At 40.5% G+C, this 288,358-nt stretch overlaps 2 protein-coding genes and 1 pseudogene across 17 annotated transcripts in view; 1 reads left to right on the forward strand and 2 right to left on the reverse strand.

Annotated features, from left to right (window-relative positions):
• Positions 1-2,238: 2,238 nt before the first annotated feature.
• PLA2R1 (phospholipase A2 receptor 1) lies at positions 2,239-135,043 on the reverse strand. Its single transcript, XM_063106482.1, is given in 31 exon segments — positions 2,239-2,556; positions 2,558-2,763; positions 2,891-2,923; positions 6,439-6,615; positions 7,728-7,844; positions 8,355-8,495; positions 10,265-10,433; positions 11,374-11,612; positions 14,827-14,974; positions 15,338-15,468; positions 16,143-16,260; positions 24,759-24,892; positions 26,565-26,668; positions 27,142-27,203; positions 30,784-30,941; positions 31,273-31,308; positions 31,881-32,013; positions 34,105-34,189; positions 38,625-38,770; positions 41,222-41,424; positions 53,041-53,210; positions 61,761-61,873; positions 65,399-65,497; positions 69,153-69,310; positions 70,586-70,780; positions 89,405-89,548; positions 90,044-90,157; positions 98,516-98,680; positions 105,894-106,067; positions 108,516-108,893; positions 134,865-135,043. Coding segments are annotated over 31 exon segments (4,407 nt in total). The 5' UTR covers positions 134,974-135,043; the 3' UTR covers positions 2,239-2,508.
• Positions 109,437-110,140, forward strand: LOC134388091 (protein FAM133B-like; annotated as a pseudogene).
• Positions 135,044-184,122: 49,079 nt separating the features above from the next.
• ITGB6 (integrin subunit beta 6) overlaps positions 184,123-288,358 on the reverse strand; it is a 126,012-nt gene continuing 21,776 nt past the window's right edge. Inside the window, exons 2-20 of one of the 16 annotated variants that reach the window (XM_063090184.1) lie at positions 285,175-285,408; positions 265,580-265,669; positions 264,652-264,704; positions 264,315-264,472; positions 264,060-264,135; positions 263,244-263,323; positions 260,485-260,689; positions 259,602-259,848; positions 247,509-247,674; positions 244,322-244,483; positions 241,065-241,160; positions 215,970-216,059; positions 212,007-212,141; positions 211,368-211,785; positions 204,552-204,774; positions 201,909-202,003; positions 197,020-197,139; positions 191,598-191,764; positions 184,123-186,056 (exon numbers count right to left, since the gene is read on the reverse strand). In XM_063090184.1, coding sequence (XP_062946254.1) covers positions 185,958-186,056; positions 191,598-191,764; positions 197,020-197,139; positions 201,909-202,003; positions 204,552-204,774; positions 211,368-211,785; positions 212,007-212,141; positions 215,970-216,059; positions 241,065-241,160; positions 244,322-244,483; positions 247,509-247,674; positions 259,602-259,848; positions 260,485-260,689; positions 263,244-263,323; positions 264,060-264,120 — 2,364 coding nt within the window. In that variant the 5' untranslated portion in view covers positions 264,121-264,135; positions 264,315-264,472; positions 264,652-264,704; positions 265,580-265,669; positions 285,175-285,408 and the 3' untranslated portion in view covers positions 184,123-185,957. Of the gene's footprint in view, positions 186,057-189,681; positions 189,974-191,597; positions 191,765-197,019; positions 197,140-201,908; positions 202,004-204,551; positions 204,775-211,367; positions 211,786-212,006; positions 212,142-215,969; positions 216,060-241,064; positions 241,161-244,321; positions 244,484-247,508; positions 247,675-259,601; positions 259,849-260,484; positions 260,690-263,243; positions 263,324-264,059; positions 264,136-264,242; positions 264,473-264,651; positions 264,705-265,579; positions 265,722-273,383; positions 273,405-285,174; positions 285,409-288,358 lie in introns of those variants that run through there. The other 15 variants (XM_063090188.1, XM_063090195.1, XM_063090181.1 and 12 more) reach the window with 15 other exon arrangements.

The raw sequence follows: 288,358 nt of genomic DNA on the forward strand, positions 1-288,358 counted from the left end.
TCCTAGGAATGGGAGCAGACAGCTACTCGCAGCTGACGCTGGATAACACACATCCACCTCAGTTATAGCCTTCTCCCCTCCATACCATAAGTACACAGCCAAGTTCTCACATACCCAAAAGTCATTCTGAGGGGAGAAAGGAGACTCTAGAAGACCAAGTGTTTATCTAAAGAGATTATCTAATCCACCCTTGATAGGGAATGGAATTGTCAACAGAAAAAACAGCCTGAAAGAAGATTGTTGGAATTGGAAAAGCCCAGGATATCATTAATTGGGAAAAGCCAAGATTTCCCATTCCCCAGAGTCTATAAAGATGCTCAGGTTAGCCACTGAAAATAATTAATCTTGGGGGGTGGGGGTGGAAGGGAGCTTTCATGACTCCCCTGTTTTTCTTTTAATGTAGCTATGAAATGTAGCTCACATTAAAAACAGATGTGGAAAATGTTTTAAAAAGTGCATGTATGTGAATAAAGCAGAATATTTCAGTGCTTTGTACTTCTGAAATTTCAGTAACGGGAAGGAGTGCATGATCTGTCCATGGGGACAGATTCTCTGGAGATGCGGTTCAATTCTGAATATCAAAGTACAGAGCAATGAGAAGATGCTTCAGTTTCTTTCTGCAAAACTACTTTCCTACTGACATTGTCAAATTGTTATGTGTGACTATATACTCTGACTGGAAGGCTAATTGATGAGCAGTTTTTACCAAGTTTACTGAAAAGAACAGAGCTTTAATTTCACTTGACAGATTATTAAATTGGGCTTTTATACTATTTGGTTAGTTCAAGCCAATTATTCTTTTGAGTCATAAATATACAACTGCCACATAATATAATATCTTTTAAGCAATAAAGTCCCAAGACTTAAAAAAAAATTGGAACTAGATTGTCCCAGTGAATAAACTACACAGCAGTAGCTGCCAAGAGCAGCTTTTGGAAGCCATATTAACTGTTTCAGGCCACTAGGATTCCATTCCTAGGGCCTGCTCTTCGAATTGTATTTCTAATGATGATGGTTTGTCACTTAGAAATTCATTCATACTTTCTCCCAGAGCTCCCCCTTGTGACTTGTGACCAGTGTTGAGGCAGTGGTTGTAGTAATGAAAATGCACACTCTCGGGGAGGCCCTGAGATTCCCCCAGTTTCTATCATGGGACCTTACTTAATTTTCATAATCATCTGCTATTTTCTACTTATGCGTTTCTTTACTGGATTATTGTCAGTTTTCCCTCATTAGAAAATAAGTGTTATGAAAACAGAGACCTCATTGTCTTGCTTACCCCAGTAACCTGTTTTTAGAATAGCACTTGGTCCTTAATGGGAACTCAATAAACATTTATGTAATGAGTATACTTGTGAATGTTGATTATGGAGCTATTTTTCTTTATAAGAAGTTAGTGAAGGAAGATCAAATCTGTGATTTTTTTAACTACAGATAGTATCTTATTCTTAGTCATTATTTATCAGCTGCACTAACTATGCAACTATCAACGCAAAAGATGATTCCCAGAAATTATTAAGTAGAATACCTAAAATAAACTCATTTGTATAGCAAAGGTATGTAGATTACTATTGAAGAGTAACTTATTTAGTACTTCTCAACATATCTCCTAGTCTGGTTCAAATGAGACTATAATTCAGATTTTCAATTTTTCACCCATTAAATTCAAGTTATATTTCATATCTTCTGGTTATTTAGAGTGTTGTATATTATTTTATGTCTTTGGTTTTTAATAAAGCCCATGGGTTTTAACAGTATTAAAATCTCAATATATTCTTTTAAGCTTATCTATAAAATATTTTTAAATATCAAACTTAGTCATCATTTAGTAATTGAAAGTTTTAGGCCACCTTTTAATTATGTGCTTAGTTATGAAAGTATGCTACTAACCAATATCTTTACTGTTTAAAGAAAGGTAATTTTTCTTCTCTTTTAGCTTGAGAAGTCAGACCTAATAAAAATGAATGTCACCCTAAATATTAATTTAGAGCCCAGAATCTGTGAGTTTTAAACTTAGAAATTAGTATTTTCCAAACCCTACCATTAAAAATGATTGAATTAGAAACACACAAGCAAGAAACCTTTCAGAAGCCTTTTCCTTTTCCTCCCCTATACACGTATAAGATTTAAAATTTTGTTTTGCTTCCTCTTTTCTCTTTTAATAGAATGAATGTGAATGAGTATGAATAGGTACCAGATAAGTTCTGAAATTCCCCCCCAATTTTAGTAAAAACATACTCATGCATAAATTATTATTAATGTTGGTTTGAGAGTTTTCAATAGGGAGGTTCGTTTACAGTTCCTGTCTTTCTGAATAATAACCATCACATAAGTTCCCCCATTTTAAGAATGGATCACAGTTTGGGGAAATGAATAAATCAAAATCCAACTGATTTGGTTATACATCAAAACCAGTAATCACTGTAAGAATAATTAAAATAGTGACAGAACTCAAACTGTAATGGCATCTGGTCTGTAAAGAGAAGGAAGGAGCCTCCGTTATAGTCTTTACTCATCCTCATGGCTGCGGTGTTCTCTGACTTCATCATTATTGGTCATTCTTCTCAAGATCAGAAATGAGAATATTTTCTTCTAAATGTACTGCACTAAAGTTGGTTGTAGAATAGTAAGGATTCCCCAACCTTGCCAGTCTCCTGAAGAAGCCACTGTTCTGCTTGTACACGTAGAAGGAAAGTGTGAAAATGGCCAGAATTACTATCAGTGTCAGTGCTACTGCAAGAGGAACGATGCTGTGACTTGGTCCTGAAAGAAGATGAAAAAAAGGAAAACTTCAATGACCATGACGTAATTATGGATACTGTCACATAGTTGCTTTCTATTTTACTATTTCTAAGAAAAATCAATATGTTTTCTATTGTTCCAAACCTACCTTTCACTGGATGCTCCTTTACAGTGTGAATATCTAAAATCAAATACAAAGAAAATTGAAATGAAGTTTTTCTTTTAATTCAGCAAAATTATATCATTATTTATAGCAGTGATCAGCAAATGATGGCCTGTTGATCAAATCTGGTCGCCTTTTTTTATAGATAATGTTTTATTGGAACTCAACCATACTCATTTGTTTATGTATTGTCTACAGCTGCTTTCGTGCTACAATGGCAGCGTGACAGAGACCATATGGCCCCCAAATCCTAAAATAGTTACTATCTGGCCCTTTACAAGGAAAGTTTGCTAGTTCCTGATTTACAGTAATCATCATTATTAGTGTCACGAACACAAACACACTAACACACTGCCATTTTTTAAAAATTATACTCCTTTTTTTTATTGAATCAAAATCGATTATACATATTTTGGGGGTTGAACACTGAGATATGTTGATTAAATCAATATTACTAGCATATATATTGCTACAAATCGTAATTATTCTTTATGCCCCTTGTCCAACCTCTTCCCTTCCCCCATTGCATCCCCCTCCCCCCTCTAATTGCCCTAGTTTTCTTCTCTCCTTCTGAAAGAATAATGGTTACTCTGTTAATTTGTTGCCTAGATGATCTGTCCAATGCTGAGAGATGTAATCAGGTCCCCTAATATTATCATAGAGCAGATGCTTCTTCTGTCACTCTGAAATGGGTTTTGTGGACAGAGACATCCTCTTCTTTTCTTTGTCTCTGCTGGTGACTCTTCTTGTGTGAATGCACTCCAGTGGCTGGTGGACCATCTGCGTGGTGACAGTGGCATCTAGCCACTTTTGCAGCAGCCATGGTTATTGTGGTGGCTGTGGTGGGCCACCCACGTGGAGGTGCTGTTTTTGGTATGCTCCTTGGCACTGGTGGTATGCCTGGTTGTGGGGTGTGTTTGGTCCCCTTCTCCATGCCTCTGGTCCCTGGGCAGGCCGCAAGGTGCTGGCGCCATGTGCCTGGTTGTGGGAGAGGGGTCCATTCCCCTTCTCCATGACCCGGGTCCCTGGGTGGGCCCCAAGGTACTGGCTCAGTGTGCCTGGTTGTGGGAGGAGGGTCCGGTCCCCTTCTCCATTCCTTGGGTACCCAGGTGAGCCCCGAGGTGCTGGAGTTTTGTGTCTGGTGTGGGAGGAGGGTCCAGTCCCCTTCTGCATGCCTCTGGGTCGGGCGGGCCCCGAGGTGCTGGCACGGTGTCCCTGGTTGTGGGACAGAGGTCCAGTCCCCTTCTCCTAGCCTTGGGTCCCTGGGTGGGCCCCGAGGTACTGGCATTTTGTGCCTGGTTGTGGGAGGGTGGTCCAGTCCCCTTCTCCATGCCCCGGGACTGTGGGAAGGCCCCAAGGCGCTGGCTTGGTGTGTCTGGTTGTGGGAGAGAGGTCCAGTCCCCGATTCCATACCTCGGGTCCCTGGGTGGGCCCCAAGGTGCTGGCTCAGTGTGCCTGGTGGTGGGAGAGAGGTCTGTTCCACTTCTCCTTGCCTTGGGTCCCCAGGCAGGCCCTGAGGTGCTGTACATTGCCATTTTTTTTTTTTAAGCTAAAGAATTTCAATTCAGTCTCAGCACTGTGCTGCAATAAAAATATGAGTGAAATACAGTCCCCGCATGAAAGGAACTCACAGTTTTGTTGTGATCTGATGTGGAGTTTGTCCAGCGATGATAACATGACTGCCTTTATGCAAAGATTGTAAAATCAGTGTCTTCTCAGCTTTGCGATCTCAAGAGTCTTGGGAAATGAATTATAGCTCCTCCATTCAAAAAGCTAGAGGGTTCCTGTTTTAGGACTTTCTACTGCAATATAGCTCTTTCAAGTAGACTCTATCTCAAAATTTGAACTCTGTTATTTTTGATCTAGGTAAAGATCCAGAGAAAGATGTAGAGAATGACCCAGAGGAAAAGGAGTGAATGGATTTGCGAATGGAGGAAGTGCCTTGGTGCTCTACTTACACTCATTCACTCTGGTACACTTAAATGAAATATCAATCTTGTTACCAATGGCAAAACAACGTTAAAAAAAACAACAACTTGTTTTTGTAATTTAAAAATAATGTCATATAACTTTGCATTAAACTATTAAAAACATGCATTATTTGTGTTTGGATAAAAATATTTTTAAAAGAAAGACTGTTAAAAGATATTCTCAAGATAGAGGCAGTCAGGGGTAGAGAAGGAGCACTTAGAAAATTTGGAGGGCAGTCCCTGATGTAGCCTCAGTGTGGACATGCACTTTGCTCATGTGCAAAATGGAAATATTTTAACTGTTTCAGAACCTTGAAAAGTTGTTGGGAATGATGTAAGACGTGTCATGTATTATAGGAAGCTTCAAAGTCCTGTATAGACACGAGTGTTTCCAATTTGTTCTTGATAGTTAAATGCTAGTGATAACTTGGCATACTATTTATTAGGCTTGGGCATGTTTTCCACACAGACTTTATACTCACTCTACTGGGGTTTTCAACATTGGTGCCCACACCTACAGTTTTTCTCTTTCATTCCCAGTATCTAATCAGTTCCAAGGTCTGATGATTCCCTCTTCCCATTTCTCTCCTTCTCTTTTGTTCCTAGTTCTATTACTCAAATTACAGATGCTGCTCTTTATACCCAGATGAGTGCCACCCCACTGCAGGTATCCACAGAGCACACCAGGGTCCCTGTTTCCTTCACCATGCATTTCAGTGCTTTAGCCTGATGCTTGTTGTGAATGGATCCTACATTACTCTCCAACTTTATTCCCATCACCCCCTAACACGAGCCCTTTGCTCCAGGATAAGCTCATTCTCAATTGCTGCCTTTCATCCAAAATGCCTTTCCGCCTCTGTTCCAGCTCCTAAAATTCTCTTCATACTTTGAGGTCGCAAAGCCTCATCTCTCTGAAGCCTTCTCTAGTAGCACAGGCCACTCCCTCCTTCTTTATAATACTGGCTTCTAGAAACTGTTGTGATTATTAAACACATTTCCACCGTCAATGATCCTCCTGAATATTCTAACTTAGAAATCTCTGCTGTTGTTTGCACCTGACTAGAATTTTCTGGCTTAGAGTTCTAAAAATTTTTTATCAGTAAAAACTAAATATGTTACTCAGGATGAAGTTAAAATATGACTTTTATGACATGTTATACTTGCAACAGAGAATACTTGTCTGCAACAAACATAGGCCTATATTACATTTCCAGAGCCAAAGATAAATCTCAAAATTATGAGTAGCAGTTGTCAGAATGAAAGTTGCTGGTTTACATTTTTAGTTCTCTTTGCTTGAGGTAAACTGCTTTTTACCCATTAGGTTAACAGCCAGAGTGATACAAGAAAGTCATAAAGTCTTTGAGTTGATCTATGAGTTTTTTCTTCACGTTGGAGAAAGAAGGAGCTAAAATGTTTGCTGTTTTGTTTGACAGATGATAATGTCAGAATCTATCTGAATATTCTCTAAATACTTGGGTTTTAAAACATTTGAGTGTTAAAGAGGTGGGTCAACATTATTCAGGGTAGAATCGTAATGAAGAATTACCCTCTGACTTTACCCACCTGTCTCCATTTTACATATAAATCCCTTTTTTTCTTGACATGGGGACAGCTGCCACACTCCTTCAGGGATCCTCAGGGCAACACACTGGTGGGGCTTGAGGTGGCCCATGTCTGGCTCTCGAATGCCCCAGTTTGACTGGTTTGCAAGAGTTCCATCAAACCACCTTATGGTTTCACCTGTGGAAAAATTGCGGATTTATTGTGAATTATGCACATGGTTAGCAAACATACCAAGATTTGAATGAACCATAAAAAGCAGCCCCTAAATGTAATGAGAGTGTCTCCTTCAACTCAGTAAGTACAGTCATGAACTCAATATCAAGAGGTAGGTATTAATAAGTTGCCTTGGGGACAACTCTATTTTAGATATATTTTTCTAATTTAGTTCATTTAGGATATCGTGTTTCTTAATGTAACTGTGAATTTTGAAATATTCCATATCATTTATAATCAATTTAAAGAAATCATTTTCTTTAGAAAAGAAAAATCTTCTGCAGTTCTAACATCTATATCATTACAAAACAATGCACTTTCTAAAAGAATTTTACACTGTACCAATGGGGAAGAGGCTGTGCAAGAGTCCATTCCGTGTGTAGGCGAAGGGGGATGCACTGTCTGAAAATAATTTAAAACTAACAATAACACTAACTAAAAGTTGGTCTGCTTTTTATTATTACTATCTGCTAGAAATTCTAAACAATGACAGTGATTAAACTACTCCTCACAAGGGTAGGCTCACCCCCCACTTTGGTACACCACTGTAACAAGTCCTCCATACCAATTAAAATAATTTTCTTTACAAGTACCTTGCAATAACCCTCAAGTGTATAAAGCAAAGAATACCATGTTTCCATTTTATTACAAACTCTGGTTTTTATGAACAGCAAATAAGAATTCTAAGAGCACAATTTATCACTGAAACATTTCCATAATTCTATTGTGCTTTTATAACATTTAGGAACCTGGGGCATTTCCAGGTAAATATGGTTTTGGTAGCTACATGAGCAGGTCTGTGGACACAAATCCAGCCAAGCATCTTCACAATAAGTATAAAGATACACTTGTTCTTTGTTTTATTTTTGGTATTCTGGGTTTATTTCAAAGGATAAGAGGGTATAGAAAAGGGTAGCAGTGCTGTTTTTGGAAGAAATGGCTTTAGGATTCATGCTATTTTTTTCACAGCAAATGTATCCAAGGAGAGTTTTCTGGCTCACAGATGCCATTATCATCAGTCTTAACAACTGTGTCTTTATTTATGCCCAATCCTCTTCTCAACCCAAATCACTTACTGTTGCTATCAAATTGAGCATTCAACCAAACCATCTGGACAGAAGAACCAAAGGCAGAAAGCTCTTCTAGGAGAAATGAATTTTCAGCCTCATCCTTGATTGTTAAAAGATTAGATCCTATAAAAAAGATAAGAAGCAAATGAACTAGTATTTGTGTTTACATATAAATATAATTTTTAAAATGTCTCATACCACTGTTTGTAAAGCTCAGGTTTTGCAAAGTAAAAATGTCCATTGTAAACAAGTGATTTTTGATTAAAAATTTTAGAGTAACACCACACTTATTAAAAAATACAAGCTTGCACTTAAAAAGTTAAAGCACAGAATATTAATTTTAGGAAACATTAAAAATTCATAATGCAAATGCATTCAAAAGGAGCACTTTCTTGAGAAAGTGCAGTATGCTATCACAAGTAAGACATCATCTTGGGTTTTCAAATTCTGCACTGGACATTGAGTTTCATATATTACCTGTCCCCCAAACAAGCAAATTCAGTAGTATTTTTTAAAATAGTTTTTGTTGCTCCTAAAGTTACTAAATAATCAGATAAATGAAGAAAACCATATTGTTTACTGAAATGTCAAGAAGGAACACATAAAAGCATTTTACCCTCACAGAAGAATTACCTTCCTTTTTGCAAAATTCATGAGCAGCCTCAAAACTTGTAGTGTCTAGGACTGTAGAAAAACTGTAGCAATTATTTTTAAATTTTATCCAGGGAATGGATGTTTCTGAGCACAGCTCTGAGTGTTCAAATGGTTTTGTTTCTATAAAGAAAAACCAGTTATGATTTCAGAGTGGTTACTGGGTATATTTACTGAGATAAATATTACATTACATTCTATGAGAGACCAAAATAAATATATGTGGCAAGATTTTCACAGTGATACCCTGAAAGATTTGGTTTAATGTAAATGATTGCAAAACGAGGACCAGTTTATAGCATTTCTGGCACAAATAATCTTTACCTAAACATAACAGGTGTAATAATGTATGTCACAGGCTTAGTTTGTGTGCTGCCTGCGTGAGGATGACTGTCTTTCATGTTTACAATTAGTATCCTAAAGGCTGGAACAACGGGGGGATGTGATTCATAGAAATAGCGACAGCTGAACGACACTAACAAAAGGGAATCCCAAGTGTACAAAATGTGTTCCATGCAGTGCTGAGTATCACAAATTTTAAGTTATTACCCACTAATAAACCTATGAGAGAAAATAATACATCCAAGTATCGTAACATACCATAATGTAAAATGAAGAAGGGAAATTTGAGGGGGACTTTACTTCAGAGAGCAAGCCTGAGAGTGGGACACATCCATGCTGAGATCCTGGCTCTGCCCCTTACCAGCTGTGTGGCCCTGGGCATGTTACCCTGTAGCTTGGTTGCTTTATCTATAAAAGGGAGCTAACAACAATATCTTTCCTACAAGTTGATGAGTTTACATGAGTTACTGCTCAACACTCCCTATACCCTCAATAAAAGCATTGTTGTCAAAAAGGGAAGCACAGATTTTATGGTGTTCTAGAAGCAGAATTGTTTTCCAATATATAAATATATATATAGCGCTATCATGTACACTTAGTTCTGAATTGTTTTGATCTAAGGTTACGTAATGTGTGTGCTGCTTGATATAGTACCCAGAATGTAAGCAAATACATGTGCTTTTACTAAATGAGAGATTTAAAGGGAGATCAGCTAGTGTCAGGGAACTCTCGTTATGCACACCACAGCAATAAAGGGAGAGTGGCCCTGGTGTAATGGGATAAACATCACATTAGAGAGTGAAGAAACTCAGCTTCTACTCCCAGTACTGTTGATAGACAGCTGTGAGTTCCTCAGGAAGCTATTCAATGATCTGACTTTAAGTTTTATCATTATTAAAGGGCTTGAGCCAAGTGAACGTTAAGTATAAATGAGGTATTATGCAAAGTGCAGAAAAGACATACAATCCAAATAGTGTCAGCTATCATCATCACCATCATCATCATCATAGCTCTAGAATCCTGTTAGTCTTTGATTTAAATATAAATCCTCAGTCAAGGTCCTCTGCACACACTCTTAACACACGTTTCTAGTCTGATTTCCCACCTTCCCCTAACCCCTAAACTGTGAGGCAGGTGACTCTCAGCACCAGCCTTGCCTTACACATGCCCAGTCCTGTCTTCTTTCTGTGGCTTTGTCCAAGCTTTTCTCCTCAGAATGCCTCTCCATGTCCCATCATTGTGCATTTACATCCTACTAGTCTGTTAAGGCTCCTCTTCACTGTCATGTCCTTCAAAAATCCTTTCTACTTTTCTCCAAATGGATGATGCATCCATTTTCTCACCGACCCCTACCATACTCGCTACCTCTCTGACATCATTTGGTGGCCCTGCTTGGTAAAATTATTTGTCTTTACATCACCCACCAGACCAGAGGCTTCTTGAGGCCAGAGGCTTCCTACTGCTCATCCTCATATCCTCTGCTTAGCGTAGTGCCTGGATAGAGTAGGTGCACGGGACGTATTTCTTGAGTGGAGTAGAAATGAACCTACCAGTGGGCACGTGACAAATGGCGCCTTGCAGAAATGACTCACAGTCGGTGCTATGCCAGCGTCCACTGGTGTCGGCAAAAACACAGTCACCGAGGAAGGATGACTCCTCATCTTTCCAAAAAGTGAAAGAGGATTTGGTGCCATCTGACCAGTCAAAATTAAGACCATTCTATGGAGGGAAAATGAGTCATCATTTCCTTGCCAAGACTTCTAATGGCGTCACCCAATGCTCCCTGAGCATCCCATACCTCCCACTTGATTAATATTCCACACATTTTTTTCAGAGTTAGGACAGCTTGTGAGTACAGCCTGACACAAAGCAATATCTGCCACAAACCATATCTTTATTGGTTTTTAGGAATTCTTGGCTCCCCGCCACCATAATCTCCTGGTAAGTAGAACTAGGGGTTGGGACAGAATAGAATTTACTTTTCATTACTTTGAGTGTGTAATACTTTTATTTAAGGATAAAACTAAAAGCCTGGATGGTTAGCTCAGTTGGTTAGAGCACGGTGCTAATAACAAAAAGACCCAGGGTTTGATCAGTGTATTGGCCAGCAAAAAAAGAAAAGAAAAGAAAAGAAAAGAAAAGAAAAGAAAAAGAAAAGAAAAGAAAAAATCTAAAAGAGAAATCTTATTCTTCAGACCACATCCTTGCCAAGAAAAAAATGTGTTAAATTTCAAGGAGTACTGAATTAATTAATAATCAAATTTCTAGGCAGGAACCATGATTCATTTCTGGGGAGGCGATTCCTTAAATCCAATAAATTACCCAAATGCAGTGCTTGAGTTTAAGATGTGTTCCAGTGCACACATGAGACAGGATCTAGGGGTAGGGGTACTTGGAAATTTTCAGAGAACCTTTGACAGGCATTGATTAATTAGGCAAGTGGACATTTACCCTAAAAAGGTGTACACCCTTATTTTGTAGTCATAGGCTGCTCATAAGGTTGGTCAGTAGTTATAGTATAAACCAGTTATTTAGATGTTACATTTACTATTATTTCTGAGAAAAGTTTTTCTGTTCTAATTTCAGCGGCTATATCACTAAGGAGGTAGACGTAAAACTTAATTACGCAAGAATATTCCAAGGGACTTAGGACACCTACATCTGTGGTGAACAGTCCAATCCAGTGAGCGTGTCCAAGCCGGCTGAGGATAACAGTGAGGAAGGACTGCTGATACTGGTCTGTAATGCTGACCAGTTCTGCTCCGTGCTTCAGGCAGATTTTTATTGCTGTATACCAATTCATGTTTGCATTAATTATTTTGTAAGTTCTGTTTCCATATTCTAAGATATTGGGGATTGGATACATATCAGATGTATTTACATTATGTCCAGAAGTATCTAGAACAAGAACAACAAAAATCATTTGTGTGGCATGGGATGAGAAAGGAGGAGGCAAAGCTTAGCGTGGATCCCTGTCACCATGATCCATGTTGATCAGAGTTTTTCTTCCAAATTGACTATTTCAAAATGAGGACACTACTTGAAAGTGTAGGTAATGCCAAAGAATTAGAACACTTAGGAAATTTAATGAATGCATTGTTCGAAAATATAAACATAGACTGAGCCTTTTGTAGAAGATTTCCCATGTTTGATCATCCCTTGTCAAACTGAGCTCTTTTTGGTGGAACTGATGGTGATCTCCTTAGGTAGGTTTCATTTCACTAGCTACAAGGGGCCTAACACACTGTGCTGGCAGAACTTAACGCTTATTAATAGAACACTGACACATAGGAAGTCATATACTGCATTGCAAACCTAATTTTACAAGTGCATATTCTCAGACAAAACACTTGATTATACTTTTGATATGTGTATGATAGTCATTATCATGTTTAATGTTTACCTGTTTCAATTCTAAAATGAATTTTTAAAAAATTAAATTAATGCTTAGAAATACATACAGTTCTTATAAACAATTACTATTAATATGTCACCTGTCAGAGACAAAATTTACAAATTAAAAGGCAAGGTTTTCCCACACATGATCATTAGTACTTCCATGTTCATGAGCAGCTGTGATCATGTGAAAACTAAGTGCGTGTTTTATAGACAGATATTTCCTCTTTAAAATGTGCATTTACCTTTTTGGTCTGTATTATGTTACATACTAGAATAGGCTAAATTTAGGAAACCTAAAACATACAAAAAGGTAAGAGTTTCTGCACTATCTGATTCAAAGTGACTTGAATTCCTCTCTGTGTACTGGCTTTATTACATTTAGGGTAGGAAAGGAGCATGGTGAGGGGGGACAGGTCAGAAGACCTGGGACTTAATCCCATTCCTGGCCCTAACTGGCTAAGAGATCTTGGGCAAATTAACCTTTCTAAGACCTCAAATTTCTGGTCTATAGGAGATTAACAGGATCTCCCTTGGAGGGTGTGGCTAGAACTCAATGAGATATCCACAAAGGGCACATACTGTCCTACCTGGGACAAAGTAAGCACTCAATAAATGTTGCTTTTTGCTCCCCTCTCCTCTTCTGCTCACAGTCCCCCCAATAAAAATGGCAAAGTGGGAAACTGACTTTTATCTACAACTGTTACTCAATATAGCAGTAGTACGTATTATAAAACCAAAGTGAAGTGAATCTATTTACCAGCTAAATTGTGATGGATTGCACTTTTATCACCCACTGATTCTTTGCTAGACGTCTGTTTACTGGTCTATGGTTATTTATACAAAATCAATATAATACCAAAGTAGCTATTTAAAAATAACAATTAGCAAAATCAAAGTAACTAAAATTTTTTGTATATGTAACCCAAATACCAATTTGACTGTTTTTCCCCCACTGGGTTATACATCCATATTTTTACATATATGAATTTCTTCCTGTGTAATTAATTCCATCAAGTTTCGAAACATAAGTGATTTTGAGCAACATGATTTTGCCACCCCCTTCCCCCAAAAAGAAGATCTATTGGAAACCAAATTCAAACTGGGAGTCTTGACTTTGTCTTTGTCTCTCTTTTTATTCAGATTTCTGTATTTTTTTAGGCAGATAAGAGACTTTAGGCTCAAGGCCAATGTAAGCACGTATTTATCTGGCAAATAAAGAAGAGGAGCAGAACTTGGGTATTCATGGTAGGGTATGAGAATCTGTGCAGTTGAATAAAACTTTTCAGAAATAATAATAATAATAATAATAATAATGAAAACCTCTATCATTTGTTCAACATGTGGTGGGAACTATGCTTAACATTATTTATACACAAAGCATGTGAGATAGTTATTACTCCATTTTACAGATGCAGATTCAAGGTTCATAGACGATAAGTAACTTGGCTGAAGTTTATTTACGGAGGTAGGGTGGGAACCCATGTGGGGTGGGCACTCCAGGGCCTATGCTCTCAATCACCACTATTCTATACTGTCTGCAGAAGAACATCTGCATTGTTTATCCTAAAAATAAAAAAGAGAGAAAATGATCAGAGGGTAAATTTCAGGAAGAGACCAACATGAAGGTAATAGAATAGAATCATTGTATTTAACCGAAAGATCTTGAGTGTGTAACTTATTTTTCTACCTCTCAAGTTCTTCATCTCTAATATGGGGAAACTTTTACTGAATTCACAGAATTGTCTTGAGGATTTTGTGGCACAGTTTGTAAACCCAAGGGACAGTGCCAGGTATATCATAAGTGTGCAAGTACATGGTATATTGATATTATTTTTTCCCTACAAGGCTCCAATCTTCTCATGTTACTCTTCTTAGTACAGATCTAGTATCTTCTTTCAGTTCTTGACCTCTATTATGCTTACATGATAACTGAGAAACAGAAACGGAATTTCCCTGGAATGGTTTTTCTGGGTGGGTTCATTCTTAGTATTACTAAAGAATTCACATGTATGCAACACTAAGAAGTAAAATTCATATTGCAAATAAGCATATGTGAGTACTAGGCTGCTCAGAGTTCCACACTGCTCCAGACATTAACTATGGCCTTCTAGGGTGGTGCAGTACAGGGATACCCAGCACTCAGTAAAAGCATGAAGTTATGTTATTTTCATTTTTATTTCTCAGGGTCACTTATGGTGCATTCCTACTGCTCATTGACCCCAATGGCTATCTGTTATAGTATGACTTTGGTATTCTGCACCAGAAACCACTGGGGGTTCTTCCTTCAGATCTAGGAACACACTGCATAATATAGTTAGCCACAGAGAAGATTTTTAGGGTTCCAAGAAAGGAGTAAGAATGAGTTGGTTTATTTCCCTGATTCTTTTCCAGCATGTTCTCAGTAGCTTTTTTTTAAAAAATTGCCTAAACAGACACATAATCCCAGAACAAAGCACTAAAGCCATTCAATATGACCAAAATGGATGCATAAACTTGATCATCACTCAAGTGACCTCTGCAGTCCTTAGAACCCCACTAAAGGGCATAATCCTACAGTAGTAGAAATTAAATGACTGAATATATGTACAGCCAAAGAATAAGTGCCTGACACTGTTAGCTGTGAAACTGTTATCTCTACAGCTGTGTAAAACAAATACGGAAGAGAATGATCGACCATGGAAATGAAAGGAATAAAATAACAAATATTTCTTACCCTGAATTTTTTCACAAACAAACCCATAGCCTTCTTTTCCACAGTCTTCAAAATACCATTTTCCAGTGAAATGAAAATTAGGATTACTTGACAGCAATGCACAAAGAGAAACGTGTTTGTGAACTTCGGTGGTGTTATGACTTGGAATCTTTAAAAGAAAACATGTTATCAAAAATATGGTAACAACATTATTATAACATTGAAATTTTTATTAAGGAAATAATTTTTAAAATTAAAACACCATTATTCCTTTATTTGCATTGAATAAACCAGCTCACAAATCTTTCATAACCTACAAAATAAACAATTATTGTGATGAATAAAACAATTATATTTATGGAACACATGAAAATTATATAAAATTACATTATTAAAATTAATATATTAATAACAAACTAATACAAATTTATACCTACAAAATATAGAAAGTAAAAAAGAAAACCTTTAGTAACAAGTCTTGAACAGTATCTCTTGCTAAAATGATTTCTAAAAAATAAATCTAAAAACTTACATTTATTACATCAAATGGAGACCAGTTAGAATATGCCACAGGCTTTCCGTTTAGCCATTTTTCATAATTGCCATTTTGTAATCCTATCCACACATTAGTGGTCTGGCCAAAAAGATTCATAGTAATGAAAGCTGAAAAACAGGAATACATTATCTAATCTAATACTGTAGGAACCACTGGGTAATCATTGAATTCTGTTTATAGCTATGATTATATATAATTGACAGCAAACCTTAATAATGGATCAATTGTAGGAATTTGTTACTTTGTCGTTGTTAAGATAATACAGTTTCTTTCACTTTTCTTTCAGTTTAAATTGACAGAAATTAGCTGGATGAGGTTTCATCATATCATTAACAAAACAATTTCCAGTGTTCACTCAGTGCTTTTCTAAACAAAAGAGGATTTATCTACTATATTTAAACTAAAATATACCATTGCTTAAATATGAAATAAAAGTGTATAGGTAAATCTAAAGGTATCTAAAAAATCATACCATGCAATTATAATAGACGATACCTGAGATTATTTTAGCCACTTTGAAATACAGATCATAAATACGTCCTTATTCTATCCACTGTTATTGGTGAGACAAAAGACTCTAAAACTCAGCAGTTGATGAGCGATGCAGTGTACTAAGTTCTACAGATGTCATGACATAAAACCTTAGAGGTCAAACTGAAAGTTTATGTCATCAGCAATATAATATTTTAAATGTTGGATATGTTAGTATTTTGGGGAATAATTTAATAAATACTTGAATAAAAATGGCTATTTTGGTCGGGTTGAACACCGAGTACTCTACCTTGCTCCACTTCACTTTCAATGGCAACCAGTGTCCCTCCTTCTTCAACACAGAAATCTCGAGCATGTGTCCAGTTCTTCCCATTGCTTGGGTTTTTGGGGATATTCACCAAAAGGCACTATCAAAAAATGTCAAAACAAAGTGTTCGTTTCCATATTTTTCTAAATGGATTGAAAATTTCCCAAAGACACTGAGGATCAGCCTGGAAAATCCTTTATTTTTTATTTTATTTTTTATTGGTTATGGATATTCATGAGATACAAAGCTGATTGTCACCCCTCGTCCCCATGATGTGGGGCCAGATTCATACTGGCAGCATACCCATTACCACAAATTGCATTTGTACCCCATGTCCCCCACCCAATTATCCCCAACCTCCCTCCCCCCCTACTCCACTTTGTAGCCCATAGAATGTTCTCTCTCTCTGCAAGTCTGGAAAATTCCTTATAATTTCCTTGGACAGAAAGAACTCATTTTCCTTATAACTGCTCCAAAGGTGTGAAAGTAAAACAAAGAGGAGCTGCTTTCAGGGTGAGTCAGCAACTTCCCTGCATTTGCATCAGGCAGGAACAGAAGCAAGGATGTGTTTTGTCATGTGGGATATCAAAACAATTCTTCTGCTCCATGAGAAATAGTATTCTCCTAAAAAGGAGCCAGCCTGATTGCTAAGTTTACAGTGGCAGATTTAATCTAAAAAAGAATTCTGGGGGTGGCAACAAGCAGCTTAGTTCAATTTTATTTACAAACACACTTCCTCACTTTAAGTGACAGAGAAATATTGAGGAATCAAACCACAGCAGGTATTTAAATTCACGAAACACTTGGAGTCAACCATTTGGTCAGTAAGTCCTTAAGGAAGAACCAGAAAAGAAAAAGTGAGCCCAGTGGGAGGAGAAGCAAGAGTAGGACCACGGAAACCTAGGAAGGAGAAACCAAGGGGAAGGTCAGCCATCATTGCTAAATGGAACACAAAAAGAAAGGCTGTGGGACTGGCAATGACAGCTGATTGTTACTCAAGAGACAATTGTGTCTGTATCGTGGCAGAGGTTTCTTTACTATGAGATGGCATAAGAAATGGAATGATACATACTAGACAGTTGTGTTGAAGATAAGCTTTTTACCCCCCCCGAAAACTCAATGAAATTTAAACATGTTTATAGGACCAGATGGAGTTAGGTGAGAGGAAAAGAAAGAAGAGAGAGGTTATAATGAATCAGGCAAAGTCAGAGAAGTCAGGAGAGGTTTTATGCAAATAATATTCCATCTGGAATTTGCTGGGTTTCCTCTCTCATGCTCAATTTTCTCATCAATGAACATAGACACCTAGTCATTGTTAGGTGAGATCCCAAGATCTTGTCACTGAGAAAAACCCAGCTACAGAGTTCTACGCTGGTGTGGAAACCTACACATGAGAGAGCATCCTTCCCCATCATTCTTTAATTTCTAAATTTGTCAGTTCCCCTCCCCTTCCCTACCATACACCCCTTAAAAGCAGAGAGACTAAGTCTTACTCCTTTTTGAACATCACTCCAGAGAAGGTCTCCAATAAGCATTAATGGAACAAAATAAAAGCCAATAGACCTGAAAATGATTGTCAAATGACATTCTTAGGCATTCTAGATTTCGCCCACTGGTTCTCAAACAGAGCATTTTGCCCCTTGGGATATTTTGACAATGTTTGGAGATATTTTTGGTTGTCGCAACTGGGGGTGGGGGGAGAGGGTTGCTATTGGAACCTAGCGGGTGGAGACCAGGAATTCTGCCAGACATTCTACAATGCACAGATGAGGACAGTCCCCCGAACAAAAAATTACCCAGCCCAAAATCACCCAGTCCTTTTCAAAATTCAGTGTGATCATATCACTCTTCAGTTTAAACCCTTAGGGGTTTTGCATTGCTCTTAGAATAAAAACTAGACCCTGATCTAGCCTGAAGTTGTTATCAACTAAGAAAGGAAACACATTTCAATTCTTCTGGTCCCTTTTGCCTTGTTTGCTTCACAAAGAGACTGACTGGCTTTAAGGGAGTTTAATTTTATAACAACTATCCTTTTATCTATTTCCTTTCATTTTGCCTCTTTCCTCTAATTACAAATCCCAAAGAGTGGCACATACTGATTATTAGGAAGTCTTATCATTTAATGTGAATTCACCTTATGTTCAGATAGTCACAATAATGAACCATTCATAAATACCAATGAACCTCATTGGTTCAGTTTGCTCAATATTTATTCAGTTTGCTCTCCAGAAAAACCCGTCTCCCGCACCACTCCCCACGTTTGCCTCAGCTAAGATTTACTAGCTTGACTATGGAAGTGTGGCCTCCCATTACCACGACTTCATTGTTTCTAAAAATATAACAAATTTACTAGCACACTATGAAATAGTGTCATTAATAATTAAAGCAAAGCAGCAAGATGAAGTACAGCACACTTAATTTTAAATTGTTTATTTACTTACTGATTTGCAAAATGAGATCAAGTTTAATGCATCTCTGATTATTACTGTGAATTAAGGAGATCCTACTGTATTCCAAATGAGTTTTGAATATAAAATTCTTTTTTGTCTCAAAATCATTTCTGGAGCAACATTTGCAAATGGAATTCATGATCTGCCTTTTAAACTTGGTCCTTTCCCAGTGTTCCTACTTACTGAATGGCACAGTCAGCACGTGTCTATATAAACCTGAAATCTGAGAGGCATCTTCACCCTCCCACCCCATCACCTTTACAGACCTACCATTTGGACTTCCCATTTCTCGGAGAACCCCCTGCCCCCTTCCCCACTGCCCCATGGGCTCTGCTACCTCCATCTTAGCCCAAGCTACTAACTTCCTGCGTAGACTGCTGCAATAGCTTCCTAACCACTCTCACCTTTCTCACCTTGCCCTCCTCCAGTATATCTTTGGCACTGCAGCTAGAATGATGCTTTTCAAAATCTGGTCCTGGTCATACCCCTTTAGTTTAAAACATTTCATGGGATTTCTATTGATCTTAGGATAAAAAACACCCTTGTCTACTTCTTTCGTCTCTCTTTCCACCATTCTAGTTCTCTCTGCTTCCTCTAGGTCCCTAAAAGTCATATTCCCCCTCACCACAGGACCTTAGCACATGCTGTTCCCTTAGTTTCAATGCTCCCACCTTTCTGACCACCCCAGTCAGGTCCTCCTGTCATACACTTTTACAGAACTATATAACTTTCCTTCATCACCATATGTTACACTTTAAAATGATACTATTTCCCTGATTGATCTAATGTTCATTCTCCTGCTAGTCTGTAGGATCCAAAAGAGAAAAGATTGTGTTTTTCCTCACCATTGAATTCCCAATACCCAACATAGTTAAGAGAGTGAATAAAGTGCAAAGAATGTGAATAAATTCCAAAAAAAGAGGAGAGAATATTTTCAAGGAAGAACTATATTTTGTGCATAATATCAAATACAGGTATCAGCTAATCCCAAACTAGACAGTGCAAAGTAGATATCAGCACTCAATCCGGCTCCTGAATAAAATGTGTAAGTAGAAGTACAGGAGTTAATCTAGCACACAAACACATACACGCTTAGAATTTCTTCTTCTCACAGCCCTGTGGGGATAAGTACCTTAGATGACTCACTCTTCCTGGGGTAACCCCTGGTTGAGCCTCTTTTACGTTGTCAAACACAGAGAAAATTACTTATGAGACATTAGAAAAGATGCTTAACTTCTTAGTCTCTCAGTTTTTAAAACTCTAAAAGGTGGTTAATTTGTCAACCAACTAGAATTTTTTTCTTAGATAAAACCAATAAAAATTAGTCCTAGAAAGTTGACAGACAATAAGTAACGTTTAATGGGACATGATATATTGAAAGTCATTCAGAATAGTGAAGTGAGTAAGGTCTATCACAGTTATCACCCAATTTTCCTTCCGCAGCTTTGTTAGTTTGGGGGAACCATCCCCACTGGGCTCTCCACTCCTCTCAGCAACAATCCTCCAGTACTAGCTTTTCTAATAATCTGGCAAACCCACTTATTCCCAAGTGTAGGTGAGAGACGATGCAACCTCAGAACTATCTCCCTTGACCACATAGAGTGTTAAAGCAAAGGAGTGAAACACTCCAGTGGTGGAATTTTAGCTACTGATGTTCAGGGGAAGGCACTGTGGCTGGGGAGATGATTGGGGTGACGTGACACCACGCCTGGTAAATGGTCACCTACTCACGAAGCCTGCTATGATGACATTCTTAGTAATCGAACCCTCTGATTGAGTTGAAGACAGAGTTGTGGAACTATGACTGTTGGAGTAGCTGGGCAAATACTGGCTGCACATTAGAATAACGGAGGAAGCTTTACAAAAATTACTGATGCCTGGATCCCTTGTAGATCGGTTAAATCAGAATCTTTAGGATGTCACCTGCACCTTGACCTTTTTAAAAAGCTCAACTGCTGATTCTAAATATTTGACTGGGGCTGAGAACTGCTAATCTAGCTGTAAGTTATCAATAAATATTTTTTTTATAACTCTAAGCTACATCAGAGTGTTTATATCATGCTCCAGAGCTGGCCCCAGAAGGCCCCTCAACTCTCATGTATGTGTTTGTGCTCGACTCCATGCCCCCTTCTACCCCTTGCAAAGCAAGCCACTTGCTCTTTTGCCCTGGGTTTGCTCCACCATCTGTGCCACTGAGGCCATGTATATTATGTACACCCTGTGTTTACACAGGTGGAAATATAGAATAGAGCTAGGCTGAGTGGATAAGAAAAGTTTCGGAGAGGAATAAATAGCAAAGATCTGAACCAAAATCAACTATGTGGATTTCTAAGAATTATTTCTCTAAGGCCAAAAAATTGAGTTGTCCTTAACTTCCTTAAAATATCCTTTTATATATGGAAGGAAGTATAAGTAACCAGAGCAACTGTGCTCATGCTTTTACATTGCACAATATCTGTCCCAGAAACGTGATTCTGAGACAAGATACGCATTCCTTCGTGCCTGTTCCCTATAGACCACTCCAGGATGTGCCTGTTCTGACAGTTGTGAAAAACTAATTGACACATATAGGAATGAACTAAAAGTGGATCAACAACCTAAAGATAAGAGCTAAAACCATAAAACTCTTAGAAGAGGGGGTAAATCTTCATGACCCTGGTTTGGCAATGAATCCTTGGGTATGATATCAAAAGCATAAGCAACAAAAGAAAAAACAGATAAACTAGGTTTCATCAAAATTAAAAACTTTTATATATCAAAGGACATTGTGAAGAAAGTTAAAAGACAACCTGTGGATTGAGGGAAAATATTTGTAAACTGTAGATATGATAGGAGTTTAATATCCGAAATATATAAAGAATCCTATAACTCAACAATAAATAACACAGCTAAAAAAATAGACAAAGAGCATTATTCAGCCATGAAAAGGAAGGAAGTTTTGATATATGCTAAAACATGGATGAACCTTGAAAACATCATGCTAAGTGAAATAAGACAAGGACAAATAAACACAAGGACAGATATTGTATGAGTTCATTTATATGGAATATCAAGAACAGTCACATTAATAGAGATAGAATATAGATTAGAGGTTACCAGGGCTGGATGGAGGGGGGATGGGGATTTATTGCTTAATGGTTATAGAATTTCTCTTTGGGATGATAAAAAGATTTTGGAAATAGAGATGATGGTCCTACAACATTGTGTGTGTAATTAGTGCCACTAAATTGTGCACTTAACAAAGGTAAAAATGGCAAATTTTATGTTGTATATTTACAAGAATAAAAATGCTTTAAAAAAGTAGTTGTCAAAGGTTTTAATAGAAGACTTAGAAATACTCAAGGTCTTAATGAATATTAGCTACAAGTTTCTCATACTGAAATGTAAAAATCATTTACAACTGGTAGAAAGATTTTGTAGTTTGAGGAAACAGGAAGTAGACAGAAAGTATCAACTATTAAAAATAGCGTACCTTAATACTATAGTAAAGTTTTAGAGTACTATGTATTATTCTAGAAAATATCTCGCAGGCTGAATGTATCATGTGGCTAAGCTTGAGTGGTAATTTTTTCATTATTATTATTTAAGACTTAGTTTTTTTTAGACCAGTATTAGTTTCTTAGCAAAGTTAAGAGTCTGATAGTACAACGTCTGGTACAGACATTTCCCATATACCTCCTGCTTCCTGCCCCCAGGCAGAGCCTCTCCCATTATCAACATTCCTCACCAGAGTGGTCCATTTGTTGCAACTGATTTACTTCCACTGACACATAATCATCATCCAAAGTCCATAGTTTACATTAGAGTTCACTCTTGGTGTTGTACATTCTTTGGGTTTGGACAAATGTATGATATGTATCCCACATTATAGTATCATACAGAGTATTTTCACTGCCCTAAGAATTCGTGCTCTGCCTAGTCATCCCTCCCACCTCACAACCCTTGGCAACCACTGATCTTTTTGCTGTCTCCATAGTTCTGCCTTTTCCAGAATGTCATACACTTGAAATCATACAGTATGGTAGCCTTTTTAGATTGTCTTCTTTCACTTAGTAATATACACTTAGGTTTCCTCTATGTCCTTTCATGGCTTGATAACTCAATTCTTTTTAGCACTGAATAATATTCCACTGTCTGGATGTGCCACAGTTTATTTACCAATTCACCTACTGAAGGATATCTTGGTTGCTTCCAAGTTTTGGCAGTTATGAATAAAGCTATAAATATCCATGTGCAGGTTTTTATGTGGAGATAAGTTTTCTCCTCCTTTGGGTAAATACCAAGGAGTGTGACTGTTGAATCATATGGTAAGAGTATCTTTAGTTTTGTAAGACACTGGCAAACTGTCTTCCACAGTGGCTGTACCATTTTGCATTTCCACCGGGAATGAATGAGCTCCTGTTGCTCTACATCCTTGTCAGCATATGGTGGTGTCAATATCACAGATATTGGGCATTCTAATAGATTTGTAGTGGTATCTCATTGTTTAAATCTGCATTTCCTGAGTGGCAATCCTTAACTTCTAATATGAAGTGTCAGGCATGGGAAAGGGGCAAGACCACCAGAAAGATTCAGGGTCAGAAAACATGAGGTTAATTCTTGGCCTGACACTTATTTGCTGTGAAGTTTCAGAAAAGTCACACAATTTTATTAGCCTCAGTCTTCTTATATGTAAAATGGGGATAATAATTCTGTATATTTTAAACATTCAGTAAAGTTAAGAAAGATATATGAAATCACCCAGCAAAATCAGTTAGCTAAGAGGGGAAGCAACTCAAATGTTCATTGATGGATGAATGGATAAAGAAAACGTGGTATAAACATATAATGGAATATTATTCAGCCTTAAAAGGAAACAAAATCCTGTCACTTGCTACAATGTGGATGAGCCTTGAGAACATTACACTAAGTGAAATAAGCCAGTCGCAAAAGGACAAATACTGTACGATTCCACTTACATGAGGTATTGAAAGCAGTCAAATTCATAGAGACAGAAAATAGAATGGCAGTTGCCAGGGGCTGGGGGTGAGGCAGAACAGGGAGTTGTATAATGAGTATAAAGTTTCAGCTTTGCAAGATGAAAAGGGTCTGGAGATTAGCTGCACAACAATGTGAATGCACTTAACACTAGTGAACTGTACACTTAAAATGGTTACGATGGTAAATTCTATGTTACATGTATTTTACCACACAATTAAAAAAATTTAAAAACTGGTGCCAAATATATAGTAGATGATCAATAAATGTGTGTAAAATCCAAGTGACCTCATTTCACACGTTAACAACGGAAGGAAGATTACAGAGAAGGAGAGCATGTCCTCCCAATAGAATTGCACACTTAGGTTGAAAATTGGCTGCCCACGATTAAACCACAACTTTGTATTAGCATGTGAAATTACGACACAGTTTGAGTTTTTTAATTCCCTAAGAGTTAAACAATTATAATTTGGGATGTATTTTAATTACTTCCACCTAAGGCCTAAAAAGTTATACTATAAAACATAAAGGAGTAAAGGAAAGTCTAGGCCTTAATCAAAGGCAGTATCAGAAATAATAAATCACTTTTTTTACAATATCCCCACTGGCAATTTTTTTTTCTTAGATTCAATTCTGAATGGAAGCACCAGCTTTATGAGACTCAAGAGGACATTGTCCAAGCTAAGTTATTAATCCATCCACTCACAAGTGGGCAGAACTCGATGCTGGCTCCAGGAAGGGAAGACACAAGAGGAGAAGATGGAGTCAGGACCCTCGAGTTTACAGCTCATTTGGGAACAGGGCCTAGACACACTGTACATGTACACACACACATACACATGTACACATGCACCTACAGGCACACTTACACATGCACACACACATCACACACAATGAAACAGTCATACAGCACAATGAAGGACTGTGTCAGTTGTCTAACAACTGAGTATACAAATGGGGGTGGTGTCAGGCTGTTTTTGACAAAAACTTTTTGTTCCAAAAGATTTGTTCCTAAATGGAAAACTTCTCAAATCTCTTGAATGTTGTGACAAAAAAATTCCAGGTCCTACAAGCAACTCATGGTTTTTAAAAGCCATCCACTTTTTGATTACTTTCTAAAATTACTGTCTACAAAACAGCAACAAAGGCAACTTTTTGAAAAGATGTTTACCTTATAATTAAAATACAGCCATCCTTTGGGACATCTTCCATGTTTTTTTGGTGTATCTTTCTCTATGACCCAAATCTGTTTTCGCTTGCAAATACTGGGCATAGAAACTGAACACTCTTCAATACCCCAGAGTCCTGAAGAAGAAAATAGGTTAGAAATGACTTAGAAACAATGGTGATTCTTCATAGGCACCCTCTGTTGATCACTATTTTTATGACTTCTACGGTTTATCATAAATCATTTTTGTAAATCTAGAAACTGAACGAAATTTAACTACTTGATCATAGACTTCTCTAGTGACAACAGCTAACTGGGCAAGGTACCAACTCAGTAATTCTAATATAAGAATTTAAAAATTTTGCAAATGCAAAGGAAAAAATCTAAGTAAACAAATATTGCAGCTGAAATCACAGAACTGATTAAAGTCCTGAGAATATTCTTATTGCAGGAGAATACTTCGTAGAGTAGTATTTCTGTTTTAAAATATTCAGCTTAATGTACAGAGAGGAAAAAAGATTCTAAAATAATAGATGATTATTTCTACTTTATAATTCTTTAGAAAATATGATAATTTAGAAAAATTAACTCAAGACTTTGTAAGAAAGTAGCATTTCTTAATACTGGCCCTTAAATAAAAAAGACTCACATAAAGACATGCCCTTAGTAAGCTAAGGTATATCCTCAAGTACTTAGTCTCCTGAAAACTGACCTTTTTTTTTTAAATTTAGAAGGGCTATATTTTCAGAGTAAGGTTTATAGAATGCATTTCATTAGCATTCAAGTAGTAAATTCCAAAACAGGGCAGAATGCAGGCAATTGCAAGGACAGGTTCAGTTTTTAAGTATCAAGAATATGAGCCAAAAAGATGCTGTCATTTTAAAAGAGGGGCTGGAAGGCTGTTTTCAATGCAAATTAGGTGCTATTCTCCTAGACTCACAAAATAGCCCTTTTCTGTAGGCTGTTGTGACACCTGCTGGCAAAAGCAAGCTGATTACCCACATGTTTTTTCCTTTCCTATCTCCCCACACCAAGGATTGTCTTCTATGTTTACCCTCTCCTGACTTAGGGCACAGGTTAGTTATGACTCTGTTAGAGTAGGGGATGTCATTATTTTTTATTGGTTAGGAAGAGTGTGATGAGCACGAGTGGACAATCTACCCAAACAACACCGTACTGATGAAGGGAATTTAAAAATCTAGTCTTCAACTTAAATGTGCTTCTAAATCCAACTTACAAACAGTTGCCATCCTAAGACAAGCAGCAATTAAAGCCAGGTATTTAAAAAAAAAAGTACTAGATTGAATCATAATTTTTATTGAATGGGAAAATAGAGGTAAATATCACAGAGGTTAAAGTTCTGGTCAATTATAAATAGGATACTCGATTTTTAAAAAATGGACCCATATTGAAATTGCATAAAAGAAAACACCAAGCTAGAGCTTCTCAGGAGAGAGGGAGACCAGACCAACCTCATTAAAAAAAAAAAAAAAAAAAAGAAATTGCATAGAGAATAGTATTTGTCAGGCATACTTTCTAAGTTTCAATAGGCCCATTTTTGGTTCTGTTTTGGTTTATGAGTAAGAGCTGAATCAGGTGTAAATTCTTTTCAAGAACATGAATACATGGATTAAACAGATGTAATGGCCATCCTTAAACCTTAAGAATGATGACATTAAACAGTCAACTGAAAAGAAAAATAACCAAACAGAACGTTTTCATTGAACTGATGCAATAAAAAGGAGACTTCAAGCCTCCTGAAAATAATCAGTTTGTATTATAAACCCGAAGATGAATAAATGAAATAACCTGTCACGGATGAAATGAAGCCACATCTCTGGCTCTGATTATTCACAGATCTTTCTTTTCCTTTGTCCCAGTTCTGGTATATTACTGGAGCTCCATCATTCCAGCTGCAGGAAAATTAAAAATTTAAAAATTTTCTCTCATTCTGCATGTTCAATCTCCAAAATTATATTTACAGTTTTGGGGTATGGAATGAAGGTATAATATTTTATTAAATTAAAAAAAACTCATATACAGCTTAGTGCCTATAGTTAAACAATACTTTATTGTATACTTTAAAATTTTCATAGAGGGTAGATTTTATGTTAATTGCTCTTATTACAAAAATAAATAATAAATAAAGAGGGTGGGAGGAAGCTTTTGGAGGTGATAGACATGTTTATGGCATAGATTGTGGCGATGGTTTCATGGGTATATACTTTAAAAAATACTCATGTCTTTGATTAGGGAAATAGAAATTTATAAGTTAAAGGTAATGTTTGAAGGCTATTCAACAAATCGATTTTTAAGATCTAGTCCAACCATTCTTCAAATAAAACTTGTCAAACAAAATTAAATGCAAATTAATTTAGATTCATACAGAAATTCATCATTGGCTCCTTCCTGAAGTCCAATCCACCAATTTGCACCATACTTTGATAGCTATTAAAAGAAAAAAAAGGAAATGTCAGCATTTATTCTAGTTGTTTTCCTTTTTCACTATTAAGATTAATGGGGTTGCTGCTAATGGCTTTCTGTTCTTCAGTGTTTTACCCAATTATTTAAGAAAGAGTCTGCTAAGGCCTAGCATCTTGAGAAAACCTGAAACTCCATTATTCTAAAATATTCCCTCCTCATTATGAAGGAAAGTTGGAATTAAACATTAAAAATAATTTTAGTTTCATACACCTTGAAAAGTAAATTTTCTGACTCTGTAAGAGAGATTTAAAAAACAATATTTTAAAGTAAAATAAAAGATGGATTCCTTTCGTGACTAAAAAATTAGGGGTTTATCCTCTCAGTGACTTATAGAAGTTCTTTGCATATGCCAATGTTTATTTGAAAAACAATTTAAGATACAAAGACATCAGCAGCATAAAGATTTTGAATTTTTAGGTATTCGTCTGATTGTTAAGCTTTTTAACAGTATTAGCACTCTCCGCATTCAAACAGAGAGACACAATACAGGGCAAAAGAATACCGCAGAATTCCCAGTGTTCGATGTCTAGAAAATTATCCTTTGTATATGTCATTAATTTACAGCATTATTAATCACTTGAACCTAAGTACAATAAAGTATATAATTTAAACAGCACGTGCCTGCACGCGCACGCACACGCACACACACACACACACATACACACACACTCGCGTTAGAGCAGATGTAATACTGGACTTATGACCCAGGAAATTGAAGTTCCCTCTTTAACTATAAAAGAGGAAGAGGCACTAAGGATTTCTCTAAGACCCTTAAATCAGTATACTTTATGGTGTGTATGCTATGTGTGTGTACGTGTCTTTTGAAATGTAACTTAATTTTTATATGCCAAACCCCTATTAATTTGAAGGCATTATGTATTTATATTTGCACTCTGATTTCTTCTGTCAAGGCTTGGGAATAAATTTTAAGATATTATTTTTCCATATGAATTTCGGGACATCATAGAACAGAACCTAACAGTGTTCTAACATTCTAATTTATAAACAAGTATTTTTACTCCTTAAACAGTGTGGCTGTCTGCCATATCAGCAATTTGAGACTAATGCAAGATGGAACAACTGTAATTTCAGATCCCTGAGGTGTTGTTTCAGGGACGTGTTCTTACATGCTGAATTTAGATTCCCATTGTCAGACTTTGGAATGGCTCCATTGAGACTGGCTGTGAACTCAGTGGGAGAACCACAACAATTTCATTCAATCTGAAGAGGGCTCCTATGCAACAATAGTGGAAACCATGGCCTGACTGTTCACTGCCCCAATTAAGGACCTCTAAAGAGAAATTATAACTACTGCATCTTAAGTGGCATATTCATTACCACCTCAATTATGGCATGGTAACCTTCCACACGGCATATCATGACCTCTTGTGACATGGCACAGAACATCACAGGACAAGCTTGAAGATACCCAGATGGAAAAATCCAATGTGAAATATGGATGTTTTAGATTTTAGTTGGTATAAGGACACAACAATAGAAGCCTTATAATATGTGTTTTTATAAAGAAATGTGTTACAACCATGCATTTTATAACATCAGCTATGTGTTAATACAAACAGCCATTACAGTTAGCATCGTATGGGAAGAACACTTACCAGAAAGAAATGAAACACAGCAACAAGTCAATATATTAATCTACTAAGCAATATAAGGAAAAACAACCTGTCATGTTTTAAAATGTTTCCATCAAAAATGCAAAACCAAGTTATTTTACAGGTTTAAAAAAACAGATTTTGGAGGATTAATAGATTTGATATATATTTTTTAGAAGTATTTAGAAAAAGTTTTTTTACATAATGGTAAACTGCCATTCCAAAATACAAATATTGCATAATGCAGTAAAAATTAGCCAAGGGGACTAATTGGCTGATAGTTCATGTCAAACAACAGCTAAAATGCTTCTTTCCAATCTGATACCTTTTCCTGTTGGCCCCTGCTATAGACTGAATGTTTGTCTCTCCCCAACTTACATGTTGAAATCCTAACCCCCAAGGTGATTTATTAGGAGGCGGGGCCTTTGGGAGGTGGCTAGGTCATGAGGGTGGAGCCCTCATGAATGAGATTAGTGCCCTTATAAAAGGGACCCCTTGTCCCTTCTTCCATGCGAGGACACAGTGAGAAGACGGCTGTCTGTGAACCAGGAAGCAGGCCCTCACCAGACACAGAATCTGCCAGTGCCTGGATCTTGGACTTTCAGCCTTTAGAACTGTGAGAAATAAATTTCTGTTTTATAAGCCACACGCTCTATGATACTCTGTTATAGCAGCCCAAACAGACTAAGACAGCTACCTTGCCTGCCTCTTTCTCAGTCTCCACATCCTACACCCTCTAATAATTTTCTTTTGTAGCACAGTGGGGTATTAGATCAGTCAGCAGCTCACCCAGAACATTGACAGGGTGTTCTATATTAACATGGTCATAGGCTGGGTAACAATTTTGCCATACAGGGCACCTCAAGATTTGTCTGATTTGAGATCAGAGTCCTCTACTAGATCACGGCACTGGTCACAACTTTTTAAACTACTAAACTCATGGGGTCTTTCTATTCCTTTCTATGGGAAGTATTAATTCTGCCATGCCACTGGCTTCTCAATTCCCAAAGATTAGGAGATGAATTAAGAGGAAAGGTGAAGATAGAAGACATACAGAGGTTCCCAGCAGAGCTAAGCTCTGTTGGAAAGAGCAAAGAAGCTCTTCACTCTTCACGTCTGAGACAAAGCTGGTAGCCATCTTTTGAGGAGAAATTTTATTTTATTTTTGTTGGTTGGCTGGTACAGGGATCTGAACTCGTGACCTTGGCATTACCTAGGGAGGGATTTTAGAACTAGCATTTTAATATAATGAAGATATTGTGCTCTTATATGCACCAGAACTGCTGTTCTGCTGTCATAGACCGTACCACATAGGGTTTTTAAATGACCTTGCAAGTCAGATGATCTGGGCACCTTTCCTAATTCTACCTCCTAGCTGCAGTGTAACCAAGTTGCCTAACTTCTTTGGAGTCTCAGCTTCCTTATCTGTAAAATGTACTAATAATAGACTTCCCTCAGAGGGTTCTTGAAAACATTAAGTGGGATTAAATGTTAGTATTTATTTTCCTCCATGCATTTATCCATTTACCTTTTTCTAACATATTATGTAATTCTATTTACATATATTGATTATGGTCTTTCTTCCCAGACTAGACTATAAACTCCATGAGGGCAGGAACTTTGGTCTGTTTTCATCACCGGTAGAACCCTAGTCCCTAGAAGAATAAATGTGTTGAATGATCGAATGAACCTCACAAAACAATAAAACTCTGCTTACTCACAATTGTTGCTAATAAAGAATAAAGAGAAGTGAAATGATTGAGCATTTTAGTAAACCTGTATCTCCATTATTCTTTCTTAATCTCTATAACAGGAAGAAAAACAATTCTCAAAAATCTGTGGCTTTTACTGAAACTTAAATATATGAAGTCAAATAAAAAAAAAAATTTCCCCCCAAGGACAGAAGAATTTCTCATGCTGTATTCAAGTACCGCTTTTATTCTGCTGTGGATGAATTCTTGCTCATGTGCAGAATGAATTGTGAGAAGATCGCTGTGCAGCCAGCCACAGACAAACTCAAAGGAGGACCATTCCGAAGCATAGGTATGAAAAAGGTACTCTGCATTCTGATAGAAGAGCCAGGGCACATCTGAAAGAAAAATAAACAATGCAAATGATGCCAGAACTATTGAGAGATATAATGCAGACTTAAAAACACTAATATTCAAAGGTCAGGGATAGACACATATTTTAAAATCATGTGTCATGAACATGGAACTAAGCTATATTAGTCTTCAATCATATTCAATAACTATTAATTTGATTGTTTATTATTAATTAATTTTTCTGAACAAATTAGTTCTAGATTGATACAGGAAAGAGAGGCTTGGTTGGAGGAATGTAATAATACAGTAATGGTATATAATAGCATATATATGGTATATAATTAGAAATTCAAGAACTGCCAGGAAAGTTCTTACCATACTGGTACCAGGATGGAATCTTGGGTCTCACATCTGCAAAGTGAAAGCAAACCACCTTGACTGATCTTTCTTCACAGGTGCATTGTCTCTGAATTATGTCAGCTCTAAACACACTATTTTGTACTTCACTTTAAAAAAAACCATTTAAAAAACAGGTACTTTGTGCTGTTTGGAATTTATGGTTAGTTCTCATACTTGAAGAGGAGGCTCCGGAGAGACTTCTGATTAAAGAAGGTAGGACATGAACACTTGTTGAGGGCCTACTATATGTCATGCACTGTGCTAGGTGCTTTCACTTACTCACTTTACAAATCATTCTGTTTGCTCGTAATGTCAGACTGTATTTGCACAATAAAATATTCCACAATATTAGCTGGTTACTCTCATTCAATGAACTAACTTGTCATATTACACTGGTGTCATCTTTTCCCATTTCCCTATGATACATTTTTTGTAAAAATAGTACAATTTGGTTCATAATGCAGGTTGCTGATATTGTGGTATGGGGAAGCTTAAATTTTAGATCCCTGTAACTCTTCACTTGGGAAAGTGCTAGAGATTATTAGAAATCAAACACATAGTAAAGATTTTATGAATATCTGTACCTCTTGGAATTTTGCATATCCATTCACGTTTGAAACCACAGTGCAATGGCAGCAATGTTTTGTTTGTCTTATATGTAGCACAGTTTCTTGTATCTTCTCCAAAATAAGTATTGTCTAAAAATGAAGAGACAACCTGCAGCAGATGAAGTTCATTATTCCTTAATGGTGATCCCCCATGAAAAATTTCAAAAGATCAAAAAAGGCATCCCCAAACATAATCATTACAGACTTCTAGAGGACGCTTCAGAAATGCCACATTTGTGAAGAATAAGCTAATTAATATGCAGCATTTTCTTCTTAAAGATGTTTTTTCTTAAAAAGAGGCACACTACTCTTTTCTCCAGAAGGAATAAATCAGATGCAAGCTTCGTTCTAAACTGTTTTCTAACTGGATTAGTCAAGCCCTGGGATCCTGTGTAAACTTCTTAGAAGCTCAGGGACGTGCCAGAACTGGGTATTATCTGTGATGTCAGTTCTTCTGCATATATGCTAAGCTTTTAGTCTCTAATAACTAAATTATAAGCCATAGCTAGCTTTAATCGGGAAACTCTCCAATGCTTTCCATGAGTGACCATATAACTCACATAATTCACAAAACAGGGGTATAAAATAAAGTTCAACCTTCTCAACTATTTAATGAGTACCTGACAGAAAGGTGGGTGGGCCACAAATAAAATTGGGGTAAATATTTGGAAAAAAGAGGATGTTTTGAAACCATTTGTACTCCTCCTCAAACATGTATCCCATCATGCAACAATTCATCTAATTTAAATATACATACATCCTCACATTCAGAGAATGGCACGAGTTTGAATTCATTTTGTCCATTGGGGAGTAGAAAGAACTTAGTCCACTGCTTCATGGCCTTACCTCATTTATTCTGAACAAAAGTATCTATTCCTGTCCTATTACTAAGTGAGTTTGTTTTACTAAAACAAAATGAAGTGTTCTCAACCTCTATGAAAAACCATTTTTGTTTTTCAACTGCTCTGTTGACTTTAACCACCCAACTATGCCGTGTTGTGGCTGCCATTTATGGGGTGAGTTGACCCTGCTAAGCCTCTTCTGTTTGCTGAGCCTTCGTTTTTTCATCAGTAAAACATGTGAGTGGGGCTGAGTGATCTCTAAGATTTCTTCCTGCTCTCTGATCCTGATACTCTTTTCAAAGAAACAGTATTGAAGTGGAAATGTTATAATTATCATCTTATCATTATTTTTGAACCCACTAGAAGTATATATATACCTTTTAAAAAATAAATCCCTTTTTGCCACAATTTTGGACACCATCTATGTAGTGGGCTTTTCTCCGTTGGTTTTTACTATTTCAAAGCTTGGCTGATGGTGTTTAGTCAATTGGGAGATATTATAACATGGCTTTGGAGTTAGAAAACCCGTGTGCAGATCCTGACTCTCTTACGTATTATTTTATTTTTAATCCCCACTGCACTGAGTTATTGTTAGGATGAAAAGAGATCATGTAGAAGTGCGTTCAGCTCAGTGAGTGTAACATCATAATGATCACTGCAGGCTCTTACTAGTCTCCCAATTCCCAGGTGAAACTGAATAACTTGATTTTGCATGTGCCCTAGGATGGATCCCATTTCAACCTGGGATACTGCTTCAGTTTTTCCCCTGTCATTCTGAGGAAAATGTGAGAATTCCTCACTGCACCTGAAAAAAATGCAACAGTGAGTTCTCACTCTCCTTTACGAGATATGCGAATATGAGGCTGAATGAAAAGCAAGACTTTTGTTCCTTTTGGAACAACTTGATCTGGTCGAGAAGATGGTATTTCTAAGGGTGACATTTCTGTCCTTTTAGAGTGAGATAAACTGAAAATAGTCTCCTTTTTCATTGTGACATGGGCAAAGATCCCATACGCACACAATCAGGGACTAAGCAGAAGAGAGTAGGGTAAAGGAAGCCTGGTATTATTTTTAAAATAACTGCTTCTCTGCCAGAGAGACTCTTCACATGGGAGATGGTCTGGGGGGAATTTTTGGAGATTTTGATTCCTTTTCAGGGCGAGATTCTACAGTGGCCTCAGAACAATGTGACTAGCAAGGTTTCCCAGAACCTTGCCGAACTAATTCTGGTATCAAGGTCTCATGCAGTTTTGTCATGGGAGATAATTATTTCTAGGTTCTCTTGGTTGATTTACCAAGTGGTTCCAGGGCTACTTGTTTTGAATTCATCTCCCTTTCTCCAGTTTGGAAAGACTTACAGGAGTTCCATCAGACCACTCCCAAGATCCAGCATTCAGTGGGTTTCTTTTATTAAATCCAATCCAGAACTGCCTTTCTTCTGTCCTATGAAGGGAAGAAACAAAAGCTTTGCATTTCCCATCAAATTCACAACTTATGTTAAAGGTTCTAAAATCATTTTAAAATATTTATGTGTGCAGACAGCTGATGCTACTGGCAGGATTGATCAAGTCAACAAATATTTACTGAACATTTTTTATGTGCTAAACCCTGTGCTATGAAATAGCTGAATGTAGATTTAGCCTCACATCCCATTTCTCTTGGTCTGTGTGGTGTGCTCACTAGTGATGTGCAGTTGGAGATAGTTAGCCCATATTGAGAACATGGGTTTCTCATCAAGAACGGCAATGCCAAGACCTGGAAGTGGACTGTGTGGAATGAAAGTCACGCTGTGCTGTGGATGGTACTTCCAGTCAAGATGGCAGAATAGACAGTCCCCAGTGTCACCCTCTCTCACAATCAACCCATTTACAACTATTAAAAAGCAATGAATGCCAAGCTGGGGCTTCTGGAGCTGAGGGGAAGAGGAGGAGAGACCTACAGAGCTCATGAAGGTGGGAGAAGCCATGATGAGAGAAAGGACCGCTCCAACCGTTTCAGGCCCCAGCCACTTCAAGGCTGGGCCTGGTGAGTGCATGGAGCAAGAACTGGCAAAAGCTGCAGCTGCGCCCTTTGTATGAAGTTGCTTGGAGGCTGCAGGGAAGAAGGTGGCCTCCAGGATAGCAAGAACACTAACAGGGTTCCAGTGGACCCACATAGGAGCAAGAAGTCACAGACAATGGAAAAAAGGAGCCACTCAGAAGCCGGTGAGTCATTGCAAGGGACCAGAGCATGCCCTGTCCCATGGTAAGTGTTTGGAGTGCAAGTGGTGGGGGAGACGGGCAATGGGGGGAACACTGGGACACAGCATGGACAGGTGATCTGCCCTCCAATCAGCACAGGACTACTCAGTTGAGACTGGTTAGGAATATAGATCTGCAGGGGTACAGTTTGCTGAAAAGACTCAGGCCCACACCAGAGTTTCCACACAACCCAGGTGTACTGGACCTCACAAGACCCGAAAGTGCTTACAACGTCAACAATTAAAACCTAAACTGCACGGAAAGCCTTCCCCAGGGAATCAGCAGCAAAACAGCAATTTAGCTCAACCACAGGGCTCAAGTGCTGGTCCCCACAGGAAGTTCCCCCATTTTAGAAGTAAGCAAAGGACAACAAATTAGTTCCAGTGCAGAATTTCAGCGGTGGGAATAGCAAATAATCCAGCACAGAACTCTAAGAAAAAACAAAAAAGCCACATCAGAGACAAAGTTCTGATATTAACCAGTAAAGGTCTAACAAAAACTGGTAAAGATCTAACCAAAGAACACCTATAAAACCTAGAAGGACAGAAAGTCCCCCAGGCTCCCAAGCTGGGGTAGAGGGAGGGTCAAGGGCCTCAGCCATGCCCCCCTGATGTCCACATCCAGCCCAGCAAGGACCAACAGGCCACCACTGGGAGCATCCCGGGCCCCTGAACTGGGGTGGAGAGGCGAGGGCCTCAGCCACGCCCCCCCCCCCAAAGTCTGCATCCAGCCCAGCCATGACCAAGCTGTCGCTGGAAGCCCCCTGGGCTTCCCTGCTGGAATGAGGGGGGTGCCATGGGCCTTGACCACACCTTTGCTCCCTCTTTCTACTCCTCCCACCTATCCTCTCCCCCTGCCCCACTCCCCCGACCCTGCAATTGCTCCACATCTTAGAATGTAAAAAAATAAAAATAAAAATAAAAATAAAATAATAATAATGGCAATGCCTTTCAATCAGGACAAGAATACATGAAAGCAAGGTGGTAAGAAATTTTGGAACATCTCTTCCCTAGAGGACTTTTTGCTACTTTACTATACTATTTATACTACTTTACTGGCTTTGATTTGTTGCTCTTTTGACAAGCGTTCATGTGTATTTTCTGAAAGTTAATTACCACCATCCCCATTTAATGAAAGGTACACAGTAGGTTTTGAGTTTTTTTCAGATCCTAACATAAACAATTCTACAGCAGATCAGCTTGAGCCGTGGTAGATTGACTTCAGTAGTCACCACTGGTTTACACTTTGCAAAAAGCTCCACAGAAAATTATCTTCCCCCCTATTAGGCAGAGTACAAATACGTCAAACCACAGAGTACTCAATAAATGAAGCGATAAAGCCTAAATGTACCATGAACCATCTCACTAAGATAATTTTCTGAGAGTAATTTTGAAGAATTAAGGATTTAAAAGATTCAGAAGTCATGACACATGCTTTATTTTCCTTAGTGCAGAGAAGCAAGCCTATTCTGAATCATTTCTCCTCAGATATTTGATCTACTCTGCCTGAACAATACAAATTCAAGTCAAATGCAACTTAGAAAATCTGAGAGATCACTGGTGCCCGGTTGGTCACTGTCATGATGACACTTTACATTTAAGGCTGGGAGAAGGTGAGAGTGGTTGCCTTTAGGTTAAGACAGGCACATTAATCTCGCTGGCATATGCTGGAAATCCACATCACTCTTCCTGTGTTGAGAACTTTTTATGTCCTTCCTCACTGAATTCAGAGTTCTATGTTTTTCCTGCTACATACTGGCTCCTAGAAGATGAATTGGAATTTATTTTCTCTCCTTCAATTTCCTAAAATTGTATAATTAAGAAAATGCACATATGTACGTGTGTGTGTGGTTAATGAAATAGAAGTAGAAAAGCAGTGCCACAGGGAGGAGAGGAAGCACACGTGCTAACTATGAGATATGGTAAGCATCGGATTTGACCGAACGCCCTGGTAGTCTGGACAAAAAATAAGACATATATTACACAGCTTTTGTGATTAGATGCTGAAGATCAATAATTTGATAGACACTTGGCACTAAGTTTTACTAGAAATTTCAAGTATGAGAACCTATGTAAATAGAAACGATCCAGTGACCTTTGATCTTAAATCAAACTGGGAAATATTTTGCATGTGGCTGTGTCATATAGCGAACCTTGCTAAAATTTAAGAGCGGAATGTGCAAGGATGTTTTGCAAGGGGCTAAAGTAATGAAGCAGGGTATGATGTAGAACAATGGAGACTCTACCTATCCCTTGATCTGTGGCTCCACGGCTGGCTAATAATGCAACCAACCAGGAAGCTTCTTAAACTTTCCTTCAGCCTCAGAGAGTCTGATTCAGCAGCTTTGGTGAGAGACCAGAAGGCTCTGTGTTAAAAGGTGTCCTGCCCAGGTTGAAGATCAGCCTTGGTTTCAGATCTATAGCCCTCAGGTCAGCATTTCCTGTAGGGACTAGCAGTTCTGTGGGATATTAATACGTGTTCTCAAAAAAGGGTTTTGTGGTGAGAGAAAGTGCTTCCTTCTAGAAGCCTTTATAATGGAAATGTACATGGCAAATCTCCAAGATTGTATACTGTTTTGCAGACATGAAATCTCCACTTTTCCCCACAGAATATTCCATGAGACTCACATTGGAAGATATTGTCAAAAACTCCCAACTTAAGGGTCATTTCTGTAGATGTTAAAGATGAATAATTTGATAGACGTTATATATTAATTGCTTTATGGAAGTGTCCTACAAGGAAACTTATGGTGAAGGCCAGGATTTTCCTCAGAAAACAGTACCGTATTTTCTCTGGAACTCAGGCAAATGTTTTATTGAGACTCCAGATTTACATTTTACTAGAAAGTTGATCTTTGAAACCAGCCTTCAATAATGGAATGAACTTTCTCCCAAGTAAGGAGCATTCTGACTCTGGAAGAAATTATGCACACAATAGATAATGTGGTGGAAGGAATTTCTGCATGCGGGGGGAGGGGAGGTAGCAGAAGATGTCTTAGATTTCTTTTTAAACTTAATTGAGTCTAATTCCACAGAATTCAAGATTCTGTAAACTTGCAAGATGTGACAAAGATAAGTGATCACCTACTTTCTAAAGTATAAAATTTGGGAGTTGGACTGGAATTTTTTTAAATCAGTGGAACACTTTTTTTCCGCCCCAAAATGTCTTACATGGACTCCTATTATATAAGAAATAATTTGCAGTGGAGCTGGTTGGAGCTGCTCTGGCGAATCAGCTGGGCAAGAAACCAGGAGCTCTGCCCACTTGGCCTTCCTGTTCCTGGAGTTCCAGGACCCTCAGAATGTCCAGACAATATTTTGAACAACACTGGGGTAGATAATTTCTGAGTTCAGCAACAAAGCTCTAAAATTCTGATTTGAGGCACACAGAAAAGATTTCAAATATCAAAACAATGGTCACTTTGTTCTTTGCTTTATGTTATGGAATGAGAACTTGGTGCCATATAAATATAAAGCCATATGTATATATATTTTTCTTTTACAATTAGTGGCTAGTTGGTTTTAGGCTTAAAGCAAACACTAGAATTTTAAACAACTATTTTGGTACTCACCCCTAAGAAGCCGTTACTGGGATGTGGAATATTCAACAGTAATTTTTCAAAATTAACAAGTATTTACCAATTAAATTTTGAATGTAAAAGCTTATTCACAAAATTCTCTTCCTCAATATGGGCAAAGCTTGCAAGATGAGCTCCAAATTCTTCACAAAACTCTTCAGCTTCTCTCCATGATCTTTTCATCAGGACTTTTTCACTGTGAAATACCTGTATAGTCAAAGAAAAAAAGTAACACTGTCATGGATACGGTGAGGCTGTTTGATTCTGCTCAAGAAAATAACAGTAATATAACTGTCATTATTCTAAATTAAAAGCTTGACCTAGTGGGAGTAAATAATATTTATTGAGCCAGAAAGTGCCTAGTCATCACAAGACTGCTGGCCCATTTTATCCTCACAACAAATTCAGGAGGAGGACATAATACACTCAGTTTTATAAAGGAGCTCCTTGAAGGGCTTTCTTTCCCCTAAATCTTTTGTGACTGGCATATACTTGTCCCTCGATAAATGTCTGTCCAGAGATGAGGAAAGTCAGGCTAAAAGAAGTGAAGCATTTCAGGTCACTCGGCTACAAACTGGTTGAGCTAGGATTAGCTTCCTAAGCTAATTAACTTTCTGCTTCCTAAGTCCACATTTCCATCCCGCCAGACTGCCTTCTGACAAATTAGAACTACTGAATGATCATGAATCTGGCTAATCCACGAAATGAGAAGTTTTCTAGACCTGAGGTCTAGAGCAGGTATATTCTAGGGTCTTTGGGTCTTGGCTGAACTGGCAGGTACAGTGGTTCAGCTGTTCTCCAAATTCTCTGCTGTAATTCACCTGTCCTCGCAGTAGCAGGAAGAAGTCAGCTGAATAAAGGGTCTGCTTTTGGTTTTTCTTAAGATTGGGTGAGGGACTAAAGACCCAGCACTCCTCATCCTGGGTCTCTGCAACCTCCTCATTTTTTACTGCCTAGCATTAAGCCTGATTCTCTGATGCCAGGCAGGCGCACCCTGCAGCCAGTCCTCCAATTTGCTGAGACCAGAATCAATAGCTTTCCAAATCATGTGGACCACAGCACAACCTTTCCATCTTTTAAATTATGTGTCAAAACTCGCTTCCTCTGGGAACCTCTTCCCGAATCACTCTAAATCCTACCACCATGCCCATCAAACATGCCATGCATTTGTTGACACAGTAGGGTGATATATAGTAGAAAAAGCACTGGACCGGGAGTCCCAAGACCAGGCATTTATTCCAACAGTCAATAAATAATTGTCATCTTGGGCAAATCACTTCATCTCACTGGCCTCAGTTTACTCATTTCTAAGGTATAACTTATTGCTCTGTAAGGTCACTTCTGGGCCTGTTACTCTAAGAGTTTAATGTAGGATTATACATATGCACAATTTAAATTAAGTGTGTTCACAGGTGTTTTATGCCATCTATGAGCTGCAACAGCTCTGGAGATAGTCTACACGTGCCAGCTGCTGGAGAACTTTCTCCCCAAATTTGGTGAATCTCTACTTGTAAAAGGAACGAAGACAAAACCATCAAATATAAAAATATCATATTTCAAAAAATGTAATTCTAAGATTGTACGAACTGATTTAAATCTAGGATCTAAAGCTGATTTGCAAATAGACATTTCTTCACAGATTTTACACACATACATATCTATATGTATTAATCTGTTTGATCTTCAGGTGTCTGGAAAGCTGCAAAAGCTATCCTCTGTAGCAGAACTGTATTATTCCATAACAAGGACTTTATTCACTGGCTTACAAGCAACATGGAATTGCACTATTTTAATACCCAGTGAGTTTCTGCCTCCTCTTGGTACATGCTTGGCAATAAGAACAATATTGACTGGGGCCTTGATACTGTGGGAGAACAGGTCCCCAATTGACCTTTACATATCCAGCTCTTCCTCTCTCTTGCTTGCAATTCACAGCCGGAATTCACTGAGAATGCAATATTCTGAGATAAGGAGGAACTGTCCTTGACTCTCTAGAAAAAGATGGCCTACAACACTTTAGCCTAGTGATCCCAGTTGTGCCTGGGTTGTAAAACTCAGAGAGAGGTTCCTCAGCTTTTGGAGTTCCTCAGTTGTGGTGCAAAATGGGGCATGCGCAGACAATACTCTGTCTCCCTGGGCAGCTTTCCTGAGCCTTGGGGAACTGGCTTGCCATGAATCCTACACTTCTCTTGCTTCTTGCTACCTATCTGTGAATAATAAAGTTGCTTTGCCTGACTTTTGTGAGTGTCTATCTCACTGGACTCATACTCTGGCAGCTGAGTTTGTGCAAAACCTCCTTCCAGAACTAGGAAACTTGGCAGAAACTGGTAAGTGTCTTGAGTCCTCCTCAACAACTGACAACCAGCTCATGGTGCTCCCCTCCCAGAGATTAACACCACTGTACGGTATTTCTGCTTAACAGATATCAGTCTTTGTGAGGAAGCCCTCAGTGTCAGCAGAATATGCTAATTTTGACTTGAAAATTATTTGGAATATAACTGAAAGGATAGAGACAGGCAACAAATATTGATTAACCACTTGCTGTGTGCTAGGAACTTTTCTGGAAGAAAGGTGCTGGAATAAAGGAATTTGGAATATATGGATCAAACTGAAATTATGTTCGTCCTGTTGAAAATGCCCATGTAATTTTGATATCACCTTGAAGCAACTGGCCAGACCAGGCTCTGACTCCCAGTCCAAATAGCAGGGGTGAAAGGGCCATCTCTCTTCATGCTCAGTTTTCTCCCGATTTTCGACTGGCTGCTTGCACAAAGACATTGCCTTAAAGTGTCTACAGTCCTTTACTTCCCAGCGACCAAGTGGGCTCTTTCCTCTCATGGCAACACAGCCACCACTGTAGCCTACAAGCAGAAAACAAACACTTTTAATACCAGACGATGAAAATGTTTTGTGCTCAGAAGATAGCTCTTTAGAATGCTGACTAATTGACATCTTGTAATGAAGCACCCAGACAAGAACAATTAAGATGGAAAAGAATGCTTTATTGGCATGATTATCTCATTTCTCTTCATCTCTGGAGAAAAGAATAGAAGATGGGAAAGTTAGAGAAAGGAGACTGTGAAGGCTGAAATTTGGACATTGTCTGCTTTGAGCTCAGATGGCAAAAGATGAGAAACTAGCTGTTCCTACATGGCACCGACATCTCCCCCATAGCTCCACGCTGTGCTTTGAAATCTAGCTGTGAAAGATCAACAATGAAAAATGCATAGTGCTCATTCTCTGACAACTACGTTCAACAGGGGAAAACACTTACATAAATAATGGATTCAAGGTAGACTGCAAGCTGCACAACAGAAAACCAAACTGTAAACCCTGGAAGAATGGAGAGAATGAGATAAATTCTCTAAATGAGGTACAGCTCTGGGGGCAGGAACAGGGGCAGACATCAGGTGTCACAGTGATGATTAGATCCTCAAGAAACTCCCAGTCCTGTGTGTGTACACACTCATGCATCAAAGGGACCCGTAAAGGTGAAAACGGCCAGTTGTAAAAGAGAAAACACATAAAAGTAAGACTCATACAGAAGAAAAGGAAGTCAATAGAAAGTTGGTCCATACAAAGGCATCAGATCCTCCATTGGCCCAGAACACCTAGTTTGTGTTAAAGATGGAGGGTTGGGGGGCAGGCAAGGGGAAGAGATCACAGTATGCAACCACCCCTGCATAAATGGGGCTTTGCAGGCCTGTTAATCATAATTTTGGAATGCAGCTCACAATCTAGCGGGGTCATGAACAATAGAGGAGATGCTGCATGCTCTGTGCAATGAAGTTGAAGTGTGGAGATCCACATGGAAGCCCAAAACTTAATATCTGGAGCCTTTCTAGTTGAAAGAGGAGGGAAACTCTTCCTTGATTTCCCTATCCTTCCTTTCCCAGTGGAATCTCTAGTTACTGCAGAGCACAGGTGGGAAACCCTGGGGAAAGAAATGACTTGGAGACTGAAGTCTGGGGTTCTAGTCCCAGCACAAATATTCAATAACTCAAAACTTGGGCAGGTTAATCAATCATAATAAGCCCTGTCTAAAATATGGGGATAATAATTCTTTTTCTTCTCAAGGATTTTCATGAAGATCAAATGAAATAATGCATTGAATAGCATTCTGTAAGATCTGAGGGGTTAAAAACACCTCTAAGACGTTGCTTTATTCTCATTACAGCCATTTTCATTACAAAAACTGGGATTTTGTGGCATGAGTTCTGCCTGCATGTTCAAAGAATTTTTAAAAAGTTTGAATCAGCAGGTTTAAAATATAATGTACTTTTTTGTTTGTCTTGCATTTTGTCTCACTTTCCCACTTTGGACAATGATTAAATAGCTTTGGTTTTAGATCCATATATGTTCAACTCATCTTCATTAGTGAAGAAGGAGATGCTTGTGAACCGCTATGGAAATAAAAAGAGCTGCAGAAGTGCTATTGGTATTCTAAAGTGGTTAACTTAATGGAACATTTGACCCAAATTTTAGAGTCTCGGCCCCAAAGAAGCAGTAAAGTGGTGTAATAAAGGGAGGCTGAGCTGGGGGAGATATAAACCAAATTTATAAAGCTGATATCGTGGGGATGCTTGCAAAGCCAAATAGCAAGGGGAGGAGTGTGGGAAAGAGCAGAGGCAGTTTTTGTCCCAGAGAAATTATTCTTAAATGTGATACTCACTTCCCATTGGAGAAGAAAGACTATGACCTTTTTTCTAAGTGCTGCATCTCACATTTCAGCTGATTCCTCTTACCTGTTTTACCCCCAGACCCCCTTTACTCTCTTCCTCAAATAGAAACGGGAAAACTTCCTGTCACTAAGAAATTCTAAGTCAGTATTCTAGTCTCTTCCATTTGACAAAGCTATGTAACCATATAAAATGAACTGAGCTGGGAAAGCCTTCATTTTCTCTCTCTCTAGTCAAATACTTGAAAATAAACCAAACGATTTAACCTATTTCTGGTCTGAGGGCAGGAAGGAACCGTAGATGGGCCTTCAGTGCCTCTAGACAGTTATTTTACTCGAGTCCGCCTAGTGTTTTCCTATCCCCTGCAACAGTCCTTTCCCAGCCTCACCTCAGCCCTCACCTCAAGCCCTCACCTCTCAATTCCCCGTCTTCCCACTCCCTCCTTCTCTCTTTCTCTACAGAGAAAAGTGAAGCTCTTGGGGCAGGGAAGGTCAGGAGCCGTCATGGAGTGCTGTGTATCTGGCAGGCACTGTGCTAGGCATTTTACACGGTCTTTTCCCTATTTAATTTCGAAAACTTTTTGTTTTTCTGGTGTTAGTGTCTGCATTTTGCAGATGGAAAAATTAAGGCACAGAGTTTTAGTAATTTGCCAAAAGCCATATAGTGTGGGTTTGATCCAGAAGTTGAAATCAGATTCATTTGAGTCTACCGTGAAACAATATGAAGGTACAGAGTGGGTGGGCATTCAAAAAACAGTAGTTAAAGGAACAAATGAATGAGTTCCCCTAAAATGATGCTTCTTCTTTTCCACGGCGCTCTTTCCATCCCCCTAGTTGCATTTCTCTCCCTTGTGTGGCCACAGCATTGCCTGAAGATCTAATACCACATTTCTACCTTGTATGACAGTTACTTATATAATTATGAAAAGATATGAAAATGTCCTAAGACTGAGTCTATCCTCTTTATGTGGTGGTTCATTTCGGAACCCTGATGATCCTTAAAATGGATCAGCCTATCTAGTCGTGTCTGCTGACCGGACAGGCTTCCTACTACTATGTGTAAGGCAAGTTCAAGAAAACAAATCTGACTTGCTCTACTAGGATCCTATTTTCCTTGTTGTTGGCAGGAAATTTCCACTGCCTTGGAACAATCAGAGTAAACATGCCCGGGAGTTATTCCACATGAGTAAAACACACCTCTTCTGCAGTAGTATCTGGATCTAGAAACAAAACTTTTGTCACACAACCTGAGTTATGGTGGCTGCATAGAGTGATCTCAAGTGTTTTTTTTCTATACAGATACCTATAAAGCTCTAATTTAACTTGGAAAAGCTTTTTTGAATGTTTTAACAAGTATGGACTCACTTATTTTCTTTCACCATAGAACAGCCTCCATTTATACTGAATCTTTAATCTAAGTACAAAGTACATTTTAGTTTCTACGCATTAGCTTCTCCCTGAATGAGAAGCTAATTTAATCATCTTTCCCTTTAATCAGTGGCAATGGTTAGTATGGATCAAAACAGTTTTTCCTGTTTCACCTGAATATTTTACTTCTCTCAAAATACCTAGGTCCATAGAGTCCCTTTGTTGGTGATATTTTTAATAAAAATAACAGAATTTCCTAGTGTTTTGAGTATGGGGGAATTTTGGCATGAAAGAAAGGAAATACAGATAAAAGACAGGTTACGTAAAAAGCTTGTAGTCCTTCATTCAAATTCAAAGTATCAGTTTGCACTCAAAAAGTATTTCATCTTACACACACACACACACACACACACACACACACACACACACACACACACACTTCTTATATCTGTCCACTGAAATGGTCTAGGAACAATAACAAGCCTGCAAACAATGAGCAACAGTATGCCTAGATTGTGATATTGAAATAATACCCCTTCTCATCAAAAAGAACCAGGGTTCCTGGATGAAATGAATGTTTCTAGGTCTGGGGCATAAATATACATCTGGTTATATCAGATTGCAAGGATACTATCAGACTACTAGTATCATATCAGAAGGATTCAGGAGATAGTGCTTGAAGAGATTCCCATTGCAAAGATGGGGCAATCTCAGCATTAAAAAGGATACTTACAATGGACTAAAACATATCAAATATATTTAAAAATCCTTACTTCATAGTCATGCTAAAAAACAAACTCTAATTGGTCACTGTTGGAGGATGCTGATGAAAAAATAATCATTTTGAAAACTAGTAAAGGGAAAGAATGAAACATTTATTCTGTCTTTCCTATAAAAACTGTACCATGGGGTAACCAAAAAATTGGTCAAGCGGAATTCTTTCTAGAAATATCCCAGCTATAAGTGAAGAAACCCCTAGTAAACCAATAAAACTAGGCATTGGTCATCAAAGGCTGCTTATATCACAAAAAGAGAGAAAATTGGACATTATGTACCCCCAGACAGAACAGGCAACTACCAAAATAAATAAATAAATAAAATCTGAATTTGATCAGGCCTGTGATTCTAGCTTTTTAAAAATAAAAATGTTGATTTTATGGAAAATAAAAAAGATAAGAGTAACACATTAAACAACACGATGGGAATAGAATCAACAAAGCCCAGACTGTAGGAAAATTTATAGGATGAATAACCTATTTGCATCAACAAACAAATTTTAAGAAAAATAAAAGATGGGGGCCAGGCAGGAAACCTACACATTGAAACAGACTTTAGGAGACCTATCAACCAATTGCAATATGTGAACATTATTTGGATCTTGGTTCTAACAAGCTGTAAAATACATTGTATAATATTTATAGGTCATGTAGAAATTTTAGCATTAAGTGTTTATGATGTTATAAAATTACAGTTAATTAATTTTAGGTGTGATAATTGTGTTATGTTTTTTAAAAAGGAGTCTTTATTTTCTGGAAATAATACTGAAATGCTAATGCATGAAACTATATGATTTCTAGGATTTGCTATGAAAAAATATGAGAAGGGGCAGGGGTAGAGATGAAACAAGACTGGCCATGAATTGACAATTGCTGATGCTTGGTGATGGGTATACAGTGGTTGGTTCATTACACTATTTGATAAACATAATACAACTTTGAAAGAATGGCAGAACTTTGATTCCACCACAGATTGAATATTTTTGCTGGTATGATATAAGAACAGAGTCTTGCCTGAGTTTATAAAAAGCTGCAGGCTTCCTGTTCAGTGGTCAATTCACATAGTCAGTCTATATGGGATTAAGATTCTGACTAGGGGACCAAGCTAATGGATTCTTTTGTGACAGGTAGGTAAGAAAATGTGATTTAGGGTGGTGTTTCTGCAAGCTGCAATTTAAAAGAAAAAAGAGAAACACAGGGGCTTTTATACTGCTATTTTCTTCAAAAAAGATTAACATTTTCATGTTATTCAGAGACAATTTACTCAATGTCAATCAGCATAAGCAACCAAACTGAGCATCATGGTATTATTTTTGCTTTAGGTAAAAAAGAAAAAGAGTAGTGCCGTTCAAACAAATTACAGTAGAAACTTATGAATGACAAAGAGCTCTGCTTCAATTCAGATTTTAGACATCCAAATATACCCCAAGGAAGTTAACATTAAAAACCAAGGATTTTGTCTACTCAAAATGTATTAACTTATCTTGACAGGTATAGACATTCCTAACAAAATTCCAAAGCATACAGAAATGATACCTTACCTTTTATTTTTTTACAGTATAGTGTGACATGGAATTTTACTACTCTCTGCATTTTAATAATATTCATAGATTTGTGGAACAGGAAGATTGTTCTATTGAGTGAATTGTGATGCTTCTTGTTTAGAGCTATGGAAAGTCACCAGTTTCTATACAAATTTCCTAAGCTCCTGCTTATCCACAAAAAAAAAAATCAAATTTATCTTAATTTCATTTTGCATGCATCTTTAAATAGTACAATTTTTAAAAAAAATAATAAATTTTACTTTTTTAGAGCAGTTTTAGGTTCACAGTAAAACTGAATGGAAAGTATAGAGAGTTCCTGTATATCCCCTCGCCTTTCCTCCTTCCTATAGACATCCCACACCACAGTGGTACATTTGTTACAACTGACGATTGACGAACCTACGCTGACACATCACAGCTACCCAAAGTCCCTCTCATCCCTTGCATCGCTCCTGTCATTCACTTCACTCGTGCAAAAGCCAATATATATGTATTTGAATACATTGTTGCTATTATTATTTTGAAGATACGGTTGTGTTAGGTAATTAAGAATAAGGAAAATAAGAGTTTTCATTTTACCATTACTTATTCATTCTCCTATCCTCTTCCTTTCTCTATGTAGATCCAAGTTTCTGTATCATTTTCCTTCTCTCTAAAGAACTTCTAACATTTCTTGCAAGGCAGACCTACTGGAAACAAATTCCCTCAATTTTTGTTTATCTGGTAAAATCTTTATTTCTCCTTCACTTTTAAAGGATAATTTCGCATAATAATAACGTGGAATTCTAGGTTGTTGAGGTTTTTTCTCTCAACATTTTAAGTATTTCACATCACTTTCTTCTTGCTTGCATTACTTCTGGGGAAAAGTCAGATGTAGTTCTCATCTTTACTAGATAAGATGTTTTTCCCCCTCTGGATTCTTACAAGATTTTTTATCTTTTATTTTCTGAAGTTTGAATTTCTGAAGATATGCCTAGGTGTAGTTTTTTGAGCATTTATCCTGCTTGGTGTTCTCTAAGCTTCCTGGATCTGTAGTTTGGTGCCTGACATTAATTTGGGGAAATTCTTAGTTACTATGGCATCAAATATTGCTTCTTTTCCTTTTTCTCTGTCTTCTCCTGCTGATGTTCCCATAACATATATTTACACCTTTTGTAGTTGTCCCACAGTTCTTGGATATTTTGTTCTGTTTGTTCCAGCAATTTTCTCCTTGTTTTTCAGTTTTGGATATTTCTATTGTTATATCCTGAAGCTCAAAGATTCTTTCTTCAGCTGTGTTCAGCCTACTAATGAATTCTTCATTCTTGTTAATAGTGTATTTGATCTGTAGTGTTTCTTCTTGATTTTTTCTTAGAGTCTCTATCTCTCTGCTTGTATCACCTATCTGTTCTTGCATGTAGTCTACTTTTTCCATTAAAGCCCTTAGCATATTAATCATAGTTTTAAAAAATTACTTGCCTGATAATTCCAACATTCCTGCCATATCTGACTGGTTCTGGTGCTCGTTCAGTCTCTTCAACCTGTCTTTTTGGCCTTTTATTTTGCCTTATAATTTTTTTTTTGAAAGGTGGACATGGTGTAATATTTTTGTTGAAAGATGGACATTTTCCTGGGGAAAAGGAACTGCAGTAAAAAGGTCCTTAATGGTGTAGTGTAAGGTGTGGGAGCAGGAGAAGTGCTCTGCAGTTCTATGATTAGGTCTCAGTCTTTTGGTGAGCCTGTGTCCCTGGACTGTGAACTTCACCAATGAGTTCTTCTCACTTGTTTTCCCCCTTTGGTGAGACAGGATGGCTAGAGAGAGCTGAAGTTGGGTATTTCCCTTCCCCCAGATAGGTTAGGCTCTGATAAAACTCCATAGTAGCCTCTGGTAAAACAATTTTTCCTGAGGTAAGGCCTCGTTAAGAACAGAATGCTCTGTGATGGAGTTTGGATGTGTTCCCTCCAAAACTCATGTGGAAATCTGATCCCCAATGTGGCAGTGTTGGAAAATGATTGAGTCATGGGGGCAGATCCCTCATGAATGGATTAATGCTCTCCCTGGGGGTGGGTAGTGAGTGAGATCTCACTTTATTAGTTCCTGCCGGAGCTGGTTGTTAACCCTTCTCTCTCTTTCTTTTGCTTCCTTTCGCCACGTGATCCTGCACCTACTGGCTGTCTGCTGCTTTCAGCCATGAGTAGAAGCAGCCCGAGGCCTGCACCAGATGCAGCTGTCCCAGAATCGTAAGCCAAATAAACCTCTGTTTTTTATAAATTACTCAGTCTCAGGTATTCTGTTATAGTAACACAAAATGGACTGTATTTTTTAGTCCGTTGAGAACTGTGGGACAACTACAAAAGGTGTAAATATATGTTATGGGAATATCAGCAGGAGAAGACAGAGAAAAAGGAACAGAAGCAATATTTGATGCAATAATAACTAATAATTTCCCCAAATTAATGTCAGGCACCAAACTACAGATCCAGGAAGCTTAGAGAACACCAACACTCTGCCATATTTTTAAATGGTTCCTTTTCCCCTCCCTCTGCTGGAAGCATTAGGGGAATTTTCTCTAATATTTATTCACTGTGAGAACCTGACTGAGCCCCTGAAGATAGCTCTATCACACAAAAGTATAATACACAAAAGTGTAAGAGACCCCTGTGACTGGGTCCCACTAGAATTTTTAACTCTCAGAGTTGTCTACATTGAACCTCCAGCAATTTCATCAATACAATTCAGACTTTCCTGCCCCAGCACTGGTTCCTGTGGAGGTTTTTGCTTGTGGGCTTCTGTTCCAGTAAGTTGTGATTCTCTGTATCCTCCTGTCTCTCCAATTTTGGGGGTAGTGGTTTGCTCTGTGGCCTCATTTCTCTGATAAATCTGAGTAGAGTTGCTGATTTTTCAATTTGTTTAGATTTTTACTTGTTGTAAGGATGGCATGGCAGCTTCTAAGCTTCTTTCATGCTGGACTGGGAACTGGAAATCTTCAAAAGTACAAGTTTTCAAACCATATATTCGACAGAGAATGGAAATTGACTTTTTTGGATCTCTCTTTTTTTTTTTCTTTTAACTTCAGGAGGTCTACAGAAATTTTTTACAAAATATTTAAAACTGTCTCATAAGTGTCGAGGAAAAGGAAGAGTATAGGCAACAATCAGATCCTCCTGTAGAGCCCTGTGATTTTCTAGGGTGCTCACGTTGGTGGCTGGCCCAACACAGAGTAGGTCCTACATCTTAGAACGTATGGGTTAGAAATCCTAATATGCACAGTGTTATTCTCTGTAGCTTTAGGCAAAATCCTATGAACTCTTTCTCTGCAATAAGAAAGGCTAATATTTATCGATTATTTACAATGCAGCAGGAACTATGTAATATTTCATGTAATCCTCATGATAATTCTGTGATGTAGATAGTATTACTATCCTTATCTTAAAGAAGAGGAAACTGAAATATGAAGAGATTAAGTAACTTCCCCAGGATCATACAGCTGGCATTTGAACTTGAGTTCGAATTGACAGTGGGTACTCTATGCATGTGCTATCCTGCAATGTAATCTCTTAAATCTATGAGTATCATCCTACCTAACACCCCAATGAAGAACAGTTCTGATTCTAATGTTTTCCTGACCCCAAACCTTCAATGACTTCCCATATCTAAAGAATAAGTGAAAACTCTTTAGCTTATAATATTAAGCTGTGGTTTCAATATACTTCTCTGGCCTTATCTTTATAACTTCTTTTCACGTATCCTATGCTATGGTTGCACAGAGCTACTAAAATTTCTCAAAGCTGCTCAGTGTTTCCTTTGCTTCAAATGTTTGCTCAAACTGAGAAAATTCTTTCTACTTCTCTAGCTATTCAATTCTACCATACAAAGGGTCTTCAAAAAGTTCATGGAAGGATTCATATTATCTTTTTAATTCCTTTTTTCCTAGATTATAGCAACTTGAAGGTATGTACTTTAGGTAATTTGTTTTTTATGTCCCTTGTCATACAAATGTTTCATAAGTTTGTTGAATAAATGGCTTTAATTATGTAATGGAGTAATAGACAGGTAGGATTAAAAATAAAAACACAGAGGGAGACATCTCAAAGACTAAGTAGCAGTCTGAACACGTGTCTATCTCTTTTCTATCCTAAAATTCCATGTATTGAAATAAAAGATGCTCTAAGAAATAATGAGCAGATTAGGTACCCAAAAAAGACCCTTCTGATTGAACCAACTGAAACGCTGGATAAAATATTTTGAAAACATCTTTATAAATGTATGGCTGAGCTGGCATACAATGAGGGAATTTTTAGAGTTTGTTATACTTAGTATTGGCAAAAATGTGGGAAAACTGGCACTCTCGTATTTTGTTACATGAGGATGTAAACCAATAATGCCTTAATGTCATTTTTGCTTTTAGGCCAATGTGCTCATACTTATGCATAAGACACCTACATAAAGATATTTGTTACAACACTGTTGTAGCAGAAAAGAAAATGAGTTTAACCCAATGTCCATCAGTAGGATCCTGGCAAAGCAAATTATGCATTATACAAACTATGGGATTCTATATAGCTGCTTAAAATGTTCACTAATAAATATTGATGTGGAATGTTCTCTAAGACAGATTGTTAAGTGAAAAAAAACAAAAATATGCAATCTTAATCCCATTTAAAAATTACATATGCATATATGTCTGTAAATGCATAGTCAAACACCAGCAGGATCACACCAAACACTTAACAGCAGTTATTTCTGAGAAGGTACATGTGTTGATGTTGGGGAGGTGAAGGGGAAGAATGTAATGGAGGACTTATATATTTTTCTTACTGCACTTCTCAATACTTAGAGCACCTGTGTAAATTATCATCCAAACCAGGAAAATTTAGAGTAATAATAGATGCTATTGATTGCTGTGGGTCAATAGATATAAATTGGAATTGTTCTGGGCAAATAGTCACCTTGATATATTCATGACTTAATTGTTTAATTTTAAAAACTGGTGACATTTTGCCAACCATTATCTAGAGTTAGAATAAGCAAACCACCTTGGACTGCACTATAATAATTATGAGAAAAAAAGACTTGTGTGGCCTCTTTTATATTTTAGCATGAGGCCACTAGATACCCCTCCCCTGTGGCTTAGCAAACACTACTTTCTTTACCTTAGTATATAGAGCTCTTAGGATGAGATAGGCTAATTTGTACAAAAAGCCCAGGACCTTGGGAGGGAAAAGCCTGAGGCCCCTAACTCATTTCAGGTAACCTAATGTCTGTTGTCTAATGGTGTAGCCCTGATCAAGATCCACGGGCAAGGAAGGGACCAAGGCATCCAAACAGGAACTCACCTGAGGCAAAGGGTGGTTGGATCTAGGTTGTCACTTAAGCTTCATATAAGAGCCTTCATATAAAGCTTGTTCAACAGAGACTGACTCTAGGGTAGAGCCAGGTAGACTGGCTCCAGCCATCAGCTTCTCTAGAACTGGCCAACCTGGCACAGTTTCATACTTTGGGATCCAGAGCTGAGCACATGAGGATGAACTCACAGAGCTGTTAGCTCTGGAATCTTGGCTAAGGTAGCACAGGAGTCCACAGAAGAGGTAGACAAACAAGAACATTACCTCAGTAATGGCCACCCTTCCACAGTGAAGCCATGTAGCAGTGACTGCGAACTGAATAGATGTGCCCACACGTACTCATTCACTGGACTTTAAAGCATAATGGACTATTCTGGACTGAGTAAACCCCTAAGATCCTTAGACAATGAGTAGGAATGGGGGGAAAGACTTTAGGAGGGAGAAACTGGACTTCCTGCTAATAAAGGCAAGAATGGCCTTGAGCAATGAATTTATACCTAAAACTGTCAAATGACTCATATGGATTACACTTTCAAAAATGCCCAGCCATATGTCACACCCTGCAAACCTGGGTGATCATTTTAGTTAACTTAGGCATTAAGAAAACATTAAGGTTCTGGTACTAGCCAGCCACCAAAAACAAAAACAGAAAAACCCAAGTAAACAAAAAAAGAAAACATTAAGGAAGAATCGAAGGAAGCAGACCAAGGGGTGGGAGGAATTGGGGGCAAAGAAAACAGAAGTAGGAGGTGAGGGGGAGTTGGTGTTTTGGGGTTTGCTACTCACGAGGCTGATGTGCGTTCCAGTGTGTGTACTGCACCGGCTCTGACTTCTGCCCTGCTGTCTTCCAAGTATATTCTCCTGTAGCATTTTGGTCTTGAAGAGCTATCCAAAAATAACTGTCCTTCGTTTCTACCACACTACTGATCAAACTGGTAATAAAAGCCTGTTCAAACCTTAAAGAGGGAAAAAGGAAATGGTTATATTAAATTTCTGGGCAATAAAAAATGCCATTAAAACATAGTGAAGTGCACTAAATAGCACCAGAGCAAGCATTTCTCATTAATTCTTTAGAACATGGAGCAGAAAAATACCCGAAGACCCACATTACTAATAAATGCCAAATGTCCATGCACTTCCCAGAAATGCATGAGTGAGGAGAATTTGACTCTTACAGACAGGGCTTAATTCTTTCAAGGAATAGAGTGCAGCTCCAATTTCGGAGTGTAGGTGGTAAAGTCCACACAGCTTGAGTACATCTCCTGAAGTAAGATGTAGCCTATTTTATAATTAGGTCACATACCACTTACCACACTATACGTGCATGGGATGGGGATTGGCAGGAGGGAGGAGGAAGGAAATTACATTTTTCTGAATGAGCATTTACCAATATAGAGTTCACATGCACGCCCCCACCACACTTCCCTGGTAAGAAAGGAACAGGGTTGGCAGGAACAGTTTTGTGTCTCCCAAATCAGTTTATTCACAGGCACATGGAGTCCTTGACGTATTCAAATGTGCTCAAATGTGCATTTTCACTGAAGATAAATTTAAACCCTAGGAACTAATCCAAGGCAGTATGCCCACTAGTATTATTCCCAAGCAGATGAATGAATTAGAGTTCAATGATTGGCAGCAAGGCTCTCTTCCCAGCATGGATGCATCAAAAGTAGAATGTAGAAAACTTATATATATGCTTCTACATGCACACCTAATAAGAGAAATGTGAGTATTATAATTTAAGTAGCCTTGAACTTTTAAGCTATTTGAAACTATCTTGGGAAATCTATTTTCAAAATATATAAAGTTAGAACAAACATTTCGAACGGTGGTCACTTCTGGCCAGACCTGCTGAGTCAATGGGAAAAGAAAGGCCTGATGCAATTTCCCAGGAAACCTAAAGAGAAAGCACATTAGACTTTTTTTTCTTTAATCTAGTTTTTTTTTTTTGCTATCATGCTTCCTTAACTTGCTATGGCAAACAAAAGCAATGGGGTCATTTAAGAACAGAGAAGTCTCAAAGGAAACAGGGGAGGAAAAGAGAAAAGAACAAAAAGAAGTAAAAGTTTTAAAGTGTCTTAAGGACCTCACTAGCAACATTTAGTGACCTTAGGCATCTCATCATTGCAGAGCATATGGATTTTAGTCATGCTTTAGCAAATATTTTCAGATACTCTATTAATAATCTAAAAAGCACACATTTGAAATTAGAAAAGTTCTTTTTTAACCAGATCACACTGGCAGCACTTTATGTTACTGTGGTTTAAAAGGAAGGTATAGAAGACAAATATTGCCCAGATGCTATTGTAATTTTCCTTACACTTTCATTTGTTCCTGCTCTCATGATGCATGATGTGCTTTTTCTGATCCCCTCTGAGGAAGACTAGCATCATTATTATACCCACCTGGTGCCTGAAATTGCTGTGTGAGAGGCCAGCAAGGCACTGCACCACACATGCTGTTGCCAGGACCGCAGTTCCCTATGCCGCTTCTACACCCAGGGGGCGTGGCTGGTTCTTCCATTACCTTCTACTATGGCATGTACCAAACAATGCAGAGAAATGACGTTTTCTGTGAACTTGGCCTTGGGTATCATTATTCATGACAACATTTTGCTTTTGTCCCCTGTTGGCTATAGATTTATTTAATCCACTCCGAATTGCTATTTTATCTCCATTTATCATTACTTAAAACAATAGAAACCTGCTTTTTCAACTGGCAAGTATACCTTCTAAGTAGCTGCATATAATGTTCACACATAAAATCTTAAACCTTCAAATCAAAACAGGACTTTAATTTTCCTGGTCCATTTTAGAAGACAGTACTGTTTGTAAAGAAATTCAGCAATATGCCTTTCTTCTAAATCATTAAGTCTGGATAACAGTGTACAATCTCGTGTCTGTTTCCAACAAGTAAAGAAACAAGAGGGCATTTTATATTCTTTACCACTCACTATTTGGTTTTAAACACTAAAAGGATTATGAAAACTCTGGCTTACAGTAATAGAGCAGATGATCTTTCAAAGTCTTTTCTGGCTCTGTGTTTTAGAATTATTTATAAGAGAATACTCCAGAGTTCTATAATATCTGACCTTTTTGCCTGGTTTCACTAAGGCTGCTTAATTCAAATGTTCTTATAATTTAAGGAACCAAAAATAACCATATGTACATATTTTTTATATTATTATTTGAACCAGAATAGCATGTTATCTTTAAGGAGTTTAGTAAAGTAAAACTTGTTATTCTTTAAAAAAAACCAACAACATATTTTGCTCTGTGTACCTACTTACAAAATCAAACTTTATAGGGAAATAATTCTTGGAATCAAAAAGAAATTAACTTTTCTAATCAACTCCTTAAAAAAGTTAAGAAATCAAGAGCGTGTTCTCAATGTAAATAAGAAAAATACATCTTGAACTTTCACCAGTTTGACCAAAAATTATGCTCATTGTGCTAAACATTACATTTCAGCTTTAAAAATGCAATTTGAAGATAGCAATACATATTTTTAGCATGCACTGAAAAATTTTTTTCGTTTTGGATTAAACATTTTGCATTTCAAAAAATGTGCACTTTAAAAGGAATTATTTTATACTTAATTGCTAGCTGTCAGTTTAGCCAGTGACATATGTAGTTTAAAAAAAAGATGTTTCTCGTCTGTGAACATCACAGTACTTAGAAACAACAGTGCTATGATTGTGTTTGAATTACCTAAAATAAGGGATTGAAAAAAGTAATGCATTGGAAGTAGCTTCACCAGAGAGCTATTTCAATTAAAAAAAAAAAAGTGTAAAATTAGTTCCGGCCCAGGCACACCACCAGCACCTTGGGGCCTGCCTGGGAATCAGAGGCTTGGATCCAGGGACCGGACCCCACTCCCACTTCCGGGCAAACTGTGCCAGTGCCTCAGGGCCTGCATGGGGACCTGAGGCATGGAGAAGGGGACTGGACACCCTTCCCACAACCAGGCACAAAACGCCAGCACCTTGGGGCCCACCTGGAGACCCAAGGCATGGAGAAGGGGACCAGACCCCCCTCCCACAACCAGGCATAACATGCCAGCGCCTTGGGTCCCTCACAGTGACCCGAGGCATGGAGCCAGGGACTGGACCCTCCTCCCACAACCAGGCACACTGCGCCAGCACCTCAGGGCCTGCCAAAGGACTCAGGGCATGGAGAAGGGGACCAGACCACCCTCCCACAACCAGGCACACTGAGCCAGTGCCTTGGGACCCACCCAGGGACCAGAGGCATGGAAAAGGGGACCAAACACACCCCACAACCAGGCATACTGCCAGTGCCAAGGAGCATACCAAAAACAGCACCTCCACATGGGTGGTCCACCACAGCCACCGCAATAACCATGGCTGCCGCAAAAGCAGCTAGATGCCACAACCACCACGCAGATGGTCCGCCAGCCACTGGAGTGCATTCACACAAGAAGAGTCACCAGCAGAGACAAAGAAAAGAAGAGGATGTCTCTGTCCACAAAACCCATTTCAGAGTGACAGAAGAAGCATCTGCTCTATGATAATATTGGGGGACCTGGTCACATCTCTCAGCATTGGACAGATCATCTAGGTAACAAATTAACAGAGTAACCATTATTCTTTCAGAAGGAGAGAAGAAATCTAGGGCAATTAGAGGGGGTAAGGGGAGGGAATGAGGGAAGGGGAGAGATTGAACAAGGGGTATAAAGAATAATTACGATTTGTAACAATATATATGCTAGTAATATTGATTTAATCAACATGTCTCAATGTTCAACCCCAAAAATATGTATAAGCAATTTTGATTCAATAAATAAAATAAATTTAAAAAAAGAGACACTATCAATACAGTAAAAAGGCAGCACACAGAATAGGAGAAAACATTTGTGAATTATATATCTGATAAAGGATTAATATCCAGAATATAGAGAGAACTGAAACTCAAAAAAAAAAAAAAAATAGTGGAAGTCTTTGTACATAATATTGCTGAAAGACATTAAAGAAGCAAAATTACAAAGATATCCTGTGTTCATGGCTTGGAAGAATTAATATTGTTAAGATGTCCAGACTACCTAAAGTGATCTACCTATGCAATCCCTATCAAAATCCCCAATTTTTCTTTTTTTGCAGAAATAGAAGAATTTATCCCAAAATTCATATGGAATTTCAAAGGACCCTGAATAGCCAAAACAATTGTGAAAAAGAAACAAGTTAGAAGTCTCACACTTCTTGAAACTTACTACAAAGCTACAGTAATCAAAACAGTGTGGTACTGGCACAAAGACCAAAAAGAGGAATAGACTAGAAAGCCCAGAAGTAAACCCTTGCATATATGGTCAAATAATTTCCAGCAAGGGTGCCAAGACCATTGAATGGGGAAGGGGCAGTCTTTCCAACATATTGTGCTGGGAAAACTGGATATCCACTTGCAAAAAAATGGAGCTGGACTCTTGCTTTACACTGTGTACAAAAATGAACTCCAAGTGGGTCAAAGAGCTAAACATAACAGCTAAAACTATAAATCTCTTAGAAGAAAACATAGGGCAAAAGCTTCAGGACATTAGATTTGGCAATGATTTCTTGGATATGACACCAAAAGCAAAGGCAACAAAATAAAAAATGGATAAACTAAACTTCATAAAATTAAAAACTTTTGTGCATCAAAGGATACTATCAACACAGTGAAAAGGCAACCTACAGAATGGGAGAAAATACTTGCAAATCTGATAAGAGATTAATACAACTCCTATAACTCAGCAAAGAAAAAACAAACACCCCAATTCAAAAATGGACAAAGGATTGAAATAGACATTTCTCCAAAGAAGATATACAAATGGTCATTAAGTATGTCAAAGGATGCTCAGCACCACTAACCCTTAGGGATATGCAAATAAATGAAAACCACAATGAGATGCCACTTCACACCCCTTAGGACGGCTATTATCTAAAAAAAAAAAAAAAAGAAAGAAAGAAAGAAAAAAAGAAAAGAAAAGAAAAGAACAGTCGTTGGTCAGGATGTGGAGAAATTAGAACACTTATACACTACTGGTGGGAACATAAAACAGTAAAACAGTACAGCCACTATGGAAACTGTATGGCAGTTCCTCAGAAAATTCAAAATAGAACTATCATATGATCCAGCAATCTCATTTCTGGGTATACGTTCAGGAATTGAAAGCAGGGACTCTAAAGATATTTGTACATTCATGTTCATAACAGCATTATTCATAATAGCCAAATGGTGGAAGCAACCCAAGTATCTACTGATGAATTAATGGATAAACAAAATGTGGTATATACATACAATGGAATATTAATCAGACTTTAAAAGTAAGGTAATTCTAACATATGTGAGAACATGAATGAAACTTGAAGGCATTATGCTAAGTGAAATAACCAGACACAAAAAGACAAATACTGTATGATCCCACTTACATGACGTACCTATAGAAGTCAAACTCGTGGAGAAAGAAAATAGAATGGTGGTTGCCAGGAGCTGGGGGAGGTGAGAACAGGCAATTATTGTTTAATGGGCACAGAGTTTCAGTTTGGGGTGATAAAAAACGTTCTGGAGATGGATAGTAGTGGATGAACAACAATGTGAATGCACTTAATGCCCTGAACTGTACACTTAAAAAAGATTAAAATGGTAGAATTTACCATAATAAAGAAAAATTAGCTGCAAAAGTCTTTTGGGGGATATGGCAGTTGCAGGAAAATGGCAGAGCTGTAAAAATGCTTGAAAATAATGTACATGTAAACCTAGGAGAAAATGAAATATTGCAGGATTTCTCACTTTTAGCAAAATTCACAGAACTGAATGTATTTAGATTATTCTGTACCAAATATTCCATGGCTGATTGATCCGAGATTTAGACATACATTCATTAAAGACAATTATCCATGGTTACTTTGAAACTCAAGTTTTGCATTCGTCCTTTTTCTAGATGCAAAGTGGCCAGGCCTGATAAACTTTTGTAACAATTAGTTGGCAAGCAAATAAAAATCTGTTATTCAGCAGTGAGGATCTATTTTTCTTCCCTCCTCTACTCCACGAAGTGTTAAAAGTCCTAGACCAGGAGCAGTTGCCCTATAACAAAAGAAATAAGTAATTTGTAGCAGGTGGTTCTAATTGTGCCCATCAAACCTGTCACTCAAGTGTGCAGAAGAGTGGAAAGTCAATTAGCAACTACAAGCTTGGGTACTGAAGAGTGACAGGAGTGTCTTAACTCAAACAGGAAATCAGAAATGGAAAATGATTACCATGGCTGCTAGTGGACGCTCCTGGGTCGAGAAGACTTTTCATCTACTGCTCAACCTTCTCAGACAAAAGATGCTATTGGAGATATGTGCCAACATGTATTGTGGCTCAAAGAGCAGTATAGTGTGGACCCTTGTTTTATCTCTGATAGGGTCGAATGAATACAAATCAAGAGCCTGGGCTCTTCCTTTCCTCAACTCACAAGTCCAGAGTTGTAGTCACTGCTTTGGATGTAGACATGTTTGTGGGGTAGTATACATATATGTTAACTGACGCAGAGAGTTGCCTCAGTACGGGTCACATGTAGTCCCTCGGGGGCCTGGTTAGCATGCCAGCACGAGGCAACCTGGATGGGCCTCAGAGGCTGAGATTGGGATAAAAACAAACTTACCTATGCCATGGTTCTGCTTTAGAGTTGGACCAGACATGCAAGAGTGGGGCTACTGAGTATAGTTTATCAAAGAAAAAATTTAAGGTATTCACACATACTCTTGTATCCAGTTTTGGGGAAATAAAACAGATTTTTTTCCAGATACTTTCTATCATTTGTATGAGGTCCCCAAATGGTTTGTAGAATATGAAGTATTTGAACTTAGATTTCTGCCTTAGCTTGGGTCATTTTGGCATCATGGGCTATCTATGACATTACTTTGAGTTTATCCATGTATTGTTCTATGCCATCTTCATTTATGTGTCTGTCTTCTATGCCTTCAGCTGCTGGGCTGCACAAGGCACCAGACAAGTACATGATGCCTTTTATTTCTTTGGTACAGCATGTCAGTGTTGAATATTGTCCCTCTCACAAAATATGTATTCAATAAATAATTTTCTAATAAACTCTTGGCTATTAATTTTTTCTATGGCCAAGATAACATATGAAAAGTAATTAATACAATGCAAGATATGTGACAGGCACTCAATGATATTAAACAAAAGAAAAGAGAAAAAAAAGACAAAAAATAGGTGAAAAAATTATACTTATTTTCTTCAGTGAAAAACATAATTCAATTACAATGAACAAAACAGCATAGTTTCATTGGTCAGGCTCCTGTAATTTCCAATGACTCACTGGACTGGGGGTCTTCCAACCCAAGGTGCTCTTGGAACCTTTTGGGTGGGTTAGCAAACTGAGGGGATAAAGGCTTCCTTCTGCCTGGTAGCTATCCCTGGGAAGGAGAAAGGTAGAACTAAAAACAGCTCTGCGATACCTCAAAGGTAGTGCTACACCAAAGGAGGCAATTTAGTTTGCCAAATGCTATTCGTGTATGTGGGTGTGTGTGTGCATGCCCATGTGCTCATGCATTCCTATGCATTGTCTGGAAGAAAGACTGGGAAAGAAGGCAGGAGAGTAAGAAGGTGGGAGGAGGAAGCAAATACTGGCGGTTTTGAATGTTGACTTCCAACATGGGGAGAGCAGAGTAAGTATGCTACTCCTCTACAAATTAGACTTACATGTGAGGGTCTCTAGATAAAACCATAGCACTAGTTGTCCTATTTCCTGGTTCAGTGGATATTTCTAAAGGTAGTATCCTAGGCAAAAAAAGCAAGTGACCTACTTGACAGGAGTAGTTTCCTTGCAACCACTGAAGAGTTCTACCTCGCTTCTGTCTTCAGCACGGAGGAGTCAGACCCCAGCCCTCACTGACCTCCTGGCATTGATAGTGACATGAGGTCACCTTTGTTGTTGGTACTTTTATCACCTTTTATCACACATTTGTAGCATGCTGCAAACTGTATGGAGTGTAAAAAGGGCACAGTCTCTCTGACAGCATCAGAAAGACACTTGTGCTCAGAGAAGTCTCAATCTAAATAAAATAGACCTAAGAAGCAATGGTGAAGTATTTGAATACACTTCACATTTTAGATATACTTTCTTTTCTGCTAAAAAGAAAAAACCATACAACTCATACACATTACATTTTAAAAAAACTTAATTTTTAAATAACATGTTTTTTTTCCATTACAAGCAATTAGAAGATAAAATCTAAATATAACTGTGTATATTAGCAGAACTCAATAATTTATAAATCTTTATAGAAAGTAAAAGTCACCTTAAATTTTACTATTTGTTACTCAAAAAAATCAACTTTGGAATAACATTGTATGATTCATCTCAATAAGTAATTTAAATAATTTAATACTCCAACATACAGCACGCTTTAGATTTTGACAAGTAATGATTATAGCTAGATTTTACCATTCGGAGAGCCCTCATATCAAAGCACAGTTACATTTCTGTTAGAAGTTTTTATTTACCTGTTTGTAATGGTTACAAGTGCAGGAGGACAGTAGTAGCCACTGGAAGCGTGGTCAAAGCTTCGAAGGACTGTGTCAATTTTGTAACAGAATCCACCATGTCTCTCCCATCCCTTAAAAACGGAAAAGGGAAATTAAGGACATAATCTGATACCCTTAAACACCAAAAGATTTTTTTTTTTTGCATATTCTCATTTACTACTTATGTAACTTTCTTCTCTTACTCCCTAAAAACTCTTTGAATTTTTGTCTTGATAACTTTAAATTTATTCTATCTGGTAATGCCATTAGCTACAGCTACATCTACATTTATTTAATTAATTATCTTAAAGTTTAAAAAGTTTAACTTTAAACCTAAAATGTTAAAAGCAAATGAAAGTATAGGAGTATTTTCTTTCTCTCTCTCTCTCTTTCTTCTCTTCCCCTCTCCACACTTACAGAATTTCACACAAATTTCATACAGAGAGTAGAATTAAGAGTGTTGGCTCTGGAGTCCGAATACATGGGTTTGAATCCTGGTTCCACCCACCCTGTGTCCTTCTTTAATTTTCTAATATTCTCATCTATAAAATGGGGATGATAATAGTATCCACAGGTTTGTTCTGAGACTCAAAGGCAGACATGCAGACAGAGATCTTAGAACTGAACTGGGGACTCAGTATGACAAAGAGGACATATGTATTTAGGTAATACTGCAGACATTTTTCAACTTTTTTTCATATTGATTACTTCATGTTATCCCACTGAGATTCACTGAGATTGGATATTTGGATAAAGTCACCAATTAGTGGATCAACCAAGCCCAGAACCCAATTCTGATGCGATTCAGGATAGTCTTGGTTGGATCACAGTGCTTCCAAATATAGAATGGCCAAAATATATATTATATGTGTATTTTTTTTGGTAAGGATTATTCCTAAATTAGCTGACTGGCCTTTTCAGGAGGAAGAAAGCAAGCTTTGTCCCTCAGACAAAAATGACAAATATGTAGCTCTACGGCTCAGCCCTGCGAGCAAAGAAGGGTGGCTCTTATTCTTTAAAATCGCACAGTACAGGAGACATACATTCATTAGTCTTCTATATTTTGACTGAGTTATTGTAGTTCTTTTTCTTCCAATATTATAAAATCACATCACTCATATCTATTTTTACTTATTCACCAGTTTAAAAATACACTTCATTTTATGCCATGCCAATACTTGCCAGCTTTTGATCAGATATAAAATGATTCCTAGTATATTTCTTGAAAAGGTCTTGGCCTTGCAGTAAATTAAAGAAAACTTCCCTTAGAAATCAGCTACTTTAGTTTGAAACATATTAAATGAGGTGTGGATCACAGGCACTCCTGATCCAGCCATGAAGGGTCTGCTCTGAACTCACTTCCTTTTACTTCTACGCCCACCTTCTCTGTGGGGGTAACTGACAGCTCGAGACAGAGCCCCTTTGTGGATCACTCTGGGACAGGGGCAGGGAGGTTAGACTGCTTTTGTACTTGGAAGGACAGGTAGACGGGGCTGACAATTTGACCTTTCTAACAACACAGTATTCCTTTTTCATTATTAGTGTTTAGATCATAAGCTGCTTAGCAAAACAAAACATCCAAGAACTGAACAGGCTCAAGAAAAGGGAAGGAATGAAAGATGTGGTATAGTAATAACCAGAAATACAGACTCGTTACTACAAGCCTTTGTCCAGATAATGAAAGTAGGAAGGATAATTAATTGATTTTATTGGTTAACCATTTGTATACTAGGTGCCATTTCATTTTTAAGTGAAAGGATGATGATGACTGCTGTGGTCAAATGTTGCCCCCAAAAAGTTCATGTACTGGAAACTTAATCTTCATTGTAATGGTGTTTAGAGGGTGGGAAATCCAATTATGGTGTTTGAAAGGTGGGGCCTTCAAGAGATGAATAGATTGTGAAGACTGTGCCCTTGTGAATGGATTGATTCATTCATGTAGTAATGGGCATGGCTCTGGTGGATTTATAAGGAGAACAAGTGAGAAGATTAGCTCACTCTTGCTCAGTCCATTCTCACCATGTGATACCCTGGTCACCATGGGACACTGTGTAGAGTTCCCACCAAGGAGAAGGGCCTCACTGGATGTGTTCACTGGACCTTGGACTTCCCAGCCTCCAAAACTGTAAGAAATAGATTTCATTCCTTTATAAATTACCCAGTTTCAGGTATTCTGTTATAAGCAACAGAAAATGGACTAATACAATGACAGCACTGAAGCAATTGCTCATATTGTCCAATCCCAAAAATGTGACTCAGAGGAAAACCCTGTTTTTTTGCTTTGAAATTATCAAGACTGATTTTACAAGTTGATTTTGCAAGTGCAGACTGTTTAGAGAATTGCATTGAAGCAACTGTCTAAAAGAAAGGAAACTTTCGAAACCATATTCATAAACTGATGCATAATAAAATTAACAGGGATTTCCCTGTAAAGCTAGAGAACTGGCTCTGAACTCAGAATTTTTAAATTCTCGTAATGCTGGCTGGGAGAGAAGTAGTGAGCAAAAGTCTCAATAGAACATCAGTTTTATTTCTGCTGTGTAAGAAGTTAATTGTCCTTTCAACAAAAACAAAACATGTTAAGCTGCCTTGAAATCCACAATAAGACAAACTTTCCCCCCAATATTTCTGATCAAGTAGACATGAGGTCAGCGACAGCTGTAATTAATTCAGGAATTGTAATCATTAGATAAAATGGTGACACATCAGTGATAGCATATGTGTTATGAATAGAGTGTGAAGAGCAGTTCATATGTTTTACATGTTGATTAAGGACCAAAATGCAGTTTCTGGAGAGATGGGTCATTGTTTAGTTGGAACATAAATAATTGAATTAGAAGAGAAAATAATTAAAGCAGAATTACATAAAAACCAGGTCTGGGAACTTTTTTGAGACTCATACAGTATAGAAATTTCCAATGAGAGAAAAAGAGAGAGAGAGAGAAGCAGACAGAGAGAGAGAGAACACATGAGCGCATGTGCTGAGCACACTGATAGGTAGATTTTATGTAACTTTGCTCCAGGGTATTGAACGTATTTCAAGAAATTTAAAGCAGATCATAAGCTACCTTTTAAGTTTAAACTTAAAGTATGAAGTACCTTTTATTGCTTAAAGTATATAAAATACTTTGTTACTTAAAATACTAAAGTATTTTTGTTATCCCTTTCCCAAATAGTAAATATATTGCAAAACGTGTACTTTTCTCCATTACTGTATTGTATTCAAATATTGAAGTCTAAGAAAGATGTAGAGGAAGGCAAGACTCCGGGTGTGTTATTTTTCTCTCTGACATAGTTTTTCTATGTATGAGACCGGGCATCACGGGACAGTCATTGTTTGTGCAGCAGGTACAACAGGATCATTACATTTTTTACCTCAAAAGAAAAATAGTCTCAGGTCAAAGAGGATACTGAGACAATGATCTTGGGCTGCAAATCCTCTGCCTGATAATTGTTTGGTTTGTAAAAAGTAGCTCACACTCAGAAAAAACAGAGGAGGGAAGGACGGAGGGAGAGGAAGAGAGGAAGAGGACTGAGATTCAGTTTAAATCAACGGCAGGAACGGTATTCTAGTTATGAAGTCGCTGTACCTAAATCACACTATTAGCAGCACTTACCTCTTGACATCCTGATCCACTGTCAGAAAGGACATGGCCTGGTTTTTCACAAATGTAAAAAAGTGTTTCTTCACAATTTTTAACTCTCCAGTGTCCCTCCTGAGGAGAAAAATGTTACAGATGAATGAATGAATACACTCTATGCTGATGGGCAACACCAATTATTTGAATAAAAATACGATTAATAATAAGCGTTTCTGGATGAGTGTAATGTCTCAGGCTCACAGAAAGGGTTGACTGATACTCTCTCTACAGGTGGGAGGCCCTGTGCTCTCTCCAGCACGTAACAGGTCCAAGGTGTGCAGTCTTGATTTGGGTGGGCAGGAGGGAGGGAGCAACTTATGTTTCTTGATTGTTGCCACATGCCAGGCTTAATGCCCAGTGATCTTCATATATTATCTCATTATTCCTGTGAGGTGGGCGTTATTATTCCCATTTTAAAGGTTAGGTTTAATATTTTGTACTAGTTCCTATGGTCAGTAAAAATTGGAGTTAGAATTGATAGCAAGGTCAGCCTAACTTTCATTAAGCTGTTCTCGACTTTTCTTTTAAAGGATGGGCTAGAACAGAGGTTCTCAATCGTTAGTGTGCACCTGGAATCACCTGGAGGAGTTACTGAACCCATTTGCCTGGGCCCCATGATCGGAGTGTCTCATTCAGTAGTCTGGCGGGACCTGAGAACTTGCATTTCTAGCACATTGTCGGGTGATGTTGTTGCTACTGGTCTGGGGCCCACACATTGGGAACCACTTGGATGCAGCCATCCCCTGACCAAGTGAGAATGCTGCTTCCTCTCTTCAACCACTTCCAACTGTTATATTGAATGCTTTGCTGCCGTCATGTATAAGCCTGATGATGGGGAAATGCCTGAAAACTACCATGACTTATTGTAATAAAATTTTCATAACTAAAATCCATGTTTGGCCCCCACCATTCTTTATCACCAATTCTTCAGAGAACCACCCCATTTCCTTTCTGTATGATGGGCATATAGATACCTTTATGCGTTCTCCTAATTCTGCTGAAGGCTACTCCCAGATCCTTTGTTAATAATGATACATTAACTCCCAACAGATTAAAATTTTATCCTCCCAAAGGATGTTTTATTTTAACACAAATCAGAACCTTAGGGTTAAACTACACAATTCAAATTTTAGGTGGTATGTCAGGCATACAGAATTTTAGGGGAATATGGGGTCCTTCCATGACCCTCAGAAAAATACCATGTCTGTCTGTGGCTGATACCTTCAGCTGTAGGAGGAGCCCTGCACCCCTCCTGCTGAGTTGAATTGTGCCCCTCAAAGATTCATGAATTCATCCTCACAATAACAGTGTTGAGGGTGGGAAATCCTGTTATGGTAATTGAAAGGTGGGGCCGTTAAGAAGTGATTAGATTGTGAGGACCATGCCCTAGTGAATGGATTGATCCATTCATGCAGTAATAAACTGATGGTTTAATGGGTGTGGTTCTGATGGCTTTATAAAGAGAGTGAGTGAACAGGTTAGCTCTCTCTCTTGCTCAGCCATTTTGCCATGTGGTACCCTGTGTCACTACAGAGTCACACCAACAAAAGCCCTCACCAGATGTGTTCCCTGCACATTGGACTTCCCAGCCTCTGAAGCTGTAAGAAATAAATTCTATTTCCTTATAAATTACCCAGTTTCAGGTATTTGGTTACAAGCAACAGAAATGAACTAATACTCCTCCCCCACAGAGTTTTCCAGCAAACTATCCAGTTATAGGGTTGGGTCACTCATTCTGCAGTTACTTGGATGGATGGATGGATGAACAAATAAATAATTTCCTATGCTCTCATATTCAAATTTAGGTGTCAGCCATGATTAGGTAACTTGTTAATTATAATAATTATATTCATATTGTGTTCTACTTCATGGAAATAAGTGTTAATTTTCATATGCCTACTATTTAAGGAGCTACTGAGCTGCCAAAAAAGGGGTCACAAAATATCACACTTATAGCAGCATTGTCCTGACCCATCCAATAATATTAATACTTAACTTCTGTGCTCTTAAAAATAATCCCTGTTCAGAGGCTGGCTAGTTAGCTCACTTGGTTAAAGTGTGATGCTGATAATATCAAGGTCAAGGGTTTTGATCCCCAAACTGGCCAGCCACCAAAAAAAACCCAGCACCGCCACCAACAACAAAAGAGCTCAATTAAAAAAAAAAACCTTGCCCAAATGTTGGTTCCTGTTCCGTAAACACGGTAAATAAAATACCCTTGTCTGTCCATAAGAAATGAAAGTTATCTTAATTTTATCAAAATCAATGAAGCAATAAAGCATCAAATTCTTAGAATAAACTGTGGTGGGTTTCAGCAGAGCTAGATACAAGACAAACATTTAGAGAGGTCATTGTTTCTTCCTCCTCAAATCTGACTCAGAGACACTACCTTAGCATATATAATTGTAAATGCACAAGTCCATGTCAACCTTAAAAGATAAAACAAAGAAACATGTCACAAAAGTAAGTGCTTAGAAATTTTCCATGTTTGGTTGGCACAATCACTTTGTCAAGCTACTTAAGTAACATTTAATGAACTGCTTCTTGGGGGAGCTCGACATGGTATTCTGGTGGGTGGAAAGAATGAGGATGCCTACCAAATCCCAGTAACCTCCTAAAACTCAGCCAGTGCATTCAGCAGCAGATCAAGGAGATTCAGCCTGTTTTAAACATAAAATAAACCATTCAAATGGCTTGGGGTTAAACTAATTCTATAATTGGATGTTTTAGATAAATGGGAGACTAGAACACAGGGATAAGTGTGATGTTCAGGCCACTGGGACCACTTCGTTCATGTGAGGAAAAAAGCAAGATTTGCCATTGATTCACAGTTTTCAGAGGTTACACATACTGTTTAAATCCTTTTATGTTAGCAAGATAATGGAGCTGAAAAACCATCACACTCCAGAGTAACCTTCTGACTTCGGTTCTTCGCTCTTCTTCACTGTGGCTGTCAAGGGCACCACCATCCACCAAAACGGCGGTCGCTCAAGCCACACACCTGCTTCTCTCTCATCCCCACATCTAATTGAGCAACAAAGCCTTCCTCCAAATCATACCTGAATCTGTCCACTTCTCCTCATAGTCACTACCCTAATTCAGCCCTGGAGTAGCCTCCACACTGGCTTTTCTGCTTCCATTTTATCCCTCTCCAAGCCATTCTCTGTGCAGCAGTCACAGTTACTTTTTAAAATGTAAAGCAGATCTCTGTCTCCTTGAAGCACACTCGTGGTTCCTCTACCACGCCCTATCGGCCTGCCATCTGGGCGTCCCTCCCACTCCATCTCCTACCTCCTCCTCCCCACCTGTCTCCTTTGTAGTCATTAAACCCGGCAAGCTTAGTTGCCTTTGGCCTTTGCACTTGCTGCCCTCTGCCTGGAATGTTCCTCCCCCTGTTCTTTGAGAGTTTTTTGTTCTGCTTTGTTTTTCTTTAAGTCTCTGCTCAAATGTCACCTCTTCAGAGAGGCTTTCTGTGACTGTCCTGTCTGAAGTAGCTGCCCCAACCCAAGCTTCTCCCTTTTATGTCACCTATTTCCTTGGAGCAATCACTACAACTATAATTACCTTTTTTTTTTTTATATATATATCCTTGTTTACTGCCCAGCAGGAAAGCCCCATGAGGAGAAGGGACTGTGCCTATCTTGGTCTCTGCCACAGCCCAAGTTCCTGGTGCAGGTGGCCCTCAATACAAGCCCAGCAAAGTGAACACTGAAGAAATCAATCAACTTACAGATTGTTCTGCTGAGACACATAGCTGGCTTCTATTTGGAAAAATGTGGGGTTCAAGTCTGTGCCAATTAGTAAAGATGACAGAGGAGCCATTAGACCATTCAAAGGAAACTGGAATTTTATTGCTGCTCAAACCAATCCATGCTTCTGATGCATTTTCTGTAAGAGATAAATGTAAATTACTTATAAGATGCTATTATTTGCAAAGGACATAACACATTGGGATTATTACCAAAATATACACTTTGCATGTTGTTTTTCTTTATTTCTGCATGTGATGAAACACGTTTAAGCCTCGGTGTAAAATACCTGTTTAAACATTTTCCCCCCACGATATGTAGATCTGCCCAATACAGGTCTTATAAGGGAGGCAGAGCGTGAGCTAAAAGCCAGTGTATGGATAAAGCTTAAGCACGTGAGATTCCTGGGACTATGTGTAAAGTAGATCTGAAATGTCTGGTTTTGTTTCTGCCTAGAGAAAGGGAAAAATAGATAGTTCTACTGGATTATGAAAAGGGCACATGAAAAACAAACTTTTAACGATAGTCTAATTTTAAGATATATTTTCTCTCGCCTTCTTTTTTCAATATTTTTTTTTTTGCTGCTGAAGAAAAAGGAGCAGAAGCTCTTAAAGGCATTGAAAGGCAAGCAATGGGGCTGCTGGAAATGTTACTAAAGCTTGACAGCCTAGGTAGGGTGAAAAGACCCTAACTGGCTGAGAGATGTTAAACGGTCCTTGTTGAGATAAAGGCAGCTGCAGGGCTCTTTTAATCTCAAACACAAAGGATTAGGAAAAATGACAGAGAGGGATTTATGTTGTCACCCCAAACTAAAACCTAACATTGAAAAGGTCATCAGAGTAGAGTTTGGGGATTTCTTTTCCTTTTTAAAAATTGAAAAGTCAAGTCAGTGATTTTAATGTTTTTCAGCAGAATTCCATGTCAAATATATGACACAGGGAGAAGCAGACCTGTTCTGATGGACCAAAGCTGGGTGAAGGCACAGGAGCCTGGAACTCCTGAACACAGCACACAGTCTGGAAACCACCACGCCAAAAATTTTATTCATTTACATTGGCTAAAATTTTTGAAATCCAATTATTAGCACACCACTGCTATATAGTGGCCATAAAGTTAAATTACAGGCTTAGGGTTTTTTTTTTTTAGAACTTTTAGGAAATGACCTTTGCCCCTTAAAAAAATTAAAAACCCACCTGATGTATTTGGCATATGTGAAGATGTTACAAAGTTTCTAAGCATGTATTTCGTAAAAATCCAATGAATTTGCACTCCCAGATAGTAATTAGAAACTTTAAATATATGTGCTGCAAATAATCACTTTTAAATAGCTTAAGTTTCATTTTCAGCTTCATTAATAAAAGAAGTTACTACATTATATTCCATACCTCTTAAATCAAAGGCAGCTGGCACTCACCATCTCCAAGGAGGGTCACAAGAAACTCCACTTCTGCTAATGAAGCTATGTCTATTAATGCACTATTATCAGACTGGCAAGAATGCAAAGCCTCATTCCAGGTCTTTTCTTCTTTCTGAAGTTTGTAGCAATTACGATTATAGGGATTCCAGCCAGACTCACAGTGGGTAGCATGGTATCTCCAAGCATCTATTTCTTTTTGAACCAACAATAAACAATGTCATTTTCCACAAGTATTTTAACATTACTTTTTATCCTTTATGTAAATTGCCATCAATATGATTACTTTAAAAATGTGAAAAACAGAAACATATGAAATGACATATAAATCATGGAATTCTCGATCTTCAGAGTTGAGAAGGTTCTAATCTGTGATGTATATCTTGACCTAGGATTGAGTGAATCTCAGAGCTTCATTTTCCAGATGAGGCATCTAAGGTACAAAGAAGTCAGGAGAGTAGGGACACCATCCCCTCCCACACAGGGACAGCCAAAGCAACAAATAGACAACTACATTTTGATGCAGGTAGCTGAAGAGGAGTGCTGGAGTATATCCAGGGAGCAGCAGAAACCCTGTGGAGCACAGCAACTCAGGGTGGCCACACAGAGAATAGAAGGAAACACCTCACCTCCACCACCCTGTCTCCCAGTTGGTATCAGCTTGGAACCAGAGGTACTTCACTTTGCTGGGAAAGGGTGAGCAAGAGGACCCCAGCAGCCCCCATCATCGCCTTGGACACCTACGGTCCTCATCACTGGGAACTCCTGCAGTCTTCAACAGGTACTAAGCCCAGCCGAGAGAGCTGTCTATTGTCCACATGGCTGCGCTCACTCCACAGAAGAAGCCAATGCTGTGCCCTGCCCACCATGGTCTGTGTAGCTGCTGTGCTATGCCATCTTGGAAAAAGAAGCACTGATGGAGTGTGTCCTACACTGGGGGTGAGTAGCCACTGCACTTTTCCAACCCTGATGCTTTGTCACTACAGCACCACCCTGCCTGATGGCCTGCCATCCCCAAGCCAAGCTGCTGCTACACCCCATCCCATGAGGCCAAGCTGCTATACAGCCCCTTCTCCCACCCTCTGAGTTGCTGCTGCTTTTGCTCCCCAGGGCTGAGCTGGCTTGTTGCCCTGCCCCCTGGGGAATCCCTGCCTTGGCTGCCCATAGCAGTCATGCCCTTGGCACCTGAGCTGAAGCAGCACCCCACCTCCTGAAGAAATGGTACCATGGCTGCCCAGAACAGTCACGCTCCCAGCAACTGATCTGAGCAGCACCCTGTGTAAAAGGGAATTGGTGCTTTGGCCGAGCTGAACCGCCACTACTCCCAGGGCTGAGCTGATGTGGCACCCCATGTCCCAGGGAAACAGAGCACTGGCTGAGCTGGGACACTCTGCCCTCGAGGCTGAACAATGGTAATACCCTGCTTCCCTGAAACTGGATTAGCTACCAGAGCCTGAGCTCCTGAGGCACCCCACCTCACTGAGGAGTGGAGTTGTTGCTACACTGCTCCTCGTCACCTGGGTCCAAGCCACACCTACACTCTGCCATGCCTGGGTCCTTGCTGCTGCTGCATTGGTCCTCACAGAGCCTGGGATATGGCAATGTCCTACTGCCCCAGCATTCACAGTTACCATGATGTGGTTCCTCACCCCCAGGGCCTGAGTTGCCACTATGCCTTGTTGGCTCTGGTTTCCAAATTACAGCTGTGCCCATATTTCTGGGGCCAAACCTGCAGAGCACCCCTTCTTCTATGGAGCTGTGCCAGTGCTGTGCCCTGCCTCCCAGCATCAGAGCCACAGCTAAAACCCAGCCCCCTGTACCCAGGCTGCTGGAGCGTGCCTCAGAGTAAAAACCCCCACCTTTGTGGGCAATCTGCATCCACAGTGCCTTGGAGAGTAAATCAGTGTCCCAAGTCCCAGATGCCACAGTGGGTCTGCAAGACCCTGAGCCCAGGACCTTGGTTCCTAAGTTGCTCTGAGAATCCATGTCCTGGAACCCAGTGCCACTGCAGCTGCCTTTGTGCCAATTCAGACCCAATACCAAGAGGAGTCCCCTCATTTAAGATTCACCATTGTGGGAAAACTAGTACAGGAGGACCCCAAAAGCCTTTGACACTGAAGACTCTAACAGTACATGCTACCACTGCTGGTGCCACAAACTCCTACAGCCTGGGGGACTTAGGCACCCACAGTCACTGTGTGTTGGTGTTGATTGCATCTAAAGAAGCTGCATGGAGGCTATACAACTGCATCTACTCAGAACCAGAGCCACTGCACCCTTCCCAACTGGCACCCTAAGACCCATCTGGAGGTGAAAGTCTTTTCCTATTAAAGCCACTTTATAAAGTTTGGAAGAAGTGACTATTCCACCAGGTGTGCAGACATTAACACAGGGACACAACAAACATGGAAAAGCAAGGAAACATGACCAAAGGAACACAATAATTCTCTAAGAATTGACCCCAAAGAAAAGGAAATATACAAATTGCTTGAAATGAAATTCAAAATAATAATCTTAAGAAAATGCAGTGAGATACAAGAGAATACAGGTAGAAAAATGAAATCAGGAAAACAATTCATGATCTGAATGAGAAACTGAACATACAGATAAATATAAAAAAAGATCCAAAGAGAAACCTTGGAGCTGAAGAATTCAATGAATGAAATAAAAAACACAATAGAGAGCTTCAACAGTAGACTAGACTAAGCAGAAGAAAGAATCTGTGTACTTGAAGAGAAGTCTTTTGAAATTACCTAGTCAAAGAGAAAGGAAAGAAAGAAAAAAATGAAAAAGAGTGAAGACAACCTATAGGACATATGGGACACTGTTAAGTGAATAAAGTTTCACATTATGGGAGTTTCAGGAGAAGACACACAAAAAGGGATAGAAAGTTTACTTAATGAAATAATTGTGGAAAATTTTCCATGTCTTAGGAGAGATATGAACATCCAGATTCGTGAAGCTTAAAGGTCCCCAAACAGATTCAACCCAAAGAGGTCTTCACTGAGCCACATTATAATCAAACTATCAAAAGTCAAAAACAAAGACACAATTTTAAAAGTAGCAATAAAAAAGAGTCAAGTAACATATAAGGGAATCCTTATTAGACTATCAGTGAACTTCTCAGCAGAATCTTGCAGGATGAGGAATTGTGGGACGATGGTGAACCAGAGATACTCAGGGCACGTTCTTCCTGCAGAAGACCAGAGCAGGCCCACTGCTGCCACCGCTAAAGTCACTGGCGCCATCATCTGAACCCAGGACTGTTGCCCACCTTCCCACAGAGAGGTTCATCCACTCCTCACCTCTGCCATCTGCAGCGTGGCTACTGCTGCTGCTACAACCACACCCCCCTGCTGCTTGCAGCATGGCCCAGGATGCTACCACCACCAAAGCCACCAGCAGCTGCCCATGCATTGCAGGTCCCCCATCCTGTGCAGCTGCCACAACAGGTACTCCTGCTGTGTGCAGGCCCTCCATGCAGCCATTGTACCAGGCTCCCTGGCTGCAAGTGGGCCATCCCCCATGCAACTGCTGATCCAGGCTCCCTGGCTGTGGGTGGGGCCCCCTGCAGAGCTGCTGTTCCAGCTAACTCAACCATACATGGCACCTCCTGTGCAGCTGCTGCTTCAGGCTCCCCAGCTGCATGCAGGACCCTCTCCCATTCAGTTGCTGCTCCGGGCACCCCAGCTGCACTAGGGCCCTCCCACACAACTGCTGCAACAGCCCCCATCCCCCCACAGCCTCTGCTCCAGGCTCCCCAGCCAAGCAAAGGGCCCACCTGTGCAGCTGCTGCTCCAGGCATCCTGACCCTCCCTCCATGCAGCTACCATACCAGGTACCCTGCCCAACACACTAGGCACACTAGCCATATGCAGGACCCCTTGCCACCCCCACTCAACTTCATTGACACAAGGGGGTCACCCTTCAATTTGAGGAGTTCCAGTATACTCCAGTGCACCTATCAGGGTCAGGGGACACTTGCTGGCCCTGGCCCAGAGTCGTCAATCCCAGACAAAGAGTGACAGAGCACCTAGGTACTTCTCTCAAGAAACTGACAGCTTGCCCATGTGATAGAGTTTGGATGTATTGTCCCCCCAAAACTCATGTGGAAATTTGATCCCCAATGTGGCAGTGTTGGAAACTGATTGAGTCATGCGGGTGGATCACTCACGAATTGATTAATGCTCTCTCCGTGGGTGGGGGGATTAATGAGTGAGTTCTTGCTCTATTAGCTCCCACGAGAGTTGGTTGTTTAAAAGGACCCTGGCGCCTCCCCCCTCTCTCTCTTGCTTCCTCTTGCCATGTGATCTGCTTGTATCTGCTGCTGGCTGCTTGCCGCTTGCTGCTTGCCGCCATGAGTAGAAGCAGCTTGAGGCCCATGCCAGATGCAGCTGTCCCAGAATTGTAAGCCAAATAAACCTCTGTTCTTTATAAATTACCCAGTTTCAGGTATTTCTGTTATAATAACACAAAATGGACTAACACACCATCCTCAATGACCCAATACAGTGCTACTAATCTTAGCAAGAAATCACTAAGTTCTCAAGTGCCTAGGTCACAGAGGCACTCACATGCAACTCCAACACTGAAAATGTCTGAAGGAATCACGTGGAGACTATATCACTGCTTCTACCTGGAACTAATATTACATTATCCTATTCATTTTTTTTTTTTTTTTTTTTTTTAAATTTTATTTTGTCGATATACATTGTAGCTGATTAATGCTCCCCATCACCAAAACCTCCCTCCCTTCTCCCTCCCCCCCTCCCCCCCAACCATGTCCTTTCTGTTTGTTTGTTGTATCAACTTCAAATAATTGTGGTTGTTATATCTTCTTACCCCCCCCCCGTTTGTGTGTGTATGTGTGTATGTGTGTGTGTGAATTTATATATTAATTGTTAGCTCCCACCAATAAGTGAGAACATGTGGTATTTCTCTTTCTGTGCCTGACTTGTTTCACTTAATATAATTCTCTCGAGGTCCATCCATGTTGTTGCAAATGGCAGTATTTCATTCGTTTTTATAGCTGAGTAGTATTCCATTGTGTAGATGTACCACATTTTCCGTATCCACTCATCTGATGATGGGCATTTGGGCTGGTTCCAACTCTTGGCTATTGTAAAGAGTGCTGCGATGAACATTGGGGAACAGGTATACCTTCGACTTGATGATTTCCATTCCTCTGGGTATATTCCCAACAGTGGGATGGCTGGGTCGTATGGTAGATCTATTTGCAATTGTTTAAGGAACCTCCATACCATTTTCCATAGAGGCTGCACCATTTTGCAGTCCCACCAACAATGTATGAGAGTTCCTTTTTCTCCGCAGCCTCGCCAGCATTTATCGTTCATAGTCTTTTGGATTTTAGCCATCCTAACTGGGGTTAGGTGGTATCTCAATGTGGTTTTGATTTGCATTTCCCGGATGCTGAGTGATGTTGAGCATTTTTTCATATGTCTGTTGGCCATTTGTATATCTTCCTTAGAGAAATGCCTACTTAGCTCTTTTGCCCATTTTTTAATTGGGTTGCTTGTTTTCTTCTTGTAAAGTTGTTTGAGTTCCTTATATATTCTGGATATTAATCCTTTGTCAGATGTATATTTTGCAAATATTTTCTCCCACTCTGTTGGTTGTCTTTTAACTCTTTTAATTGTTTCTTTTGCTGTGCAGAAGCTTTTTAGTTTGATATAATCCCATTTGTTTATTTTTCCTTTGGTTGCCCGTGCTTTTGGGGTCGTATTCATGAAGTCTGTGCCCAGTCCTATTTCCTGAAGTGTTTCCCCTATGTTTTCTTTAAGAAGTTTTATTGTCTCAGGGTGTATATTTAAATCCTTAATCCATTTTGAGTTGATTTTAGTATATGGTGAGAGGTATGGATCTAGTTTCATTCTCCTGCATAACGATATCCAGTTATCCCAGCACCACTTGCTGAAGAGGCAGTCCCTTCCCCAGTGAATAGGCTTGGTGCCTTTGTCAAAGATCAGATGGCAGTAAGTGTGAGGGTTGATTTCTGGATTCTCTATTCTATTCCATTGGTCAGTGTGTCTGTTTTTATGCCAGTACCATACTGCTTTGGTTATTATAGCTTTGTAGTATAGCTTAAAGTCAGGTAGTGTTATGCCTCCAGCTTTATTTTTTTTGCTGAGCATTGCTTTGGCTATTCGTGGTCTTTTATTGTTCCATATAAATGTCTGAATAGTTTTTTCCATTTCTGAGAGAAATGTCTTTGGAATTTTGATGGGGATTGCATTGAATTTGTATATCACTTTGGGTAGTATGGACATTTTCACTATGTTGATTCTTCCAATCCAAGAGCATGGGATATCTTTCCATCTTCTTGTATCCTCTCTAATTTCTCTCAGCAGTGGTTTGTAGTTCTCATTATAGAGATTTTTCACCTCCTTGGTTAACTCAATTCCTAAGTATTTTATTTTTTTGGTGGCTATTGTAAATGGGCAGGCTTTCTTGATTTCTCCTTCTGCATGTTCACTATTGGAGAAAAGAAATGCTACTGATTTTTGTGTGTTGATTTTGTATCCTGCTACTGTGCTGAAATCATTTATCAATTCCAACAGTTTTTTTGTAGAGGTTTTAGGCTGTTCGATATATAGGATCATGTCATCTGCAAACAGGGACAGTTTGACTTCATCTTTTCCAATCTGGATGCCCTTTATTTCCTTCTCTTCTCTGATTGCTCTGGCTAGTACTTCCAACACTATGTTGAATAGGAGTGGTGAGAGTGGGCATCCTTGTCTAGTGCCTGTTCTTAAAGGAAAAGCTTTCAGCTTTTCCCCATTCAGGATGATATTGGCAGTGGGTTTGGCATATATGGCTTTAATTATGTTGAGATACTTTCCCTCTATACCTAACTTATAGAGGGTCTTTGTCATGAATGAGTGCTGAACTTTATCAAATGCTTTTTCAGCATCTATAGAGATGATCATATGGTCCTTGTGTTTGAGTTTATTAATATGGTGTATCACATTTATTGATTTGCGTATGTTGAACCAACCTTGCATCCCTGGGATGAATCCCACTTGATCGTGATGGATAATTTTTCGTATGTGTTGCTGTATTCTGTTTGCTAGTATTTTAGTGAGGATTTTTGCATCTATATTCATCAAGGATATCGGCCTGTAGTTTTCTTTTTTGGTTATATCTTTACCTGGTTTTGGTATCAGGATGATGTTTGCTTCATAGAATGAGTTTGGGAGATTTGCGTCCGTTTCAATCTTTTGGAATAGTTTGTAAAGAATCGGTGTCAATTCCTCTTTGAATGTTTGGTAAAATTCTGCTGTGAATCCATCTGGTCCTGGGCTTTTCTTTGTTGGGAGCCTTCTGATAACAGCTTCAATCTCCTTTACTGTTATTGGTCTGTTCAAATTTTCTACGTCTTCTTGGTTCAGTTTTGGGAGCTTGTGTGTGTCCAGAAATTTATCCATTTCCTCCAGATTTTCAAATTTGTTGGCGTATAGTTGTTTATAGTAGTCTCGAATGATTCCTTGTATTTCAGATGAATCAGTTGTAATATCGCCTTTTTCATTTCTAATTTTTGTTATTTGAGTCTTCTCTCTTCTTTTTTTTGTTAGCCATGCTAATGGTTTGTCAATTTTATTTATCTTTTCAAAAAACCAACTTTTTGATTCGTTGATCTTTTGAATTGTTTTTTGGTTTTCAATTTCATTCAGTTCTGCTCTGATCTTAATGATTTCTTTCCGTCTGCTAACTTTAGGATTGGATTGTTCTTGTTTTTCTAGTTCTTTAAGGTGAAGTATTAGGTTGTTCACTTGCCATCTTTCCATTCTTCTGAAGTGAGCATTTAATGCAATAAATTTTCCCCTCAATACTGCTTTTGCAGTATCCCACAGGTTTTGGTATGATGTATCATTGTTTTCATTAGTTTCAATAAACTTTTTGATTTCCTGCTTGATTTCTTCTTGGACCCATATGTCATTAAGTAGAATGCTGTTTAATTTCCATGTGTTTGTATAGTTTCCAGAGTTTTGTTTGTTATTAATTTCTAGTTTTAATCCATTGTGGTCTGAGAAGATACATGGGATAATTCCAATTTTTTTGAATTTATTGAGACTTGATTTGTGACCTAATATGTGATCTATCTTGGAGAATGATCCATGTGCTGATGAGAAGAATGAATATTCTGAGGTTGTTGGGTGGAATGTTCTGTAGATATCTGCCAATTCCAATTGGTCTAGAGTCTTGTTTAGATCTTGTGTTTCTCTACTGATTCTTTGCCTAGATGATCTGTCTAATATTGACAGTGGAGTGTTCAGGTCCCCTGCTATTATGGTATTAGTGTCTATTTCCTTCTTTAGGTCTAATAGAGTTTGTTTTATAAATCTGGCTGCTCCAACATTGGGTGCGTACATGTTTATGATTGTTATGTCTTCTTGATGGATCAGTCCTTTTATCATTAAGTAGTGTCCCTCATTGTCTCTTTTTATGGTTTTTAGTTTAAAGTCTATTTTGTCAGATAGAAGAATAGCCACTCCAGCTCGTTTTTCTTTTCTGTTTGCATGGTAAATCTTTTTCCATCCTTTTACTCTTAGTCTGTGTGAATCTTTATGGGTGAGGTGGGTCTCTTGTAGGCAGCATATAGTTGGGTCCTGCTTTTTGATCCAGTCAGCCAGTCTGTGTCTTTTAATTGGGGAATTTAAGCCTTTAACATTAAGAGTTGTTATTGAAAGGTGTTGATTTATTCCTAGCATTTTATTGGTTGTTTGGTTGTCTTAGGTGTCTTTTGTTCCTTGCTTTCTGATTTACTGTTTGGTTTCTTTGTTTGTTGGTTCCTTAGGTTGTAGATAGTGTTTTTGTTAGCTTGTTTTCTCTTCATGAATGCCATTTTTATTATACTAGCGGGTTTAGATTTTTCTTAGGTTTTTATGGCAGTGGTAGTTATTTTTCAGGAACCAAACCCAGTACTCCCTTGAGGATTTCTTGTAAGGGTGGTCTTGTGGTAGTGAACTCCCGCAGTTTTTGTTTGTCTGAGAAATATACTATTTGCCCCTCATTTCGGAAGGATAGCCTTGCAGGGTAGAGTATTCTTGGCTGGCAATCTTTGTCTTTTAGTATTTTGAAAATATCATCCCATTCCTTTCTAGCTTTTAGGGTTTGTGATGAAAAGTCTGATGTTAACCTGATTGGGGCTCCCTTATAGGTGATTTGATGCTTCTCTCTTGCAGCTTTTAAGATTCTCTCTTTGTCTCTGAGTTTTGCCAATTTGACTATGACATGTCTTGGAGAAGGCCTTTTTGGGTTGAATACGTTTGGAGATCGTTGAGCTTCCTGGATCTGAAGATCTGTGATTTTTCCTATACCTGGGAAGTTTTCTGCCACTATTTTGTTGAATATGTTTTCAATGGAATCTCCATTTTCCTCCCCTTCTGGAATACCCATGACTCGGATATTTGAGCGCTTGAGGTTGTCTGATATCTCTCTCAGATTTTCTTCCATGTCCTTGATTCTTTTTTCTTTCTTTTTGTCTGCTTGTGTTATTTCAAACAGCCCATCTTCAAGTTCAGAGGTTCTCTCTTCAACTTCGACAAGCCTGCTGGTTAAACTCTCCGTTGTGTTTTTTATTTCGCTGAATAACTTCTTCAGTTCAGCAAGTTCTGCTACATTTTTTTTCAGGACATTGATTTCCTTGTATATTTCCTCTTTCAGATCCTGTATACTTTTCCTCATTTCATCATGATGTCTAGCTGAGTTTTCTTGTATCTCATTCAGTTTCCTTAGAATTATCACTCGAAATTCCTTATCAGTTATTTCAAGGGCTTCTTGTTCTATAGGATCTAGAGTATGAGATTTATTAACTTTTGGTGGTGTACTTTCTTGATTTTTTGTATTTCTGGTGTCTTTTTTTTGGTGTTTATTCATTGTGGCAGGGGGTTTCACAGTCCACCGGTTTAAGACTAATGACTAACTAGGATGTTGCTGTGGTTGCCAATTTGGTATGGCTCCCGCCGTGACTGCTCAGTTGGCCTCTAGTGTCTTGTGTGTGTGGTTGCCTCGGGTCTTGGGCTTCTCCGGGGATCCACCTTTCTGGTCAGCTTGTACTCTGCTGGGCTGGTGGATCACGTACCACAGGGTGTGTGATCTCTGTTGAGCTTTCACTTTCTGTACAGGACTTCTCCCCGTTCAGTGTGCTCTGGCCCAGGCTGTTAGATCGTGCAGTGGCGACCCCACCGGGTGTGTGGTTTCTGTCCAGTCTCCGCCTCCCTGGCCGCACGTCTCCCCCCTCTGTGCACACTGTGCTGGGTTGGGGCGTGTCTTCTGCACCCCTCGTCTATCAGCTGGGCCTTCAAGACCCTGCTCAGCACCGCCTCGCCCAGGAAGTCTACCAGGTTTCTGCTAGGCACAGACGACCAGTCTCTCTGGGTGCCTTTGTAGCACTGTGTAGATCTTTCTCGGGTCTTGTTCACCTTTGTATCCCCCCGGTATAAACCGAGTCTAGTGCCCGCCTGCAGCCTGCTCTCCGGCAGGTTCAAGCAGACCTGGGAACTCTCCTACCACACTATTCCCAACCAGAAATTCGTTAGGCTTTTTTCCAAACTGGTGGTCGCAGAGATGGTATCTGCCTCCCAGTAACAGGAAGTTTACTGGGGCCGGAGTCCAGGGTGTGGTGGAGTGACAGTCGGCCCGCCCGTACTTCCTAGCCCTCCCAAAACTGGTCGGGACGCCCCACACCCCCAGCCCTGCCAGAGAACCGTGGAGGGAGTGGGAGAGGAGGCCAGCCCGCAGGGTCCGGAAAGCCCCGCGCCAGGCCAAGCAAATGGGCTCAGTGATGGCCGAGCAGGGCGGAGCTGCCCGCACCTGGGAAAATGGAGGCAGCACCGGGGCAATGAGTGGCCTGGTGGTGCAGGCGGGGAGCCGCGTGGGCATCCACCCCCCGAACAGAGCTTTGCCAGGGATCACTCACAGTGCTGTGCCAGGTCGGGCGCTCGCTCTGTCTCTGGTTTGTTGCCTTCCGTGTTCTCGGCGCTGCCGCCTCGGGCTGTTCAGTCGCGGCGCCGCTCGGGCGCTCCCAGGAGTCTTCTTTAATGCCGGCCTGAAACCTCGAATCCTGGATAGGGCAGCTGGCTGCCTTCAGTGCGGCCCCAGCCTCCGGGATCCTGGCTGCATCCACAGCAGCCCTGGCGCCGTGTTCCCTGTTTCAAGACTCGCTTTTGCAGCTAAGAATCAGTTCTTTTCCTGCTCCACACTTCAAAGCTGTTGCCTGTAAATGAGGCAGCCTCTCCTGCCGGGGGCAAAGTGGCGTTGAGCCCCCACGACCGGCCAGCAGCAGCAGTCCTCCCTTAAGAGATGGCCAGAGAAAGGTCCACAAGTTTCCCGGCTGCCTGAGGCCCAGTGGCCACCTTTTCCACCTCAGCTACTCCGCGCCAGCCGCCGCAGCCGCCGCCATCTTGAAACCTACATTATCCTATTCAACTGTCAATATAAAACACATCTACAAGAGGAAGACTCTCTTCTCAAAGCTCACTCTACAGTGATTGAAGAAGCAACTACTTTACCAGATGACCAGATACCAATGTAGGGATACTAGAAATATGAAAAAACAAACAGATAAAAACAAAAACAAAAAAAACTAAGAAAATATGACACCATCAAAGGAATACAAAAATTATTAAGTGCCAGACCCAATAGAGCATGAAACACTTGAAATGACTAACTCAATGAGATACAAGAAGACTCAGTTAGACAACACAATGAAATGAGAAAAAGTATCTGGGATATGAAGGAGGAGATTTACAAGGAGATTAATACCTTAAAAAAGAATGTAGCAGAACTCCTAGAACTGAAGGATTCAACAAAGTAAAAAAAAACACAACCAAGAAGTTAAGGAGCAAGCTAGAGCAAGCAGAAGAAAGAATTTCTGGTATTGAAGACATTCTTTTTGAAATAACCCAGGTGGACCGGAAAAAAAAAAAAAGAAAAAAAGAATTTAAAAAAACAAATAAATCTAAGAGAGCTAGCAGACACCCTTAAACACAAAAACATCCAAATCATGTTGTTTCAAAAGGGGAGGAGAAAGGAAAAGGCATTGAAAACCTATTCAATGAAATAATAGTGGAAAACTTCCCAGGTACAGGGAGAGACACAGACCTTCAGATTCAGAAGGCTCAAAATCCTCAAACAGATTCAATCCAAAAAGATCCTCTCAAAGACACATAGTCAAACTGGCAAAGCTCAAAGACAAAGAGAGAATCTTAAAAATAGCAAGAGAAAAGTGTCAAGTCACCTATAAGGGAGTCCCCATCAGACTAACAGCAGACTAATCAACAGAAATTCTAAAGGCCAGAAGAGAATGGGATGATATATTCAAAATACTAAAAGAAAAAAGAACTGCCAGCCAAGAATACTATACTTTGTAAGGCTATCCTTAAGAAATGATGGAGAAATAGTGTATTTCCCAGACAAACAAAAAGAGTGGGAGTCCTGCATCTGGAATCCAAAAAATAATAATCACTACCATGAATACACAAGAAAGAACAAAACCCACTGGTAGAACAAAAATGCAAATGAGAGAGAAAGAACCTATATTTTACCACTTCAAAAACCCAACAAACACTGAAGACAATCAATAAAAGGGGAAGAAAGGAACAAAGATATTTAAAACATTCAAACAAAAATCAATAAAAAGCCAGGAGTAAGACAATACCTTTCAATAACAACACTAAATATTAATAGTTTAAATTCCCCACTCAAAAGACACAGAATGACTGACTGGATTAAAAAGCTAGACCCAACTATATGTTGTCTTCAAGAGACTCACCTCACCTGTAAAGAAAGTAACAGACTAATCATGAAGGGATGTAAAAAGATATACCACACAAATGAAAACCCAAAACTAGCATGAGTAGCTGTTCTTATATTGGATATAATAGACTTTAAGCCAGAACCCACAAAAAGAGAAAAAGAAGGCCACTATACAATGATAAAGAAATCTATGCAGCAAGAAGACATAATAATCATAACCATATATGCACCCAACCCTGGAGCACCCAGATATATAAAGCAAACACTATTAGACCTAAATAAAGAGATAGACCCAAATATGATAATAGTTGGGAACCTGAATGTCTCTCTCAGTGTTGGACAGATCATCTAGGCAACAAATCAACAGAGAAACACAGGATTTAAACTACACTTGAGACCAATTGGACCTGGCAGTTATCTACAGAACAATTCATCCAACAACTACAGAATATACATTCTTCTCAACAGCACATAAAACATTCTCCAGGAGAGATCACATGGTAGGTCACAAATCAAGTCTCAACAAATTTTGAAAAATTAAAACCATTTCAAGTGTTTTTTCAGACCACAATGGATTAAAACTAGAAACGAATAACAAGCATAGCTCTGGTAACTATAAAAATATATGAAAATTAAACAACATGCTCCTGAATAATCAATGGGTCAAAGAAGAAATCAAAAGGGAAATTAAAAAATACTTGAGACAAACAACAGTGCAAACAAAACATACCAAAACAAGTTCACAGAAGGAAGGAAATAATAAAGATCAGAACAGAAGTAAATCAGGTATAGAATAGAAAAACTGTAGGAAAGAAATCAATAAAACTAAGAGTTGGTTTTTTGAAAAATAAAACAAAATTAACAAATCCTTAGGTAGACTAAGGAAAAAACTTGAAATATATAAAATTAGAAATGAAAGTGGAGACATTGCAACAGATGCCTCAGAAATAAAAAGGATCATAATGGACTACTATAAACAATTATACACCACAAATTTGACTAAAGAAAATGGATAAATTCCTAGAAAAATACAACGTACAAAGGTTGAATAAGGAAGAAATAAAAAGCCCAAACAGACCAATAGCAAACAAAGATATTGAAGTAGTAATTAAAAATCTCCCAACAAAGTAAATCCCAGGACCAGGCAGCTTCACGGCTGAATTCTGCCAAACTTACAAAGAAAAATTAGTATTAATACTTCTTAAACTCTTCTAAAAAATAGAGCTGAAGGGGACTATCTCTTAACACATTTTATGAGGCCAGCATCACCTTGATATCTAAGCCAAAGACACCACAAGAAAAAAAAACTAAAGACCAATATCTCTGATGAACATTGATGCAAAAATCCTCAATAAAATATTAGCAAAGCAAATAAACAATCCATCAAAAAAATTATAATCATAATCAAGTGGGATTTATCCCTGGAATCCAAGGCTGGTATAACATGCAAATTGATCAATGTGATATATCACCTTAACAGATTGAGAGAAAAAAAATCACATGATTATCTCAATTGTTGCAGAAAAATTTCAACATCCTTTGTCAATAAAAACTCTCAACAGAAGGAAGGTCTCTACATAATAAAGGCCATTTGTGAAAAACACACAGTTAGCATCATAATCAATGGGGAGAAACTGAAAGCTCTTCCTCTAAATCTGGTTCAAAGCAAGAATGCCCAGTCTCACAACTTTTATTCAATATAGTTCTGAAAGTACTATCAAGAGCAATCAGATAGGAAAAAGAAATAATATACAAATCAGAAAGAAAGAAGTAAAATTATCTATGTCTCCAGATGAGACGGTCCTATATGTAGAAAACCCCAAAGATTCCACCAAAAAACTGTTAGAATTAATAAATGAATTTAGTAAAGCTGCAGGATACAAAATCAACAAACAAAAATCCATGACATTTCTATACACAAATAATGACCTAGGTAAAAAGAAATCAAGAAAACAATCGCATTTACAATAGCACCAAAAACTAAATACTTAGGAATAAATTTAACCAAAGAAGTTGTAGTGGATTGAATTATGTCCCTCCAAAACTCACTGAAGCTTGAATTGTGTCTCTCAAGTTTCATGTATTAGGAACTTGGCCCCCATTGTGACGGTTAAGAGGGTGGGAAATCCTATTATGATAATTGAAAGGTGGAGCCTTGAAGAGGTGATTAGACTGTAGGACCACGCTGTAGTGAATGGATTAAAAATGGTGGTCAGGGGCATGGTTCTGAGGGCTTTAAAAGAAGAGAAAGTAGAGTCTATCTCTCTCTCTCTCTGCTCTCTCTTCTTCCACCATCTTGCAATGTGAGACCCCTGGATGGACTTTGGACTTCCCAGTCTCAGAAACTGTAAGCGATAAATTTCATTTTCTTTACAAATTACTCAGTTTCACGTATTTTATTATAAGCAACAGAAATGAACTAATACAAAAGTGAAAGACCTGTACACTGGAAACTAAAAAACATTGATGAAAAAAGTTGAAATGGACACAAATAAGTGAAAAGATATTTCATGCTCATTGATCAGAAAATTAAGAGTTAAAATGTCTATACCATCCAAAGCAATATACAGATCCAATGCAGTCCTTATAAAACCCCCCAATGGCATTCTTCACACATATAGAAAAAACAATCTTAAAATTGGTATGAAATCACAAAAGATCCTAAACAGACAAAGCAATTTGATTAAGAAAAACAAAGTTAGAGGCATCACACTTCCTCATTTAAAATTATATTACAAAGCCACAGTAATCAAAACAGTATGGCACTGGCATAAAAACAGATGCATAGACCAAAAAAACAGAATAGACAGCTCAGAAATAAATCCAAACATATATGATCACTAAGTTTTGACAAGGGCACCAAGAAGACAGAATGGGGAAAGGATAGTCTCTCAACAACTGGTCATGGAAAAACTGGATTTCCATATGCATGAGAATTGGACTCTTATCTTACACTATACAAAAAAATCAACTCAAAATGGACATAAAACCTAAACATAAGACCTGAAACCATTAAACTCCTAGAATAAAACATAGGGGAGAAGCTCCTCGACATTGGCCGTGGCAATGATTCCTCGGGTACCACACTTAAAAGCTCAGGCTATAAAAGCAAAAATAAATGAATGGGACTACTACAAACTAAAATGCCTCTGCATATCAAAGGAAACAATCGATAAAATAAAAATGCAACCTACTTATTGGGAAAAAAATATATTCATATATATCTGATGAGGGGTTAATATTCAAAATTTATAAAGAACTCATACAACTCAATAAAAAGAAAACATACAACCCAGTTAAAAAATGGGCAAAGTATCTGAATAGACATTTCTCCAAGGAAGACATAAAAATTGCCAACAGGTATATGAAAAGGTGCTCAACATCACTAATCATCAGGGAAATGCAAATCAAAACCACAAGGAGATATCCCCCCACATCTGTTAGTATAGCTATCATCAAAAAGACATGAGATAACAAGTGCTGGCAAGAGTGTGGAGAAAAGGGAACCCCTGTACATTGTTGGTAGAAATGTAGATTGGTGTAGCCATTATGGTAAGCAGTATGGAGGTTCCTTAAGAAATTAAAAATGGAATTACCAGATGACCCAGTAACCTGTTTTCTGGGTATATACCCAAAGGAAATGAAATCACCACCTCATAAAGATATCTGCATTCCCATGTTCATTGTAGCATTATTCACAATAGGTAGGTAAAATATGGAAACAATCTAAGTGTCAGTCAACAGAAGAATAGATGAAGAAACTAGTGCATATATATATATATATAATGGAAAATTATTCAGCCTTAAAAAAGGAGATTCTGCCATTTGCCACAACATGGATGGACCTGGAGGAAGTTATGGTAAGTGAATTAAGCCAGACACAATAAATATTGCATGGTCTTACATGTATAATCTAAAACAAACAAACAAAAAAAAGGTCAAATATACAGAGATAGAGAATAAACAAGTGGTTATCAGGGATGGAGGTGGGGGAGGAAATGAGATATAGATCAAAGGATTCAAAGTAACAGATATGTAGGATGAACATGTCTGAAGATCTATTGTACAAAATAAGGACTAACATTAGTAATAGTGTTTCATATTCAGGATTTTTGCTAAATGGGTAGATTATAGCTGCTCTTGCCACAGTGAAAAAATGGGTAACAATGTAAGATAGTGGATGCGTTCATTTGTTTCACTAATTTGTTCCATTTTACTAAATATATGTATCTCATAACATCTTGCTGTATACCTTAAATATACACAATAAAATTTATTTAAAAAACAATAAATAAAACAAAGAAGAGATTTGACAAAGGTCATACAGTGAAAGCAGAGAGTCAGGGCTATGTATAAAATTGAACAGAATTGTCCATTTTGGAAATCTTTTTTTCTTTGCAAAAGGAGTTTCATGGAACACAATTTAAATGGTATTCCAAGGATTTTATACACAGTATGTGGGTGGAGTAGATATTTATTCTCAGCTGAAAAGAGCCTAAAACTCTGGCCAGTTCCCTAAAGCAAGAATGACAGATAGGTTTCACCTTCTGAGGTCAGTGTGAGTGTCTGTGGTACCACTCTGGGTAGATATGGGCTCCAGGTTGGACCTACAGGAACACAGTGCCAGGAAGCTTTGAACACTGGAGGGGAAGACGGTGTATGCATGCCAAGTTTTGGCTTTCCTTTTCCAGGAGCTTGTCTCCAACCTGATGACAGCATTTTTACGTTAATTTATTAATCAAACTAGGTGCCTCTCTTAAGAACTAATTTAGTTACATACAATTTCACTGCCATTTGGAAAACAAAACATTCTTTTTAAATTGCTTCTAGAACTCTGACAGCAATTAGAATCACAGTCAAAGAACATTAGAACATTTAGATATCATCTACTCTAACAGTTTTCAACTTAAAAAAAAAACTCATGGAACCCTTTCTACACATGGAATTTTAAGGAGGAACTTCTGGGGATGCTGGAAACAGCTGGGAGACATGGAACTAGATCATCCAAAGAAGTTGCTGAACTTGAAGCAACAGCAAATAACGCAAACAAGCTTAGCTTAACCATTCCCATTTCTGGTCTTCTAACCTCAATTAGTAGATCGGGAGAATGAATAAAACTGAAGAAAAGAAGGGTGTCAGGAGAGAGTGCAGGAGGGCACAAGAAAGAAGAAGAAATGAAGAAGGAAGAAATGGAGAAAGGAAGATCAAAGAAGAGAGGGAGGGAAAACGACAATAACAGCCGGTATCAATTTCAGCAAATTCTTGAAATAATGGAAAAATCTCTACATAAAAAAGTGATAGGATGCTCCCTCACTCCCCACCCCCTACCCCATATTGTACAATCCTCCTAGGCTTAGCGATTTAAAGAAAAATAATAGTTAAAACTAATTGTAAGAGACAATATTTAAAAATAATTCAGCTTTTTGTCTTCAATCTAGAGTTGTTTCTAATCTGATGATTCTTTTAAAAATGGTTATGTTTTTATCTCCACTTTCTGAGTTAAGACAGTAATTCCCACAGAAACTAAAAAGAAGTAATAGACCTTAAAAACAGAAATAATTGTAATTAGGTATTATTTAACCCTTAATTACATCTAAAAGTTTGGTATGTTATTTCAGGGTGTGTTACTGAGAAGAGATATAGAGCATGGTAGAAAATCAATGAAGTAAAGAATTTTATACAATCATTTTCTAATTTATTTTTAATTTCTAGGGGAAACAGATAAAACTCAAAACTAGAATAGAAAAGGAAGCATATCTTTTTTTCTAATGCAGAATAAGTGAGAATGTAAATTTTTTAAAAAAGGAAGAAAATGTTGCTATGCTCAGGTTATTTTGTTTCACTTTTTAGCAAAAACCTAAAATGCATTTATTAAATACATGGTACCTTTGGAATAACAGATATTATCTAGTTACACATTTTTATTTATATAAATCAGCCTTACTAAATTTAAATTATGAATTGCTAGCAAAAATATAGAAGAATTTGAACATATTAAGATGACAAGTAAAAAAACCTGTCAGACTACTTAAAAACACTCACCAACTATTTTATGATCAGTGTGGTTTAGATGCTTTTTACATATGTAAGGCAAGGTGGACTCACAATCTCGACTCCTCCAGGAACTTGGCATAAATGAGTTAAATGTTCCACAGTGATATTCAACAAATGGGTCAAAACTTATCTCTGAAAATATAAGTGTGTAATTTCATATTAGAAGCAAAAGTGGTTAGTTTAATACACATTAAAATATAGCTTTAGCATCAAGGGGACAGCCCTTCTATTTGGTATATATAGTGAATCCTACAAGATGTTATGATATATCTGTAACTTTGTAGTTAAAATCCAGGCATGACAATTAACTGATTTCTCAAAGATTACGAAAGATCCAATTTTATTGTTTTCAAATAGATAGGTATTTTGCAATTTGTTGCTGTTTTTAAAGCAGCAGACTGGAAACTTGGCTCTGACCCAAATCCTCCTGCAACCTTGGCTGTGGCTTACCTTCTTGGCCTCCATTTTCTTGTCTGGAAAAGCTGGTATTATAGGAATTCAGTCAGGCTGAAAAATGTTTGTAAACTATTTTCAGAATAACATGGTTTATATCTACATGGGAAATGCTGCTGCTTGAGGATACAGGATGATGTCACGTGTTGAAGGCAAGTAAAAGGCTGAGGGTACCTGGTTTCCAGTTCAGATAGCCGAGTGGTGTCCCATCAGACCACTGCCAGCCAGCGTTTCCATCCAGCTGATTCAGACCTATCCACACTTCTAGGGCTTCACTGCTCATGTGCTCTGAAATGAAAATGACAAAATTTCAAAAATTCAGTGTTACACTTCCTTCTTGTTTTCCTATTCCTGGATCATGGAGTCATAAATTAATCCCAGTCAGTGACAAAAAAGGGTTTAGGTGCTACTAAAACCCATCCTGGTGTTTCAGAGTGACAAAGCAAGCCTCCACTATGTTGAGAAACACTGCAGTTTTCCAAAGGCTCACTGACAGCTGCTCCTTAGCTGTGAAGTTCTTCATCCAAACATTCAGAAGTGTTGCCTTTCAGTGGTCGTCAATCTGTCCAAGGTGCATGGTTACAAATTCGAGGCCATTTTGTGTGAGCTCATGCACTTAAGCGTTTTAGAGAGTGTTGGAGGAAGTGTCCAGGGCTACTCCCAGAAAATGTACAGATGCAAATCTTCAAATTTAGGAAGGTATGCTGAGAAGAGCAGGGAGGGGGCTGTATGGTGTGACAGCCACTAGACATTGTCTGACCAAGAGGAGCTGCATAATCCAAGCGCCGCCGGAGAGATCCTAGCAGGTTGGGACCTAAGGCCATATGCAACGCCAGCTGCTTCTGCAACTGGGGGTGGGAGGGCTGAATCTGTGGCCTCCACTCCTAACCACTCACTGCACCACAGCAACTCATGGTTTAATTCAATGCCATTTTTGTTACAGATGCTATGAAAAAATACATGCATTGACATACTTGTGCAGAAAAACCTGGTTCTCAATATTTTTAAATTATGGGAAAATTTTTCTTTGGTTTTTCTCTTTGTGCATGTGAATTTTGAAAATTATCCTAAAATAAACATGTATTATGTGCACAATAAAATTTGGAAAAACCCCAGTGTTAGAAACTTTTAAGGAAAGTGGCTAATTTTGTGACACTTTCAAATGTTGCCATTTAATCATTTCATCTACAAAGGAGAGCATTGTTCTGTTACGGCTCATTTGCTTTAGAACACAATTTATATTGAGCCAGATGCAGAGGCCCAGCCTGAGACTGAGACTCTGATAGATAAGAGTTGTAAGTAGAGTATCTGTTTGTCTCAGTTTGCCTGGAAAACTCATGGCTTGTGCTGGTAGTTCCAGAATAATAATTAATTGCAGCCGCTTTTACTCTCAAAGAGTCTCGGTTTGGATGATAGATTGTATGATTATCCACGTTATGAAGGCCAGTGTATTCACATAACAAGGCTGCAGTGTCCTCAGTGATTGCACATTTCAAAACAGTAGTAAAAAAGAGAAAAAGGTGCTTTATAACTTTGAGACTCCAGAAATCACTAAACAGAAACAGCATGGGCCCCACTCTTCCAAGTGTCTGTGGCATTAACATGGCATTTCTTCCTAATGTCCATTTGATTACTTCTTTGATAGCGCCATTTGATTAAATCATTTAACAGGTCTTGAGATAACAAGAGGTGAAATGAAAGATGGATTGATGAGATAGGAAGAAATTTCCACATTTTATGTATGTTTAAGTGCCAAATGATATTTTAAAATAATGTAACTATAATATTTAAATATTACTTATTCTTAGAATTATTTTGAATACCCATTGTGAAACTGTTTTAATCATATGCATTAAAAAACATTGTGTGTTTTTAATTTGTGTTTAAACGTACAAAAAAAATCTTACCTTTACAGCTAAATTGGCCCACAATACGAATAGCAGACTCAAACCAAAATTTCTTTGGATAATTCTTGGCATTTGTGACAGCTTAGGTAATTCCTTACATCACAGTTAATGTTTACCAGTGATTAGCACGAAATATTAGACTATTCTCATCATTAAAAAATATCTCAAAACAGGTTTCTGTCTTTATGAACAGACTTCTGTTTTACAATCCCCAAAGTCTAATTATAGAATGGAGGTATTTAAATCATAATTTTTGACATATCTTATTTTTAAAAAATTGCTATTCAAACTTGATGAATAAATCTAAACCCTCTCATGAGAAATCCTGGAAGTTAAGATAGATAACAATTATAATTCATAAATGGTGTGCAAACTTTTATATAAAAACAATTACATGTAAATAATGATTTTGGAAATCGGCGTTTTCCTGCACTATGACTCACTCAAATTAGTTTCAATGATATTTCCCCTCTTTTGCGAGGCTGTGGGGAAAGAGCAGGCATGTTCTGTTCATGCATTTGTTACAATCCTTCTGGAAGGTACTAATGACTTCCAAAAGCTTTAAAGTGTGATTCCTCTACCATCCAGTGGATCTACTTCTATAAACTTACAGAAAAATAATTGCGGATCTATACACAAAGGTATGTGCAGGGACAATTTATGATAGCAGTAAATAAAAACAAAGTAAATCATTTTCTCTCTCTATCCCTAATAGGAGATAAGAACAATATATAACTGCTAACCTCTGCTATTCTGTAACCATCAAAAACTATGATGTAGATCTATATGTGTATTTATAGACATGGACAGATGTCCATTAAGTGAAATAAGCAGATTACCAAACTGTGTGCATAGTTGTTGTTAAATGGTTACCACACACTGAGTGTTTGTGATGTGTGTCAGGCAGTTTTCTAAGACTACCTGCATTACAAGATGTAATCCATACCAGGTAGTAGACACTACTATCATTTCCACTTGATAGAGGGGGAAACTGAGGCACGGAGTGGTTAAGTCACTTGCTTGGGAAGCCCTGACAGTAAGTGGTAGAGGAGGTATTCAAATACAGGCAAGAGGTTCTCTGGTCCCTGCTCCTAAATTAATGGCTTCCTCATGTTTTTATAAAATACTATTTGGTAGAGATTCTATGCATGCATACATGTATTTACATATTTTTTATTAATTAATTATTTATTAATTTTTAATTTTAATTTTTTAAAATTTTAATTTTAATTTAATTTTTTAAAATTTTATTTTGTCGATATACATTGTGGCTGATTATTGTCGCCCCTCACCAAAACCTCCCTCCTTCCTCCCTCCCCCCTCCCCCCCACCGATGTCCCCTCTGTTTGCTTGTCGTATCAACTTCAAGTAATTGTGGTTGTTATATCTTCTCCCCCCCCGTTTTTTTTTGTGTGTGTGTGTGTGTGAATTTATATATTAATTTTTAGCTCCCACCAATAAGTGAGAACATGTGGTATTTCTCTTTCTGTGCCTGACTTGTTTCACTTAATATAATTCTCTTGAGGTCCATCCATGTTGTTGCAAATGGCAGTATTTCATTTGTTTTTATAGCTGAGTAGTATTCCATTGTGTAGATGTACCACATTTTCCATATCCACTCATCTGATGATGGGCATTTGGGCTGGTTCCAACTCTTGGCTATTGTAGAGAGGGCTGCGATGAACATTGGGGAACAGGTATACCTTCGACTTGATGATTTCCATTCCTCTGGGTATATTCCCAGCAGTGGGATAGCTGGGTCGTATGGTAGATCTATCTGCAATTGTTTGAGGAACCTCCATACCATTTTCCATAGAGGCTGCACCATTTTGCAGTCCCACCAACAATGTATGAGAGTTCCTTTCTTTCCGCAACCTCGCCATCATTTATCGTTCAGAGTCTTTTGGATTTTAGCCATCCTAACTGGGGTGAGATGGTATCTCAGTGTGGTTTTGATTTGCATTTCCCGGATGCTGAGTGATGTTGAGCATTTTTTCATATGTCTGTTGGCCATTTGTATATCTTCCTTAGAGAAATGCCTGCTTAGCTCTTATGCCCATTTTTTAATTGGGTTGCTTGTTTTCTTCTTGTAAAGTTGTTTGAGTTCCTTATATATTCTGGATATTAATCCTTTGTCAGATGTATATTTTGCAAATATTTTCTCCCACTCTGTTGGTTGTCTTTTAACTCTGTTAATTGTTTCTTGTGCTGTGCAGAAGCTTTTTAGTTTGATATAATCCCATTTGTTTATTTTTCCTTTGGTTGCCCGTGCTTTTGGGGTTGTATTCATGAAGTCTGTGCCCAGTCCTATTTCCTGAAGTGTTTCTCCTATGTTTTCTTTAAGAAGTTTTATTGTTTCAGGGTGTATATTTAAATCCTTAATCCATTTTGAGATGATTTTAGTATATGGTGAGAGGTATGGGTCTAGTTTCATTCTCCTGCATATGGATATCCAGTTATCCCAGCACCATTTGCTGAAGAGGCAGTCCCTTCCTCAGTGAATAGGCTTGGTGCCTTTGTCAAAGATCAGCTGGCAGTAAGTGTGTGTGCTGATTTCTGGATTCTCTATTCTATTCCATTGATCAGTGTGTCTGTTGTTATGCCGGTACCATACTGTTTTGGTTATTATAGCTTTGTAGCATAGCTTAAAGTCAGGTAGTGTTATGCCTCCAGCTTTATTTTTTTTGCTCAGCATTGCTTTGGCTATGCGTGGTCTTTTATTATTCCATATAAATGTCTGGATAGTTCTTTCCATTTCTGAGAAAAATGTCTTTGGAATTTTGATGGGGATTGCATTGAATTTGTATATCACTTTGGGTACTATGGACATTTTCACTATGTTGATTCTTCCGATCCAAGAGCATGGGATATCTTTCCATCTTCTTGTATCCTCTCTAATTTCTCTCAGCAGTGGTTTGTAGTTCTCATTATAGAGATTTTTCACATCCTTGGTTAACTCATTTCCTAAGTATTTTATTTTTTTGGTGGCTATTGTAAATGATTGGGGAATTTAAGCCTTTTACATTAAGAGTTGTTATTGAAAGGTGTTGATTTATTCCTAGCATTTTATTGGTTGTTTGGTTGTCTTAGGTGTCTTTTGTTCCTTGCTTTCTGATTTACTGTTTGGTTTCTGTGTTTGTTGGTTCCTTAGGTTGTAGATAGCATTTTTGTTTGTTTGTTTTCTCTTCATGAATGCCATTTTTATTATACTAGTGGGTTTTGATTTTTCTTGGGTTTTTATGGCAGTGGTAGTTATTTTTCAGGAACCAAACCCAGTACTCCCTTGAGGATTTCTTGTAAGGGTGGTCGTGTGGTAGTGAACTCCTGCAGTTTTTGTTTGTCTGAGAAATATACTATTTGCCCTTCATTTCGGAAGGATAGCCTTGCAGGGTAGAGTATTCTTGGCTGGCAATCTTTGTCTTTTAGTATTTTGAATATATCATCCCATTCCTTTCTAGCTTTTAGGGTTTGTGATGAAAAGTCTGATGTTAGCCTGATTGGGTCTCCCTTATAGGTGATTTGATGCTTCTCTCTTGCAGTTTTTAAGATTCTCTCTTTGTCTCTGAGTTTTGCCAATTTGACTATAACATGTCTTGGAGAAGGCTTTTTGGGTTGAATACATTTGGAGATCGTTGAGCTTCCTGGATCTGAAGATTTGTGATTTTTCCTATACCTGGGAAGTTTTCTGCCACTATTTTGTTGAATATGTTTTCAGTGCAATCTCTGTTTTCCTCCCCTTCTGGAATACCCATGACTCGGATATTTGAGCGCTTAAGGTTGTCTGATATCTCTCTCTGATTTTCTTCAATGTCTTTGATTCTTTTTTCTTTCTTTTTGTCTGCTTGTGTTATTTCAAACAGCCCATCTTCAAGTTCAGAGGTTCTCTCTTCAACTTCGACAAGCCTGCTGGTTAAACTCTCCGTTGTGTTTTTTATTTCGCTGAATAACTTCTTCAGTTCAGCAAGTTCTGCTACATTTTTTTTCAGGACATTGATTTCCTTCTACATTTCCTCTTTCAGGTCCTGTATACTTTTCCTCATTTCATCATGATGTCTAGCTGAGTTTTCTTGTATCTCATTCAGTTTCCTTAGAATTATCACTCAAAATTCCTTGTCAGTCATTTCAAGGGCTTCTTGTTCTATAGCATCTAGAGTTTGAGATTTATTAAGTTTTGGTGGTGTGCTTTCTTGATTTTTTGTATTTCTGGTATCTTTTTTTTGATGTTTATTCATTGTGGCAGGGAGTTTCACAGTCCACTGGTTTGAGACTATTGACTAACTAAGATATTGCTGTGGTTGCCAATTTGGTATGGCTACTTCCGTGACTGCTCAGTTGGCCTCTAGTGCCTTGTGTGTGGTTGCCTCAGGCCTTGAGCCTCTCCGGGGAGCCACCTCTCTGGTCAGCTTGGACTGTGCTGGGCTGCTGGATCACAGGGCGGTACCACAGGGTGTGTGGTCTCTGCTGAGCTTCCACTTCCCGTGCAGGACTTCTCCCTGTTCCGTGTGCTCTGGCCCAGGCTGTTGGATCGTGCAGTGGCGACCCCACAGGGTGTGTGGTTTCTGTCGAGTCTCCACCTCCCTAGCCGGACTTCTCCCCGCTCTGTGCGCACCGGGCTGGGCTGGGACGTGTCTTCTGCAGCCCTCGCCTATCAGCTGGGCCTTCAAGACCCTGCTCGGCACCGCCTCGCCCAGGAAGTCTACCAGGTTTCTGCTAGTCACAGACAACCGGTCGTTCTGGGTGCCTTTGTAGCACTGTGTAGATCTTTCTCGGGACTTATCACCTTCCTCCTGGTATCGTGGTTATTTGTGTACTTGTCTTATCTCCCAGTCCAGAGCGTGAGCTCCTCGGGGGATGAGCCCACAGCACACGGTTCACCTTTGAATCCCCCTGGTGCCGACCGAGTCCGGTGCCCGCCCGCAGTCAGTTCTCTGGCAGGTTCAAGTGAACTTGGGAACTCTCCAACCACACTATTCCTAACCAGAAATCGGTTAGGCGTTTTTCCGAACTGGTGGCCGCAGAGATGGTATCTGCCTCCCGGTAACAGGAAGTTTACTGGGGGCCGGAGCCCAGGGTGCGGTGGAGTGACAGTCTGCCCAGCCTGTACTTCCTTGCCCTCCCAACGCTCGCTGGGGACGCCCTATGCCACCAGCCCCACCAGAGAACCACGGAGGGATTGGGAAGGGAGGCCAGCCCGCAGGCCCCGGGAAGCTCCGCACCGGGGCAAGCAAGTGGGAAGTCTCAGTGAGGAGCCGAGCTGGGCGAGGAGGACAGGCTTGGCCAAGCTGGGCCAGAGCTGCCACCACCTGAGAAAATGGAGGCAGCCCCGGGGCCGGTGAGTGGCCCGGAGGGGCAGGCAGAAGCCGGGCGGGCGTCTGCCCCCCGAGCAGGGCCGGGCCGGGGGTCACTCACAGGGCTGTGCCAGGTCAGGCGGCTCCCTCTCTGCCTCTACTTTGTCGCTGTCCCTGTTCTCAGCCGCCGCCGCCTCGGGCTGCTCAGTCGGTCCCGCGGCGCGGCTCGGGCGCTCCCAGGAATCTTCTTTTATGCCGGCCTGAAACCTCGAATCCTGAATAGGGCAGCTGGCCGCCTTCAGCGTGGCCCCAGCCTCCGGGATCCTGGCTGCATCAACAGCAGCCTCGGCCCTGTGTTCCCTGTTTAGAGACTCGCTTTTGCAGCTAAGAAACAGTTCTTTTCCTGCTCCATACTTCAAAGCTGGTGCCTGTAAATGAGGCAGCCTCTCCTGCCAAGGGCAAAGTGGCGGTCAGTCTCCACGATCAGCCACCAGCAGCGGTCCTCCCTTAAGAGACGGCAAGAGGAAGGTCCACAAGTTTCCCGGCTGCCTAAGGCCCAGTGGCCACCTTTTCCACCTCAGCTACTCCGCGCCAACCGCTGCAGCCACTGCCATCTTAGGATCCTACATATTTTTTTTTAAAAAACGTAGTTATCTCTGGATTGTAGAACTATGGGAGCTTTTTTATTTGTTTTTCCTTCTGGATACCTGAATTTTAAAATTATTCTAAAATAAACATGCACTACATATGCAATAAAATTTGAAAAAACAATTGTCAAAAACTTTTAATAAAAGTGACTAATTTTGTGAGAATTTCTAATGTTTCCAAAAATTTTTAAGAGGTATATGTACACACATACAAATGCATTTAATCTATAAGGGAGAAGATGGGAGTTTAGGTGATGGGTGAAACGTAAGTCCCCATTCATAAGTCCAATTCTTTTGACGTTTATATTACTGTCTTACACTGTTAGTGAACATGTGTGTGTTTTTGCTTTTCCCACTATTTTATTAAGTTCTTTGGCACCCACTAGAAGGCCCATGGTGTACCTGCACACCGTGAGTGATAGATAAGATTTTGTTTAATTAATAAGTCACTTAATTATTTATTAATGGAAATTGAATAGCCAAGATCTCCGGAAGAGCAGGAATTGGCACTTAAGTTTAGAAGTCTCCTGACCCACTTGCTAGAGCTGTGACTCTCCTGGGTCCCTTGCTGTGGCCTCAAATTCTCTTCTCCAAGGAGGATAAAATAAGGAAGATGTGCCTGGGTGCCAAATGGAATGGTCCAGGGTTTGTGTAAAAATTATGGGTGAGTGTTTGGGCCATATTAGAAAACAAAAAAAATTTTAATGAACTTTTTTCAGAATATATTTTTGCATATATGAACATAATTATTGACAATAGTGACTTTATTGTATCAATATTATCATGCATCATCCACCCACTTACTCCTTATGAAATTTTCTTCAGTTTCATCTGCAATACTTAGTAAAGCGCCTCCTTGCATCTGGCATGAAGAATGTGCCTCACTCCAAGAGAGAGATGAAAGCAGGTTGAATTGGTAGCAAACGTGTGAACTGAGGTCCTTCTCCCAGACAGCGTCACAACCTATGTCTGCAGAGGTTGGAAACAAAGTCCACTGAAAAACATTCATTATAGTCTTATTTTATCTATACAGAGAGATATTTTTTTCTTTTTTTTTACAGTGATATATTTATAGGATGAATTTGAATGGAATAATTCCAACTCACAACCTCTAAAACTTCAGTCCCTTATTCTTAATTAGGTCTTTATAATGAAATCTACATTGTAATTCCCATTGACATCTTACTGTTAAACCCTTTCAAGATTTACCTAGGGAAATTTAAAAAATTATCAATAAAGAAGCTCTGATTCTTTCTGGGAAAATAGTAGAAACCAGTTTTAAGAAAAGGAAATAGAAGTGAAGTATTTATGAAAATAACATCTGAGTTCTTCAAAAAGGAGTCACTTAGAATTTTACATTGAAAGCTGTGTGAATTTAAAAGTTTGAGTTAGACACAATGTTGCTTCAAAAAGCTATTTCTCTCCCAAATACCAAAATCATAGATGAAATAAAAGGGATACAATAGAAATTATGCATCAATAATGAACACAAGTTTTCAAATAAACATGGAGCACAGGACCAGTGATATTTAGTTAGGAAAGTTCTCTTACACAAGAGGAACAGAAGCAAAATCTACTTGTAAGACACTGGCCAAAGATTGCACATACACTTAAAAGTAAATTTAATGAAGTGAAACGTGAATCTGACATCTGAAGTTTACTGAAATAAAAAAATTTAAGGCCTCGTGTGGGTGATTTCACTAAAATTTTAAATCAAACCCTAAGGCGAACTAAGCAGCCACAATAATTACCAGAAATCAAACTTAGCAAAGAATTTCAGAATGTAGAACATGTGACTCATATTACAACATGAGTGCAATCATCAGGACAGGCAACTTGAATCTAGAACAGCCTTTCCCAAAGTGTGGGCCGCAAAGTAAGACAACTTCTAGAGGCTCCCCAAGAACATCTGGGATGTGAAACATATATGTGTCCTCTGGGAAACTCACAATGTACATTAGCATATTAAAGGCTCTGGGAAGTTCTGCAGTAAAGAAACATACTTAATTTTAATTCAATATACTTGAAACTTATTTGACAATAAAATCTTTTTCATTGTTTTCTTTTTCATGTCTGGTGACAACATGTATTTCCAAGAACTGAGCTAGTTAACCAGAAGTTACCAAATCACGTATAAACCTAAGCGTTTCCATAGTGTTTCCTGACTGATATGTGTATTTGTAGAAGGATCTGATATTGAAGGAGGACAGAAGACAAGACTACCACCAAGTAACACTGAATGAACGGAATAGAAAGGAAGAGGAAAGAGAGGGGGAACTTTTCAGCAACTATTTTGCCCTGGTGGCTGAAATTTCCCCACTGAGATGAAATCCTTAGAGACTGTCTTCAGTCAAATGCTAGGCCTTCCCTGGCTGGACAATACACTGAGCATTATCAGACATTAGTTCCACCATATTCACGTGGTGTGACAGCCAAGACCATAAGGGGGAGCAGGGAAGTGTTTGCAATTTCAGTGTGCATAAAAATCATTCAGCCAGATTGTAAAAACATGCAGATTCCTTGCTCTTAGTCTCAGAGATTCTAAACCAGTAGGCCTGGGGGTGGATTCAGGAACATGCATTTAAAATATATTCCTGGTTCTAATGCAGATGTTCCATGAAGCAAACTCTAGGAAACGCTGGCTTCAAGGAAAAAAATTCAAAGCATTTCCCAAGGAGGGCAGGTCTGAGCAGCCCTTGGTTACTAGAAGATAGTAGGATGTCAAACAGGAAGGTCCCAGGAGAGAAGGGAGTCAGCCCTGGGGATAGGTACCTGCCTCTTACCTCCTGTTATGGGGAAAGATAAATCCTAAATATGTGTCCAGGCCACAGCCACATACATGATAAGAAAAGGCCTGGAAGACACGTCAGCTGATCTCATTCCCATCTTTGTGAAGAGTTGGTCCTGCCCTTTCAGTACAACCTTTTGTAGTAAACTGCCTGAATTCTATATGCTAAACAGTTGAGGCGAGAGGCTTGCAGGTGATTGTGTCTATGCTGCAAATTACATACCCTAGTTTATGTTAGATTTCCCTTGGTTTCAGATTATCTGTGCCAATTCTTAAGGTTAATTGGTTGGGAACCTTCAGTCAAATATTTGCAATAGGTGCCCATATTCTCCCAACACGTAAGTTCATTTGTCATTGAAATTTGGTATAACTAAAAATTTGTACTTTTGTGCAGGCAGACACAGGTCCTTTCTCTGTTTCTCTAGGTGGATCTCATTTGAAGGTTGTAAATGATAAATGGTATGACAATGCCATTCTGGGCTGGGTGCTGTAGTGGACACCATGTTGCGCTGCCCTGATCCAGGGCTGAAGGGCTTACTTCCCCAGCTGCCAGCAGACACCCCTCAGTGCTAAGCCTCCTTCAGGGATTGCTGCAGCTGAAGTGTCTTTGCCCAATGTCATGCTCCCTACCCAAGGGCAGCTGGCAGACCATGACTGGTCAATGCAGAGATATGAGTCCCCCTCACTCAGCTAGGGGCAACTCTGAAGGCCACCCCAGCTTGAGAACTCACAGAGTTGGTCTAAGAGTGTAAAATAAGTGATTAAATGCTGAACTCTTTCATTTTTGACTTTCAGCTACTCCAACGCCTGACAGCTCAGCTCTCCCTCTCCAGCCCAGCTGAGCTCCTGTCCAGTCCATCTCCAAATTAGATCTTCATTAAATCCACTTTTATCCAACCTCCTTGCTACCATCCAACCCTAGTCACCACTCTTCCTGGCCCAGACTATTGCTCTAGCCTTATAACTGGACTCCAGGATTTCCCTATTGCTCCCTTCCAAGCCATTCACTACAAAGGAGCCAGAGTGATCCCTAAAAATATTTTAAGTCGTTATCACACCCTTGCTTAAAATCCTTTATGGCTTTCATTTGCACTTAGAATTAGGTACATCCTAACCCATACCACACCCTGAATTATCTAGCCTCTGCATGAGCTGGCCTCTTCTCACCCTTCCAGAGTGTCTTGTTCCTCCCTTCCTCTCTCACTCTGCTCTTGCCACATTATCTTTCCTGGACAGCAATAACCTCTTTCCCTCCTCACAGCCCTCAGACATTTGTCCAGTGACATGTAGAGGGGTGGGGTTGGGGGAGCAGTCAACCTGGACAGGTGGGAGTATTTTATCACTGGTATTGTTTAGAATTGCCAGAGCATGCGCATGGTGAGTCGAAAGCAACTGCCCTTTAGTTGGTTTTATTATTATTCTTTAGTTCTCCTCAAACATGTGCCATCTTTACTGACTGCACCCGCACTGACCACTCCTTCCCTGTCTCTTTGGCACACGACTTCACCGGCCCCTCTGTATGAGGGTCTCATTCCTCCACCCCCACTTCTTGATAACTCCTGCCCATCTCTCAGGCTACAATTTAAATACAACTTCCTCAGGACAGCCTTCTTTGACTCTCAAACTTAAATCTGGTTTCTCACTTATAATACAGGCTTACAGGCTTTTTTAAAAAAAGTAGTACCTATCAAAATTTGTAATTATATATTAATTTGGCTATTATACTTGAATGTGAACTTCATGGCAGGCACCATGACTTTCACCTTTCACATTCATGGTTACAACCCCAGCAGCCAGAGTCGTCCCTGGCACGTAGTAGGTGTTCAATACATAATTGCTGAATGAATAAATAGTTTGTAGAAATGGAGATCAGGCATGTGTTGTCACAGAAGTCAAGAAGAAAGAGTGTACTGAGGAATAAAAGCAAGATGAGAACATACAGACACTTATTTTGAAAAGTCTGTCTATATAGGAGATGAAAGAGTGTTTCCAGGAGGCAGAAGTGGGAACGAAGGAACTGTATTATTTTTAAGATGTTATTTTAAGACTTGAACAGATTTAACTGCTAATAAGAAGGACCCAGTCGTGTGGGAGTGTGCACTGAAATCACCTAGAAGTCTGTTCAAACAGATTGCTGGGTTGCACTTCTAGAATTTCTGATATATAGTGGTGTGGGGTGGGATGGATAATCTGCATTTCTAGCAACCTCACAGGCAATTCTGATGCTGCTGGAATAGGGACCACACTTTGAGGACCACTGAGATACAGGTTGGAGAAGGCTGGATGTGAGCCCAGGGGGCAGATTTGCCCTAGGCAGGAGGAGGAATATCATCCTCTTATACAGGAGAGTAGGGGGAAAAAAAAATGGGTACAGGCCCAGGTAGGCTTAAAGGTTAGGGAGTGGGAAGTGGTCACAACTCCCCCTCTAACGGATCCTTTTGTAATTACGAGGTAGGAATTGAGGTCATCTGATGAGAATCAGGAAGGAGAATGAAAGGTAGGGTTAGAAGTTAGAGCAGAATGGAGAGGTTGGTATGGTCACTGTGGGAGTAAGAAGGCCGCACGGCAAGAGACAGAACAGCTCTGTTGGTTCCTGTTGAGGGCTCAAGTGAGGTCAGCAATCATACATTCGTATTGGTGCCAGTCTGCTCTGCTATGTCATTCAAGCTACTGATCAGAATCATATCAACTAAGTAAGGTTCAAGGGCAATCAGATCACTCCAGAGGTTCATATCCTAAAAATATCTCACACTAAGTGTGACTCTCCAGCTGTGTAAGGCACATAACCAAAAGAGACCTAGCATGGCCCAGAATTGCCTCTGGACAAGCCCAGAGAGATCCCTATGCATCATCCTCACTCCTGAAGATGTTTTATCATGTCTTTCACTGCTAGTGTGTTCAGGTATGTGTTTATTAGTACTAAATTTAAATTTTGTACAGTTATAATCAACTTTTCTTTAAAAAGGCAGCATTATTTTACATTGAGATATTTACACAATTTCCACATAAGAAAGATGGGATTCAGAAGTAGAACTACTTTATTCCACTCACTCCTCTCTGTGCTAGCCACTTGTTGACCCCATGGAAAGAGCTATCAGCTTGCTCAGAATTCAGTCTCTGACATGTCATTCTGAGTTATGTTGGCCACCAGAAACCAAAAGTAACAAGAAAGGAAGAAAACTGGAACTGTAATTCAGCACTACACAAACAAACATGCTCACTGCTGGTGGTGGTAAAGGTCAGGAGAGCTGGAATCTGGCAAGCTGTCAAGTGGAGGAAGTTTCTGAGCTATGGGAAGCTGAACACATAGTCTGGGGATTGAAGAGCCCTGATACCACGAAGCTCAGCGTTCACTGGGGAAACTCTAATCGTCTGTGAGTAACAGAGAATGGTGACAGGGCTGTTCTCAGAACCTTAAGGAGAATGCTATAGTTAAAAAAGAAAAGTTTCTACTGTTAAAGCCATGTGGAATATGTGTTAATTTTATGTGTATTGGCCCATTCATTTGGTGTTAATAATGACCTCTATTGAAGATGGAAATGGAAAGAGAAGATGACGCAAATATGATACCTGGTGCAGGAATCCAAAGAGTGTAGGGATTACACGCATACACACCTACATACATACATTCACACTCAGGTAGAGAAGGCTGCTGATCTGACAATTATTAAAGAAAGAAATGCTTTCATGCTTATTGGTGAATAGCCACTGTCCTGAGCTCCCTGAGTGCCCTCTGCTGCCCCAGTCTTCCTTGTACCTCCTCCCTGCTCACATTTCAGTAGCTAAGGGGTTAACATCAGCAGTGGCCCTCCGGAATTCCTAGCACATTAAGGTCTCCACTTGGATTGATCAATAGCCCATACCATATTGGTTGTTAAATGTCTTAATATCACCCCTGTATGTAGATGTATGTTGCATAGAATTACCTGCAAATTATGAATTATCTAATGAAGAATCACCTGCATCAGGATCACTTGGGTACCTGTCAAAAATGCAGATGCTTAGGTCCCACAGACTGGATCCACTGCATCTCTGTGAGAAGGGCCATTTTTAACTAGTCTGCATTTTCTAGCATTTTCATCCTAGTTTCCATCTAGATGTCAAGTTCTTTGAAGGGAGGATCTTAAGTCCTAAAACTCTTGGTGTTCACCACTATGCCTGGCTTACTGCTTGCTGACTGACAATAAAGAGGATGGATCATTGCTTCAGAAGTGTGTGCCGAAAAGATAAATTAGGTTTGATGATGATGATGACAACTATAGCAGCCATGGCTAATCCTTATGAGTGCTTATCATGTGCCAGGTACTATGAGAAGTGTCTTAGATGCCTCATCTAATTGAACCTGCACAATAACCTTAGTAGGTACTGCTATTATCTCCATTTCATGGCCGAGGAAACTGAGGCTCAGAGAGATGGAGGGACCTTCCCAAAATCTTGTTATTGGGAGAAGCAAAGACTCCAGTTTTTACCTGTCTGATTTCAAAGTCTATACTCTTTCTTATTTACCATGCCGTACTGGCTCTTAGATTAGAAAACAATTCTACATGTAATTTATAAATCAGATTCTTTGGAGTTAATCTCTTCAATTTGCTTTTGTTTCATATTTATTTGTTGCATTTTATTATATTATACGGAGGGAAGGTAGGCATGGAAGACGAAGAGATTGCAAAAGCTATACTCTCTGACTTTCAGGAACCAAGGTGAAGGAGAATGAATATAGAAAGTAGAAGGTATATATAAATATTCCCCAATACTTAGGAACAATTGGAAACCTTTTAACTAAAAAAAAATAAAATCATAAAGCATTTACTGAAAAAAAAGTTAGACTACTGCAGCTGTCACTACACCTTGAAAATCAAGTTAAGAAGAGAACGATTTTGAGGTCAAGCTAGAAAGTGAGTAGTAAGGAAAGGGAATCAAGATGAGAACTCATTGTCAAGAAATAATGAGGGTGCCTGCAATTTAGAAAGACCATCCAGGGGCCAGTTGATGCCTGAACCTGACAGTGGGCAAGACAAGCAGTCCGGATGTGCAGAAATTAATGCAGCTCATAAGGGGTAGTGGGTTGAAAGGAAGTATCCTGCTAGGACGCCGGGATTGATGAGATCACAGAGTATTATTATTTGATTCTGGTTAAAGCATCCTTATGCACCGAGCTTAATGAAGAATGGCTAATTAGCATCTTTTGAATATAAGGAAAAAAAGGAATACACATTAGAATTGTCTTTTCAAGGCAAAAACAAACCCCAAATCAAATCTACATTAATAGCATCAGGGTGCTTATTCAGACTTCGATACTGCAGATCAATTCCAGTGCTTTTCTTTGGATACAGACAACTTTCTAATCATCCTCATTCATTCATGACATACGGAGAAGACTAGATTAGTTCTTACTGGGATCTGGGCAAAATCCCCACTTCTGATCTCTTTCGTAGCGGCTTGTCGTGGCACACCACAGTAAGTCATCTTCCCGACCTTCCCGGGTACATTTGTGATGCCACTGATGGTCATATTGGAAGGGAAACACACATGGCATCCCGTGGGCATTTCCTTTGATTGTATATAAATCTAGGAGAAAGAAATTTACAAAGTCAGATAAGTATGAGGTCAGCTTTATCTTTGGAAACTGCCATAGCAGAGTGAGCCCTCGGGTCCTCACAGTGTGGTGTCTGTAGAAGTGCCAGACTGAGTGTTGGGCCCAGAGGACATGCTGATAAATGATTTACTTTTGTCTTTACCCACTCATTTATTTACTACTGTGTGTTGCTATAGTAGCATACATATTTGTGAATGGATGAGAAAGAAAATTTAATGGAGATTTTTACTTCAAATTATCTTCCAGTCCTCAAACACATCAGCCATCAGCATATCAAGTTCAATAGTTTCACAGGCATTTATTAATTTATTCACTTAACAAATATTTACTGAGCATTTATTATGCCCAGTCCTGGGGATATAGTAGTGAACAAGCCAGCAAAAGTTCCCTTTCATGTGGAGCTTCTGTTCTAGTGGAGAGAGAAGAGAAAGCAAATACACAAATCAATATATAATATAATTTCAGGTAGTAGTAAGTGCCATGAAGAAAATCAAAACAGGATAAGAAGACAGAGTGACTGTGTGTGTGTGTGTGTGTGTGTGTGTGAGACTCGGTGTGTGTGTATGAAGGGGATGAAGGGGTACTACTTTGGATGGGGGTCAGTGTATGGCTGCTCTGAGTAAGAACGGGCTGAAGTGAGGGTGTAAGTCTTTGGAAAAGAGTTGTTCCTGCAGGAGGAACAGCAAGTATAAAGGACGTGAGACAACAGGGCACGTAGGGTGAATGAGGAAGGGCAAGGAGGCCCGATGGCAGGGAATAAGGGAGGTCCTGGGGCATTAGCTTACAGAGAACCATCTCCCCACCATATTATGGACTTTGGCCTTTACTCTGAGGGTGGTGGGAAGTCACTGGCAGGTTTTGAATGGGAAAGTGACATGATCAGATTCCAGTTTTAGAGAATCACTCAGGGTGCCGTGTGGCAAACAGCCTATGCCAGGAAACGGCCAAGCAGGATGGCAGGCTGGGTGGCTTCTAAATGGTCAAGAGAGATGACCATGCAGAGGTGGCCTGCTGGATGCTTTGTTAGATACTGCAATAATCAGTCATCCTTGGTGTTAAGCAGGAATCAATAAAACTTTTTGTGACTCATCTGGGGCTTTTTACGATGAGGGAGGTCAGAGCCACCCTCAATTAAGTCCATAAGTCCTGGGATGAAAGAGCCAGCTGTGGAGATTCTCACCACTTTCCCACAATTGGCAGGGGCTGGACTGAGCTCACAACACGTGGCCAGTTTTAGAGGTTAGGGCTGTTTAGGAACTACAGGTATTTCAGGACACATCCTTTTGTTTCAATCCCCTGCCTTCTACTCAAAAGCATGTGTTACCTAGAGCCTGAGTGCACTGTGAGTGTGGGTATATGACTAAAAAGTTAACATAAAGCAAAATTTTAAGTTCTTCTTTAGAACTATAAATTATCTGGAGTGCTGATTTGCAGCCCTTGCTTTATTGTAGTGATCCTGAAAATGTCTTGCTCTTGGCTCTGTTTCTTTTTACTCATTCCTTGTAGCTAAAGGAGAGAGGCCTGCCTTGGACCTTAGGAGTTCCTTGCTCTGCTTTCTAGGACAGGTACAGAGATCTTAAGAGGATATGCCCCATTAAGGCATAACTGTACATGCTTACAAGAGGGGAGAGACTACATCTGTCTTGCTGGCCTTTGTAAACCAGGCCTAGCACTGTGCCTGATGAACAGTCAGTTCTTGATAAAAGTGTAATGGATGGATGGATGAATAGAGAAAGCTACAAAATAAACCCTGAGAGACAGGTTTAAGGTTTCACAATTTAACTATGTGACTTTCTTTCTTTTATTGTTTATTGTTGTTTAAAAATGCCAAAAATAAAAGAACTATGGAAAACAAAATCTCCCTATAAAGCATGCTTCCCCGCAAACCATAGTTGGCACACATCAAATAACCCCTGACAAAAGTCTGTCACTGATCGTCAAGTGACTTGTAATCTGACCATCCCATGGATGCCAGCCAGGCATCAGGGGGCATTTGAGGAGCCCCCATTCACACCTCCATAGGTGGGGCTGAGTGCCTATAGTAAGAAAAATGGTGGCAGGGGAGGCTCTTATATTTACCCTGACAAAAGTCTTCCCTTCAAAGATCTTTTCCTTCCACCTTCCTTTTCACTCTTCCTCCTGTCCTCTTGTTCTTTCTCCTTTCCATTGATTCCCAAAGTTAGTTAAATGTTTTTACCCCCAATACCTTTAAATTCTGAGTTCTGCTTTATTATCAGAATTTATCATGTCTATTCCAAGACTCCAGTAATCCTTTTACCATAAGAAAGCAACTGAAATGTATTTACCAGAAGACCTAAGCTCTGTGTAGTTCTCTCACGTAATGCTTCACAAATCTTCACTTACGGGCAAACTTTCTAAACATACCATTCCATGAGTACTTTGATTCAACTTATTTTTACCTCTGTGAAGATATTCACAAACATCTTCACCACCTGAGGAAATCCAATTATGGAGATGCTTCCTTGAAGCCACCACTGTGTTGTTGTCCTCCACCTGGAGCATATACTGCAGAGGGCCAGTGACCACCTTCCTGTTACAGCGCCACCTCAAGGAAACATGGGTGGAATCACATTCGTAGATGCTTAATGGCTGCTCTGGATTTGATAAGTTTAGGCCCAGGCAACCACTGCCTCCTACGTTAAAGAGGTGGTGGTTTGAAACCCATTTCCACAACATGTTCTTGTTTGGCTGTTCGCAGTTCTTCAGGGTCAGTACAGATCCACCCGCCTGAATGCATTTCTTGAGGCTCTCACTTTGCATAATGAATATTCCTTTGTCTGAAACAGAAAAATAAAAGATGTGGTATGAAGCTTTCATACAGAATTAGCTAGTGTCATGAAGATCCCGCTGTGCATATCTAAGCTGAGATATGTCACAGCTGCCAGCCACTTTAGCCAGATCTGGAGTTGATGGGTAGGGCCCACCTGAAAGGCTTTATTTGCACAAAACAGAGGAATTTCTTGCTTGCTCAACCCATTCTCGCCATGTGATACCTTGATCAACGTGGGACTCTGTAGAGAGGTCCCACTAAGAAGGCAGCCCTCACCAGATGCACCCCTTGGACTGTGGACTTCCCAACCTCCTGAACTCGTCAAATCAAACCTCCTCAAACAATATAGCAAACAGGAGCTTCCAGATAGCAAAGCTGTTGGGTTTTTTACCTCTACTTTCTGGGAAGGTGGTGCACCCAATTCCATGGGGACAGAAGCTCCCGGGCTTGGGACCCTTCCAGACTTCGCCTTATGTATCTTTTCATCTGGCTGTTTATTTGTATCCATTAAAATATCCATTTATTACAAAATGGGTAAATATAAGCCTATATGAACCCAATAGCAATGGCCAGATCAAAGGGTCCAATGCAGTTCTCAGGGCCAACGATCCAGGATTACCTGAATCGATCAAGCCCTACCAGGGAAGAAGTGAAAGAGCAACCGCAAAAGAAAAAGAAAGGCTCTAAGCCTCTGGCTGAATTTGAAGAAAAAAATGAATGAGAACTAGAAGAAAGAACTAGAAAAACACAGGGAGAAATTAAGTGGAAGTAAGAACTCATCCAAAAAAAGAAAGAAAAAAGTAAAGACAAAAATCTGGTAGGTATTCCTCTTCTTATCAGGTTCTGATTCTTCCAGCAGTTCTTCAGATTATGAAGATGAGGATAAGAAACAAGAAAAAAGGAGAAAGAAAAAGAAGAACTGTTCACATCATTCTTTATATTGGAAACTGAATTAGACAGTAAGGATATTAAAGGACTCAGCAAAAAAAGAAAGATGGATCCAGAAGATCAACCTTTATCATCTGGGTCCTTGTGAGGATCAGATTACTTTGAGGAGGTATGAGCAAAAAAGAAGAAAAGCAGTGATGAGTGAGAAAAAGCAACAGAAAATAAACAAAAAAGAAAAAGAAGCATAAGAAATGCAGTAAGAAGAAAAAGAGGGCCGTTAGTTCAAATCCTGACTCCCCTAACAGTAAGAAAAACCAGGATCCCCTTATAAAGAAAGTGCAATGTCTAAGGAAATTTCAACTGTAAAAATTATGACATGTTTACTAAAATGCAAAAAAGAAAATACAGCAAACATACACCACGTCAAGTATTCCAACTCTCTCATGTGGAACAAGTGCGAGCTGAGGACCTGCACACAGTGAGAGAAGTAGACTGGAACCCAGCTCTTCCTGCCTCTTGTCACCACAATCCCCATGATTGCTTAATGTCCTCCTGTTCTCAGGGTGAGAGGAGGAGGCTTAAGGGAAGGAATGGAGACCAGGCTCAGCCATTTGAAACAAACAGACAAGCAGCCCAGCACCACACTGGGTGTTTCTGAATACATTTGGAGGTGAAAGGAATATCAGTGCGTGTCAATCTTCCATGTTGCAGGCTGCATGATGTAGTAGAGAAAAGCCAGACAGATCTGGGTTGAAACCCTAGCTTTTCCGTTTGTCTAAGTAACTTGACTTTGGGAGAGATCCTCCTTTTTCTAGACTATATATAAGGAGAAATATAGTTGGTATGAGAATTTTGAGAAAAGACATGCAAAGTGCTAATTGTTGAGACTGGCTTAAAGGTGGGACTCACATAAATGTGAGATCTGCTCTTCTCAAACAAACAAACAAACAAACAAAAAACCAAAAATGAAAAAACAGAGGAATTCTTGGAAAGTATAAAAGGACTTACTGGAGTTCATGGGAGGCCTCTGATCTAAGACCCTCTTGGCCATTCAGGAACAAGGGCTGTTAATCTACTCCGCTATGGTACTGATAGGGAAGGACTCACCACAACTAGATAGAGAATGGGGATTGGAAATAAGGGGCTAGTGGGGAGGGACACTGGGTACCTAGGGTTATGGTGACACTTTGGTTTTCTTCAGACAAATGCCTCAATGTTAGGAACACAGCAGCTGAATCAAGAGCCACTGAAATGAAAATCCTTACTGTCAAGTTCCAGTAGAAAAGCAGAAGGATATAAGTGAAGTACTGCTTCTCTACATTTTCTGTCTGTGCTGGATCTGTTGGGAGTGGAAAGGTGGAGACAGTTTCCCTAGGGGCTGGACTCTGAGCAGGAGTAGCCTGTTGGGTGGGACTAGCAGCAGCAGGTGGATCTAGGACACTAGCTGAGGTCCCACCCCTAAATATTCGAGAGGTTTGAGAGCACCATGATGGTGGGGAGACCAGAGGCCACATGGACATGTGGAGAAAGCAGGCATTGTGTGATATACCCCTGAACTCTTCCCACTGGAGACAGAAGGGATTTGGGCAAGTTTCTTGTGGAAAGGACCTAGGCAGGGAATACATGTTAGCTACCTGCCTGCTACCTGAATTTACCTCAAGTTGCTGGCCTAGAACACACCTATCATACAACAATTATGAACTTGTTTACTCACAGGTTTTTTTGTTTTTTTGTTTGTTTGTTTGTTTTTAAAGATGACCAGTAAGGGAATCTTAACCCTTGACTTGGTGTTGTCAGCACTACGCTGTCCCAGTGAGTGAACCGGCCATCCCGTGGCCTTGGTGTTATCAGCATCACACTCTCCCAAGTGAGCCACGGGCCGGCCCTCTCACAGGTTTTTTTGAAGATGGAATCACACCTCATTTCTTTGGTCTGAGCACAGTGTACTGAGCACATCACAGAAGTTCAATAAGTGCTTGATGTTGATTAAACATGCTGGTAGCTGCTGCTTAGGCCTATGGCTGCTGAGGTTTCTTCAGCTCAGAATGTCTGGTCAGGTCTAAGAGCTCTTCTGTTCTCCCATTAGCTAGGCTCCCTTCTTATATTTTACTTCCTATCTATTCTTCAAAACTCTGCAAGGATTCATCAGGTTCCCTTAAAATGACTGGGGTTTAGGGCAGGTCATGTCATGTGGCAGAGGCAGAGGTGGGACAGGCAGAAGCCTTCGAGAGATTTGGAACAGTGCAGAATGAGCCTCCTCACATATCAGTGCAAGGGAACAATGCTTCGTTTTGGTAAAAGTTCTTTTGGTTTCTCCAAAGTTAATCAGGCTGAGGAGAACTGATTTAGAGTAACCAAAGTCACTTAAGACACTGTTAAAAAAGATTGTCCATGTGTTAATGAAAGCTATACCTCTTTTAATAATTGATAATCTGACTTATCGCCATGTATTTGAGGAGTTGAATTAGTTGTCAGAAAATTGCTTTGATCACCATACAGCAGAGCAGAGAAGGGAGTGGGGGCAGAGGAGAGAATGAATGGTTTTAGGAAGATTTCATTTAGATCAGGAAATTCGTTTTCCTAATGAAAGCCATGTCTGTATGGTTATTAGTAATAGTCATTCAAAATCAAATTCACCTCTCGTCAAACGATATGAACTCTGATAATTAACCTTCTCTTCAACTCTTCCTTTTACCTTTTCATGCTTGGGTAGAATGTTAACCTTAATTTCTGTTGTAACCTACTAATTACTTTCTAGCTAGCCCAGAGTTTCATTAATTTTTCATTAGAGCATAATTACTTTACTATAATGGCTCTTCAGTTCAGCTTCTACCTGTTTGAATACATCCAGTTCTGCAACTTACTGACTGGTCCCCAGTTTATATACCTAAGAGCTCTAGAATCAAGGAGACCCAGCCCAGACCAGCTGTGTAACTTTAGGTAGATTCCTTAATCTCTGTGAGCCTCATCTCTCCTCTCTGAACTGGGAATATGTATGATCCCGACCTCATAGGGATGTTAAGGCTCTTCCATTAAATAACCCATGCAGAGCACACCACACACTACCATGAGAAGTGGGAAGACCTCAGTAAACGTGAGTTGTCACTATTATTATTATCCCTCCAACTTCCTGATTCTTATAGATCCAGCTGTAGATTTGGTTGAACACTATAGGGTGCTAATCTGTGCATCCCCCAAAGACTTCTCTTCTTCCATCATTAGCACGAAAACTTATTTTTCCTTTAGTTTCTGCAGCACGTAGTGGGTGCAGACCATTTTGGTTTTAAACAGTTCTGAGACACCATGCTATTGTCTTTTATGGAAGAAAAAATACTCTCCAAACAACCAGATAACAAAATCCTTACTTCGTTAGTTCAAATATATGTGCGATTATGAATTAAGAGTCTTCATCTGTTGATCTTCCAAATTATCAACCTGTATAGTCTTACTGCAGCTTTTTTACAGGAAAGAGAAAAATACATAATGTTGACAAGCAGTGTGCAGATGGGGGAATGGGTGGTCTGTGAATAAGTGGACATGGAAATTACCACTAAAATTTGGGGTGAATAAATAATGTTTTTAAACTTCCAAATTATTAAGTATTAAGAGAAAAAGAGCAGCAGAATTAGAACTTCTTTAGTCACACCAGTGATCATAGCCAAAGATATTAGGCAAACCTAATCCCATGCTTCTCAGTTTTGGAGTCTATTACATTTCCATGCCAGCTGCCTTTAAGATGTAGCTTTGGAAAAGTTCTTCAGAATGTATCATAAACTGATAGCTGTGGCTTATCAATAACAGTGAACGTGCTACCTCCAAATATATTAAGCTAAAAAATGACCTGAGCCCATTTTCCCATTGTTATAACAGAATCTGATCCTAGCACCATTAACCTCCATAAATTCAATGAAGAGAAAACAAGTGTTTTCTAATAGATTATGAGGAGACCCAATATAGTTACCAATATCCTGAAAGTTATTATATACACATACAATTTGTCTCTAACAAAACTATAATGTGAAAATAAGCCACCGATCCTTAGTGTGCGTAGTTAGATTTCAAAAAGGATGAGAATCAAATGTGAGAGGAATCAAGATTGATTATATATGTCAAGGACATCAGTTCTGCTTGAATACTGATTGAGTGATTAATGAAGTACTGCCAGAATTACTAAATCTCTTTGCAGAAAATGTTTTTATACTTCCCTTCATAATTATAAGTTTAGCAGGAGAAAGAGGATTAATTTATGGGAAGTAACTTACAAACTAATTTCCATTCCTTTATTTAAAAAATAAAATCCATGGAAGACGGCAGTTTTTCTTTCTACTTCTGAGTTCCTTTTAGGAGGAGATCATTTCAGACCCACTTTTCTAAGGAATGGGAGGACAATGTTTCCTTGATCAATTGTTGAATTTAAGTTTAGGGCATTTCCTTCATGACTGCATACGGCATACTCATCAATTCATTTGTTTGTTCATTCATTCATCAACAAGCATTCATTGGGTACCAGCTAAATGGGAGGCACTGTGTAAAGTGATAGAGATAGAGGAATTATTTGCCTAAATATCTGCCCTTTGAAACTGTATCTATTTGTTCTGGAATCATGGGAATTCGCCTAGCTAATGAAAGGAAGGAAGTTCCGTCAGTTCCAAAGCAAACAGTGTAACTGCACCTAAGCCCTTGAAAACAAGTGATAAAACAAGAAAAAGAAAACAGACCAAAATTTAAGACCCTTGACTGGATCCTCAACTGATGTCACATGTGAGGGACAGGACTCCTCTGTGTCATCAGACTTCCTGAGTGGCCAGTGTGTGTGTGTACATGCACTTGCCCATTTTCCAGGGAGGACAAAGCAGAACAGGGCTGGAAGGAACACGGGTGGGGCAGAGAAGACTAATTTTACCCATAAGCCCAGAACTATGAACTTCAGAGCTAGATGGGACTGTAAAGATTATTTAATCAAACCATTGTTTTATTCCCCCCCCAAACCCATTTTGTCTTAGGATAGAAGTTTTATACCCATACACTCAGCAAGGACCTTATTCAGTCTAGGTGTAGCTTTGTTTACATGTGTTCATTTAGAGAGGAGAAAATGAACTGCTATAGATTGTTGCTGAACATTTTGAAGTAGGAAACTTGAAATTTCAGACAATGTTTTTGAGTGCCTACTATGGTATGTGTTGGGAACCCTGCATATAGAAGGACAGTGCTTGTCATAGTGCTAGCCCTCAAGGAACTCATGTTCTCCCTGAAGTCACTAAAATGTATAGAAATAATTATACCTTAATGACAAGATATATTTTATTTCTTTATTTATTGAATCAAAATCGATTATACATATTTTGGGGGTTCAACATCGAGATATGTTGATCAAATCAATATTACTAGCATATATATTGTTACAAATCGTAATTATTCTTTATGCCCCTTGTCCAATCTCTCCCCTTCCCTCATTACCCTAGATTACTTCTCTCCTTCTGAAAGAGTAATGGTTACTCTGTTGATTTGTTGCCTAGATGATATATGTCCAATGCTAAGAGGTGTGATCAAGTCCCCAATATTATCATAGAGCAGATGCTTCTTCTGTCACTCTGAAATGGGCTTTGTGGAGAGAGACATCCTCTTCTTTTCTTTGTCTCTGCTGGTGACTCTCCTTGTGTCAATGCACTCCACTGGTTGGCGGACCATCTGTGTGGTGGTTGTGGCATCTAGCTGCTTTCACGGCAGCCATGGTTATTGTGGTGGCTGTGGTAGGCCACCAAAAGGAGATATTTTTGGTATGCTCCTTGGTGCTGGCAGTGTGCCTGGTTGTGGTGTGTGCCTGCTCCTCTTCTCCATGCCTCTGGTCCCTGGGTGGGCCCTAAGGCACTGGCTCCATGTGCCTGGTGGTGGGAGGCAGACCTGATCCCCTTCTCCATTCCTCGGGTCACCAGGCAGGCCCCAAGGTGCTGGCGCAGTGTGCCTGGTTGTGGGAGGGCGGTCCAGTCCCTTTCTCAATGCCCCGGATTCCCGGGCTGGATCTAAGGCACTGGCATGGTGTGCCCGGTTGTGGGAGGAGGCTCTAGTTCCCTTCTCCATGCCTCGGGTCCCTGGGTGGGCCCTGAGGTGCTGGCCTGGTGTGCCTTGTTGAGGGAGGGCAGTCTGGTCCCCTTCTCCATGCCTCAGGTCCCAGGGCATGCCCCAAGGAGCTGGTACAGTGTGCTTGGTTGTGGGATGGTGGTCCGGTCCCCTTCTCCATGCCTCTATACCCTAGGTGGGCCCTGAAGGGCTGACATGGTGTGCCTGATTGTGGGAGGGCAGTCCAGTCCCCTTCTCCATGCCTGGGTGGGCCCCAAGGCACTGGCATGGTGTGCCTGGTTGTGGGAGGATGGTCTGGTCCCCTTCTACATGTCTTGGGTCCCTGGGTGGGCCCCAAGGCACTGGTGTGGTGTGCCTGGTTTTGGGAGGAGGGTCCAGTCCCCAGATCCATGCCTCGGGTCACTGGGTGGAACCCCAGGCGCTGGTTTGGTGTGCCTGGTTGTGGGAGAGGGGTCTGGTCCCCTTCTCCATGCCTCAGGTCCCCAGGCAGGCCCCGAGGCACTGGTGTGATGTACTTGATTGAGGGAAGGCGGTCCAGTCCCCTTCTCCATGCCCAGGGTCCCTGGGTAGGCTCTGAGGTGCTGGCATGGTGTGCCTGGTTGTTGGGGGAGGAGGTCCAGTCCCCTCCTCCACGCCTCAGGTCCCTGGGAGGGCCCAAGGCGCTGGCTCAGTTTGCATGAAAGTGGGAGTGGAGTCCGGTCCCCAGATCCAAGCCTCCAGTTCCCAGGCAGGCCCCAAACGTGCTGGTGGTGTGCCTGGGCCAGAACTAATTTTTTGTCCTTTGCTCACTTCTAACATGGGAGAAGTATGCAGGAACCAGTGCTTGAGCTGTGTGGTTGAGCTGTTTCCCTAGAGAAGGCTTTTTGTGCAGCTCAGGGTTTAGTGGTTGATCTTACAGGTACTTTCAGCTCTCCAGAGACCTGGTGGATCTGTGTTCTGTGGAATCTCTGATCTGGGCCTGAGATTTTTCATCAAACTGCACCCCATGCAATTCTGCATTCCCAACCAGTCTCCTCTGAGTGGTCCTGTGCTGATTGGGGGGCGGATTGGCTGTCCTTGCTGTGTCCCAGTGTTCCCCTGGTGGGCCTGTCTCCCCCACTGCCCATGCTCCAAACACTTCCCATGGGACAGGCTGTGTGCCGGTCCCTTGCAATGACTCACCGGCCTCTGAATGGCTGCCTTTTTTCAGTTGTTCTGGCTCCTCGCTCCTGCTTTGGTCCATGGGAACCCTATTAGTGGTCTTGCTGTCCTTGGGGCCACCAAGGCCCTCTTCTCTCCTGCTGCCTCCAAGTAACTCCATCTGAAGGGCACAGCTATGGCTTCTACCAGCTCCTGCTCCATGCGCTTATCAGCTCAAGCCTTAAAGCAGCTGCCCCAAGATATATTTTGACATAAGAGATATAAGTACAGTGGGTGAAAGGCAGGGGTTGAAGGGGTCAGTTTGGCTTAGAAGATCAGAGAAATCAATCAACATTCCCCCCTCCTATTTTCATTCAACAAAACATTAATTATGGAGCTAATATTTGTAACAATGGGGGCACACTGGTGAACAAGACAGGCATGGATGCCTGTCCTCCTCAGTGTTCAGGATAGTGTCAATCCATAGGTGGCAAGACGAGGGATTGGGGAAGGGCATTCTGGACAGAGAAAATGTTACCAAAGCTCAGAGATGATGAAAATAACCAGATCTGGGTGATGAGAGCCTTGCTACAGAAAACTTTTGGTGGTAGTAGAGTATGAAGTTGGAAACAGTTGGTTTGCAGTCATTTTATGAAGAACTTGAATTTGATTCAAAGCTTTTGGAACAGGACATAACAGGCCGTGGTGTAGAAGATAAATTGGGGCGGTGAATCATTCAACAAGAACCTTTACTGAGCATCTATGATGTGTCCAGCACTGTTTTAGGGGCCAAGATAAATACAGACAAATAAGCACATTCCTGCCCTGCAGGAGTTCTTATTTAGGTATGGTGAGACATGAGTGGATGTGAAGAGCAGTCTGGAGACTACTGCTATGATCCATCCAGCAGGGGAGACTGAAAGTATCAGTTCAATGGTGATGCGAAAGGAAAAGAGAGAATGGTTAGACTCTAGTCAATAGAGAGAAATTTCAAAGGGGGAAGAAATGACAGGATTAGTTGATGGAAGGAATGTGAGGATTCTGGAAAAGGTAGTTGCAATGACTGGTTTTCTGCCTTCAGGTATTCAAGTGGCTGTCAGATGCCTGTCAATCCCTATGAGGCCATGAGGTTGATCTCTAAAGCCTGGCCCATTATTACAGTTTGGTCCATCTGTTTGAACAGTGCCGACTGAAGGTACCTATAGGAAGTTTCTCCTGAGGCCCTTCCACTTGACTTTCAGCACCCCTTCTGATCGCCTCAGATCAGAAGTGTCTGCTGCTGCTTTAGACAGCTCTTCTCTTAAAACCGGCTGAATGAAGATTTGAAGTGTTAAGTGGATAAGATAAGGTTTGAACTGCCTCAGTGAAGTTTCTGTGCTTTTAACAAAACAGCTGAAACAAACAATAGAACAATTCCTAAAGAAATACTCTTTTTATGGTGGCATTATAGGCAAGCAAAGGGCTTTCTGGTATGAAATAAATTATACCACGACAGTTTTCTCCTAATTCTACTACACACTTAAGTTGGCCTTTGGGCTGTTCAATGTTAAGAGATCTGGAAGGAAAAATTTAAGTGCATGTTTCATGTCAAGTGCAACGTTTAAAACAAGCTATCAGGAAGCCACAGCTTGCAAACTGCTAGCCAGTTTCAATCTACCCTAGTCCACTGGGTTTGAAAAGTTTTCTCCTCCATCGTCCCACACAGCCCGTGCTGGGCTCATGAACTTCCTGCCCTGTGGCTTCTCTTGAATCTGTCCATTTCCGTACCGTTCTGACAGTTTCAGTTTCACAGGGAAGGGGTCTAGAAGGTAATGGGGAGGGCATCTCTCCTCTGTAACCAGTCTGAATGTGAGCAGTTTCTCTCTTGAGATGTATTGACCCTCTCCAGCTTCACAAATTTGGGCCTGTGTACGTCTGTCCTGTCTAGCGAACAAGGGATTCAGATCTGATTGCATTCCTAAGATTACTTGGTAGCAGGAAGGGATGGTGTAAGATGCTAAATCAAGTCCTATTCATGGCTGAGTGATGCAGGTAATCTAGATTCTTAATATGACCCAAACCAATAAGTGAGGAATTTCCCATGCTTGCAGCAAGGAGTTTGTGCATAGTTCCTGAAAAAAACAGATGCTCAGAACAAAGTGAAGAGTGTGCCAGCCTTTCCTACCCCTCTCTGCATTAAAATGTGCATTTTATCTCAAATCATCTGAGTTTTAGTGTATGTCTCTTAATCTGAAGCCTTTGGGTTTTTGACAATTGACTACTATTAGCCAACTAAAAAGTTACCTAAGTACATTTTTTAAAAATCTCCTCATCCTGATCAGAACTTCATTCTCTGTCCTACCATTGACTTTGACTCTGAGCCTTCTTTATTCTCCTGCAGCTTCTGAAACTGGATAATCACCACCTCCACAGGCCCCAGGGACCCCTCTTGCTAAATCTTTTTATGTGTTCTCTTCCCCTTTCTCTCTAATCTCCCCAAATCACCACTCCAAGTTCCATGAGGTGCACAACACTCTTTCTCATGGATGGGAAAAATGAAACCCAGTTTAATAAACTCCACTGGGCTGCAATTTTGTGAGGCTTCGAATTGCCTGTTACCAACCCCTGCACCAGGTGGGTTAACCCTTTCAGATTGTCCTTGCCACTCTCTGCCCATTCCCATTCCCTCCCGTGCCTCCCTCTCTGTCCTTCTTGCTTGGCAGTAGCTGACCCTTGCAGAAAATCTTATCTCTTCCGAGGTTCTTTGCTATACCTTTGTATCTTACCAATGAATTTTTAAACTAAGTTGGAGACATTTTTCTTTCTTTTAGCTTTTAGTCTATTCCCCCATTATTTTGCTTTACTTAAATGGAGAGTGCCTAACAGACATTGCTGGTATAAAAATCATTATTCACAGTGGCTCAGTTATTATCTCATAGACTGTGTTGAAAAGTTACCATCTCAGTCACCAGGGAGCCTCGTTACAAAGAGCAAGTTATGGCAAGACACAATAAGACAGAACATTGTTAAACTTTCCTCACAAATGCCTGCATGTTAAAGCCCTGGGGGAAATAATCCAAAAACTGGGTCATCAAAACAAACAAAAATAGAAAATGACTCTACCATCAACCAAGACATCTCTGGAAATGATGAGACATGGCTGAAAGCAAAGTGTTTACACTGGGCTATCCATTTTAACTGCTTTGAGAATATGCCTATTTAAAAACTTAGATTTACTTAAGTGTAATTTAGAACATTAAAAAACAAAAAACAACTCTTACTGGTTGATTTATGTTAGTTCCTATATTAGTTTGTTAGGGTTCCATAACAAGGTACCACAAACTGAGTGACTTAAACAACAGAAATGTATTTTCTCACAATTCTGGAGGCTGGAAGCATGAGATCAAGATGTGGCAGGGTTGGTTCCTTCTGAGGGCTGTGAGAGAATGTCTGTTCCAGGTTCTCCTTGACTTGTAGATGGCTGTCTTCTCCCTGCATCTCTTCACATCATATACTCTCTATGCATATTTCTGTGTCCAAATTTCCCCTTCATAGGAGTACACCAGTCATACTAGATTAGGGCGACCCTAATCACCTCATTTTAACTTGATTACCTCTGTAAAGACCTTATCTCCAAATAAGGTCTCATTTGGAGGTACTGGGAGCTATGACTTCAACATACGAATCTGAGGGGGTAGGGGGAGACAGAATTCAACAGATAACAGCCCCCATCTTCCTATTCATGCTGGCTACATAATTAGCAGGGCCCACGGTAAAAACGAAAATGTATGGCCCTGGCTGGACATGGGGAAGTCAAGTCAATCTCCTCCTTCCCATGGGCCCACAGGGATTGTAACCTCTGTGCTATAACATGCTTGGAACACACTTGGTACCTGGATTGGGGATGGGTGATAGATTCCCACTCAGTCCTCCCAGAACATGCAGTGGTGCTGCCAGCCCAGTGGAGACAGCAGCTGTCTTGCCCTACCCAAGATGCCACAGGGCGTCCACTCCCAGGCCTTGGGCCTCCAGCCCCCCAACGCCAATGCAACCTGGTTATTACCATCATGGGTGGAAGGCAGCAGTGGTTGTAGGGCAGAAGTGGGGAGGAGGCAGCTGAGAACCCTCCCAGGGAGGTATGGAGTTGATACCAGGCAGAATTGAGCTTAAACTGAGGCTTCAAGCCTCTGGCTCATGCTCCATTGTCCCATCAGACTTCACATACAATATGCAAATTTGAAGATAAAAATTATTATGAATCCCAAGACCCCAAACCACAGAGCATTAAATCCTAAGCAGGAGGCCCTTCTGAACATGGGTCCCTATGCAACTACACTGGTTCCACGTCTATGAAGCCCTCCCTATTCTTCTTAGAACGAGGTTAACACTATGGAAAAAACACTTTGGCAAACTAAGAGCACTTCTCTTAGGCAAAACTACTTGAAGCTAGAAGAGTATCTGCCTTGGTTTCTCCTATGCACAATGGGTTTAATAACAGCATTGGCCTTGGGAAGCGGGGCAAGAAGGTGGATTAGAGGTGCCCAGGGCGCATGCCTCTCACAAAAAAGGACCAGAACAACTAACAGACAGCTAAATATCAATGGGAGCACCTGCAGGAGAGCACAGGAGTGCAGCAGGAGAATGGTAAGATAGCTGTGGAGCATAAAAGCCTAAGATGGCAGCACGGAGAGGAGAGAGGTACATGGCCTCAGCCACCACAACTCCAATACCAGGATCAGCATAGGAGAGACAGAGTGGAAAGGCAGGCAGAGGGCCCACACCAACCTCCATCCTTACCACAGAGGCCTGCAGTTAATATTGCAGGAAGACTCCACAGCCCTTGCAAACCTGGAGCTTAGTGTGGGGAGCTGCCTATAATACAGGCACTGCATCCATCACTCCAGAACAGGAGCACATACAGCCCACTCCCCAACCCTCATCCTTGTGAAGCAAGCTGATGCAGTACAGCGCCATCTTGAAACCAAAGCCCTTGCAGGAGCATGCCCTGGCCTCGGGCCAGCAGCCACGGTGCTTCCCCAACCTTAAGGCTCAACAGTTATTCCAGCACACTCACAGGAGAGGCTACAATGCCTTGATTCTAGCAGCTTGAGGCCTGGACCCAGGGGCAGCTGTGACCCCAGCCCTACATGTCTGGGAAGCCAATCCCAGGCCTGCTGAATGGATCCACTGCCACATCCCCAGACAGAGATCAGACTGGCATACCTCTACCCCCAACTTCCTTCACCCCCTCCCCCATCAATGGGCTGAGTTCAGTGCACCCAAGCTCCAAACCTGGAAAAACAGCTCATAGGTCCCTACCTTAGTGAATGCACCCCTGGGCCAGTGGAAGTGGAGTGCATTGGTACCCTCCTGGAGAAGCAGCCAGGAGGTCTCATCCTCAACAGTCCTGCCTAGCAGCCTTGCTCACTGCCTGAGAAGTGGCTGGCAGGGCCCCCCTCTGTAGCTCCACCTCGTGGCCACATCCAATGCCCAAGAAGCTGCTGGCTGAGCCCCCTATTAGCAGGCCTACTTTGCAGCCTCACTCACTGCCCAAGAAGTAGCTGGCAGGGCCCCCTCTTTGTAGCCCCACATAGTGGCCTCATACTCTACCCAAATGAAACCTAAAGACACATTTTCAGGTGAAAGTCCTTCCCCACACATGCCCTCTACAATACTCAAAGGGGTGACCCTTCCACCAGACACACAGATCAGTACAGGGAAACAAGTAACATTAAAAAACAAGGAAACATGAAGCAACCAAAGAAACACAATAATGCTCCAATAACTGATCCCAAAGAATTGGAGATTGCCAACTTGCTGGAAAAGGAACTCAAATTAATATGCTTAAGGAAACTTGCTGAGATACAAGAGTAAACAAACAATACAGTGAAATCAGAAAAACAATTCATGATCTGAATGAGAAATTTAACAAAGAAATGGATATCATAAAAAAAATCCAACAGAAATCTTAGAATTGAAGAATATATTGAATGAAATTAAAAAAAAAAACAAAAAAACCACATCTGAGAGTCTCAACAACAGACTAGATCACACAGAAAAAAGAATTTCTGATCTTGAAGATAGCTATTTTGAAATAGCCCAGGAAAATTTTTTTTTAAAAAAGGATTTTTAGAAAATGAACAAAGCCTACAAGATTTATGGGATTCTATTAAGCAAATATTTGAATTATGGGCATTCCAGAAGGAGAAGAAAAAAAAAGTTTTTGAAAATATATTTCATGAAATATTAGCTGAAAATTTCCCTAGTCTTGAAAAAGATATGAACATCCAAATCCAGGAAGCCCAAAGATCCCCAAATAGGTTCAACCTCAAAAGGCCCTCTCCAAGACACATTGTAGCCAAACTGTCAGAAGTTAAAGACAAAGAGAAAATTCTAAAAACAGCAAGAGAAAAGCATAAAGTCACTTATAAGGGAATCTCCATTAAACTAATAGTAGACTTCTTAGCAGAAACTCTACAGACTGGGAGAAATGGGTGATATACTCAAAGTACTGAAAGAAAAAACCTGCCAGCCAAGAATATTACATCCAGCAAAACTATCCTTCAGGAATGAAGGAGAAATAAAGTCTTTCTCAGGCAAACAGAAATTAAGGGAATTCATCACCACAGTCGAGCCTTACAAGAAATACTTAGGAAGAGAAGGAACAATAACAACTATCATGAAAACACCTGAAAATGTAAAACTTACTGGTAGAGTAGATACACAAATTAGAAAGAAAAAGGAATCAAACTTCACCACTACAAAACCCCACCAAACCACAAGGATAAACAATAAGAAAGAAAAGGAACAAAAGATACACAAAACAATCAGAAAACAACCAACAAAATGATAGGAGTAAGACCTCACATATCAATAATAACCTTGAATGTAAGCCCGTCCTGTGGGAAGTGTTTAGAGTGCAGGCAGTGGAGGAGACGGGCCCATGGTGGGAACACTGGGGCACATCAAGGACAGATGATCTGCCCCCCATCAGCAGAGGACCACTCAGTGGAGACTGGTCAGGAATACAGAACTGTAGGGGGTGCAGTTTGCTGAAAAAAACTCAGGCCCACACCAGAGTTTCCATACAACCCAGGTGTAACAGACCTCACAAAACCCAGAAGTACTTACAAGGTCAACAATTGAAACCTGAGCTGCACAAGAAGCCTTCCCCAGAGAATCGGCAGCAAAGCAGCAATTTAGCTCAACCGCAGGGCTCAAGTGCTGGTCCCCACAAGAAGTTCCCCATTTTACAAGTAAGCAAAGTACAGCAAATTAGTTCCAGTGCAGGGTTTAAGTGGTGGGGGTGGCTAATAATCCAACACAGAACTGGAAGAAAAAACAAAAAACCCACAGATCAGAGAAAAAAAATTGATATTAACCAGTAAAGGCCTAACACCACCAAAGAACACCTATAAAACCTAGAAGGACTGAAAGCTCCCCGGGATCCCAAGCCAGGGTGGAGAGAGGGCCAAGGGCCTTAGCCATGCCCCCCTGATGTCCAGCCAGGCATCCAGCCCAGTGATGACTGAGCCCCTGCCAGAAGCAGGGCTCCTGAGCTGAGATGGGGGTGCTGAAGGCCTCAGCCATGCTCTGCCAAGTCTGCATCCAGCCTAGCGACAACCACCAGGCTGCCACCAGAAGCACCCTGAGCTCCCAAGCCAGGGTTGGGGGGCCAAGGGTTTCAGCCACACCCCTGATATCTGCATCCAGCCCAATGATTAGGCCACTGCTGGAAATGTTCCAGGCTCCTGAGCTGGGGGGGGGCGGGGCAAGGGCCACAGCCACACCCCTCCAACATCCACATCCAGCCCAGTGATGACCACCAAGCCACTGCCAGAAGCACCCTGGGCTCCCAGCTGGGATCGGGGGGCCAAGGGCCACAGCCACACCCCTCTGATGTCTGCACCTAGCCTAGCCACAACAGAGCTGCTGCCAGAAGACCCTTGGGCTCCTCTGCAGGTATGAGGGGGGTGCCACGGGCCTCGACCATGCTCCCCCCTTTCTCATCCTCCCACTCTATTCCCCTCCCCTTTCTTCTCTCCCCCTCCACCCCAACAATATCTTAGAATGTAAAAATAATAATACTAGCAAAAAGAAAGAAAAGAAACAAATGAGTACAGAAACACAACATACCAAAACCTATGGGATACAGCCAAGGCAGTATTAAGAGGAAAGTTTATAGCAATAAATGACTACATCAAAAAGATAGAAAGGTTTCAAATAAATAAGCTAACAATGCACCTCAAGGAACTAGAAAAGCTAGAACAAACCAAACTCAAAATAAGTAGAAGAAACAAATAATAAAAACTAGAACAGATAAAAGTGAAATTGAGACCAAAAATATAAAAAAAAAGATGAATCAAATGAAAAGTTGATTTGCTGAAAAGATAAAATCAACAAATCATTAGCCAGACTAACCAAGAAAAAAAGAGAAGACAAATAAATAAAATCAGAAATGCAAAAGGAGACATTACAGCTGATACTACCCAAATACAAAGGATCATTAGAAAGTATTATGATCAACTATTCACCTATAAATATGAAAACCTGGAGGAAATGGATAAATTTCTGGACATATATGATCTACCAAGAATGAACCAAGAAGAAACAGAAAACCTAAATAGACCAATATTAAGTAATGAGATTGAATCAGTAATAAAAATTCTCCCAACAAAGAGAAGTCTAGGACCAGATGGCTTTACCATTGAATTCTACCAAACATTTAAAGAACTAATACCCGATACCTCTTAAACTACTTCAAAGAAATTTGAAGTGGATGAAATTCTTCTGAACTCATTCTATGAGACTGACATTACCCTGACACCAAAACTAAGTAAGGACACAACAAAAAAAAAAGGAAAACTACAGGTCAATATCCCCAATGAACATAGATGCGAAAATCCTCAATAAAATACTGGCAAACTGAATCCAACAGCACATCAAAAAGATTATACAGCATGAACAAGTGGGATTTATCCCAGGGATGCAAAGATGGTTCAACATACACAAATCAATAAACATAACACATCACATCAACAGAATGAAAGAAGAAAAAACCATACAGTCCTCTTGATAGATGCAGAAAAAGCATTTAAAATTCAACATCATTTCATGATAAAAACTCTCAAAAAATTAGATATAGAAGAAAGGTATCTTAATACTGTAAAGTCAATACATGACAAACCCATAAGGAGACTATAGTCAACAACAAATGACTGTATAATTTCAAATAGCTAGTTGAGAGGATGTTGAATGCTCCCAACAAAGAAGTGACAAATGTTTGAGATAGTAGATATGCTAAACAACCTGATATGATCATTGCATACAGTATAAATGTACCCAAATATCATATGTGCTCCTTAAATATATACAATTATCATGGGTTAGTTAAGAAAAAAATTAATTAAAAAGAAAAAATAATTTCAGAGACAGAAGTAGATTAGAGGTTACCAGAAATGGGGAGGGGAAGGAATAATGAGTTATTGCTTAATGAGTACAGAGTTTATGTTTAGGACGACGAAAAAGTTTTGGAAATAGATAGAGGTAGTGGTTACACAGCATTGTGAATATAATTAATTCCATGTAATCGTCTGCTTAAAAATGCTTAAAATGGAAATTCTTATGTTATATGTTTTACCATAGTAAAAAATAACAATAATAGTACTGGTATCCTAGGTTCCTGATAAGAATTATTCAGTCACAATGATCACTTTATAAATGTTAATAAGAATAAAAGTAAATCTTAACTTTGAACATGGATGGTGCCAAAGAGTAGCAAAATAAGACAATGTTAATAGTTAAATAATCACTTTGAATTTTCTGTTTATATTTCCATAATTGAAATGAAAAGTTCTCAAGGATAGAATGCAAAAAGCCAGAAATAGTAAAACTTTTAATAGCATATTTCTTTGGAACTGCAGTATTCTGGAAAGTATCATAAACTAAAAAGTCACATGGGCATGCATGAAAGCAGAAATCTCTTGTCTGTTTTGTGTAGCTCTGCTGTAGGTTGGATGCCCCCCAACTTCACTAAGGATAATCCCCACTGTAACTGTTGAGGGTGGGAAATCCTATTAGATTGGAGGACCATGCTGTAGAGAATGGATTAATAATTGTGGTCAGGGCGTGGTTCTGAGGGCTTTAAAAGGAGAGCACACGAGAGTGTAGTCTCTCTCTCTGCTCTGCCATTTTCTGCCGTATGAGACCCCTGGGTCACTGTTGCCACCACCAAGACCCTCACCAGATGTGTTCCCTGCACTGTGGACTTCCCAGCCTCTGAAACTGTAAGCAATAAATTCTGTTTTCTTTATAAATTATCCAGTTTCAGGTATTTTGTCATAAGCAACAGAAATGGACTAACACAAACTCTGTATCACAGAACAAAGTTATAGAAATTCTAATCACAATCTTCCATTTTTCTTGAGTGGCTTTATAAAATACTTTTCCCTAAATTACTTATAACATACTCTTTTATTTGTTTCATTTATGAACAATAATATTTCTTTTCACTTTGATCAATTCAGAATATGACTTATATTCCTAACTATGCGTTGGAACATCTCCCAAAAGGCTTTTAAGAGTAGTTTCTGAAAGAAAATGGAGGGAAGGGTCTATAAATGTCTCAAACACATTACTTTGATAGATGATATGAGGACTTGCTATAGAGGGATGAGTTCAGCAGAGGCAACACAAAAGAATCATTTCTTCAGAAAGCCTGATACAAATAAGCAAATTGTTAGGTCAAGGGGAGCTGAGGGGCAAGGACAACTGAGCTGTGTGGCTCAACCTTTCCAGTCATTGGCTTGGAAGCTGCACTGTGTGGTTATCAGTTACGGTGACAACCAACAGTAGGAAAAGAGGTTAGAAGCTGAATGATAAGGAGTAAAAAGCACCAGGAAAACTGGAAATCTATGCTGATTCACAAGGGCTTGCGAGGAAAGGAGCCCGTCAGAGAAGCTGGGGTGAGAAAAGCATGAAGTGGAAGAGATGCTGAGAGATGACAGACAGGGACAGGAGAATCGGAGTCCAGTTGCTTGGAGTGGTTTATGGCCGGGAAGGGCAGTTAAACCACTATCTGATCATGCTTTTACTTAAATTCCAAATCTCCAGATTAGGAAGATGGCTCACTGTCTACGGACTTCACGAGTTACCTAGAACAATAAACAAATCAGTAGCTTTGCGCATTTCTGCTTTATGAAAATATTCACTCCCACATGTGGTTAGGGACTTGGAAAGGGAGGAGCTGCAGAGGAGAAGAGGCTGTTTCTCCTGCTGCAAAATCAAATCTCATGTTCCCACCATGCAGTGGGATACAGAACTGTCATGGATGGGGTCACAGGCTATCCAGGAACCTTTTGCATTACTGCTGAGTGCCTGATTCGAATCCCTGCGCTACAAGTTCCTGTAAGCACAAGTTACTAACCCTTCTTCATCTGTGTATTAATATTACCTTGTGGTGCGGATTCAATGTGTTGATGTAATGTAAAACAGCACACAGTAACCACTCTCCAAATGTTAGAAAACATTAAGAGCAGTAGAGAAGGGTGTTTTTACCTTCGTATTAGCAATGGAAGTCATGGGGAAACTCTCAGGGCCTGGGCTCCTCCCCATGGCTGCCTCCAGGTGGTAGCTCTCATCACCCTTTCAGAAACCTCCCCCAGGTGACACCTTCCCTTCCCTTCCTCACCACTGGGTCCACCGTTCCCCACATTCACTATGGCTTCGACAGCAGCAGGCTTCCTGTTGTCTTCCCCATCCCAAAGCCTTTAACTTCCACACAGATGACCCTATACTCTGGTCCAGTGCTTTCTCACTGCAGGTCATGGCCCATTAATGGTCATGAATCATTTAGTGTGTTATAACCAGTGTTGGGGTGCAAAAAGCTGTCATCCCAAAACACAGTTCTTTGACATGTTGGAATAAGGAAGCAGCCTCAGGGTCTCTCTGTCCTGCCCCCCACTCCTGTCCCTTGGTTCTCTGTCACTCTCTAAAGCACAGGATGAAAGTGTTCCCGTATCTGCCTAAAGTCCAGACCCACTAAAGAAGACAATTTCCTCTGGTCCTTTCCCTGAGTGCGGAGGTTAATTCTAGGTGTCAACCTGATTAGATTAAGGAATGCCCAGAAACCTGGTAGAGCTATCTCTTTAGGTGTGTCCATGAGGGTGTTTCCAGCAGAGATTAGTGTGAGAGCCTGAGTGGACTGGGTGGGAAAGACCCACTGTCAATGTGGGCAGGAATCATCCAATCCACTGCGGGTCCAGAGAGAGAAAAAAAAGGAGGAAAAAGGCAAATCTCTATCTGCGGGAGCTGGGATACACTCTTATTTCCTGTCCATGGACATCAGAGCTTGAGACTCTTCTCTTTTGAGTTCCAGGACTTACACCAAGAACACCATCTGCTTCCCTGGTTTTGAGACCTTTGGACTTGGACTGAGTCACGCTACTGGCATTCAGTTTGCAGATGGCCTATCGTGGGACTTCTCTTCACAATCGCGTGAGCTAATTCCCTAATAAATCCCCTCTCATGTATTTATAACATTTCCTATTGATTCCATCCCTCTGGAGAACCCCAACTAATATAGTGAGTTTTCATTAACTTATATCACAGGAAGGAAGACTGGAGTCTGTCAACACACCTGGACAGACTTTTGTCACAGATCATTGTCTTATATTTCAGTCCCATTCAGTATTTCGAAGAGAATCATTTACCAGTCATTGTCTGCTCTGTGGGCCAAAGAGACTTTGTCTCAGGCCATTGTGTCTTCTCCACGCCCGCTGAGTCCCCCTAAGAATCATTTACTTCTACACCCCCATCTCCTCTTTCCTTATGGAGATGGGTATATAGGCTCTGTACTCCAATAATAAAATTGGGACATTATACTCTTGTGATTCCCCCATGCTTTGCACCTTCCCAGCACATTAAATAATAATATTTGTTATGCCTTTTCTTCATATTGATCTAAATTTATCAGGGATTTTTATTAATGAATCTTCAGGGGTGAAGAGGACATTTTCCCTTGGCTCCTATACCAGCATAACAAAACAAAATAGAATGAAATAGAGTAGAAAAGTAGCTGCATGTCACATTAGGTAAGGACATCCTTTTAATGAAACTTGTTCCAGTTATATATATGTGGGCATATGTATTGTGGGTTGTGATATAAAATGTATTTCTTATTGTGCCACACCAACAAAACAGTCCTCAACTCTTGACTCCAGCTCTCACACTGCTCTCTGTGCATTTGGTTCCACGACCTCCTCTACTGTGAGGACCTTCTTTTGCCCGTTCTCCACTTCAGTGACCACTCCTACAACCACATCTTGGATCTGGTGACTACTGAGAATAGATCCATCTTCCAAACTTGGAATTTCTGTTGTATAACCACTGTCCCTCCTATTCTGCAACTTTCCCCATCTGTTTTCACAAATTTTCTTCTTTTTTAACCCTATATCTTGAATCAAAAGTTTTTGCTCCCAATATTCTTATTGAAACCAACTTAGAACAGCTTTAATCTTCCAGATGATCTCTTTGCTGCCCTCCAGAATGATCTTCAAGTCCCAAACTGACCATGACATTCCTAAACTTAAAAGTGTGATCTAGTTTCTCTTTGTCCAAACCCATGAGACCTTTCTCAGCAGTATCCAATTCACTCAAACAGACTTTTGTTTCCAGAAGCAGAGTGCCTCCAGCCAAACTCTTCACTTCCTCATCTCTTTCATGCTCCCAAATATAGACATGTCACAGCTTCTTGCCCTGACTGTGACCTTTCTGGGTATCTACACCATCCACAGCTTCTGTGAGGCAGAATCCTCGTGTGCACCTCATACCCCTGCCATGGCCAATTAGCCAAAGGACGGCCTTTGATTCAAGTGCAGAGCATTGGGACTAGCCAGCATGCTGTGAACAGTATGACCAGATTCCTCTCCTACGAAATTAAGGGACTCGTCCCAGGAAGAAATGGGAGCTACACATGAAAGGTCCTGTAAGTTGAAGCAATAGAAACCAGTCAACAGAAAGGAGAACCAAGCAAAGACTATTATCCAGCCCCAGAAAGAGAGAAACAGAGAAAGTAGCTGCTTCATTTCAGTGGCCAGTTTCTGGTTCCCAGGAGGCCTGGATGCATAGGAGAACTTATTCTTGGGTCCCCTTGAGATCATGGGATCCTTAAAACCAGCACAATGTTTGCATGAAGACCTTCAGTGGGCCTCTTTCCTTGTATCCAAAAGAGCTCAGACGGGAATTTCAGTTGACTGAACTCTTACTGTTGACTCACACATGATTCTGTGCCTTTGCACATAAAATACGCTTTCCCGTGAATGCCCTATCTCCTTTTTCCCATGTGGCAACTACCTACTTAACCTTTACAAAAACAAATGCCCTTGTGTGAATCTTAGCTCCCCAGGCCAGTCCCTCCTCCACCCCTCTAATGCTTGGTTTGTTCCTTGTTGGCATAACACCTACCACACCGTTTTGTAATTGTTTGTGTTTCTGTATCTGTCTCTGGACTCTCAGCTTCATGGGGACAGTGTCATATCCTACTCATGTTTTTATCTCCCCAGTCTGGGGGCGAGTAGCAGATTCTGTTGGTTTCCTACCCACAACCCCTAACCTGGAACTCATTCACCCACAGACAGTGCCCACATGCTCTGACCAACTTTCTGTGCCTCTCTGCCTGAGCTTGTTTCAGGCAGGTCAGAAGCACAGGGGGATTAATGCCCCAGGAGTGACCCTCAATCAATGAGAGGTGGGACCCCTAAGAGGATCTGCAGAGTTCTACACAGTCCCTCAGAGGGTCCTTTGCGAAATGGAGCCCCGGTTGCCCATGGTGGTATTTTTCCCTTCCCTGCCTCATTTCCTCACTCCCTTACCATGCTTTCCAAAATCACCTTCCAAATAAAATACTTGCACCCCAATAAACACGTCTCAGGGATTGCTTTTGAATGATTCCAAACCAAGACAAGGAGGAAAAGCACTTGTTCTTGACAGATAGTCAATGAACAGCTGAGGTCTTCAGGCCCTCACCCCTCTTCCTATTGGCAGAGGATGTTAAGAGACACCTCCTACCCCATTTCACTTTCTTCTCTCTAGATAGGACCTCATGGTCAAGCACGTTGACCGCATGCTCATCAGCACCTTCACTTCCCTTGATCGCTGATCATTCAGAAGAGCCTACCCTGACCGTCCCCAAAGACTGACACAGTGTTAGGCTCTCTCTGCTCCTGCCTCTGGGAAGCTGAGCACTGCAGGAGGAAACTTCCCTACTAGGTTGGTTGGGCCATCTCACATTGATGATTTTCAGCTCTCCACATAGTTTCAAAACTCCTTTACTTGCCCCCGGGTCATTTCCTTTAGCAATGACTATGCCCACCTTTCACCTTCTTTATCCTCCCCCTTGCCCATCCCCGTATCTGGAGTACTTGAGGGAGTGAAGTTATCAAGTCTTAGCACATGCTAGAAGTAGGGCTCAGGAGAGCCACCACAATGACGCCCTCTGGTAGAGCCAACTAGAGGTAGGAGACAGGTTCCAGTCCTGCAAACACAGTCCTGCCCTGTGGCAGGGCAGTAAATAATTGGTACAAGCCTGCCTAGCTGTCAGAATGGTCCGACTGGCCAGAGGAAGAAGGTGCCATGGGGATAGTGAAACAAAGGACAACACTTGGGGAAGTACTATTATTAGCTCTATTTTTACAGATGAGGAAACTGAGGCACAGAGAGGTTAAGTAACTTGCCCAAGGTCACAGAGCTGGTAAATGTAATAGTCAGGATTTGAACTCAGTCTGGCTCTGCAGCCCATGAACTTAACTATTATATGACACTGCATCTACTGATTTTTGAATACAACATTATTGATAAATGATTAAAAGTCAGCACAAGATAGTCTATCATCTGCCTCTCAAGACTGGTAAGCTTATAATCCATATCAGATCAATCGATAATACATATCAAACAATTCAGATGAAAAATACTATATATATCTGCTATGCATTATTACATCTCCATTATTAGTGGATATGAAACTAAAATAGTGTATTTTTCTCCCAGTTGCTCTGTGGATGTCAATCACAGCTAAAGGTGAGTCAGTGTGGTACAGTGAACACAGCAGTAAACTGAGGCACCCCAAAACATGTCTAATTACATGGTGGCTGTACCTCAGCTTCCACATCTGAAGAATGGATGGGTGAAGCAGACAATGTCTCAGGTCTTTTCCAATACTAAGATTTTGTTTTTCCATCTTTGTACAGTCAACAGAAGCTTGCTTTCAAACCTGTTTAGGTTACACTTGAAATTCCATTGATGGGAATGACTGGAGTCAGGGAGGGGAACCTATGTGAGGATCAGTATACAATCTCTGTGTGCTTTAGAACATCAGTAGCAGTAGTTTCATATCTGAGGAATCTCTATGCCAGCCCCTTCTATGTCAAACCCTTCAGATTTGCAAACTGCACCTGGAGGGTACAGGAGGTAGCAGATGGTTCTAATTTCAGAGTGTCCTTGACTACTTAGAAGGCACTGATTAGGAAATACTGTCTCAGGCCGGGATTTGGGTCTGCTGCATATAGAAGGGATTAGCCTGACATTGCTAACCCTGGCTCAGAGGATCACCAGCAGATACTCTGTGTGGCCCAGTTCCAGCTTCTGTCCTGCAGAGTGCTGCCCTGTTCTACCACCTAGTGCTCAGGCAAAACCCACATTTTAAAAGGTAAAGGAATAACCACTGTACGGTAAACCCATACTGAGAATGGACCACATCCTGGGGTCAGATGTGCATCCATAGGAACAGTTTTTACAGAACTGACCAAGAAAGTGAAAGCATCTCTAACCTTTGGCTGCTTTAGAATAAGAATGGTGGTGGTGTTCCACCTGTCCCTGATAAAGCCTCCAGGGAGCCAGGGAACACACTCCTGAAAAAACTACCTCAAAAATGTATACATAACATGTTGAGAAGGTAAAATAAACCCAGATACTGATCACACCTTATTTCACCCCTTTTCTCCAAACTTATCCCCAAAAGCAGAGAGGATGGAAGCTGCCTGGAGGCTCCTCCATGTTTATTTTACTTTCCCCTACTTCCCTCCAACCTACATACGTAGGCTTCTGCTTCTGGCCTCTGGCTTCTCTGCCTCAGAGGTGACCTATTCTTGAGTGTGGGCCTCTGCAGGACAGAAACCTTTCCTTCTGTCTCTTTACACGTCCGTTTATGAGTCTTAGGTTTAGTAAGTGCTCAACAAATGTTTGCTGAATTGATCCGTGTATGCACTTACGTGTTTCAGGGGGTAACTTAATCCTCACTGGTGCCATGTGTATTGCACACCCCGATTTTCTGCTGAGAGAACCTGAGGAGCGGAAGAGTGTAACTTGTTCCAACTCACACAGCTCATCGAGGCCTCCTCGCCCCCACCTCGTCTGAGAGGCGTTTATAAAGAAGTTCAAGTTTCCTTTCCTGAAAGGGCAGAGTAGGAGGCCTGGGCCACTCCGCAGGTGGCGACTCATACCCCGCGTGCTTGCTTTGGATAGTGGACGACATGCTTTTTGCATTGTTTGTCCGAGCGGTGATCCTCCAAAATAAACAACTCTTGGAAAGTTTCCTTTTGGGAACTTCCACCCTCCTGTCTCCGGCTTGTTCCGGGTGCCCGCGACCTGGCCACAGCGAAGTTAAGTTGCCTGGGAGTCCGGGCCCTGCGCCCGCTGCGCCCCCCACGCAGAAGCCGGGGCCTCGGGAGGGCGGTGCAGGACCCGGACAGTGGGGTACAGGGCTGCCCCATCCGCAGGGCTTTCTCGGGACTGCAGACACGCGGCCACCATGCAAACCTGGTCGCCCTCGGCCACCCCCAGCCTCGCTCCTTCCTCCTCTTTCTCGGCCACCCTCCGCCCCCGACGTGCCAGCTGGTTCTCCGGCCCTGGGGACACTCACCCTGCCGCTCGAGAACCCTCTCGGGGGTGAGCGCCGCCGCCGCGCCCTCGGCGCCGTCCCGCGCCACCCCCAGCAGCAGCAGCAGCAGCAGCAGCAGCAGCATCAGCATCGCTAACCATTGGGACCCCGGGCGCCTCTCGTCGCGTCCGCGCGGGCCAGAGCCGCGCCCCGAGCACCGGCCCTGCGGCGCGGGAGGCGGGACCGCAGCCGTCTCCGCGCTCCACCCTTCCGGGCGCCTCGCCGCTCCTGCGCCCCGGAGACGCACGCCGACTCGCTTGTCGCCATCGCGTGTGGACACTCGGGGCTCGGCGCAGGGAGACGGGAAAGTTGCCAAGGTTTTCTTGCCCGACCCACCCCAGCTGGGCAAAGGAGGAGGAAGAGAAAGTGGACCCTGTGCCCATCCCAGAAACTCCTGCCCTTGGGGTAGGGAGAGAGCAGGGGGGGGGGCTGCTCGGTGCACGCTCCTTGCCCCTCCCTCCTCCAGCCCCGCTCCCTCCTTTCTGCAGGAGGCCAAAGAGGACTTGGGGTGAGCGAGTGGAGAATCTCCGGGACAGGGAGTTTGACAACCGGGTTTGCACTGCGGATTCTGGTAAACACTGCGGGTTTGGCAGCAGGCGGCTTAGAGTAACCCTAGCTGCTGCGTGAACCCGAGCGCCTCGAGAGAGCAGCACAGCTGTGGAGCACCGGAGGCGCCTGGGGAGCTGCGCCCTGGTCCCCGCCCCCCTCGCTGCAGAGTAATCGTCAAGTTCTGCTGTTGGTAGTTCCGTTCCGTTTTAAAATAACCTCCTGCTTCCACTTCCTTTGATTCTCCGTATCCAGCGAAATAGCCCGGCCCCTGTTATCCCACCTTACAGCTGAGAAACCCCACCCAGAAAGGTCAAATGATTTGCTTCAGGTTACTCCTTAATTCAGCCAAAGTTACTCCTTAACCTGGTAAGGAAGAAAACCCCGACTAGAATGTAGTCCTTCTAACTGCTCTCCTTCAGATAACCAGCAGAACACTGGAAGCATTTAATAATCATGAGAATAGGCCAATATTGCATAAGACCTTTCCTAAATAGGACCTTGACATCAGTCATTAAAACACAAGAGGAGAAAAGAAAGCAAAAAGGGGACTTATTTAAAGAAAGGTGGTGGAATCGTGGAGGACCTTGTCTTTCTCAGCTACTTATTTGACAATACCAAACAAACATTTTCAAGTAGCACTATTTTAGCCTGATTCTCCAGAAAGCAGAGCCTGGGAGGAATGACCTGCAGGGAGCCGCACTGAAGGTCAGAATGAGCCAGGGAAGAAGCAGGTGATTGCCTTGGCCACTGCTATAGCAAAAGGTGCTCAGTCCTGCAGGAACAATAGAGGGCCTCAGAACTGTCTGTCCAAGGATAAAGGGGAAAGCATTTATCCCTAGACTCATGATCCCTGTTGGTTAAGGAGATCCTAGGGTTATTAACTCCTCTGCACACTTCTGTGGAAGTGGTGAGCCTCAGGCATGGGCCCATGACTACATCTGAGAAGCCCTGGAGCTGGAAGCAACCGGTGTGCATGGCATGGCAAAAGGTGAGGCACTGTCTGGTTGCTCTCACTCCCCCCCCACCCCCCCCGAAGGAGTGGAGGGGTGGGGGTGGGGGGACAGCTGTGGGAATCCTGCTGCAGAGGTGGCTGGATTAAGAGGTGGGCTGAGAGAATGTGAGAGGTTCCAATGTGTGTAGTGAGTCTATAGCATATTACTATATGTAGAAATCAGCATCCCTGCCTAAAAATGTGCAGAAAATGGATGCTTTCAGCATCCCAGACTATACAGACTTTGATCACAGACTATGTATCTATCTCTCCTATGGCTTCAGAACAACATTTATATGGGGAATATCCCCAAAGTAGAAGATTTGGCCCTGCCTGAGTGGGATGGCATCAACTGCAGCAGGCAGGCACAACCCAAGTGACATAATTAGGTAATCAGGTGTGACACTGATATTAATCTCTGGTGAGGAACAGGGCAGTAAGAGTAAAGGGGAGAGAGACCGGGAGGGGCTGGAGTGGTCATAGAAGGCTTAATGTGTTAGGTAGGGTGGTGGTATTGGAAGGAAGAGGCTGTTCTAGAATGGGAAGAAATTGTGAAAAAAAATGCAAAGGCTAGAGTGAGGAATGTTCGTATGGGAGAAAGTGAAGAGGCATGCCTGGCTGGAAGAAAGGGCAGCCACGAGGCGCCCTGGCAAATGAAGCCAGTTACTGGGACAATGGGCTACACCACCTCTCACTGGCTGTGAGACCTGGGCCAGCCATTCACCTGCCGTGGGCTTCAGTTCCATCCTCTATATAATGAAGAAAAAGAATCCTTCCTTGACCCGTAGCAGATAATATTCTGAAGTAGCAGAGCTATGACAATGAGTAGGAGAAGGAGAGGGGAAACAAGCCACATTTCACCTTCAGAGCAATTAGTGTAACGAAAAGAGGTGACAACAGCTTCCTGACCTCCCGACACCACATTTCCTATTCGACCATTAGAAGACTCAGAAAGAACTACTATTTTTCATCTCTTCCTGAGGCATTGCAGCTTTGAGGTGGAAATCTGTGGTAAAGAGCTTTTTAGCTTTTGAGGAAATGATCATTATCCGTATCCAGGTCTTGCTTGTCAGGTTTATGAGACAGTGTAGTGTCATGGTTAAAAGAGGCAGCTCTGCCACTTACTAGCATGTTACTTTGTCTCCCTTAGCCTCAGTTTCCTTCTATGCAAAATGGAGCTGATAACATTTGCTTCATTGTGTTGTACTAAATGAGATAACATATGCAAAGTGCTTAGCACAGAGTCTGGCGTATTGTAAATGTTCACTTCTGGGAGCTGGGAGTGTGTGCAGAGGGAGTGGGGCAGCAAAGAGTGAGAGCAGCAGGGAGCTCAGAAGCAGGACTGCAGAGTGCTGTGCTCCTGGGAATCGTGTCTCCTGGCTCCAGTCAGGAGCAGGTAGGTAGGGCTCTGCACCTGTGGGCCTTTATATGTCTTCCCATTGCTCTGCTTATCATGCCTGAATATGAGTTCCCAGAAAAACTGACTATATTTCACTTCTCTTTGAATTTCCAGGGCAGCACACTTCCTGGCACATAGCTCTCAAAGAGTCTCTGATGAATGAGTGAAGGGATGAAGGAAGGAAAGAAAATGAAAGGAGTACAGTGTTTGGAGTCATTTGAAACTCGAGAAAAATATTAGAAACCTGAATTGTATTGAATGAAAACCATGAAGAAAATGTAGGGATTTAAAACTCAATGTATGGGTAGTGATTAGGGTCAAAATGAATAAATTTTTTTGAGCGCTATATGAATCAAGGTCTCAGCAAGAGGGGAGGGGAGTCAGGTAAAGAAGGAATTGGTAAAGGGCCATGGAAAACGATTACATTGTATAATGTTGAATATATTAATTATCCTGATTTGAGCATCACATATTGCACACAGGTAATGATATTCAACTCTGTACCCCACAGATATGTACAATCAATTATGTCAAATTAAAAAAAAATGTTAGAAGAAGCAGTGCCAAAAAAAAAAAAAGTCTCACCAAGAAAGGGTGAGATCCCGGTTCATACTGAAGGTTAACTAAGGAACTATTACAAAGGTATGGACAGAGCCAGGGGAACCAAAACAGGATGGTGAAGTGCCTAGTTTCTGGCAAGAGCTGGGAGATGTCATTACTATTTGTAGGCCTAAAGAAAGAAGGGCAGGGAGTGGTTACAGGAGCCTAATGAGTGGTGTCTTCGGGACAGGGACATCTGCTAGGACAGGGGAAGAGCAACTGCTGCCAACTGAAGTCTGGCAGGGAGGAAGCTAAGAGAATAAATACTCTGTCTTCTCTTGCCCTCTGATCTCTTCCCATTGGCCAAACCCAGCTGGAGTTCAGTGGGCAAGAAAGTCCACAGAAGTCAGCTTTCTAGAGCATGAAGTAGAGTCTGGAGAGGCAAACAAGGAGTAGACAAGTACCTTCTGTCGATCTTTGTCCTGGTGCAGAGAGAACTACAAAGAAAAGGGCAGAATGAGTCCTTGCCATGATCACAGAGGTTAGAGTTTAGGAGGAGAAACAAACAGTTAACCAGACAATTATAATGGAGTACGATACATGCCATGGTATGGGAATATATTTGAAGCTCTACAGGGCTTGAGAATCAGAAAAGGCTTCCAAGAAAAAGTGGCATCCAAATTGGCACCTCAAATACTTACCTGACTTCAAAGACAAAATTAAGAGAATGAAAAGAAAAGCCATCAACTGGGACAAAATATTTGAAAATCATGTATTTGATAAAAATCTAGAATATGTAAAGAACTCTCAAGTTCAATAATAAGCAAACAAACAACCCAAATAACAAATGGGCAAAAGATTTCAATGGACACTTTACGAAGTCATGCAGATGGCAAACACATGAAGTGATTTTCAAGATCATTAGTCATCAAGGAAATGCAAATTTAAACTACAACAAAATACTACTTTACACCTATTTGAATGGCTAAAATTAAAATGGCTGATCATACTAAGTGCTGACAAGGATGTGGAGAAATGAACACACTGCTGATAGGAGTGCAAAATGGTGCAACCACTTTGGAAAACAGTTTGGCAGTTTCTTAAAATGCTAAAAAACATACAACTACTTTTTCATATACCTGTTGGCCATTATTAATCATTAGGGAAATACAAATCAAACCACAATGAGATATCACCTCACACCTGTTAGGATTATTATTATAAAAAGACAAGAGATAAGTGTTGGCAAGAATGTGAAAAGGGAACTCTTGTACATTGTTGGTGGGAATGTAAATTGGTACAGCCATTATGCAAAACATTAGTGAGAATCCTCAAAAAATTAAAAATAAAACTACTATATGACTCAGTAATCCCACTTCTGAGTATATACCCAAAGGAAATGAAATCTGCACCTCATAGAGACATCTGCACTCCCATGTTCATTGCAGCCTTATCCATAATAACCTAGATACGGAAATAGCCTAAGTGTCCATTGATAGATAAATGGATAAAGAAATTGTGATATATATACATGGAATATCATTCAACCCTAAAAAGGAGATTCTGCCTTTTGTGGCAACATGGATGAAACGGGAGGGCATTATACCAAGTGAAATAAACCAGATACAGAAAGAAAAATACTGTACGGAATAAATTGAAACAGTATAGAATGGTGGTTACCAGAGGCCGGGAAGGGGAAGGAATAGAAAGAAGTAGGTCAAAGGGTTGTAAGTTTGGTGGATGAACAAGTCTAAAGATCTAACGTACAGCATGAGGACTATAGTTAATGATATTCTACTGTATACTGAAAGTTTGCTAAGAGTAGACTTTGGGTGCTCTTACTATGCACACGCAATCTCTGCCTCTATTGTCACATGGCCTTTTTCCCTGTGTCTGTGTCTTCGCTTGGATTTCTTATAAAGACATCAGTCATTGGATTTAGGACCCACCCTAATACCATATGACCCCCATTTTAACTAATGACATCTTCGAAGACTCTATTTCCAAACGGTCACGTTCTGAGGTTCTAGCCGACGTGAATACTGGGGGAACACTATTCAACCCAGTATAACTACTGTGTGGTCTAGCCACTCTAGTTCTAGGTATTTACCCAAGAAAAATGAAAGCATACATCCATACAAGATTTGTACATGAATTTTCACAGCAGCTTTATTTGTATAGCCCCAAACTGGAAACAACCTAAATGCCCACGAAGAGGTGAATAGATAGACAGTGGTATACCCATGCAATAGAATACTACTCAGCAATAAAAAGTGATGAACTATCAGTGTATGCAACAACATGACTGTAATTCAAAATAATTATGTTGAGTGAATTATGCTGAATGCACTCACCATAAAAGAGTGCATACTTTATGATTCCATTTATATAATTCTAGAAAATGTAAACTAATGTGTGGTGACAGAAAGCAGATTTGTGGTTGTCTGGGAATGGGAATGAGGGGCTACTAGGGAGAAAGACTGAGTTAAGAGGAAATAAATGAATGGTCCAGACAGAGGGAATAGATGTGAGAGTGCATATAAAGTGCTTGAGGAACTCTTGTAGCAGAGAGACTGAGTATTGTGTTGCGAGATTCTGGGAGCAGTGAGGCTAAATGAGAAAGCCGGTGCTAAGTCTAAAACCATGTTAAGAACTTTATGCTAAACCAACAGGAAGACATTAAGGGTTTCATTTTAACTAGGTTCATTTTAACATTCCTGGTGTACTATGGGTCAGAGATGAGCAATTCACGAGGATTAGGAGACTGCTGCAGAAGTCTGGATAAAGAGATGGCTGGCTGCTGTTTGTTCTAAAAAGTGGAGAGAAGTAAACAAATATTTTGAGATATTTAAGAGGAAGAATCATCAAGACTTAGTGTTTGGGTATGTTGGGGAGAAAAAGAGGGACTTGTCAAGAATGATGTCCCATTTGGAGGACATTATGTTAAGTAATCCATGCACAGAAAGACAAATATCATATGATGTCACTCATTTGTGGAACCTAAAAAAAAATAAAGGGTTGGTATTATAGAGGTAGAGAGTAGAACAGTGGTTCCCAGAGACGGGGGAAGTGGGGGAGTGTGAAGTGAAAACAGGAAGTTGGCCAACAGGTACAAAATTCCATTAGATAGGAGGAATAAATTCTGATGTTCTGTTGCACAGTGGGGTGACTGTGGTTGGCAGCTGGGTTTTGTACATTGCATAGAAGCTAGAGGAGAGGCTTTTGAATGTTTTTGCCACAAAGAAATGATAAATTAATGAGGTGATTACCACATGAACTACCCTATCCTGATTATTATACAACATAAATATGTATCAAATCAAAACGTCAGATTGTACCCCATATGTATAATTACAGTGTGTCAATTGATATTTTAAAAAAGAAAAGAAAAAAAAAATAACGATGTTCCATTCCAAGGCCAACCAAGTGGCTCCATTCACTGGGAACAGGTATGAGGAGGAAGAAGATTTCAGATTGGGGTATGTTGAGAGGCTTACAGGACATCCAGGTGGAGATGTCCAAGGGGCAGTTGCATACGTGGTATCAAAGTCAGAAACAGGCTGGGAGCATAGATCTGGGAGTTATCTGTGGTTGATAATTAAAGCCATGGGAGTATATGCAATTGCCTGGCGAGCATAGGTTGAGAAAGAAAAGGAGAGGCCTGGAAAGAATCATAGGGATCAACAACATGTAAGGGGCAGCTACAGAAGAAGACTGAGACAGAGCTGGAGAGGTAGGAGAGTACGGGAAGAGAGTGTGGTGTTCTGGAAGCTGGGGGAAGAGTATTTCAAGGAGAGAACAATCAACAGCTCCATAGAGAGGTCAAAGAATTTAAGGACAGAAATATGCATTGGATTGTGGGACAATCAGGTAAGTTACAATTTTGGGGAGAGTGTTGTTAATGGTTGGGGGCAGAAGACACAGTGGTGGTTTGAGGATGACTAGGAGCAGGGACAACAAGGGTAGGCCACCCTTTCAAGCCGTTTGTAGTTGTAGGGAGAAGGAGCAATGGCTGCATAGGATGTGGGTATATGGTTGGCGATGAGGGAGAAGGTCCAGGAGGCACTTGCATACTGTAATGGGCATCAAAGTCAAAGTTAAAAGCGGGTTGGGAGCACATGATGATGTTATCATTGTCATTATTACATTGTTTTTAGATGAGAGACCTAAGCATGTCTGAATGCTGACGGGAAGGATTTAGAAGGGAGGAAGAAGTCAGAGATACTCTCAGAAAATTCATAGGGTAAGATTCTTGAGAAGACAGAAGTTTCCAGAACAAAAAGTAAAAGGATTCACTTTAGGAAGTGAATCTTCTCACCTGCTTGCTTCCACTTTCTCTGTGAAGTAGCGAGGGAGTTCATCTGCTGAGAAGAAGGGGAGAGCTGGAGTTGAGGAGAGTGGGTCAGGCTGGCTCCAATATGAACAGTGGAGAGAGCTGCTGGGGAAACGTAGCTGGAAATTTGGGAATCACCAGGGGCTAAAATGTGGTTCGGGACCAATGAATTTATAGTGGCTCATGTATTTTCCTAACAATGTTCGGCAGCGCAAGCATAGGCAGGGAGAAGGCAGGCAGTGGGGCTTCATCCAGACTGGTGTTACCCCATCATGATGGTGTATACAAGGGAGTTAAAGATATTGTCAGGGGAAAGTTTGGTGCTGGTGGTGGAATCTCACAGGCCTCAGCTCCATAATCACAGGTGGACAAGGGGTGGCAGGCAGAGAGGGTTGTGGGGCCAGACTGCCAATTTCAGATACTGGCTTTGTCACTCACTAGTTGTGTGACTTGGGCAAATTGTTTAACTTCCTTGTGCCTTAGTGCCCTCACCTGCAAAACTGGAATGATAACAATGGTGCCTATCTCATTGGCTTGCTGTGGAGGGTAAATGAGGTAATACATGACAAGTGCTTAGAACAGTGACTGACACATAGTGAATACTCACCAAAGGTAGTTTTAATTATTAATTGCTATTACTTAAAAGAAATAAAAAATATTGTAGGGCAAATAAAGAATGAGTATTGACTTGATTTCTTGCTAGATAGAGAGAAAAGCCTTACGACATTTTCCTTGTTTCTTCTCAATAGCTGCCATTTACAGAGTGCATGGTATGCTCCAGGATCTATGCATATTATGCTCACAGTGTACTGGTTAAGAGATCAGATTTTACTTTGTATGGAACTTACCTTCAGCAGGTGGCTGCTCACTCTCTGGAGCCAGTCTGCACTCTGTACTAAACTTATGTATTTCTTGTTTTTGTGTTAGACTAGATAGATGTCTGTACTGAACTTACTTTTTTTTTTTTTTATTTTGTTTGTCGTTTTTTCGTGACCGGCACTCAGCCAGTGAGTGCACTGGTCATTCTTTTTTTTTTTTTTTGTCGATATACATTGTAGCTGATTAATGCTCCCCATCACCAAAACCTCCCTCCCTTCTCCCTCCCCCCTCCCCCCCAACAATGTCCTTTCTGTTTGCTTGTTGTATCAACTTCAAATAATTGTGGTTGTTATATCTTCTTCCCCCCCCCCCGGTTTGTGTGTGTATGTGTGTATGTGTGTGTGTGAATTTATATATTAATTTTTAGCTCCCACCAATAAGTGAGAACATGTGGTATTTCTCTTTCTGTGCCTGACTTGTTTCACTTAATATAATTCTCTCGAGGTCCATCCATGTTGTTGCAAATGGCAGTATTTCATTCGTTTTTATAGCTGAGTAGTATTCCATTGTGTAGATGTACCACATTTTCCGTATCCACTCATCTGATGATGGGCATTTGGGCTGGTTCCAACTCTTGGTTATTGTAAAGAGTGCTGCGATGAGCATTGGGGAACAGGTATACCTTCGACTTGATGATTTCCATTCCTCTGGGTATATTCCCAACAGTGGGATGGCTGGGTCGTATGGTAGATCTATTTGCAATTGTTTAAGGAACCTCCATACCATTTTCCATAGAGGCTGCACCATTTTGCAGTCCCACCAACAATGTATGAGAGTTCCTTTTTCTCCGCAGCCTCGCCAGCATTTATCGTTCATAGTCTTTTGGATTTTAGCCATCCTAACTGGGGTTAGATGGTATCTCAATGTGGTTTTGATTTGCATTTCCCGGATGCTGAGTGATGTTGAGCATTTTTTCATATGTCTGTTGGCCATTTGGATATCTTCCTTAGAGAAATGCCTACTTAGCTCTTTTGCCCATTTTTTAATTGGGTTGCTAGTTTTCTTCTTGTAAAGTTGTTTGAGTTCCTTATATATTCTGGATATTAATCCTTTGTCAGATGTATATTTTGCAAATATTTTCTCCCACTCTGTTGGTTGTCTTTTAACTCTTTTAATTGTTTCTTTTGCTGTGCAGAAGCTTTTTAGTTTGATATAATCCCATTTGTTTATTTTTCCTTTGGTTGCCCGTGCTTTTGGGGTCGTATTCATGAAGTCTGTGCCCAGTCCTATTTCCTGAAGTGTTTCCCCTATGTTTTCTTTAAGAAGTTTTATTGTCTCAGGGTGTATATTTAAATCCTTAATCCATTTTGAGTTGATTTTAGTATACGGTGAGAGGTATGGATCTAGTTTCATTCTCCTGCATATGGATATCCAGTTATCCCAGCACCACTTGCTGAAGAGGCAGTCCCTTCCCCAGTGAATAGGCTTGGTGCCTTTGTCAAAGATCAGATGGCAGTAAGTGTGAGGGTTGATTTCTGGATTCTCTATTCTATTCCATTGGTCAGTGTGTCTGTTTTTATGCCAGTACCATACTGTTTTGGTTATTATAGCTTTGTAGTATAGCTTAAAGTCAGGTAGTGTTATGCCTCCAGCTTTATTTTTTTTGCTGAGCATTGCTTTGGCTATTCGTGGTCTTTTATTGTTCCATATAAATGTCTGAATAGTTTTTTCCATTTCTGAGAAAAATGTCTTTGGAATTTTGATGGGGATTGCATTGAATTTGTATATCACTTTGGGTAGTATGGACATTTTCACTATGTTGATTCTTCCAATCCAAGAGCATGGAATATCTTTCCATCTTCTTGTATCCTCTCTAATTTCTCTCAGCAGTGGTTTGTAGTTCTCATTATAGAGATTTTTCACCTCCTTGGTTAACTCAATTCCTAAGTATTTTATTTTTTTGGTGGCTATTGTAAATGGGCAGGCTTTCTTGATTTCTCCTTCTGCATGTTCACTATTGGAGAAAAGAAATGCTACTGATTTTTGTGTGTTGATTTTGTATCCTGCTACTGTGCTGAAATCATTTATCAATTCCAACAGTTTTTTTGTAGAGGTTTTAGGCTGTTCGATATATAGGATCATGTCATCTGCAAACAGGGACAGTTTGACTTCATCTTTTCCAATCTGGATGCCCTTTATTTCCTTCTCTTCTCTGATTGCTCTGGCTAGTACTTCCAACACTATGTTGAATAGGAGTGGTGAGAGTGGGCATCCTTGTCTAGTGCCTGTTCTTAAAGGAAAAGCTTTCAGCTTTTCCCCATTCAGGATGATATTGGCAGTGGGTTTGGCATATATGGCTTTAATTATGTTGAGATACTTTCCCTCTATACCTAACTTATAGAGGGTCTTTGTCATGAATGAGTGCTGAACTTTATCAAATGCTTTTTCAGCATCTATAGAGATGATCATATGGTCCTTGTGTTTGAGTTTATTAATATGGTGTATCACATTTATTGATTTGCGTATGTTGAACCAACCTTGCATCCCTGGGATGAATCCCACTTGATCGTGATGAATAATTTTTCGTATGTGTTGCTGTATTCTGTTTGCTAGTATTTTAGTGAGGATTTTTGCATCTATATTCATCAAGGATATCGGCCTGTAGTTTTCTTTTTTGGTTATATCTTTACCTGGTTTTGGTATCAGGATGATGTTTGCTTCATAGAATGAGTTTGGGAGATTTGCGTCCGTTTCAATCTTTTGGAATAGTTTGTAAAGAATCGGTGTCAATTCCTCTTTGAATGTTTGGTAAAATTCTGCTGTGAATCCATCTGGTCCTGGGCTTTTCTTTGTTGGGAGCCTTCTGATAACAGCTTCAATCTCCTTTATTGTTATTGGTCTGTTCAAATTTTCTACGTCTTCACGGTTCAGTTTTGGGAGCTTGTGTGTGTCCAGAAATTTATCCATTTCCTCCAGATTTTCAAATTTGTTGGCGTATAGTTGTTTATAGTAGTCTCGAATGATTCCTTGTATTTCAGATGAATCAGTTGTAATATCGCCTTTTTCATTTCTAATTTTTGTTATTTGAGTCTTCTCTCTTCTTTTTTTTGTTAGCCATGCTAATGGTTTGTCAATTTTATTTATCTTTTCAAAAAACCAACTTTTTGATTCGTTGATCTTTTGAATTGTTTTTTGGTTTTCAATTTCATTCAGTTCTGCTCTGATCTTAATGATTTCTTTCCGTCTGCTAACTTTAGGATTGGATTGTTCTTGTTTTTCTAGTTCTTTAAGGTGAAGTGTTAGGTTGTTCACTTGCCATCTTTCCATTCTTCTGAAGTGAGCATTTAATGCAATAAATTTTCCCCTCAATACTGCTTTTGCAGTATCCCACAGGTTTTGGTATGATGTATCATTGTTTTCATTAGTTTCAATAAACTTTTTGATTTCCTGCTTGATTTCTTCTTGGACCCATATGTCATTAAGTAGAATGCTGTTTAATTTCCATGTGTTTGTATAGTTTCCAGAGTTTTGTTTGTTATTAATTTCTAGTTTTAATCCATTGTGGTCTGAGAAGATACATGGGATAATTCCAATATTTTTGAATTTATTGAGACTTGATTTGTGACCTAATATGTGATCTATCTTGGAGAATGATCCATGTGCTGATGAGAAGAATGAATATTCTGAGGTTGTTGGGTGGAATGTTCTGTAGATATCTGCCAATTCCAATTGGTCTAGAGTCTTGTTTAGATCTTGTGTTTCTCTACTGATTCTTTGCCTAGATGATCTGTCTAATATTGACAGTGGAGTGTTCAGGTCCCCTGCTATTATGGTATTAGTGTCTATTTCCTTCTTTAGGTCTAATAGAGTTTGTTTTATAAATCTGGCTGCTCCAACATTGGGTGCGTACATATTTATGATTGTTATGTCTTCTTGATGGATCAGTCCTTTTATCATTAAGTAGTGTCCCTCATTGTCTCTTTTTATGGTTTTTAGTTTAAAGTCTATTTTGTCAGATATAAGAATAGCCACTCCAGCTCGTTTGTCTTTTCTGTTTGCATGGTAAATCTTTTTCCATCCTTTCACTCTTAGTCTGTGTGAATCTTTATGGGTGAGGTGGGTCTCTTGTAGGCAGCATATAGTTGGGTCCTGCTTTTTGATCCAGTCAGCCAGTCTGTGTCTTTTAATTGGGGAATTTAAGCCTTTAACATTAAGAGTTGTTATTGAAAGGTGTTGATTTATTCCTAGCATTTTATTGGTTGTTTGGTTGTCTTAGGTGTCTTTTGTTCCTTGCTTTCTGATTTACTGTTTGGTTTCTTTGTTTGTTGGTTCCTTAGGTTGTAGATAGTGTTTTTGTTAGCTTGTTTTCTCTTCATGAATGCCATTTTTATTGTACTAGCGGGTTTAGATTTTTCTTAGGTTTTTATGGCAGTGGTAGTTATTTTTCAGGAACCAAACCCAGTACTCCCTTGAGGATTTCTTGTAAGGGTGGTCTTGTGGTAGTGAACTCCCGCAGTTTTTGTTTGTCTGAGAAATATACTATTTGCCCCTCATTTCGGAAGGATAGCCTTGCAGGGTAGAGTATTCTTGGCTGGCAATCTTTGTCTTTTAGTATTTTGAATATATCATCCCATTCCTTTCTAGCTTTTAGGGTTTGGGATGAAAAGTCTGATGTTAACCTGATTGGGGCTCCCTTATAGGTGATTTGACGCTTCTCTCTTGCAGCTTTTAAGATTCTCTCTTTGTCTCTGAGTTTTGCCAATTTGACTATGACATGTCTTGGAGAAGGCCTTTTTGGGTTGAATACGTTTGGAGATCGTTGAGCTTCCTGGACCTGAAGATCTGTGATTTTTCCTATACCTGGGAAGTTTTCTGCCACTATTTTGTTGAATATGTTTTCAATGGAATCTCCATTTTCCTCCCCTTCTGGAATACCCATGACTCGGATATTTGAGCGCTTGAGGTTGTCTGATATCTCTCTCAGATTTTCTTCCATGTCCTTGATTCTTTTTTCTTTCTTTTTGTCTGCTTGTGTTATTTCAAACAGCCCATCTTCAAGTTCAGAGGTTCTCTCTTCAACTTCGACAAGCCTGCTGGTTAAACTCTCCGTTGTGTTTTTTATTTCGCTGAATAACTTCTTCAGTTCAGCAAGTTCTGCTACATTTTTTTTCAGGACATTGATTTCCTTGTATATTTCCTCTTTCAGATCCTGTATACTTTTCCTCATTTCATCATGATGTCTAGCTGAGTTTTCTTGTATCTCATTCAGTTTCCTTAGAATTATCACTCGAAATTCCTTGTCAGTTATTTCAAGGGCTTCTTGTTCTATAGGATCTAGAGTATGAGATTTATTAACTTTTGGTGGTGTACTTTCTTGATTTTTTGTATTTCTGGTGTCTTTTTTTTGGTGTTTATTCATTGTGGCAGGGGGTTTCACAGTCCACCGGTTTAAGACTAATGACTAACTAGGATGTTGCTGTGGTTGCCAATTTGGTATGGCTCCCGCCGTGACTGCTCAGTTGGCCTCTAGTGTCTTGTGTGTGTGGTTGCCCCGGGTCTTGGGCTTCTCCGGGGATCCACCTTTCTGGTCAGCTTGTACTCTGCTGGGCTGGTGGATCACGTACCACAGGGTGTGTGATCTCTGTTGAGCTTTCACTTTCTGTACAGGACTTCTCCCCGTTCCGTGTGCTCTGGCCCAGGCTGTTAGATCGTGCAGTGGCGACCCCACCGGGTGTATGGTTTCTGTCGAGTCTCTGCCTCCCTGGCCGCACGTCTCCCCACTCTGTGCACACTGTGCTGGGTTGGGGCGTGTCTTCTGCACCCCTCGTCTATCAGCTGGGCCTTCAAGACCCTGCTCAGCACCGCCTCGCCCAGGAAGTCTACCAGGTTTCTGCTAGGCACAGACGACCGGTCTCTCTCGGTGCCTTTGTAGCACTGTGTAGATCTTTCTCGGGTCTTGTTCGCCTTTGTATCCCCCCGGTATAAACCGAGTCTAGTGCCCGCCTGCAGCCTGCTCTCCGGCAGGTTCAAGCGGACCTGGGAACTCTCCTACCACACTATTCCCAACCAGAAATTCGTTAGGCTTTTTTCCAAACTGGTGGTCGCAGAGATGGTATCTGCCTCCCAGTAACAGGAAATTTACCGGGGCCGGAGTCCAGGGTGTGGTGGAGTGACAGTCGGCCCGCCCGTACTTCCTAGCCCTCCCAAAACTGGTCGGGACGCCCCACACCCCCAGCCCTGCCAGAGAACCGTGGAGGGAGTGGGAGAGGAGGTCGGCCCGCAGGGTCCGGAAAGCCCTGCGCCAGGCCAAGCAAATGGGCTCAGTGATGGCCGAGCAGGGCGGAGCTGCCCGCACCTGGGAAAATGGAGGCAGCACCGGGGCAGTGAGTGGCCTGGTGGTGCAGGCAGGGAGCCGCGTGGGCATCCACCCCCCGAACAGAGCTGTGCCAGGGATCACTCACAGTGCTGTGCCAGGTCGGGCGCTCGCTCTGTCTCTGGTTTGTTGCCTTCCGTGTTCTCGGCGCTGCCGCCTCGGGCTGTTCAGTCGCGGCGCCGCTCGGGCGCTCCCAGGAGTCTTCTTTAATGCCGGCTTGAAACCTCGAATCCTGGATAGGGCAGCTGTCCGCCTTCAGTGCGGCCCCAGCCTCCGGGATCCTGGCTGCATCCACAGCAGCCCTGGCGCCGTGTTCCCTGTTTCAAGACTCACTTTTGCAGCTAAGAATCAGTTCTTTTCCTGCTCCACACTTCAAAGCTGTTGCCTGTAAATGAGGCAGCCTCTCCTGCCGGGGGCAAAGTGGCGTTGAGCCCCCACGACCGGCCAGCAGCAGCAGTCCTCCCTTAAGAGATGGCCAGAGGAAGGTCCACAAGTTTCCCGGCTGCCTGAGGCCCAGTGGCCACCTTTTCCACCTCAGCTACTCCGCGCCAGCCGCCGCAGCTGCCGCCATCTTGAAACTCCCCCTGGTCATTCTTATATAGGATCCGAACCCGCGGCAGGAGCGTCGCCGTGCTCCCGGCGCAGCACTCTACCGAGTGCGCCACGGGCTCGGCCCCTGAACTTACTTTTATGTTAGGCTTGGTGTGGGCCCTGCTCAGTCTCTGGAGCTATGTTGCACTCTCTATGGAACCTATATTTCTTCTCTGTTTTATTAAACTAGTTCTCACTTTATACTGTGACTTTGCCCTTGAATTCTTTTCTGTGGTGGAATTAAGAACTTGATAAGAAGACTGGGCAGATTGAGGATGACTATTGGGTCCCCCATTCGGACCCTACCTCTGACATTGGTGTCATTTAGTCTCATAGCTTTAAACACCACCTATATGCCAATGACCCCCAAACTTATATCTCTAGTTTTAACCTCTCGCTGAAACGGAGACTCAGACAGCCTCTTTGACATCTCCACTTAAATGTCAAATAATCATCTCAAACTCAGCACATCTGAAATCTGCTTCCTTCTCATCTCCTGTCCCACACCTTCCCCGCTAGGTCCCCCACCCCATTTTGGTAAATAGCAATCACTTCTTTCAAACTGCTCATTCCAAAAACCATGAGGCCATCCCTGCCTTCTCTCTTCCTCTAATATTTGTCCACACCACGCTCAGCCAGTGAGCTAACTGGCCATCCCTATATAGGATTCGAACCCGTGGCCTTGGTGCTATCAGCACTGCACTCTCTCAGGTGAGCCACAGGCCAGCCCTCTAATATTTGACAGCTCAAACTTAACATTTGCATCTCACACAAAATGTACTAGCCACAGCAAATCCTGTGATCCCTGCTTCAAAATGTATCCAGACTCTCCGTGTATTATCTCTGCCCTGTCATTCAAATACAAACCAGCCTCCTTGCTCACCTGCAGCGTCTCCTGACGATTCCTCACTTCCACTCTTCCCGCTCAGTATTGAATACTGTCAGTTCCCTACACTGTCAGTTCCCTCAAATGTTTTATTATTCTTTTAAAAACAAATTTGATCCTGTCATTTCCCTGCTCGCTCACTCTCTCTTGTCCCCATGGCTTCCCCATCAGTCTTACGATAACATTTAAACTCCTCAGTATGGCTTGTAAACCTTTAATGAGCTGACCTCTGGTTGCCTGTCTCATTGCTCCTACCACTTTTTCTCCATCCCCTTTCCTCTGATCACACTAGTTCTCTTTCTATTCCTTGAACATGTGGAACTGATTCCAGCCTCGAGATCTTGCCAGTTACTGTACTATAAGACCATTCTTCTCAAACATCTGAAATGAGTCTTATGTCATTAAGGTCTCTGTGCAAATGTTACCTCTTAGGAGAGGTCTTCTCTGACCTCCCACCCACGTAGCAACGCCCCTCCCCTGGTCACAATCATCTCCATTTCCCTACTTAGATTTATTTCGATTCATAAAACTTCTGAATATCTGAAATTATATTTCATATATATAATATTATATATATTTTTGGGTATTGTCTCTCCATGAGGATGGGGACTTTGCTCTGTCTTTGTGATATTCACTGCCATATCCTCAGTGCACTCTAAAACTCTCTGACACATGGTGTTTAATGAATAAGTGAAGGAATGATTCATGAGAATAAAAAGCTTCACAAAATTCTAGCTGGATGGAAGAAAGAGATCTAGCTGTTATGTTACAGTATTTCATAACATGAAAGACAAAGAGATTTCTAAAACTTCAGGGGGAAGAAAATAAACCACTTTCTTAAAACAGGTTGCTCACTCTATCTACTGAAAGATAATAGAAAACACAATAAAGGGGATGCATTGGCACAAATGGGAAGAGTCCAGCGACAGGACAGCATTCAAGGGCCAGTTGATTCAACAGCTCAGTGGTGTCATCAATGGTCTATCTTCCTTCCATCTCTCTTCCTTTATGCACAGAGTTAGCTTTTTTCCTAAGACTGGCTTATATACTGAATGCCAGACTCAGTTTGAACTATTTTTTTCTCCTTTACAAAAGGGAGCTAGGGCAAGCTTTTCCCTCAGTACTCTAACCAAGAATCCTAAGATTGACCCTAGTACAGTTCTTAAAACACATGCGCACCTCCAAACAATGGGCCTGCAGAAATGCACCATGCTGACTGGCTTAAGCCAACCCCCCCAACTGCTCCCATGGGCCCAATCCCCCCAACTGCACCCATGGGACCAACCCGCCCACCACTGCACCCACCGGCACAGCCCTCTCAGGCCCAGCCCTTCCCCAACTGCACCCATGGCCCAGTCACCACCAACTGCACCCACAGGCCCAGTCCCCACCCAACTGCACCCATGGGCCTGGCCTCCCCAAGTTATGCCCATGCGCCTGGCCTCCACCAAAGTACACCCACATCCTGGACCTCCGCAATTGCACCCACAAGCCTGCCCCACCCCAACTGCACGCACGGCCCCAGCCCCAACAATGTGCACTAATGGGCCCAGACCTCCTGCAACTGCATCCACAGGCCCAACCCACCACAACTGTACCCACTGGCCTAGCCCCCCCAACTGAACCCTCAGGCCAAGCCCTTCCCCACCTGCACCCACCGGCCCAGCCCCCACCAAAAGGCACCCACTGGCCCAGCCCTCCTTCAAGTACACCCATGGGCACAACCCCCTTGGTCCTAGCCCTCTCCAACAGCACCAATGGGCCTAGCCCCCCCCCCAAAGTACCCCCGTGGACCCAGCCCTCCCCAAAGTACAACCAAGGGCCCAGCTACCACCCAACTGCACCCTTGGGCCCAGCACTGACTCAACTGCAACCACGGGCCCAGTGCCTACCCAATTGCAATGGTAATTAATGAAAAGCAATATAAAAATCATAAGGAAATCCTACTGCTTGTACAATGATAGGCAAAAATTAATAAACGAGGCAATTCCAATCTTGTTAATCTTATGGAATAAATTATCACATGCAGAGATGGTGGGTCTATTCACACACTCATTGGCATTTCCTCTAAGTTTGAAATTACACATAATCTACAACCCAGTAACTTCTCTCCAACAGGTTGAGAATTTGTTATATGTGGGCATTTGGAAACAAACATGAACTATAGGAGCAGCATTTTCACAAGAGCAAAAAATAAACTTGAAACAGCCCAAATGTTATAAGCATTGGAATAGATGGGTAAGTTGGATGACCTACAGTCTCAAACACCAGCATGTGTGAAACAGACTGAGGCAGAGAAACCAATGACGACCACATTCAGGGTAATTCTATTAATATCCTTTCGTGGAAAGGTTAAAAGAGGCAAAGTTAAACAGAACACTTCTTAGTGATACATGATAGATGGTAACGACAAAACGAATAACTATAAAATTTCTGATAGTGGTCACATCTGGGGTAGGAGGGAAATAAGGTCAGGATGGACACACTGGGAGCCTAATATCTGCCTGGTCTATTCATTAGTGTGTGTCCAGTCTGCAGAGTTTATATGACATTAATGTTTAAACTTCAGACATTCTATGTAATCTTTTCTAAATATGATCTACCTCACTAAAAAAATTTAAACAACTATTTACATGTGAAAAAGTGTACAATTTAAAAATATTTATTTTATCATATTATCTGACTACCTCCCCAGTTTTGCTATCAGTCTTAGTTTGGAAGGAGTTCTCAAGCCTTTTGTACCGGCTCCATTTAAATATATCTCTATATTCATTTGCACAGGTTCAGGTATTGAAAGATTGAGAACCAGCCAGTGTCTGTTTAGAGATAACTGGTTTCATGAACATATATTATTAACTTTTATAAAAATTAAGGAAGTAACTTATTATGGATGAAAAGAACTTCAGGACTGATGTCTAATTGAACAAAAAAGCAAAGCGTGTGTTGTGTAAACCAGGGGGTGTAATAGTGTAATAGAGTTTTGGAAACAATAATTACATGAATTGGAATTTCAGAGAGAGAGACTTATAGGGCAGAGTTTTTGCTAATTCTCAGCAGGGACTGATGATCACACTTGGCCCACGGAGGGGGCAGAGAAACTGGGGGAAGTATTGGTTGGTCACTCAGGGCTGGTGCTGGTGTGAGAGATCACACAACGTGAGAAGCACCGACATCGTTGGTGTTTTCCACAGGACATTCTCTGCATTGTGGGGATGAACATGGAGAATTGAGGAGCCAGGCCAAGTGTTCCTTAAAAGTCAGAGTAAAATCTGCCTGAAGCAGTGTGCTTGGGAGATAATGTTTCCCCACAAGGACAGGGCTGCTGATTGGTCCCTCAAGATTTTTGCCACATTTGAAAACTGCAGGGCATGCGTGCTAAAGCAGCAAGATACAACCTCCAAAGGTCACAAGTGGATTTGCCACAGTCTTTCATGGCTGACCAGTGATCTACTAGAATTTCCATTCAAATCCCTGAAGGGCCTTCCCTGAGGAAGACAGAAGAAGCAGAGATGGATGAGCTGCATTACAACTGCATATGGGTAATTGGACTCAGAGGGGGACAGAGAGGGGAAAGAGAAGTGGGCAGAAGCCATCACTGAAGGTATAATCGTCAAGGATTTTCCAAAATGGTATAATATATCAATCCACAGATTAAAGAACCCCAAGTAGATCAGCAAACTCCAACTGGGAATAAAAGAGAAAAGAGGAGAAAATCATACTAAAGTCCATCATAGTTAAATTGCTAAAACAAAGTAAATAAAGTCAAATTTCTTTTCTAAAGTAAATTCACACTCTTATGTGTCATTATTAAACAATAAATATCAAAATATTCTAAAACTATTTATTCATTATCATAAGGTAAGAAAATAATAACAAACCTAAGAATCACAGGAGAATGGATACACCAAACACACAAAAAAGAAATCAAATTATCAGGAGGGGGAAAATGACAGAATAAACAGATTAATAAATCTGAAACCTGTTTATTTGAAAAATCAAACAAAAGCCATGTGTTCACATTCAGTGTTTATTTTAATGAAATAAATTTGACTGAAATAAAAACACACAAACGTAGGAGTAGAAAAAAACATAATTGTAGATTCTGAAGAAACTACAAAAATAAGGATAATTATTAAAATGCACATTTCAGGGCCAGCCTGTGGCTCACTCAGGAGAGTGTGGTGCTGATAACACCAAGGCCATGGGTTCAGATCCCATATAGGGACGGCCGGTTAGCTCACTGTATGAGCGTGGTGCTGACAACATCAAGTCAAGAGTTAAGATCCCCTCATCAGTCATCTCTAAAAAAAAAAAATACACATTTCATGAGTAAGTTTGATACTTTAATGAAAAAGAAAAATTTCTAGCTAAGTAAAAATGATAAAGCATTGCTAAGAGCCCTTCACCCCTGGCCTGCCCTGCCACTAAGGGTCCCCCTCGAATGGCTGACCCCAAGGCCCCCTTGGTCTGCCCTTCCACTAAGAGTGCCCCTGGCCTTTCCTGGCCTACCACTATGAGCTGTCCTGGCCAGGCCTGCTGCTAAGGGCCCCACTGCCTCTAAGGTAAGGCCCAGCCATACATGCACAAGAGACCACTGGCCTGGCCTGCCTTAGGGCCCCTGTTTTAGTCCATTTTGTGTTGCTGTAACAGAATACTTGGAACTGGGTAATTTATAAGAAAAATGAAACTTATTGCTTACAGTTTCTGAGGCTAGGAAGTACAAAGTCTATTTGGTGCTGGCAACAGTGACCCAGGGGTCTCACATTGCAAGATGGTGGAAGCAGAGAGAGCAGAGACAGAGAGACTCTCATGTACTCTTCTTTTAAAGCCCTCAGACCGCATACTTGACCACTATTTTTAATTGATTCAATTTGGCATGGTCTGCCCCTGGCCCCCCAAAAGTCATGTCCTTTACACATGCCATACATTCATTTCATCTCCACAGTCTTAACTTGTTTCAACTCAAGAGTTCAAAGTTCAAAGTCCCATCTGTGAAATAATATAATTTATCTACTTCCAAGATACAGTGGTGTGACAAACATAGGGCACATATTCCCATTCCAAAAGGGAGAAATAGGCCAAAAAAAGGGGGGTTATCAGGTCCTAAGCAAGTCCAAAATCCATCAGGGCAGGCATTAAATCTTAAAGATGGTTAATCATGTACCTTGGGTCCATGTTCCACATCTTCTACATGCTGGTGTGGGGGTTGGGTCCCCAAGTCTTTGGGAAGCTCTGCTCTTGTGGCTTTCCTGGTTGCAGACCACACTTTAGCAATCCCAGGCTGTTGGTTCCACTCTAGCTCCACAGGTCTGGGGTCTCCATGGCGGTCCTGCTCTCATGGCTCCACTAGACATGGTACTCATGGGATTTCTCTGCTGCAACTTTGACCCCACATTTCCACTTGGCATTGATCTAGTAAAGGCTGTCTACAGTGACTCTGCCCCTGTGACAGATCTCTTCCTGGGCCCCCAGACTTTTCCATACATCCTTTGAAATCTGGGTGGAGGCTCCCAAGCCTTCTGAGCTCTGGAATTCTGTGAGCCTGAAGACCTAACACCACATGGACTCCACCAAGGCTTCTGGATTGTTTTTCCAACGCTGCAGGTCCAGCCACAACTGGGGCCAATTTAGCCACAGCTGGAGCAGCCAAAGAAGCTAGGGTACTGGTGCTAGAAGCAGTTTCCCAAGGTGGCCCTGAGCAGTGAGCCCGTGGAGGGCTCCTCAAGCCAGTTCCCAAGACCATTTTCTCTCCCTAGATCTTTGGGCCTGAAATGGAAGAGTTGGCCCCAGAGGCTTCTGCAATGACTTCAGGGCCTTTTTCTCATTCTCCTGATGATCCCATTCTTTTTTGTTCATCTTCTTAGCACCATTTGAATTTTCTTTCTGAAACTGCTCTCTGCTTCTCTACCACATGGCCAGGCCGCAAATCTTCCAAATCTTTACACTCTGCTTCCCTTTTAAATTCTGGCTTTGTGTCATGACTTTGCCACCATAACTCAGAGTAGGCTCTTATAAATAGCCATGCAGCTTCCTTAATGCTTTGCTACTTAGAAATTTCTTCCACCCAATGCTCTGGTTCACAACTCTTAAGTTCCAACTTCCACAAAGTCCTAAGGCATGGACACAATATAGCCAAGTTCTTTGCCAGTTTACAGCAAGGGTGATCTTTGCCCCAGTTTCTAATAAACTTCTTATTTCTATCTGAGACTTCCTTTGAATGGTCTTTGCAGTCCTATTTCCATAAGCATTCTGCTCATCACCATTTAATAGGTCTTTAAGACATTCCAAACTTTCATCTTTTTGCCTTCTTCTGAGTCCTCCCAACTCCTCCAAGCTCTCCTCAACACCCAGTTCCAAAGCCATTTCCACGTTTTCAATTGTCTGTTATAATCAACTCCCCACTCCTGGTACCAATTTTCTGTTTTAGTTCGTTTTGTGTGGCTATAACAGAATACATGGCACTGAGGGCTTTCGTGTCCAGGCCTACTATTTAGGACCCCCCTTCCACTAATGGCCCCCCTTCTGCTAAGAGTCTACCAGGCCTGCCCCAAGTGCTTCCTTGGCCTGGACTGGCACTAAGGGGGTCCCCTGTCTGGCCTGCCCCTAGGGACCCCCTAGAGTGGTCTGGACTGCTCCTAGGGCCCCTGGACTAACCTGGTCTGCCACTAGGGCTCCCTTGATCAGGCAGGCCTATGCCAAGTGCCTCCTAACCTGGCCTGGCCTGCTCCTAAGGAAGCCCATGCCCTGCCTGGTCTGCCCCTAGGGCTTCCCTAGCCTGGTCTGGAATGCCCCTAGGACCCTGCTGGTTTGGCCCAGCCTGGCTCAGAGCCAAGGACCATCCTGACCTGTCCTGGGCTGTCCCTAGGGCCCTGCTGGCCTGGCACTATGGGCCACCTCTGTCCTGGCCTGCCACTAAGGGCACCATGGCTTGGACTCACCCCTAGATCCCCTGTGTCCTCACTTGCCACTAAGGGCTGCCCTGGCCTGGAATGCTGCTAAGGGCCTCCTACCACTGTGGGCCAGCCTGCCTGTCCTGTCCAAGGAACCCACTGGTTGTCCTGCCATAGGACCCCCCTTTACTGTTCTTTCCCTACCAGACCACAGCCATAAGGCCCACCCTGCTGCTAAGGGCATGCCTGCCACTAAGTGCCTCCCTTGAATCGCCTGTCCCTGTGCCCCCTTGGCCCATCTTGGTGCTGAGAGCCCCTGGCCTGCCTCTAAGAGATCACCTGGCCTAGTTTATCCTGGTACTACGGCCCCCCTGGCCTGGCCTGCTTGCCTGTAAGAGACTCCTGGACTGGACTGGCCTGCCCTGGGGGTCTCTTAGAAGCAGGCTAGACCAGCACAGACCTGAGGCAGGCCCAGCCAGTGGGTCTCTTCTGTCCACCTGGTCAGGGTCACCCATAGTGGCTGTGGGGCCCTTAGCAGAGGGCCTGGACAGGGACCATTAGTGGCAGGCCAGGAAAATCCAGTGGTACCATTAGTGGCAGGTCAGACCAGGCCAGGGGGTCTCTTAGAGGCAGGCCAGGCTGGGGATGCCCTAGTGGAGGTCTTTCTTCTTTCTTTTTTGGGGGCCCAAAGGGAGGCCGGGCCAGGGCCTCCTTCCTGTTAGTGGCAGGGGAGGCCAGGAGGGATATAGGCAGGCTAGAACAAAGAAGGAAAGAAGGGAGGAAAGAGAGAGAGAGAAAGAGACCCCAAAGAAAGAAAGAAGGAAGTAAGGAAGGAAAGAAAGAAGGGAAGAAAGAAGGAAGGAAGGGAAGAAGAAAAGAAGGAAAGAGAGAAGGGAAGAAGGAAAGAAGGGAAGAAAGAAAGAAGGAAGAAAAGAAGGAAAGAAAGAAGGAAGGGAAGAAGGAAAGAAGGAAAGAAAGATAGAAGGAAGAAATGAAAGGAAGGAAGAAAGAAAGAAAGAGCCCCCAAAGAAAGAATGAAAGAAAGAAAAGAAAGAAACAAGTAAGGAAGGAAAGAAAGGAAGGAAGAAAGGATGGAATGTAAGGAAGGAAGAGGGAGGGAGGGAAGACAGGGAGGGAGGGAAGGAAGGGAAGGCAGGAAGCGGGGGCAGGAAGGATGGAAGGAAGGAGGGAGGGAGGAAAGGAAGGAAGGAAGGAAGGAAAGAGCCCCCCTAGGGCCTCTCTGGCCTGGACTGGCCTGCCTCTTAGTAACCCCCTATTCTGGCCTTGTCTGGCCTTCCAGTAAGGGCTCCCCTGGCTTTGTGTCCCCTAGGGCCTGAAAGAAAGAAAGAAAGAAAAAGAAAGAAAGGAAGGAAGGAAGGAAGGAAGGAAGGAAGGAAGAGTAGGAAGGAAAGAGTAGGAAAGAAAGAAAGAAAGAAAAGGAAGAAGGAAAGAAGAAAGGAAAGAAGGAGGGAAGGAAAGAAATAAAGAAGGAAGCAAAGAAAGAAGGAAGGAAAGAAAGAAGGAAGGAAAGAAAGAAATAATGAAGGAAGGAAGGAAAGAAGTAAAGGAAGAGAGAAAAGGCAGGAAGGGAGGGAAGGAAGGAAGAAAAGGCAGGAAAGGAGGAAAGGAAGGAAGGGTTGGAAGACAGGAAGGGAGGGCAGGCAGGAAAGGAGGGAAGGAAGGAAGGGAGAGAGGGAAGGCAGGAAGGGAGGGAAAGTAGGGAGGAAGGGCAGGCTGGAAGGGAGGGAAGGGCAGAAGGGAGGGAGGGCAAGAATGGCAGGAAGGAATGAAGGGAGGGAAGGCAGGCAGGGAGGGAAGAAAGAGAGAGAAGGAAAGAAGAAATAAAAGAAAAGGAAGGAAGAAAGGAAGGAAAGGAAGGAAGGAAGGAAAGAAAGAAAGAAAGAAAGAAAGAAAGAAAGAAAGAAAGAAAGAAAGAAAGAAAGAAAGAAAGAAAGAAAGAAAAGAAAGAAAGAAAGAAAGAAAAGTCATCCTAGGGCCCCCTTGGCCTGGCCTGACCTTCCTCTAAGAGAGCCCCTGGCCTCACCTGCCCTGCCACTAAGTGCTGCCCTGTCCAGGCCTTCTTTTAATGGCCCCACTGCCACTAAGAGTAGGCCTGGACAGGCCTGCACCAGAGACCTACTGCCTCAGAGCCTCCCTGGCCTGACCTGGCATTAAGGCACCCCCTGGCCTAGCATACTCAGTGCTAAGGGCCTCCATGTCCAGACCTACTATTCAGGGCTCCCTTGCTGCTAAGGACCTCCTTCTGCTAAGGGCCTGCCAGGCCTGCCCCAAGTGCTTCCTTGGCACATCCTGGCCTTCCTGGCCCCCCCGTGGCCCCCTGGCCTGGCAGCCCTGCCCTACGTGCTTCCTTGGCCTGGCACTAAGGGGCCTATCTGGCTTGCCTGCCCTTAGGGCCCCTCTGGCCTGACCTGCCTCTAGGGATCCTCTAGACTGGCCTGGCCAGCTCCTAGGGCCCCTGTGGCCTAGCCTGGACTGCCACTAGGGCTCCCCTGGTCAGGCAGGCCTACCCCAAGTACCCCCTTACCTGGCCTGGCCTGCTCCTAAGGCATCCCTGGCCCTGCCTGGCCTGTCTCCAGGGCCCTGCTGGCCTGTCCTGGTCTGGCACTACGGGCCACCTCTGTCCTAGCCTGGACTGGTGCAAAGGGCGATCCTGCCTGGGCTTGCCTTCCACTAAGTGCCCCCATGGCCTAGCCTGCCCCTAGGGCCCCTGTGCCCTTGCCTGCCACTAAGAGCTGCCCTGGCCAGGCATGATGCCAAAGGCCTCTTACCAATAAGGACTGGCCTGGCCTGCCCTGCCCAAGGAACCCACTGGCCTGGCCTGCCACATGGCCCCCTTTACTGGTCTGCCCCTAGCAGACCACTGCCATAAGGGCCACCCTGCTGCTAAGGGCACACCTAAGTGTGCTAAGTGCCCCTTTGACTGGTCTGTCCAGGGAACCCTTGGACTGTCTTGGTGCTAATGGCCCCGCCTGGCCTAGCCTGAACTTCCTCTAAGATGCCCCCCCCAGCTTTACCTGGCCTGGCCTGCCACTAAGGGCACCCCTGGCCTGGAAGGCCTGCCCTAGGTGCTTCCTTGGCCTGCCCTGGCACTAAAGACCCCTCTGCCCTGGTTTGACCCTAGGGCTCCCTGGTTTGGCCTGCCCAAGGGACCCATTGCACTGGTTTTCCCCTATGGGCCCCTGAGGCTGCACTACTGGTAAGGGCACCCTGCTGCTTTCATTTCTTTTTGTTTGTTTGTTTGTTTGTTTTGTTTTCTTTCTTTTTTTCCTGTTGTCTTTTTATTTATTTATTTATTGGTTTCTCTTTTATGGTTTTTTTCTTCTCTCTTTCTCTCTCTCTCTCTTTACTGTTTTCCTTCTTTGTTGTATTTTTTCTGGGTTTTGTGGGGGGGGGTTGCGTTGTTTTGTTTTTTGTATTTTTCTGTCCTCTTTTTTTGTTTCTCCTTTGTTTTGTTTCTCCTTTTTTGGTTTTCCTCTTTTCATTGGGGTTTTCTTTTCTGGGAAGGTTTCTACATTTTTGGGGTGGTTCCTTTTCGGGGGGGGTTCTTTTTGTTAGGGTTTTCTTGTTTGAGTGGGAGTTTTATTCTTGGGGAGTTTTTGGTTTTCTTTATTTTAGTTTTCTTCTTGTTGGGGTTTTCTTCTTTTGGGGTGTTTTCTTTTTGTTGGATTTTTCTTTTTTGCTGGGATTTTTTTTCTTTTTGCTGGGGTTTTCTTTTGTGGAGGTTTTCTTCTTTGGGGACTTTCTGGGGGTTTTTCTTGTTTTCATGGGCAGATCTTTTTCTTTTTTGTGGAGGTTTCTTCTTTTCATACGGGGTTTTCTTCTTTCTGTTGGAATTTTCATTGGGATTTTGTTCTATTTGGGTTTTTTTTTCTTTTATGGGGATATTCTTCTTTTTGTTGGGGTTTTCTTATTTTGGAGGATTTTTCTTACTTCTCTTGGGGTTCTTTTTGTTGGGGTTGTCTTCTTTTGGGGGGGGTTTCTTTATGTTATGGTTTTCTTCTTTTTGTTGGGTTTTTCCTGTTTGGGGTGTTTTCTTCTTCTCGTGGGTGTTTTCTTCATTTTTGAGGTGTTTTCTTCCTCTTTTGGGTAATTTCTTCTTTTTTGGGGTGTTTTCCTATTTTGTGTGTTTTCTTCTGCTTGGGGTTTTCTTCCTTTTTGGGTTCTTTTCTTCTTCTTACGGATGTCTTCTTTTTCTTCTGGGTGTTTTCTTCCTATATTGAGTGTTTTATTCCTTTTATGGGTGCTTTGTTCTTCTTTTGGGTATTTTCACCTTTTGGGTGTTTTCTCCTTTTGGGTGTTTTTTCCTCCTTCTTGGTGTTTTCCTCTTCTTTTTTCTTTTCTTCTTATTTTGGTTTTTTTCTTTTCTGGCCCAACTTCACAGCCAGCTCCATCTTCACATGCTGCACTGACTGCAGTGCACTGGTGACCTCCATATTCTAATTGGTCTGGATGAAGAGAAGCAATCAGTGGCTACCTGATGCAGCTGGAGTCCCACAGCAGAGAAGAGGACACAGGTCACTGGCTCACAGGGTGCCTTCCCAGGTACCATTTCATGTGAGGTCTCCATCACCCCATTTTACAGGTGGGGAAACAAAGGCCCAGGGGGTGAGGTTGGAGGGCAGGCTGGCAGGGTTGGTGGCACACCAGTCTGATGAAGCCAGTCTATAGCTTAGCCAGCTGCTCCTGGAGCTCATGGGCCTGGGACAGCAAGCGCTGATGGTGACATGGTGGTTCTGCGTGCCTTCCAGCATCTGCCTGTGCTGCTTGCCTCAGAGCCCAGCAGCCCACCCCAGCTCCAGCAGCTGCTCCTCCTGCTCCTGGTTCATGTGGCTCGGACCCTCATTGTCCTTTACCTGAGCCTGGAACTGACCTGCCAGGCTGTCCAGCTGCTTCTGCAGCTGCTCAGCATCCACCTGCAGCCACTGTTCTTCCTCACTGGGTCCTGCTGGGGGCTCTGGGGGTGGAGAATCAGCTGAGAAAGGAATTGGATGATAAGGGCCACTGGCCTTTTGAGTTGCACAGAACCCGCTTCTTGACCCATAGCTCCTAATTCAGTCTCCTAGCGCCAGGCCATGGCTTCCTGGCTAATCATTCCTCATGCCCAGATGATGGTCAATCATTCAAACCACTTTCAAATAGAGTTCTTCACATTCTTGTGCTCAAGACAACTGTGGGTGGCTGACAATGGGCACTCCACCCCTCTTTGCAGACAGAGACACTGAGGCTCAGATGAGCAGACTTGCTGTGTGCTGAGGCAAACCTCTTTCTCTTCCCCCCACCGCTCCCAGGCCACCCTAGCCCCAGCTTACCTATCTACCACAGGAGAGAGTTACTATTATTATCTCCATTTTGTAGATGAAATACAAAGTGTTAGAGGTTAACTGCTAAGATCACCTACAGATGGCATGTGAACATCCAGTTCTATCTAATTCTCTAAGCCCATCTTTCCCCTGGGGGTGGAGGCACAAGCGTGTGGGCAAGTGTCTAGACTCACCCTCTCAGCCTCCTTCTATTGTGGGGAAACAGCAGTCAGATTCCACTGCAGCTCTTTTATCTGCTGCTCACATGAGCACCGGCAGCTCACCAGATGTTCACACTCCCTTGGAATGACAGAGGTCAAGATGGAGCCCAAAGGACTCCCCCAAAGGCTTGCCAAGGCACCAGGTTGAGGGAGGAAGAATGCCCAGATTCACACCTGTTTTCTGCCAGACTGCATGGTGAGCATTGGCCAAGGCTCTCTGTAACTATGCCTTTTCAAACATTAAGACATCAATGGTCTGAATATGAGCCTTTGTGAGAAAAGCCAAACAGGTGCTGAGAGAGAGGGAAAGGAAGGTTTTCTATTGGATGTGAGGGATGCCATATAGTTCACTCACTTGCAGTTGTTAGCACAAGGAGTTCACCTGCTGACACCTACTCTCCTGCTATGGGAAGAGGAAAGAAACATCTCTTACTGGGGAGGCAGAGATGCAACAGCAAGGGACAGGCCCCAGGAATGCCACCAGTGGCCCAGGACAGGCTCATCAGTGAGACCAGATTCTCAGGGACCTTGTTGGGCTGAGGGTGGGGTGCAGAGGGTGAGCCCTGTCCAGGTTGGGAGTGGGCAAGCCAAGCCTGCAGCCTCTCCATCTTAGTCTTTCCCCAAACCCATCAGACATGGAATGAGTGAACAAAGAAATCATATTCCTCTTTCCAGTTGATCCAGAGTTTCCTGGTGCTATTTTTTCTATGTGGAGAATCACAGGAAAGTGACTGAGGTTGTCCCCCTTGACTCCATTCCCCAGACCAGAGTGGTGGGCAGGAGACAGGAATGGATTTTCAAAGAAAATCTCTCAGACTGTATGCGGATGCAAATTGACAAACTTTCCTCGAACTCCAAAGGAAAGAGACTTTGGGTCTCTGTTGGTTTTCACTCCCAGCTACAGAGCTCAATGTCTGAATCTGGATACTCTTTAAAGGACAGCCAAAGAAACCTCTAGAAATGGAGGCTGAGAAAGGAAAGACTACATTTCTCCCAGCTTGTGATTCACAAGATTGCATGTATTCACCACAAACCACACACTATGGGACAGGGACTGTTCTTAGTAGCAGGGATCCAGGAATGAAAAGGACAGGCAAGATCCCTGTCTCCCTGATGTTTCAAGTGTGCCTAGAAATCTTTCATTCTTAGAGGTGAAAGGGACCTTTGACACCCTCTATTCTATTTCAGGACACTCAAGCCCAGGCATGAGAGGTGGCTTGTCCAAAACCAAAGACAAAGCAAAACAGGAACTAAGTCAAGGTGGGAACACAGGCTTCTCACAATAGCCAGCCTAGTGTTTCCAGCAGGGGGACAGCCCAGGGCATGTGTGGTAAGGACTCAAGCTGGGATGTCTGGAGAAGAGAGATTGGGCAGACAGGGCAGCAACAGAAAGAGCCATGCTGCATGGTCTGGGGTCCCTCCCTCTGAGACCTAGGCCCCCCAGCATCCCATTCTCCCTTGGAACCAGGGGCCCCCAGCCCCTTTCTTCAGAGAGCCAAGGGGGAATTGGAGCCCAGGATTGGCAGCATGGAATCAGGGGACCCCACTGGGCTCTTATCAATTCCTGGATCATGCTCCTTTGATGTTTGTTTTCTACATAGCTGGAATACAGGGCTACTGCCTGATCTAGGCACTGGTTCTGAGGCGCATGCAGAGAGGAGGATTTGGAGGAGGTCTGGGCGGAGAGGTAGAGAGAGAAATCATTAGGGTTGGGGGTGGTGGCTGTCTCAGCTGGTGGTGGAGTACCCAGCCCCTTCCATGGGAGGTAGGCAAGAGGCTGTCCTGCAGGGGCACTTACTTCCAGCTCCTTCATGTAAACTGATGTCACAAAGGCCTCCCCACTGATGTATGATGTCGGCTAGAAGAGATGAGAGCGCACACGGAGACTCTCTGTCCCACTCAATGGCTAAGCCCTCTGACATCCTTTTTCCCCCATCAACTGGCAAGTCTTTTTCGTGCCTGACCTGGACCAGGCCCTCCTCCTGTAGCCCCATTTGTGTCCACTTCTCAGGGTCTCTCTCCCCCTTTGTCACTTCCCTTTCAAGCAGCTCTTATCCTGTACTTTTTTTTTTGGTGGTGGCCAGTACAGGGATTGAGCCCTGGAACTTGGTGTTATCAGCATCATCCTGTGCTTCCTGCAGCTGGATCCAATCAGATAGCCAAGCTTGTGGTCCATCTTTGTGTGTGCAGCTTCAAGGGAGGAGGTTCAGAGAAGAGTCCTAAATCATTTCCCTAGCAGAGGGAGAGGTAGCACTCAAACCCAGACTTCTTAACCAGTCCCTGACACTTCTTTCATGATCATTAGTACCATTACCCCCTACTGCCCCTTGAGCCCCCTGTTCCCAGGAGCATGACCAGCCGAGACTCAGCTCCTTAGGCAACTGGAACCCCCCAGAAGTGGTTGAATCAAGGTTACTGCCAGTTTTCATTTTGTTCTTTGCTCCTGGAGGACCACCAGGGCTGTTTCTCCATTGGTAATCTCTTAACTGTGAAAAGGAAAAGCAGTAATATTCAGGAGATCTGTAAGCTCCTATACTTGCATCCCACTTTACAGTTTTTACAAAATATTCTTACTTATACCATCTGATTTAAAGCCACCAGCAACCCTACAAGGTGTTGTAATGATCACTAAATGGCTGAAGAAATGGATTGATAACATGACTAAAAAAAAGGCAATAATGGAATTTAAATTCAGTCTTCTGGGGCTTTGTCATGAATCAGCAGCTGCCAGGGGGCAAAATGCAAATCAGACATCGGGGTTCTCTTTTACAGAGCTGTGAGAGCTGCACACCAGTACTTCTCAAATGTTTACATCAAGGTATACTTATGGCAGAGGTCGGTGAGGGCACACTCCTAAGGATCTGGGGACCTAATATAAAGGACAACCCAAGCATCATTTCAGAGAGAAGTCTGTTACGATCTTACAAATCCAGGCAAATGTCACCCCTAAGTACATTAATAGGTTTTTTCTCTCTCAAAAGAATCAAGCAAAACTGATGCTTCAGAAAGATGCCCCTTATGAATCCTGTGGCACCCCAGATTGAAATGATCTGGGCAAGATTCAAACTGTGAAGTTTAGTAGCCCAAGATTTATCCCAAAGAAGTTAAGTACATCTCCCTCCAGAGAGCACTGACTGAAAGGCACTCTGGACCCAGAATCCTAGGGAATTCACATGTGAGATACAGACTCAAAAATGAATTGTAAAGTGTGTCTAGAAAGTAGAAACCTGGGAGAAAACCAAACAAACTCATTCTCCCAATTGTCACCCAAAGATACTGTCAACATTTTGAGCTCACTGTGAAGTGTAGGCTTTTCACGTTGTCAATGTCTAAGTGAAGGGAGTAAGGGAGCCAGAAACCTCTCGGTCCTGGGTCCCCTAGTCCCAAGTACCCTCCCAAATGGAAATTTGTGCCATGACCAGAGTAGCCAGAAAGGGGGTAAAAACACTTAGGGGATTGGGTCATCAGATCAAAGACCGGGCTCCAGGCAGTGATGACAGTTCCTGGGGGATTGTGACACTTCCCAGGGGAATTTGGACAGTTTGGAATGGGATTGTGAGGTGACTACATTCCACTCCTTCCTACTAATGCCAGAGTCACTGCACCACTGTGTGGAAGGGGAGCACAGAGCAGGACCAAGGTCCTTGGAGACAGGAACCCAGGGGACCCAGGGAGCCCAGGAAGGTCTGGTTTGGGGTGGCAGGATGCCAGGGCCGAGCCCAGGTGGGGAGCCCTGGAAGTAACCTTACTGGCCAAAGTCACCTGGGGACAGCTGTTAAGGGCAGGGGCTGGGCTTCTGAGGGGACAGGGATGGCTGAGAAGACTTTGGTTGGTGGAGTCAAGAGGTGCAGAGGGGAAAGCCCCACATGCCTTAGAAGTGACACAGAGCCCCTGTCCTGCCATAGGAGGGGCCTCGGGCTGGGTCTGGGGCCGCAACCCAGCCTGTTATACCTTCCTCTTGGCCACAGCCAATTTTCTCTGTCTCTTTTCCTCCTACATCTCTGGGCAGAGAAAAGGAAAGGTGTGCCGCGCATCACCACCATCCAAGCACTGGGGAATAGTTCCCTTCAGAAAAGGGTGCAAATGTTCAACTGAGCCAGAGCCAGTGGGAGGGGGCAGTTCTAGGCAACAGTGAAGTAGGCGTGGCCTCAATGCTCACAGCCCATTGGTGGATGAGAAAGATGAAACTAATGGGGGCGTGTCCAAGACATGGGGAAGGGTGGAGTCACAATGAAAGCTAGCCTCACTGTCCACGCCCAGCCCAGGGAGGGGCCCCCCTTGGGGAAATGGGCTGGGCTCTCGCTTGGTGCCCGTGCAGCTTCTGAGTGAGTCTTCATGACAGTCATCACAGAATTCGAGGCACCAGGCAGAGCAGAGAGGCCACTTTCCAGCCCCCGCCCTGGACCCTCCTGTACCAGTTCAACACCTGACCCAGGGGCCTTAGACCCCAGGGCTCAGGAGGTGGGTGAGGAATGGACAGCAGGGGAAAGCGTAGCACTTCACAATCCCTTTCCAGACTCCCCACAGCTCTGCCCTGGACTTTCTCATCCCAGAAACCACCTCCAAAGACCCCCATCCAGTCCTCCAGATACTTCCCCACTCAGCCCCTTCCTGGAGGGTCCCTTCACTGATCCTAGGAGCTTAGCTGTCCCCTCCCAGCTGGGTCCCATCACTCCTGCTTGCCTGCCAGCTGCTCCTCCTCTCACCCCACAGCACCCCCTTCCTCCCAGCACGGGCTCTGGGTCCCATCAGACCCAGATGCTTTCCCCTTAGATGCCTCTCCAGGACTGAACCAGGACTTAGTCAAAGCTGCCCTGGGGCCTTCTGATCTCCTGTGAGTATGCTGGTGCCCCCTCCCCTGTGGAAGTCACTGCTAACCCCAGCCCTTTTCTCCATCCCAACAGCAGCCGACACCCCCACCCCAGCCCTCTTCAGGGGCTTTTCCCAGCAGACCTATTTTGATGAGAACCTCCAGGTCATTTCTCAATCCCTCTCCTCCCTTTCCTCCTGCCCTACAACCTTCAAAGAAGAAGTGGTGTCCTGGCTTGTCCGAGGTCAACTCTTCCCCTACCCGTTGTCCCCTCCCTCCCCCAGCCTCCTCAGATGCTTTACCCCTCTCCAGCATCAGCCATCTCTCCTGCTCACTGGCGTCTCCTCTGTCCCAGCCCTGCCTCTAAATGTACCCCCAGCTCCTCATTCAGGAGAACGCTTGGCATTCACACTGTGCACTCCTTTAGCTGCTAATAGTGTTTCCTCTTCTCTGGCAAGCTGCCCGAGAAAACCTCTCATCCCTATGGTGGGATTGCCACCAGCAGCAGCAACCGTCTCCAGTGAGGTGGTGAAAGACGTGTATTCATTTGTTCATTGACTAAGCACCTGCTCAGAGCCAGGCACTCAGGATGCAGGCGTGTGCCAGAAAGCCCCTGCCCTCCAGGAGCCCCAGGCGGAAGGAGATGAACAGGCAAAAAAAATTCCAGGACAGTATGAGCACGGTTCTATGAGGGGGAGAGGGGAAACCAGACTTGGGGGTACCAGGAGGATTCCCCAGAGGTGGTAAGGTCACAGGCCAGGTGATGGATAAGCTGCAGTGAGCCCAGATGATGCGGGCGGGAAGCCGCAAGTTTGCCAAAGGACCTGGTGGATCAGGCTTCTCTCTGAGAATGCATCGGGATTGCTTTTTCTCTGAGAAATTCAGCACCCGCCGTCCTTGACCCTCTTGTGGCATCTGACTGTACAGATCAGGCCTTTCTCGTTCATACTCATTCATTCCTTCCCTTTTTAAACACAGGCTTTATCGAGCACTTGATTTCTCCTGGTCATCTTGCTGAATCCTTCCAACAACCTTTGAGGCAGACACGTTATCATCTGCAGTTTACAGGTGAGGCCTCTGTGTTCCAGAGAGATTAAGAGTCTCACAGCCAGGAAGTGCCAGAGCTGGGGGGTTTGAACTGAAGCAGCCCCAGTGCAGAGCCTGAGCTCTTCCCTGCGGCCCTGCTTTCTCGTCTCTGCCTCCTCTCACCTTCCTCCACCTCCTCTCACCGCACCCCTCTTCTCCCCTTCCCTTCTCTCCCCCTTCTCCTCTCCTCTCCCCTCCTCTCCTTTCTTCCCCTCTCCCCTCCTCTCCTCTCCCCTCCTCTCTTTTCTTCCCCTCTCCCCTCCTCTCCTCTCCTCTCCTCTCCCCTCCTCTCCTCTCCCCTCCTCTCTTTTCTTCCCCTCTCCCCTCCTCTCCTCTCCCCTCCTCTCCTTTCTTCCCCTCTCTCCTCCTCACCTCTCCTCTCCTCTCCCCTCCTCTTCTCTCTTCTCTCCCCTCCTCTCTGCCTCAGCTGTGGCCCAGTATCCTGGTCTTCATCTTTGGGCCTCTTTGTGGGTGTCTCATCCCAATCTCCTGCCTCTGGCCTTCTCTGTCTGCTTAGCTAGCTCCTCTGCCTCCTGCTGCTCCTTATGTAAATGTAGGTGTTTCTGGCAGGTTCTGCTCAACTCTCTCCACTCTTCTCTTTCTATACACCCCTCAAAGTTCTCACTCCCCTTATAACACGAAGGTCCCCCCCAAAAGCTCTAACTCCCATGCCTTCAACTCCCTCCAGTGCCCACAACCCTCCCCTCTCTTTCCAGCCCGACCTCTCTCTGGACACTCAGAGCTGCCTGCAGAATGTCTTTCCCTTCCCACTTGCCAAGTCTGAAACCACACTCGGCATCCTAAACAGGACTACAAACCAACTCCTCACATCTGCCACTGGTACCCCAGGCTCTGGAAGTGGGCTCTGCCTCCCCTCCTTTCTAATAGCACCATGAGGGTTTGCTTTTGTCTTTTTCCCACCACCATCCCCCACTCATTCTCCCCTACACATGTACCCTCTTCTGCATTAGAGCACTTGGATACACGTACTGTCCCCTCTGTCTGCAATGCCTTCCCCCAACTTTCTGCCAAGATAACACCTACTCATCCTTTAAAGCTCAGCCTGCTCAGAGAGGCCTTACCCCTCTCCTGGCTCAGTCCCATTGCTCCATTAGACACCCCCTTAGCACACTGTCCCTCACCTTCAAAGCACTTTTCAGACTTATGATTACTGGATTAGTTATCATTCACCCATTCATTTGGCAAATATTTCTTTAGTGCCTACAATGTGTCAGGTACCATTGTAGACAATGCAATCTGCAGCAAACAAAGAGTCCCTGCCTCCATAGAGTTTACCCTCCAGTGGTGGAGGACAGAGAATGAAAATAATAATAATAATAAAATGTGTAACATGTCAGGTGGTGAGAAATGAGATAATACATCAGGACAGAGGGATGGAGGCATTACTGTGTTAGACAGGGTGGTCAGGGAAGGCTCTTCTGATGAAGTGACATGAGCAGAGCTTTAAATGGAGATATCTGGAGGAAGAACATAACTGTGGGGTGTTTTCTCTTTGGGGCCAGCTGGATGTCTTGGCTGTTTTTGGCCCCCTGGAGCCTTTGCCAGGGCCTGGCAGATGGCGCTTGCTCACTATTAGTTGAGGGTCTGGTTACAAGCCACTGACCTAAGAACAGGAACCACGTCTGCCTCGGTCTCTTCTTGTATTGAGTGTAGGCACCTCATCCAACATGCATGTCCTGAAGATGAGCTGTGCACCAAGCACTGGTCTTTGCAGCTTTTAGAGGCAGGAAGTGTGAAGACAAACTGCAGCCCCTCAGAAGGGTTCTGCTATCTGCTGAGATTATAAAACCAGGGACATCACAGACCTGAGAGGAGAATGCAGGAAGGAAACCTGTAATGGACTCTCTGGGGTCAGGTTGGGGGCCAGGGTGGGCCCATTAGGACTGGGTTTGGCTGGGAGTGAAAGAAAACCCCAAATAACAGCGGCTTAAACAGTCAGGGACCCAGGTCTCCATCTTGTTCCACCACCTCCTTGGTGTGTGGCTTCTACCTCATTGTCCAAGAGAGCTGTTCAGTTCCAGTGTCACATCCACATTCCTGCCAGCAGAAAGGAGGAAGGCCAGTGACAAGCATGCAGTGTCCCTGGAAGGACAGTTCCCACACGTTCATACGCCATTTCTGCCTAAGTTCCACTTGCCAGAACTTACTCAGAGGGCCACACCTAGTTCCAAGGGAAGCTGGGAAATATCATCTTATTCTGTGGGGTGGGGGGGGGCCTATGACCAAGCAGAAGCAGGGAGTGCCAACTGGGGGACAACATGTAGGCTCTGAATTGTAGCTAACTGGTCAGTCCAGCAGATGCCTTTTTCTGCCACTCAGCAGCCATCTCTCAAGTCTGGCCAAGCTGATGGGACCAGAGAGGAGTCTCTGCACCTCAACATTCAGAAGTGAAGGAGGAGAGGGAAATGCTGGACAGGGAGATCTCCCGATTCATATCTGAGTAAGTTCCCTTGGGTTCGTCGGCATGGTTAACATTTACCTAGTGCCCAGTGACTGAAACCCAGTCGCACTAGCTTTGCATCAAGACAGGACTGTGCTGTTGGATTCAGGGTGCCTCAGCAGTCTCTTGGGTACGGAGGGGGTCAGCCTGGGGAGGGCCTAGAACTAGGAACTGGAAAGCTGTTGGGAATGGAGACTGTCACTGTACCAGTCTCTCTCTGGAGCCATTCTCTCTACCTCTGCTTTCATCTGCACACAGACTCCATTCTCTCTCTGCAGATAGGCCTGGGCTCTGAGTAGAGAAGGGCAGGAGGTAATGCTTGGGATGTGAAAAGGAAGGGAAACTATCAATAAACCATCAGCTGGAGGAGGGAGACTGGCTTCAGAATAAAATTTCTAATTAGTTGTGTTGCAATTAAAAGGGAGGACATGGTATAGGAGACCATAGCAAACATGCGGGGCTATTGTGGGAGAATATTGCTACCTGGCTATGGGAACCCCACTCTGGGAACCAAAGCTACAGGAGAGACTTCCTGGGCATTACATTCTCCAGTCATCATCTTGGGGGCTGTATAAATTTTCTAGAACTTAAGGGGAAGGGTTGGGGAGTGAGCTATTATTTATTTAACTTCTATTAATTTTTTTTTGGCAGCTGGCTGGTATGGGGATCCAAACCCTTGACCTTGGTGTTACTATTAATCATTTTCCAGTAATTTAGTAGTCTATTCCATTTCATATTCAGAAAAGTGTATAAGACAGTTTTTGTAATCACCAGTGCTCCTTTTAAATAAAAATAATAAAATATAGGGGCTGGCATCTTTTGATGGATGTGTTCACATCTGGAAAGAGTAGGTAAGGGGAGAAAGAGGAGAAGACAGAGAACATGTTGAAACCGGTAGGTGAAAAATCCTTCTTCCATTATTTCTTAGCTGTGTTACCTGGGTCAAATTACATAATCTTGCATAATCTTGAAATCTTCAAATAACATAATCTTGAGTTTCCTCCCCTATATGCGGGACAATAAAAACCTGCCTTCCAGGGTTATTGTAAGATGAGAGATAATGTGATCCAGGCGCCAGGTGCAAGCAAGCCCCACAGAAGTATAGCCACAGCCATTCTGAGGGAGGGATACTGGTCTTAAATGACCGGGAACAAAAAGCCTGCTGTGTGCTCATGCTTGTCTTATCTCACTTGCTGGGAAGGTTGTAGACTTTGTCAAGTTTTATTTCTAAGCAATTAAAAATGCTAAAGATCAGCGTGGAGGAGATAATGGTGATTAGATTTGAGATAGTCATGAGGCTATGAAAAGAACTTGTAGACAAAGGTCTTCAAGTATTTTTCTTAAAGTGGTTAAATGTTAAAGTTCAGTGTAGCTTCTGAGAAGAAGATCTGCAAAGCTAAGTGAATATTACATGAAGAGATTGGCAAACCTGTTTTATATTGCTACTTCTCCTAGGAATCATCCAAAGCATGCTACATAGCTTTTCCATAGCTTAACTTTTTTTTAGGGTAAAACAGAAAGCACAGTGTGGTCAAATGTGTGGATTTTATCTGAATGGTTAAGAAACCAGAAATCCATGAATATAAATTTTTTCCTGTATTATGTTTATCAGTCAATATACAGCTTTATTTCTGCATAATGGCTTTATTTGCAATTAATACTAGAAAAAAGCAATTTCTTAACATAGGGCCAGAAACCTCAGCTTTGTTACTAGATGTTGCTTTGTGTTGCTTCACCCTCCACAGATTTGTCACCCCACTTCCCCTGGGTGATGGAGATGCAAAGGATTACTCAAAGACCATCTCTACTGAACAGTGAGAAGCCCTGAAGTGGTTAACTTCCCTGGGACCCTCCAGCAAGAGGCAACCCTTCCTCGGGAAATTAATCCCAAATTGGGGTTCCCTTCCTGCATTTATTTTCCAGACCAGGAAGTTACAGGAAGAGACATAGGTGGGGTTATAGTTTAACAATATAGGCTGCTAACTTTCAGTGAAACGAGCGAGATGACATTCCAGTAAAGCTATCAACAAAAGCTTGATCTTATCAAACATTCCTTCTCCCTCTAGCAGTTTTCCAACAACTTAGATATCAATCAGTAACTAATCTGTCTTTGAGCTAGCAACCTTGCTATGCCACAATTCTTATCTTGCAGCAGAGACTCAATAGCCTGGGGAAAATTTCCTGTCCTTGCAAGGTCAATATTTGAAACTGCAAGGCTTTGGAAAACCAGGCCCTGTGAAGTACATATGCTTTATAGTATATTCCACAACTAGATGTGGGAAAGGGGGAGGTGGAGGGAGGTTAGTGAGAAGTTGGTTAATGTACACAAAGAATGATTACATTCTGTAATGATGAATATGCTAATTATCCTGATTTGATCATCGTATATCATAGACAGGTATTGATATTCAACTCTGTACCCCACAAATATGTATAACCAATTACGTTTCAATTAAAAACAAAAATAAAAAACCTTGGCTTTTGAAACCAGGATTGATGAATTAAAAATTTTTTTAGTATATTACTAGTGAATCCAGTGAACTATAAAATTATATAAGCTCTTTGTTATACCTTTATTGAGACATAAATGATGAATAATAAACTACACATTTGAAGTATATAATTTGAGAATTTTGGGCATACTTATACATCTGTGAAACCATTACTGTAATCAAGATAATGAACATACCTAAGATTCCTGCAAGTTTCCCATGTCCCTTGGTAAGCCTTCCCTTGTACCTTTTCCACCCCAGCCCTCAGCCAGTTATTGAGCTGCTTTCTGCTGCTTTAGATTAGTTTGCAATTTCCAGAATTTTACATAAGTGAAATCATACAGTAAAGACTCTTTTTTGTCTGGCTTCTTTCACTCAGTATATTTTGAGATACAACCATGTCACATGCATCTATAGTTCATTCTTTTTTATTGCTGAGTTGTATTTCATTGTATAGATATACCATAATTTGTTTATCCATTCATTGTTGATGAATATTTGGGTTGTTTATAGTTTTGAGCTATTACAAATAAAGCTTCTATGAACATTCATGTACAAATCCTTGTATGGATGTACCATTTTATTTTTCTTGGGTAAATACCTAGGAGTGGAATGACTGAATCATACAGAGTTACACATTTAACTTTTTAAGAAACTGCCAAATCATTTTCCAAGGTGTGCCATTTTACATTCCCACCAGTAGTGTGTGAGAATTCCAGTTTCTCCACATCCTTGCTGTTATGGGTTGAATTGTGTCCTCCCAAAAGATGTTGAAGCCCTAAGCCCCAGCTCCTGTGAATGTGACCTTGTTTAGAAATAGGGTGTTTGCAGATGATTAAGTTAAAATGAAGTCATTAGGATGGGCCATAATCCTGGTGTCCTTATAAAAAGGGGAAATTTGGTCACAGAGACACGTACACATGGGGAGAACACCATTTGATGATGGAGGTAGACATTGGAGTGACACATCTACAAACCAAGGAAATGCCAAAGACTGCCAGCAGACCACCAGAAGCTAGGAGAATAACATAAAGCAGGTTCTCCCTTAGAGCTCTCGGAAGCAACTCAGCCTATCAACACCTTGATCCCAATCTTCTAACCTCCAGAACTGTCAGACAATGTATTTCTGTTTTTTAGGCCACCAAGTCTGTGGTACTTGGTTAGGAGAATTCTAGGAAACTAATACAGTTACCAATACTTGCTATGGTCAGTCTTTTAGAAATTAACCATTCTAATAGGAGTGTAGTAGTATTTCATTGTGGTTTATTTATTTATTTATTTATTTTTTATTTTAACTTCTCAATATACATTGTTGTTGATTTTTATGACCCTTCACCCGTTCCTCTTCCCTCTTTAATGGTGGTTTAAATTTGCATTTCTCTAATGACTAATGACTTTGAAAATTGTTTCATGTGCCTATTTGATACCCATGTATCTTCTTTGGTAAAGTATCTGTTCAAATCTTTAGTCCTTCCCACCCCCCACCATCCCAATTGGGTTGTTTTCTTCTTATTGAGTTTTGAGAGTTCTTCATATATTCTGGGTACAAGTTCTTAATCAGCTATATACTTTGTAAATATTTTCTCCCAGTCTGTGGCTTATATTTTCTTTCTCTTAATATTGTCTTTTGAAGAGCAGAAGTTTTAGATTTTGGTGAAGTCTTCTTTATCAATTTATTCTTTTATGGGTTATGCTTTTGAATCTAAGGAATCTTTGTCTAACCCAAGGTCACAGAAATGTTCTCCTATGTTTTCTTCTAAATGCTTTATGTTTTAGACTTTACTTTTAAGTCTATGGTCTATTTGGAGTTCACATTTGGATATGCTCTGAGGTTCATTTTGTCACATATGAATATCCAATTGTTTCAACACACTTATTGAATAGACTATCCTGTCTCTACTGATTTGCCTTTGCACCTTGATCAAAAGTAAGTTGTTTATGTGTGCCTATTTCTGCACTCTCTCTTCTGTTCCACTAAATTATTTGTTTATCTTTACATCAGTACCACATTATTTTGATTATGGTAGTGCTATCCTAAGTCTTGAAATCAGGTAATGTTAACTACAGCAATGTTTTGTAGTTTTTAATGTACAGACTTCACATCTTTTGTTGTATTTATTCCTAAGTATTTCATATTTTTGATGCTATTGTAAATAACATTGTTTTTTAAAAATTTTAATTTCTAATTGTTTGTGGCTAGTATATAGAAAGAAAATAGATTTTTATATATTGGTCTTGTGTCCTACAATCTTGCTAAACCCACTTATTAGTTCTAGTAATTTTTTGTAGATTCTATCAGGTTTTCGGCATAGGTGATCATGTCATCTGAGAACAAAGACAGTTTTACTTCTTTTTAAATTTTATTTCTTGCCTGATTGTATTAGAATCTAGTACTTCCAGCGGTAGAAGTGTATACTGACTAGAAGTGGTAGGAGTGGATATCCTCGGCTTGTTCACGATCTTAGAGGAAAAGCATTTAGTCTTTCACTATGAAGTTAACTGTAGGGTCTTGGCAGATGTCTTTTCTTGGCTTGAGGAGGTTCCCTTCTATTCCTAGTTTGATGAGAGGTTTTACGAGGAATAGGTGTTAGATTTGTCAAATACTGCTTCTGCATCTATGAGATGATTATATGATTTTTCTTTTTGGTTTGTTAATATGGTGAATAACTTTATTGATTTTTATATGTGAAATAAACCCTGCATTCCTGGAATAAACTAGTCTGGGTCCTACCTTTGCCTTTCCTTTTCTGAGCTCCATAAAGATCATTTGCCTTCCCTTAACATTGTCTTTCCTCAGACCTCACAGTAGAAAATGCCATCAATTGTCTTGAGGCTTTTTTTTTAAAATTCACATCCCAGCCCAATTCTAGTAACCTTAATTCTGTTTTGGGGTTTTCAGATCTCCCCGATCACTTATTTAAATGTGGTCTCTTGAGTTATTTCTATAAAGGGTTAACGACTTCCATTTATGTTACCTTTTCACTCTCCAAGTAATTTTGCTTTCAGAATAATTTAATTTGCAAAGCTGGGGCAGCACACTTCCACTGCATGGGTTGGATAAAGGTATGCTGTGCTTAAACCAAATAATGCAGGTGGCATGGCAGTACTTTCTAAACCATCCCACTCCTTTAGTGTGACAAAATACTCTGCCTTTTGGAATTTTCTCTGGTCCTTTGCCTCTAATTGTATTCCTTGAGGGGGGTGTGTGACTCACCTGTTTGAGCTATAGAAAACCTGTGCCTCTCTTTTTACTAAATCTTTCTATGTTTTGACTTGTGCATCTACTCAGGTAAATTCCTGTTTGTTAGTAAGAGCAATTATTTTTTAAAAAGGCTAAACCCAAATCTGAACTGGTCTTGGCTTGTTCACTTGAATTTGTTTAAAAACAGAATCTGAAATCTGTCACTTAATGTTAGTTATTGTAAATAGTCATGTCTTTGTTACTCCCATCAGCGTTCTTGTTTTTGCCTGCAGGTCCTCATGACCTACGTTCCCCTCCACTCCTTCTCCCTAATTTTCCCAGCGCTGTCCTATTTCTCAGAAAAGCCTGCGATTTGTTTTGTGGGCTGGTCCCCTGGGAGGACTGGATAGGGAAAGACTAAGTAAGACACATTATGGCGAAATTACTCTTAGAGTTGAGCAATGACCTCTAAGGGTCTACACACGTTAATTTGAGAAATGTTACTTGAAATTGTTTTTCCTTTGTCTTCTCTCATATCAAACATGTCTGTCCTTTGAGTCCCAAACCTTTCCAAGTGTCATACCCAATGGGTATGAAAAAGTCGTTTTTAGGATTCAGACCTGAATTTTGTGGACTACATCCTTTGCCATGGTACATAGAAGACTCAAGGGTTCCCTCTGAGGTTCATGCTCATCTCTAGTACTGGGAATCCTAGGGACACCTCACATGCTCCCAAGGCACCTTGTCGTGCTCCTTAGGCAGCTGCTTCCATGGCGGGCTCCACAGCGCCATGCCCAGGCCCAGAAGGCTGCTGCACATTACCACTGCTCGTGCAGTCACCCATCGTGTTCTCTGCTACTGCCTGTCTCTGGGCCCTGCTCCACCTGCCGCACAGGCAGGTACCGGCTCCACAGGGGCCACTCACCTCACTCCACAGCACAGTGCTCTGCCTTATAAACCAACAGAGCCCATCCTTCTGCCATTTGGAAGCTCTTCTGTGCTCTGCTTGTCTCAAAGGGGCCCCAAGAAAGCAACTTGTGCCCCAACAGTTTAGTAGGTCAGACTTCAGTTTGTATGTCATTCTTTTAAGGCTGTTTTAAGAAGCTGTCCCCACATTTACCCAGACCAACATTCTCCTTTTACAATTTGACTCTTGTTCTGAGTTATCTAATTCATGGTATGAGAGGCCTTTCTATGTTGTTTTTCATGCATTTCATGGTTCTTCCTTGAAACATGACTTCTGTTGTATCTCCCCCATTCCCCAGTTCTCCAGTCATACCTAGGCCCCAACCTCGGTTACTCTGCTCTTTTTCCAAGAAGGTGATTACTGGAGGCTCTCAGTTAACAAATACAGGCACCATTTATTGAACAAATTACATCAAATGCTTTTATATATTATATTATTTAATTTTTACAGTAACCCTAGGGAATAGGAGGGGATATTTGCAATAATGACGTAACACAGAACCAGGTTGAAGATAGGAGTATCCATCACGGTGCTGTCTTTTCCTGTGAACTTTTCAGTATGTGAAGTTAAGACCTGATTAAATATTCGCAACCTATTACTAATTCTAAGCCTAGGATATCAGATGATGACTTTGTATGTTGAGAAAGTTGCTCAGCAACTACAGCATAAAAATTATAATGTGTGCTTTTCTGTGTCCATCTGGAACTGAAACCATTTTCAGATTTTTGAATGAATCATACAATTTTATTAAAGCATGGGTTGGTTATCTCTTAAAATAAATAGTAGATTTGATTAAATCAAACAATGACTGAACATGATGTGGCTAAGACCAAGAAAGCTTCAGAGAAAAACACTGTATATTTTCTTTTTAGCCTCTATGACAAGTTTATATCTTTTATTAGGCTCAGTATTTTTAATCTTCTTTTATTTATATATTTTCTCTCCAATTACATATTCTTAGTAAAAAAAAAACATTCCAAAATATTACACACTTCTTGAAATCAATGAAATGGAGATGTAATATACTAAAACTAAGAAAAAAATACATTTAATAATCTACTTAATTTAAATTTTCATTACTCCACTGCAATGTTTATAAAACTAATATTATTCTGTAGAGAATACAGTAGAATATAGTCATTTATTATAGAAAGAGATGAATAAACAAGAGACAAAAATGTTTATTTAAAGGGGAAAATAGGAAGCAAAATAAAAAGAGAAAATTATGAAAGAACTGTTAAGTTTATTAGTAGCATTAAAATGTGGTGGTTTTGTTTGTGTTGCTGTAAGACATTTCACAAAGGGGATTACAACTTAAATTCAGGGCATTTTACACAATGTAGCCTCAGAAGATGTCTTAGAAGAAATTAGTAAATGGTAATCACCTTCAATTTTAAAAAGACTAATCCCAGTGTGTGCCTCCAGTACTTGATTTGGGAAAAATAAATGGGAGGAAGTAAAGACAAAGTCTTCAGAATTAGTCACATTGGAGAGTTTTACATGCCACAGTCATGGTCACTTTCTGGCAACATTTGCCGTCATCCACACCCCCATCTTCATCCCTGTCTCCCTCTTCTAATGAATCAGCCAGCGAAGTGGGGCACTCCAAGCTTTGGCCACCACATTGACCCGCGTAACTGAAAGATCAAGTTTCCCATCCTTTGTCCAATCTGGAGCGATTCACATCTGGATGTCTCTAAAGCAGAGAGGGGCAGCACTTAACCACCCCATAGTTCATGACCCAAAGGAATTGATGTCTTGGCCTGAGTCGTGGGATTATCCCACTTCTGCCCACCCTCCCAGCCACAGAAGCCTCATCTAGAACATCACTCAGTTAGTACCAGAGCATCTCAGCCCAACTGACGTATTAAAAGAGCTACTGTGAAGCTGCAAACACTTCAGTTTTCTTGCTTTCCAGCTGTGTTGACTAGTCTGTTGCAGTATAATGAACTTTAACACAAAGCAGACTTTCTATTGATCACCTTTCATTCAACCCTTATTTCTTGTTCTCTCTGAACAAGGATTCCACCCCCCCAACCTCCCCATTTAGACTGCCATAAAATGAGAATAATATGAAATCTTTATGAATCATTGTTGGGAAGATAGAATAATTTAATCAGGCCCCCTCGCCTCGGGCATTCTTTGTGGGCAGGTTGTGTGTGGGTGGAGTTAGTGTGCCTGCACACCTTGGCTGGAGTTTACTGCCTTAGGTGGCCATGCCTTTCCAAACTACAGCTCCCAAGGACCTGTTTGCCGGTTACCTAGCTCATAGACCTGTGTGTGAGGGGTCTGGTGACCCAGCCTGGCATGTGAAAGGTTTGTGACCCAGTCTGTGAATGGGCTTGAGGGGTCTGTGAGCTCCAGACCCAGCCCTAGCTCGACAATTGGCCCAGTCGGCAGGATTAGGGCAGGTAAAAGAGCCCGACAAGTGGCGACGTCGTGCAGCTCTACAATCATCAACATTTAAATGAATGTATTTTTTTAGGTCAACTTTCTCTTGTAATTGTAGAATATTATTGATGGGATTGCTTCTCTAGTACCAGGTCCTCGCAAGGAGATCTGGAAGGAATGGGTGAAGGAGAGAAAGCAAATCGGAGGATAGTGGGTTTCTTTGGGAGGTTTTGGGGTCCAACATGCGCTATTTGGGGGGTTTCACAAGAGTATTTCGGAACACCGGTGTTTTTAGTGTTGAAGGGTCTTAAAGGGGAAACCTGAACCAGATTGAACCTACCACGTAGCCTGTCAGAACTGAAACCCCCTTAGAGCTCAGTAAGCTTGCTCTTGTCTTGAAGCTAGACCCTGCAGGCTGTGGTAGCCAGGGCAACAGCCTCAAAAGCATGTGTACAGTTAAAGTGAACAGCAACCACCTCCCACCCCTTATATCTCATTTTCAATATCGCCATATATAGCTGCTGCCCCAAAGACTTTCCTTTTTTCCTTCCTCTTCCCAAACTTTCCAAATTCTCTCTCAAACCCAGCCAGATAAGCTCTTTCCCTCATTTCATTGGCTCAGTGCTTTACTGTTCACTCAGTTAAGCCTTGCATTCTTTTAAAAAAAATTTTTTTTTAAGTACCCAAATCCTTTACAATAAATAGCAATGTGGAAGTTGTCATGACCAAAAATAATACTGCCCTCTCCCCCCAAAAAAGCCATAAAAGTTTTCTTTCCTAGAGGTAAAGAAGAAAAGGCTGGGAATACTCACATGTTAATATTTTTTGAGGCTGTCACATAACTGTTGATAATCAATCATGTAGTGCAAGAGTGAATAGGGACCAGGCCACCTTATTTGGTAAGTGTCATTTCTAAATATAAACACTGGGATGTTTTCTAGCAGCCTATTCGGTGATTCATTTGAACTGCACTCCTGTGGGTACAATCACTGAACAATGGTACTGGGAATTGCGAAGCTTTTCTTCACAGAACCTTAAAACACTATGTCCACGAAGCTGTATTTTTGTTTTAATGGCTCAGTTAAACATTCCAATTCAATTTTTAAAAAGTATTATTCCTCCCCCTCCCCCAACTAACCATCTTGCTCTTTCTTAAATGCTTCGTAGGGCCTGTGCATTTGCTCCCTCCCTTGCTCCTGCAGGTCTCTGCTCAGAAGTGACAGCGCTGTCTCATGGTGCACCCTCTAGGGGCATGGTGCTGCTTTGTGTCCAGCTGTATGTTCGGTCAATCTTACTCCAGTCTCCCTGAAAAACAAGAACCTGAAGCAACGTTATGTCCTAATGCTTTATTGGGACATTCCATCCCAGGGGAAAAGGGCAGGAAGGCAGGAATGAGGGAAAGGAAATACCAAGTGGTGTATTAGGAAGCTGGCTACTGCTTCCTTGGAAAACACCTCTGGTGGCTCACTTCCAATTCATCTGCTGTTTCCTTCCCATCTCTGTCTCCCATAGATCTATGTTCATTCCTTTGCGTGTTAACTCTTCCACACTTTCCTGTTGTCTTACCTGGTCTGTTCAGCAGCCGGGGGGAAGGAAGCCACTCTAGACTTGGGCACAAGAATTTCTGTGGCTCCCCCACCCACGAGGAGTTAGGTGGAAGCTGGGACTTTACTACTAAGGGGACTGTGAGTTGGTGCTGGGGTGACTCCCAGCACAGCCTGGGAGACAGGTGGGGCCAGGTGGATCTGAATGTGCATAAACTGGGTCTAGTACTCTGATACAAGATATTTACTCATTCATTATGTTCCTCTTCACTTGGAAGCCTACAGATTGCTTGTTTTGTTTATTGTTCACTAACTATATCCATAATCATAAGAACAGTGTCTGGCACATACTAGGCACTCAATAAATATTTGTTGAATGAATTTATTGAGTTCTGACTATGTGTCAGGGATTGTTACAGGTGCTAGAAGAGACAGGCATTGCTACTAAATTACAAATAGAAAAATGACGGAGAAAAGTGACTTTCTCAGTGCTAGTCAAATTGGGAGCAGTTTCTGGATTTGCAGACTTCTGGCCTTTAGTGTACAAGAAACTGTGTGTTTCAGAATGAGTATTCTTGACTTGATTTTGCCTGTCCTTTGGTAAGGAATAGACCTTTCCAAGAAAAAGACTAAGCTGACTCCTTTTGTGAGCATTTGGCCTCTCCATGCCTAATTTTCCTGATTTAGAAAATGAGCATGGCATCAGGGAATCTACCAAATGGATGCCCAGAAAACTAGCACAACCTGACTGTATTAGTTCGCTAGGTCTTCCATAACAAAGTGCCATAGACTGGGCAGCTTAAACAACAGAAATGTATTTTCTCACAATTCTGGAGGCTAGAAGTCTGAGAAGGTGTCAACAGGGTTGGTTTCTTCTGAGGCCTCTCTACCTGGCTTGTACATGGCCATCTTCTCCCTGTGTCTTTGCATGGTCTTTCCTCTGTGCATGTTTTTATCCCAATCTCTTCTTATAAAGACACCAGTCATACTGGATTAGGGCCCAACTGCATGACCTCATCTTAATTACCTCTTTAAAGACCCTATCTCCAATCATACAACCACAATTTAAGACACTGGGGGTTAAGAATTCAATACACAAATTTTGGGGGGACTGAGGGGATACATTTCATCCCATAACACTAACCCTTAAGAACCTGACTTTACAAAATGTGGGGTAAAGTACAGACCTGTTTTGAAACGTCTCACAATATATGTGTTGTAATCACAAAGCGAATTCCAGCCCATGCCCTGCTGCCTCCTGCCTTCTGTGTAGCTGCCTCGTTCTGCTCTTCTCCTGGGCCCCAGTCTGAGTCCAACAAGGTCACACAGGGACCCAGAAATCCAAGAAGAGGGTTTTGTACCAAGTAAATAAAAGGAATGATCACCCATCTAAGGTTCATTGTTTAAATTACCATGTTTATTTATGTCAACACAAAATACAATAAAACAACTTACAAAAACCCACTTTATCTTCATGTAACATCACTCTTCCATGAACAGAAGTACTACTGTTAATGTTTTGGCCTTTTCAAGGTCCCGCCTTGGGTCAAAACAGGATTCAGAGAAAGAGCAGATTCTTCTCTACCTTCCCGAATACACACACAAAGGAAACTTCTATTTTCTAAAATCCCATTCCAGTAATAATACAAAAACACCACAATAAGTCCCACGTAGACAGTGAATGCTAGTGTTGTGTCATCAGTATTGCAGCTTGTATGTTGCTCTAGATTTTCCCCAGGTTTGGGTTGTCAGTCAGGAACACAGTGGGTAGATCATCCTTCAGCTTTCCAACGTGATCATTTGGTAATTCTTTCCAAATAGCTGTATACTCACTAAATATCTGATTTACCTGAGTTATTTAGAGACCACACACACAAAAAAGCAAGTCTTTAAGTGATCAAATGTATACAGATCTATCTGGGAGAACTGAAGAAACGTATAGATTACACTACGACAATTCAATGGACAATCTCGAAGCCTCCACTATATAATGAACTATTCACCTAGTAAAAGGCTTCACTTTACAATTTAATCCAAGGTAATGAGCACAAAAGTACAACACCTCAGCTGTACTCCAGTAGTTTAAATGCTATTTGTTTAGTCTCAGTACATTTTCAAACAAATGATAGTTATTGCTTAACTAACACAATCTTTGTATCATTTTACTGATAAAAGAGGCATTCTCGTGCAGTGGCTGGAGGAGAGAAGATCAGAAAATCTACATTCTGAACCCAGTTCTTCTACTCACTCTCTGAGCCTTAGTTTCCATATGAGGATCAAATGAGATGAAAGTGCTTTGTAAAACAGTAGAAACCATAAGAAATAATATTCTGTAGAGTTTATCTCTTCAATAAACTGATGGATCCTTAATTGTCCACATGTATTTTGCAAGTTAAATCTTAAAATCTTGAAATCTTGAATGTGAAACTGAATGAAATTGATTGAGAAATATGGGAGAAGTAATAATTTGAACACTCAGGGTCAAGAAGGAAACTGAGCATAGAAGATAATTTTTCAGGTAATTTAAAAATAAGCTAAATGATAGCATTGTTATTTTTGTTTTTAACTGGTGACTTCCTAATTTATAAATTACTTCTTCATCTGTAAAACAAATAAAATACTTGTTTGTGTACCTGACTCTGAGGTGCATACAAATTCACAGAAATTATTAATACAATTAATTTTAAATCTTACATTTGGGATATCTTTGGAAGAACTGCATCCTCTCAACTTAAGTAAAATCAGAATCTTAGTTCTCATAGGCTTTTAAAAAAATCCTCCTTCAGGAAAGGGCAGATTTACTGTAAGTTTAGAATTAATTGGCAAGTATGGGTATACAATGTGAGCATATGGCCTTTGTGACTTTGCTGAGACAAAGACTTCAGGTAGCTGTATTCCTGAAACAAATGAGACTCTAATTTCAAACATTTTTCAAATTCAAATCAGGCCCCCATGAATCATTTTGATGATTTTTTGAGGCATTAATGCAACAGAGTTAGTATTCCTCAAATGATCCCCAAAGTCACCTCTCTGCTAAGGACATTCCTCTTCTTAAGTATTTTGAACCTGCCAACATAGTCTCTCACCTTCATACAGAGAATGACTGATCTCCAAATGACCTGTTATTACCTTAAACCAACCTCATTTTGAAGCAACAAAGAAAGAAAAATTAAATAGTGCATTAACATTTCATATCAGTGAAACAGACTTCTTCCATGCATAAAGTAGTTCTATCCATCTGTGGAAATGTCTACCTTTTGCTTTTCCCTGTGTTTATAGGTTACATTTTTAAAAGTACTAGTAGAGCCTCTGTATAGTGGATTGGTTCCCTGAAAAAAAAAAAAAAGGTCAAATGAAAGTATGCACATTTTGTTATTATATTGTTTAATATCTTCAAATAATTTCATTATAGTTCAAATTGGAAGCAAAGAGTCAAACTGAATCTTGGAAGCCACTGGAAAAATTTTGATTAAATTGATACTTCATACTTTTAGCCTTTTAAAATTTATACATCTTCATTTTATTTTCTTAATATGCAGTCCCCTAGGTGTATTCTAAAAATTTTACCCTTTTTGGAAATGCACTAATTCATGGATAGAACACAAGACTTGGGCTGTTTTGTTCACTGCTGTGTTCCCACCTCTGAGAACAGTGCCTAGCCATCGTTGGTGCTCAGTATTTATGGAATGAGTACAATGAACACTGACAGATGAACCAAAAGTGAAACGTAAAGTAAAAAATGGGAAAAGTGAAACTGGTAGAAACAAAAAACAAATGACACATTTATCTGCCTTTAAGAAATGTATTGCTGCTTTCACCAAGGGCACAAATAATCTTGTTAAAATGAGATCAAAACTCAGAAGGTGGAGCAACTAGCTGCTTGGGAGGAGCTGGGAAAGATTCCCTGGACAGGCAACACTGCTCTGGATAGCAAAAGAACCAGCTGGTTTTTGCTTACTAGATACAGCAGTGTGTAAAGCAGAGAACTGGAAGAAACTGGTGTGGGGACTCTGGGTTCATGAAAAAGTGGAGGTCTCAAGGCAGGCCAGGCAAAATGGCTTTGCCCTTGGGGCAGTGGGGAGGTTGTGAGCCAATGCCTGGACAGTGCAGCTGTGCTGTGTGGGTTGTAGATGTGTCTCCAGGTACCAACAGCAGTGGTGCTGTGGCCAGAAAGACCAAGCCTCTCTAGTAGTTCCAGACAGGAGCAAGGGGTCTGGGCAAGTTGCAATTTCTTCTCTCCTACTTCCAAGGTTGGACACACAGCCTTTGGCATCAGACAGGGGTTCAAACCCAGCGCCACCACGTGACTTTCTTAAGCACCCTGAACCTTGGTGCCCTCATCTATAAAAGAGGGATTAACAAAATGCTTCCCTTGTTCATGAGGTAAAGTACTTTAGTGCTGTGTCTGGCACGTACGCACATAGCAAATACTCAATCAATGCTGCCTCTTCTTTGTTTTTATTTATAGCTTTTCTCCACATTTGGTATTTCCTTTTTTTTTTTTCATGTCCTAGAGAGGGTTATAAAGATATTTCCCTCCAGATATTTGGTTGTCTCCACATTTTCAAGCCAATTTCTGAATATATATGGTGTCCAGGTATGACCTCTGACCCTTTGAGTTACTGAATTTTACACTTTGGTCTCTTTATCCCATGAATTCTAGAGACGGTAGTAATTTGGGGGCATAGATTTGAAAAACAAACAAACAAACCTTTCTCAGTAAATTTCTTTCAGGCTTCAGAAGAACTGAATAAAATTGAAAATATTCCCTGGCCTCTCCCACTCACTGCCCTTGGATTTGCCACTGTGCCCTCATTGGGAGGAATCACATCTGCACCTGTTTCTATGTTGCCAGAGCCAGTGGCCTGGCCTCTGACTCAGTGACATGTTACCTCTGTTCATGTGCCTTTGGAGATAGATGCTATCTCTGTAATGAGGGCAAATAAAAAAGAGGTTTCTTAGCTGGTGGTGGAGGATGAGTGAAGGTCAAGTTGCTATATTGCTTCTACTCCAGAGATCAGCCTGGGTAATTCTGAGGGACCTCCAGTCCCTATTTAGTCCTGCCGCCATACGAATATGAGATTTTGAGGGCAAAGGGCATACTGATGTGATCTTAGATGCAGGTGGAGTCTCATTTGCAAGCAAAAATCATGCCTGGAATTCTATGAAGTTAAGAGAGTAGAAGCTAGTTGGTTACAGAAGAATAAGGGATTTAATTGAAGAAGCAAGATGAAAAAAATAAGAGGTGTAGGCTGGGCGTGACAGGTGAAGCCTGTCTTGGAGGAAGAGGGAGCCTCAGTGAACAAAGAAGACACTCTGAAAGAGTAAACAGGCTGTGAGCAGGGCCAGCTTAGATCTTTGTAGAACCAGGCACTCGTTTGTAAGCCGCGCCCCCATGCACCCACATCCCACACTACATATAATTTATATGCACTATAAAGGAGGTGACCTGAGTTGCAATTGACAGAATAACACAATGTTATTGTGTAGATATTTAGTTGAATGTTTAATTTTGATTGTGAAGTTTTCATTCTGTATTTTAAAGCACTTCATTTATTCATGTATGCAAAATTTGGGGGGTCCCTTGCAAAGCTAGTCATAGAGCCATGTCATTGCTTACAGAAGGCAATGGATAAAGCAGACGCCACCACAGTAAGGGGGTAAGGTGGGAGGACAAGTACAAATTGCCATTGGGGGTGTGTGTAGTAGGGTGTGTCCTAACCTCAGCTGATGATCAGAGCTCAGGAGAATGCACTTAACTCAGGTTTTGTTGTCAGAAAGAAGTGTGGAAAAGTGCGGTACTGCCTCCTCTAGTTCCATGGAGGTCACAATCTCCCTACATGGAACTTCCAGCTGAGATGCAGGCTTGGCTCCTGCTCCATTTCCAGTGAGGCTGGACTCTATTGCTCATGCAAGGTCAGTTTTCCCCTAACCATCTGGGGTGACCAGGCTGATTCCCCCAGCAGTCGGGATGCTAATTTAGGATGTGGATTCTGCAAACACAATGGCATGTTTTTTAAGCTTGAAAAAGTGGTAATAAGAAAACTCTGTCATGACCCACAGCTTCCTTAGTGATTGCCTAACTGCCAAATGCAGACCTGATTTGCTTAGCACAGTACAAAATCAATCCATGACTGTAAAAAATGTCAAGCTGAACATTTTTTTTTGCCTCAAGTTAATGACTTGTCATCCTAGAAAGAATGTCTAATCAAAGATGAATTTAAATATCTTCCTTGTGTGTTTTCATGAAGAATATGTGTGTGTGTTGGGGAGGGGCATATTTTAAAAAGTGTAATAAAAAGGTAACCTTTCTTTGCAGCTATGATGAACTGTTTTAGGAGGCAAAAGTGGAGATTTTCCCATCCTGAGCTCTGTCACATTTATAGTACAATGGGGCCCTATGGGTCGGGAGACCTGATTGTCCCTGGGTTTTTGAAGACCAGTCAAATTCACTCCTTGAAAAAGAAATAAGTTTTAGATAAAAACTGAATTAAATTGAAGACCCCTAAATGTATGCACCGAGCAACACTTTTTTTCCAGTAGGATATATTAGTGAAATTTGGATTGAATTATTTGAATTAAACCTCTTTTGCATTCAAGTGAATAATTATTACCTAGTCATTATCTAGTCAGGAACATCAAACATTTGTTATTCAAAGGAACTCAATTTAACAAGGGAATAATATTTTCCATTTATGCTTTTATCTGTTTAATGCATGTTTTTGTTCCATTTTAGATGAAGAAACAGCAAAAATTTGGCATTTGAATTTCAGTCATGTTTTACATTCTAAAGGAGAAGAATTCATGTTTGGGGGAAAATTAACTGTTAATTAAAATGTTATTTTAAAGATATTAATCATTTGTCAGTACTCATGCTTTTGCATGAGAACATTAAAATGTGCTAGTTAGCAGACACACAGCATGTAATTGCCCAAGTGCTTGTTTGTGGAATACCCGCTTATTATTTCTAGAAGGGTCAACCAAAGGCTGTGCTTGAAAGAAAAATTAACAGTTAGGGTTTCAGCTCTACCATGCACCAAAAGTTTGAGAATCCCCTTAACCTCTCTAAGCCTCAGTTTACTTACTTGCAAAATGGGAATACCAAGACTACTTCATGGGGCTGGTGATTGTTCCACTAATTGTTGATATTGCTCTTTGTGCCAACTTAACCACATTCTTTTGCCTGTTTGTCCTCTGATCACAGCCAGGCATTTGCTTGACAGTTGGTGAAAGTTTAACATAACATCTGTGGCCATGGGAACAGGTGACATTAATTATCCCACAAGTTTGGCCTCATGAGCACTATGTTCTAAGTCATCAAACTAACCTGTCGGGTTACATTTTACAGTGTTAGTGATGGATAAATGATACCCTCATTGCAAAGCCTCAATTTACTTTCCCAAAGAATTTTGTTTCATTATGAAAAATCCATATGTACACAAAAAGAGGAAAGCTTGTACAACAAACGTCCAGAGACCCAAAACTCAGATTCAACAATTATCAAGATTTTTCCACACCTACTTCAACTATCTCTCCCAACCATTCTCTTTTGGCTGAATTATTTAAGAGCAAACCCCAGCCTTCATTTCTTTTCATTCCTATATATGCATCTCTAAAAAAATAGATATTTTCTAGCAAAGTCATCATGCTATTATTATACCTAATAAAATTAACCCTACCTCCTTGCTATCATTTTAATACCCAGTGTATATTAATCTTTTTCTGGTTGTCTTAAGAATGTATTTTTACAGTTGGACTGTTCAAGTCAGGATCCAAACAAGATCCATGCATTGCATTTGGTTATTGTGTCTAAAGGCCTTTTTAATGGGAAGATAGAGTAGATAAAAATTTTCATTGTTCATTGTCCTACACCATACATTATGATTAGTTTGAAATAACTGCATAAAATATAACAATCCTTTATCAAGATAAACATATCTAAAATGTAAAATTCCATTTGCTTTAGGAATTGAAGATATCACTATAGACTTAGAGGAAAAAAGTGTTAACATCAATTTATTTAGGCAGATGAACCCAAAGGAGCACTCTGTCTGCCTGTATCTTCTCCCGTGATATTGCTGTTTTTAGAATCAGCAATGTAAGATAATTGCTATTAGATAGTTGGACACACTATTAGAGATAGAGAGATGAAGTTAAAACCATGAAATTATTTCTGTGGGTCTCTAGAAACGCAATTATCTCTCCTGTGAAAAAGAAACACAGAAAATTGTAGTCCTGTTTCTGTTTGCCTACTGTAAAGAGAGGACACAAATTTTATCTATTGAGTATGTATAAAGCTTGATACTTTTTTTCTGCTCAAAATTTGTTATTTAGAAAAACAAACTGCTTGATATTTAGAAAGTCTTCTCAACCTTATGTTGTAACCTATTATACCAGCAACAAGTATTTCCATGGAAACTGGCATAAACTGTCCTACTATTCATGACTGTGTTCCACTAGCTATAACGTAACTGATTTATGGAAATGTTCAGATACAACATCTATGCTTTATCAAATGGGATAAAGGAGGAATCTTCCTGGTGGTTAAGAAGCACTGAATAAAATATACTACCTTGATGGCCCTAAGTAGCGACATCAGGAATTTCACAAGACTCCTCAGAGTGGCAGAAATCCCCGCTGCCTTGAGAGACAAATATATGTCATGAAGGCCATCTGGGTCTAGATAATGAGCACAGGTTCCTTTGCCCCCGAAGAAGAACAGAAACCAAAGCCACTGGGATCATGGTGAGGGTGGGAGACAAAAAACGTGACATTCAAAATCTCTTTTAGGGCAGAAGAGAGCCGAGCTCCTCATCTTCCACCAGGATCTTTCTCCCCTGGACCAGGAGGAGCCCTAAATGTTCACGTACCGTTTGCCACTTGGCCTTTGATCGTTCTGCTTCAAATTTGGCAACTTCTTTACGATCATGAAATGACACCAGCAGCTTCCAAATGCACAGTAGGACAATCCCGATGAGAAGAATAGCCAGCGAAACCCCCAACATGATCATAGGAATGTTTGGAGGTTTTGGACAATCTATGGAAACAAAGGAAATGATGTTAAGAGGGTGGTACAAGTAACATTTGATGCAGGAAAGACATTTCTCATTGGATTTTCCATCCACACTTTTTCTGCAATAGAGGGTAAAGATTGACACCTTTTTGTCTTGCTAAAATTAAAGAAAAAAGAGTTACTCATTGAAGAATTGCCCTACATTCCTTCAAAGTAGAACAAAAGATAAAGCAAGAATTTAGTAATTCAAAGTACAAATGGATATATATGGGGGTACTTCAAAAAGTTCATGGAAAGATTCATGTTCTTTCTTTCTTTTTCTTTTTTTTTTTTTAAAGATAACTGGTAAGGGGATCTTAACCCTTGACTTGGTGTTATCAGCACCACACTCTCCCAAGTGAGCCATGGGCCGGCCCTGATTCACGTTATCTTTTAATTTTACTTTTCCATAAACTTTTTGAAGTACCCTTGCACTTGATGGCTGACTTAAAAGAGTTAGAACCCAAAAGGGGGACAATTAATGCAATAGAATGTTTAAAAGACCACGAAAAAGATTATAGTTCAATCACTAAAGATGGTCTTTTCTACATGGTAAAGTAGAAATGGAATGTGTGTGTACTTCACGTAATTACTTTTTCATGGATCTTCTTGAACCATGAGCAATCTAGAAGATTATATTTAAAAGTATATAAAACCTATCCCTTGAAAAGATTACTATTTGAGGCTTCTTTTTTAACAGAAGACAATCATGGCTTTCAGTTTTACTTTGCTGAAATCTACTGCTGTGCTCTGGTTTCCTAGACTAGAGTCAGGAGAGGTGTGTTCAATTCCCATCTGATGTACTGTAGCTGTGTGAGTTTGATTCAAGTCCCTTGATCTCTGTGTGACCCAGGACACTCATCTGTAAAACAAAGTTCAGTGTTCCCTTAACTTTCCTGATGATAACAATAAGCTGAAGTGCTCATGTGTATTAAAATCCACAGCTTCCGAGAACCCTTCCCTGAGATTCTGATTCAGTGGGTCCTGGAGTAGGCTACAGACTTTTTTTTTTTACTATTAAAGGTATTCTAAGTGATTCTTATCTGCAGGGAAGTTTGGAAATTAAATGTTGTGTATGGTCCTTTCAAATTGAATATTCTATAAAATGTTATTTTGACTCTATTGATGGTATTAATATAATTTTGCAATTATACACTACCTTCCCTCATTGACAGCAGAATGACTAATAATCCTTGCAATATGCCTATGAGATGATACATTTCTTAATGAAACATTATAATTAAGCTCTCCTCTTGCTTTCATGGGAAAAAAATCCCACATAAAAGTTATCATTAAATATCTGCGTCCCTCTGCAAGAAGTGAGGCAAAATTCATGGTATCTGGGGAGAAAATGGATCATACTTAGTTTATTCTAACTCTTATTGCCTTTAGATATTTAATAAGGAGAATTATACACATAGGACTAGTCATGCTGCTGTTAAGGTAAGTATCTACAGCCGATCTGAATCTGAGTGGGACTAATGACCCCCTAACAGCATGATGTCTGGCCTTACACACTTTTGTTCTTTGGCCAGAAAAACACGTAAGGAGATTGTGCAGAAATAAGTAAAGGAGCTAATGACATAGCTACTACAGTACAAAGATCTAAAGACTGTATGCTGACATAGCAAATGAACTATGGCTGCCTCTAACAGGTTAGCAACACTCCTGCAAAGAAAGCAGCAGGCTTGTGTCCGTGGCAGCATGACACTGACTAACAGTGGCTAAGCAATGTCTGGGGTGGGGTGTAGCATGTTCCTGCTGAAAGCAAGATGAAGCTTGCTAAAATCCTGCAGCTAGAACGTGTGTTAGGAAGGTTCTCCGGTAGGGAGTAAAGGAGGAATAGGCGCGGCCTGGCACAAGTAATTATTTTAAGAACTTAAAGTCACTGGGAATTGTACATTTCTCGAAAAGATTTTGGCTCTAGTACCAGAGCAGGTATTACACAATAGAGACTTCACTTTTCATATTCTCTTTGCTATTTCTTGAGACACTCAGACTGAAGACAGATTTCTAGGTGAGAGAAGAGGGTCGACTCTATCACTGTGCAATGCTGCCTATCAAGTGTGGTTCGGTGCAGCACCTAACTCTGAGGTCCTAAGTATCTAACTCTCTGGTAGCTCTACCACCTGTGGCTATTAAGCCCTTGATACACGACTTTTCCAAATTAGGTTGTGTTGTAAGTGTAAAATACACACTGATTTTGAACACTTGTTATGAGAAAAATGTAAACTATCTCATTAGTAATTTTCATATTGATTACATGTTGAAATGACAATATTTTGGATATAATGGCAAATAAAATTCATTCCACCTATTTCTTTTTACTTTTTAATGTGATTACTAAAAATTTTAAAATTATATACGTGGTTTGCCTAATAGTTCTGTTGGACAATGTTGATCTAAGATCTTTTTGTAATTCAAATAATTATTACAATTGTGTAGCCAGTGGGAGGCAGTATAGCACAGTGGTTAGGAGCATGGGCTCCCAGCCAGACTACAGAGTGGAGTTCTTCAACCAGCTCTGGTACTTAATTACTGTAAGATCTAGCAAATTATTTAAAGTCTCTATGCCTCAATTTCCTTACCTGTAAAATGAAACTAATAGTAGAACCTGCTTTCTGTGGTTGTGGAGGATATTAAGGGAATTAATACATGTAAAACATGTAGAACATGTGGCACATACTATCATAAGGGCTTAACGAATGAGAGCTGCTGTTATATTATTATCAATATTACTATTGTTACAACAAATGCACTCTTCTGCCTGTTCTGTCCTCAAGATGTCAAAGGCCTGGAACCTCCAAGTTGGAACCTGTGGGTCTTCCAGCCAGGAAGGCTCCCCAACTGTCATTGCTTGACTCTGATATGGTGCTTATGGTCTTAAAGTCCCTCCAGATGTGAGGAAGAAGATGAACGAGTCTCTGCCTATGTCCACAAGCACCCTGGTGGCTACTCTTTTACTTGGCTCCTTTTCCAATTTGCTCGGAGGGCCCAGGGAATCATTAACTTCTCCCTCTCCTTCCTCCTTTCTCATTTGGCCTCTTTTCTACCCATGCCTCCAACTGGCCACCTTGGGATTCTCTGGTCTTAAAGCTGTGAGAGTTGAGAGACTACTGGATTTTGGGGGACAAGCCCTGCCCTTGGGGCTCCTGGAAGTGCCAGGCCTACCCAGGAACGCAAACATTTGTTGAGGAAGAGGCACCCTTGGAGCCATCAGGTGCCTCCTGTTAAGCCTCAGGGAGATCATTTTTTTCTCTACTACAAAAGCATAGAGATAATAAAATGCCGTAATAAAAAGGAATCAGGGCATCTGTGCATACTCTGAAGGATGGCATGTTGACGTGGCACTCATATTGTGCGGAAGAATAAAGGGATAGATAACAGTTCAGTAATGAGGAGGCATTTATCAGCCAAAAGCATGTTTCACCACCAAAAAAAAAAAAAAAAAAAAAAAAAATCAAATCAACTAGACAAAAAAGACTCCTAATTAAAAACAGGGCCTATTCTGGAAAGTTGTTTTTGTTGTTTGGAACTTGTTTTTCCAATAGAATTGATATTATCAGGAATGTCTTCGATTTCAAGATAACTTGTTAAAGCCACAGAGGGTTTGGGGTGTAGGTGGAGAATTTGACTTTATAAAACAGATAAAAGGGAGGCAGGGTTTTTTGTATTATAAAATCATTAGTCTTTCTACAGCAGGATTCACCTTATGTTTCCTTAACTAATGGCCATAATATGCATATTATATATGCATTTCAAAGAAGTCAATACATGAGATTCTTTGTGAGTCTCCAGGAGCACTGTGCCCACATGAGCTTCGAGACCAAGTTCCAATCATCTTTGCATTTCTTGGACTGTGCCGACCTCTCTCTCTCCCTTACCTCAGCACTGCAATGTGATATTTTTCTCGTTTTCTTGATTGGGTCATATAATGTCTTGAACCTACATTTTGGTTACCTCGGTATTGCTTTGGTTTTTACACTCTTAAATGATGCCAGTTTGACACCCTTTGTTTCAAATTCAGGACTTAATATTTTCAGCACATTGATAAGCAAACACACACAACAACACATCTGCCTTATAGCTGGGCCTTACCCCTGTTGTCTGGGGCAGAGCTTAGGCTTCAAACTTCTTGGAGGAGGAGGTGGTTGCTGACAAGGTCTAATGAGGTCTGATTTAATGTGGCTGTCATTTCTGCAGCAACAGTTTTGGTAGGGTCACATCATTAATTGAAAACAGAAAATGTGAGGCACCTGTGGAGGATCTGAGAAAGCAGCCAGTGCTGTTAGGACAGTTGCTCTCAAAGACAGAAATGGGGACCATCCAGATCAGGCTTGCCAGGGGTAGCTGTTAAAGTGCAGAGTCCTGGGCCACACATCAGGTCGCTGACTCAGGATATAGGCAGTTTTCAACAAGCTCCCCAGGTGAGTCTGAAACCCACTAAAATTTGAAAACTTGTCAACAAAAGTACCTTTTCCACTACTTTTTTCTCTACCTAATATAAACTTCTCTCTCTCCTTCACTGAATGTGACATTGTTATCTGAGGGCTTCTCAAGTCCCAAACCGACTCCGTTGAGTTGGTGTGAATGAAAATCCACAGAGCAAAGGACCCTTTGACATCCTTCATAGATCATATCCTTCCTCACTTGCTGCCTAGTGTCTCTTCGGATTCAGCACTGTCATTTAATGACCTGTTACTGTAAGTTATGTATTGCTACATGTTTTACACGTATTATTCCACTTAATCCTTGAGTCAACCTTTAGAAGAAAGTACTATTATTTTTCCCATTTTACAGATGAGGAAATAGAGACTCAGAAAAGCAAGTATCTTCCAGAATGTCAAATAGCTGTTAAATGGTGAAGCAGAATTTGAACCAAGGTTTGATTGACTCAAACTCATTTTTAAAACTATGACAACTCCTCCCTGTCAGCCCTTCCTAAAGATATACCTTTTGCTTACATTTCATTTAACCTGTTTGCCTTTCCATAGTTCATCAGCCAGCTTCCAGGGAGATGATGATTGGTACAAATACATGTCATCTTGTTTCCCGGTCTTAATAAGACACTTCGAAATATATCAAACCTTTTAAAGAGTGTCTTTTGATCCTTAAGAAAGTAGAGTCATTCCATCAAAATTTGGAAATGTCTTTCCTGGCAAGCTACCCAAAGTGACTTTCTGGTTGTTTTCTCCTATGTAGTATCACTTGCCATTAACAATGGAAGTCAAGGCACCCACCTTTTTCGTTGATACTATGAATGATGGTTTTCCCTTCGTTATCTGTAGTTATTAGGAATGTAATAAGACATTCATTTTCTCCCTGCAGAGAGCAGGAAACAGAACTATCCTTTGAGAAATCTGCAGATAAAGGAGTCATTCATTAGGTTAAACAAAATTCCAAAAGAGATATTTTTAAAGCAAAAGTAATATTGAGTTTCAATATGCAAATGAGAATTATCAATATTGCAGAATGGGAATAGATAAAGCAAAGGACTTTTTCCGCCAGTGAGGTTTTAGTTTTTACTCACATTCCAGAAGAACAGTTCCAGATGTGGACAATTCGGACTGACCATCACATGTACCTATCAAACTGATGCGTGCAGGATTTCAACAGAGTGAGAGAACTTCAAGGCAGGTACCCACAGCTGTCTCGGGAATAGAGTCGCCCTGATGATGGTAACGAGGGGCTGGATATTATTCTCTGCTGAGAGCATCTGGGAGGATGTCTAGATTACAGTTTGGCACAGTCCAAACTGATACTGATACTTTTCAAGGGACCTTTCTCAACAATGGCACAGTCAGCATTGCTGGCCATGTATTGTCACTATAGTAAATATAAATTAATATCAAGAAACTGAGACTGAAGTATTATGTAGCCTAGGGACCAGCAGTATAAAAGTAAACCTCAGATGAAAAGGAAGTGAGGATGACAGTTTGCCTATCATTCAATATAGCTCCTTTCTTAATTAAAAAAAAAAAAAAAAAAATTCGGTTTTCCTCAGATCTTTTCCAAACAGAATTTCTTTCTTGTTGAGCTATTCAAGTGGCAGAAAATGAATGTCATGACAGAAATTGAAAATAAAGTAAAATGGCTAATCTGAGATGTCAGTACTGTTTGTCAGAAATTCTAGTTGTCCAGCTCCTATGCCACAATTATGTAGCATTTTCCTAAGTAAACAAAGCAAAACAAAACAAAATCTTGCTTAACAGTCCTCCTATGTTCTAAGCTGGAGACTTTTTAATGATGTTGTTACAAGCACTGTTTTTTAGAAACCTGTACATAGAATGACCATTTGCTCTTAATCTAAACTTTTCAGAGATGTGGTCCATTACTAGTGGGTTATGACAGAATGAGTTAGAATATTAAAACTGGGGCTGTCCCAGATAATTTTGGACATACTTTTTTCAGACTTGAAAAAAGTCTTTCATTAGCTTTAAAACAAAATGGTGTTAATAAAACAGCTCTATGTGTTTCTCCAATTCTAAGAAAGAAAAATTAAATAATAGCCTATTTTTGGTACAAAAATGCCATAGCCATAGAACAATAAAAATATTAAGTTGTTCTTTGTTGTTTTCTTTGCATTTAATTTATAAGATAAAAACCTGACAGGGTCTGTGAAGTATTGTCTATGAAAACAGGGACTGGGAAAACATTTAGAATTATAAATAAGATTTTAGATGATAGATTTAAATGAACAAACTGTTTTTGAACCCATTAGAAGCATCTCTTTATATAAGAATATTACAAAATCTAATTAAAAATCATTCTAGTGTATTCACCATTCTAGTATGTTTATGATCATCTAAATCATCTGGGAGTTTTGAAAGTGTAGATTCTGGGGCCCCACATCTGGGTATTCTGATTTAAGAGGCTGGTGGTATGCACAGGAACTTGTACTTTTAGTGAGTTGTTTTAGTAAACATTTTTAATAAGATGTATCTGATTAAGAGATTTGGGAACCTCTGGGCAACACTTGACTAGTAAAACGGTGTTATTTCATGTGTTTGATCACAAATAGCACTGCATCTATGATTCATACTTTGGCCATTTTTAGATGGCCTCCGCCACACCTTCTCCCTCACCACCCCAATTATCCAGGATTCATGAAATCTTGGAGAACGTGCTTTTTCACATTGGAGTGTTTCTTACTTCTTTTCCCCTCTCTGCAATGACAGTGCAGGCCCACTCTGCTCTTCTTGAACATACTTTGTTGTTGTTGTTGTTGTTGTTTTGGCAGCTGACGAGTATGGGGATCCAAACCCTTGATTTTGGTGTTACAAGGCTGTGTTCTAACCAACTGAGCTAACCGGCCAGCCCTCTTGATATACTTAATGGAACATTTAATTCTCAGGTGGAAAATATGTGGATGGCTTATCATACCCCTTTCAGTAATATTAATCCTGCTTTTTTATTTTCTTTTAAATAGCTGCACTGAAGCCCCGGGAGTCTTACTTTCCCTGGCCAGGATTATTTGAGTTTTAATGGAACTGCGAATATGACCTTTGAGTCACAACTCCCGTCTTGCTTTAATTACTTCACTACTCCTTTTCATGACTGTTATAGCTCTAGATGTAGCCTGTTTTGTAGTGTTTGGGTGTTGAAACAGTATTGTCGAATGTGCAACAAAAGATTTGCATCATTAGCTACTAAGGTTTTCTTTTGTTGTTCATAAAAAATGAGTCTTTTTTTACCCTCCTTTGTGAATGCCTACAGTGCTGCTCTAGAATAATACAATGAAAATAAGATCTCAGGCGGTCCGTGAACTCATACTTAGAGAAGGAAGAAATATGAGAAGCGGGGAGGTGGGGTCTGGGAAGGTCTAGGAAGAATGTGGAAAATATAAACCATCTGCACCACTGAGTCAAGACAACCATGTATTTAAGACCTCAGCTCTGGGATCAGTTAGCAGTTCTCAAAGAAAACAGTTTCTCAAGGGAAAAAAAAGGGCTCTTTGGTCAAATAAGATTGGGAAACCCTCCTTGACTCTGATTCCTCCCTTTGCCTCTCCTGATGATTCAATTCACCTTTAATTTAATGTGCATAGCAACACTCAGAAGTCTTGCAAAGAAAACAAAAACTTAGTTTCTCCTTTGTAAAATGTATGTGATCATGGGTGCTTTTTCTCATTTAACACTTTCAGAATTAGTGTTCCATGGAACACAGTTTGAGTAACAATACTCAGTGCATGAATGTGGGGGTAAATTAAGAACATGACTCTTTCGGTAAAGTGGAATGAGTAAGGTTAAATCACATGTCCTTAGATGTGCCCACCCAAGTCACTCACAGTACAATTGAGAAACAATTCATAGAGATTATAAAGTTATGCTTATTTTGTTTTACTCTCCACGTCCTTGCTGGGAGAAGGGTAGGTCGCTAAAAGACCCCGTGGAAGAGCAAATATGATGTGATCATTTCCGGTTGGTACAATCAATTACACAACTGGGTGAGTAACTTGAAAAAGGACTTACAAAAAGGCTTGTTAGAAAAGTGGCTTTTAACTTGCTGTCTGACAAATATATTTTTTCTCTCGATTCATACAGATTAGTGCTTTAAATGATATTAGTAATGCAATTATCATTGTCAACTTCTAAGTTAGAAATGGTTGTATCCCCCTATTTTGAAGACAATTTAGTCAAATACACAAAAGAATGTCAATATTTTAAATGCCACTTGAGCCCTAGTCCTCCCTCAAATCCAAGCATTTATGATAATCTACTCAGAAAAGTGTGTGCTTAAATATAGCAACTACGTTGTTCAGGCCATCACGATTTACATGTTTCTAAGGTTTACTCCGTTTTTCCTCAGCACATTGTATTTCCCATGTTGCTAGTGAACTGAGTTCTAGTAATTTGCAGGCATTTTCTGCAATTTTTACTCATTTCTCAGGAACACCTGGTAAATATCCCCACTATCTGCTGTGAAATGAACCCAGAAGGATTTGCTGAGACTTTGTTCTAGTTACTAATGTGGACTTTACTCTGCTTTAATGTATCTTACCTTTGGTTTTAGAGTAAGGTACATCTTGTCCAATTTACTGCTATTTGGCATGTCTATCACCAGAAAAGTACAGATGAGGGGTTTTATGCACACAAATCATGTCCCTCTATATAATTCAACTGTGCATAGTCAGAACTCTCAATTTTGAAATAATGTAAGTAATTTTCAGAACAATACGTCATTTATTCCATTTTGAAAGCAGATTAATTTCTGTATTCTATCTATTCAAGATACATATCCTAGGGTGTCATAAATTGTTATCTTGATTATTTCACTTCACCTGAGAGACATCTTGGTCACATCTCTAATGTGTGCACAGCAGCAATTCTCCCTGAGCAACATGACAATGCAGAGAGTTTGTCATGATGCAGAACCAGATCCCCCAGATTGTCCCTTTAGGAGGAGTCAATCATCTCCTTTGTTTTAAAATTCACAAATTATTTTTTAAATGGCCTTCCCAGCTAAAATACAATCTATTTAAATATTTGAGATGAAAATTTGCCATTAGAAAGAATCCGATCTTAAGTAACTAAATTTAAAATCACAGATGAAAGTGACAGCAGAGTTTACTTAGCATTTGAAGATGACAGTCCCTTCTTGTATTTCGGGATGAGGCAGCAGTGATTAAGGATGGTCAAGTTTAGAAGGTTAGGAGGAGAAGCCCACAGAAGGGAGGAAAAATGGCCTCTGACCAGAAACCACCCAGGATCTGGGAGCTGCTATCAGGAAAACTGTTTTACAGCTGGTTTTATCTTCTCTTGAAATAGGGCTATCAGATGACAGAGGACAATTCCAGGTTTGGGGTTAACATTTAGCTACTTCTTCAATTTTCTTCTTTTCCAGTTTGAAAAATGTAGCATTCTGGAATTCTCTATAATTGCATTTGTTAAGCAGAGGTGAACTTGCTAACAGAGCTTAAGTCAAATAGAATAGCCATGACCTTAAACTGCTTGTATCCCAAGCCATCAAGTTTTTGGCCTTATAGAATGAATTTAGTCTTAAAAAACAAATGCGAATGAGCTAATACTCTAGTAAATGAGGTCAAGCTACTGAAAAGCCCTCGATTCACAGAGCTGTGCCTCTCAAGAACTATGTAAAGGAAACGAAAGCAATATCAGAAAAGTAGAACCTTCTCCACTGATGGTTGCACCAGCTAGTTTGCATTTGTCCACGCACTCTTCTCGGGCCTGGCCGTCTGCAGACAGGTGACATTCAATGCAGCTCCTGTGGACAGTAGTCAACAGAGTTTATCAGTTCATGTTGGTGGAAAATTTGATATGGAGCTGGAAAATGGCTTTACTGTTATCGTTACAGTTTATGCTATAGGACTGTCTTATAGATGATACTGCCATTATCAGTAAGATGGTTGGGTGATGTCCAAGAGGACACTGAATTATTGTGAATTCCACTCAGTAATCAATGTTCTCTGAGCCAGCCTTGATAACAGCTACTATCCTCATTTATCTCTAATGATTGCTTCTGATTGGTTAAGTTTAAAAAATTACTTAGTTCTATTAATATTTATTAATGTTCTTTGGTATTTAGCTATGTTTTCATTTTAATTTTTCCTAGGGAGAGCTTATGTTCCCAAAATATGATTACAGACTAGATAAAGTTTTGAATTTCTTAAAAGAAATTGTCTATATCTTGACTAGAATTCCAAGAATGACTAGTGGTCTTCATATACATCATATATGATTATTTTAGAAGTTCACTTTTCTGTAACTCTTTTGAAAAAGTCCAAGCCTTGATGGGGTTATTTCCAGAAGCTGAAGATTAGAGCCTGGATCCTCATTAATGCAGGCCTTTTAATAAACAATAGCTACTTACAGAAAGTGTATTTTCAAGAACATAGCCCAGAAATTAGGCTATGCTAAAGATGTCTATAGACCAAAATAAAATTTAGACCCTGAATTAAGCGTGTATTGAATTAAGCTTATATTGAAAATAACTTTACAAATAGATTGTAATTGGAATAACTCAAAACAGCAAACCTCTTCTCACTGTGGGCACACATCACACTGCCTCTCTCCCCTCTGGCCATTTAAATGGACATCCTTCCAAGTGCTTGAAACACTTCCCGCTTGTACCCGTGCCTCATCAAATCTCAGCTGAAACTGCACTTCCACAGGCAAACCTTCCCTAACTCTTAGACCTATGAGTTCCCTTGCAGTGGAAGCATCAGATTTCTCTACAGAAAGGGCTTAGAAGCAGCAACCTATGTGGGAGTGGGGATAGGGGCCTTGTGAAGTTGCCTTGGCATTGCAAGTATATTGCATTTATCTATATTATGTTTATTTGGAGTGGTTCTGCAGGGGCCTGATGGAGACTGTGGAAGCTCTTAAAATCTCTACCCCTTTAGACATCTCACTGATGGCTGTACCAGCAGGATGGTAGCCCTGTCTCCTTTATGGTTCCATCACACCCTCTGTATCCTCTACTGTAATTGTCAGCCCAGATAGCATTGTAATAACTTTTTAAATAAAAGTCTTTCTCACTAGACTCTCAGCACCTGTGAAGGAAGGAACTATAACTGTTTCAGTCATCACTGCATGCCCATGGCCTAACACAATTCTTGGCATACAGTAGGTACTTATTGCCTGTTTGATAAATGAATGCATATATGAATAAATGGAAGAATGGACTCATCTCTAAACTAACACAAACACCAAGGAGATTACATGATTCCATAAATTCAAACTACTTGGATTGTTAATTTCATATCTCATAAATCAGATTTAAGATTGAATCATGTTTACAGAGCAGATGAAATATAAAAGCAAAAGAAGAAACATTTTGAAAGGACATTTTACATTAGATTCAATTTAAATAACTCTAATCATATCCCCACACTTCTCCTGGCATATGTCTTACTTTGTCAGGTACAGTGACAGAGAAGTTTTGACACCTGAATGGTGAGTAGCCACTGAGTGAAAATTGATTTTCTCACTCTGTTTATGTCAGAAATGCAAATGTCACTATTTGGGGTACCAGAGTTAATGAAAACATGAACCGCTTATGCATATTTGCTGCATGGTACATTATACACTGTAATAGCATGACAGCCATTTTGGAGACTTGCTTCATTTGACCTGCAAACTGTGCCCCAATTCCATCTAGAAGTTAGTTGCCAACTAAAGAAATACTTTTCTTATTGGAAAATAAGAAAATGTGGGGTTTATGGTTATTGGTATTGTTCATATGGTACAAAAGAAAATACAATACACAATAGCTCTGTATAAAGAGAACCAAAGAAAGGTGCCAAAGAACATGGTGGTAGAGAAGAGGGAAGGGATTGAAAACTAGGACTGTCTTTCTGCCTCTTTGCCTCCATGAATCTATAGATAGGAATGAACCAGTAAGGTCAGGCTACAAACTTGTAGATAAGAAAGGAGCTTGTCTGTTTCCCCTGAAAAGGTCCTGACTGCATGTGGTTGTCGTTGGTCTACCTCCAGGGCATTCCTTATGTGTGGCTGGTATTGTAACTGAGAGGTGAGTTAATGTTATCAGTGTGGGACATCAGCTTGACTTCCCCATGCTAGTTTCTAGCAGAAATGTGACATTGTGATTCTGGATAATCAGGACTGAGAAAAAGGCAAGTGAGAGACTGACACTCCAGGCTAAGGATCACAGGGGCCTTGTGTTTTGATGGATGCTCAGAGACCAAACCCAGCAAAAAACGATCTAAGGTCTGAGTTTACAAAATGTCATTATAACTTTGATCACCTTGAAACCTACCCACAAAAGGGACTGAAGAGAGTAGAGACATTACCGTTTAGAGTTACAGGGGTCACCACAGGTAGGACATCGTTCACAGGTTGGTCCTGAGGCTCCAGGGTTTGTGCAAACACACTTGCCACAGACGCAGTCCCCTCGCCCACTGCAGAGCACTCCATCTTCAGAGACGCACGAGTCCGTGCTGGTTGTGCAGTTGCAGTACTCGCCAGTCCAGCCATTCCGGCACACGCAGTCACCGCAGTCACAGTCACCGTTGTCTGTAAAATGAAACTTTCTATGCTTTTCATGGCCAAAACCACTTGCAGATTTGGGGGTGGGGGTGGGGGAACATCTTTTCTCTTTGCTTTTATACATTATCTAAAAGACTGAAGAGAAAAATGAGAAAAAAGTGTGTCGGGGGAAGAGTGTGAGTTCAGATAAATTTTATTGAATGTGTTTTGCTGTGTTTATTATTGACGTGGTTCCCTAACTGAAGATCCACTTGATTACTTCACGATAGGTCAAAAAGAATTTATAAACAGATGAAATGACATAATGCAGAAAGATCACAATAGTTACTTGGTGTGTGCGTATGTGTGTGTGCCCTCTCATGTGCGTATGCATATATATTTATTGTTGTTTTCAATTATTGCTTTTAATTAAGGTGCTATATGATAGAGGTGCAAGATAGACCCCTCTATATCACTCAAGCCAAGTGATCATGAAACATCTCTAAAACAGATGGAATAAAATCTACTTCCAACGGTTATGATCAGATGAAACAAAGTGTAAATCTCTAGTTTTGCATTCAACAGTTAGATGTCCCATAGGCGTACAATGAATGCTCAACAAATTCATTATTTAACAAGATTTTTTTTTTTGCACTGGCCAGTACAGGGATCAAACCTTGGAACTTGGGATTATTAGAACCACACAGCAACCAACTGAGTGAACTGGCCAGCCCTCATTATCTAACAAACTTTAATTGAGCATATACTAAGTGACAAAAATTGTATTAGGCATGAGGGTAAGACAAGGTCAGTGAATTTATAATTCAGTGTAGGATGCAGGCAAATAAATACAACGACTACTACCAAATACAGTACAGTATAATAAGTGCTATATACACAGGGGAAGAGTTTACAAATTAAACTGGAGATTTGGGGAAGTTTCCAGAGGAAGTGATGCTTGAGCTGAATTTGAAAGATAAAAACAAAAGATAGTTAAAAGAAGAGGGTTGCATGCATTTCAGGCAGAGAAAAAGGCATAGGTAAAGGACAGAAGTGTGGAATCGTGTGACCTGCTTACTATTCACAGTAGTTTCATATGCATAGAGCCAAAGGTGCATCTGCGGTGTGGCAGGAGGAGAGGAAGAAAGGGTCAAGAAAAAGTCAGAACTCATACCATGAAAAGCCATATGAGCTAAAGTAAGAATTTTTTTCCTAAAAGTTATGGAATTTTAAGGAGGGGAGAGACCTGAACACATAGTATGTGTCTAGAAATATCCTGACATCAATAGAGAGGACCAAACTAGAGACAGGAAAACCAGTTAGGAGGTTCTTGCAGGAGTAGAGGCAAGAAGATACGAGGCCCTGAACCCCAGCTGCGCCAGTGGGCAATTCAGGGGCAGAAGGTTCAGGGTGTGGGTGTGATTGGTGCCAGGAGGAGGGGGGGAGGTGAGAAAGAGGATGGAATCCTCCCCAGGTGACCAGACTGGGCATCTAGGAAGATGATTCCCTGACCTGGGATGGAAGCTGAATCCCCAGTGCCTGGCACAGAGTAGTGCTCACTGTTGAATGAATAGCTGGTTCTGAAGCAGAGGAGGAAAAGCACTTTGCATGGGGAAGATAACAAGGGCACTTTTGGCTCTGTTGGGTTTGAGGGGCCTGTGGGACATCTTAGTCGGGGGCTGAATATTTGAGATTTGGGATCCGTCAGGGAAAGGCAGTTGAAGCTGCTGCAGATCAGGTCATCTAGGGAAAGCAGGTAGAATGAGAAAAGCTCTGGAGAGCATCAGCATTTAAAACGTGACCAGAGAAAAGGATCCTCAGAGAAGAGACTGAGAGGCAGGAGGGGAATGGGAGCGACGCTGCAGAAGCCTGGAGCAGAGACAGCTTGGAGAAAAGGGCACATGGACACTTGCTGCCAAGTATCTCATCTAATCCCAAAGAGCCCCTTTTGGATTTGGCCACATCATAGTGTACAAAATACTCCCAAATGACAAAGTGTTTAAGATAAGGGCTTATGCTTTCATTCCCTAATATTTTTGGGGGTGCCTGCTATACTCAAAATACTAAAATAGGTATTTGATGTTCCAAACAAATAACATTTATTTACAAGCTCCCATAACTGATACTTTTCTTCAAAAGAAAATGAAATGCTCATTCAGAATTTTGCCTCACAAGTTTTGCTCTTCCAGCAAAGTTTAGGACTACCTAAGACAATATATGAGTGTTTACAACAGTGCATGGCCTATAAATAAGCACTATATAAGTGTTAGTTATTAGCATTATTCCTAAAAACCCTCCAGTATGAAGAAGTACCCATCAGTATTAAAATTCCTATACATTTACTGAAAACAAAACAGATGTAAAAAAAAAAATCACAAGTAAGGTAAGTTTTCACTTGCAGGAGACATTGCCAAATTCACTACAGAAAGAATGATTCTGGGTTTTCTCTTATAAATTTTGGCCTATTAGCCGGTTACTTACCTATCTTCATAATTGGGCCTGAAGGGACTCAGAGCTTAATGCCCTGCCTTGGTCAAAAATCACAGAACAGAGAAGATAACCACAAAGACTTTGAAGTTGGATTCTGAATGCTCCTCGTTTATATAAACAGTCATGTGCCACTTAACAATGGGGATATGTTCTGAGAAATGCAGCATTAGGCAATTTTGTCATTGTGGGAATATCATGGAGAATACTTACACAAACCTAGATGGTGCAGCCTTAGTGTATCCTAGGCTACATGATATAGGCTATGGCTCCTAGGCTACAAACCTGTTACAGCACATAACTGTAGTGATACTGCACGCAATTGTACATGATGGTATTTGTGTATCTAAACATAGAAAAAGTACAGTAGAAATACTGTATTGTAATCTTATGGGACCACTGTTGTAAATTGAAATGTCATTATGTGGCATATATAAGGGTCTTGAAAAAGATTGTGGAAAGATTTGTATTATCTTTTAATTCTATCTTCCGTGAACTTTTTGAAGTACCCTTGTATATCCAGATGCTCCTCCCAATAAGCCCATCATAAAGTCAAAAAATTGTAAGTTGAACCATGTATATGAATTTAGTATGCATGTGTGTATGTGAGAATACTTCAAAAAGTTTATAGAAGAACTGTATTAAAACACAATACAAATTCTTCTGTGAACTTTTTGAAGACCTCTGGGGTGTGTGTGTGTGTGTGTATAAACACCTCTGGTATATATATAATAAAATCTTCATATATATAAAAATAATATATATATATATATATATACATATATACTTGTGCACTAAAAAGACACTTCTATAATGAAAAATGGGTTGAAATTTAATGAAGCCTTGACATTGAATTGAAGGTTGGATTCTGATCGCTCCTGTTATGTGTGTATACATACATACACACATGTATATGTGTATACACACTCTCCTTCTTATCCTTTCTCCTCTCTCTCTCTCTAAACATACTATATATACTAAAAAGACATACTTCGTTGATGAAAGATGAGTGGAAGTTTATCTGGATCCATGACATTAATACATATTCTAATTGCATTTCATAACCTGTGTAATTCATAATTGGGCTTTCAAAAGAAAGGGGTGGAATGTTCAGGGTGTGGGTGTGATTAAAGCTGGGAATAATTAAGTGATTTGGGCTAAAGCCATTAATTTCATTTGTATATGTAAGTGATCTTCTAAACTACAATATCTCTTTGTTTCTTCCTCAGCCAAAGGAAAAACTTAATTTCATGATAGGGAGAAATTTCTGTATTGCAGTTTATTCTGAAAAATTAATATGAGTTATAAATATTAGTAAATGAAATGTGCAATTCCAAATGCTTTGAGAATGCCCAAGTGTATCGTTGCATGTAAGAATTACTTGGCAGAAATTTAGAAGACCCTTCCTAGAGCAATAGAAAAAGATCATCATAGCAAAAACACAAAGAGCTCTTTTCAGAATTTAGAAATCCTCCTCTCTGCTGGTCTTCCAGAACCATTAACTTGGTCACAAAATTTGCTAATTGATACACTCAAGCAACCAATTATTTAAGGTACCTGTTCATACAACAACAACAATAAAATCTTCATATTGGTTTCATGCAGAGAGGCAAGATGATAACCATAGATCAAGAAAAAATGACCAAGCTCTTTTTAGAGGGACAGATCTTTCTGGAATGCCATTGGTAACTGTAAGTGCATAATGGCAGAAAGTTTTTTTTTCTAATGCTGGTTGCCTGTTAGAGTTTCCAGTTTCTTAGAATCAAAATATAAGAAACTAATGGAATTTGGACCAGGAGAAAAACCAATGGAGCCCTATATCTTTGAGCACCTACAGATGGATGAAAGAAGTTGCATGAAAAAAAAAAAAAAAATTGTGGTAATAGCCTTTCAGAAAAGTGTCTTGTTGCCAAATATATTAGTTATAATATATGTGATATCAACACAGGTTGTGAAGCTGTTGCAAATTTGGTCTGTTGTTGCCAGCAACAACAGCAGTAGGGTGTCTACCCAAAATGCCAGGCACAACTTTTATCCCTGTGCTAAGCACAATGCTAGGCACATAGCTGGTACTCCATAATTATTTGCTGAATTTGAAAATTGTATTTATTTTAATTGTACCTTTTAAAAGAGAAAGTTACTAATTATAAAGTAGCATCCTTTATGATGTTACTAAGAAATAAAACAGCTTTTGAGAAACAGTAATGGTTGAGGATCATAAAGTGCTGCCCAAGTATGAAGGAAATTGGTGCTGGTGAACTTTTCTGAGTCCAGCTGAAGAAATCATTGTATTTTCTAAATAGGATTTCTTTAGCAATCACTGTATTTGATTCAAGGAGCGGCACTATTGTCAGACCTTTCTAACTACAATGCACAATCAAACTCTTTCTGAGTTTATTTCTGTTCCTCATGCACGATACAAAATAAAGTGAAAGACCGTCAAGGAACGCTGTGTTGCTGAATGCAGGTCAGCAATTTACACTGCCTGATATCTCTTTGGTCCAAGATTTAAAAGGCAAACATAGGTGATGCTAGTATTGCTACTATATTTTACTAGGTTACACTTAAGCCTGTTTTGAAAGGTAATTTCAAATGTTTTGAACATGTATTTTATGAAAAGATTTTTATTAGAAAGGCAGTGTGTGATTTTGCCAAATATATTCTTTCTATGATGTGGTGACAGACTTTGGCTAGCTTCTTGTCACCTTCAGACAGTGTCCTGTCTGCATCATGTGGAAAGAGGACTTATGTGGGTTTAGAAACACGTCCAACTAGATCAGGAAAGAAACCTTCTAATGAGAGGGGAGAGAAATCAGTTGTGATCAGAAAGACCCTAAATCTTTTGCTATCTGGGGGCGGGGGGGGAAGGCAGGTTTTCTCAGGAGAACCGATTGGTAGCAACGGCAGCAGCGAAGAAATAAAAGGTAGGTACACGTCTAATGTTATCAAGTGGTTTTCAAATAGCTTGGGATTCTTTGAGGCTTCTTTCTCTCAGGTCTTTTTTTTATTTTTATTTTTTTTAAAAGATGACCGGTAAGGGGATCTCAACCCTTGGCTTGGTGTTGTCAGCACCACGCTCAGCCAGTGAGCAAACCAGCCATCCCTATATAGGATCCGAACCTGTGGCCTTGGTGTTATCAGCACTGCACTCTACCGAGTGAGCCACGGGCTGGCCTCTCTCAGGTCTTTTTTTTTCCCCCCTGAAAATTAGCCTCTTTTATATGTTGCTGACATGGTGGTTTGAAAATATGACTTGCTTATTAGTTTTCTATAAAGATAATGGCTTTCTGTTTTGAAGAGTTGTCTGCTTATATACTGTGAAAAACAGACACTGGAGCTTAAATTCAGCAGTCACTATTTCAATTGTAATACAAATTATATCATTTTAAAGTATATTAACATTTATAATTGTTGTCTGAATAGATCGTACTTAAATATATCAGAATGATTTTATAAGTCATGTTATATGTAATATATTTTAAAACCACAGTAATTTTACATTTACAAAGGATGTGAAAATATTTCTAAACTTTTCTCAAATTTCTCAAGAAATTCTAACTAATTTTTCATTTTTATCCTTTTCGAAGGCTTCTTCACATATGTCCTTACTCATCTTTATTATGCCCAGTGCCTAACCAATATCTGTCACATAATAGGTATTTAACATGCATTTGTGGAATGACTGAGTGAAGGCCCTGAAAGTCCATTTAGTATTTTGTGCTCCTTGTCCTTGGCAGGATGCTCCTTTAGCAGTCTAACTTTTTATTTTTCTAAAGTAATGGGCATTTAGGAGTTGGGTCAGATCTAGCAGCTTGATCCAGAAAAGTCTGGAAGATAATGGAGTTCAGACTGCAGGCACTTTTGTGGAGTCTGGGTGACAACCAGAAGGAAGGCATTTCCATCTTTTACCTATGTACTCTTAGGGAAAAACTAATAGAGAATCAAATTCAGTTGGCAGTGATCTCACCCCAAGTGACAGTTAAAGCCAGAAAAAAAGATTAGAGAAGATCCAGTTACCCTAGGTCTGAAGTTAATCAGCAAGTATTTATTGAGCATCTACTATGCCCAGGAAACTGTGGAAGGTGCAAAAGATACAAAGCCCCTTCCTGATACTTGAGCAGCCGCAGTCTAAGATGGATTTAGACGTAGCCTACCTCCACACAGTAGCCCTTTGTGTCTCACACAGGAGAAATTGTCACACTGGCAGTAAGGCCCATAAATGTTTCCATAGGGGGACAAGTGGCAGATGCACTGCCCACAGTAGCAGTCACCCCTTCCACTGCATGAGGGATGATCTGGGGCCTCCTTGCAGGAATCTGTACTCAGCATGTCCTCGCCACACTCGCAGCGAGGACCCATGTGGCCGGGGTTGCAGGCACACACCCCACACTGGAAGGAGCCATTCCCATTGTGGCATTTGGAGCTGTTCACTTCCACTTCCTTCTGACAGTCACAGTTGCATTCCGGACTGATGAGTATTTCTAGGGCATCTCCCAGCCCCACAGGCTTTATGACAATGTGCCTGTTTCTTCTCTCGCAGTTTGGTACACTCACAGTCACATTGAATGAAGCCTGGAAAAGAAAGAAAATACTAATTATCTGCTTCCTCCATCCACCAAAATGCAAGAAGTGAAACAAACCTGCATGGAAATTAGCACTGCCAAAAGTGTTTATTAGGAAATCTCTGTGAATTGCTCCTGAAATTCTTGAAAGAAGTCCAGCTTCAGTGAGCTAAGCTAACTTCTGACCCACCCAAATATTTTTTTCAGACGGTTTATCGGCCCTCTACTTACTGTGTCTCCCACCTTCATGTGAGAGCATTTCTTTTGGTGGGGGAAGAGGGTATTGTTGTTACAAATAGCTGTGAATGACAGATTGAGTCCTTCTGTGTCTCCTAAAACTTCCAGTTCCACCTCAGACCGCAGTTCCTTTAGTTGAGACATAAAGAGTTAAATGAATTCACAACCAGAAAATACAGCCAAAAAAAAGAAACTGTGAATTATCTCCATTAAACAACAAATGAATGAAATTAAATTGAATCTAAAAGAAATTCACCATATCATCAATTAAGCAAGAAAGCGAGCAATCAATATATACATTTCATATTTTATCAAATCTGACACCAACAGTTACAAGAGACACCCTTATTTTATGACAATTAAACTATGACAAAATACCTCACAATGGTTCTGTACATATGAATCTGTCCCATCAGTCTATCATTGCTTTGAAAATTACTTTATCCATTCTGAAGGATTTGGCAAATTCTCCTGCCCTGAGTTGAACAGCCTGGCACATAAAGGTAATTCTTTTGCTTATATCTCAGTAACAAAATAGTAGCAAAATAACAGTTTCCTTTGCTTGTACCATCATTTCTTAGCTCCCATAAAGCAGCTGGTTGTTGCTTTGCAAGGGATACAGAATTGCAGTCGCTCCTCCAACAATGAAAAAATGTGGTTCACTGATATCAAATTTGCACCCTGCTGCTCTGTGTTGATGCATTTCTGCATATGTAATAACTTTTCATCTGAATATCAAATCATAGTACAAACTTTTTGAAGATATTTTAAAATGGCAATTAAATTTAAAGCTTATAGTACCAACGATGCATTTTATGAACTGAAGTGACCATAATCACAATTATCAATGAAAACGACATCATGGCTGCCCCCTGGCAGAAAATCATTACAAAACACTATTAATTATGAGATGGATCCCAATTTTAGAAATGTTAAAATGTGGGGGGAAACTGTGACTTAAAATTGATACTGGAATTTACAATACTGGCATTGTACATTTAGGGTCAGATCTGGGGAAATATGAGACCAGATTTCTGCCCTCAAGAAGCTTATCATCTTACTTTTTCGATTCTGTGTTCATTTACAAGATGTCTATTTTTGAGAACAAAATCAAATTATCAAAAATTAAAATAACAGAATAAAAACAAATTTTTAAATGTTATGAACTGTTATACTTCAGTTCATCTGAAAGATTTTGAGTCCATATACTCATCTGATTGTTGGCATTTTAAAAGCATATTCAACTTCAAATTTTCCTTAACTATAATTTTGCCAACTGCATAGTAAGATTACTAAGATGACCCTTCCTTCTTCCAAACTCTGTTTATACTGAAGTCATCAGGAATTAAGATGGGAGTAGTGTTGGAGATAGTGACACTGTGAGTCAGGACCTCAATGAGAAATAAGGGATATGAGCTGGAAGTCTGTAGAGGACAGCAATAATAGGGACTAGTGGTGACACAATCTGACCTTAATGAGGGAAATCTCAGCATTGATATAATTGAATATCATCTTGCAAATTTGGCCAGGAATATTTTAATGTAAATTTCTCAAGGAAAGGACATAAATGTTTATTTGTATGTTTCATCATTTCATTCATTCACTTACTGACATCTCCTATGGAACAAGCAAACCAAAACAAACCAAGTTTATTCTCTTCTGGAGTTTAAATGACAGTAGGAACTTACCCTTGGGATCACTGATATTTCAGTAGCTTCTATTATGTGGTTGGGGAAGGAAGGAAATTAGCAAGTGATGGTCAGATGAATACATATCTGATATTTAAAAAAATATATCAATATAGCATTGTAAAATACTGAGTTGAAGATTGTAGCCACACATTATAAACACAAATTGTCTGCCTCTGCCATACTAGAAACCAACCAGAAGCATTTTACATTTTAACTCAGTGTATTATCTTTCCTTCTCCTTTTATAGACTGGAAGGAAACTCGAGTCTACAGGTCCTCATATTTTAACGTTCTTTGAGAATACATTAAAAAATAACAGGGTAGAAAAATAATTTGAACTAGCATCATAAATTATTGCATATTTCACCCCATGGATCATAAAGTTCATTAATAACTCCAGGGAAAGATTGTTTAGTATGAAAACAATAGACACTTGTTAGTATTTTTGAGATAGTAAAATAGGGACATAAGATTCAATATAAATACTTAATGTCTTGATTTTAACTACACTGTAAGTTATGTGAGCGATTTGAGACCACAATGTGAGCAATAACCTCCCACAGAGCAAGCAGGGGCATGGATCAAGCTGGTCAGAAGAGAGGGGAAAATATTTTTGACAATTCACTGTTTTCTAATTTTATTAATTTCTTTGAAGATATTAGTGGCCAACACTTTTGAGAGTATGGGGTTAAAGAAAATGGAGTGTATTCTAATTCAGAGAAGGATTGCTGTGTGATTTTATTTGATTTTACACATTAAAACTAATTACTGCATGAGAGGGAGGAAGGTTTTTATAGTGTTTTGTTGACAAGCTTTCCTGTCTGGAAGAATTTCAAGCATGAGCTAATGTGGTGATTAATTTTTGATGTGAAGTAAGAAACTGAAATTTCTGAGGATATCAGTGGGGAAAAAACCCAAAACATTCTCCTATAATTATAATGGACATATTTGTACTTTATTCTCTGAAAAAATGAGGTATTTGAGGAAGAATATTTTGCTTTTTCTCCTTCAGGTGAGTTTCAAAATTGGTGGGGCGATGTCAAAATCACTGGGGATTTTTTTCCCCCCAAAACATGTAACTCCCACTTCCCCTAAAGTCCTCCAAAGACACCTGTGAGAGGAATTTGGGCACAATTTTTCTTTTTCTTTCTTTCTTTTTTTTGTGTCTGGCTGTTGTTGGGATTTGAACCCTTGAACTTGGTGTTATAACACCAAATTCTAACTAACTGAGCTAACGGGCCAGCCCAGGCATACCTATTTTTTAAAAACTTCTCAAGTGATTCTGATATGTCATTTAATTAAGAAACACTGGCTCAGCCTATGCTAAGCATTGGCATATACTCCACGTGGGTCATTTATTTGTGATTTTAAAACATGAAAAATTAGGGGGATTTTATTCATTTGTTATTATGTAACTGACATTTAGAGAAAATACCAGAGTTTTACTTCTTTATGACAATTAACTTTTTTCATTTCTTTCCTAATTTAGAGCTTCATCTTCGTGTGTGTGTGTATTTTTTTTTTTTTTCATTGTAAACAACAAGGCAAAAAGAGGGATGCTATTTAGGAAGCAAAATAAAAAAGCTGGCAACTGTCCATCTATCGTTGAGTAATTGAGTTATAAAATGAAGACAAAGAAAGAAGGTAATAACCCTGTGGGTATATATCTTATTTTAAGGGAGAAACTCTGTCCTCAGGTACTAATTCACCATGTCAAGGCAAAAAATTGTATACATATTCATAAAACCAATGGAAAATTTCCTTGGTTCCCCAAAGTGTAGAAGCCAAAAAGCAGAGTTCGTGGTATGCTTTTGGTGTTTTGGTGTGCAGCCAACATTTGTATTTTTGCTTGAGTTATGATCTAGTCTCATTAAGCCTGTGAAGTTAGTTCTCCACATAACTCTGTTACTGACAACTTAAACTTAATTTTTTTTTTTTTCAAACAAAGAGGAGTTTAATTGTATGACTCATGGAGACTTTTCAGTCAAATTAAAGTTTTGCTGCGGACAATGCTGCTGTTGGTTATTATAATAACAACCTCAATGTTATGATCAGGTTGATGATTTTTCTACTCCTGTGTTACCTTTCAGGAAGAAGATCTACAAATAAACAAAATTTATATTTTGGCTGTGTTAATGCAGAGAGATTTTCTTTGAATAAGCACTTTCTCTACCAACAAATGAGAATGCAGTTAACTGCTTAAAACACATCTTAGTTTTTGAATACCAAAGAGATGCAAAAAAGAAGCCAACTGTAAAATATCATACTTCATAGGCCGAGATGATCAGCTGGAGAATGTTTCCAGAGTCCTTCTGAAGCAGTCCTACTGTAGCTCCAGGAATAAGTTTTGCATAGTTCTATAAACAAAAAAAAAGAGTAAGTCAGTCTTTATTTGTTCATGGTAATTGAGAACAGTAACTGGGAAATCTTTAAGTGTGGGGTTCAGCCTGCTGTCTGTGATCACCTCTTTTTAACTGGCTGGAGGAAACAAGCTCCGAAAATAAACGGGTATTCCTCCTGAAACTTAGCCCCTAAATGGAGCTGCTTCCTGTGCTCAGGAGGGAAATGGATTGGCCGGAGTAGCCACTGGCGAAATCTTCGGTCTGTGGTTGCCTTCATCTGGAGCTGCGATTTATATCACGGTGCGAGCTGAGTCTCAAAGAATAAGAACATCTATATAATATCTTCCATTTGTGGAGCATCCTTTGTCCAAAAAGTTCTGAGCATACACTCGGGAATTTTCTTCACTTTTTGCAATGTTGCAGAAACCGGTGTTTGGCACACATGGGCAGTGAGAGAATCAGGTCGCTCTGTGAGTCATTCGGTTTAGGGGTCTTAATGAGGAATTGCTTGGTGGAGAAAGGGTATGAATTGCTTGTTGTTAACTCTCCCTTTCTTGTGGGTAAGGAACACTCTTTTAGGGATGTCAGCACTGTGCTGAGGTTGGCTGGAATTGTTCCCCACACATCACGGGGATGTCAGTGAGTCAGAACCCAGTTCTAAATGGTCTGCATTCTCCACCTACATTGCCTCTCGTGAAATGTGCTTCCACCCAAAGAGAACCCCAAATATTAGTTCATCAATGCTCTAGTTATTGAGCATGGCCAGGGAATGAGGCATTGCAAAGAAGGGAATTTTCCAGACAGTTAAAATGTACCCCTCCCTTAACTTTTATGTTTTTAACTTTGTTAACAAGGTTTCTAAAATGTATGATATACATCCCTGTTTTCTTAAGCAGAGACTCCCAACCACACTTTGATTTTTTTCTTGAAGAAATAGTGATACTTATCAATATTGAGTATAGTTGTATAATCATCAAAGGCTTTTAAAATCCATGGAGAGGTCACACTCATACCAAGTGGTCCATGACTAGTATGATTTTGTTTCTTCTATTTGTTTTTTAAATAATTTTTACCTTCTCATTGTTGCATTTAACAAGATCTACTAAGTAGGCTTAATGTGTTGTATGTCATCAACCAGAGACAACCACTCTTTCTGTCAGCTGTGGTCTTCTATGTTGCTGTGTGTTGTGAAATCAGATGATTGAGTTCATTAAAATTGTATGCAGAAAAGAGTAAATAAAGTTTGAATGAAGGATTTAGGGCATCTCCTGTAATTCTAACCTAATGATATCCTATCTTATTCCAAAGAAGATTTAAGTAGCTTAGAAAACACACAAAACTAAATTAGAATTAATAATTATCAATATTTATAATTGTGATACTAAGTAAATAAATCAGGACGAGAGGAACCAATGAAGCCGGGTGAGTTTGGAAATGCATGTAGGAGGTCCCGGGCACATGCTAGAGGTGGGCACCTGAGTAAGTGCAAGCTTTCTACACCTACTGTATGAAAAAGGGGCTTTGGTTTTGATCCATGGGTTTTGTAATGTTCCAGTTATTTCAGTGTTCATGATTGTGTTTAAGTTGGAAGCTACTGGAAATCTGAACCCTTAAATGTGTCAGACGTTGCTGTGCTTTGACACTGCATTTTATTATTGAGGAGGCTGTGGGCAGTAATCCAGGTAACATTCCTCACCTTGCTTCGTGCCCCACATTCGTGCCTGTTGATGAAGGACCCCTCCTATCTCCCTGAGTCAGGTAGAACTTGTCAGGTAGGACTTGTGAAATACGAAGGCTGGTTCACCGACTGACTTACCTTTTCACATAAACACATGTCACAAAGGGCTGTGAAGCATGAGATCTGTGGTTAACAGTGGATACCTAAATAGGAGCTGGAATTCCACTCAAGTGGAGCTGGAATGTGTGTAAATTTGATCCACAGAGAAAAGGCAAAGGGAACTTTTAGAGCTTGACAAGGAAAGGTTTAGATCCTTTGGAAAAAGAATTTCAAGGCTCTTAGCTTTGTATGAAACTGCTGTCCTTAAAAAACACCCTGGTATCCATAAGGCTGAGGTGCCATGGGTATTTTCTACAAGCACTAGTTCAAGTGGCCTCCAAATTTGCAGTTAATTCTTGGCTCACAGAGACAGCTAGTGGAACCATGCAGCTCCACATGGCCACCTCCCCACCCCACCACCTTGGACCCAGGCAGGGGGGGAGCTCCAGGCCCTGCCCCACTGCCCCGAACTGGTACCACGCAGGTGAGCCTGCTGGCGCCAGGCAGCCAGCAGCACCACATGGCTCCACGTGTCCCCTCATCCCAACTCAGACCCAAGGGAAGCACCAGCCTATGGATCTGACCCACCAAGTTTGACCCAGCAGAACTCCACACATTAGGGGCTCATTCTATAACCACAGAGTCTCGAATGGGAACCAAGTTGGTTTAATATAACCACCAGCACAACTACTGTAAGTAAGTCAGTTCACCCCCCGCAGTAGCAACCAAGGCCACTCCACAGCCAACCTCAGTGTAATAGAAGAAGCAACTCCCCTGCCAAATGACCAAGCATCAGCGAAAAAACACTAGAAGTGCAAACAATAAAGAAGAAATGACACCACCAAAAGGATACAGTAATGCCTCAAAATCAGACTCCATGGAACAGGGAATCCTTGAAATATCTGAAAAAGAATTTCGAGTAATGATCTTAAGAAAACTTGAAGAAATAAAGGAAGACTCAATCAGAGGACACAATGAAATAAGAAAAAACATCCAGAATATGAAGGAGGAAATCTACAAAGAGATTAATACCATAAAAAAAAGTGTAGCAGAACTTCTAGAAATGAAAGACTCACTCAACGAAATAAAAAACATGACTGAGAGCTTGAGCAGCAGGGTAGAGCAAGCAGAAGAAAGAATTTCAGAGCTTGAAGATGGTCTTTTTGGAATAACTCAAGCAGACAAAAAAAAAAAAAAAAGAAAAAAAGAATTAAAAATAATGAGGAAAACCTAAGAGAGATCGCAGACAATTTCAAGCACTCTAACATCCAAATTGTGGGTATTCCTGAAAGGCAGGAAAAGGGAAAAGGTATTGAAAATCTACTCAAGGAAATAGTAACAGAAAACTTCCCAGGTGTAGGGTGAGATACAGATCTTCAGATCCAGGAAGCTCAAAGGTCCCCAAACAGATTCAACCCAAAAATATCCTCCCCAAGACATACTATAGTTAAATTCACAAAGCTTAAAGACAAAGAGAGAATTCCACAAGCAGCAAGAGAAAAGCATCAGGTCACTTATAGGGGAACCCCCATCAAACTAACAGGAGACTTCTCAACTGAAACCCTACAGGCCAGAAGAAAGTGGAACGATATATTCAAAATACTAAAAGAAAAAAACTGCCAGCCAAGAATTCTTTACTCAGCAAGGCTCTCCTTCAGAAATGAGGGGGAAATAGTATATTTTCCAGACAAACAAAAGTTGTGGGAGTTCACCACCACATGACCAGCCCTGCAAAAAATTCTCCAGGGAGTCATTCATCTGGAACCTGAATAATGGTGACCATCACCATGAATACATGAGAAAGAGCAAAACCCACAGTTAAAACAAAAATGCCAGCCAAAAAGAGAAAGAAGCTAAACCATTCCACCTTAAATCCCCAACTCACATTGAAGAAGAGAAATAAAAGGGGAAATAATGATCAAAAGATATTTAAACCACCTAAATAGCAATTAAATGACAGGAATTAAACAACACTTCTCAATAACTACTCTAAATGTGAATGGACTAAACTCCCCATTCAAAAGACACAGACTGACTGACTGGATTAAAAAGATAGACCCAAGTATATGCTGTCTTCAAGAGACCCACCTCACCTGTAATGACACTCATAGACTAAAAGTGAAGGGATGGTAAAAGATATACCAAATGGAATCCAAAATGGAATGCAAATAGAAACCAAAAACGAGCAGGAGTAGCTCTTCTTATATCAGACAAAATAGACTTTAAGCCAAAAAACATTTAAAAAGACAAAGAAGGCCATTATATAATAATAAAGGGAACTATACAGCTAGAAGACATAACAATCATAAACACGTATGAACCCAATACCAGAGCACCCAGATATATCAAGCAAACACTCTTAGACCTAAAGAAGGAGATAGGTCCTAATACAATAATAGTGGGTGATCTGAACACCCCTCTCTCCGTATGGGACAGAACTTCCAGGTAACAAGTCAACAAAGAGACACAGGATTTAATCTACACCCTAGACGAACTGGACTTGGCAGATATATACAAAACATTTCACCCAACAGCTAAAGAATACACTTTCTTCTCATCAGCTCATGGTACATTCTCCAGGGTAGACCACATATTAGGACACAAATGTAGTCTCAGCAAATTTTAAAAAATTGAAATCATTCCAACAATCTTTTCAGAACACAATGGACTAAAACTGGAGATAAACAATAAGCAAATCACTGGAAGATATACAAACACATGGAAAATAAACAACAGGCTCCTGAATGACCCATGGGTCCAAGAAGAAATTAAACAGGAAATCAAAAAATTTCTAGACACTAATGAAAACAAAGATACATCATACAAAAACTTGTGGGATACTGCAAAAGCAGTACTAAGAGGGAAATTTATTGCAGTAAATGCTTATATCAAAAAAATGGAAAGACTCCAAATAAACGACCTAACACTATGCGTCAAAGAACTTGAAAAACAACAACAATCCAAACCTAAAGGTAGTGGATGGAAAGAAATAATTAAGATCAGAGCAGAAGTGAATGAAATAGAGACCCAAAAAAGAATAGAAAAGATTAACAAAACTACAAGTTGGTTTTTCGAGAAGATAAACAAAATAGAAACACCGTGAGCTAGATTAACAAAAAAAAAAAAAAAAAAAAAAGGAAAAGAAAAAAAAAAAAAGGAGAGAGAAGACCCAAATAACAAAAATCAGAAATGAACAAGGAGACATTACAACTGACACCACAGAAATACAAAGATCATTAGAGACTATTATAAACAACTGTATGACAACAAATTTGAAAATCTGGAAGATATGGATAAGTTTCTAGATGCATATAAATTACCAAGACTGAACCAAGAAGAGATAGAAAACCTAAATAGACCAATAACAAGCAAGGAGATTGAAGCAGTAATTAGCAATCTTCCAACAAAAAAAAGTCAGGTCCAGATGGCTTTACAGCTGAGTTCTCTCAAACTTTTAAAGAGGAGTTAATACCAATTCTCATGAAACTGCTACAAACAATGAAACAGACTCTACTCTCCCAAACTCATTCTATGAGGCCAACATAACTCTGATACCAAAACCAGATAAAGACACAACAAAAAAAGAAAATTACAGGCCAGTATCCTTGATGAACCTAGATGCTAAAATCCTCAACAAAATATCAGCAATTAGAATACAGCAACATATTTAAAAAATTATACACTATGAGCAAGTGGGATTCATCCCAGGGATGCAAGGATGGTTCAACATAAGGAAGTCAATAAATGTGATACATCACATCAACAAGCTCAAGGACAAAGACCATATGATTATCTCAATAGATGCTGAAAAAGCATTTGACAAAATTTGACATTCCTTCATGATAAAGACTTTCAACAAATTAGGTATAGAAGGAAAATATCTTAACACAATAAAAGCTATTTATGACAAGCTCACCATCAGTACTACTCTGAATGGGGAAAAATTGAAGGCCTTCCCCTTAAGGACAGGAACAAGACAAGGATGTCCACTCTCACTACCTCTATTCAACATAGTACTGGAGGTACTAGCTAGAGCAATCAGGCAAGAGAAAGAAATAAAGGGAATCCAGATTGGAGAAGATGAAGTCAAACTTTCCCTATTTGCAGATGAGCTCATACTATATATATAAAAACCTAAAGACTCTATCAAAAAACTCCTAGAGCTGGTTAATAACTTCAGTAATGCGGCAGGATACAAAATAAATACCTAGAAATCAGTAGCATTTATATACTCAAATAATGAATTAACAGAAAGAGAAATAAAGAAAGTAAGCCTGTTTACAATTGTCACCAAAAAAATATGATACCTAGGGATCAATTTAACCAATGGGGTTAAAGAACTCTACAATGAGAATTACAAACCACTTCTGAAAGAAATTAAAGAAGACACAAAAAGATGGAAAGATATTCCATGCTCTTGGATTGGAAGAATTAACACTGTGAAAATGTCTATACTACCCAAAGCGATATACAGATTAAATGCAATCCCCATCAAAATAACAGTGACATTCTTCACAGAAATGGAAAAAACAATCTTACCTTTCATATGGAAAAACTAAAGACCTCGAATAGCCAAACCAATCCTGAGCAAAAAAAAAACAAAACAAAACCCAGAGGCATATCTATGCCTGACTTCAAATTATACTACAAAGCTGTTGTAACCAAAACAGCATGGTACTGGTATAAAAATCGACATTTAGACCAATGGAGTAGAATAGAGAACCCAGAAATCACTCCTCAGGCTTGTAGCCATCTGGTATTAGACAAAGGCAACAAAAATCTACATTGGGGAAAAGATTGCCTCTTCAACAAGTGGTGTTGGGAAACTGGATATCCATATGCAGAAGAATGAAACTAGATATGCATCTCTAACCATTCACTAAAATCAACTCAAAATGGATTAAAGACCTAGGTATAAGACCCAAAACTGTAAAATTACTAAGGGAAAATATAGGTGAAACACTTCAGCAGTTAGGGCATGGCATAGGCTTTTTTCTTTTGCTGCTTCCCAAAAGCACAAGCAGCAAAAGAAAAAATAAACAAATGGGACTAAATCAAACTAAAAAGTTTCTGCACAGCAAAAGAACAATCAACAGAGTGAAAAGACAACCTACAGAGTGGGAAAAAATTTTTGCCAACCATGCACCCAACAAGGGACTAATATCCAGAATATACATAGAACTCAAGCAATTATACAGTGAAAAAATAAATGACCCAATTAAAAAATGGGCAAAAGAGCTGAATAGACATTTTTCAAAGGAAGACATACAAATGGCCAACAGATACATGAAAAAATGCTCAACATCACTAGTCATCAGGGAAATGCAAATTAAAACCATATTGAGATACCACCTCACTCCAGTTAGACTGGCTATAATCAAAAAGATGGTGAATAACATGCTGGCAAGTGTGTGGAGAGAAGAGAATACTTCTACACTGTTGGTGGGAATGTAAATTAGTACAACCACTTTGGAAAACAATTTGGAGGTTTCTCAAACAACTACAGATAGATCTTCCATATGATCCAGCAATCCCTCTTCTGGGTATATATCCAGAGGAATGGAAATCATCATGTCCAAGAGATACCTGCACTCCCATGTTTATTGCAGCTCTGTTTACAATAGCCAAGATATGGAACCAACCTAAATGTCCATTAATAGATGATTGGACAAGAAAACTGTGGTATATATACACTATGGAATACTACTCTGCCATCAAAAAGAATGAAATACTCCCATTTGCAACAACATGGATGAACCTGGAGAAACTTATGGTGATTGAAACAAGCAAAGCACAGAGGGATAAATACTGCATGTGCTCACTCATATGTGGGAGCTAAGAGAGAAAGGAAGGCAGGAAAGAAAGACCACAGTAGTCCCATGATCCAACAGAGAGAGGGAACATTCCTAGGGCTACAAATTGGAGTTGAGGGGAGAGGAGCAAGGGGAAGGAGGTTGAGGGGTAATTGGAATGGGACAAAGGGTACAAAAGTAATTTCTGGTAAGGGGTATGCCCCCAATATGAATCTGGCCCCCACATCATGGGCAGGAGGGGGGACAATCAGCTTTGTATCTCATGAACAGTTGGAAAAAAAAAGAAAAATTCTTGGCTCACAAAGCCAAATCCATCCACTTCCTAAAGCATAATAATAGTCCTGCATGTGGTATGACATTTGGCATTTGGCTATTAGGACAAGTGGTTAGCATTAAGCAAATTTGCTGATTGTCACTAGAGTGAGGGCAGAAAGGAGTTGGCAGCCAGTAGCAGTAACCAGTGAAAACACTGACAATTGTGGAGAGGAAAACTATTAATTAATTTCTGGATGCTGATTCCCCCCAAAAGTATTTCAGATAATTAACTAGAAACATGAACAATTTGGCTTCCTGGCCTAACACTGTAAAACATTATATTTCAAATTCTGTAGTACTATGATTACTGTAAATATCATGTATCAGATGCCTTCCTTTCATTAAAGTCCATAAGAGCTATTATAAATTGTCAAGATCAAACATGTTTAATATTAGAAAAAGGATGATTTTGCATGCCTGGATGTGACAAATTATAGCATTGTGAATCTAAAAGATGAGGCTTGGATATTAGCAATGGTGAACACAGTAAACATGATGTTGCATGAGTTGATTAGAAATACAAACTCCTATGCTTGGGCTTGACTTCTCTATTATCTACCTGTGGATTATGCTTATTATGGATCTTCTCCCCTTCTCTGTGCTATGCCACCCAGGTTGCTTTGCTTACTCACTCTTTCTGATTGACTTACTTTTCCTAACTTTCTTCTTCAAGCTCCATTTATTTATTCACTCTGCTTCCACCTCAAAAAATTTTCCTATTTGTCCAGTGGTCTGCACTGCTCTCTGGGAATCCCTCCTTGTCAAGGGTAGAGAATAATAAATGGACAGGGGGTCGTTTAACGGGAATTCACACCTGCACGCTCGGGCTCCTCTCAGAGAGTGTTGCCACATTCAGTGCCTCTCAGTGACTAGTTGCCAGAACCAGCTGTCAGGCATGCGCTCCTGCTTGGCTAAGGGTAGAGGAACATGCAGCCACAAACCTGCTGCCCCAGTTACCTGTGGACAGGCTATTGATGGCTTTGTTTTCAAAGAGACTCAGGCTGAGGACCTTGAGTCCCTCTCTTGCTTTTGTTGATATCTTGCCATTCTCACCGATTGAAGGGACAGTTCCTGATATGACCTCTATTCCTGCTTTGACTGCACCTCCTGTTTGGTTAACTCCTCAGAACTTGGCTGTCTTTTGGGTTAGTGTTTAGTATTAACTGCATCCTTGCTGGGTGTCTAGATTTGGTCTCTGCCTTGGATGGTGACTCTACTGGAACCTTATGTCTTACTCTTGTGACATTTTTGCTGTAGTCTCAAAGACTCCTCACCACCTCAGAGCTCATTAGCCTTCATATTATAGATATCACACTACTCATGCCCCTGATTAAAGGTGGAAAATGAGAAGCCGATTTGCCCCATACCAGCTAGCAGAATTTTAATAAAGAATTTGTGAAACCAAATAATAGGAGTGACCAGCTGCTTCTCTTTAGGCCCCATTCTTGCTTAATGTTTTCTATGAAGCCTCAGTAATATATCACTAATACCACTACTTTATTTTATGCTCAGCACTGTTTATTTTCAGTATTATATTATTAACCAACACCAGTGTTTCTGGTCTTAAAACATACTGATTGATGGAGTTTGGATGTGTTGTCCCCTCCAAAATTCATGTGGAAATTTGATCCCCAATGTGGCAGTGCTGGAAGCTGTTTGAGTCATGGGGTGGATCCCTCATGAATGGATTAATGCTCTCCCTGGGGGAGAGGGATAAATGATTAGTTCTCGCTCTATTAGTTCCCACGAGAGCTGGTTGTTTAAAAAGACCCTGGTACCTTCTCTCTCTCTCTTGTTTCCTGTCGCCATGTGATCTGCTTATACCTGCTGGTTGCCTGCTGCTTTCTGCCATGAGTAGAAGCAGCCTGAGGCCCATGCCAGATGCAGCTGTCCCAGAATTGTAAGCCAAATAAACCTCTTTTCCATATAAATTACCCAGTCTCGGGTATTTCTGTTATAGCAACACAAATGGACTAATACAGAACATTGGTACCAGGAGTGGGGTGTTGCTATATAGATACCTGAAATGTGGATGCAGCTTTGGAACTGGGTAATGGGCAAAGGTTGGAGGAGTTTGGAGGACATAGCAGAAGAGAAAAAGATGAGGGAAAGTTTGGAATGTCTTAGAGACTTATGTGGTGGTGAGCAGAATGCTGATAGAAATATGGACAGTAAATATATGTTACTAAAATATATTTATCAAAAGGTTGGCTTGTATAGACTAAGAACTTATGATATCATATAATCTCACAAATATTTCTTCTAATCTTTCAAAGTTTTTAAATTTTTTTTTTCCATTATCTTGTATCTCTACATTCAATGGCTCCTGTTTGTATATTCTCTCTCTTTCTCTCCCAGAAACTTTAGTGGCAGCATAACATACATACACAGTGTACAAGTAATAAATATACAGTTCAATGAATATTTAGAAAGTAAATAGGCAAGTGTAGCCACCATGAAGAAAAAGAAATAGAACATAAGCAGGCCCCTGGAATCCTCCCTTGTATTGCCTTCCAGTCATTACTCCTTCCTTCAAAAACATAACCACTATTTTGACTTTTCTCACTGTAGAAGTCAGGGAGGATATCTTCATGGCCTTGGGTTAACAAAAATGCCTTAAGTAGGACACAAAAAACACTATCCATAAAAGAAAAGATTGATAAATAGGACTTAAAATTAAGAATTTCATCTATAGATTTAATGCAATCCCAATCAAAATACCAGCAAGTTAAATTTTGTGGAAAGCAACAGACAGATTCTAAAATTCATAAGGAGAGGAAAAAGGCCCAGAATAGCCAACTCAATATTGAAAGAGAAGAACAAAGTCGGACGACTGACGCTAACTGACTTCGAGACTTACTATGAAGCTGCAGTAATCCAGAGACTGTGGTACTGACAACAGAACAGATAAATAGATAAATGCAACAGAATAGAGAGCCCAGATACAGACCCATATAAAAATAATCAGCTGATCTTTGACAAAGAAGCAAAGGCAACACGATGGAGCAAAGATAGTTTTTTCAACAAACGGGGCTATAACAACTGGACTTTCACATGCAGAAAAACGAATCTAGACACAGACCTTACACCCTTCACAAAAATTAACTCAAAATGGATCACAGACCTACACGTAAAATGCAAAACCATGAAACTCCTAGAAGATAACATCAGAGAAGATCTACATGACCTTGACTTTGGTGATGATTTTTAAGGCACAACGTCAAAGGCATGATCTATGAAAGAAAGAATTTACAAGCTGAACGTAAACTTTAAAACTTCTGCTCTGTGAAAGATAATGTTGAGAGAATGAGAAGACAAGCCACAGACTAGGAGGAAATATTTGCAAATGACATATATGATAAAGGACTGTTATCCGAAATATACAATGAACTTCTAAAACACAACAAGAAAACAAACAGCCGGATTAAAAAATGAACAGAAGACCTCAATGGGCAGGTCACTGAAAAAGATATACAGATGGCAAACAAGCATACGAAAAGATGCTCTACATTGTACATCATCAGGGAAATGCAAATTAAACAACACTGAGATTCCACTACCCACCTATTAGAATGCCTAAATCCAAAATACTGACAACACCAAATGCTCGTCAGGATGTGGAACCCTCATTCCTCGCTGGTGGGAATGCAAAATGGTACAGCCACTGCAGAAGACGGTTTGGCAAGTTTCTTACAAAACTAAACATACACTTAGCAAACAATCCAAAAATCAAACTCCTTGGGTAAATACCCAAGTTGAAATCTTATGTCTACACAAAAACCTGTACACAGATATTTATAGCCGTTGATTCATAATTGCCAAAACCTGGAAACAATGAAGATGTCTTTCAGTAAGTGAATGTATAACAGTGGTGCATTCAGACATTGTAATATTATTCAGCACTAAAAGGAAATGAGTTAAATCATGAAAAAACATGGGGAAACCTTAAATGCATATTACTAACTGAAAGAAGCCAATCTGAAAAGCCTACATACTGTATGGTTCCATCTATATGACATCCTGGAAAAGGCAAAACTATGGAGCCAGTAAAAAGATCAGTGATTAGGGGGACAAAAGATGACTGGGGGGTACTGGGGGGAGAGATGAATAGAGAGAGTATGGAGGATTTTTAGGGCAGTGAAAATACTCTGTATGATACTACAATGGTGGATACATGTCATTATACATTTGTCAAAACCCTTAGAATGTACAACACCAAGAGTGAACCCTAATGTAAACTGTGGACTTTGGGTGGTGATGATGTGTCAATGTAGGTTCATCACTTGTAACAAATGTACCACTCTGGTGGGGGATGTTGATATCGGGGGAGGCTGTGCATGGGTGGGAGTAGAAAGTTTATGGGAAATCTCTATACCTTCCACTCAATTTTGCTGTGAACATAAAGTTGCTAACAGAAAAAATCAAGTCTGTATTTTAAAATTAAGATTTGCTTCTCAAAAGATGCCTTTAAGAGAGTGAGAGGTAGCCACTGAGTGGGAGAAAATATCTGTAGTACATGTGTCTGACAAAGGACTCAGTGCCAGAATATCTAAATGACTCCTACATATAAACAAGACAAAGACATCCACTTAATAAAAGTGGATATGCAAGTGGCAGATAAATACGTGAAAAGTGTTTAACATCTTTAATCATTAGAGAAACACAAATTAAAACCACAATGAGAAGCCAGTGTGTACCCTCTAGAATGGCTAAAATTTTAAAAACTGACAACACTCTCATACACTTGTAGCGGGAATGTAAATTGGTACAATTACTTTGGAAAACTAGTTGACAGTATCCACTAAAGATGAACGTAAGCACACCCCATGACCTAGCAATTCCACTCTTAGGTATATACACCCAACAGAAATGGACCCACAGAATGTATGACTATTCTAAGAGAAACGAATGCTTAGAGAAGCATTTGTTGTTGTGGATGAGGGTAATCAACATGTCACTTAAACTGCAGAAAGTGCAAGTAGTTCTGAAAGGGGTTCAGATCTGTTGCGTATTTAGCCGCAAGCAGTAATTACTTTCCATCTGGATCCCTTCTACCTGAGGATGGAGCCGAGGGAAGCATCCATGGGCAGACTCCTTGGCTCTCACTGGCCTCTCACTTTCCTCCTTCAGCATCTCTCCCTTGCTCAGGAGCTGGTCCCAGGACTAAGCCCTCAAGAGTTGCAATGACCAATTCAGGGGGCCTTGCAGCAGGAATGAGATGTGTTTATGGGCCTCCTGACATTCCCCACCACGTCTCCTGCCTTTCGGACACCTGCAACTTCAAAAACTCAAGGCTCCTGGAGCATTGTTGTTTGGGGGACCCTGTGACCGCCTCAAGGAAGTAGCAGAAGTGTGTGGGGAGGGGGCCACATTGCCCTTTCTCTCCTCACTTGCACCTGGCCGACTGTGCTGGTTCACAGAGCCCATGCTGCAGACAGGGCTAACGGTGCCCAGAACCCACCTACCCACCTTTTACTGTCACTTGAAGAAGACCAGCTACAGCTAACATTCATCCCTGGCAGTGTCATCCCTTCCATTCTTCACAGAAGCTCTGTTATTTAGGTACCATTATTATTCCTGTTTTACTGCCAAGATACTGAGGCCCAGAGAATTTAGTTAACTTGCCCGAGGTTATCCATGTAGGAAGAAGCAGAGCTGGGCCCACTGCATCCTCTGCCCTAGAGCTAGATCTATGAACCAGACCAATCCTGTTAGGTGCCTGGCAATGGCTATCCTGGTCTTGGTCTTGTGAGGTCGCTGTTGAGCCGGAGAGAGATTAATGAGCAAGCCTAAAACAGGGTATGTTAATTTCCTTGGGCTGCCTAACAAAGAACCACAAACAGAATGGCTTAAAACAACAAAAAGTTATTGTTTTATAGTTCTGGAGGCTGGAAATCCCAGATCGAGGTGGGGGGGAATCTGTCCTTCCCTCTTCCTACTTCTGGTGAGGCTGGGAATCCCTGGTATTCCTTGCTTTGTAGATGCCTCGCTCCAATCTCTGCCTCTCTTGTCTTTGCTCTTCTCATGTGTGTGTCTCTGTGTCTCTTTTCTTCATATATTCGATTAAGTCATATTTGATTAAGGATCTACCCTACTCAAGTATGAGCTCATATTAAATTAACCAATTATATCCACAATGACCCTATTTCCAAATATGGACATTCTGTGGTACTGGTGTTAGGTCTTTAACATATCTTTTTGGATGCCACAATTGAGCCCTTAACACTGGGCTAAGATTCTTTTAAATTGTTTAACCTTAAACCCTTAGTTTTAACTGGACAGGTGACTACCATGCCTAGTCTCAGAGCTAGTAAGTGGCAGAAATAGGTCTTGACTCTAAAGCCAGTGCTCACTATCTTCCACCAGGTCCTGCAGGAGCATCTGGTGCAAATGCCAATAGCAATCCAGCTGTCTCATTGGAAAGTTAAGATCATAAAGCTTGGTACGTACATTTATAGGGACTTAGAGATTACAGAACACTTACTTTCCTACCCAAAGCAAAAAGAAAGGAAAGAAAGAGTTGTGGCTGTAATGACTTTCAAACTCACAGGCTACAGCTTGAAAGACAGGTAGGAAGTAGCAAAAACACAGAGGTTAAAAAAAAAAAAAATTCCTGAGGGATGATCTTGTGCTATTTGTCTGGTCAAGGGAAAACAGCTCTTAGCTGGCGAAGCCACTCTTTTGTGCAGCAGTGTGCTTCTTCCAGAGCTAGGAGTGGGATGGGTTTGCTGAAATAAGTCCTTCTTCTGAAGTCAATCAGAAGGCTTTCTTCCTGTGAGGTCTTTCATTCTTGTGGGGTTTTATTCTGCCGGTTCTCATGTTCATTATCTGTAAATGCAGGGCTCCCAGTATTATGCAAAAGTTTACTCCCAGGCACGATGGTCTTACTAGGACACCCAAGATTCCAAAAAGAACGTGTAATTGTTTCTGGCACAAGGGTAGCATGAATGTCTTGTCTCTGGATTGCATGATATCTGCTTTGCCTTCAGGCTTTCAATTGTCAGCATTCCAAAGTCAGGCAGGTAGGATGGGAGTGTGCTAATTAGATCAGGTGCCTGATCTAGAAGTCTGCACCAGCAATGACTAGGTAGTTGGCTCAGAACTTTTGAGTACTACCTGTCTTTTCCCCGTCTGCCCGGAATGTAATTACCTTGTCAGCCAAGAAGTTGCAGCACACAGCTGAACGAACGCTCAGCAGCAGTAACAGAGTGATAAGGGAAGACAAATGGACCACGGCGCATGACTGTTCTGAGACAAACAAATGCACAGAGAGGAACTGGAGAAGGGAGACTTTGAGAACAAAGAGGTCGCACTGAGTATTTGTTACTGAGGGTACTTCAGATCTTCTCTTAATAAGATTACCTTGCTTTTGGAGAGAGATTGCAGACCGTTGCTGACTAATGCAAGTCCCAAAGCTTTAGAAAGCTCTTTTAAAATGGGAAGTGATGTGGGATTCAGTAGCAGCCTATGTGCTTTGCAGACCAAACAGCAGGTAATAAAACTTTGAAGGATGACTAGTAGGAAGGTGATGAAGGGGACGAGGAAACAGCAAGCAGGTGTATGTGCGAGGACTGCTAAAGAGCTGCAGGCCCTAAATACTCGAAGTGTGGTGGGTGGACAGGCAGCATCAGTAACATCTGGGAGCTTATTAGAAACGCAGAATCTTAGGCCCCAGCCCACACCTCCTGAATCAGAGTCTGCATTTTAATAAGGTCCCCAGGTGATTGGATACAACAGTGGAGCTTTTTAAAAAAAATACTAGTACCTGGATCTTAGCCCCAGAGATACTGATTTAATTGGACCATGGTGTAGCCTGGGCATTGGGTTTTTTAAAAAAGCTCCCTACATGATTGCAATGAGCCCCAAAGTTTGAGAACTGCTGGTGTAGACTGGTCTGTCAGAGGGTCTGTGGCGATTTGGAAAATAAAGGCATTATGTTTTTACACCTATATACCCATAATTCACATGTGTTTTCAGCTTGTCATAGAACTGTGACATCTACACTCAGCAACAAAAGTGGTATTTTCGAATGCCTGCTACCCATAGAATAGCACCATACTTACTTTCCCTAGCCTTCAAGATTGAGAGGTCTGGTTTCAGCCTACCTCTTCAACTCTACCCCCTTCTACCCCAGCTCATTCCAGGCCAACTGACCTTTTTTCAATTTCTCAAACACACTGAGCACTGAGTCCTTTGCTGCTTCAGGGCCTTTGCAGATGCCTTGTCCTCTTGAAAACTTCTCAACCTTGAGGGATGCTGTTTCCTTATCACTTCTTGAAAGGAATCTTCCCTGAAGATCCTATCTGAGGAAGGTCTTACTCTTTCCTCCTTAATTATTCTCCATTGCTGCACACTATTCTTTGTCATTTTTTGATAACACTGTTAAAAGTTGTAATTGGTTATTTGTTCTTTAATTATTGCTTGTCTGTTTCCCCCACTAGACTGTGAGCCCACGAGGACAAAAACAGGGTCTGTTTTTTATTCTCTGCTGTACTCCTATAGTCTAGTTCAGCCCTTGGCACATAGAAAGCACATAAATATTCATAGAATGAACGAAGGAAGGAAGGCAGGGATCAACAAACTATGGCCTGTGGGCCATATGTGGCCTGTTGCCTACTTTTGTAAAAAATTACGCTCATTCATTTATGTATTGTCCATGGCTGCTTTCGTGCTACAGTGGTAGAGTTGAGTAATCATGACAGAAACCATATGGTCCACAAAGCTTAAATTACTATCTGACTCTTTACAGATAGGCTGCCAGATAAAATACAGGATGCCCAGTCAAATTTGCATTTCAGAGAAATAATGAAAAGTTTTTAGCATAAGTGTGTTCCAAATATTGCAGGACATACTTAAACTAAAAAAATTGTTTGTTGCTTATTGAAATTCAAATTTAACTGGACATCCTGTATTTTTATAGGGTTTTTAAAGGATTGCTAAATCTGGCAATCCTTTAGAAAAAGTGTGCCAACCCTTGAATAAATGGATAAAGTGAGCCCAAAGTGTTCAAGCTCAACAAGTGACTTCAGAAATTTTCTATTTACTTTCTGAAGATTCAGTACTGCAGGGGCAACAAAATGTTAAACTGTTATAATTAATACTAGACTCTTTGTAGCAAATTTTGGGCTCTTCAGATGATTAGGCATAAAATTAAATATATATAATACTCCCAAACTCTTCTTATGTCCCTGGGGCTGTTAGTTTAACTTGTCCTCTTGTGCCTTGATGCCATTTGTGATTGTTTACAAAGGTGTGCCATGTGGAAAATGTCTGATTGCAGTTAGACTCCTGCATGGTCATCCAATTTGGGGTGAGCTCCCTTTAAGCATAACTGTAATTTCAGGCAGCCTTCCAGACACCGACACAGGCAGAGTGGCCAACTGCAACCATGGGAAAGGCTTCAGGGGACAGACAGGTAACTGAAACTCCTGCTTACAGGGACCCAGAGAAAGCATAAAGAAGGGTAGTTACACGTCTTTGAGCACTTTATGTCTCAGAGAGGAGTCTTGTTCACAGATGTAAGAGTCCTCTCCAAGGGAGCGCTTTGTAAGATAAGAAAATGGATGCTAGAAACAATTTGTTGATTCCATTAAAGTTATACCACGAACATGTAAAAAAGTAACCATTATCATGTGAATATGTAAAAAAGTAACCTGGGAGGTAAATATGCAGTACTTTGTGCAGGTTTGGGGGCTGCTGATGGGAGGGGGGAAATTTGCTTTAATTAAATTAATTAATTAATTAATTAATTTATATTGAATCATAATTGATTATACATATTTTGGGGGTTCAATGTTGACATATGTTGATCAAATCAATATTATTAGTACGTATATTGTTACAAATTGTACTTATTCTTTATGCCCCTTGTCCAATTTGCTTTTATTTTAAAGCAGACACCCTATTAGTGTGGCAACCATAGACTCAGAATTTTGTAAGAAGACCTTGATTTCATCTAATATTATTCTCATCAATAAAAATGATTGTTTGATGTACAACTAAATGCAATTTAATTTTTATGCCTTTGTAAAACTTGTAAAAAGTAAACTTATTCAAAGAACATACTTAATAAGTATAGTATGATGCCAGTTATGTTAAAATATGTAAATACATGCAAAGAAAAAAGACATGGAAGACATATTCTAAAACGTCAACAATGGTTAGCTACGTCTGAGTAGCGAGTTCACGAGTGATCTTTATTTTCTCCTTTGTGCTTTTCTATATCCCATTTTTTTGCAAATAACATGTACTAATTTCATAATCAGAAAAAGAGTAATCTATAGTTTTGTTATGGCCACAATTCCACACTACATTGCTGATGGGAGAGTAACTAATACAACCACTTTGGAAAGCAACTGGGACAAATCCAGTAAAATTGAAGATGCCAATCCCCTGTGACCAAGGGACTTCACTTCTAGATAGGAATCCTTGACAGAGAATAGATGTGCAAGGATGTGCATAGCTGCAACATCTGTAATGCTGCACAACTGGAAGTGACCTGATACCCTCCATTGCAGCATGGACACATTGCCATGTGCATGTGCACTAAGTGGAATATGCACGGAGGTGGAATGCAGTAGGCTAGAACTACATGTATGTCCACGGATAAGTCTCACAAACATAACACTGAGCCCAACAACATGAATAATCGAATGCCACAGAAATGTGCACTTAAAATTGATTAAAATTGGAAAGTTTATGTTACTTATATTTTATCATAATAAGAAAATATGATAAAAAACAAGAAACGTGAGATTGAGTCAAAAAGCAGGTTGTAGAAATGATATGTACAGCATGAAATTTAGCTTATAAGCCAAAACTACATAATTATTCATGGATATACATATATTTTTAATAGCACAAGAAACAAATGTGAGAATGATGAATGGAAAGTTTAGGATAATGGTTACCTCTAAGGAAGGAACGAGGTAGGTCAGATCAGAATTGGGCAGTTACACAGCAGGGAACTGTATCCAGGATGTTTCATTTCTTTAAAAACTCTGAAGCAAATATGGTGGCAAAATGTGAAAACTTGAGAAAACTGAGCATAGGTATGTGGGTATTCATTATATTACTTTATTTTACTGTATGCTCAACCTATATCGTTATAATAAACTTACAGCCTTTGTCAGACCGCCTGCCTCCATTTCCCCACTTTGATTGGAACCGTAGATAGTGATTACCACAGACAGTAGCTGTTCTAGATGGGACGGCCAGTGGCATTCCCTAGCTGTGTGGTCTGTTCTCACCACTCCGAGTTTTAATAAACCACAGGGCAGAATCCAAATTTTTTTTTTTTTTTCAAGTCAACACATCTTTAAATCGCTTGATTCATCTAAATTAACAGCAACAGTAAAGGACCCTAGATCAAGTGATTCATCTATTGGTTCATCTGTCAGGCAGCTCTGCTCCACCCTTGGGTTCTGTGCTTTTGAAGTGACTTTTAAAGTTGGTTACTTTATGAAAAAGGCTGTTTCTCTGGTGACCTAGTGGTTAGGAATCGGCATGCTCTTTCACTACAGCAGCCCGCGTTCAATGGTGACTTATCTCAGTGGTTAAGGCTGTAGACTCCGATTTTCTGGGTTCAAATCCTGGCTCTCACTTGCAACTTGTTTCCATAGCATAAGATGAAAATTAAATGATAAAATGAATGTAAAACCCTCATCTCCCCCCCTCCTCCCAGGCTGTCACCTAAGAAGCTCTCAGCGAACATTCCCTATTTCCCTATTACTTTCATAGTCATAGTTTCATATAATGTCTGGCCCTCAGTTTTTACCCTTATAATGTGAAGGACTTGATCCAACACTATGATACTATTAGCATCAAAGGCAGTTTCATGATTGCCAATTAATTAGCTGCCCCCATAACACAGATGGTGAACAGACAAGAGTAAAAACACTGACAGACATGAAAACTTGACCCCTCAGCAAAACTACGCCATGGGGTCTCTTTCCAGAACATAATCTGTAAAAGGCTTTCACCCTGTTTTTTGGGCAAATTATTGGCTTGTAAGCCTGTTAACACTCTATGAGACTTCTTTGAAGCAGGCACTGTATCTTATTCTCCTCTATAGTCACAAAGTCTGACCTGGTTCATGGGAGGTGCTCATGAAATGTTTGATGAATGAATGAATAAATGGCCATGCAATCAATAGCATCTTGGTTCCAATAATATACTATGCATTCTGGGTGTTGTATAAATCTTGAAACATTTAGATCTTTTTTTTTTGGCAGCTGGCCAGTTCGGGAAACTGAACCCTTGATCTTGGTGTTACATAGCTGTGCTCTAAACAACTGAGCTAATCAGCCCTAGATCGTGTTTTGATGAAATCTCATTTTGTATTTCTACATAGGTTGGCCTAATAGGGCATCTCATTAAGGCCCTACTTTGTATCTATACTTTTTTCTTTCTGTGCATTTATTTTCTGCATTATGAGGCTTTGAGTACTTTTTACAGAGAAGTACTGTGTGATCTAAGAGGTAACTACGGATGATTATTCATAGTAGGGATTTATTAATTAGTCTGGAAACTCTGCCTGATAATCTGAATACATCAGTTTTATCACCAAATCCTCCCTCTCTGAGGGATGTTTTAATTAATGAGGAAAGTGTAGGCAGCTGGCTTTCCTCAGTCTGTTCTCAGATACCATCAATTAAGCAGAAATCAAAATCCTTTCCATTACACTTGAATTAAAGAGCAATTTATGAACTCTATGGAGATGCCTCATAATCCAGAAGTTGTCTTTTTACTCCCAGATGATTTTATTTTTACTAAAATCACAAGTTTGGAATACCCCATTGCAGGATGGGACTGATAGGATGAAGAACAACTTCTTAGATCATGCCCTAAAATTAGCCACCTTACAGCTAACTACGTTATCTGTATGGAGATCATTGGAATTCATGGTAATTTAGCCCCTCCAGGATTAGAGACATTAACTTTTAAAGCTGGAGGTCATCAGGTCCAGTCTTCTTATTTTGTAAACTCTTAGGTCAGAGAGATAAAGTGATTTCCATTGGAGCAAAATTGTTTTGATCTTTTCCAACAGGAACATCACAAAACAAAACAATGAAACACATTAACAAGTAGCAAAGGGGTCCAATTTTTATTTGCTCTCCCTCCCTATTTTCTCTGCCTCTGTTCCTCTGTTGGTTCAGTGAAAAGCTCAAAAGAAGATTCATAAAAGACTTAAAGCCCCAAAGCCATAATTAAACATATCAAAACCCGTTAATATTATTATTATAAAATTAGTTAAGTTGAAGCAATCAATATTCTTTGGCATTAACTGTTGGAATTTTTTACAGTTCAATGACTTGTTTTGGCATTTTATATACTAAAGTTCTGTGTAACGTCCCTGAAAATCACCTTTCAAACTAAATTTGTTGTCTCATGATGCAATAGAATCACTGAGACAGTGAGTTTAAAAAAAAAAAGCTCAAAAGAGCAAGAAGAGAGAAAGGGTGAAATAAAAATTGGGTTGATTCCTGAAAAATTAATACTAGTGTATGGTAGATGGTAGATCATTTTCACGAGTCTTAAAAGGACTCTGGGCTCACAGCATGCTGTGGCTGCTCTTTAAGCCTGGTTTTGATCTAATGGCCATCAGGTGGACAATTGCTCAGGGGTTTTCTTTTCATGTCCTAGTGAGAAGGCTGTGGAGCTTCTCCAACTGGTTGGTCCTAAGACTGATGGCAGAGGGTTTCTTTCCTCTCTGGTGCCATCTGGGTCCAAGGTGGAAGGGCTAGAAGAAGGGACAGACAGGGCTGGCAAGAATCCAGCAATGGTCAGTGCCCCTCCTGCTCTGCGTGCATGGGTGTCCTCAACCCTGATGAATATTTGTCACATAGACCTCCAAGTCCCTATTTAGAACATTTGACCCAGTTTTAGAAAAGATGAGGTGATTTCGTTTCACCATTTTATGCATTCAATAAATATTTACTGAAAATGTGCTGTGCATGGAGAATTGGCCTACACAGGAAGATGAGCAAGACCCACTGTCTTCTCAAAGAGCTGATAAGAGCTTTTTGTCTCCAGAGGAAAGGGCCCTTTGGTGGCATAAAACCCTGCTTGCACCCCGTCCCCATGCTTTAGAAACATCACTCTGTACTAATAACCACAATTAGGGACAGCAATTAGTGGTCACACGTGTTAGTGAGTAAACAAACTGGAGGTGTCTATTACCAATATACTTCTTGTTTACTTTCCAACAGCATTACATCATAAATACCAGTCATATAGTAATCATTGTTATTAACATCACAAAAGTCATCTCTCGCAGCCAGATGTAGACATTCTGAAAAAATATAGGATATTTTAAGGTCTTGCAAATAACCTGAGGTGATTAATGATATGATTTGACAATGTAGTAAAAAACACTGATTTAATTGCTTTTTATCTCAATACCTCACTAGGAAGGAAAGACTAGTTAAATTAGACAATTGGGGTTTAGTGGCCTGATACTATCCTAATGTAAATTAAGAGGAAACATTTAAGAACAACAGAGAACACAAATTTTTTTTAACTAGAGTAATAGGAATCCTGATTCAAAATGGTATTTAGCACTAGAATGTAATATACTACCTACTGCTCAGTCTATTATCTGTCATTATCTTTTGAACCCTGTAATTGGATGAACAGGAACTGTTCATAATAATATGTTTGTTCAAAATCACCTGTTTGCTGGAGTCTGGAGCACACACTGCAGTCATATTGAATTGACGGCAAAACTGCTTACTTCACCCTTTCCGTTGTTTGTGATCTCTGTTACAACGATGTACAGGAACACTACAAACCTGGGCAGTCCAAAGCATTTTACCAAAGCTACTGAAAACACAGTCATTTTTCCTGCATTCCGTGAGTGGGCACATAAATCTTACTTGCTGCAAGTCAGGGCTGCCACTGAACCTAACCCACCCCCTGCCTGCTGTGCAGGCACGCAACTATGCTCAACACATAACTCGAGAAGAAAATTTTCCTTCTGGAATTTTCATTAGATCCAACCACGTAATTGCATTATTTATCCTATCACTGGTTTTATTTTTCAGTGATTCTTCAGTGGTTATGTTCCTTATATCACGGCTTTCCAAACATCAGATTGCATAGGTCTCCTGCACTCATAAGACTCCTTGTAAGAGATGTAAATTGAAAGGCAACACGAGCCATTATCAGTCTATTTTCTGTTTTCATTATCAATAAAACAGGAGATCAGCATTTTCACGCTGGCTTCAGGGAAGTGCAATGTTGCTGTCATTATCATTAGTCCAGGATGCTGCCTGCCCCCACTGAAGCAGGTAGAATGACAGGCCCATCCAGATAAAAATAAAATAATGAAATGACCAGAGCCAAAGAGTGGGCTGCTGACCTGGTTTGCTGCATGACTCCCTAAATGTCCCTTTGAATTTAGCAGAGCCTGGATGGTAAAGACCACAGATCATGACAGAACATAAATTTGCCTCATAATGAGATTAGTAGGCAGGCAAAATAAATGTCCTGCTGTTACATTAGAGACAGGCTCTAATCTGGCATTTTCCTTGGAAATGATCATTTTCTCTGCAACAGGGGAACCATGGATGCAACCAGCTCAAATCCGGCAGATTCTGTTTTACCATGCAGTTATTTTTCATCTCCCTCTGTCTTTTTAATAGCAGTTTTGGGAAGGTGTGTAAACGAGTTGTGAGTTTTAAAGACTATTACCAAAGTGAGTTATGGGAGTCTATGTTCGTGATCATCGGTCGTGTTCCCCAGACTCCCCTTTGAAGAAAAGTTCTGTGCAACTTCCCCTCCCCCTTCTAAACCGGAGCCCTGCTGTGGAGGAGTCGTGACCCCCAGGGTCCCCTTACTATAGCCTTAATGATCAAAGACAGAATAGACTCACTATTGTGCTTCGGCCTTTTTTTTTTTAAAAATCTCAACAGCAACTCTACTACTTAAAACCACTGTAAACAAGTATCACCTACTAAAGAGCCATAAGAAAATGCCCAGATCAGGTGAAACCACATGGTCTCTGAGCAGAACAAAGGCCTTGAGTATGGAGCTTGATTGCACAGGACTTCCTTGGTTTGCAGCACAAGGCAATTTCACCTGGGAGTATAATACCCTCCTCTCATTAAAATGCAAGATAGTATCTCCTCCTGAATCCTTTCTATAGAACCCAATGCAAATTCCTGGGCTGCACTTTCCTCAGTGGTGAGTGGCATTTAATCAAAGCCTTCTGTGAAATAATCTCAGTTTCACAAGCCCTGTAAAGTCACCAAGCAAGTTAAGAGGTCCTTTTACAAGGAATGGGAGATCAGGTCTGAATTTAGGAGTACGTGAAGCTTCTGCATGAAAGGCACAATTTAATTTCTCTTCATTTTCTAGGGCCCATGCTAACGTCTCCTTACTTGTCTGTGAAACTGCAGATTAGCAGATCATTTGCTAGTACCCCAATTCATGGTATTTTGATATAATGTTTTTTTAGGCTGGGAAGAAACCATAGAAATATTTTGTGTTGGCATATACATTTTAAAGTTTATAAAGTGGTTTATGAGCATCACTTCATCTTATAAAACAGTTCCCTTTTTGCATTTGGTGCTTCCATCCAAAAACTTGAACTGTAAATCCAACTGTTTTAGGGAGAAATTATTCTTTTGGCCCAATTTAACAAGTTTTTTTCTTTTACCTTTCTACTTCTCAATAGCTTGAGTTGTGTCTCCACTTGTGTCTTTTCTATGTATCTAATTTGCGAATGTCAAAGAATTTAAAGTCAATTCTCCCACTCTCAAGATTTCCTTTGTTCTCTGTTAACTTTCTCCTCATCAGATAAAACAGTTCAAGGGGAGATAGACTAATTTCTCCTTAGGTAAGCGGTCCTATGTTTATTGGCACTCTTCTCAACTTATCTTTTTATTTTTGTCACTCTTTTTTGTCCCATGATATCTGCCCCCCACACCCACCGCATCTTTCTGTTTATAATTTAAATTGCAAGCAGTAAATGAATCCACTTTCCCAAGGGCCCAGTGTGTTTTGTATGTGTTAATGATTATCTAATAGCCTTCCCTGTGTTCAACTCACAGTTAATGTTAAAGTTTCACGGCACATAATCTCCCTGGAATTTCCCAAATTATGTTTGCTTACCTCATATAAATGAACTTGTTCCTGGGTTACAGCAAAGATCAATAACACGTTGTTTTGTACCAGTTTATCAATAAGTTGTCCAATCGTAGGATATTCCTAAAATTAACATAGAGATGTTAAGTTTCATCTTAATAAAAGAATGTAAGGATACAAATATTTATTTCAAAGATATCTTACTGAGTTTGGCATTTCATTTCTTTTTTTTTTTTTTTTTGTCGTTTTTTCGTGACCGGCACTCAGCCAGTGAGTGCACCGGTCAGTCCTATATAGGATCCGAACCCGCGGCGGGAGCGTCGCCGCGCTGCCAGCGCAGCACTCTACCAAGTGCGCCACGGGCTCGGCCCCTGAGTTTGGCATTTCAATGCTTACAGACATTATTGTATTTATCGCTCTAAGTGATAAACAAATATACAATTAGCATCATTCACTTAGTTGGTTTAATAATTATTTCCTAAATATTATAAATCCAATTAAATCCTGAGTCAGTTCCTGTCAATGTAGTGTATTATGCTCTGTCATTTCTAAGTAGACCACTTGAAATTTATTTAAAAACTGATAGTGTGTCATATTTTCAAGGGTAGAGAAATATTTTTTTTTTCTTCTAAGTGCCACTTACCAGCAGGTAGGAATATTAGAGTTGAGGGAAGGGCAGAGAGACTATGATGTATGTGACAGAGGTGACTCTTAGAGCTCTGAAACTCTGGAATTATATAAGGTGGAATGAGGGTTAAGGAGGGGACAGTGTGCTGAGGAATGACACACTACTGTCTGATTTGAGACATTCCTGTTTTAGTACTTGGGTTTGGTCTTACTGCCATTTTAATATCACAAATCACTTCTATGGGATCCTGCAATATTTTTACAGGACAATTGAAAACACATTGTACTTAGTAAGCACATTGTACTTCTGTTCCATTGACATGTTCATTCCAAATACTTTTTAAAATAATAGAAGTTATTAGTTGTCAAATTTTGAAGATGGATTTTACTTTTCAAGTCTGGAAAACACGGAGCACACTTGCCTGTCAAATGAATGCACATGTGCATAATGTACAAAGAGGAAACTCAAATGAGGGAGCAGCCTGCAAACAATTATGCTAAGAATATGTTGGTTATGACTGAAGTCAGCCAAAATGGAGGAAAACTGAGAGATAAGCCCTCCTGTACCCTCCTGTGTGTTCACATATTCTCAGCACTACTGGAATATTTTCATCTAAAGTCTTCTTTAGGTACAAGGTTCAAGTTGAGAGAAAAGCCTAGTTTTTCCTAAAATACTCAGGTAAATTACCCAACTACAAATCTGGCTATGTAATAATATGTGCTGTCCATCATATTTGGATTTTCATTAGTAGAGATATCAGATACTATTAATCTTCCTGAGTCTGGCATGTTCAATTTCCTCTGCTTTTCAACTGCCCAAATATCTTTCACCCTAAAGCCTAAATCCCTCCAAAGCTGGCCCATCCTCACCTCCACATGTTCCTGTACTTTTCGCCTGCTGTGTGTGTATAGCCAGGATCAAACCGCATAGCCCTTCATAGGTGGGCAAATGTGGTTTTCTATTTGAATCAAATCTGTTGGTTTAACTCCCACAAATATACTGTAAGTTCAGGGCCAGGAACCACATCCTACTATTTTGTGGCCCCAGGAATCTGGCCTGGTTTTGAGTCCGCAGGAAGTGCTCAAAGGCCCCAGGGGGCTACGTTGCAGGCAGGCATGGAAATGGTCCATGGCTTCTGTGCATTTGTAGCAAATTACTCAGCAAGAATGAATTGAACATTCATTAGATGAGAAGTTCATATTAGGCCATAGATAGTGTTTGCTTCTATGATCGTGCTACTTTCAAGATGTCTATTATGGGGTATTTAAAATGTTTCAAGAAAAAGTTAATGAAAAAGATCCATTTCTCACAGTTTCTCATCTATTATTGACTAAAAACCAAAATGTGGCTATCTGCCTGGTACTGTAATATGAAAAGGCAGATTATGTGATTAAAGAATATACATGTTTGGGGAATACTACTGATCAAAAGTCAGGGGAAAACATTCATGTTGAAATTTAAAAATTTAGGTCAAGAAATGGTAGTGAGTAATTTATAAACTGTTAGAGTTTCCAGAAATAGTTTTTCCAAGTGATATTAGAGTTCTGGGTCTCTTTCTCTTTCTCTCTCCCCTATATAGACTTCTACAGCATTATGGTTTAAAGAAGTCACTTAAATTCTCTGTACCATATTTTCGCAAATGTTAAATGGGGATAATATGACCTTCTCAGGTTGCTCCTTCATAATTCAATTCTATTTCATGTAATAGTCACCCACCATGTTCCAGGCACTGTGCTGTCAGGAAACAGAAATAATAAACCAGTCCTGGCCCTGAGGAGTGTGCAACAGAGAAAGACAGACAGATGTAGGCAAACACGTTTCCACATACAGATGTGCAAGAAGACATCTATGTGTGAGAGCAAAAGGAGAGACGATCACTTCGGGGTCTGACAGAGGTCAAACAGGGCTCTCTAGGAGCACTAATGATTGAACTCGGTGTTGGAGGATAATGAAGAGTTTCTCAGCAGCCTCGGAGGGAAGGACATTCCGAGTAGAGGGAATAACATGTGCATGCACAGCATGGCAGCCTCATAGTTCCTTCAGGGAAAGCAGTTGTATACCCAGGGTTCTGTTAAGGATCAGATGAGATCATGTATGCCAAAAGAGCTTCAAAAAGTTTACCTTGTTTTACACAAGTCAAGTATTTTTTTCTTTAAATGTCACCAGAATTTTAAAAATGACATACAATAAGCCAAATGTTAATAAGCACCAACCAAATAGTACCTGACTAGTTGTTTCCCACGGAGCACCGTGGTCCATGAAAGCATGGCATGATTTAGGGGCATGGCCCTGGAATTATCATTCACAGCAACCCTTGTGTGGTTACTGTTCTGGTCTGAGCCTCCCTTTTGGGGCTGTGGTTGAGAACAGAATGAGCTGCCTATACGGCTTTGTGCTGGCCCCAGGACCTTTGAGAAGTTGGGGAGGTTCTGGGATCATGAGTGCTATAGCAGATCAAAACTTCTGCCATGTCCCCACCACCCACCTATGCTCCTCTAATGATGGGAGAATTGAGGGGAGGCACTTTTAAAATCTCAAATCATAAAATGTGCACTGTTTTCAGCAAGTGCGAGTTATTCCATGTTGCATTACAGCAATTGTTACTTTGTTGGCCTACTTATAGCCCTGACAACAGTGTAGCGCACAGCTTACACACCAAGACAGTTGACATGGAGTACTCATTCTTGCTGTCCAAGTGACAAAGCCCATCATTAGGAATGACGATGCCTGCCAGTTTGCTGTCCATTCCAAAATGAGAATCAGCATCACTCACAAAGACCAGGAGGTGGAGGGAATCGTTCCGCCAGCCAATTTTTTCCTGCAGTGAGAAAGAAACATTTGGATGTATTGGAGAGAGACAGGCATTTATTTTGTGTGGATCAATTATGCCTGGACACATTCAGAGTATGAAAAATATATTGCTGGTCTATCTATTTTAGCCTTTTCCATCTATTGTGAGTTGAAAATATTCATAAATTAAAAAATGAAATTCTGTGACATTTGTTTTTTCCTGGATAACATTTTCAGATGATTTATGCTTCACAAAAAAAAGTTCTGCTACAATCAGTATTCAGTTGATCTTGACTTTTATATAGTTAATTATTTTTACTATCCAGCTTTCAATTCACCAGAAAAATGAAGGGAGGAGGTGGGGGAGGTCACAGATAATCCCAAATCCAAACTGAAGCAAAACTAGTCAAAATGCAATACAAAATGGACTCAAAGTAAACCTGTTTCATTAAATGTCACCCAATAGTAGGCATATATTTCTCTTTCTAATGATATCATCCAAAAATTAGAAGTTTAATAAAAGGATAAGAATTGCTTATCAAAGTATGGCCCCAAGGTCCTGCTAATTAAGACGGTCTGTTTTCTGTGTCTAGCAGAGCTCTCTCCTTTAATTAATATTAGTACAGGAACTAGCTGGGCAAAAACTCATCCTCTTTCCTCCATCCCACCTTATCCTGTTCCTTCCTCCTCTAATTCCTTGCCCCTTCCATCTTCTAGGAACTTCAGCCCTGTCTCTTTCCTGACATTTTCCATGGAGGGCTATTGTCTACAGACAGGGGAATCATTCTCATAGATCCTTGTCAGATAGTCAAGGAGAAGCAGAGTTCCCACAATGTTGTAGATATGTACTGACATGTATAGATATATACTGATTCAGGGTATTTTTATTTTCTTTCATTAATGTTCTGCCTTGGGTTTTTTTCTTTTTAACCATAGTTAATTCAAAAACTAATTAATTGGATCTTGATCTTTGAAAACTTTTTTTATTGAAGCATAATTAATTATGTATATTTTGGGGGTACAACATTGACTACCATCACCTGTATACCATATGTATTTGATCTTTGAAAATTAATCATATATGATTATTGTTTCAATCAAATTTTCCCAACACTATTGATACTACCAAAATGATCTACAGATTCAATGTAATCCCCATCAAAATACCAACAATATTCTTCACAGAAATAAAAAACAATCCTAACATTCATATGGAAGAACAAAAGACCCTGAATAGCCAAAGCAATCCTGAGCAAGGAAAAAAATAAAGCCAGAGGAATAACACTATCTGACTTCAAATTATACTACAAAGCTATAGTAACCAAAACAACATGGTACTGGCATAAAAATAGACACTTGGACCAATGGAACAGAATAGAGAACACAGAAATCAACCCACATACTTACAGCCAACTGATCTTTGACAAAGGCACCAAGAACATACATTGGGGAAAAGATCGCCTTTTCAATAAGTGGTGCTGGGAAAACTGGACATCCATGTGTAGAAGAATGAAACTAGACTTGTAACTCTCACCATACAAAAAAATCAACTCCAAATGGATTAAAGACTTAAACATAAGACCTGAAACTATAAAACTCCTAAAAGAAAACATAAGGGAAATACTTCAGGATGTAGGATTGGGCAAAGATTTTATGAATAAGACCCCAAAGACACAGGCAACAAAAGAAAAAATAAACAAATGGGATTATATCAAACTAAAAAGCTTCTGTACTGTGAAAGAAACAAGTAACAGAGTGAAAAGACAACCTATGGAATGGGGGAAAATACTTGCAAACTATGCAACCAACAGGGATTAATATCCAGAATATACAAGGAACTCAAAAAATTTAAATAGTAAAAAAAACAAGTAACTTGATTGAAAAAATGGGTAAAGGAGCTAAATAGTCATTTCTCAAAGGCAGAATACAAATGGCCAACAGGTACATGAAAAAATGCTCAATATCGTTAAATATCAGGGAAATGCTCATCAAAACCACACTGAGATATTATTTCACCCCAGTCAGATTGGCTATTATCAAAAAGGCAGAATAACAAACGCTGGCAAGGATGCAGAGAAAGAGGATAGGATACACTGTTAGTGCACCTGTTATGGAAAACAGTGTGGAGATTCCTCAAACAAATACAGATAGAACTGCCATACAATCCAGCAATCCCATTGTTGGGTGTACACCCAAAGGAATGTAGATCATGTTGAAGGGATACCTGCACTCCCATGTTTATCATAGCTCTATTTACAATGGTTAAGAGTTGGAACCAACCTAAATGTCCATCAACAGGCAACTGAATAAGGAAAGTGTGGTATATCTACACAATGGAAAACTACTCTGCCATAAAAAAGAACGAAATTCTGCCATTTGCAGCAACGTGGATGAGCTTAGAGAAAATTATGTTAAGTGAAATAAGCCAGGCACAGAAAGAGAAATGCAGCATGTCCTCATTCATGAATGGGAGGGAGGAAAGAAGGAAGGAAGGAAGGGAGGGAGGGAGGGAGGAAGGAAAGAAAGAAAGAAGCAACAGTCATAATAATTCGTTGAACTTTCAAAAGGAGAGAATGAAACCGAAGCCACCAGAGGAAGGAAAGGGGGAGAGGGAGGGTGGTTAGTGAGAAATTGGTAAAGGGCCACAAAAAATGATTACAATGTGTAATAATAAATATAGTAATTATCTTGATCACATATTGCACACAGGTATTGATATTCAATGCTATACCCCACAGATACGTACAATCAATAATGTTTCAATTAAAAAAAAAAACTATATGAAAGAGTTCAGATCCGCATACTGGTCAGCCTCCAAAAATAAAAATAAATAAATAAATAAGAATTTTCTTAGATTATTCAAATATTAGGCATAAAAAACAGTTCCTATTTCAACATGATTGAATTAAGAATTTTGTGTTTTAAGAAAAGTATCAAATGTAGAAATATGATGATTAAAGGAAAGATAAAATTAGCTAGGCTTTTCAAAGTAGATTTGTTAGTCAGGATGAAATTTATGTTAGCAGAGTGAAACACTACTCCCCTCAGCATACCTTACACACAGCAGCTTGCATAATTGCATCAAATCCACCTTCAGGTGTGTCAATATTGGCAGAAATTTTCTGATTCTTCACAATTTCATTGAATCTTTCGGCATCATTTGTCAATGGCAAAATGTGCTTGAATCCAAATGTTGGTAGGCAGAAGTACAGAATACTACTGGAAAAGTAAAATGTAAAAATAATCTTGGTGAAGTATGATGCAACACACAATGAATGGATTTGATAGTTTAGCAACATTTCATTAAATGAAGATGAATTTTTCCAGAAGGCCTGACTCTGTAACTTTGCTATAAATCTCAATTAAGGTTGTTGTCATCTTCTCCCACCCACTATGTTTCCAAGTTTATCATATTAGCTAGCACAGAGCTTACTGTGTGTCTCGCACTGATTCAAACTCAGATAACAGATATCAGGTGATCAAACTCCCACTGCATTGAGTGTGTGTGTGTGTGTGTGTGTGTAATCACTACTTCCGATTGCCTCCCAACCAAAATCCACATTAACTTTACATTGTGACAATGATTTTTTTGTATTCTGGTGTCTCACGCTGTCATCGGGTATGAGTCACCCTGTAGCAAGACAAGAGAGGAACCTGTCTTGCTCCTCCTCTGCTCCCTCCTGTACTCCCAGCCCTGCCTGCTGAGGGATCAAAAATCACAGCAAGGCTATTGATTCTAGTGTCTAACTCTACTGTGATTGAATAGACTGTTGTGGGTCAGCCTGGGAATAAAACGATCACCTAAAATGCCATGTTAGGATGAAATCTGCACCAAGGATATTACAGTAGAACAGAAAGAGCTGATCATGAATTCAGACACGTCTTATTTTGAAAGCCAGTTACTAGCTGTGTGTGAAACTTTGGGCAAGTTACTCAACCTTTTTGAGCTTTGGGTTTTCATTTGTAAAATTGGCATAATAATATGGGCAGAGGCTTTCAACTTAAGGTCCAAGGACCAGCAGCGTAAACATCATGTGGGAAACTGTTAGAAATGCAAAATCTGGAGCACTGCCCCAGACCTACTGAGTTAGAAATGCTGGGGGTGGGCTCAGCAAACTGTGTTGTACTAAGCTTTCCAGATGCACGCTAAAGTTTAAGAATCATTGGTGTGAAAGCGCAAAGAGACATAAAAGAGTAGCCACCAGGGAGGGTGTGGAGTACTGCCCTGGGAGAGCTGGTTGACTTTTGTAAGGACACACGTGGGGCCTGGGCCTGAGCCCTGCGGGTCCAGCAGCCTGTCTTTTCAGCACCTGAAGAGCAGGTGCCTCTTTCAAGGTCAGGTTCCTGTTTAGCAAGTTCGTCTGCCTGAGGTCTACAGTTGGTCCTCATTATTTGCAGATTTAGTATTTCTGAATTCTACTCATTAAAATTTATTTGTAACCCCCAAATCAATACTTGCATCAGTTTTTCAGTCATTCATGGACATGGGCAGAGGCAAAAAAGATGTGAATCTCCCCATGTGTACGTTCGCCACTGAGGTCAAGCAAGCCCAAGCTCTGCCTTCTTGTTTCAGCTCACATACTGTAAACACGTGTCCTTGTGTCCTTTTCACCGTCTTTTTAGTGCCATGTTTGTGTGTGTGTGTGTGCGCGCATGTGCGTGCTTTTTATTGATAATTCCATTGTTTAAAATAGCCCCTAAGCATGATGCTAAAGTGCGATATAGTGTTCCAAAATGCAAGAAGTATGCAGTGCCTTATGGAGAAAATATGTCTGTGAGATAAGCTTAGTTCAAGCATCAGTTATAGTGCTATTGTCTGAGAGTTCAACAGTAATGAATTGACAATATCTATGAAATAAGGTGTTTTTAGACAAAAACACACAAAACAAGATTGTGTATTGATCGGTTGCTGAAAATGTGTGACCAGAGGCTTGCAGGAACCTAACTCTGTATTTTCCTTAGGAGCAATGGTTCAGTATGCAATAATTCAGTGCTTAGGGTGAATTTGTAGAACATGACTACCATGAATAAAGAGAATCAATTGTGTTTACAAATCAGAATGACTGCTGATTCTTATACACTGAGTAATGAAGCTCTCATTGGGACCAGAATGCTGGTGTCTGCAGGGACAGTCATTTTCTTCCTGTCAGTCAGCTTCCATGGGAAGCAGCTGAGAATCTGATGTGTCCCCAGGCTTCAGAACAAGGAGTGCTGTAGGACCCCAGCACAGAGTGGCACAGCCTGAGATGTCCAAAGACAGTTATCTCCAGAATGGACGCTCTTGCCCACAGTTGGCCCCTCCCCCATCTGTGGTTGGCTTCCTCTGCTGACAAAAGTTTGGGACGCTATGACAATCAACAGGCCTGGAAATTCTGGAACTGCCTTGGCTAAGGTTCTTGGATACATGTGGCCCACACTTGCTTCTGTGACCCCTCTATCTCTACCCTTCCCGAACCCAGGCTTATCTGTTCTTTTAGCTGTGTCAAGACACTGGGTCTCTTGGGCTCGGGAGCCTGTCTGCTGCTTCCAGGTAACTTTTCATATTTTCTTTCTGATTCATTATGTTTAACTTTAACTCTCAGAAGGCAATCTTATTCTTTTATTTTTAATATCATGCATCAGGTTTCACTGAAACTCTGAAGTGCTGACCACAGATAGTATCTACTTAGTAGGATTGTTGTGAGGCTTGAATGAGATAAAATATGCAAAAAGCACCAGCACAATGAGCTTTTCAGAGTAAGTGGTTAATAAACGTTAGTGTCATTTCCTGCATAAATCACTTCACACAGAGTCTAGCACCGATCTGAGGACAGATAATGGATCTGGATAATGACATTTCTAGAATCGCATGTTATTTCCTGATTAAAATAATAATGCATGTTCATTAAAGAAAATATGAGTTTTATATGAAAATGTACAGAAAAAATAACAAATTTTAATGGTTGTGAGATGTATTATAGTTTATTTGATCATCTCTCTATTGCTGAAAATTTATTTTGAAAATCTATCTATAATTAAATAATACAGTGATTTCTCTACATACATCTTCACAAACTATTCTATATCTTTGCTTAGAATAAGTTCTTTGATGGGGGATTGGAGAATTACCTTTGAGCCATATTAACAAACTCTTTTCCAAAGAGTTTGTATCAGTAGCCATTTCTAATATTTGTGTATTAGACTGCATCATTTAAAAAAACAAAACTGTCCCAGTTGATTAGATACAATTATTATTTTTAATTTTCATTTTATTAGTACTAAGACTTGTTAGTCTTATGCACTTGTCCATATTTATTAACATTTTCTATTTCTTCTTTTGTCAATTGCCGGCTTATATCCTTTGCTCATTTTCTTATTAGGGTATTTTTGATTTTCTAATTTAATTTTCAGGACTCTTTTAAAAATATTAACGTTCTTTCCTTGTAGTTTATCTTTTAATTTTGTTTGTAATGTTTTTGGATATATACCTTAAAACATTTTATGTAGTTAAATTTTTCCCTACCCTCAAATATGAGATGTATTTTAAAGTGTAATATGAAGACGAGGTCTAATTTTTTCCCCCGAAATAGTTAACCTGTTAAATGACAATAATTTAGCATCTGTTCTAATTGCCCTGATAGTGTTTGAAATACCCATGGAGTCGTAGAAAATGCATTAGATTTAGAATAAAAAGACTGAACAATTATCTACCTTTATGAAAGTTCCTTAACACTGCTGAGCCTCAGTGTCCTTATTCATAAAATGGAAATGATAACACCTACTTCACAGAGTTGCTGTAAAGATTATATGAGATACAGAGTATGTAACCCTGCTAGGTATACCATTGTCCCTAGGACCTAACTATTCTTGGAAATAATTTGTTTAATCTTTTATTTGGGGCTGCTGGTTTATACGATGTTAAAATGACATTTGAACATCTTCTGGAATCAAAGAACTAGCAGTTTTATCTTTTTATAAGAAATTTATATCCGTTGGTTAGAATTATCTGCTACGTAGATCTTACTAGAACTCTATGCTTTTGGGAAGTGCAATCAAATTTTAACTTAATTCACTAAACACTCAAGTGATGGGAGACTATTTAGCTAAAACCAAGCCTAAAGTCAGAGATGGGTCACAGCAGGAAATTTTGAGTGGAGATTGCCTCTGTTTTGACCGAGTTCTTCCTCCAACAAATGCTCATATCTGGTTGTTATTTTCTTTGCATAGTGATTGAAGAAAAAGGCACTTCTCACCAAAAGACTTGATTTTGAGTCCCTAGACAGCAATAGCTTCGCATTTAAAATGCAGGATAATTATGAAACACATTATAAAAAAGTACTACTTACATTTTCTGCTAAAATTTAAAATAAATATTTATAAAATAAGACTATACTGATATATACCAAAAAGTTAACATTATCTTTTTCTGATAATGGGGTTAGAAATTATTTCCATTTTCTTCTTTGTCACATGTTTATGTTTGTGTACACATAGAAAATCCATTTAAGCATTTCATAGTTCAGTTTCCTCTTGCAAAACCACAACAAATTCCTCATTGTTGGTGTCAAATTCAAAACAAAACACCATAACATATGTAGAATGATGTTAAAAAAAATCCTTCAAAATGTTTGATAGAGAAAGAAAATTTAACTTTTGTGCTATTAAATATTTTTAAATGCACATTCATTTATAAATATGAAAAAGAAGAATTTTTGTTGTTGTTGTTGTTGCTATAGCTTAGACAACAGCAAAGGAAACTCTTTCAAAAATGTAAACCACTTTAGCATTCTTACAGGGTGAAATAAATTTTAAGTGATTTTCTGACCAAAGAAAATAGAGAAAGCTACTCCAGAAAGCATTAGAAATAGATTAAAAGGGTGTTTTTAAAGTATGGTGCACAGACCCCTGGGGGTCCCTGAGACCTTCTAAGGGGTTCTTAAAGTCAAACTTTTCACAGCAATTCAAAGATGTCATTTACCCTTTTCACTGTGTTAACATTTGCACTGATGATTCGGAAGCAGCAGTGAGTAAAACTGCTGGTGCCTCAGCACTTATCAAGGCAGTGGCACCGGCTGTACTAGTTGTTCTTATACTTTTTCCTAGCAAGCATTCACCATATTAATAAAAATACATGTTCGTTTCACTTGATGAATCAGTACAAGTTATTATTTGTATTAAGTCTGCATCTTTGAATACATAGGGTTTTTTTTTTCAACGAGTGGGGGAAATATGTGTGAAGCACTTCTGCTACACACCAAAACACAATGTTCAGAGAGGAAAAGCACTTGTGTGACTGTCTGAACTGAACTGGACCATTTTTTATAGAACACCCTTTTTATGTAAAAGAATGATTGACAGTCCAACTATTACTCCAACTTGAGTATTGGGCAGACAGGTTCTTAAAACTGAATAAAGAGAGACTGTTCCTTCAAGGAAAACAATTGCCAGTATTTGTTACCAAGGACAAAAAATTCGAGGTAACTAGAAAGTGAGAATTTTGGAAAATTTTCATCTGCTATCCATGAGATTAACAATACTACCAGATACTACCAGTGCATTCCAATATTTCAAGATTTATCTGATGAGATTGATATTAAGAAATGTGATTTTCTGATACTGTATCATGAAATCTGAAAGATCTGCATAACTCAGTGAACCATTATTTTCCAAATGACCAAAGTATCATGTTACAAAGTCACATATTGGTAAAAGAGCCATTCAAAGTGCAAGACAGACCAAAGGATTTTAATGTAACAGAATATAAAATACTCACTGATACTGTTTCATATTCCACACAAAACTAACTTTTACCTATCATGTAGTTTGAATGTAATATAAAAGAAGAATGTCCACAGTCATTAAAAAAAGCTATTAAATACTTCTCCCTTTTCCAAGTGTATTTTTATTTGGGGTTTGACTTTCTTCATGGAATTCGGCCAAAAACACATATTGCAGCAAATTAAATGCAGAAGCATATATGAGAATCCAGTTGTCTTCTATTAAACCAGATGTTTAAGACATTTGTAAAAATGTAAAACAGTGCCACTATGTTTTAGAAGACTTGCTAATTTTTGTTTTGTTTTGAAAAACATAGCTATTTTCCATGAAAACATGTTATAGTATCAATACTTTTTGCTCTATCTCTCTGTAAACTTAAAACTGCTATATAGTATATTGCTTAGAAAAAAGACCACAAATATATTTTTAAAAATATGTTATAGTAATTGTAGTAGATTTCTTATTGTAATTATTAAATGAATCGATAAGTGATTATTTAAGTTTTTCAGTTTTACTTTCTAATATGGTGACTATCAATAGATATAACCACATAAACCAAAGCTCTTTGAGATCTTAATTTTTAAGAATGTAAGGGAGTCCTGAGATCTAAAAGTTTGAGGACCACTAGATTGAAATAACTAGAGATAAATTAATAAGTGTTAATGAGAGGAAGAAAAGTAATACTTATTTTGAATGCCTGTTATGTTCTGAGCTCATTCAATTCTCATGATTATTCTAGAAGGTCAATATTATTAACTCCATTTATAGGTAGAGACTGAGCTCAAAGAGACTAAGTTGTTTGTTCAAAGTTATTATTTAAATCCAGGTCTGAAAAACTCTGTGCTCTTTCCTCTCTCCTCTCATTGCCTTTATGCTAAAGAACATTTTTTTTCTATAAGTATAAGGTTTAATTCGATCAAAGGATTGGCTTTTTAGGTTTGGTTTAGTTTGATCAAAGGATTGACCTTTTGTCTTGGTGTATATATGTGTGAGACATGGTATCTGGGTACAGAAAGTGAGAGAATTAGGTATGTGCTATAGATTAATTAAATTGTGTCCCCCAAGGTTTATGTATTGGGGGCTTAATTCCCACTGTAACTGCTGAGAGTGGGAAATCCTATTATGGTAATTGAAAGGTGGAGGCTTGAAGAGGTGATTGAATTGTAAGACCGGGCTGTAGTGAATGGATTAATAATGGTGGTCAGGGGCGTGGTTCTGAGGGCTTTAAGCACAACACATGAAGAAATTAGTTTCTCTCTGCTCCTCCATTCTCACCACGTGACACCCTGCATTGCTATAGTCACCTCACCAGATGTGTTCCCAGGACTTTGGAATTCCCAGCCTCTGAAACTGTAAGCAATAAATTTCGTTTTCCTTACAAATTACCCAGTTCTGTGTATTTTGTTGTGAGCAACAGAAATGGACTAATACAAGATGTAATAAGAAAGGAAAACATATAATGTTGCAACAACAACAAAAAGAACCTGCCATTTATAACTTGGTAAATTTTGCAAGAAGAATAAAAGAAACACCTTTAGAAAATAGGACATATTGACCCTTTCAAGATGTCCTGTTTTGGTTCCCTACTCACTGCGCAGTGCTCTGGTTTCCCCCCAACCACTTTCTGTTATTGTTAATAGTACTGTTCCTACTATTTATTGAGAACTTATCACAGTTGGGCCCAGTGCCAAATGCTTCCACTCATTCTCTCATTCAATCTTTACAACCACTTTGTGTGATCAGTATTGTTATTCCAAACTTACAGAGGAAAAAATTGGAGATTTGAAAGGCGAGTGAACTTACCTAAGATCACATTATAAGTGAATAGATGAATCAAGACCTAATCCAGGGCTGACTCCAAAGCCCATGCTCACAACCAACGTGCTATACTCTGTGCCTGCTCCTCCAAAGCACTTCAGCTCCCTGAAGACTGGGCCTAGGTCTTTTTCTTCCAGATATCCCCATGCCTCCTAGCACAATGCTTGGTCGTAGTTGGGGCTCAGTTAATTTTTGTTTAATAAATGAATGCATGAATGAAACATCAGAGCTAAATAAAGAACCAAACTGCTTTCTTTCATTTTCTAGAAGCTTGATTAAGACAGGGTCTCGTTACTTCATGATACTAGGCTGCCAGCACAGCTAAGCCATCTAACCTTGTTAGTTTTAACTGTTTTCTCCGGTAACTTTAACACTCATTGTTTCCCATGGTCATTATTGTACTTCATGTTGCTGTATCTTATCTGGCCTGTGACAGAAAGGATGATTGTAAACACACCCCCTGGGGCAGAGGTAGCATTTTGTAATCCTAGATGGAATTGCCCTGCTAGACTCTCTACTGAAGCTTGTTGCAGGAGAAAGACACGTAATATGCCAAAGAACTAAATACAAATTTTAGAAAGATACAATATTCTCTGATTTAAAAAAAAGAAGGCCAGAAGCATGAGAAATGTTTTTATATTAGACAGTTAAGAGGCTGTTAGCACCAAGCTTATTTCCCTTTACAAGTGAATCAAACAATTGATAATAATAATCATACCTTACTATTTATTACACAGCATTTATGAAGGTACAAATCATAATTCTTTCTAGAAATCTGTGTGTTCAGTATTGCAGGAACTGCTAGATGCCACCTAGTATCTACTCTTTCTTTCTTCCCTAGTAACAGAACCCTAATTTGGGGGGGAGGGTGGGAAGGGGAGCAGCGGAAGCAATGTGCTTCCTTTGCAGCTAGCCGTGGGTATGTAACTAAGTCCTGGCCAGTGAGATGCAAGTCTAAGGTGTTGGATAAAACTTCTGGCAAAACTCCTTAAATTGGGGAAGTAAAATTCAATAAAATTCCACGTATAATTTTAAAAAAACCCACAAAACTTACCTAACAAGTAATAGAAAGGTAATAGAAAGGAACTTCCTTGATCTGATAAAGGGAATCCAAAGAAACCACTAGCTAACAACATACTAAATAGTGACCCATTGAAGCTTTCCCCCTAACATCATGAGCATAACAAGGGTGTCCTCTCTCACTCCTTCTGTTTAAAATTGCACTGGAAATCCTAGTCAGCACAATAAGTCAAGAAAAAGAAAGACAAGGCATAGATATTGCAAAGGAAGAAGATGTTATTCACAGATGACATGATCATGTACATAGGAAATCTTAAGGAATCTGCAAAAAGACTAGAACTAAGGAGATAATTTATCAACGTTGCAGGATACAAAGTGAATATGCAAAATCGACTGCATTTCTACATGGTAACAACAAACAATTGGAAACTGAAATTTAAAAAATACCTCTAGGAATAAATAAAACAAAAGATGTGCAAGATTTCTGCACTGAAAATAACAAAACATTGCTCTGATAAATTAAACAAGATATAAATAAATGCAGATATATGTCATGTGAAATGATTAGAAGATTCAATACTAAGATGTCCAATCTCCTCAAATTGATCTATGGTTTCAGTGTAATCTCAATCAAAATCTCAGCATATTTTTTGAAAAAATTGACAAGCTGATTCTAAAATTTATATGGAAATGCAAAGGACCTAGGATAGCCAAAACAAAAGAGCAAAGTTGGAGGATTTACACTCCTGTTTCCAAGACTTTTTATAAAGCTACTGTAAGTAATACAGTGAGGCGTTAGTGTTACAAGGGGATATAGTCAATGGATCAATGAAACAATAGAACAGAATAGAGAATCCAGAATTAGACTTGCTCATATACGGTCAATTGCTTTTAAACAGAGAAATCAAAATAATTCAACGTGGAAAAAAAGTCTTGCTTAACAAATAGTCCTAGAACAACTTAGTATGGAAACTAAAGATAAACCTAGACCTTTCTCCTCATTCCAAAAGCTAATTTGAGATAACTGGCCTAAACATAAAACATTTAACCATAAATCTTCTAGAAAAAAGCATAAGATAAATCTTTGTGACCTTAGAGTAGGCAAAGGTTTCTTATGACAAAAAATACACTAACCATAAAATTGAAAGTTGGTAAACTGGAATTCATAAAAATTTAAAACTTTCGCTTGACCAAATACATTGCTAGAAAGATAAAAATACAAGCCACAAACTGGGAGAAAATATTTGCAGAACACATATTTGACAAAGAACTTGTGTCCAGAGTACATAAAGAACTCTTATAACACAATATTAAGACAAACAATCTAATTTTTAAAACTGGGTAAAAGATTTGAAAAGATACTTCACAAAATAAGAAATAAGAATGCAAACACATGAAAAGATGTGCAACATCATTTATCATTAAAGAAATGCAAATTAAAGCTACAATGAGTTACTATTACACACATATTAGAATAGCTAACACTAAAAAGACTGACAACAAGAAGCGTTACAAGGATGTGGAATATCTGGAACCCTCTCACACTGCTGTTGGAAATGCAAAATGGTACATCCACTTTGGAAAATAGTTTGGTAGTTTCTTAAAAAATTAAATGTACAGTTATTCTAGAATCCAGCAATTCAAGTCTAGGTATCTAAGAGAAATAAAAACATACATCTATACAAAGACGTATATGAAAGTGATCATAGCAGCATTTTTCATGATAACCAAAAAATGGAAACAACCCAAATGTCCATCACTGGAAGAATGAATAGACGAAATGTAGTAAATCCACACAATGGAGTATTATTTAAAACAGAAAGGAACAACCTGCTGATATGCACAAAATCATAGATAAATCTCAAAAACGTTATGTTGAGCAAAAGAAGCCAGACACAAAAAGTATGTAGTACATTATTCCATTTATATGAAATCCAAGAATAGGCATAACCAATCTAAATGATAGTAATCGGAAAGTGGTTGCCTCTGAGGAAATAGAACTGACTGTAACGGAGCACGAGGCAACTCTCTGAGGTGATGCAAATGTTCCACATCACGTTTTGGGTACTGATTACATTGATATATTCAATTATTAGAACACATCAAACTGAGCATTTCTGATGTGTGCCTTTTAGTGTATGCCAATTACACGTTTAAAAAGGGGATGGGGAAGACAGACATCGCCTTTTATTGATCTGCGCCTCTTTTCCTCCTTTCTTCCTACCTGTAATAAAGAAGTGATTAGTGCCCCAGCAGCCTTCTTGGACCATGAACATAAAATCTAAGTGCCAATGATGGTGGAGCAGAAAGAAAAAAGGCCATAAGATCCCCGATGTCAGTGCACTTGCCATTCCAGCCTTGAATTGCCCTTTTCTGGACTTTCTTTATGTGAGAGACAGAAAAAAATCTCTACCTTTTAAAGCCACTGTCTCTGATACTTGCAACCAAACACACTTCCTAAGAGTTACAATCAGTGATAAATTCCCTCCCTGATTAAATTACGTTTAGCTATGTTAGGTTATAATTGGGAACTACAATGAAATGTTTTTAAATGATATAATAAAAGTTCTTTGTCTTTTATAGAGATTGATACGTTTGGTGTATAAAAGCATTAAAAGTTAATATACATTTGGAAAGTCATTCTATACCCAATAGATGCATAGTAGTGAAGGGCTTGGTTTTGAACCAAACTAGATCTTGGTACAGATCACTGATTAGTCATGTGGCCTTTGGCAAATTACTAACCTCTTAGAGCCTCTGTTACTTCCTGTGAGTATAGTGATAATGAAACCTGCTTTAACTGCTGTTATTATGAAGACTGAATGAGGTCATTTATGTAAAACCTTCAGCACAGGGTCTGGCACAGAGCAAATGGTAGCTCTTTTTCAATATGATATTAAATGGTTTGATTTTGAAAAGGTCATTGACTGTACAGGTAAGCCATCACAAAGAAACGTGCCCTTGACCATGACCTGCAAAATACATGGTTTTAAAAGCTTGTTATAGCTTCTTATAATGGAGTCACTGACTCATTTCCTACTGAATTTAACAGCAGTGAAGACTGCAAAGGCCTTCTTCAAGCAATAAGAGAAACCGACATTTCCCAAAGTATGTCAGAGGAAGTTGCCAAAATTACTATTTTGGCAGAAGTCACTGTAGTGAAGAAAGGTTCTGCGTTGTTGTCAAACTGCCTCAGAAAGTCATGGTCATTGCGGATAGAAGGTCGCTAAGGCGCTGGGGTTGGGCACAATCCAGTGGAACCTACAGTGAAAGACTCGGTCCCCGTGTCTGCAGAACACAAACCCTAGTTTGCCACATTTTGACCTACGCAGGGCAGCAGATGCTGCAGGGACCCAAGGTCAGAGCTACGTAGCTAAGGCGGCCTCACTTTGGCTCCACACAGCCTAGGCGACCGACCGAGAGGACTGCTGAGATCCAACCAGAGGCAGCGGAAACGCCAGGGAGGGAGCAAGCTCCCGGCAAGTGCAGCCCCAGAGGGTTATCTCTACCGAAAATCAGCGCGCAGAGATGCCAGAGAATCACTCACTTACCTGCAAGGGTTGGCGATCTCTTCTGGTGTTGTTTTCATAAAAGGAGAAACAGGTTTTTCCACAAAAGAGCCAAAGCCCAGTCTAAAGTTGCTAGTTAATTTAGACATCTCCTTGGAAAGCAGGGAGCCCAGCTCTTTTATTGTGTTGAGGTCGTCGTCCATGGAGGCGGAGAGGTCCATGAGGTAATACAAGTCCACCGGGTAGTCCTCTGTCTGGCGGACGTGCACTTGCAGGGTCTGCTCTCCACCTGCGAAGGCCCAGCGGGGAAAGCAAACCCGTGAAACACACCGAGAGTTTTTTGCGACTAGCCAATCGCTGGGCCCGCCGGCTATTTCATTTCAATAAGAAATTATTGAAGACACTTAATGATTTCATGGACTATGTGGTAAAGTTTATAAATGAGCAAGCCCATGAAAATCTTTCAGCAGTGAGTTTAGAGCTACTGAAGGAGGTGTAAGTTAGGATATTTTATATGTCCTTGGGAGAACTAGCATCCATTTAGATGGAAGATAAGCTGAATTTTTGTGTGTGTCGTTTTAGAAAAGGAGAACCAAATAAAGGGGAGTTTAAATTTACATTACAACCCTTGAGGAAATGAGAGGTAAGCCGTAACAACATTTGAGTAATTCACATGGTTACTGTTAGAGAGATTTCTTAGTTGCATATTTGGGGTGCAAGTGACTCCTGCGAATAAAGAAAAGCGTCAGCCTAACAATTTTCTGTTCCTTAAGAATGAGAAATTGGAGTCATAATAATCAGTGATATGTAATATAGTGCAATATATATTAGTGGGATAGCAGTATTACCATACATGATGTTAGATTCATTTACATGAGCCAATACAGAAGAGAGGTAACTCTTCTGTTAAGAAATCATAGCATACCTGGTCTCAATTTAAGAATCAAGCTTTGAGGTGCAATCTGAACAATGTCAGAACTATTTTTCTGTCTGCCTACACTGAGAGGCTTATTTTTAAGTATTTCTATTTGGGAGACAGGATTTTCGATGAAGGTTAATTGACATCCTTTAGCTAAAAGATTTGCTGGGGTATCACACCTTTCACCAACTCCAGATGGATGGGTAAAATTCTAAAAAAGAAAAAAAAAAAAACAATAAAGAGGAAAAGAAGACAAATCTGCAAATCTTTATAAGATACCAGCAATTAAAGTTTTTTTACATGCTTTGCTAATTAAGTAACTTGCCATAGTACACATATCATATTCCCATAAAACCTGACATTAATTGTCCAAAATTAAGTTATAGCCAAATAACCAGAGACTTTTGCCAGTAAAATTCTGAGCAAAAGTGGAGTCTCCTTTTAATTATATTCAATTGAATTCATGTAACTTTTTTTTTTTAATAGCTCAGTTCTTTAAAGTTTCTTCAGTGCTATGACCAGGTCCTTGAAACACTTGGGTTCATAGAGTTGAAGTCATCCTGTGAATTTATCTGTTCAGAACAACTTGTAGGTTTGTGGAATACTAGGACTGTTCAAGCACTCCATTGTGTTTATTTTCAAATCCAGTGACAAAGAGATTTTTCTCTGGATTCCTAAAGGGCAAGGATTGTGACTTCTCTCCATCTAGCACTCTGTACCAGTTTTATTCACTGGTGTGTTATCCTTACATTACAGCATTACTTCACTAAAATTGATTTCTTGGGGACTTTAAACTCAGTGTCTTAAAGAGTTCAAGGTCTTATAGAACTTTCTCCAAGATCTGAAGGTAAGGAAGGGAAGTAAAAGAGAAGATGGGTTAAAAGCCTGCTTCTCTGTGTAGGACTCAGGAGTTTCCCAAGCCCTTCAGATCCACCTGAGTAGCAGGGGACAGTGAGATGTAGTGTTTTCCAACAAAAAAGTGGCCATTCCAATTCTGGAACACCCAGAACAGAGAAATGGACCAAGAGATAAATACCTGTCTTATCTGATAGTCAGGGCTGCTCTAAAGCTGGGGAGACCCTAGGCAAAATTGATCTTGAGACCCATTGACTCTCATGCTGAGAGACAAACAGACTTGCTTGTGTTTTCTCCTTACCCTTTAGAATTCTAAGCCACTCTTGCTTTTTTCACCAAGTAAGAAAGTTACATTTCTTCTGAAATTGATTTTTGAGAATATCATTTGTTATCTATCAGTCAGGCCTGTGCATATTTGAGGTTCTAGGCCAGGCATGGCAAACTCAATAACTTCCTACCACGTGAACAAGGCCAACTGGCTGGACAAGGCCTCAGAATCGTTCTTAACACAGTGTCACTGCTGTCACCTGTAGTCATAGCCTTTGCTGAAAGATCAGAGGTGGTAGTAAACATGGAACCTATTTTCTATCTGCCCTAAGTAGAAGCCTGATTTCCTTTTTGCTCCAACTGCCTCAACTTATATGCTGATAACTACTTCTATTAGAGTGGCCTCTTAGAATAATCTGGCCTTAAAATTTGACAATAATTTGGCTACCAAGTATCCACAAGTAAAACTATCAGCAGTAATTTAGGAAGCTCTCTTAAATGAATGCAAAAAAATTCATTTAAGTAAAAATTCTAGACTGATTTGTTGTTTTATGTCTTTGGCATGAAACTAATGCTATCTTCTTCAGGGAGTCAACTTCCAAAAATCGTATGGGTTTTTCCCTCCTTGTATATTCTCAATCCTGCTTTTGATACATGAGCTCAGAAAACCACGATTGCCTTGAACTTTTGTCTGTGGCCACATTGGTCAAGGCAGTAGTAGGGGAGTGAGCTGGGTTTGTGCTCTTGTCTGTGAGATTGCTCCCCATGGATACATACTCATCTTGGAATTTGGGATCTAATAGTCACAGCCTAATTTTGAGTTGGGTGTCTAGGTTTGTTTCCCTTTGAGCATGCTACTCAGCTCTTGCTGAATTTGGCATTTGTATGCGTTCATTTGTGTTTAGATTCTCTTTATGAGATCCAGTGGGTAGAGACTTGTTTTAAAATACAGAGAGCTAATGCATCTCTTTCTTACCATGAATCATTTACAGATTGCTCTACAGTGTCACAGGACAGGCAGTGACTTAGGATGGCTTGTTATTTATTTCCCAATCATCTTCATACTACTTTTACACAGTTTTCAGTGTGACCAAATAAGGAATGTCTGTTTTGGGCTTTGTCATCAAGGTGGTACAGAGTCACTGAGCTCATGAAAATGTAATTTTGAAAAGAACTCAATAATGTCTGAACAGTAATGTTTACCCTAAACCTAGAACACTTCTCTTAGAACCTAGAAGTGGTTCAGAATGGATCCTGGTTCCTAGATGGAATACATCTATGATATTGACATCAAATATGTATTTAACTTCAGAAAATATCATCTCCATTATCTTTGATCATCCAGACAGCCTCAATATTTTACATGTAACCAGTTAGAAATGGCTGTAAGATAAGAGAAGGAACCAGGTTAATTAAGAATCCCGAGTTAAGTATTTTTCCAGAATAATTTGACATCCACTCCTTCTACAATTGTTTGTGAAAGTAGTCACGTGATCCACTAACACTTACATTTTCCTTTTCTTATTTGTTTGACTCATATAACCCCACAGAAAGCAGGACACTATCAGAGCTATCACTGAGAAAGTTAACATATGTGTAACTGCAAACAGTTTTTAAAAACATGTTGAGGCCATTTGTTTTACCTCCTGAGAACACCAGGCACACTGAGGTCCAATGAGTAAGCAGTCTTCACAGGTTTCTGCACCTCCCAAGGCACAGCCACCTATGTTTAAACCCAGCAGGACACAAGGAATTAAGTATACTTCCAGTCATTCCATTTATGAGACTATGGCTCTTACATAACTTGAACAAAACAATATCAATGCTTATTTCAGTCTTCAAAGACCAATTCTCAAAATGTCAGCAGTCTACATAAAAGTTTATATTTTACATCTACCACATTGAAAATGTAGGTCTTATAAGCCAAAAAATTATCATTCTTTTTTTTTTGTCAAAATGCGAAAATATCTAAATATTCACAAATACAGGATCATCCTATTTATTAGCTTTAGTCAGTATCTGCCAATATAATTTTAAAAAATTATTTGCCCCCATTAAAAAATACTTCTCTCTAAATGTGGTATTTCTGTTTTTGAAATAAATCTTTTTTCTCTCTCAAGATTATTACTTATAAGTAGAAGGCCTATGGTACAATAAAATAGAAAAGTTTCTGAAATGTTTGTCATTATGGCATTAAGAAGTCCTATTGTTCAGTAATGTTCTTTAATTCTCCTCATTGAAATGCCTGTGCAACCTCTGTATTTACTTACCTTAAGCTTAGAGCATTCACTGTGGGAACAGCCCTGTGTTTACTTGTAATATCTTAAAGTGTTCGCTCAGTGGCAAAAGAACAATTGAACAGATCAAATAAAAAATGACTTTAGATTTAGTTTCTGAATCAAATGACAGGTTTGTCAAGCACACCACGAGAGCAATATATCACAGAACTCAGGTCTTACCTTGTACGCGATCATTGCTTCTCAGAAATAGAAAGAACAGGCAAAGCAGTTCAATCCCCATTCGTTTCAGTTCTTGCTGTGCAGACAGATTAAAAAATGAATTACCTTCAACGGTACAAGTCCAAAGCTGAATATCATTAAACTCTTTCGTTCTTGCACTGTAAAATTTTAAGTACTACTTACACTGCTTTGAAAAGAAACTTGAGATGTAAATTTAAAAGTTTTCATTAAGACTGAAATGAAAACAGAGGCTACCTGGACAGGTAAAGAAGAAAAGCTGTGTTTAAAAGCAACTTCAACATGATTTACTTCCTTGTTCTCCTTATAAGGAAGGCAGGTGTACAATCACCAAGAAGGTGGGGAAATCCATTCAGTAGAAATTTTTGTGTAAATTCTATTGGTCTCTCTGCATCCTAGAGAAAGTTAATATCTTTAGTAAAATATTGATCAATAAAATTCAAAAGAGCAATGGAAATATGATTGTTTCTAAAAAAATTTAAATTTAATATACACAGTAAAGATGTTAAATAAAACACAGGTATATATCCTTTTATGTAAGGAGAGTAAAAAAAAATGAGCTAAATGAAAATACCTGAGGTTTTTGTATTTCATTGGTAAATCCTTCGCAGAAAATTAAAATGAACTCTGAAAAATAAAATTCATTATTTTACAGTCAAATTAGAAGGCAGGCTAGGGAAAGCAAAACACTGAGTTTTCTTATTTTTCAAATTGAATGAAAGATATTTTTCCATAAGTATAGGATTCTTATTTAAGAAGTGATATTGGAAATAAATATAATACATGAAAATCAAATTAGATCAAAATTAGATAGACTCAAAACAACAACAATAGTGGAAATAGAAAAAATGGTGCCCCAGATTCTGAGTCCCTCAGGGTAGGAACCAAGTTCTCTTTCCAAGGTGCTGTCCCAGCCTCTAGCTCATGACTTGGCACATAGGAGGTATTTATTCATTAAATGAAAGAGTGACAATTCAAAATGTATACAAGCTATGTATGACTAACTTCATAAGGTTGTTTGTATTTTTACCCCCCCAAAACACCAGGAAGGTGTTTTGGGAGTTGTAGAAACTGCACATATTCACTTGGTCAATCTTTTAACTGACTTGACCTTAGACTGGCTTGTTTGTGGCTGGGCTTATATCCTTGGAGATTAACTTTTAAAGGTGTATTTCTAGGCAAGAGTGTGAAACCTATAAAGAGAAAAACTAATTATAGACTGCTTAGGTTCTTCTCAAAAGCTTATGTTCAATTTTGAGCTCCATTATACACAAGAACCTGGAAAAACGTGGCAAGAATCCTGCAGTGAGAATCCAGAATTATTAAAGAGTTGGAAGATATGACTTTTGGGAGAAAACTGCAGTTGTATGAAATTAGTTGATTTAACTTGAAGAGGAAAGATTGGGGCACAAATTATCTGTGTCCTTGAACTTGCCTCCATTCATTTATTCAATATTAGCTGTTATTTCATTCATTCACCCATTCATTTGACAAGTACTTACTGTCTACTTTGTGTCAAATGTCATTCTTGAATCAGAGGCTATGTCAGTGGACAAAACCAAGATCTTGACTCATGCAGCGTATATTCTAGGCTGAAGGGCAGTGGGCGAAAGACAGACTCTTAAAATCAGGCAGTGATCAGGGCTACGGAATATAATAAAGTTGAATAAAAGGAAAGAGGGGCTCAGAGGGTGTGTTACTTTATTTAGGATAGTCAGGGAGGGTTTTTCTGATTAACTGACATCTAACAAAACCCTAGATGACTCGGGCAACATAGCAAAATGAAAAGGCCCTGAGACAGCCCTGTGCTAGGCACTTTCAAGGGCAACAGGAGTGCAGAAAGGGAAAGGGAAGGAGGTCAGGTTTGGAGGCAGAGGTCAGATCATATGTAGTCTTGACCTTGAATTTTATTTTAAATGTTGGAGTGTCATCGGAAGGTTGAAAGCAAAGGAAAGGTACTTAATTTTAATTTACATTAAAAAAAATTTACTCTGGGCCTCAGGCCTCAGCCATGCCCCCCAACACCTGCAACCAGCCCAGCAATGACCAAGCCACCACTGGAAGCCCCCTGGTCTCCTCTGCAGGAATGAGGGGGCATCAACCCTGCCCCTCCTCTTTCCTCCTTCTCCCACCATATTTCCTTCCCCCTTCCCCTCCCCCCCTCCCCCCCAACTGCTCCATAACAACATCATAGAATGTAAAAAATATATATATTAATAAACTTAAAACAATTAAAAAATTAAAAATAAATAAAATTACTCTGGCTGCTGTGGAAGTTATGATGTATAAGATCAAGATGATATTTAAGGGCAAGATTGGAAGGTATGTGGGGCAAGATAGGAATTTATGGCTGTTGTCGAGGACAGAGACAGAGGTGGTTGGGACTAGGGTATTGGTGATGTATGGAGGGAGGTGGTTAGATTCAGGATATATTTTGGAAACAGACAGTGCTTATGGATTGGATATGGATCTGAAAGTAAGAGGTTTTGGGCTTATGCAACAGAGTGAATGATACTCTTTATTAAGAAGAGTTATACTGGGGAGGGAGCAAGTTTCATGTGGAGGAAGAGAATGAAGAAACTAATAAGTTGGAGATGCCTAGAAGATAAGCAAGTGAAGATGTTATACAGGCAGTTTGATATCTAAGTCGGGAAATGGGGGCAATGTCAAAGTGTAAGCTATAAATTTGGGATCATCCTCACAGATTTAAAGACATGAGACTGATAGTATTTAAAAATACAAGGCTAATGAGATCCCCAAGGAAGCAAATGCAGATAGAGAGGGGCTCTGAGGACTGAGCCCTGAGGCCTGCTAAGATTTCAAGGCCTGGAGGAGGATTCAGTAGAGGAAGGTGTTATGTAAAGAACATTCCATCTTGCTTAAAAGGAACCTTTCTTTGTTGAAAGGCAATTCTCCAAGTTTCTGTCATATTTCTGCTCATCTTGTAAGCAGAGGCACTGACTGCCTTTGTTCTGGACTATCTTTTCAAGGATGTTTATCAAATGAACAGCCTCTGAGGATAGAGATAGTGTCTTTCTTTAGGACAAAGGGAAATTTCTTACAGCTTTGGAAGATAGAGATAGAGTCTATCTCCAAATTAAGGAGCAGATTTGTTTATAGCTTGGGAAGATAGAGATAGTGTCACCCTCCAGAACAAAGAGCAGTAATGCTTACTGCCAATTATAAATGGTTCAGGTGCACTAAACTTGGGGTTCCTCTCTTGTAACACAGACCACTGCATATGCAGGTGACACCTCTTCCCTTTTGTGTCATCCTATAGGAATTGGGTTTGGGGAATTGGCAAAAGAAAGTGCTGATGCTCTGGTCATTGCTATTGCTGTGATTATAAAGTCCTTTGTCTCTGACCCAGGCATCTCATATCTCTGCCAGTATCCATGAATCTGTGACAAGGTAACTCATGAGCTTGCAAGTAAGGTAAAAGCTCAGGCCCTTCAAGGTTCTTGACAGTCTCCTACTCAGAGCTCACCTCTTTATGCAGACTGAGCATGCAACGTTGAAACCTCACCTTGGAAGAAAAGCTCTTGCATCCCATAAGACTGCCCTCGGTTGCTTTATGGAGCACTTACCAAGTGCCAGCCACCGTTAAACATTTTATTATTGCCCTATTTCGTTCCCACAAAACCCCTATAAAAAAGGGGACTATTTTACTTCCATTTACCAGATAAGAAAACTGAGGCACAGAGAATCTATTCAACCTGCCCGAAATCACACTGCTGCTGAGGAAGAAGAGTCCTGGAGACAGGCCGCTGCCCTCCAACCTGAGTCCAGAACCACTGTGCAAACTGCCTCCTGGTAGATGAGAGATGTTCATACAGTCTTAAGAAAGCTGCCAGCAACAAATGGAATTCTACAAGGAACTTTAAGAGTATGTATGTATCTCTATCTCCAGACCTTTCGTTCCAGCTCTAGCTCTGTATCTAGCTAGCTATCTCCTTTTGGTTCTGTTTGTTGTTCATCTTGTGGATTGTTCACCATCAAAAATGAGACAAAGATGTAGTCCTGGACTGTGCAGTCCCTTTTTATCTCTTCTCTGGTTAAAGTCCAGTACCAATCTCTTAAAAACAAAATGAAACACCACATGCTGCCTGGCCTGTCAGGGGAGACTGAAACCGCTGGTCAGGAGTCAGGCCTGGCAGTGAGTTCAAGAGAGGGCGGTCATGGGCATTTCCTGTGGCCGGGAAATGACTCAGGATTAACTCCTGGTCCTTGAGCCGCAGCCACCCTCTGGACTTCACAATGCCCACCACCCCCAGCCCACACTGGAGCTCAGCGTCACTCTGCTAGTTAAAGGCAGCTGGTCCTGTGCGTTTGTCCTGCCTGAGAAGCCAACTCACCTCAGTGTTTGGAAATTCTTTTGAAGTCTAAAAGAACCGAGCTCCTTCTGTGTTTTAGTTTGTGGAATAAGTCCAAAGACGAGACTTTCCAGAAAATACCAGGGAATATGAATTTATTCTGAAGCGACTCTGAGATCTAGACTCTTTCTGCTCCTTATTTCCTATCTGTGCAGCACAGGTAGGTCAGGGCAGGAGGTCCACGTGAACAGACATCGACTCCAAGTGATTCGCTCATCCACAGCTTGCATTCTTTCATCTTTTTTTAAAAAAAGATAATTCAAGAAATCTAACCAAGGGTTAGGATTCCTTGGTTTTGAGCAAATATTTTTTTCTGATAAGTACTGTCTCTTACTTGTGGGGCTGCAATTATTGGGCAGTGGCGTGACTAGTAAACAAGGATTCTGATTCATTTACTCACACACTCAGCAGCATCTATCTATTGAGATGCTACTATGTGCCAGGCATTGTTCTGGGAACAGTGTTGATTAAGACTGGCAATGTCTGCCTCATGGAGTTTGCCTTCCAGTCAGAGAGACAGAAAATAAATACACAAACAAATAAAGACGTGGGTGGTGATAAGAAAAATAAAGAAAGGTAAGAGGTCAGAGAGTGGCTGAGGTGGGGTGGCCAGGGAAGCCTCTCTGCCAAGGTGGCATTTAGGCAGAGCCCTAGGGAGATGAAGGAGGGAGTGTGGCGTGGTTGTCTGGAGGAAGAGCAGTCCAGCCTGTGGGAAGATCAAGTACAAGGCCCCCAAGGCAGGGTGGTTGGGGACAGGCAAGGTGGCTAGTGAGGCTGGAGTGGGTGAGTCCAAGAGGAAATAGGAGACAGGCCAGGGAGGCAATGGGTCCGTGGGGCAGCTCATCAGGGAGGGCTTGGGGGACAGTGGTCAGGACAATGGTCAGGACTCTGAATTTGAATTCTGAGTGAGGTGGGATGATTTTTGGAGTTTTGTGCTGGGAGGCCTATCAAAGGCTATTTCAGCTATTGAAGCTGGAGATGATCCATGGATTATGGTGGAAGCAAGGAAGGTAGTAAGTGGCTGGATTCTGGATATACTTCCAAGTCAGACAGGATTTACGAATGGATGGCTCATGGAAAGGGAAAGAAACCAAGGGATCAGGGATAATTCCAAGAGTTATGGAGGCCCCTACCTGATACCCCACCATCACCAGCAGGTTTCTCCAGCTCTGTCAAAGAGACATGGTCTAACATTTGCCCACCACCAAAGTAATAGTGAGCTCTAATCCACTCTAATAGCCCGTAGAGTGATGAGGATTCATAACTCTGCAAAAGGCACTCTGTGGCAGAACCAGAAAGGTCCGCACTCTGCAGGGAAGTGCTCTGTGGTGAAACTATTTCCATGCTCACGTTAACATTCCTTCAGTGCAGGGAGCGCCTGATTAGCTGGCGTGTTCTATTCTGGAATCCCCCATGACTTTGCATTTGGGGAGCAAAAGAAAACCTGGAAAATCTCCATGGTCCTGCAGTCATTTCTAGCTGTACTGGTAGACTAATTGAGGTAAGTTTTGAAAGCAAAAGAATCTCCCCTAACAGATTTTAAAAAATATATCCCTCATTAGGCCACCTTTAGAAGGCAGGTGAGATGGGCATTTTTTACTTAAAAAAAAAAATCTTGCAAAGTGGAAGGACTTCAGACTTCTTTCAACCTTAAAGATGCAATTTATGCAGCTACAACAGTAAGAGAAGGTTGCTATCCTTTAAAAAGTTGGTTGAATTGGCAGCCAGTGATTATGTTTGAGCAGCATGCTGGAGGAGGTCTGTGGAGGATTTATTGCTTTTAACTGCCGTTTTATGGACTTTTCTGATTGTTTCTGTTGCCCACGCACTGAATCCTATCAGTAAGTTTACACAAAATCCAGTAAAAGACTGTATGATGTGAACACCGTAATTGTTAAAAAGGATAAACAGTAAATTATTCTAACAAGCTAATCAAAATGTCATTAACCTGGTGATGTCTCAAGAATTGGAAGAAGAGAAAGAAGAAAAGCCTTTAAACGCAAATTCGGCTGGCATTTAATTAAAGACGGTATGTTGGATTTTTACACCACAACAGAAGTAATGAATCTATATATTGTTGGGCATAATAACTTTCAGACAAAAAGTGGCTCCAGTAAGCCGTCAGATGTGAGAGACTGAGCATGAAAATCACCCGCCTGTCCTGCAATCTCTGTTGCCACTTGTCTACTCTGGGTGGATCTGGGTTTGCAGATAGTCCTCGTGCCCTCTTCTCAGTGCCCTCTCGCTGTTGAGAGTGTAACAGGGGTTTCAACTGAGGCATAATGCAGCTACAGACTCAACAGTAGTTTCAGCATTTACAAATATAAGGAAGTGATCGTTTTCTTTATATCAAGGAGTTCAAAGTTTTAAAGTTTCCACCAAAACACATATCATAAAAGTTTATTGATAGGAGAAAATTGCTGTTAGTTGCAAATATTTGGGGAGGGTTTTTTGGGGGTGGGTGGGTGTCAAATGTTCCTTATAAGTTGATGAAATTAAGTTATCTTGGGCATCAATAGGGTAATAGCCAATAGCATGTAAAATGTGCTTGTTAGTCCTGATCTCAGTCCAGACCTTGGTGGTTTACCAGATATTTGTCGCACAGTATAAGTATTGAAATGGTTTAGGGCCTAAACTTTAGGCAATCAAGGATAAGGAGGACAGGATTTAAATGTTAACTCAACTGACAGAATAATTTATTTTTGTGTGTGTTGCTGAAGAGAGAGCACGGTTTCACAAACTGTGATCTGAAGAGAGCTGCTGATCCTTGCCCTGATAATAAAATGTTCCTATAGTTTCTTTAATATAGACAATTCAATCCCCCCATCAGAAATTCCTAATGTGCATTAACCTACTAAACACATTAAGAGGAGCCACAGGGAAGAAAATTGCTTACCTCTGTTTAACAATTAAACAAAAAACTATTTTCTTAGGCCAAGCTTTTTTTCTGATTGGCATCCCAGGCTTCATTTACACCTAATACAGTTTCAGAAGTGCTAGAAGAGAGAATAGACGGCACTGGAAGTTTTAATGAAATTTTCCCTAGCCTACTGTCAAGGAGAACCCAGAGTCAACTTTAAAATTTGCCTCATGATGATATTGTAGCCAGATCTCTTGAGAAAACCCAGATAAAAATTCATTTGTTTCCTGCTGCCTTTTGAATCCATCTTCCAATTTGAGGATCTTTCAAGATGGGTTTTCCAGGACAAAATTCTCTTTCTGAGGGAATTCCAGAGGGCAGCTCTGTTTTTGATGATGACATAGTTTTAAAGCATGTGGGGTAGTGATGGCCTGTTATAAATTTCTAGACTCAGAACCAGGCCTTGACCCTGGCTGCTTAAAAAGCCCGGATACAACAGTATGAGTGCTAAGTGACCGAGGCTGGTTTTACTTGTGAAACGGATTTTAAGCACGGCTATCTGTTGTTTTCCTATGATGTACCCTCCACTGGGCAGAGGATCCCAGTGCTGCCTGTGTCTGCCCTCGGCCTGTTCCTTTTTGGTACGATAGCCATCGTCCAGCTGTCCTCTGCCTGTCTGTCCATCTACCGGTCTCACTTGCAGAAGGTCTGGAAGAGTAGCTCCCTTATGAGAACAGCATTCTCTTCTTGGGGTGAGAAGCATCTCTTCAGGCTAAAAAGTGTTCAGCATTTTGTTCCCAACTGTTTTCATTGCTGCTTTCTCAGTACCTTAGGATGCAGGGGTCAGGAAATGTGGAAACAATCTGTTTGAATCTGGATTTCCTCTCCTGACACCATCATTCTCATGAAAAAAAATCTTCACTTCTTCCAATGACCAGTTTTACCAAAAGTGTGATTCTTTCCCTGTTGTAGGACTCAAAGTGAATATTTAGGGAATGGGTCATTTGTCCGCTTTGTGGGATGCCAAAATGGTAAAGAGTCACTACAACTCATCCTGCTTGGTTTTCCAAGAAAAAATGTAAAATATGATGTCGGTGTTTGTAAAAATGGAATCCGGTAGCAGAGAGGAGGGAAAAAGCATGAAGACATGTTTCAAAGGTATATTTGCAATTTGCGAGTCTTTCTTTTTTTCATATTTTTCAGATAAACAAGCTAGGTCTTGTTCATTTGAACTGCATGCAAGTAGTAGAATGGTAGCCAGAAATCATAGTTTGAAAAGATCGAAGAACCAAGAAACACTGAGATGTGAAAGAATGTCTAGTTACTTTGCTTGGCTTTACTTAGCTTTGGAATGAGACAAAATTACAGTTATAATAACAGTTTTGAACAATCCTACCCTAAAAATATAGTGTCATCTCACTTAAAAAAATTATTTAGCCTGGTTCATGGAATATTGCAAATATGAATTCCTTGGTCCTGATAAAAGCCCTAAAACAGTAGCTAGAAATTGCTAAAGAGCTGTCACATTAATTGTTAATGGGTGTTACAGTGTACCAGGCACTGTTCTAAATCTCTATCATGCTGTGAGGTGAGTTACTGATATTTTCCTCATTTAAAAAATAATATTTAATTTGGCACTTTAGAATGGTTTTAGATTAGTACACAGCTTCCATATGCCCCGCACCCAGTTTTCCTTATTATTCCTTATTAACATCTTACATTTGTATGGTACATTCCTTATGATTATTAAGTCAATGTTGATACATTATTATTATCTGAAGTCCATATTTTATTCAGATTTCTTTGGTTTTTACCCAATGACCTTTTTCTGTTCAAGTATCCCATCTAGGATACCACATTATATTTGTTGTCATGGTGTCTCTTGAATTCTCCTCATTTTATAGAAGAAAAAAAAATGACACAGAGAGAGGTTAAACGACTTGGCTAAGACCTCATAGTTACAAAGTGGAAAATTTGGCTTCGAATCCAGGCAGTCTGATGATAGGTGTGTGGTTAACCTTTGTACTAAATTATCGTTACCCTAATAGTGTTATCTGAACTTGAATTACTTACCTGTCCTTCAGGTAGATCGTAGCAGGTATGCACACCTGACCCAGGTGCTCCACCCGTAGTCAGTGACTGGCCAGAGTCACGAGGCAGTTTTCACTGATAGAACTTTAGCTCCCTGGTTCTCAGAGACTTGAGGAGATCCTGGCAGAAACTGGGTGGCTTGAAACCATAGAAATGGATTCTCTCACACACAGTTCAGCAGGCCAGAAGTGTGACAGCAAAGCGTGGGCAGGGTTGGTTCCTTCTGGAGGCGCTGAGGGAGAATGGGTTCCACGCCTCGCCCTGGCTTCTGCTGGCTGCCGGCAATCCCCGCCATTCCTTGACTTGTAGGCACATCACTCTGATGCCCCGGCTTCACATGGCCTTTCCCTCTGGCGTTCTCCTTCTACATCTGTGTCTTCTCTTCTTATAAGGATGCTTGTCATTGGATTTAGGGCTCACCCGAATAATCCAGGATGATCTCATCTCAAAGATCCTTAACTTAATTATATCTGCAAAGACACTTTTCCAAATAAGACCCATGCATAGGTTCGGAGAAGGTGGGTTGGGGGTGGGGTGTAACCTCAGTCAACAATTTCAGCTAATGATCCTTGTCAGAAACACAGAAGGTCTTCACACTTACAAATGACCTCCTCATCAAGCCAGGCTCCTGATGAATGAATTTTCTGTCTGCTGCCCAGTTGATGGACAGGGAAAGGGAAAAACAGCCGGGTAGCCTCAGCTGTTTCTCTGCCCTTTGGTCACCCTCTGTGGTCGCTGGGTGTGGCACTCTTTTCTGCTCAGAATCTTTATCTATGGGACAGAATTCCAACTTGATGCTCCACCCCCCTGCCTATGCTTTCTCCTGCGGTCACTCCTGGCAGCCACAGGACTCTGAGCTGCCTTCGGTAAATTCCTTGTGCATTTGTCATAGACTCTCAGAATGTTAGGGTGGAAAGGGCCTTTAGTGAGCCAACTCCAAGCTCACTCCATTGTCTCTCCATTCCTTTCTCCATACAGTTGTTGAATAGACACACACTGAGTATGTACTCTAGCGAGGCATGTTAGGTGCCAGTTATTCAATGGGCTACTTCCCAGAGCCAACAGTGGATCACCTCCAAGCTACCTGAGTCTGTATCATCTCCAGTGAGGGCTCATAGCTTATGTGTTACCTAGAAACAATCCTTTAATATATTTGTTTTTAATTTGAGGAACTTGGGGAATCTGTGACATTAGAAGGGAACAAAAATTGCATCTTTATTTGCACTAACCCCAGACTGAAATTAAGTATTTCTTTCCATTATAGATGTGGACAACAAACCACTGTAATATTAGCTATACCTGGAACTCTATCCAGAGAAATCATGCATATTTTTCACATCAATTTACAGTTGTTGAAGCTATATCAAAATGTTGTCAACACTTGACACCATGTCATAATCATAGTAATCATGAGATCTGCCAGGCCTTGATATTTAGTGTTAATAAGGAGGTACATGTGTGATTATAACGTAAATTTATTTTTCAGTATTTTGGCAACTGTGTTTCAGTTTAATTGGCTGTCTTTCTAAGCATATGTATTTTATTTTGAGAATTTTAAACCATTTCTTTTTCTGAAAAGGGGTCCATAGCCTTCAACAGACTGAAAAGAAGTCCATGTTATGCAAAACTGGTTCAGAATCCCTAAGTAAGGAAAGGACACTAGTTATGTAAATTGAAGACCCTTTTTCTAGATGCTCCAAAACCCACTGAAATCTCCTTCATCCTTTTATCCATGAAATAAGATTGAGACATATGATATATGATATAGGCCATACAACTGTTCCTGGATCACTCAACTGAAAGTAAAAACTGGCCCTGTGGAAGGCAAAACAAGCATAAACTGGAATTTCCAGATAAGGGTATAGTATTGGGGAGTGACAGGATCAGCTTTTGACTACCTTTGATGTAGGTTAGGCTGATAATTCCAGATCTTTCCGAATGCGAGTGTTAAGAAAGATCCTGAGTTTGGGGAGGATACAGAAATAAGCTCCAACAATGACTCCAAGGTTGAAAACTAAAACTTCTTAAAGAAATGTTTATAGAATCTTATGCACATAATTAATGCATTGATTTATGCATATGTCATAACTTCAACATTTGTTCAAACCATAATTTTTTACCTTCATTAACACCACTAAATTACTTGTGGAGATTCACATTTGAATATACCAGTTGATGTATGGGAATTTTAAACTTAAGCTATTGTATATAATATAGCTCTGTCTGTGTACTCCACATTTCTATTTGAAGAGTAGTGCCATCTTTCTTTATTCATCAAACATTAGGCAATAAATTGAATATTTTGTTAAATTAAATAAATTTGGCTCATTTCATTTTTTAAAAATAATCATATGGGAAAAATGAAGGTGCTGATTATCATATATGAGAAGAAACTGGATTCACTTATGAAAGAAAAGTGCAAAATGAAAAAAACAACGTATATTAGAAGAATGCCACTGAAGACTGTGTAAAAGGGAGGATGCAACCCCTACCTACCTCTACAAATGATAAGAATAATTCTTATACCAACAATATGATTTTTATCAGCCCCAAACCTGCCCACTCCACGCCAAGCTTCTTAGTTCATGAGTAGGTGATTAATGTGGTTTTCAATTCACTTTTAGTAGCCTTAAGTTGTCTCTCATCTCTCAGGGTTTTTCCCCCTCCCTTCATACACATATTACACAACAGGCTAAAACACTATTTTTACGGGTCAATCATCTTTGGTGGTTAGCCATAACCTACAGAACAAAATCCAAATATTGTGACCCGGCATTCAAAGCCTTCCATACCTAACTTTGCCCCAATTTATTATTGTGACTTACTGAGCATGACTTTCCTATGAAAATTCTCACTCCTGTAGACAGGCTTTCTTTCATTTCCCAACAATCGTTTTTTTACCAACCTCTGCTCATACCCTTTTCCTTTCTGGGAATGCCTGCAAACACCCACCACACTTGCTTAGATTATCTATATCCTGTGCATCCTTAAGTGCCAGGTTCAAGTTCAATCTCTTTTTCAGTACCTTAGGCCACAATGCCTGCCTTATGTAAATTTCCATATCCCTGAATATATTACTCATTTGGGATTTATTACAAACTATCTGAAGTTGTGATATTTACTCTCTAAGTAAATCGTATTTCAATTTCTTTGAATCAAGGCTATCGCAACTCCAACCACACAGTAGACATTCAGTAAACTCTGGCATTATCATTTATTGATTATTTGATCTTGGGCCTGTTACTTGACTTATCTGACCATTAGTCTTCTGATTGGTAAAATGAGAAAAATTGCTACTTTGCAAGATTGTTGTTAGTATTAGAGATAATATATGTCAAGGGTCTTGTATAACATATTACAATAAGGTATGTCTACCCTGTGGTAGCTTATCATTTAGTTGGAGAAATAGTTATAAATTTAAAAAAGCAAATTGGTATAGGGAAGAATACTAACAAGGAGCTGGAAGACTTAAATCTCATTCCAACTTAGCCTCTCAATAAATTAGTGATTTTTCTGCTTACTCTTCTCCTAGTCCAATTTCCTCATATCTAAATTGGGGAGAGGTGATATGTATGGGATAGAAAATCTCCCAGGTTTTTCCCCACAGTAATAAACAGTTATTCTAGATACAGAAAATAAAAACAAGAGCAGAGAGCTGCAATTCTGAATTTAGAGGGGTGGAAAGAGGGGAGGACAATTATTCAAGAAAAATTTTTAGAAGCTGAGATTTGAGGCAACTCTTGAAGAAATTGAAGAACATAAAGTGGTTGAAAAGAGAGCGTGGGGGAGGGGACAAGAAGCAGCACAAGCAAAGATTAACATCACAAGCTAAATCTCAGAGTAGTTGTGAAGGAAACCATCAGACCCTTGGCTGGATCTGAGGAGTTGGGGCTGAGATGCAGCTGGACATGAAAGGGAGGAGCAGTCGATGGAAGCCTTGAACATCAGGCTGCAGAGTTTGGATTTGATCTGATTGCCAGTAGGGAGCTGCTGAAGGTTCCAAGCAAGGAAATGACAAAATGATACTCTACTCGCATTTAGGAGATTACATCATGGCAGCTACTCCACTATTGGTGCAATGTGGAGATACCAGAGTCAGGGAGACCCAAAAGCATCTCAGAAACACTTCTACTGGGGCCAGCTGAGATTAGATTTATCACTCCCTGGAATTTAACAATACAGGTGTGAGGTGATAGGATCCTTGATTAGGATGGCACGGCAGATTGTCTTATTGATCAAAATATTTATTTAATCTCTCTAGGAGAATGTTATGCATCTGTATTCAATGATGTCAAGCTTGGCCCTGTGACTTGCAGTGCCCCTCATTTAAAGAGTATCATACTTCTCTTCCTCTTGAACTCAGAAGTCATGTGGCTTTCTTTAACCAATAAAACACGAGTAGATGTGATACATGCTACTTCCAAGCAGAAGCGTTAAGAGCCACTTTTTTTTTTTAATATATTATTTATTTATTTATTTATTTTTTATTTTTTGTTTAAAAAAATTTTTTTTTTAAATTTTATTTTGTCGATATACATTGTAGCTGATTATTGCTCCCCATCACCAAAACCTCCCTCCCTTCTCCCTCCCCCCCTCCCCCCCAACAATGTCCTTTCTGTTTGCTTGTCGTATCAACTTCAAATAATTGTGGTTGTTATATCTTCTTCCCCCCCCCCGGTTTGTGTGTGTGTGTGTGTGTGTGTGTGTGTGTGTGTGTGTGTGTGTGTGTGTGAATTTATATATTAATTTTTAGCTCCCACCAAGAAGTGAGAACATGTGGTATTTCTCTTTCTGTGCCTGACTTGTTTCACTTAATAGAATTCTCTCAAGGTCCATCCATGTTGTTGCAAATGGCAGTATTTCATTCGTTTTTATAGCTGAGTAGTATTCCATTGTGTAGATGTACCACATTTTCCGTATCCACTCATCTGATGATGGGCATTTGGGCTGGTTCCAACTCTTGGCTATTGTAAAGAGTGCTGCGATAAACATTGGGGAACAGGTATACCTTCGACTTGATGATTTCCATTCCTCTGGGTATATTCCCAACAGTGGGATAGCTGGGTCGTATGGTAGATCTATCTGCAATTGTTTGAGGAACCTCCATACCATTTTCCATAGAGGCTGCACCATTTTGCAGTCCCACCAACAATGTATGAGAGTTCCTTTTTCTCCGCAGCCTCGCCAGCATTTATCGTTCATAGTCTTTTGGATTTTAGCCATCCTAACTGGGGTTAGATGGTATCTCAATGTGGTTTTGATTTGCATTTCCCGGATGCTGAGTGATGTTGAGCATTTTTTCATATGTCTGTTGGCCATTTGGATATCTTTCTTAGAGAAATGCCTACTTAGCTCTTTTGCCCATTTTTTAATTGGGTTGCTTGTTTTAAGAGCCACTTTGACGTCTCACCGTCTTCTCTTTTTCTTCTGCCATGTATCTAGTTATGTTTCTGATAGGAGCTTCTCCTTCAGCTTAGATACTGGGTGGAAAAGGGTGTTCAGTAGAGCTGCAGTTGACCCATAGCCAACATACAATATTTGCAAGAAATAAGCATTGTCGTTGTAACCTACTGAAATTTTGGAGTTGTTACTGCAGCTTATTTTAACCTTAGCTGACAGACACAGATGATAACTGTAAAAGAAGACTCCATTAAAAAGAAAAAAGAGGGGGAAGGGAGTTGCTAATTCAACAAGGAAGAGGAGAGCAACACCTCGTGAACTTGGGCACTCGAAGATTACCTCAACGGTGATGAGGACCCTATTTGAGGTAAGTGGGAGGCAAAGGGATCCTTAATCCTGTTCTTGACTTTCTCAGTTAGAGCTGACATTAGGACATCCACAGGGAGATTTCTTGGGTGTCAGGCCTAACTTGACCTACTTCCCACTCATCTGTTCTCTAATTTGACCCTGGTATGAGGAGGAAGGTGTTAGATACAGTGGAAAGTAGCATTCCCAGGGCTCCCAAACCAGATAGGTAAGTATGTCCCAGGAATTTGGCTTTTAATCTATAGGTGGTGGGAGTAATGAGATGAGATCTATGCAGTAGAAATGAATATGGAACTAACAGCAGTGACTTAGAGGGACTGCAGATGGGAGCAGGTATTAATAAATCTGGGCAAGGGGTGAAGGGGGTCTGACTGGGTACATGGAAATGCAGAAAGATGGACGTCTTAGAGATCAGCTTCACATGACCAATTCACAGACTTTACTATTACTTGATAGCATGTTTGTCCTTTATGTTACACCTGAAATCTCATATTTTCAACAAAACTTGCAAAAAAAAGGAATTCAGAAATTCATTTCCTCTCACAATAAACCTGTTACAGAGCCTGCCTTATCTTCCATCTAAATGCCAAGCCCACTTGTCATAATAATATTGATGATGATGACAATGATGATGATAAAAATAATAGTTATTTAGTGTCTACTATGGTGCTATGCACCTGGCACTGTGCTAAGCATTTTATATACATTTAATCCTAACTGCGAGTGAGTCATTTGTTAGTCAGTGTCTCTGAGCTCCAGCCCCAGCCCTCTATATCCTGCTTTGTGATGCTGAAGCTGGGACTCTGCAATCCCATTTCTGCCTTGCCAGCTGCTTCATGTCAGGCTCTGCCAACAGGAGTGATAGAGGGAAGCTGCAAGTCTGGGGTAGCGAGGAGGGACCTGCTCCTTCTTGTCTGCTTGCTGTTGGCTTCCTGTTCCAGTAATGTCTCTTGAGCCATGATTCCTCACCCTGGCAGTGGGTTTATTCCAGAAGCAATAGTCAAATCCAGTTTTTCCACATTTACAGAACCAGCCTCTTCACTCCCACTCAGAGAGAGACCCTGTACCAACCCAGCAATGCCCCTTCTTAGAGGTCTGTGTCTCAGCCCTGCAGGAATCCTCCTCTAAGTTTTAATAATTCAACCTCCTTTCCTTTGGGCTCCCAGCCCTAAGGGTAGTGGCTACTTCCAACATTTGCTACCTCAAGGATACCTTAGACTTATCTTTCTACCCTGTCAGTTGCCTGGTTAACAACTTTGCACCCAATCAACAGTTATTTGTATTTAATTCTTTCTACTGAAATAACTGGTGTCATTTCTGTCTCCTGCCAGGAATGACTAGTACAGTGAGGTAAATATTACTCTTTCTTTTTTATAAATAAGGTAACTGATGCTTAGGATTAAGAGAGTTTAAGTAACCTGCCCAGTGTCACGCTGCTAATAATTAAATCCAAGTCAGACTTCAGACCTCCCTTTTTCTCCAGATCCTTGGTCATTACTGCTCCTGTCTCTGCATCATTTTGGGTCTCATTATCTTGCTCACTTTCACAGTCTCCTTTTCTCTGTGTCTCCGTGTTGGTTTATGCCATCCCTTGGCAGACTGCTCTGGAGCAGGGCCTGCTAATTTCCCCACCCGCTGAGCACAGGGCGGACGCCCAGGGAGTGCGTGGTGTATATGGTGTCAGTGCAGCCCTGCTGGGTTCAGAGCTGCTGGGACCCACGTCCGCCATGTCCTGAGTTCAGGCCTTGGCACACCAGGAACCCCTGTGCAGCTCTCTGTCTGCTCAGCTTCCTGGCAGCTTCAGGAGAAGAGAACTGGAGCACCAGGGCATAGACAGCTGACAGCTGGGGGAGGGCACAAGCCTGCCTAGAGCAGGCAGGCTGTGGGATCTGCTGGGAGTTCCCCAGTGTTTGACCTCTTTGTTTGGGAAGGAAGCATACACTTTAAATCTTTGTCCTCTATGAATAAGCCCATCCCAATGTAATGTGGCTTTGCTTAGCTCCGTAGCTGGAATGCCCTTCTTCAAGCAAAACACACAGAACAATGCAGACAGTCCATCCTCTCAGCCACCGGTTTCCAGACCTGGGAGTCTCCTGCAGGTCTGATGAGGTGGCGGGTGCTGTGAGTGAGGCTGGGCCTAATGGAATGTGGGAGGAGGGTGAGTCGCAGCTTGGCTCCCGCCCAGGCTTCCAGGCAGTGTGACCTAAACCCTCCTTGCTTGCTCCTCAGCAAAGCCTGGCAGGGAGGGAAAGTGCTGGTCTCAGTCAGTATCAGGCCTCACCTGGCCTGCCCTCGGCCTCATGGCCCTCCCTTCGACTGCACCTGGCTCTGGGCTACAGATGATCAGGCTGAATCCTGGAAGGTGGGTGGGGGTGGTCTGGGAGGCAGGCAAGACCCTCATGCCACTCATCATGCCCTTTCCCTGATTTCGTAGATTCAGTGAGGCTGGAGGACTGATCATCTGCAAACGACTAAGGACGTGGGAAGGGCCAGATGTTCATTGTGCTCCTGATGTTGCTGGACATTGTTAACTGAACAAGCCAAAGTTTACGGATTGCTTACAGTGTGCTGAGCACGGGGATGAAGGTGCTAACTCAACTCAGATAACGCTTGCATAGCAGGGCACTTGGGGAAACACAATTCACATTGTCGACACTGTAGATTTGTATGTTTATTGTGGCCATTTTCTAGGAGATGGAGGTAAAGTGTCTTGAGGAAGTGGTGCCTTTTCCTAATTTGCATGAAGGCACCCGATGGGCACTACTAGTCTTCTCAGACCACCCCCCTTCCTCACACACATACCCTGCCGACATTTCTGTTTGCATCTATCGTATCTATATACAATAGATGCATAAGAGCTTTTTTCTTTATTTTTGGAGAGGGGAGTTGGGGAAGAAGTTGTTGGAGGAGGGAACAAAGTGGGGAGGATGGAGGAGCCAATATGTCTTCTACTCTTCATCCAGCTTGGAGGACTCTAGACACTGTGGTCATGGGGCGGATGGCCAAAGCAGACAGAAACTGCTTAGTAAGTCTCGGTGAGGTGAGGGTGGTCAGTGAACTGCCTCTGGGCACAAGAACAAGGATCTGGGAAAGGCCCTCTCCCCCCTGCACGGCATCCAGCTCTCTTCTGGCCCTCAGAACCACAGGCCTCGGGAGTGGCAGCAGCTGCACCCCCAGCAGGAACCCTGACCACCCAAGGATAGGTGATGGCAGGGAAGTTCTCTGTAGCTTGTGAGTGAGAAATGTGACAAATGTCAATTGGAGACCATGGTTGTTCCCCTGCTTTTGGTGGGTATATAAACATCAAAGACTTTGGAGACACACCTACCTAGCAATAGCTGGGGGATCTTTGGGGAAAGCTGGGATCCTGCTGCTTTTCATACAGCAGATATTTAGGGAATGTTGGGGGAAGTGTAGTTTGCTATTTCATATCATGGGATCAGGGTGGTCCTGTATAAGGACATGACTCTGACAGAGGAGCCCAACATGCGGTGAGGGGGCATTTCAGGAACAGGAACACATTGGTTGCATGTCAGGCTGTCCTGGGTGCCAGGAACTGCAAGTCATCTGGTCCCAGACAGCACTTGGGTTTTGCTCTCAATGAGATGGGGAGCCATTGGAGTAGAGGAGTAACGTGTTTTGATGTGTGCAGATAAGGCTCTTAAATCAGCAGCCATTTTGGGTTTGCTCACAGGAATTTTTCACAGTGATACTATTATTCTCCCCATCGTAAAAGCAGGAAAGCCTTGCTTAAGTAACCTCCTGAACGTTAGCCAGTGTGGAACAGGAGCTGGGACTCGAACTCAAGCAGAATGAGCTATGCTTTTTTATTACTGATGGATATTTCCTCTCCATTGCTGAAAAAACTCATCATGCCGCAAGAAGCTTTTCCTTCCAGCCTAGTACCCTCCATGCCTGCCAAGTCCTTTCTGACCTCCCAGGGACTGACTTCACTCTGCAATCATCCTTCACACTTGCTGCAACGCCCACCTGTCGGTGTTCTTTTGGGATGCGAACGCCTTTGGGTTAAGGATCTTATCTCAATTTATGGGGAGACCCTCCTGGCATTCGGAGATCTAGTCCCATTAAAGCTTGTACATTTATTTAATTAAAAACAAGTCCAAATGCTGAGGTTTGGGAAATTGCCTGCCTGGTAATGCAAATCTATAAATCCCACTTCCTGCTGCTTCCAGGCTGGCTGTAAATACCCTGAAAATTCAGCTTCACTGGAAATGTTTTGACCGTTCTGCTTCTGGCGCAATAGGTAGTAATAAATAAAAATGAGAAGTGGTGGGAGAAAAACTAGATTAAATTTATTTAAAGCTTTAGAGGGCTCAGCTCAGGGAGGGTAGTTAAAGGCTTCTGGTATGTTCCTGTCATGTCTGACATGGTTCTTTAACTCCTAAGCCCAAGTCCTCCAGATCTGTACAGCTATCTCTTGTCTCCCTGATGACTCACTGTTAGCTCTAAAGTTAGTGGGGACAGATGACTCACTAGCATTTCAGAAGCAACAGTTGATGGAAAGAGCCTCAGTTTTGCTATCAAACTAGGGCAGTTATATATTCCCAACCAAAAGCAAGCACCAAACCCTGACGGGGGTACCTGTGAAGTATTCATGAGGCAGAGAAGCAGAATGTCTGAGATTGGTGGGGTTCTAGGAAACCCGGATGCATGGGCGCCACATGTCATATGAACTTGAAGTCAGAGTCATGAGCGACCTGAATTCTCAGAAAGGGCTTGCTACCTACCGTTTAAGGACTGATACATTTCCTAAAAGAGACACCCCCTTTTTGGTGATAGCAGCTACAGTGATGCCACAGGAACAGTTACAAAATGCCAACTAGACCCAAGATGCTGCAATCCCAAGGCCATCTGAGCTCACCCGACAGTCCCTAAGGGATCTACTTGATTAAGTCAAGCTTTGAGATAGGCAGACTTCTCCGAGCGGGTGGTGATGCTGCCTGGATTCCATATGGACCAGTGTGACCAGCAGGTCTACTGATCTGCCCCAGGGAGACCCATCTAAGGAAGGGTAAATGAGATGCAGAGGTGAGCAAACACCTGCCTACCCTGTGAACATTGTCATCATCTTTTGTCACAAAGACCCACTTTCTCTCCCCACTCCTATCCCTGCACTGACCCAGGGATAGCCTTTTAAGTCTATTCAGAGGTTCCTGGGCTACTCAACAATGGCTAATAGCCTATTGGCTTTTTTGTTTTTTCTTCTCAATATATAGATACAATGTGTGATGATCAAATCAGGGTAATTAGCATATTCCTCATCACAAAAATTTATCATTTATTCGTGATGAGAGCATTTGAGCTCCTCTCTTCTAGCCATATGAGAACATACAAGAAATTATTGTTAACCATAGTTGCCTAGCACTGCTGTACACCACTAGAACTCATTAAGTCTCCATCCTGCCCACTGAGGAACTTTTATTCTAGTTGCTTAGCAGAGGCATTTGCCACGCTCACTCCTGTGGCCCTAGATTGTAATGATTTCTGTCATTCTGTCAACATAGCACACAAACACACATGTGAATACACTCCACAGATCGTATACAGTCGACCTCCATGTCCATGGGTTCCGTATCCACGGATTCAACCAACCGTGAACCAAAAATATTTGGAGAAAAATTGCATTTGTATTGAACATGTACAGACATTCTTTCTTGTTGTTATTTCCTGAACAATAGAGAATAAGAACTATTTACAGAGCATTTATATTGTATTAGGTATTATACGCAATCTAGAAAAGACAAGGTATAAGGGAAGGGATGCATAGGTTATATGCAAATAGTACGCTATGGTATATCAGGACTCGAGCATCTGTAGATTTGGGTATCCATGGGAGGTCCCACAACCAATCCCTCGTGGATACCAAGGGACAACTGAGTACACGTACACACACAGAGGTTTCCAATAAACAGGATGAAACCAAATGCATAAATCTTTTCCACAGTGGGGTGGCTGGACCACAACAAAAGTAGGATTGTTTCATTACCTTCTTATTTTGCTTGAACTCAATTCTATTTCAGTAGAATTTTAAAATTTTTCCTGGGAAGGTTAATGTGAAAGGCCTGATTCCCTCTGCGTCATTAGGAATGTGTCTCCTCCACAGTTTTGCCTCTGGAGATGAGCTCCCAAGTCAGAAAGAATACTCATTGCTTCTTGGAATTTGATTGTTTCAGGTAATAGATGCTGCGCACCTACTACGTCCAAGATCCCAGCTGTGCTTCTGAAGATGTAAGAATGGATAAGTTAAAGTCTCTGCCCTCCCACAAACAAAGCTTAAATGTCTTTGCTAGCAATATGAAAGACAAGTGACATATGTTTATATTTACCTCCTAAATGTGTAACTTTTTAGGTCCAATCTCCATGGAACCATTTTGCCACAGATCTTTTGATAATACGGGGCTCCTTTCTGTAGGAATTACACTGCTACTGCAAGGAAGGAAACTCTTTTCCATATTTTGTAAACTTATGAATACAGCCCCAGGGCAGAAGCGATTACAGTGAGCTCCTGTTAATTAATTATGCCTCTTTGAGCTCAGAAGCAGAGAGGCTGGTGGGCTTGGAGTGCCATCCCAGCAGCTCGTGGAGGGCTGGGGCCACAACAGGGCTATTGTTCTGCCCACCATTGCCTTTGGCTCCCCCTTGGCCCTGGTACACAATTGCCTTCCAGCTGGGTAGGTTTGAACCTGTTTGCTGAACCTCCTTGGCAGGTATGTAACCAAATGTTCCTAGCTCTCCGCAGCCTGTGGGGGCCAATTAGATCACATTTCCACTCAAATTTTGCTAGCTGATTGCTCCATCTGCAAAATAACTCTTGTCTCCACACCTCCCCTTTCTCAAAGTCTCTCTCCTTCTTTGGGGGAAATCTGTAGGATGTGTCAAGTATGCTCAGAAACAGTTTGCAGCTCTTGGATGTTCATGGTTGTCAGCCATTTGAAGCTGCCACTCTGTTGGTGCCCTGTGTCCCAATTCCTCTGACTGGGGCCCAAGTCTCTGCCTCAGCCCCACCTGGCACAAGTGGCTGAGTTGCTGGCTGAGGCCTCCATGAGCTTTCAGGTACCAAGGCCATGCAGAACTCTCTGGTGACGTGGGGGCTTGGTGGACTAGGACATCGGCATGGCTCGGACTGGAGCACCATGATGTCTCTCATGAAAATCTTCCTTATGATGCTTCTCTTATTCAAGTCCTGTCTTTGAGTGTCACAAAGCGAACCTTTGGCCTCTGCCCCACCTGCCACATGCCACAGAGCTCTGTGTTCCGTGCATTCCTCCTCATGCTGTGGGTGCCACACCACATTCCCTGCCAAGCTAGGAAAACACCCTCACCCCTCCCTGTGCTGTTTTTACAGTTTGAGTTCCAAAGCTGCTCTGCTGGGCCTGAGGACGTAAAATTTTCTCATGCCCACAGCTCCTCAGCTTCTGGCTCTAGTTTTTGCTCTCCCTGGAGGCTCAAGGCCTGCTGTGCCTCTCTCTGTTGACCTGAACCACCTCCCCCATTCTCCCTTAGTGTCCGTCCCCTGTCCCTCATTCATTAAATCCTTGCAGATTAACCATGCAAATAAATGCTTGGAGAGTGCAGGTGGATCCTGGTCTTATGTGTCTGATCCCAGTTAGGCTCAACTGGTCCTGCTACAAAAAAAACATTGAGCCTCTAACATGAGTATTCCTTTTTCTGGCATTAGACAGAAAGCAGCTTACAGCTTCTCGGCAGCAAGGTCCTTGATTCCTTTTCCTTAATTTCCCCACCTTGTTTCCCACAAGGATCAAATGAGATAAATGTGGTAAAAGTTATACCTAAGTTGCAAATGGCCATGTCAGTGTAGTATAATGTTAAAACTTTGCATACTGTTGATACTCCACAGGTATCATTATGGAATGACTGTTGGTCATGACACTTATTATTTATTTTATCCATTAAAAAATACTTATTAAACACCTACTATGTGACAGACTGTTCTAGACACTGGAGACATAGAGATGAGTAAGAAGAGAGATATCCTAATGGGAAAAGATGAAGGCTAAATAAATTAATTAAAACAATAAACAAACAAATATCAGATTGTGATAAATTCTCTGCAAAGAATTGATTTAGAGTGATGTGATGGAGGGTGAGTGGGTGGTTCCCCTAGAGCAAGACACCAAGTAAGACCTCCCTGAGGAGGTGACAAGTCAAGATCAGACTGAAGGAGGAGCTGTCCATATGGAGATCAAGGGAAAGAGGATTCCAGGGGAAAGAGGATTCTGGGCAGAGGTACAGCAAGGGCAAGGGGCCGGGTAAGCTCAGTGAGACAGATGATGGGGTTTGGGGACAAGGAGGCTGGTACCAGATGGGGTCTGTGTGGTCAGCAGAGAGGGCGTGGGTGATGCGGGGCTCTGCAAGGCAGAGGAGGCTTTTTAAAATGTTTACTTTGTTTATTTATTTATTTATTTGCATTAAGCATAATGGGAAGCAATTAGAGTTTGAAACTGGGGAGCAACATAGTTTGCCTTATGTTCTAGAAAGGTAACTTAGGCTGCTCTGAGAGGAATGGGTTTTAGTGGCTCTAGAGAGGCAGCAGGAAGACAGACCAAGCAGGAGTCTGATGTGGTAGAACAGACGAGTGAGGATCGGATGGGGCCAGGATGACTGGATCCCACCTGCAGAGCATAGACAGATTTGGCGTCTTTGGAGGTAGAGCTGAGAGGACTTGCTAATTGGTTGTATGTGCAGAGTGAGAAAATGAGAGGACTCCAGGATTCCTAGAAGGCAGGAATGGAAACCGGGAGTCCCTCACTGGCTCTGGATGCAAGTGGCCTCCAGGGTACTTGACAGAGTCTAGAGGGTGGCTTATTCTACAGCGGGGGCACTGGAGGTCTCTCTCTCTCTGATGTGTGCAGGTACTGGAGAAAGAACCTGCTAGAGGAATCAGTTGGTTTCAGATATTTTAAAAAGCAACTTTTGAAAGCAAACCATAGCCAATTCCGCAGGCTAGAAAGTCAAATAGCTTTAAAATAGCCCAGGGCAGCCCTCTAGTGCATTAAAGTGGCCGAAAGTTCTGTTTACACACTGAAATATTCATGGCAGTGAGAAGGAGTCTTCAGGAGCTGGGCTGGGCTTGGGGATTTCTGATACCAGTCTTCACCTTGGAATTTAATTTGTTTTACTTAAAGGTAAACCCAAGTGCTTGTTCTCAT

Source organism: Cynocephalus volans, chromosome 1, assembly GCF_027409185.1.
Source record: "Cynocephalus volans isolate mCynVol1 chromosome 1, mCynVol1.pri, whole genome shotgun sequence".
In the NCBI taxonomy this organism is placed as follows: Eukaryota; Metazoa; Chordata; class Mammalia; order Dermoptera; family Cynocephalidae; genus Cynocephalus; species Cynocephalus volans.